Genomic DNA, 288,358 nt, shown 5'->3' on the forward strand with positions numbered 1-288,358 from the left:
TCTGGGAGATCATATGATAGTTGTCTTTCTCCGATTGACTTATTTCACTAAGCATAATACCCTCTAGTTCCATCCACATAGTCGCAAATGGCAAGATTTCATTTTTTTGATGGCTGCATAGTATTCCATTATATATATATCTCACATCTTCTTTATCCATTCATCTGTTGATGGGACATCTAGATTCTTTGCATAGTTTGGTTATTGTGGACATTACTGCTATAAACATTCGGGTCCATGTGCCCCTTCGGATCACTACATTTGTATCTTTAGGGTAAATACCCAGTAGTGCAATTGCTGGGTCGTCAGGTAGCTCTATTTTCAACTTTTTGAGGAACTTCCATGCTGTTTTCCAGAGCGGTTGCACCAATGTGCATTCCAACCAACAGTGTAGAAGTGTTCCCCTTTCTCCTGCATCCTCACCAACATCTGTCATTTTCTGACTTGTTAATTTTAGCCATTCTGACTGGTGTGAGGTGGTATCTCATTGTGGTTTGGATTTGTATTTCCCTGATGCCACTGGCATATTTTTAATTAATATCTAAAAGAGTAAACATAAGTCTAAATAGTATATTTCTTTTTATATAGACAATAGACAAAATATAGATATAGACATAGATATAGAAGTTTATATAGATAAAGACAATAGAAACTATTAAACATTGAGATGATGATGATTTAGATTTAGATGATGAAACAGGTTCAACTAAGCTGGAATAGGAACAAATATGCCATGAGCTACCTTATGGAATGAAGTACATTAAATCTGAAAAAAGTAACATTTTAACACATGCATTTTATCCAAAGTGTCTAGAAAAACTGCAACAGTGCATCAAAAATTTCATTTACATTTAAGTAAATAACTGGCATGCCTGGGTGGCTCAGTTGGTTAAGAATCAGACTCTTGATTTCAACTTTTTGAGGAACTTCCATGCTGTTTTCCAGAGCAGTTGCACCAATGTGCATTCCAACCAACAGTGTAGAAGTGTTCCCCTTTCTCCGCATCCTCACCAATCTGTCATGATTTCAGGGTCATGAAATTGAGCCCTATGTCAGGCTCTAAGCTCAGTGTGGAGTCTGCTTGAGTTCCCCTCTCCCTTTCCCTCTGCCCTTCCCTCCTGCTCTCTCTCTCTCTCTCTCTCTAAAGTAAATTTAAAAAAAATAAAAAGAAATGAAAACATAAGTCCCCATATTGCTTCTGACACCTGGCACTCAGACTATTCCAAAACAGATCCAAATTGGCTATCGGTCAGAGAACCTCAACATAAGCTGAAATGCAAGTATTTTGGTAAGCTTCACATTTCTAAAAATATATCTAAAATTCAGGCAAAGACTAGAGAAGCTTTGAGTGTTTAAAGCACCTGCAACTATTTTTACCCAGGCTCATTCTCTGAGGAATCAAATTTAGAAAAGGGCACATGACAATGAGGGAAGTCCACCAGACTCAGGAAACTGACCTCCTTAAAAGTGTATATGCTGTCCAAGAGCTAGAAATGAGGACAAGCTTTTGAAATCACCCCACTTCTAAGCATTCTTAACTCTAACACGGGGATAGTAAATGAGATAAAGCTGACCTTTAATGCACACCTCACAGGAAATAGTGGTGATTCAGCTTGTACATACATCAGCTTTCAACATAGTTAAACCTACCATCAGGAGTTTGACGCTGTGAGGAATCAAGCAGCTGAGAGGAATCAAGATACCATCTTCTGGATGAGTCATAAGACTTATGATATTTATTTCTCTTCAAAGAGTCTATATATCTCTTTATGAATAATGGGGTTATTAATTCAGTGGTTGAGAAAATTAACAAAATGACACTTCATTTATCTGGCAAAATTGAGTTCTTCCAGGTAAGACAACCCTCAAGATAATTAAAATACAACTTCAAGGCCATGAAATTCAAAAAATAAGTTCAATATTTTTGATAAAAAACTTACTGAAATGAATAACATTTTCTGTTACCTTCTTAAATAAAGACTGCAAAACTAAAATTGCACTTTTTATAATTCCTCAGTCGTGAGTGTTGAAAAGCAGGGCAGGCTCAGACACTGAGTTGGACGCCATCAGTGAAGCAAAGTGGGCATGGTATAGTACACACTCACTGAAGGATGACGGGGCAGGAGAGGCAGTTGAAAGAGGGATGCTGACAGGATAAAATCACCTTCAGAGGCACAAGTGTGATCAAACTGGAGGGAACACACAAGAAACTGAGCCCGAGTCCTTGATCCAGGTCAGTTTTATCCTATAGGAGTTGGCATTCAGGCCTGAGGCTTGCAAAAGTGTGGACCTGAGGCTGTTGTACATTCCTTTCTGTTCCCTTAACTGTTTTCCTATCTTCCCATTTAGCATTTTATTCCTTTGCACTTTAATTTTTTAAATACAATCTCCTTTCCCACTGAAGGATCCTTAAAAGTCATTAACATCCTCTCTGTAGTCATAGCCCCACATACAGCACATGGCTGGTGCAAGAAAGGCCCTAAAAAATACTCAGCTCTTTCACTGGGCCTATAACAGCATAAAAGCAGGATGTCACAATAAATTAGCGAAAGAAGTCTTCACTTCAATTACACATATAGTCTACAGTATATTGGAGAGCACAGAAGAGTCCTTTAACCTGGGATTAAGTCCCTTAATGCACTATGTACAGGTCTTACCCAGGTTATGACATGTGACTCACTGGCTCAGTCACAGTGGGCTTTTCTGCTTTTATCCTTACTCTCTGGAGACCCACCCCTGCAGATGCAGTCACACTTAACCCATTATAGTACCATACGCCCTCTTAAACAGGGACATCTATTTTCCACCCAGGTATAGAGACAGACCAGGCTGTACCCTGCACCCTACCTACCAATATGCAGATATGTATAAAGCATCTTCCCTGAGCATACCCATGTATCAGGGGACTTCCTCTGGCCCTTATGGGTAGCTACTGCTATCTTCTCTGCTTCAAAAACCGATTCATCCAACCACCTATCAGTTTCTCCCACCCTTCAGTGATACTGATTTTTTTATTTTTATTTTTTTAAGAAAACATTGCATTTATTTATTTGACAGAGAGAGATAGCAAGAGAAAATACAAGCAGGGGGAATGGGAGATGCAGAAGCAGGCTTCCCACTGAGCAGGGAGCCTGATGCGGGGTCAATCTCAGAACTCTGGGATCATGACCTGAGCCAAAAGTAGACACTTAACCGGCTGAGACATCCAGGCGTCCTGATTTCTTTATTTCATACAGAATTGCTAGATCACTCTACAAAATCTTAAGCCTCCTAAATCAAGTCTACCTAATGGGACTTGCCAATTTAGTGGTACCTCCCATGGAGTGTTTGAGCTTTACACATGATAATATTCAGTCACTCACCTTTGCTAAAGCTACCACAAAGAAAGGCAGCAATCTAAGTAAAAATGGTGTACCCTCTATAGGAACTCAGGACTAGTTTCCTACTCCCCTTCTCTAACCAGATTATTTAATAGCCCTAAACCAGGCCTATTAAAACCACGAGGGCTGCTGTATCACTTCCCCATACAGAAGTGGTAGGTTTTCCATCTCTCTTCAGAGTCAAGTCTCTAGGTTCCCTTTTCAGGGGTCAACAGTTCACTCCCTGGTCTGCTCATTCTCATCAACATTTGGCATCAGTGTTCCGAGGCAAGGAAGAGCCCTCTAGGCCTGCTCCCTAGTGGGTAGACCAGTGTTGCTAGGCAACCATTTTAACATTACAGGTCTTGGGGGGCACCTGGATGGCTCAGTGGGTTAAGCCTCTACCTTCAGCTCAGGTCATGATCTCAGAGTTGTGGGATCAAGTCCCACATCGGGCTCTCTACTAGGCAGGGAGTCTGCTTCATCCTCTCTCTGTCTCTGCCTACTTGTGATCTCTCTCTCTGTCAAATAAATAAATAAAATCTTTAAAAAAACAAAAAAACAAAAAACATTACAGGTCTTGGTCCAGCTATACTTCTTAAACTGGGAAATCCTAACTAATCTACTTCAAGGAGTTCCTTCTAGTAGCCAGTTAGTTTATGACAATGTTTGTTGTTTCTGGATAGGGAAACTGGAGATATTTTCAATCCACAATAGTAAGGTCAATTTATAGAAAAGCACGATTACATAAGTACATAAGTACTACAGTTCTAGCTGTTTTCTTCTATTCTAGCCTTAAGTGCCCTAAAGAGGATTTTTTAAAATTTGGGGGAAAATCTGAAATGCTCCATTATGATATATTTGCCTTGATGATGAGCTAACTCAAAATATGCTTACTAATTTAATATGGTGTTTTCTGGATCATGCATTTTATACTAAATCATCATTTTCATTCCCCTCAGCCGACAACTATTCCAAACTTTTACCAAATACCAGAGAAAACTTGAAATAGTATGACTTTTCGGAAACTTTTAAGCCTTTAAAAGAGTGGCAATATATCTCCTACACTAGAAAAAAAATTAAAAAAAATTTTTTAAAGATTTCATTTATTTGACAGAGAGAGACACAGAGAGAGAGGGAGCACAAACAGGGAGAGTGAGGGAGGGAGAAGCAGGCTTCCTGCTGAGTAGGAAGGGGCTTGATCCCAGTACTCTGGGATCAGGACCTGAGCCTAAGGCAGACACTTAATGACTGAGCCAACCAGGCGCCACAACATTAGAAAAGTTTTGAACATAAAATGGAGTGCTTTTTGTAATTACCCTGGGACATGTTTAAATTAGACTGTCCTGGTACACCCAGATGGTAACCTTGTCTATGGAGAAAAAGCCAAGACAGTGGGTCTTCATGCTTTCTGATTAGCAAATGAAGTCAAACCACTTACATATGAGATTTGATATAGTTGATCCTCATCATTCCCAGATTCCAAATTTGTGAATTCTTTAACCAGCTAAAATTTAGTTGTAACCCCCAAATCAATACTTGCGGCATTTGTCTGTAATTTTGAAGACATGTGCAGAGTAGTGAAAATTTTGAGTCACGCAATGTGCAAGTTCCCAGCTAAAAAAACTTGTTTCAGCTCTTGGACTATAAACAAATGTCCTTTGGGAGGTCTTGTTAGTACCACATTTCCCCCATTTTATACTTTTGTTTGGTGATTTCACTAAAACAGCCCCCAAGCATAGTCCTGAAGTACTGGCTAGTGTTCGTAAATACAAGAAAGCAGCAATGTACTTTACAAAGAAACTCCATGTGTTAGATGAGCTTTGTTCAGGCATAAATTATAATGTTGGCCCTGAGTTCAATGTTAATCAACAATATAGATTAATTAAGGTGTCTTTAAACAGAAACACACATAAAACAAGATTATGAATTAATCCGTTGATGAGAATGCAAGCAGCACAAAACAAATGAAACAATAAAGTAATTAATGAATTAAACTTGATCAAAATTAAAAATTTCTGATCTCAAAAAGCATGGGTAAAAAAATGAAAAAACAAGCCACACACTAGGACAAAATATTTGTAAAATATATATGATAAAGAACTGGTTTCCAAAACCATGTAAAGAACTCTCAAAACTCAACAATAAGAAAAACAACCAACCAATGAAATGGATAGCAGATGTGAACAGACTGCTCACCAAAGAAGAGAAACGACAAGTGACCCCCACTAAAAAAATAAATCCTCATTCGCACTGAGCTCTCCATCAGTCTCATCTTCACTCTCCAAATTCCTGAAAGGTTAGCCAATGTCCTCTTTGGTTTTTATTCTAACTCACTTCAATCCCCTTTCTACCTCCATTTCTTTTCTGAAACTGTTCTAAGGGAAGACTACTGTCAAATCCAAAACTTTCTTTTAGTTCTAATCATATTTAATTTCTGACCATTTGATGAGGGCCACAAACTCCTTGTATCTCTTCTTGTCCTTTGGTAAGATTTTCTGTGTTTGGCCCCCTACTTCCTTCCCTTATCATTCTGGATGTGCTCTGTTTTCTTATTCTTATTTTAGTTTTAATACTACTGACATGCTGAAACCTTCCAAATTTAGATCTCCAGCTCAAACTAGATACAGTTTACCTGTATCTATAATGTCCCACCAGACAGTTCTGTCTGGCTCCTCCAAATGAACATGACCAGAACCAAACTCATCACTTCCCCACGTCTCTTCCTGTTGTGTGCTTGGCTAATGTTGTCTACTAGGTCAGTAAAAATCACCACCAGAGTCACTCTTCATGCTCCTGAATTCTTACCCTGCCACACACATGTGTTGTTCACTGCGTAACTCCAGGGGTTTCTGTTCCCTTACTGGTCACCCTGGACTGTCCAGTCGTCCTCCACATAGCTCTCAGTTCCATATTTCCCTCTTAGTTCTGGCTACCTCTGCTTTGCTTTGGACCCTCATTAAGCTTTTGCTTTTCAATAGCCTCCTAACTGGGCTCTTCAATCTTCATTCAATTCTCCACACAATAATTAGAATTATCTTTTAAAAATCGAATCTAATTATGTTATTTCTCTGCTTACCAACCTTGGCTATCTCTGACTGACTTAAAGACAAAGATTAAACCATTTAGCTGGCATACAAGGCTCTTATTAATTACATTCTGCCACTGACCTTAGTTTTCCAGCTCATATCCTATTCCCTTCAACCTGAAGAAACAATTAGTCAGTCCCAAAACATCTCTATTACATGCACATTCTGTTCTTATATGTGAAATATTTCCCATACCCTCTCTTTCACAGCTTGGAAAATTGTCACTAATCATTAAAACCCAGGCGACAGTCCATTCCTCTGTGTGGTCTTCAAAGACACTCTTATTCTTAAATTCAGGTAGTTCTCAACTCTGACTCTTTATTGAAATCACTTGGAATTAAAAGAATCAATGCCCAGCCTTCACCCACACAATTTCTAATTTTCGTTGTTTAGAATAAATCTGAGTATAGAAATGTTTCAAATGTTTCCTCAGAGTATTCTAATGTGCTGGATACCAAAGATAAAAACATTTAAAAGGCAGGATGGAGTTTCTGGCTTTAAGAATTTCACTGATGGAACTGGAGGGGATTATGCTAAGTGAAATAAGTCAAGCAGAGAAAAACAATTATCATATGATTTCACTCATATGTGGAACATAAGGAATAGCACAGAGTACATTAGGGGAAGGAAGGGAAAACTGAAGGGAGTGAAATCAGAGGGGGAGATGAACCATGAGAGACTATGGACTCCAGGAAATAATCTGAGAATTACAGAAGGGAAGAGGGTGGGGTTCCTTAGTGACAGGTATTAATACAGGAGGGCACATGTTGTGATGAGCACTGGGTGTTATATGCAAATAATGAATCATGGAACACTACATCAAAAACTAATGATGTACTATATGGTGACTAACATAACAATTTAAAAATGTTATAAAAAAGAATTTCATTGAAACAAGTGACTTAACTCTCATTTACAATAAAAAGAAATACATGAAGTGGAAAGATATTCATGTTGAAGTAATAAAGGATGTGAGAGGAAAGATTATGCTGGGAAAAGCCCCTGGTGATACCGACTACAAATGCACCAAATATCTGGTAATTGTTTATTTGCTTATAGAATCCTGCTAAAGCATGGGTGATAGTTCAACTGATTTGTTATTAAATCACTTTAAACATACAACAAAAGAGCTGTCTGGTAATTAATCAACATTATATCTTTAATGCCCAGAACAATACCTGACACATATTAGACACTCAAAAATGCTCAGTAAATAAATAAATGGTCAACAGTAGCATTTAAACTGTCTTAAGAAACTGGTTCATAATAAATATCAACACTAATTGCAAATTAAAACTAAGCATTATATTTTTGTATATTTTGGTGTTATATTTTGATAGATAGACTCTACATATGTGTTCTACTTCTTGGATGAGACAGATCTTTTTAAATTAAACTGAGAAAAAAAGTACTAACAAAGCAGTTCACGTTCAGTAATCTGGGTTTTCCCAAATAGTGACATGTGAGCCAGTCATTTCGAACTGGACAGTTTTTGAGTTCCTTTTCAAGAATCTGAAATGTAGGTCAGGGCTTTGCTGACATTTCCATTTGCCTCATTGCTGAAAATCTGAAGTGATTATTGACAAGCAGGCAGTGGAGACGGAGGACATGACGCAGGCTACAAGATAGCAACCTGGCCCTGAAGTGGAATTACGTGCTTCCAGCAAGTTAAAAGGTAAAGAGACAATGATCACCCAAATACCTAAAAACAGCTACATTTTTGTTTGGAAATACATGGGCCAGGTTGTTTTTTTCTTATAAGTTCTTATGATATTTCATATGGTGGTTACTGATGAAAGGTGAATCTAAAATACTGTCTGACATCACATCATTTAAAAAAAATAATTACTGCAAATATTCTATCGGGTGAGTAGTTAACTTCGAACGAGGAACATATTAGGCCTTGCTTTGCCTATTATTTATAAAGAGAAGACCTAACATTGCTAACAAATTATGAAAGAGATTCTTATATTCATGGGGGTCATGGGTACCCCAGTTTGTAAAAATGTTATCAGATATGGATGGGGTACCTGATAGCTTAGTTGGTTGAACATCTGACTCTTGATTTTGGCTCAGTTCGTGATCTCAGGGTCCTAGGATCGAGCCCCATGTCAGGCTCCATGCTCTGCATAGAGTCTGCTTCTCCCTCTCCCTTTGTTCCTGCCCCCGCTCATGCTCTCTTTCTCAAATAAATAAAATCTTTAAGAAAAAAAATGTTATCAGATATTTAAGCTATATGACAAGTCATGATTTTGTTTTGCTGTTTTATATGAATGGCTCAGGTTTTATTAAACAGGTAAAAATAATTAAATAATGTTGGTTATTGAGTAAGTGAATTATTCAATAATGTAGGTAACCGACTAAATAATGTAACTCTAATTGTGAACTGATGGCAATATTGTTTGGAATTTATATAATGCGTTTCTTTTCAACTACCTACAGATGAAAAGGCTTTTTTAAATAAATGTAACTGGTGAGAGCACCTATGCCTTTGTCTTACTTAATCTTCTGTAATCAAAATTGTGCTTTCTTTCTGGAAGTTCTTTTTTCTTTTTCTTTTTCTTAAAGATTTTATTTATTTAATCGACACAGAGAGAGAGACTGTGAAAGAGGGAACACAAACCAGGGGAGTGGGAGATGGAGAAACAGGCTTCCCGTTGAGCAGAGAGCCCAAAGCAGGGCTCCATCCCAGGACCCTGAGATCATGACCTGAGCCCGAAGGTAGACGCTTAATGACTGAGGCACACACCCAGGCACACTTTTTCTTGCAGTTCTGCAAATTTTGTCTTTTCCCAAGTTTAACTCATCAAAGACTGCTACTTCTGGAGCTTCTTAGGCACAGAAATCTGGTCAGGAGAATTTATCATCTGGAGTTAGAGCAGAGGTTTCTGAGGAGAGAGATAAGATTAGATAAAACTGTATTTTATCAAGGGTCAAAAATCTACTAAGGTAATTCGCAGTGACTTTTGAAGGATAAAAGCCATCCTTTTGCTTTATTCTTCCATCTGTATTGTATCTCCTCACATACCAGTGACTTTTCTTTGCCTTGTTTCCTCCTCCCTTCCGTTCTCACCTTCCTCTTTTCTTCCTTTCCTCCTTTCTTCTTTTCTTCCTATTGAAATGGTCTCATCAAAGGCAATACGAACTGTCGGGAGGGGGAAAAACGTAATGCCTTTTATTATTGTTATTTTATTAAAATATTATAATTTAAACATTTTTCATATTTTTTCTTTCCTAGAGGGGAACAAAGAGCTTTTTCCTGCTTTTAGGAATGAATCAGGTCACAATTCAATGGGATGTGGTAATAACTCTTTACATATTCTTCAACTGGTGTCACGGAGGTATAGTATTTTTAGTACTTATTGTTATCTTTTATTAAAAAAATGTTGAGTGTTTATTATTTTCAAAGCATTATGTTAAGATCTCTGAAGAATCAGAAATTGTAAGATTGGAAAAACTATATGCACATAAAAATTTTATGCATAAATGAAATAAAACAGTCCAACCTCCCTCCTAATGTCAGGATTCCTTTCTCAAACATCCCTAAGGATCAAATCTCTAACTCATATATGAATATTTCCATGAAAAACCTAAATATTCTGAGCTGCCGTGTTCTATCTTTGAACTCTTATAACTGTCACATGATAATCCATCAAACATTTGAATTTAATTCAACTCCACAAACCACTATTGACAGTTACTATGTAACGAGCACTGTGCTGAGCCTTTTAGTCCTCACAACTTTGTGCAATACTATTGTGCTATTATCATTTACATTTTATAACCCACACAAACATGTAGCACTATTATAGATACAGGCATAAGCAGCTTTGAGGAATCCAGGAGGGGGATCATCAGAAATTTAGGCAGGATAACTCTTGGCATTTGAGAGTTTCTACTGAAGGCTTTGTGTCCTGGGCAGGTTTCTAGACCTTGAAGAAAGTTTTGCAAATTGTGAAGTTACTCAGAATAACAACAAAAGGAAACTCTCTTCTGTAAATTGGAACATGATTATATTGGAGATGTAGAGGTAGCCCTATCATCAGAATTAGTATTCCTCCAGCAGGTATCACACACTCCCAGAGTCAGACCACAGGTATCTAAGAACATTTAGAAGAAATAAGTCCCCAGCTAGCTTCTTCCAGCTTTTTGAAATATGCAAACCATAAGTAGGACTTGTGTTCATACATTCAAGTAATTAATATAGAGTGTAGAAAAATGAGTCAATCCCCTCTGATATGGCGTTAGAGACCCTCAGGCTGTCCCTTAGAAATTATTTTATAGGGATGCCTGGGTGGCTCAGCTGGTAAAGCATCCTCCTTCAACTCAGGTCATGATCCAGGAGTCCTGGGAACACTGAGCTCCCCGCTCAGCAGGAAGTCGGGTTCTCCCTCTGCCCTTCATGTTGCTCGTGCTCTCTCTCTCTCTCAAATAAATAAAATCTTTAAAAAAGATTAAAGAAATTATTCTATATATTATTGTTCAACCTATGAATAGTTTTAAAATCATCCAGACTACATTTTTTCCAAGTTCCCCCTTTTCAATAAATAGCTCTGCCAAAATTAAACAAAAATTTAAGAGAAGTTTAACATTCCTCGATCAATTGACTAACCCTATTAAAAGAAGAAATTAACATATTTGTATAACTTATTCTTACACGATCTGTATTGATTCCCACTGGCTACTGATTTTTTTTAAGTACTGAGAAATCATTGGCTTACTAATTTATTCCTGAATATACTAAAGCTCTGTGGTCCAAAGTTTCTGGGGTTCTTCTTTATTCTATTTTTGAAAACCAGGACATTTGTCCAAATCTGAAGTCTTCTGACATTTTTTATATTTTCTATTTTTTTCAAACACTACTCATAATAATTCTTTTTGGTATTGATATATTTTTTTTAAAGTCCTGGGGATTCAGTTTGTCTAAACTTGAATTGCTGACCTTATTTAAAGCAGTTGGATGCTTTCTTAAAACTTCCTTTTCATGTCTTTGGTTTCAGTGTCCTCTTAATAATGATGGAATTATTTTTATCAGTATTTCAACATTTAAATATTTATAGTTTATACATAAATGTTCATTATGTAAATGGAAATATTGAATTACATTTGTATTATACAAGTTAATTCTTTAGGCATTGAAATCTAAAGATAAGGACCTTTTAAAATCAACTATTTACCTTTATCATTATTTTAAGATATTTTAATGCAAGTATTTCCAGAAGACAAAAATATTTTTTCCTTTTGTGAACTTTATTTAACTGATACTGCATTGCACTGTCATTTGAGCTTATGAAAATGACTTTAAATTATTATTTTGGGCTATAAAAATAATACATTCACTATGTAATTTTTAAAACACAGAAAAAATGAAATTAAAAATGAAAAATTAGTCTAACACACAGATCATCATTGTTAATATCTTAGTGTATTTCTCTTCACTCATTTGTTTCTGATATTGAGCCTATATTAAATACGTTGTTCTGCAATTTGCTTTTTAACAAAATATATTCTGAATATTTTCCCATATTTTTAAATTAATGATGAATTTTAAGTGGTTATCAAACAATAGATTTTTTCATTAGTAAGAGTATAATTTTATTCATTAAACTCATAATCTTCTTTTTTTAAGATTTTATTTATTTGAGAGAGGGAGAGAGCACTAGCAGGGCAGGCAGCAGAGGGAGAGGGAGAAGCAGGCTCCCACTGAGCAGGGAACCCAATGGGGGATTCAATCCCAGGACGCTGAGATCACGACCTGAGCTAAAGGCAGACGTTTAACCAACTGACCCACCCAGGCACCTCTAAACTCATAATTTTCTGATAAAAGTAGCCATTATCTACAGAGCAATGAACAACTGATTGAGTAGATAAAGAATGGGGTTTGGGTTCTGCAGTGCCAAGTATTATTTCTAATCTTACCTTTGAAAATGGCCTAGCTTCATAATGCCCCACTCTACTTTAAAATAGAAGAGCCAATTATATTTGTTCTTGAGACAGAGTAGCTTAAAGGCTGACCCTTAAAGATTTGTATCATGTTGCTGAGCATCAACACAGTAAAGCACAGTAAAAACACATTATAATAAACTAACCAGGGATGCCTGTATGGCTTAGCGGGTTAAGACTCTGCTTTTGGCTCAGGTCATGATCACAGGGTCCTGGGATCAAGCACCACATCAGGCTCTCTGCTCGGCAGAGAGTCTGTTTCTTCCTTTGCCTGCTGCTCTGCCTGTTTGTGATCTCTCTCTCTCTGTGTCAAATAAATAAATAAAATCTTTTAAAAAAAATAATCAATTAAAAGATACAGTTAGTCCTAAAATTTTTTCCAATGAAGATCATTTAGTTAATAGAAAAGAATAAAATTTAAATGCAATGGCATATTCTTTTGAATCTCTTGTTCTAATGTTTTACATGGAATTTAAAAAATTTTATCCATTTGTTTCCAGGAATTACAAATATAAACTGCTCTGGCCACATCTGGGTAGAACCAGCCACAGTTTTTAAGATGGGTATGAATATCTCTATATACTGTCAAGCAGCAATTAAGAACTGCCAACCAAGGAAATTTTATTTTTATAAAAATGGCATCAAAGAAAGATTTCAGATCACAAGAATTAATAAAACGACAGCTCAGCTTTGGTATAACAACTTTTTGGAGCCACACGCCTCTATGTACTGCACTGCTAAATGTCCTGGATATTTTCAAGAGACACTGATATGTGGAAAAGACATTTTTTCTGGATGTAAGTGTTGGGGCGCACTCAAAATTCAAATGAAAGCTCATCTAGCAAACTAGTCTAAAATCTTGTTAGGGCGCCTGGATGGCTCAGTGGGTTGGATGGGTGTCTTCCTTTGGCTCAGGTCATGATCCCAGAGTACTGGGAATGAGCCCCTTGTCAAGGTCCCTGCTCAGCAGGGGGGCCTGCTTCTCCCTCTTCCTCTGCCTGTCAGTCTCCCTGCTTGTGCACTGTCTCTCTCTATCAAGTAAATAAATAAATAAAACCTTAAAAAATAATTAAAAAATAAAATCTTGTCTGACAATAAAGACAAAAGATAGAATTTACTTCTTATATTAGTCTAATATAGGAATTGCAAGCCCAGATGCTTCCAGGGGCCAGTTTGGTAAAATTTGAGTCAAGGAGGCTGGTGGGATCTGTGCAGAGAGGAAAGCACATAGATAGTCTACTGGGGACAGCCACCGCCCAGCTCCATCATTTATGATGACTCCATATTCCTAATTCTTTTGACTCTTTAAAAGAAGACAGACATATAAACTTTCAGTATCAACTTTACAATTTTTTAAATGCTTCTGATGCATTCAATTAAAGTTGACACTAGCCTGTCCAAATGGCATACATGAGGGGCAGTGTCCTCAGATTTTAAATGTTGTTCTTTTCATCTCTTCTACAGTTATTTTTTTTATTTGTTTTCCAAACTACTATCATCTGCCTTGAAGCAGATCCCGTCAAGAAATTTTGAAGCTAAAATTCAGGGTGAAAAAACAGTTGCAAACTAGCTTTGTGTTCCTGCTATACTTCTTACCAGCTGCACGACCTTGGGCCAGTTAATCTGTCTGAGCCTTGATTCTATGTCTGTAAAATAAGGCCAGTTACTCCAGCTGTAGTAAGCATCAAATTTTAATAAACTATTTGAAAATATATTATACACTTTAAAGTACAGGACCAGTGTGTTAAATGCACTTAAAATTGCATGCTCTTGATAAAACATGAGGAGATTCTGATTTAATTTCCGGCTCCTAGTCCCACTGCCACAAATGTGAATCATTTTTTGTTACTATAACTATTAAGAAAAAGATTAGGGGTGCCTGGATAGCTCAATGGTTTAAGCAGCTGCCTTCGGCTCAGGTCACGATCTCAGGGTTCTGGAATCCAGCGCCTTTGTCAGACTCCCTGCTCAGCTGGGAGCTTGCTTCTCCCTCTCCTTCTGCCCTCCCCCTGCTCTAGTGTGCACATGCATGCAGGCTTTTTCTTTCTCAAATAAAAAAATAAAATATTTTTTTAAAAAAAGAAAAAATCACATTCATCTTAAAAATATTTGTTAAATTCAATTTGTATTTATAGTATCTTGAAGATGTGTAAGTTATCATAGTAATATGAGCTCACTTGTATAATTACATACTTAATTCTTGGTTATTGTATTATGAGAAATAGATCAATAAATTCAGCACTGTTTTAACCCAGAGATTCATTCCCTAGAGCATCTGGACTCAACTCCAGTGAAGAAAGAGAGACGGCTTTGGTGTCTTTGTCATGCTCCATATTTTTGACAATCAAATATGAGTTCTTATTCTTCCGCATCTCCAGATCTTAACTAGCAAGAACAAGACCACCTGCTGGTCACCACTTGCCCCTAGAGTGGACACAAGAGAAGGAAGAGGCTTCCTTGTTCTAAATAAGGCCACTGTTGTCCTTAATTCTGGGACCCTGATCTTGCATGATTTTCAAAATAAAAAAGAGCTATGGGAGGTGGTAGAAGTGAACTGAGGAAGGACCACAGTGGGTTTTGGGGTCAAAGAATAAAGTTGGCCAACTCATGCCTTAAACTGATAATAGCATACTAAACTTGCCCTAAATTATGGGAACTGAAGGCATAGGAAGACTTCTTATCTGATGTATGAGGACTCCTTAGCTTGTCCACATCCTCAGGACACATAAACATCACTTAATGCTTAAATATTTTACTATTTATCCTTTTTGGGTGGAGGTAGGGTGTTAGAGAAGATGCAATTTCTTTGGAGGGCAAATAAGAAAATATGAGGATTTCCTCCAAATATGAGGAAAGGTTAGCTTTTAGTTTAAAAAGAGGAAGAAAGGAGTCAAAAGAAGTATGGCCTCCTTCCTTGGGTTGCAATTTGAGTGACGAAATTTGAGTAACGAATTACCCCCAGCAGGTCTTCTAGTTTTGCCCCCAAATGTAACCACCAAGCCATGTTCAGAATCAGGCAACGGCCTTTGCTCCCCTCTGGGACAATATCACATAAAAATTTCAATTCACTGGGGCTAGCTGCTTAGAAAGAACATCACTCTTTCCATTTATGTACTTTGTGACTTCTTACATAGGGTTTTGGTTATGAGTGTTCAATTGTTAACTGCCAGGTAAGAATTTACTCTAACTCTTGGATCCAAGAACCCCTATGTTCTTGGACTCTGCATTCTTAGCAAATAAAACTTCCTAGTTAAATAGGTCAAAAAAGTTTTTTGAAGGTTTTTGTGGTACTCTAGAAATCACATTGCTTTCACTGAGTTACTTTGATCACAGGATATTTGTCCTGTGAGCTTTGCTATGTTAACTTATCATCACTGTTTTGAATAAAATGATTATGTGTATTTTTTAGACTGGAAACAGATCATAAAAGAGAAAGAAAATAAATGAGTCAGTGTTTTCCTTGAAAAGAAATCCAAATATATTTAGAAGTTTCTGTACTTTAAAATGTAATTTGTGAAATATAAAGTATTATATCACAGTCTCCATTTTTAGTCATCATTTTAAACAGTTCCTAGAATCTCATCTATGATTAAATGCACACATATTATGGGAAGTTTGTTTTATTAGTTTCACGCCAATCATGGGATAAAATATTATAATATGTCTTTATTCATTCACAAATACCAAATTAGAAGTAAACCATACATGGAATGGTCTGTTTCTATTTAATCATTTATTTAAAATTTTAAATATCTTTGACTTAAATTTTGACCATCTTTGATCTCTACTTATTGTGGGAAAAACAGCCTTTTAATCCAAAAAGTTCCCTTAATATTTGTCCTTAACACTGCTACCTCGTATCACTCCTGGCACAATTAAGCCAGCCTGTGCTCTCCTTGAGAAAGGAATTGCAGTGATCTTTGCCAGAAACATTGGGCCTCTGTTCATTTTAAATTCTCCTCATTATCACTTTATTAATAAAGCTAATCATATTATGAGATAATCTTTACTGAGTGGTTGCCATGCACCAAAAATGTTTTAAATTATAGAAATTAAAAGAAGAAGGATTCTACCTTCAAGAAACTCTCAGTAGAAAATGATCCTTGGCTAGACTCTGAATTAACAAATCTGGCCTGTGATTACTAAGTGCTCCAATAATAGGGGAGGGATGGGACTGGTAGGATAAAGCGAACACATGAGCCTCATCCTTGTGTATTTTAGAGTATTCCCTGATATCTGACCATAGAGCAGGTTTTTCCTCCTTGATGTTGGGTAAACTGACAATGAGATTAACAACAATAAGGTCTTACTCTCATAATTGTAATCATACTCCCATCTTTATATACTTCACATTAACAAATATTGCACTTATCTGCATGTGTGTATATACTCTATTTGATCTTTTATAAAGTTAATTAACCATGAGGCATTTATAACCCTGAGCATTCATTTTATATAGAATACTGTGGAATAACATAGCCCAAAAGATTGACCATTATCTTTTATGATGGCCAAATCAATGATACTCTGTCTAAAACTAGAGGGGGAAAAATAACTTTAGCACAAATCACTGTAATCAGTGAGGGACCACAACTCAATCAATATTCAAAATGACTTTAATTTATGTTTCCAGACCTACCTCCTTTAAGACCCAAATAAAACTTAAATATTTCTTTTCACTAATTTGGAGTCCAGTTTCTCTCCATTGAAACTCAATGCTACAACTCACCAGAATGTTTTAAAGTAGTTTAGTATGTTCTTACTGCTTGAAATTGTTTTTTAATTGTAAAATCAAATTGCATACAATATAGAAAGCTTTTAAAAATTTAGGCCAACAGAAAGGAAACACCCATTGTCTCTATATTCCCATAATCTCACTACTAACAATCCCTCTTTGATCATTTGAAATATGTCTTTTAAGTTTTAGTTTCTCTCTCTCCCTTCCCCTTTCTCCCTCTCTCCTCCTTCCCAATCTCTTCTCTTTCTGTCTGTCTCTCTCTCCAATGAGATCACTATATTATTTTGAAACCTGCATTTTTCACTTTATCATATGGCCAGAATCTCTTTCATTAAATGTATTTCTAGTGCTTTCCAGAGGCTAGATACTTAAATTATTGTCTATAACTTTGTTTTGAAATGCATTTTAGGAGTGTGTTTACTTATAGACATATAAAGAGCAAATGGGAGATGAAGTAAATGGCCAGTATAATATAGTCTAGATACTAAGAATAGGAGATACAGGGGCATCTGGGTGGCTCAGTGGGTTAAGCCTCTGCCTTCAGGTCAGGTCATTGATCTCAGGGTCCTGGGATCAAGCCCTGCGTCTGGCTCTCGGCTCGGCAGGGAGCCTGCTTCCACCCCTTCTCTCTCTGCCTGCCTCTCTGGCTACTATGATCTCTTTCTCTGTCAAAGAAATAAACAAAATCTTAAAAAAAAAAAAAAGAGTAGGAGATACTGTAGTAGATGAGGAGAGAGGATTTAAGGAGTGATTTTTTTTTTTATGAGAGAAACTTAATCATATTAGTACCCCCAGAGGAGTAGAGAATATAGTAAAATATTACAAAGAATAGCAATGCTTGATGGCAAAGTAGATTGTTAGGTGAGATGGTAGGGATGGAATGAGGGAGGTACTGAGTGCTGATTAGGCTGGTTTCCTAAATAAAATGGGAAGTTTATCAACTAACAACTTGATAAAGAACTTTCATGTTTCTTGGGTGGCTTCTAAGTGATATATTTTGTTGCAGATCCACCAGATGTTCCTGACAAGGTAACCTGTGTCATTTATGAATATTCAGGCAACATGACTTGTACCTGGAATTCTGGGAAGCCCACCTACATAGATACAAAGTATGTGGTGTATGTGAAGAGGTAGGTTCCTGTAATAGTTTAACACGAGCAATTCCACTCCAGTCCAGCCAGTGTTCTGCCTCCAGCAGGGATTCAAAAAAATGAGCCTTTAACAGTAAATGTACACTGATAACCCCCAATTCCCTAATTATCATCAGTGAAGCTACCCACACCCTTTTTGGGCCATTCATATTTTCACTCTCTGGGACAATGTGTTCTATAAAATTTCTATCCTTTAATTCAATGGTATGTAAATTGGGGGCAGGGACTTAATGGCAATATAGCACAGAATAGTTTTAAAAGGATCTTTTCTTTCATCTCAGCTCTATCCTCTTTCTAGGGTTTAGGCAAATTGGTCAGCCTCTCCAAACTGTCTTTCTTTTACCTTCAAAATGGGCATAACAATAGAACCTAATGCACAGGGTTTTTTCTAATAATTTCAGTGGAATTTAGCTTTTAAAGCATGTAGCATGGGGCCAGGTCCACCGTTAGCATTATTTCATGGAAGCCATTAGTTATTAATAATGATCTCCAAATCTTTCTTTTAACTTTTTTTAAAAAGATTATTATTTATTTATTTGACAGAGAGAGAGAGATCACAAGTAGGTAGAGAGGCAGGCAGAGAGCGGAAAGCAGGGTCCCTGCTGAGCAGAGAGGTGTCTCTATAGTTGACCATCTTTTCTGGTTTTTCTGAGACTAAGGAAGTTCCCAGGACACAAGACTTTCAGTTTTAAAACTGAAAGTAATAACTGAGTAAAAGTGATCATTTTCTACTTGGAGTCCAGAGGGCTTTGAGGAAATACTCTTTTGTTACATTTTTAGAATAACCAGACCTCAAGAGCTAAAATGACCAAGCAGCCAAAATCTCTTAAGTTTTATGCTTAAACAAATAGTTGACCATAAAAGTTGTACTACTATGTACTAAATGAAATTGGGAAACATGTATGCTCGTTCAGAAATGGCAAAATAGGAAAAGGTTGATAAGAAAAAATCCCGTTCCCTCCAATGTACATAGCTGAATTCTTTCTTTGTTACATTTAAACTATATTCACGTATATTAGTCTGTTTTGGAATCCTCTGTTAGTGTTAAAGTTGGAAATGAAACCATTAATTGAAAAAAAAAAAAAAGATTAAGTTGGTCACCCATCCATGTTTCTCATTTTGTTTAGTTTGTTGTTGTTGTTGTTGTTTTTTTAAAGAATGCTTTCAATGGTGTATTTGAGATATACTTTTTTTCCGTTTGTTTAACTCTCAAAAAATTTCCCAAACTACTTATTTTTTAAAAAGCATTTATGGAACCTTACTATTTACAAGCATTCAGCCACAAGCTTTATATGTGCTACTTCATTTAATCCCTTACACAACCTTGTGAGGTACATATGATTATTTTTCTGATTTTTTTTTAAGATTTTATTTATTTATTTGACAGAGAGAGATCACAAGTAGGCAGAGAGGCAGGCAGAGAGAGAGAGAAGAGGAAGCAGGCTCCCTGCTGAGCAGAGAGCCCGATGCGGGACTCCATCCCAGGACCCTGAGATCATGACCCGAGCCGAAGGCAGCGGCTTAACCCACTGAGGCACCCAGGCGCCCCTATTTTTCTGATTTTTGAAGACAAAGTGACTGAGTCTCCGTGGGGTTAGACAATACATCCAGGGCCACACAGCTAGAGAGGGAGAGGCGGGATTTGAACTTGGGCAGGCTTGACTGCCTTCTTCCCAATTCAGTTATTTTCTGCTGATATGGTGTGGGAACCAGACCACAGGGCATGTTTGAAAGATGATAACCAGGTCTCATCACAGTAGAAGAGAAAAATCTTCCAATATTGCTCTCTTTCTCTCCACCTGTGACATACTCAGAGTAATTTTAATTAAGTGAAACAAAAAAGGTAAAACCTTTTTGTTCAAGAAATTCTGTGTAAAAACTAGGCAAAGTCTGCAGTCATCAGCTACATGCCACAGGCAAGATGCTAAAACCTTTCATTCTAAGAAGGGATTACACAGAGGCAAGCCTGGGTATCAAAGAAATGACGGAAACATGGATATTAGGCATAGGTTGTGTTGTCAGGTGCACTACATCTTCAATCCTCAACTCCACCTTGTAAAGTAACTATTATTACTGTCCCCACTTTACAGTGCTCATATAACCACTCCAAAGTCACTTGGCCAAGATGGCAAGAGAGCTGGGTTCTAACACACATCTGAGACTTAACCACTACCCTTTGCCTCTAGGGTAAAGTAGTCCTTTTGACATGCAAAGAGGACACAAGGACAAGAAAACTCAAGAGTCTCTTTATAAAGTCAACTTTAGAAATCTGAAAATGAAGGCAGTATGGAAGCACCCCCTGCAATGGAAGCTCACAAAAAAACTAGATAGTGCCTGATTTAGAGAGAAAGCATGGCACCTTGAGGATTTTTGCTATCTCCTGGAACTTTTACTACCTCATGGGTCCGCTGATCTTCATTGATTAGTTTCTTTCTTTCTTTTTTAATATAACAGCTTCATAGAGTATAATTCACATACCATATGATTCACCTTATTTTAAGTATAGCATTCAATGATTAGTCACAGAGTTATGCCACCATCACCACAATTTTAGAACATTTTCTTATGCCAAAAGTAAACACTATCCATAGTAATCACTCAATTTCCCTCAACTTTCCCATCCTGAGGCATCTACTGGGTATTTGCCTACTCTGGACACTTCATACAATGTGTGGTCTTTTTTGAGTGGGTCTTTCATTCAGCACAAGGATTTCAAGGTTCATCCGTGGTCTAGCAGGTATAAGTACCTCATGCCTTTCTATGGTCAAATAATGTATGAATATACCACATTTACTTTATCCATTCATTAGCTGATGGACATCTGGGTTGTTTCCACTTTTTGGCTATTATAAGTAATGCTTCTGAGATATTCATGTACAAGATTTTTGGTAGACATAGGTTTTCACTTCTCTTGGGCATGTGCTTAGGAATAGAATTGCTGGGTCATGTGTTAATTCTGTTTAATGTTTTGAGGAACTGCCATACTGTCTTATAAAACAGCTACATTCCCATCAGAAGTATATGAAGATTCCAACTTCTCCACATTCTTGCCAACTCTTATTTTTATCTTATTGGTTATTGCCAACCTAGTGGATATGAGTTAATTCTTTCAGGTCCCACTTACTTGCCAACTCAGGTTCCAGACAATGAAATTGCATTATAAATTTGGAACTGGCATACCACAATTTGAGAAGATATATTTGTTGAACAAAAATTTGCCAACCACCACCTAATTCCCTATTTTGTATCATTAAAAAAATTCTCCAAATATTTTGACTGTTTATTATAGTTTCTCTTAAAATCCATTAATTGCATTCAGTTTCATATGTTTAAGTTATTTACACATGGGTTTTTTGAGAAATACATCTAGCTTATAAAGTGAGAAATACCTGTAGCAGTTATGAGTATTGAGATTGTTCTCGGTACTCAAAAGGTCACCTTTAAAGTGGTAAGAATACATTTATTAAAAGAGCATGCTTTCAGAACTATCCATTGGAAAGAACAGAGAGTTTCAAGTTTTACTTTGGATTTCCAGTTCTGAGATTTATCAGTTCGTTGTCTTTTCTGATGCAAATAGCAGAAAACCCAAATGCAATGACTTAAACAGACCAGGTTTTACTTATATCAAGCCATAGTGGCAGGAATTACAAAGCTGGCATGATATTCCAAAGGCTTTTTCCACCTTTCTCCTCTACAAGTTTTACTGTGTTGACCTAAATCCTTAGAAGCTGCACCTCTGGGCAGTTCCAAGCAGGAAAAGTGGTGAAGGAAAAATAACATCCCCCCCACCCACAGACTTCCATGGCATCCCATTGGGTTACATGTCTACTCTATCTGGATGGGTACTTAGGAGAAGAGTATGGTTGCTAGAATCTAGTACTATCATCTAACAGTATCTGACATAATTTCTATCTGTGTGATCTTGGAAAAGTTATTTAGCTTTGCTGAGCCATAGCTTCCTATGAAATGAGGATAATACCATACTGGGTTCCAAAGTTTATAAGAACACAAACTATAAAAAGTGTATTGCAAATAGTAAATGCTTAAAAACAACAACAAAAAGGCAGAGTATTTTGGCAACACTCAAGGCTGACATCCTAGGCTTGTTTGATTTGTTCTTACATCAAAACTGACTGATCTGGGTGAGGAGATTAACATAAGGCCATTAAAAATGATCATTTATAAGATTTTATAAACAATAATTTTATTTACATTATTTCCAAGTAATAGTTATTGTAAGTAGATGAATATCTAGAAAGAGATGTTTAATGTACTCTAAAAGCAAGACTTTCCTGGAAAAAATAATAAAAATTACAAGTAAGACTAATTTTTTAGCTGTTGTGCCTATGTCAAAGGAAAACTCCACATATTCATTCAGACTAGAAATGTAAACTCAATATGGGCAAGAATTTTTGTTCACTTCTGTTATCACTTGAGCCTCAACTAGGGCCTGCTGCATTGTAACTGCTCAATTAATATTTATTGAGTGATTATTCCAATAAGTAGGAATAGACATTTCCCACATTCTCCCTTCACAGTCTAGTTAAATAATAATAATACAAAGTCTTACATATTAGAAAAACTTTTTAACAGTATTTCTGAAATATAACAGTAAATTATAGTCAAACTCAGACAAACTTAACCCAAATTCCGAATTAAATCCAGATTAATGTAATTTTATCATATTTTAAAAAGGACGTAAAAGATGTGAAGGGTTAGCATAAAAACGAACATTCTCCTGTAGCAAATTCAAAGAAAGAGCTCCTCTAAGACAAATTGGAAAAGGGAATAAATATCTGTTCATCTTATAGTTAATTAAAAACACACCAAGGAGTTGAAAAAAATTAGAGAAAATAAAGTTAATTTTTATAACCATCAAAAAGATCTTTCCCCCCAGAAAAAATCTGTGGTTGAAATAGTTTAAAAAGGTTATTCTAGATCCTTGGTTCTCAGGGTGTTTTCCACTTTGGCAGATAGGTATAGAGATCAGCATTTGCAAGGTTTCACTTCCAACCCATGTGGTTCTGTTTTCCAGTAAAATCACATATACAGAAGAGGTATTTTACCTCAGTCCACCCACCGTGTTCCACTAGTGGCAGAAAGGTGGTATTCCCTCCACTGCAGCCTATGGGTCCATCAGGGCTTCTCTACTGGTGTTGGGTTAAGTTGTGAAAGAAAGGAATTATATCTGTGTTGCTACAAAAGCTTTCTTTCTCCCTAGTATCTTTTTGGTAATCCCACCAGCAGAATTGCACAGCAATTCACACACCCTCCTCTACCCCTCTGTATTTTGCTATATATCAATAAGTGGTGATAGGAGAAACCAAAGAAGAAACTCTGCTAATAAACATCTACCTACTATTGTCTCTTAGCCTCAACAGCTTCATGTAAATATGTTCTTTATCTTGGAAATTCTTGCAATGTCTATTGCAGTGTCTTCTACTCAATAAATACTTGTTGAATAAAAATGAATGCACGATGGCCCTTCATTCCATTCCATTCAAGCTAATTTAGCAAATATTTATTTAGCATTTTGTGACTTCTCATTACCATGTTAAATTCTAGAGATTTTTTTTGTAGATAGGCACCATCTCTTTGCATGACAAGGTCATAAACTTATTAGAATAACACCAACGATGGAATTTTCAGGCACTGTGAGAGATCAGTAAGGCAATTATTTTTAGATGAAATATCATTTTAGACCCTCTAGGTCAATTGCCTATTCTGTCAGTTCATAAGTTCTGCTTGTTTGGGCCATTTCTACTTCTCCTCCATATGCATATTCCTAATAAGCAGAAAGAGTTCCTAGGCATGATTCTAAATATTCTGAAGACTGTGATCTTATATTTCAGTAATTCTTTTAGGACCTAATAAGCAGTTCATGTTTTTAGGAAAAGCTAATTCTGACTGGGGACAAACATTGGGGACAAACACAAACTTACTGACTGATGGGACTTTGTACTAATGACCATTAATCTCAATGGGCCCAGATAGCCATCCACAATCCTGCCACCTATCACTGGCCAAGTCATTCACCCACTAAGTCAATAATTATTTCATTACTTTTTCCTCTCATTTCTGGTCTTCGGTGTCTTTTCTCCCTCCTCATTCTTTATTAATGACCTGCTTTCTAATTTCACTGAGAAAATGGGAGCAATGAGAAATACCATAAATCTCCTCCATCTACTGATGCATTAACATCTGACCCAAATACTTGGTCTTCCTTTCTACTACTGTGGATGAACTGCAGTTGCCCTGAGGCCAACTCTCCACCTCATGTGCTAGATCTTACCCCTCCTGTCTCTTGGAGGACACTGCTCCAACAATTTTCCTCTCTTTTTTTCTGCATGGTCACCTTTTCTATCTTTACTGGATCATTCCCACCAGCTTTCAAACAAGCTTCAGCATCTGCCCTCTTGAAAAATGCAAAATTTCTTGGTCCTTCCTCTCTCCACTACCTTATCTCTCTGTTCCTCTTTGTGGCAAAACTCAAGGAGTTGTCTGTATTTTCTGTCTCTACTTCCTCTCTCATCTTTAACCTAGTTTAGTCAAATTTTTGCGGTAGACTGAGACAGGTCTTATCAGTGTCACTGGCAACTTCCCCATTAGCAAATCCAATGATTTCTCTCAGTCCTTATCTTTCTTATCAGGAGCATTTAATTAAGATTTTCACTTCCTTCTTTTGGCGTGGAGGACACTGCTGCCTTTTGATTCTCCTCCAAACTTCCTGAACACTTTTTCTTAGACTCTTTGGCTGTTGCCTCTTCATTTCTAGTAAAGTAATAGGTCCCCATAGCTTTATTCCCAGGATCTTCTTTTATTTCTATCTATACTCATTACCTAAAAGACATAACGCAAATTCAAAGTGTAAAACTTCGCAATTTACCTCGTTTCGACATCTCCTCTGTCCACAGCTACCATATATCTAACATCTTATTCAACACTCTCTCTTAGACATCCAAAAGCCATCTCTAAGCCAACCTGTTCAGTACCAAATACCCTGTTTCCTTTACTCACACTGCATTCCCCTTCTCAGTAAATGGCAACTCCATCTTCATATTATTTAGGTCAAAATCACTGGAGTCCTCCTAGATTCCTCTCCACCATGCCCTTAACAAAATTAATCAGCAAAACCTATCATATTTGACCTCTTCTTACTACCTACTTTGCAACCCTGGGCCAAACAATATCATCTCTTATGCTGAGTTTGTAGAAGAACTTCCTAAATGTGCCCTAGCCTCCACTTTTGCGGTTATTTTCCTACAGTTATTATTATACAAGTAGCTGCAGTAATTCTTTTCACATGCACCTCAGATCATGTCACTCCTCTGCTCAAAACTTCCCATTTCACTCACAGATCAAAGCCAGAATCCTTCAATGGCTCTGTGTGACCTTATAATAACTTTGAAATTCCCCTCCTCCAGACTCTCTGATCTCATGTTTAATCCCTTTCTATCAGTCTTGCCTAAACCAAACATCACTGATGTCATTGCTGTTCCTTGAACAGGACAAGCAAGATTCTGAGTCATTGAGTATCTCTAGAATGCTCTTTCTCCAGAAAGGAGGAAAGTCACCTTCCTAGACATGCCTTCCTCATCTTCACCTTCCAAAAAAAAAAAAGAAAGAAAAAAAGAAAGAAAAAGAAAAAAATCCCCACTCCTGCTTCAAGCACTTCCTACTCCCTTTTTGCTTTATTTTTTTTCTAAACATTATCACCACGTGGCATATCGTTTCCACCAGAATGCGTGCTCCATGAAGGCTGGGACTTTACCTGTTGTATTTTGTTTGTTTTCAAGCACAAACTGCCCCACAAGAGGAATTTCACTGCTGGCACTAGTTTATTTTCCTCTTAAAAGACAAACTGCAAACAAATGAAGTAAATATAACCTCAAGATTTTATTGTCTTCATGATAAAACAAAATACGAAGTTTAGAACTATATCACTTGACCCTTTCTCTTATCTCCTGTCAATACAAAATGCTTGCATCTCTTAACAACCAGCATTCTCTTAGATCTGCAGTTGGGCTCAACACATGCAAGTCTCAGCATAATCCTCTTTGTAGTTTTAGCCTTTTTCCGGAAAATCAGCCTAGTCGGCCCACCATAACCACTCTGCTTCCTTTCATAAGGCTGCTTTCCCAGGCCTAAAGAGAATCTTTGCCTTTCTTGTACTGTGTCACTTTTGTGGGGTTGGTGCTTGCCATACTTCTTGCAGAAAGTCCGATGGGTTTTAGAAACGTTCTCCATGTTTGTGAAAGTGCTATAGGCTCAGAAAGAAAGAATGAGAGGGACATTTATCTGTTTTGTCCATTGTTGTACTCCCAGTGTCTTAAGTAGTGCTCAGACCATAGTGAAAGTTAAATAAATATTTGCTGAATGAGTGGCTAAATAAATAGAAAATACCATTCACCATTATTACCATAGATTGGCGGTGTTTACTGAAAATCTATTAAAAACAGCTAGGGCGAGGAAACTTCGGAGACATATAAATCATGCTGATTTCCTTCAACAAATAATCCGTTATGTGTTAATAAGCACACAGAAACCAGAAATAGAAATAAGAAATTTGAAAACTTTGCAATATACAGTTTCATGTAAAAATTGCCCCAAAGTTATAGTCATTCATTCATTATTACTAGTTCTTCATCTAAAACAGTGTTTGTGATCTAGGTGCTAATAAGAAGTTAGACTTTAAAAGCAGAATTAAATTACCTAATAACTATGGTTAATGTCGGTTTAAGAATATATTTCCATTTTGACTGTGGTCTCAATATAAAAGATAAAAGAATTAGCCACAAACCAAGGACATACATGTGGTTTTCTGTAACTGGAAAATACTCAGAGATGCCCTACTTGCTACTTACTATATTTGCCATCTTCTTATTTTCACATTTGAAATTTTATTGAGCATGAGTTTAGCATACCTCGAAACAAACTCTCTGTAATTTATTTACATTCCATCTTATTTCAAAAGAAATATAAGGGAACTATGCAAACATCTGAATTTAATGGAAGGATTTGATTTCATATACAAGTAATACAAAAGAAATTTTGCTTGTTGAAATATAACAGCTTTAAAGGTTTCATTTGTATTCTTTAGAATGTGTAAATCTTATCATAAATAACTTTTAATTCAAAATAATTATTGTGTGTTCAATAAGCTCTTTATTGCATGTGAAACCACCTGCTCCATGCTTCCTTCTCTCACTCACTTATTATTCATGATCACAATGATGTTATTCTGTTGTCAGATGAGTAAACCGAAGTACACTGAGGTTAGGTAACAGGCTCCAAGTCCCACATTTTATCAAGGGGCAGAGCTGGGATTTGAACCTAGGTTGTTGTTTTTTTCTAAAACCCATGCCCTGAGGTTTTCATCATTATGACATGTCCTTGTCCTAGCCTGGTGCTCATAGTGATCTCCCTGCTGCTAAAAGGAAAGAGGTAGCATTGGAAACTATACACTGAGGGTTAAAAACCTGAGCTGAACTAGAGTAGTTACTGCCACCTCCATGCCATGTAGACTCCTCACCCTTATCCACATTATTCCTGTCAGCCTTAAAGAGATTCCTTGGTTGCCTGCTGAGCTTCTCCTGCTCTGGTGGTGGCTTTAAGTTTAAAAATACAGATATATAAACTCTATAGTATTTTGATTCATAAATGCATTTATCGCATGGTAGAGTGAGGCTGGTCTCTCTTTTCCTCCCTTGAGTTCTGTGTCTCAGCAAACATGCCACTCTAGAGTCTAACAGATCATAGTGGCTGGCAAGTTATAATCCTGGCTGGGATACTGTGGGGCTGGAGAAATTGGGGGAGTTGCTGAATAGATGCATAGATTAATAGGACCTAAAGCGTGCACCCGTAAAGGTGAAATGATTGTGATTTTTAAACTCTTCCTTCCACATAAATCCTATCAAGTCAGTCCCCCAGGACAGAAAAAAGTTGATGGTATTAGATAAAGAAACCCAGCTGTGCTTGCCTAAGCAGCACAAATACTATAATTGGAACAGTGCAGAGAAAGCGAACATGACCCTTAATCGAAGATGACATACAAATTTGTGAAGCCTTTCTATTTGTCAAATATAAGAATTTAGGGTACTTGTCTTTTCACCTTTGTTCAAATTCCAAGGTTGTTTCCCTCCAAGTTAATAGATCTATATTGTTAGGTTTCACAATGTAATAAAATTAACATAGGAATCTACAAGTAATATACCAAACAGATAATATAGAGCTAAGGCTTAGACCCTGGCCATAGCTATCAAAACAGGAACAAAAGATAAGAAAATAATAGTTAAAGAAATACTTCACCTTCTATGGTTGGCTCTTAAGTGATGGAGGAAAAGTTGTTAAAATGACAAACCAAGGACATCAGAAAGGCAGCATACTGTTGACAATAATGGAGAAATGGGCAAGAAGAATATATGATTCAGTTATAAATATGCTATAGTTCTGTTCTCAGGCAGATATACAAATGCAGCTGCTCCCAGTGAGAGTACAGATATTCAGTATTTTATGTGTGGAATGTTTGTCCATTGTTGTCACTGGACCAGGAAGTTGAGTGAGCTGAAAGAACAGTAAGCACCAACAGACTGACCCTCACTGTGGTGGGGTTAGAGGAGTAGAGAGGGCAACCCAAGTGGAGGGCTAAAGAAGGAAAGATGTCACTAAGCATGTGTGAGAAAAAGATGTAGGCTCTTTCACTCAGAAGGCAGGATCTGGGTACCCAAAGGAAGCTAAGACTTGTAAGTTTTCAAGAGGGATGACTGCTACAAAGAGGATTCGGAGGATTTCACCTTGGAAAGGACACCGTTTTAGAAGAGTATTTTCATGGGAAAAGTGAAGACAGAAGTCACAACAAAAAGCTTAAAGAACAAGTGGAAATTGTAACTTAGATGTAGTTACCAGGATATTGAAAATCTGACTGAGACACTTAAGAAAAGGAAATCAGAAGAGTTCATAGTTCAAAGGGTTCAAGAAATTCAAACTTAGTGAAGTCTAGTGAAAACCACTTTCGTGTTATGAATGGATCTGAGTACAGATAATGGTGTTTAAGAGTCTGAGGTGGCTCAATATTTATCTCTGCAAATTTTCCTCATGAATTCTAAACCAACTGAGAGAAATAAAAAAGCCAATAGGTGAAAACAGAAATATAAAAATAGTTATGTCTAAATATTTTAAAATATATATTTAAATAATGAAGCATTTAAAATACTTTATAATATTTATTACTGAAGAAGCTTGTTAATGGAGAACATGGCTTTGGTATGTGGCAAAAGTAAACCTTCTAAACTGATCTTCCCAGAATAAACAGAGTTACTTCCGTTGCCCTCAATCACAGCCAGTATTAAACAGCTGCACAACCCCACTTGGGGACCAACTCCTCTAAATCTTATAGTTTATTAGAGAAGACCAGAAAAGATAATTCCTGTGGTCTCCTGACTCCCAAGGGAAAATGGGAGAGAGGAAGGGACTGTGAGGTGTACAATCCAGTTCTTCATTAGTAGAATCAGGTCTATCTTCAAGAAGGATGAGGGAAGGAGGGACAGAGGAGAACAGAGGAGTTTTGAGAACAGTTTCTCCTCACAGAAACCAGAAGAAAAGGGAAGAAACATTTCCCAATACTCCCCTCACCACTACCTCCAGTCTCTACCCCTTAAAAATATTGTGGAGTAGAAATTTTTAAGACTGATTGATTAAGTAATCTCTCCACCCAATATGGGGCTCCAACTCAGGACCCCCAGATCAAAAGACACATGTTCTACTGACTGAGCCAGGCAGGTGTCCCAGAAATTTTTTAACAGATACAACAGAAAGGCTCAAACTTGCTAACAAAAGCCAATGAAACTAATAAAATTTAAAATTTTAGCCTTAACAAATAACATTTGAAAATTCACTAAGTTAAACTGGCTGATTAGAGATTCTCACTCATTCCATTATAAAAGCTTAGATAAATATAATTTGAAGTGATGATTTAGTAGCTCTATTTCTCACTCCAAACTGTGCTTCTCCCCTCTATCTTCATCTTCTTTGGCAGCAAATGACTTCCTTTTTGCCTTACCTAATCAGCCACCAGATCCAGCCAGTGCTCATTTCAAAGTCCACAGGAAGTCTTTCTGATCTTGTCTACTTCAAGTTATTTCTTGCACATTCATGCTCCAGAGAATTAACATGCTGAACTTTCTTGAAAATGGCATGCCACTTCAGTTATTTGTTTTACAACATGCCGGGGGTGGGGGTTGTTATTGTTTATTTGTTTTTGTTTTTTTCCCCTGAAGGTTGGTCTTTCTCTACCCCATCCAGATCTCTCACCCTATCCTGATCCTTCAAGCCATTCTTACCCCTCACTCTATACCTGGTAGAAATGTCAACTCAAAGCCCATGTACTGAGCTCCTATGCAATGCTCCTTCCCAGAGGGTACTCATTTATTTCAAGCTCAGTCTAGAGTCAACTTATCCTGTAGGCATAATGCCCAGGACCAATGATATCTTTAGGAGTCCATGAAAATGCTTAATTTCATTTAAAATCAGAAGAAAAGGGGTATCTAGGTGGCTCAGTGCGCTTAGCGGCTGCCTTCAGGTCGGGTCATGATCCCAGGATTCTGGGATAGAGTCCTACATTGGGCTCCTTGCTCAGTGGAAACCTCCTTCTCCCTCTGCTTGTGCTTGCTCTCACTCCCTCCCCTCCCCATGTCAAATAAATAAATAAAATCTTCAAAAAATATATAAATGAAATAAAATCAGAAGAAAAAAACCATTAGGTCAAAGAAAATGTTTTAAGATGTAATATTGATATATTTGCTTTTATATCAACAGTCATAGAACATAACCTATATGAACATATATATGTATCTATATAAGTATACACATACCCACACACATATGTTCTATTTTTTTTCTGGGTAGAAGAATCAATCCATAAAGGCAAAAGGACGTAAGACTCATGAAAGTCATAGTCTGGCCCTGAAGAGTCTTGAATTTATTTTTTAAAATTTTCAAAATTAAATAAATTTTGTATTCTGAAAGCAGGCTAAAAAAGTAGTATGAAAAAATTGAGGAATGGGGCACCCAAGTGGCTCAGTTGGTTAAGCGGCTGCTTTCGGCTCGGGTCATGATTCCAGGGTCCTGGGATCAAGCCCCACATCGGGCTCGCTGCTCATCAGAGAGCCTGCTTCTCTCTCTCCCCCCTCCCTGCTGCTCTGCTTACTTGTGCTCTCTCTCTAGCTCTCTGTCAAATAAATAAATAAAATATTTTTAAAAATTGAGGAATAGCTCATTCAAACCAAACATAACTGTCATCACAACTTTTTTTTTTTTAAGTTTAGAGACAGAAGAAGAGCAACAATATCTTTCTTCAAGTTGTATTAACATCTCTACTGATTCATTGCAAGGTGGCAAGAAATATTTGGTTTGGGTCCAAGCTGCAAATGCATTGGGCATGGAGAAGTCAAAACAACTGCAAATTAATCTGGATGATATAGGTAAGAATGAGAAATTAATATGTTTTTACAACTAAACAACTCATTTGTACTGACCTAGTCAACGAAGTCTAGCTCTGAAAGGAGTTCCCCCAAAGGTCCTGCAGGTCATGATACAGAAAACAAGAACTACCCAGCCTGAGACAATTCAAAGATAAGTACGGCTACCATTTTGTTGCATATCTTTCCAGTCTTATTTCTACATGGATGCATGTGGTTTTACACATATTTATTGAGAACTTCTTATGTTCAAGCATTGTTCTACGGGCTAGGGATAATAAGATAAGCAAGATATCTACTGTCCTAAATATCTTGCAATCTACCAGGGAAGATGGAAAGAAACAAGGATTATAATAAACTATGATAAGTCTTACACTGTGAGAAGTATAGCATACTAAAGAATTCTATTGTATATACTATTTTGGAAGTTGTGGGGTTTTTTTTTAAGTTTTACAAAAAACATAAAAAATGGTGAATTATGTGGACGTCTCTGTTTTTACCAGCCAGGTTTTGCTTCAGATACTTTAGAACTTCCCTTCTAAAACTTATAAATACTTCTATTTTTTTAATCTACAATATTATTATTATTTTTTTAAAGATTTTATTTATTTATTTGACAGAGAGATCACAAGTAGGCAGAGAGAGAGAGAGGGGCAAGCAGACTCCCCACTGAGCAGAGAGCCCGATACGGGGCTCGATCCCAGGACCCTGAGATCATGACCTGAGCCGAAGGCAGAGGCTTAACCCACTGAGCCACCCAGGCGCCCCTACAATATTATTTTTAATGAATGTCTTTAATCACTCTTTTATTGTTGGAAATGTAGGCTGTTTTCAAATTTTCACCATTATAAACTATAGTACCATGAATAACCTTTTGGATAAATTTTTTTTTTCTTTTTTAAGATTTTATTTATTTATTTTTAAGAGAGTCAGAGATAAAGTGTGTGCAAGCATGGGTGGGAAGGGGAGAAAGAGGGGGAGAAACAGACTCCCCACTAAGCAGGGAGCCCAACTCAGTTCCATGCCAGGATGCCGAAATCATGAGCTTAGCCAAAGGCAAGTGCTCAACCAACTGAGCCACCTAGGCATCACTGGTATTTTTTTTTCCCTTAAGATAAATTCCAAAAGGTAATTGCCCCTGAGTTCTTTAGAGCTACATCCCAGTCCTAAAGCCAAAGTTCAGCCAAAGAGCACCAAGTGAATCACCCTCTATTTGTACATCCTAGTACCAATTATTTCTGTTTTTATCGTTAAGGATGATTTCAGTTAAGCTCATATTTATGGAGCGCTTTCTTTTTTTTTTTTTTTAAAGATTTTATTTATTTATTTGACAGAGAGAGATTACAAGTAGGCAGAGAGGCAGGCAGAGATAGAGAGGAGGAAGCAGGCTCCCTGCTGAGCAGAGAGCCCGATGCTGGACTCGATCCCAGGACCCTGAGATCATGACCTGAGCCGAAGGCAGCGGCTTAACCCACTGAGCCACCCAGGCGCCCTATGGAGCGCTTTCTTAAGTGTTAACTGCTTTTACAAAAATTACCTCATTTAATCCCCCAAACAACCCTATTTTATAGAAGAGACTGTAATTTCTACTTAAGGGAATCAAGGCTTGGTGGCATTATAAATTTTGAGACTGTGGAGCTAGGAAGCTCCAATTCCAATATCCTCATCTTCTATCCTCAGTCTTTATTTAAAAGCATGGTATGTGTCTGACAACTTCCCTGCTGATTAGTGATTTAGGGGATGTGACACCTTTTGCGGTACAACATGGGTATCCTTTGGGGACCACTGGGGTCTTCCACTGGAACTAATATCTCAACTTCTGCTTCAACTAAACTCAACTATTCCAGCTAACAGGTTTGGTTGAAAAGTCTGTCCCTATGCTCTGAATATTGGATTTGAAAACAAACACTGCTGACTATGATGATGTAGTCCACAATGTATAGTTCTCTTGACCATGGTGCACCTGTTTTTGTAAATTTACAGTTTGAGGTAGGATGCCATAAAATTCCCTTTTCTTAAAACAAGGTCCCCTCAATGGATTAAGGGTGTTTAGAGGCTACCATGTCCTGTATCACTTTGGCAATATCATCTTTTAGAACTAAATTATTTATTACTAGTATCACTGCTATTAATATCATTGTGATCTTACTATCATCACATCCATTTATTAAACGCCTACAGTGTTCCAGACAATTAACATGTAAATCACACTTAATTCTGGAAACAATCATACATGGTACTACTGTACCTGTTTTACAGATAAAGAAAGAGATAAATAATTTGCTCAAAATCCCACAGCTAGTAAGAAGGAGAGCCAGATTTTATTGCAGACTTGCTGTCTTGTGAAGAAGGTTAATCACCACCCTTTCTCCCACAAAGGGAAAATCTCATCTGGCTACCACTTTCAAATCTGACTTCTCACACTGTGGACCAGAAAGCCTCTTGTTTGGAGTTGTTATTCCACCTCTTTTTTGTTTTGTTTTGTTTTTTCTCTAAATCTCAAAACAAACTCTTAGAAACTCAGGTAGAAAAACATAGGTTGACTGTGTAGGACACTCCACCCAACAAAGCTACCAGATAATTAATGGATGAGCTATATTCATTTGTCACACTTTTAAGAATAAGACATTGCAAGTTAGATAAATGAACTGTTCTATGAAACTGGGGGCAGAGGATTCCCCTGAGAACAATTTCCACAAAACAGCTACAGGGCTGGGCTTTAATTAAGTTAGATGGCTGGGTTGAAAGGCAGGCCTGAGCTACTAGTGCAGTAACACTGTGCCAAAGGGACTGTGAGAGGTGTGCCTCAGCTTCTGTGGAGAAATAAATGCCAGTGCAGAAAGTGCAGTGTCTTCTAGCTGCCACTTTGAAAGTTAATTCTCACATAGGTAAATATATGTGGACATTTGGACATCTATTTGGACATCCCAGTACCAATTATTTCTGTTTTTATCATTAGGGATGATTTCGGGTAAGCTCATATTTATGGAGCAGAAGATACCAAAAGACTATAAATCCAGTACTTCATTTCAATACAAGTGAAGACTAAACACATGATATCTATGATGAATTTGACAGTTTTTTAAAAACCTAACATACGATGGGAATGTTTGAAACCTAAGCAATGGGAGCAAACGTTCAACATTTGAGTCATTTAACATAGTCAAGTATTTATTACATAGCATGTTTATTTGAAAACATATAAGGTCATGCAAACCTAAAAGCTTAGGTCTCTGTTGCATCGACCTGCCCTGTGCTGACTCTATTTTAAACCTGACTTACTGTTCCATCTGCATTTCTCATAGGACTAAACAGACTTTGCTTCCTCCCTGAAGTATTTCTTTCTGCAGAAGGGTCTCAGGAATGCTTGTGCTACTCTACCAATAAGGCCAGACTCAGAAAAGAGAGGGAAGAGTGGGTGGGTAATTTAGCCTGAGGGTGCTTAAATGGTCCCAATTGGTCTCAGAACCCTGGGAAACAACTTCTCGGACTACAGAAATCTGCAAATACTGATCCTCATTACAAGAAGCCTACACTAGTAAAAGGAAATCAACAGTGGCATTCGGATGATAAAAGTTCAGTGCAGTAATCTCTTTAATTAGACTGATTTTTGTCATTACTTCCTTCCTACGTTAGCTTTAGCTCAAGGATTTTATTATAGTATTATAGGACGGTGCTACTAAACAGCAACTCTTTAATTTTTGTATTTCTCTATAAATCATATACCTGGGCAAATAGTTTTAGATACTAAATCATTAATAATAAAACAATCATATTCCCAAAGAATCCTTTATACCCCTAGAATAAATGAAAAGGAAACTAATCCATAGAGAATATTAAGCTATAATAATGGTCCTTAAAAACACACATATAGGCTCTTCAGTTCTTTGTTAAATAATAAGTCTAACAAAGTCATGGGTTTTCATTGTTCTGTGGTACACATAGGAGAAATGGGACGTGCCAATGATTTAATTCTGTTCAGACAGAACAAATGTACAAGAATTAATACAATTTAGAAATACAGAAATTCGGGACGCCTGGGTGGCTCAGTTGGTTAAGCAGCTGCCTTCGGCTCAGGTCATGATCCCAGCGTCCTGGGATCGAGTCCCACATCGGGCTCCTTGCTTGGCAGGGAGCCCGCTTCTCCCTCTGCCTCTGCCTGCCTCTCTGTCTGCCTGTGCTTGCTCGCTCTCTCTCCATCACTGACAAATAAATAAATAAATAATCTTAAAAAAAAAAAAAAAAAATTTAAAAAAAAAAAAAAAAAAAAAAAAAAGAAATACAGAAATTCCAGTTACATCTTTACTCCTATAGGGTACAACAAAACTATAGTAACATAACCCAACAGAATTTCACTTTCTTTTTGAAAATTATTATCACAGAGCATGGCAATAATTTATAAAGCCTTAGAGTCTTATGAGACTTGCTTTGTTCAAATCATACTTTCAAGTAGAGATTTATTTTAATAGATAACAAAATAAGTTACCAATAGATTTAATTATTCATATGTTTCCATATGTTTCCCTAAGACACAAGAGAATAAAAATATTATTGTAAAAGGTCTCAATTTAATATCTTATCAAATCAGATTCTCTGAACTAAGTTTAGAATGCAAAACATCATTTTTCCCCTAAATGGATGCAGGAAGAAATAGATATCTCCTTTATCTATTTTTCACTCTCTTTTGTTAATAAGGCCAGACTTTGGAATTTCATCATTTAGGATTATAAGGGAATAGGAGGTGGAGGAAAGGTGGACTATAAGAGTCCCACTTAAAAGAAATAGAAAATAGGTTGAACAGAATTTTACTTAACAGCAGCAGGTTTTGCCTACACAATAGCTTAGAAAACAAGTGAATATTGTTAATCAGATCATGAAATTGTTTTTTAGTATTTTGAGTTTTAAAACGTCTATTTATTAATGAAAAGATATTGATTTCTCCCAAGGCAAGTTTTAAACTGCTAAGTATTTATTTATTCATTTAATTTTCTAGTGATACCTTCTGCATCCATCATTTCCAGGGTTGAGGATATAAATACTGCAGTGCCCAAGACCGTAATTCACTGGAATAGTCAAACAAAATTTGAAAAGGTTTTCTGTGAAATGAGATACAGGACTACAACAAACCAAACTTGGAAGGTAAGCTAATTTTCACTGTTCTTTAGCACATAAGTGAATGAAAGAAAAGTCAACCTGCAATGGACTTATGATGTTCTATTTCACATGTTTCATCTGTTTGTCTGATACTCAGACCACTCTAGCTTGTTGGGTTTTTTATGTAATCTCTATGTCCAACACGGGGCTGGAACCATGGCCCCAAGATCAAGAGTTGCATGCTCTGGGGCACCTGGGTGGCTCAGTGGGTTGGGCCACTGCCTTTGGCTCAGGTCATGACTCAGGGTCCGGGGATCGAGCCCCACCTCGGGTTCGGTTCTCTGCTCAGCAGGGAGCCTGCTTCCCCCTCTCTCTCTCTGCCTGCCTGCTCTGCCTACTTGTGATCTCTCTCTGTCAAATAAATAAATAAAATCTTTAAAAAAAAAAAAAGAGTTGCATGCTCTACCAACAGCCAGCCAGGTGCTCCTTAAACCACTCTAGTTTTACCTAGAACCACTCCTTAAAGCACTTTAGTTTTGTTTGTTTAAAACAATTTATTTATTTATTATTTTATTTATTTTAATAAATATTATTTTTAATAAAAAATAGATTTTATTTATTTATTAGAGAGAGAGAGAGAAAGGTGGAAGGGGCAAAGGGAGAGAGAATCTCAAGCCGATTCTGCACTGAGTGTGAGCCTGACTCAGGGCTAGATCCCACGACTCTGAAATCATGACCAGAGCAAAAATCAAGAGCCAAGGCTCAATTGATTGAATCATCCAGGGGCCCTAAAACCACTTTTATTTTAATAATCATTACCATATGTTTCCAAATGGATACATGTTTCCTGAAAATGTCCTCTTAACCTTTTTTAAGTTGTTAAATGGACAAGTACCAACTAAGAGAGATCTATTTGGCTCCTTTTAATTCCGTGCCTCCTACAGTGAAATTTACATCAGTGATGATATATAAGATGTAAGCATTCTATGCTGAAATTTAAAGGCATCTCTGGTAATAACTTCAAAAAAAGGACTTCCGATTTATGAGAGTCTCTTTTTAAATTAAAAATGCAAGTCAAAATGTAAGATTTCTTACTAATATAGGCCTCAGGGGCACCTGGGTGGCTCAGCCATTAAACATCTCCCTTCGGCTCAGGTCATGATCTCAGGGTCCTGGGATGAGCCCCGCCTTGGGCTCCCTACTCAGCAGGAAGCCTGCTTCTCCCTCTCCCACTCCCCCTGCTTGTGTTCCCTTTCTTGCTGTCTCTCTCTCTGTCAAATAAATAAGTTATATCTCTAAATAAATTTTAAAAAACTAATATAGGCCTCAGTCTTATATGAAGTTAAAGTAAAAAGTGAATGTCTAGACAAATTATGCTTTAATGTCAATGGTAAGTTACCAACTAACTTAGAAGAGTCATAGGTACATTAATGAAGTCATGTCACATAACAGCACTTGTGAACATTATAATAAAAACTAATTTGAACCATGGAAGAACACTAGTCTGACTAAGGAAAATGTTCCAATTTTGGTGTATTTTAAAAGAAATGCTATTTTATTATTTTTAAGTAAAATGAACTACCATTTAGTCAAACTAATTAAGGACTGGAATTTCTGGCTCTGTTTAATTAAGAGTTATGTACTATATTTGACTTTATCTGTTTTCAGGGAGTTAAATAAAATGGTATGTATTTAACACTAATCTTTGGAATCATGCTAACCATCAGCTTTGCTGCAGAGCAGTGTGTTTCAAGAGTGTTGAGAAGGTGAGGGTAAAACTATACTGATTGCATGACATGCTTTAAGGATTGTTCTCTAAAAATAAATCCCTAATATCAACCTTATTTACCCCTGTTCACTTACATCAGAAATGTGATATGAACTTTACAGTTTAGATTACATTTAGAAGTGATCCCACATTGTGCATCATTTGGTCAATTATCAAGTGAAGATCCTGCCGGACTCATTGACTAAATAGTTACGGCGTATGTGTGCCCAGCAAGTTTGCGCTTAAAGCCTGGGACAAGCAGGATAAAAACAAAACACAACTCCACAGTCAGTCCTCTTGCAAATGTGTAATTTAGGTAAATTTGAGAACAACTCAAATGAAATCCTCTGAGTCTTAGATATTGAGTCAATAGGATTTAATTCTAATAGGACACCTGGGGCCTTTTGTTTAGTGTCATGATCATAGGATAATATTATTGATAATACAGAAATCCCTTATTTGGCATAATTAGGAGGAGATTATAGGCTATGAAAATGTTTAGAAAATAGAAAGTAATTACACTTTCAGTATCACTGAACAGTTTTCAGAAACCGTTTTCTGGTTGAAACTCTTGTTCTTTGCTCCCCCTGCTGGTGCTACTATGCCATTTTGAGATTTGGTAACCCAGAAGCAGGCAAATGAAGGAGCTTGAGAGCATTTGTTATCTCATCTACTCTTGATGCTGATCCTTTGGGACAGGTAAGTATCAGCTCCGCTACAGAAATGAGGATGCAGAGCTGGAAAGACCTCAAGCCAGTTTTTTTTCAAACTTACACTTTTAGTAACTAAATGCCTCTCACAGACCTTATGTTACTTTGGGCACCCAAAATACTTGGGAAATGAAAGAACAGGCTTCAATCCCAAACCTATATCCTATCTCTTCTACCATGCTTCCTCTAAATATAACCATTCACCCAGAGAAATGTGAATTACCATTTCTATCCAGATGACCCGTCTACTCAGTAAGAGCCAGAATGAAAGTTTAATTTTTAACATTTGCTACTTTATCAATTTCATCTGGGTCATATAAAAAGTGTTGTCTTTATCCCCTTGTCAGGAGACAGGAAATCAGAGGCAAGAAGAGGAGGAGATATAAAGGACTACATATTTGATCTTCAACTTCATCTGTGCCTCTGTCATATTACTTGAGGGAGATTCTTTACTTAAAAGAGACAGGCAGCCAGCCATGCAAGAAAACCATGTGGCTTAGAGCACAGTACTAGAATTTAAAGCCTGGTTCTGCCATTTTCTAGTTATGCAACCTTGGGCAAGTTCCTATCTTCTTTGTGCCTCATTATCCCAATACCTAATGTAGGAATAAGATAGTCACCTACCTCATATGGTTGTGGGGACGATCAAATAATATAGTTAGCCCCGAGTCTGGAATAGAGTTCAAGTTCAGTAAATACTGGCTGTTGTTACTCTTCGCTTTAACCTATGAGGAGAGCCATGCAACAAGTTCGGTGGAGCAAAGGAAGCCCTCCTGAAAAATCAAGATTACTGAATTGAGGTTGGTTTTCATCTGCCTTTAACTAACCTATACAGACTTTGAAGTATTGAAGGGAACCAGCCAGTTCTTCAGGTGATCCTGCAGGGCTGACACCATGGGGAAAATATTTATCTACGTGTTGCTTATCCTCATGGATTATCTCCCTGGCACCTCAAACTTGTGTTAAAAATTAAGCTCACAGTCTTCACCAGCAATCCTTGCTCACTTCTGTATATCCCATCTCAAGAGCATTACCATGCTGTATATTTACCTGCTTATACTTCTCTTTCCCCATCCTTTAACTATAATCCCCTGGAAGGCAGGCTGTTCCATAATCGTATTTTGTATCTTCAATGATTTTTATAACGTGTAGTTCATGCAGATGACACGTGAAACATTAGTTATAAATATTATTGTTTGCCTTTAATAAGAGCCCACCAGTAGTGATAGTAAGGCAGAGAAGTCTTTGCTGCACATTCCAGTAAGTGGATTAAGGATGACTCCTTTCTCTAACTAAACTCGATTAGGGTATTGGTAACCTTTTTTTTTTTTTTAATATAACTTCAAGATTTTATTGTCTTCATAACAAAACAAAATGTGAAACTTAGAACTGGAACTTGGCCCTTCCTCCCAGTTCAAAATGCTTGCATTTCTTGACAACCAACATTCTCTTAGATCTGCAGTTGTGCTCAACACATTCAAGTCTCAGCACAATCTTCTTTGTACTTTTTAGACTTTTCCCAAAAGATCAGCTTTATCTGCCCACCATAGCCACTCTATTTCCTGTCATAATGCCACTTTCCCTGCACCTAGAGAGAATCCTTGCCCTTCTTGTACTGTATCACTTTGTGGGGTAGTTTGCTATACTTCTTACAGAAAATGCAGTGGGTTTTATAAACATTCACCATGTTTGCAAGAGCAGTATCAGCACGGAAAGTGAAAAAACTTCTTATTCAAGGACCAGAGAGTAAACATTTTAGAATTTGCAGGGCTTAAGTTCTCTGATCTAACGACTTGACTTTGCATTTGTTGTATGAAAGCAGCCACAGGCAATATACAAATGAATAGGCATGGTAAAATTTCAAGTTTGGAAATGGAAATTTGAATTCCATATGATTTCCATTCATCACAAAATGTTCTTTTATTTTCATACAACCATTTAAAAATGTAAAAACATTTCTCAGTTCTTGGAGTGCATAAAACCAAGCATTCTTTCTTTTCCAGGAAAGGCTAATAGAACAGTGTACAGATAGCAAAGGATCAAACATTTGACCTTTGCATTTCAAAAGTGTAAATACTGGTATAATCACAAAGAAGGGAGATTAGTCAGGACAAGTTTTCTCAATCAACATCCCACTCCCTCCTCCACCAAACACTATGTAAAGATTAACTGGGCAGGCAGAGGGGAAAGTTAGAAGGGTGGAGGGAGTTAGGAAGAGCAACCAAAAGAGTTTAGACAGTGGTAGGTCCCTGAGAAGGGCTCCTTCACCCTGGGCTTGCCCCAGCTAGAGGGCTGGAGGAAGTGGACATTAGAGACCTGTCTGACTAGGCTGGAGATTCTCCTTCCCTCCACCCAGTGATGCTCCCGGAAACTTAATGTACCCCTAAGAGAAGAGGGTACCTCAGACTGATGGAGAATCAGTTTCTATGCCTCACCTCCATTCAGAATTAAGATTTTAAATAGAAATAAACTGCCAAAAAATAGTCATATTTCTTGCACTTGAGATCATAATCTCTACATAGGCACTCAATTACATCTCTCAATGTTTGTTTTAGCCTCTGAAAATAACTTGAGGTAACAATTTGTGCTTACAAGACCCTGAGCAGTCACCTGGGTTGCCTCATGGTGGAAAAAAGTCTGTTTACAGTTCTGTAAAATTCTTGCATTTTAGAATTCTGGCTGTGCTTCAGTGTATTTCTCTTCTTCAAGGGGACTTATCTATAAATGTAATGGCAAGAGACATACTAGAGAATATCTCCCTTCCAAGAGAAGCAAATAGAAGCAGAGTACATTTGAAAGTCAAACTTCCAACTACAAGTAAAATCTTCCCTGGATCCCAGGAGACCCTAGATGCCTGCCTGTCATACTTACATGGCACAAAATTCCAAGGGCCAAGGGTGGAGACATAGCTTATGGAAACTCAGAATGGTACTTTAAATGGATGACATTCCCAAAACAGATAGTTTCATGAATTTTACATTTTCACTACATTGCAGGTTTTAAAGATTTATGTTAAGATTGTGTTTCCACAGAAGAATCCCTCAGTAGGATTGATAGTTTGCTCTTTTTAAAAAAAATCTTTACAGTTTCAACTTTCTTTTTCATGAGTATTTGTAACTGTTTCTTCCTGGTTATTGTATAAGTGCATTTTTAGACATGTTTTATGGTTACTTGCAATCGTGCTTCACTTTTTTTCAGTCAATCCACTTCTCACAACATACGGAAGGTATGTAAATGCCTTGGTTTCTCTCTCCTATTTGAACCAGCTTGTCAGGGGGTCATCTTTCATTATGGTTTATAGCAGGTCATAGTGTTCCAGAAAATGATTTGTAAGTTTAGACCTCAGCTATGTGCATGCTTATCTTCCATTGGGTTTTCATAGCTCAGCCTTCTTAAGTGTTTTATTTTCTCTCTCTCTCTCTCTCCCTCTCTCTCTCTCTCTCACACACACATATAGGCTTTATAGAATCAGCAAAAGTCTACAATAAGGACCAGTTTAGCAGCTTAGTTTGTGAGTAATTTTCTCAAAAAGTCATCACTAGCAAGTGAAATTATTTCAATATTCATGAAGAATTATTGATGTAAATATCCAACTGCAGAGAGAGTGAGAGAGAAAGATTGAAGGAGAAGGGGGAGGGGGAGCCTGAATTCAAACAACTGCGTTGAGGTTCCCCACTTCCTCCATCCCATCAAAATCAGCTACTCCAAAATTAAGAATATATTACATTTTGGACTTAAATTGAGATTTAAAAGCTTGAATGCACTGTCAAATACAAAGCAATGTGTATTTCACTTTTAATGTTAAATAAGACGTATTTGGTTATTTATGGTCATGCTTTATATAAAGGGCCCTATTCTTTGTTTTCCCAGGGTCTATAGGAGTGCCTAGAACATCATCATCATCGTCGTCATCATCATAATAATTATAGGTGCTCCATACATTTCTGCCTAAATACAAGAACTGTTTGTTTTCGAAGAACACTGTATTGTTTCACATTGTTATTCATTCATTTTAGGTTAAAGAATTTGATGCCAATTTTACAGATGAGCAACAGTCAGAATTCTACTTGGAGTCAGACACTAATTATATATTTCAAGTGAGATGTCAAGAAACAGGTAAAAAGTACTGGCAGCCCTGGAGTTCCCCCTTTTCTCACAAAACACCTGAAACAGGTGAGTGTATTTATATATTTAATCTCTTAGGCTTTTCCTTTGACATCTGTCTTTCCTAAATACACACACACACACACACACATATATATAATATATATTTTTATATATTTATATAATTTATTATTTATATATATACATATATATATATATATACATATATATGTTCTCTCTTCTTTACTTGTATCAATATTGACAAAACTATTGTAGGGCAGGTAGTTACATTTAAATTGCCATTTTGCTTTGATTTTGTTAAGGCTGGCTATAATTTGTGTAATGGTTCTCAAACATTCTTGGGAATAAAAACCAATTAAAAACCAGCTGGTATACATGTTCATCGTCCCTGCTCCCCGAGGGTCTGTGTCCATGGGTTTAAGGGAGTGGGTGTGCAGGTTGCTCAAGAGTAAGCATTTCTTACAGGCATCCAGACTGACCATGAGGCATATAATGATCTAAGACTTTATTTTGAAACACATTATTAAGAGTTACGTTAAACTCTTTAGGCCACTCTGACACAATATATTCTCCTGAGAGACACAAATCAAATCATATCAATAAATACTGATTACCTACCATATGCAAAGTAATCAGAAAGTTAAGACAATCATGGGATTACTTAATTCTCTTCTCAGCAAAATTTAGCTGACCTATTGTTTATCTTTAGATATTTCCCTGCTCTTAATATTATTAGTTTAATTTTCTATCCATTTACACATCATTCAGTAAAATCTTGGCTAAATAAACTTCAATAGTAGCAAGGAGAATCTATTGCAAATGTTATAATACTCTACAATGTCTTTCATTAACCTCATGATGTCTGCCTATCGTAGGTAGCTTATATACTAGATTGAAATTTTCTTTTCAGAACTGAAGCACTTAATTGTAATCACATGGATTGCTAATACCATCTTTATTATAATATTATAATATAGCATCTTAGAATTGAGGTTTTTTTTTTTTAAACAAACACTTTAGCATACATTATAAACATTGATGACTGCTACATAAGCAGAGGGAGTGAAATGGCAGACAAACTAAACAGTTCATTTGGCGCCCCCTAATGCCTAAATCTTAGAAATGAATTATCAAGGGAATAATTTGCAATGCTAGCAATTCTTTTTTATTTTTATTTTTTAAGATTTTATTTATTTATTTGAGAGAGAGAGCACACAAGTAGGGGGAGTGGCAGAAGGAGAGAGAGAAGCAGGCTCCTTGCTGACAGGGAGCCTGATGTGGGACTTGATTCCAGGACCCAGGGATCATGACCTGAGCTGAGGCAGAGTCTTATCCAACTGAGGGACTTTAAGACAGAGGCTTAACCGACTGAGCAACACAGGCATCCCATCAGTTCCTTTTTAAAAGTTAGTTTTTAAATTACAATATTCTTTCTTAAGTTTATATTGCTAAAAGTTCTTCAGACTTTATATGCCATTTTATAACAGTGAGAATTTAGTTGATAACTCAGTTATTTTTAAATGAAATTTAGAATTGTCTAGCAAGATGATTCAAAATGATGACTAATATTTACTTACCATCTGCAAAGTACTACTATGTATAAGCTTGTCTGATCTTTACACCAGCCATATTTGGTAGTCTACTTGGCACCATTTTACAAATGAGAAAACTGAGGCATGACTTGCTAAATAGCACATTGCTAGTGACTAAAAGCACCTAAACAAGAACATAAGTTTTCTTAGTCATCACCAGCTTTCAGCAACTTCATCAAGTTCTTTCTTTAACCAATTACATCAAAGTGAAGGAGCAATTTACTGAAGTTTTCTACAAGTTTAATATAGGACCACAAATGTTCTCCTTTAAAGGCAAAGGTCCTGAACCTCAGGTAGAAGAAAACAGAATCCATAGCCACCCTACAATGAGTCTAAATGTAAAGTCTTTGTTTCCTAAGGGGGAGAAGAAATCACTTGAGGCAAAAATGCTACTTAAAATTAGATATTCCTGAAAACCTGCATCTATCCAATTCAACACGTAGCTAAGAGGAACCATACAAATTTCTTCCAAGACACATTAAATGAAAAATGGTGATTATGTGTAGGGAAAGTATTAATATTAAATCTTTTCAAAACAATTTTTTGTTTGTAAAAGCAATGCAAATTTATTATAATATGCAACCTAGAAATAACTGCTGTTTACATCTTAATGAATTTAACACTAGTTTTTCATGCACCTTTTTATTATTGAATACAACTAACATACAATGATATATTAATTTCAGGTTATGGCATTGATTCAACAATTCTATACATGAATCAGTGCTCACCAAGATAAATGTAGTGACCATCTGTCATACAACATCCTTACAATATTATTTACTATATTCCCTATGGTATAATTTTCATCTCCATGTCTTAACTATCTTATAACTAGAAGTTTGTACCTCTTAATTCCTTTGTCTATTTCACCCATCCCCCAATCCCCTCTCCCCTCTGGCAACCACCAATTCTTTGCATTTAAGAGAGAGGTTGTTTGTTCATTTGATTTGTTTTTTTATATTCCACATATAAGTAAAATCATAGGTATGTGTCTTTCTCTGTCATTTTTTTAATGATTGGTGTTGTGGTGTATGTATTGTTTTATATTCTTAATTCATCTCTCTTGTTGAGTTAAAAAATCTATTTTATGGTCACACAGTGTATGGTGTACTCTAATACACTGAATCATTTCCCCATTTCGGCAATACTAGGTCATGCCATTTTTTCCATTATCAATAAACTTCTTGGAATAGCCCTTTAGGTAAACTCTCCTTATGTGTTTAGACCTTATTGAATCAAGACTTAAGCACATTTTAAGATGCTTGATGCAATTTGCCAAATTGCTTTTTAATAAATCTTTAATATTAATTGCTTTTTAAAAAGATATCTAGGAAAAGACTGTCACTTATTTAGCCATTCATGAAATATTCAAGCAGCCTCTACCATGCTCCAGCCATTGCTGTGTACTTGCAGAATCTCTGTGAACAAGGGAGACAAAGATCTCTGAGTTTTAGAGAAGACAGTCAATAAAAGCAATCATAAAAAAATAAATTACATAGCACTATAAATATAAACAAAAGCAGTAAGAATCAAACCTCACAACTGAAATTTGAATTCCTTCACAATCAAAAAAGTTAAAAAATACAATTTCTATAATACTTTAATTAACCAACTTGTTTGAAAATGGGGCTTTTTGACCAGCCAATTTTCCCACTAATTAAAGGCTGATTTATTTATGAAGAAAGATAGCTCAGGCAATAAATATCCCCCATGCAGGAATTTGCTATTTTCCTCTAAAATCCTTATGTATGTACCACTGAAGAGATTTATCTCCAAGCAATGTATTTTCAAAATTACGCCAAAAATGGTATTGCAGAGTAAATCATCCAGTAGATGTGGCTTATCCTGCAAACCCCTAGCTTTCTTCTGTATCACTTCCCTTGGTTTTTAAAAACCTAGTTTCCAAAAAAACCCCAAGCAAACTCATTTATAGTAAGAATTAAATGATTTATTACACTTATTCTCTTTTCCTTCCTTGGAGCATTTGGACTTTATTATTTTTTTAAGATTTTATTTATTTGACAAAGAGAGAGAGCACAAGCAGGGTGAGAAGCAGGCAGAGGGAGAGGGAAAGGCAGGCTCCCCACTGAGCAAGGAGCCAGATATACGGGCTCAATGTGGGGCTCACTGTGGGGCTCCATCCCAGGACACTGGGACCATGACCTAAGCTAAAGGCAGACACTTAATCGACTGAGCCACCCAGGCATCCTGAGTATTTGGACTTTAATGAAAAACAAAGTGTTACACTAAAAAAGAAAACAAAACAAAACAAAACCTCAGAATATAATAGCAGACCTTAGCAAACACACAGGAGAAGTTTCTCTAGATTGGAGATGCATATTTTTTTATCCTGGTAATGAAGAGTGTATGCAAATAATAGAAAATAAAATAGTTTAATATAACTTATATGTTGTATATAATTTATATATAGTATATGTGAATTATAGTATATAAATATAAATTATAATATATAAATTATATATAACACGTAAGTTGTATTATATTATCTGTAAAATATATAAATAATATAATGTAGATAATAATTAACATTTATTGGATGCTTACTATGTGTTTGGTACCATGATAAGCATTTTACATACAAATTGTCCTTTATCCATCACTAAAGCCCTATGAAAGTTTTATTCCAGTTGTACAGTTGAAGAAGATGAGGCCCAGAGAGATTAATCAGTTTTTCCAAATGTTCTAAAGCTGGTAACAGTTAAGCCAGGACATCAGCCATCCGGTGGGATTCCAGCACCTGCACTATGGCTTTGCTGGTCTTCCTAAGAGACCTAAGAGGGTCCTTTATCAACCTCCCCTCAACCACCCCACCAAATCCTCCTCTGTACATTAGCTAAAAATAAAACAATGTCAGAAGAAGTTCACTTTTAATGTAATGTTTGTTATGAAAATGCAAATAAATGAAAAAAAAGGAAACCACAGGATGCTATCAACTAATCCTATATTGACCTGAATACAAGATGAGGAATCACGTTTGGGTTATGGCAATGAAAATGAAACCACAGGACCCCAGGAACCTGGAGAACAGGGAATAGGATGGGGCAGTCTGAGATGAAGACAAAGTAAAGGTGGAAAAGTGGTTCTCTTAAAGATAGGACCTCCACTTGGAACACTGATAAAATAAAATAAAAAGATAGGACCTCCACAGGGGCACTCATAATGTGTTTTTCTAGCTGGTCTTGGTCCAATAAAGTATCTAGAAAGCAGTGCTTCTCAGAGTGGAGTCTGTGGATCATCTGCACTAGAAATGCTTGGGTAGGAGTTTAAAATGCAGATTGCTGAGCCATTAGCCAAGTGATACTTCTACAGTAAAGTGTAAAAAACACTGCTCTAGGGATTAGACACCCTTTAAGAGAAAGAGGTGTCATGAAAAATGACGTAGGGTGTGGGCAGGAAATGTGGACAGAAATGGGGAGACTTGATTGCTCAAGCTATTGCCTTAGTAATAGTGATTTTGGGGGTCAGAACAGGGTGGGTACATGAGAATTTCAGGCCATTCTCTCTAGTATTATCTGGTCACCTCTCTCTCTCTTCTCTTTCTCCTGCCCGCCACTCCTGAGTTACTGAGCACCCCAGCCCACCTTGGCAGCTCAGGGTTCCTAGAAGCACAGGATGCAGTCCCGTTGTGCCAGTGAACCATCATACTCCCATATTACCCCCTCTGCCCCGACCCTGCCCCACCTCTCTATGTGAAGTTTCAGCTGAGGTTCTGAGAACCAATGAGGACTGCTGAAGTTGGAGCTACAACACCACCACCCTGGAAAGTCACTGTAAAAAATTCCTGGGGTCTTTAAGCAGTACAGAAAGAACCCCAAAGGGGAAAAGATAATTTCTGAGTGTAGAAAACCAACACTGTAAATGTGAAAGTCAGTTCCCTAAATTAAATACTACTGAAATATATATATTGAACAGATGACTTTTGAGCAGGAGTGTTGTTCAACTCTGCTGTATACAAGTCTCTTTGCAATGAAGGAAAGGCATAGGCTCCAAAATCCCTTTAACAACAAGTCAGAGGCCTGAGGGAAGGGCAGTCATATTTCATAATGATTAGTTAACTTGCTTGAATTGCTACTTGAAGTAGGAAAGTTTCCCAGAGAAATCGTATTATTCTTTTTTTTTTTTTTTTGACAATTCTCCAGAGGAAGGCAAGTATGAGCAAGGTATTAAACCACATTATGTTTTGTTCTTACAAAACACCATTGGTTATTGCATTACTGATGACTGAAGATTCTCATTAGTTTTTCAGAACTTATAAAGACTATAAGAGAAAAAAACAAATGTTATGTCAATGGAACTAAATATAAATGATATTAAATCGAACACAGATTAGAGGCTGGCACACAGAATTGTACTTTTCAAAAATTCTGTTATTTGTATTTAGGGGTTTCTGATTCATTCACATTTGAGATGTAAATGTAAATAAATAAATGTAAATAAATGCATAGATTCATGGTTACTAAACCAGGTTAAACTGACACACAGTTTAATAACCTCAATTTATTTAATCTTCTTCATGTCCTATTCCTAAAAAGGAATCAGAGTTCTATAGAATAAAAAAATAATGCATAAGAGTTACAATCTCTCTGAGGTTCACAATATCCACTAAGAATAAAGATTATGATTTTCCATGAGGAAGTAATATCTTCTGTTTCCTATTGCTGCTTTAACAAGTTATTAAAGCTTAAGTCACATGCTACATGGCTTAAAACAATACAAATTTATTATTTTATAATTCTGGAGGTGGGAAATCCAAAATTGATATCACTGGGCCAAAGTCAAGATATCAGCAAAGCTATGTTCTTTCTGGAGGCTCTAGGAGAGAATCAATTTCATTGCCTTTTCCAGATTCTAGAATGCCTTCATTCCTTGGCTTGTGGTCCTGTCTTCCATCTTCAAAGTCAGAACCATAGTATCTTCCATTCTCTTTTTCTCTGACCCTCCTGCCTTGTGCCTTGACCCTCCCACCGAATGTGATTTCATTCAGACCCACCCCTATAATCTAAGATAATTTCCCCATCTCAAGTCCCTTTTGCTATTATAAATTATAGAAATATAAATATAAATATATATTTATTACATAAATTACATAATTTATATGTAAACATTTATTTGTAAATAAATTTTAAAATATTAAATATTTATGTTATTTGTTTATATAAATATACTTATATGAATATTATATTATATATCTATAAATAAATATTTATAACTACAGCAAATAATTATATATAAAATATAGTTAAATATAAATATAGCAAATAAATATTTGCTATATCAATTATATAAATATATATATATATATATATATATATATATATATATATATAAACTCAAAGGCTCCAAGGATTGGGACAGGGATATTTTGAGGGGGTAGGGATATCACTATTTATCCTACCACATCTCACCTATCTACCTCACCACCTATTATTGCAATTTTTACAATTATTGTGATTTGATGCCAGCAAAAAAACCAAATCGGTTCTTTTTAAGCAGAAAAGGAACTATTGGAAAGATAGCTAGAAATCAATATGAAGGCTGGCAAAATGATCATAAGTAGGATACAAGGGACAGCAAGAGCCAGAACTGCAGTCAAAAATTGCAGCCTAGGAAGAATCAGGTGAGGACCCTGCAGCTGGCACTGTGGTCATTGCCACTACCTGCCCTGCGCCCTGTCTGGACTGCCCATGATGCTACGGTTACCAGACCCTTGGTATAGCTGCTGCTATAAGAAATTTCCTGGAGCTGAATGTTCTGTACCTGTGGGAGCATCTGAATGGGTAGGTTTAGGTCATCTGCTTGTAGCTACTTGTTGGCAATGGGGAGAGGGAAGCTTTGTTCCATCAAGGCTTCCACAGTGGGAAGCCTTACCTGTTTTTTACCTATTTTAGGATGCCCACAAAGAATTACGTCCTGGGGCTGGGCAACTAAAAAATGACAAATGTCCACCAGTCTATTCAGACTCAGGAATTGGCACATGCTATATGCTTGAGAGCAAGGTCGCACTTTTGAAGAATCTAAAACTACTGAGTAAGACTTGGAAGCTGCCCATTCCTGCACGTAGAGTTTTGTCACACAATGACATCAGCCCCATGCCTCTGTGTGTTCCATGTCACTTAGGAAAATTTCCTGGGTTTACTGCTGCTTTTTACTTTTTTCTCTTCTTAATCTTTTTCTTTAAACATGTGATCACATTATATATATTTCTCTTTCTTACCTTCTTCTCCCTATACATGGGAAGTACTTAGAGCCTAGGAACATAAGCATGAAGATAATACTTGAATAGGTCTAGGCATACCCTCCTAGATATCTGTAATACACAAGGACAACACTGTAACTCATGAAATGATTCATCGTTTGACTTGTTTTTCTAGGTGTGGTAATAAGTTTGTCCTGACATATCATTTTCCCTGGCCTGGGCTTCTGGTGCCTATTTGATAGGTCTGCCCATTGTCTTCTGCTTTGCCAACTGACTCAGACTAGTGTCAAATCCTTACTATTACTCTTAACCCAAAAAGGCTGAATTCCAACCCTAGAACTAAACGGGCCTAGTTAAATAGCACATAAACACTGTGAAATAGCTGAGATTATTAGGAGATAAGAAAGAGAGAACCCAAAAGGAGATGTTTCTGTTTTAAGAAAAATAATTTGAAAAACACCCTTTGTGCCTCTGTGTCTTTTAATATGACACCTCTTTTATCTAGAAGCTACTAAAAGGAGGGTCTAGAAAAGTTATTGTGTCAGCTGTGGTCAAAGCCTTTAAGATACAGGCCTCAGGTAGCATGGCTTTGACACCAAGATTGGCAAAAGCAAAAGTAAATAAAGATTTATAAATGTCCATACCCTTTGGGCCAGCAATTTCACTAAAGAAATCCAGCCTTAGGAAATAAAAAGAGAGACGTCTGGGTGGCTCAGTTGGTGAAGCATCTGCCTTCCACTCAGGTCTTGATGCCAGGGTCCTGGGACTGAGTCCTGCATTGTCCTCCTTGTTTCTCAGGGAATCTGCTTCTCCTTCTGCCTGCTGCTCCCCTGCTTGTGCTCACTCTCTATATCGCCCTCTCTGATAAACAAATAAAATATATTTTTTTAAGGAAATAAGGAGTACCTGGGTGACTCAGTGGATTAAAGCCTCTGCCTTCAGTTCAGGTCATGATCCCAGGGTCCTGGGATTGAGCCCTGCATCGGCCTCTCTGCTCAGCAGGGAGCCTGCTTCCCCACCCCCCCACCTGCCACTCTGCCTACTTGTTATCTCGGTCAAATAAATAAATAAAATCTTTTTTAAAAAGGAAATGAGAGATATAGAAAAAATATTTATGTACAATGATATTTACCCCAAAACTAATTATAATAGTAAGAATTTGGAAACAACCTGAAAGTCCAATAATAGCAATAGCTAATGCTTATTAAGCTTTTAATTTGCATAAGGCACAGTACTAACTGCTTGATATGAACTATTCCACTAGATCTCAGGGGTGAAGTGCTGTTATTATCTCATTTTGTAAATGAAGACACAGAAGGGTTAAGCAGCTTATCCAGAGCCATGCAACTCCAGGTGGTGGAACCAGGATTTGAAGTGAATTTTGTCTGAATCCAAAGATTTATTTGAAACCACCAAACTAGACAGTTTCTCAACAGGGTGATGACTGAATAAATACACAAACACAATATTAAATTGTTATTAGTATGACAGTTTTGAACACCTTTTAATAAAATGAGGAAATGTTCATGATATAATATTGAAAGAAAGGAAAAAACAAGACACAACATTTAGCAAGAATGTGATCTACCCTGTGGTACAGAGATACACAAAAGATTATTCACAAATTTTTTTTTAAATGATTGCTTCTAGTCTGTGAACAAATATAAAGTTGTACTTTCTTCTCTATACTCTTCCATACGTTTTAAGCATCCTACAATTAGTGTGCCTTATATGTATAATCAAAGAAAATAGTTGGCTTCCAGGAGGAAAGAACTGTAGGCTGGAAGATTCTAGGAATCAGTACTACATGGGTGAGCCCAACCATAGCCCGCTGTGGTGGGGGCTGGAGTCCTACAAGGCCAAGCAGCTCTAACAAACCGTGGCCAGCCCCCAGAGGCGCAATGGCTAAGTCTCAGCTTGCGGGCCCCTGCTGCAGGGCTGACTGAGCTGCCCCACCCACAGCCATCCTGCTGTGGAAGTGAGGTTATTAATTAATGGAGCCAGTGACCAGCAAAACTACGCATCAGGACTGAATGGGAATTTTCACTCTTTGACCTCTACCTAGGTGACTTCGGTTAAGTCATCTATCTTTTGTACACCTTTGTTTCTTCATCCATGAAATGAGGACAATAATATTTTCTGCCTGATTGGGTTGTTATAAGAGTTAAATGAGAGAAAGCATGTAATGTCTAGAACATTACCTGGAACATATTCAGTACTCAATTAATGGTCACCTAAAAAGAATAATAAAACACACTTGGCCCCATGGTATGGCCAGAGAGTGAAAGGCTCAAGAGAAGATTTGGTATCATCCCTCAGAAACAGATGAAATACATCATGACTAAAACCAAGCACTGCTGAGCATATTTGATTAAAATAGGCTGGCATTTGATATGGTACAGACTGTAGTTATGCTATATGTTTCTAGTCTTATTCAAGAACAAGAGACTACATTTTTTGTTTAAAAAACCACTCTAACTCCCCTCTAAATTTCGTTTAAATGCACTGTCTTTGACTAGACTAATTCTAAAGTCAGATACCAGTTTGCATAAGATTTATAAAAATTCTTACCAACTTAGAGATAATTTGAGTTTCTGAGTATAGGTATGAGCTGGGAGGGAAACAAGCAGGGACAGAATTGTCTCATTATGGATATAGCACCATAGATATTAAATTAACAATGAAAATATCATGGTATTTTTCTGGCACATTAGGCAACACACTGATGATTAGAGCTGATAGACACAAATGTTTTTTTTAGTTCTAAGGTTTCTCTGTGTGTGTGTACATCATTCTGCGTTTTTGAATGCTTTTCTGTGTCAAAATACTTGGATATACTATAAAATGCTAACAGCAAATGGATTAAGGGGATAGGATTAGGGATGGTTCTTTTCCTCTCCCTTTTATTTTTCCTCTTACAGTTCTCTCCATAAGGTTACTGCTTTTATAATGATAAATATTAGGTATGATTTAAAAGAAATGACCTAGCCACATGGTGGCAGTATACCATGAAATTACACTATATATAGTTTAATTTCAGTCCTATGCTTAAAAATTTTGTCATTGGCTTGATTTCCTCTCTGACAATCTTGTTTATAAATTGTCTTACTTCAGATATCTGATTCTTTGTGAAATTACGCTCTGATAATTAATCATGTCTTAAAAGAATTTTAAAATGACTAATCTAATTTAAATTAATGCACCTGGTTGATTTGAAACTATGATAACAAAAAGACCCTAAAGGATAATTGTGTTTATTTTCTCTATTAGGGCTAATAAAGCCCTAGTTAGATATGTACATTACTTTTATGTAAAACGAAATTAATAACCAAAATTTCATTGCTAAATAATCACCTGTACTTTATACAACAGAATTAAGTTAACCTGCATTAAAAGCCACAGCACCACGTATTACTTTTAAATAAAAATGCTAATTTTAAAATAATGAAAGTGAAAACAAAAGTAATCTAGCAATATATGCTATAAACCCATGATCTTGCCAAGTTGAAAATTGCATTACATTTTAATGTAATATATCTAGTCTTAAAATTTCAAAATCATGTAGATGCAGACTCCTGCTTGGGCTTCCCAAGCCTGAACATCAGTCTACAAAATACTAATTTAGATGAATAAACCTGGCTGGTGACCACTGGGGCATAACCTTGCTCCCAGAGTTTGATGAAACCACATACTCGGGAACAAAAGAGACTTAGTGAAGCATTGAGAAGCCAAAAAGAATTCCTGATTTGTCACAATTCACAGTGCAACATTTTCCTCTCAATGTAGAAAAGACAGAATAAAAACATAGAAAAGAACTTTTGGTTCTTCTGATGTTTTCACCTTCTAAAATTCCCTACCCATTGTTCTTAGAAAACCACTGAGCTTTTGCCTGCACCCAGGTCAACCTTTTTCAAAAATTTCCAAAGACCATAAGAACCTTTTTATTGAAACTCCATGATGGTTTTCTCAAAGAGAGCTGTCTGGGCCATACAGCTTGTTATACAAGCCTGTGATATCATGGCGGCAGTTAAAGCTGCCTCAAATCATGATTCCTCCCTGGTCCTGCAAGTAATTCTTCAAAAAGAAAAATCTGAACACTGAAATCAGAATAACTGAATAAATAGGGCTTGAGGCACACTTGGGAATGCAGAGCTTAGAACCATTTTCAGGAATGTCTTCTGTCAGCTGGAAGAATAGTGTCCTTGAAGTCACCTCTGGGAGCTTTTAAATATCAGGAGGGAGATGAGTAAGAAAGCACCAGGACTCTTTTGGGTTCAGACTGAAAGCGAGTTAGCTGCCAAGGCTGCTCACCACACCCCGGTCAGAAGCTTTCATTAACTGTGTCCTGACAGTCATTATGACTAAACAGGGCTGGTCAGGATCTTTGCCAGTGGGAAAGCAGCAGAGGGAAGTCATTAATAGAATTCCACACCTGTGTTATAACCTCAAAGTGTCTGCTAATCAAAATTGGACTGCTTCTTTGGAGCCAAGATACTCTTCCCCAACAGTATCTCAAAGATTGTGCAAAGGCAGAAGTGACACATCCTGGAGGCTCTTCAGGAAACCTAAACTTTATTGCATCATCTATTGGAAGGAATCAAGTAGAGACCAGTTACTGTGCATTTTTTCGGTCAGTGAATTAAGTAAAGCTCCTTGGTATTTGTTGCCTAGAAGCCTCATGAAATTAGAGGACACACCTTGAAGTTTTACAAACCCTAGGTAGTTTTTATTGTCTTTTCAGTGTTTCCTTCCTTAGGATTTGCCCAATTAAACAAAAGGGAGAAGAAAATACACACATATTTGGAGGCCTTTGCTTTTATTCCACATTCAAGCCTATTAAAGTGTACTTTAATCATTTCCAAACAAGTGAAGAACCCTTTTAGGAAACTGGGTAACACCTAAATGCAAAATGTAAGAAGCTCACCCTATTTCATTTTGTTGAAGTTCCCCAGGTCACGCAGAAATCATCCCAACATGATACTCAGAATTCTGAGCATCTAACTGCTTCCATCTTTAAAGGACGTCTTACTTCTGGTAAGAAAATACTACTTGGGTTTTTTACGTAGTCTTTACTTATCAGCCATTTGAATCTTCCAACTGAAAAATCATGTTTCAGGCATAAATTTCTTGATAATAAGATATGCTACATGTTTTTTATAGGAAAATAATCAATAAGGATCACTTAAAACTGAATTTAAAGAATGATTCAGGGACGCCTGGGTGGCTCAGTTGGTTAAGCAGCTGCCTTCGGCTCAGGTCATGATCCCATCGTCCTGGGATCGAGTCCCACATCGGGCTCCTTGCTCCGCAGGGAGCCTGCTTCTCCCTCTGACTCTGCCTTCCACTCTGTCTGCCTATGCTCACTCTCGCTCGCTGTCTCTCTGACAAATAAATAAATAAAATCTTTAAAAAAAAATAAAATAAAGAATGATTCAGGTGGACTTAGCCAGCCTTTGCTATCGGTTGGATACATTTTCATTTCAATGGGTGTGGGGCTCACAACCCCAAAACTCCTTCTTAAAAAACATTATTTGAGTGTCTACCATGTACTAGGAGGTTGTACACACCATTTATTCAATATTCAAAACAACCAGGTGAGAAAAGTATTATGTATCTATTTTATATGTGAGAAAACTGGAGTTCAGAGAAACTGAGGAACTTGTCCAAAGTCATACTAAGTGACAGACTAAAATTCAAATCCTGTTTTTCAAATCCTGAGTCTGTGTTTTTTTTCTTATAGATACCAGCTCCTATTTCATTAGGATGACCCAGTATTTTCCTTTCATGAGCTTACCTAAATGTTTTAGGCATAAAAAAATTATGAGGTCAGGTTGTGCAATGGACCAATATACCCTAAATAGAAATTGCAAATTGAAAAACGTTAGGCATAACTATTTCACCTCTGACCACTGATACACCATTTATCTCCCTGCATAGAAATCTGGCAGGAATAGTATCAGAATTTTTGCAGGTTACATTGACATTCTTGAGACTTTCATTCATTTATTCATTTATTCATTTATTCATTAAGCAACTCCTATGTGCCAGTCACTGTTCTGGGTAGGGGGGAATCAGCAGTGAAAAAAAAAAAAAATGACCAAAGGTCCTGTCTTCATGGCTTCCATTTTGGACAGATGGGGAGAAAAACAATAAACAGAACAACAACAAGAAAAGAGTCAGGTGGCAGTTAAGTATCATAAAGAAACATGAAACAAGGTAAGGCCACTTAATGTGTGTACACGTAAATCAAGTGCTTAGACCCAGTAGAGATACCTAATTACAGATAACTACCCAGGTCTGCACCTTGATAGTTCTGTGAGAACTGGGGAGGCCAGGAGCTCCCTGCCGCCCTATTAGATAGGTGTTATAATCTCTGTTTTACAGAAGAGGAATCTTGAGTTTCAGTGAGCTTATAATTTTGCCTTGAGGTTACTGGGCTGGTAAGGGGCAGAGCCCAGTGTGAATCCATGTATTTTCAGTTGCCTCTTAATCACTCTGCTGTATCCTTAGAACCCTATGCCTGGCTGCCCGGCCCCATGTTATTGTGGGAATTCTCTATTCTCTCCCAGGCACTAATGCTTAAAGATATGTGGCAACATTAGTTGCATGAAATCTTCAGCAATAGAGTTTTAGTCCTAGAAAAACACTCATTCCATATCTCCCTTGGATCTCTGGAGGGTAGAGGTGGTTGTTGTTTTTTTTAAAGACTTATTTATTTGTAAAAGAGAAAGAGCAGGCACACATGTGAGCTGGGGGAAGGGCAGAGGAAGAGAGAAAGAATCCTCAAACTGACTCCTCACTAAGCAGGGAGCCCACTGCACAGGGCCCAACATGGATTGGTCCCAGGGCTCAATCCTGAGACCCAGAGATCATAACCTGAGCCAAAGTCAGATGCTTAACTGACTGAGCCACCCAGAGCCCCCCCAACCCAACCCTAGGACTTTGGAGTGAACTAGCTACACTGGCCTGGCCCCTGCCCACCAGCTGGCTTTGAGAGAGGGACCAGGCAGCCTGGAGAACCCCAGGTGCATGTCAGGTGCATTTGAGAAATACCGAGGGCAGGGCCAGTGAAGTGTCTGCCACATTGTAAGTATCTGGTAGATATTTGCTGAAGGGAATGAGGAAGGAAGGAATGAGGATGGGAAGGCAGCCAGTATCTATCATCACTCAGAACAAACTTCAGTCTGATAGTCATGTCTCAGTGATAGTCTATATTTGAAAATAGAAAATAAGATTTTTTTCATGTACTAAGGAGAAAATGTGATGAGCCTAGTAGGTAACATGTGTTGAATATATCATATTAATTATCTAAAGATTTGGGGGTGATTAATTGATGCTTCAAAATGCAAGAAAAGCATTGCTTTTAAGATAAATTTTGAGTGCAAAATATAAAGCAACTTGAAAATCTTTCTTATATATTGTTTCAAGTAGAGCAAAAGTCCTTTCTCAGCAGAAAAAAATTCATGAACAATAGATTTTGAAGAATGGTGACAACTTCTACATAACTTTTATCTTGCTCTAAAGATTAAAAAGAAAACCCAATAAACCTCAATTGTGATTGTGGCCAGCTTTAGACTCTGTTACCAGCAATTGGGAATTCTCACTTGTGTCAGACAAACCAAATGAGGTTCATCACTAAACCTTTTTATATAAAATATGCATGCACAGGCTCAGAAAAAAAAAGTCTAATGCTGACCACATTTGCCAGAGATGCACTTCTAGAAACCCACTGATATCAGATACATGTTGCCTAATTTTCTCGGAAAAAAAAGGTATTGTCGTGCAGTTTGGAAGGACAGTCACTGTACACACAGATCAGTTAATTTCAAGTTAATTTTGTTCTCCCCTTCCCTTTTTCCTTTGGGATCAATGACTTTTGCTTTGCACAGAGTAGAGAGGACAATGATTCTGACATCACACAGACACTAATGCTTAGCTAAAGTTATTTTTCTTTCTTTCAGACAACTGGAAACAAGACACTGGACTTTTATCAGGAATGGTTTTCTTTGCTGTTATGTTGTCAATTCTTTCTTTGATTGGGATATTTAACAGATCACTCCGAACTGGGTAGGTCTCTGTAGAACTTCTACTTTCTGATTTAGACCACATATAGCAATTTGTCATTTCAGCTATTTACTAGGAAAACCCATCAAAGTTTTTAATCAGAGAAAGAAAAATATAAAAGGAGCAGTGTTTAATGATTACCAAGCCATGCCAAACTCTTGACACATGTCATTCGTTTAATCCTTGTGATGACCCTGCCAGGAAAACCCGAAGACTTACTTTAAAGATTACTTACTTTAGGCTTCAGGAGGTTAAGTGGTCAGCCCAAGGTCATTAAGCATTAAGCCAAGAAGAGCCCAGACCCAGCTGACATCACAACCCACGTTCTCTCCTTTGCTACATAGCCTGCTCACTGTGCCTGGACTCTTTAAAGTGGTTAGGTGATAATCTGCCTCAAATCCTACCCAAACAAATCCTCTGAATCAGTGTGAGCAGCAGTGTGGCAACATTTGAATTCATCACTCTGATACCAGTTGTGCCTGTGTGCTAGTATCCAGCTCCCATGCCCATTCTTGACCTCCTTCAATCACTGTTTTCCAGAATGGAATTAGTAAAGATCTATGCCTAGTTCTGGATAAATGAAAGTTTGAGGAATGCAAAGCCTTCAATTTTCTAAATTTTACTAGATGCATTAAGTATTTCTAATCTGTGAATAGACTAGAGCTGTTTGATGTGGCAGTCTCCCTGTATAGCTAATGATGCACAAATTTTAACCATAGGAATGTTCTTTGCCTAACTGGCACTTGGTTTCTCTTTCTTGCCATCACTTGCTTCATGATATAATCTTTCTTTCTTTTAAATCAATAATCAAAAGGCAGTAAGAAAATTCATAATGAGCTATTCTAAGTGAGGTAAACTTCTGATTTTTTTTTTAATTTACGTAGGCTTTTCCTCAGAGGTTAGTAATATTTCAAATTTTCAATTACCCACTAATAAATATATCCTTGATATCATTACAAGGTGTGTAAACTAATAGAAAAGCTTATTTTAGGTTGTTTTAAAAACATACTTGATTATAAAGCCCCCAGAAACATCTTAAAGTTTGAACTTGTATAACATAAAAATATTAATATTTGTTATTGTCCAAAGATACTGTGAAAATTTAAATAACCTTAAGTTTGTTATTAATAACATAAAAATTAATTTCCAGTTGACAAATAAGAAAATAGAATAATTCTTTGCTCATTTAATTATTTAATTAAATATTCCTTTTAAAAAGATAAATGAAATGAGATCATTTCAATACAACTCTTTAATATATAAGCAGACACTCTTATTTACTCTAACTACACATAACTTATAGAAGCCTTACTTTGAAACAAAACTGGAAAACATTTTAAATTGAAACCAAAAATGAGTGTGTGTATATATATATATATATATATATATATACATACATATACATATATATGTGTGAGAGATATATAGATGTATATGTATAGATTTGTGATATCTATGTAGATATATAGATCTAAATGTTCTCACTGTATTGGCATGCTGTATAAAAATTTTCTGTAATAGCATGAACTTATTAATTTGGCCTCATTTTAAGTATAGAAAGAGAGGGTGAATTAGTAAAAAAAAAAATTGAGTCATAAAACATTGTCTCAATATGTGTAAAGAAATTATTTTTACCCTACAGTTCAAGGTGAAATTGAATGAGCAAAGTTCATTCAGCATTTTGGTTGTTACTCAGTAAAAGTCCTTAGAAAACTTGCTTAAACAGATAAACAAGTCTTATCTGTTGCTAACAGGTACTTTGTTTACAGGTAAAAATGCACCAGAGATAAGTTTAGTCTAAGTTCCTATTGCAGCCTCTGCTCAAATGGATTTGTACTATAAAATGCAGAAAGTGTTTCTTTCTGCTGTGCCCAGCGTAGCTTGGGGAAGAAGTGAGGTGTTCACAACTTCTCCCTTTCCTTTCCATCACCCCACCCCAGTGGTCCTTAATAAACACACAACCTAAGTAAAAATCAATATTCTCACTGTGCCATACAACTGCAAGACAGCTTCTTCAGCCTCCTACTCTATCCACATAAACAACATTTGGAGACAGCACTATCACCTCAACCCTCTATGGAAACAGGACAAATTCAGAATTAAAGGAGCTAGAACTATACCATTTTATTATACAGCATTCTCTTTTTCAATATTTTTCTGTGGCTGTAGTCAGCTTGGAACGCTCTACAAAATATCCCTACTATTTTCCAATTCTTTCTACACTGATATCTGCTTATAATGGTTAGCCTTATTGCACATGCATATAGTTTTACTTCCAGGGTGGTTCTCCCACTCAACTTGAATCTAGTGTGAGGGTTTTGAAATGTTCTGGCTCATTAGGAAAAAAAGCAGAAAAATAGAGAGAGGAGGAAATCTGAAAAGATATTAAATCAACTTCCCACTTAACTTACTCAAGTTAGAGGTGGAAATCTGCATCAGGAAGTTTAACCTTTATTACGCATTCCATTCCAGGTGATTTCCTGGTTTCCTATGTGATTGCCTGCACCAATCTTTAAGTAAAATGCTTCTAATGTGTCGTTTTTATTTCCTAGGATTAAAAGAAGAATCTTATTGCTAATACCAAAGTGGCTTCATGAAGATATTCCCAATATGGAAAACAGTAATGTTGTAAAAATGCTACAGGTAACCAAACACCATCAAATAAAAATTAAGTGGCGGCTAAGACTAAGAGTGCAATCCAATAACTAAAATAGAACTTCTGTTCAAATAAATGAATGTGTGTACATTTTAGCATAATTGTATAAACATAAACAGAATTATACATATTTCAAGTTATACTTAAGGGAGATGAGGGGTTTAAGTTAGGGGAAGGAAAGAGAGAAGGAAGAAAGAAACAATGCTATTCAAAAGAGAAAAGGGAAGAGGAAGCTTGTGGGTCAGGTGTCGTCACCTTGTGGCCAATAGTTGATAGATGACTTCAGGGATGGAAGGAGAAAGGCAGAAAAGCTCAGTAAAATGAGGCTCAAAGACAAAAAAGAGTCTTCTGTTTCACATGAGATTGGAGAAGCAGGTGAGATCAGCTTCATTCCTGATGTCCAATGGATTTGAGAAAATAAATGTGAGAGGAGTGTGGAAGATAATGTCACTAGGCCTGGGCCAGGTTTCCACTTCAAAAAGAACAGGAAAGTGTGCGGGGAAGACCCAAGACTATAGGGGCTTTGCCAGTTAAGGAGGAAATGCTGCTGATTATGGAGGAGGGAAAAGATTCTGCTATGTGTGCTCCTTCTACGTTTTGGCAGACTGGTTTCACCATTAAGGGTCTCAAAACCTAGCCAATGGGACAGACATATCATCCAAGCATTACAGTGCTCTAAGTGCAGTGACAGAAATGAGACCAAACATGATGGGGGTATTCAAGAAGCATATGGAAAGATGAGAAGGAGTTGCTTAGGAGAAACAGAAAACATTCAAAATACAGAGGACAGCATGAGAAAAAGCACAGAATGAGAAAAGCTTGTTAGGTGTTGCTTTATTGAAAAGCTTGATAGGCATGGTTGGTATATTGCTGGAATGGTGACTAGGATAAGATCATAGAAGGTCGTTACAGAACTCATATCCGCATGCAGTCAATGAACAACAGTAGCTTCAGAGGGACATGAGTCAGAAGCATATTTATATTAAATTGGTCAGGCTTAAGAGGAACTACCACAGAGAAAGAGGGAATATCGGTCAAATAAGACCATGAAGAAGAGAGGAGGGGATGGTCTAAAGGGATGAGGTGAAAAGGTTCACCTTAGGCAGAAGGGAGGATTCCTATCTCTGGATACTTGAAGGTGAGAAAGTGTGTACACACAGCTGATTTTGAAGGAGATAATATTGCCTACTAATAGTGCAGGGGTGATCTAGAACAACTGAACTCACATATGTTATGAAGTACATCATTAACAAATAACTGAAGGACAAGCATATATTCATCAAACTATAGATAATAAATACTGTAATCCTGTTTTTCCTTCCACTAGGTAGTTCTTATTTCTCTACTAATTATTATCCAATGGAACTGAGGATTTTCTGTGGCTCAGAGAACTGTCCCTGACCTTGTTGTGGTCAGATCCTCTTCTTCCATTATTATCTTCACTCTGGAATGGTCCCTTTTGTTCTTCCATGTCCTTCATTACAGTTTGACTCCCACCCACATCACTCAGTTGCCAGCCGGAAGAAAAAACCTCCTTCTACAGAACATAGCCACCTTGTATTCTTTGTTTCTTATAACATGTCTAGTTTCTTTGCTTTTCATCTGACCTTCAAAAACATGTCTGCCCTTCCCAACCCAAAGCTGGCATGCTCCCTAGGAGGCTGAATCTGAAGAAAATCTGAATGACACTTCATGTTGCTTTATTCAAAGTTTGTTTGTTTGTTTGTTTGTTTATTTGCCAAACTTCCTTCCCATTCTGGACTACTGGAATTAGAAACAAATCTTCAGATGAAGTTTTGTTTTCTGCCCAAAGACTAAGGGGTAGTGTTCTAGTGGACCACTATAACAGAACACCATAGACTGGATGGCTTAAACAACAAACATTATTTCTCACAGTCTAGATTAAGGCACTGGCAGGCTGAGTTCCTGGTGAGAGCTCTCCTGAAGAGGGCCACCATCTTGCGGTCTCCTCACAGGGCAGAAGGAGAGATAACAATTCCATGTCTTCTTATAAAGGCACTAATTCTATTCATGAGAATTCCACACTCATGACCTAATTACCCAACAAAGGCCCCATCACTTAATATCATCACACTAGGGATTAGAACTTCAACATATAAATTCTGGAGGAACACAAACATTTAGTCCTTAGCAAGTGGCTATAATTTTATCACAGCAGAATTATTTGCCTTAGGAAGCCAGCCATCAGCTCTGAGGCCTCAAGTCATTTTCTTACCCAGAAAAATCATCAGGCTTTTATACAAATAAAACCCCTCTTCACTGACCCTCCTGTTCATGTCTGAGTTATGAATAGCTGCATACATTTAGAACTTCAGCACAAAGCATTTATTATTACATTATTTGAAAATAGAAGCAAAACAGGATTCTCCCACTTTCCTTTCTTTTATTTAAGTAGTAATGCTCCATGATATTCAGAAATATTCCAATATATTAAACTTCCAAATATTAAAAGGTACTGAAATAATATGCAAGTTAATATGCAAGATACATTTTTCTTTTAAAAAATTTTTAAACCAAGACATGTGCTTTAAACAGGGATTATTGGCGCACCTGGGTGGCTCAGTGGTTAAGCCTCTGCCTTTGGCTCAGGTCATGATCTCAGGGTCCTGGGATCGAGCCCCACCTCGGGTTCGGTTCTCTGCTCAGCAGGAAGCCTGCTTCCCCCTCTCTCTCTCTGCCTGCCTCTCTGACTACTTGTGATCTCTGTAAAATAAATAAATAAAAATTTTAAAAATAAATAAACAGGGATTATTTTTATTATTCCTTTCTTTAGTCTCCTTGTGGGAGAATTTAATAAAGACTTGGAATTGAGGAGGGTAACAAAAGGAGGAAACTGTATGGGAAGAGAAACAATGTCAAAAGAGGGAGGGGAAAGGAAAGCTGAGGGAAAGCAGAATTCCAGTTCTTACTTAATTATCCAGTTAGCTCCTTTAAATGTCTTTTGTAAAATAAAAATAAAATCTTTCTTTCTAGGAAAAAAGTGAATTTATGAATAATAATTCCAGCGAGCAGGTCCTATATGTTGATCCAGTGATTACAGAGATAGAAATCTTTCTCCCAGAAGAAAACAAGCCCATGGACTACAAGACAGAAAAGAAAACAGAATCCCTGGAGGCCAGAGACTGCCTGCAGAAGTCACTACTCACCAGCACTACAGCTGTGTATATTCCTGGTCTCAGCACTGGGTATAAACCCCAGATTTCAAATTTTCTCACTGGGGAAAACCATCTCAGCAAAAATGATGACGCATCTTCATCAACTCTCAAACCAATGGCTGATTCCTTAGACCTGGGGGAAAATGCCAGATTTAAAAAATACCCTAATTTTGCTTTTTCTGTCTCAAGTATGAATTCGCTAAGCAACACACTATTTTTTGAAGAATTAAGCCTCATTTTAAATCAAGGAGAATGCAGCCCTCTGGACATGCAAAACTCAGTTGAGGGAGAAACTACCATGCTTTTGGAAAATGCTTCACCCAGTGAAACTATTCCAGAACAGACCCTGTTGCCCGATGAATTTGTTTCCTGTTTGGGGGTTATGAATGAGGAGTTGCCATCTATTAATTCTTATTTTCCACAAAATATTTTGGAAAACCACTTCAACACAATTTCACTCTTGGAAAAGTAGAGCTGCGTAGTCAAAGTGATTATGGGAAAGCTGCCTTGCAATCTGAAGTTGGATCATCTCCTCTTCAACCTAAGTTTAACCCCCTGAGCCACCCAGGCGCCCCCTTCAACCTAAGTTTAATTCCGACCTATTTTTTTTTTTAAGTTAGAGAGTTAAGTTCCAAAGATAGAACATACTGCATAGTCACAAAGGAAGCACCAATATTAGGTACACCTTCTGTATTTTTTTAGAAGTATCAACAATTATATTCTTTTTATTTCCCTTCATTGCAAGGCATAGAACAGATCTCTCTGTTGTACAAAGGATAAATACTACAAGATATGTGGTGGTGAAATAAATGTTGTAAATAGTTCTTAAAAATTGAGACATTAGTGTTTGTTTGCAAGGGGAGAAGCAAGTTTAATTTTCTTTTTATGGCTTAAAATTCCCTTGAGTGATAAAAATATAGTTCCAACTACAAAATAAGAATAGAATCAGAGGAGCATTAATTAGCATGTCTGTTGTATTATTTTTTTTCTACTACTTTCTATGCAGGTATTAGGGATTTGATGTTTCTTTATTTTGATTTTGGACTAAGAGAGTGATAAAACAATGATGTGAGGACATCATGAAACTGCTGTCTTCATTCAGGTTAACTGTGATGGCATTGTTGTCTTGTGGTGTAGCTGGTGAATTAATTACACTATGGCAGAACTGAAATAGCAGATGCATTATCAGCAAGGTGTAATTATTCCTTTTGTAATCAACTGTGTATTAGATATATGTCAGGCAATTATTGTTAAAACCCATATTTGTCCAAATATGGGATGGCAATACTTGCCATGCCTACCATTGCCCCATATCCCATGTCTCCTGCAGACATCACTAACTGATCACCACACACCCTTCTGCTAAGCCTTAAGGTGCCCTCAGAATCCTCTCAACATGGTGCTCCTGATAGCTATACTCAATATGGTCAAGGACTGGAGGTGAACTTTATCACCCACCCAGGTCAATATTGAGAGATAGGTCATCTTAAAATATGAAATGTCTATTTTTCAGCTGAAAACTGAGCAAACTTCTCTACTTTTTAAAAATTTTTTTAGAGTGTGAGCAGAGTGTGGAGGGACAGAACGAGAGAGACAATCCCAAGCAGACTTCACAGTCAACAGAGCCCAGTATGGGGCTCAATCTCATGACCCTGAGATCATAACCTGTACCAACACCAAAGTGAAGAGTTGGTCACTTAACAAATTGAGCCACCCTGGCATCCTGCAGACTTCTCTATTCTGATTAATTTTTATGGTCCAGGGAAAAATTTTTCTAATGATCAGAACAGAAAACAGAGTAGGTTATCCACTGAATTTCTCTTTTTCTTTTGAGCAGTTATCAACAATAATAATTTATATTCAGACTAATTAGTTTGATTTTATTATAATAAATTGAGCAGTTAATTTAAAAAAGACCAGTTGCCTACTGTGTATTAAGCACATGAACAAGCTATTTTGTTTTGTTTTGGCTTTTTTTTTCAAAATTAAAAAAAAAAGGGGGGGACGCCTGAGTGGCTCAGTGGGTTAAAGCCTCTGCCTTCGGCTCAGGTCATGATCCCAGGGTCCTGGGATAGAGCCCTGCATCGGGCTCTCTGCTCAGCAGGGAGTCTGCTTCCTCCTCTCTGCCTACTTGTGATCTCTGTCAAAAAAAAAAACAAAAAACAAAAAACCTTTAAATTTAAAAAAATTTTTTTAAAACCCAAATGCCGTTTTATTGTCATTAAGTGTCCCCATGAGGAAGATGACCATACACCCTGGTTTATGCTGGTTTGTGGTCTTTTGCCCCAGTGCTATTTATGACCGGTGTACCCTTTCACTCTTAGAAGCATCCCATTTGGATGATAAATCATATGGTTGTTCTATCTATGAAGATTTTAATGCCCAGCATATAAGCAATTTGTTATAATTCACTTTTTTTTGCATTGACAATCTTTATTTTACTTTATATCATGTACTAAAGCCATTTGCTCCAAAATGGAACATTACTATTCATAGTGTAAAAAACGTATCCCTTACTATGAATTTCTATTCTGTTTGTCCTAAAATCTGTGTATATTTGTTGTACTTTACATATTCTAAAAGGAGTATATTTTATTTCACTAATGAAATGCTAATATTAAGGATGACCTATAAATGATCATATGCCTTTCCTTTATTCTTCTTTGAAGGGAGAATATAATGAAACAAAAAGGCAGGAAGTACATGGGATACAAATAGCTAAAGACTGAGATAAATCTTTGATGTCTACCAACCTGATGAAGACATCTGTTTACATATGAAGAATATTTTCATAGTGTATTTCAGTATAAATTAATCCGCCACACATAAAAAAAGCTATTGTCAAGCTTATGAGACTGCGGCATTATTTGATCTACATAAACTTCCATTGCAGAGAATGCCTCCTTTAGAACTTCTTCTGTCCTCTGGAGTGAGAAGGAGGCTCCTTTCTCTTCCTATGGTGTCTTTTCTATAACAACATCACTGCTCAGCACAGAGAAGATACTCCTAGTTCCATCTTTGCCATTAGTCCTTGCAGGTCCAATGGACTAAAAACTGAAGCTGTACCTATAATAGAGGCAATGTGCCTGCCATTGCTCCAACTAAGGGAAAGTTTCAACTGTTTCACCACAATGCAACCTTGTCAGTAAGAAAGGGTTTTCTTTCCATGATTCTTTTATTCAACTATCCACTGAAGTATTGCATGTGCAAAGCACTTTGAGCAATACAGATGTGAACAAAACCAGCCAAGTCCTTGCAGCCTTGGGGCTTATATTCTAGGGCCAAGAAACAGACAATATATGCCCTTCAAGGAGCTTACATTTTTGTGGGAAAGGACTAAAGCTAGGGCTGGGGAGAGGCAGAAAAAAAATAAAGAAGAAACATTCCATATAATAAGTGTAGAGAGGTAAAATGAGGTAATATAGTGGAGAGTGATTTGGTGGCCACTTTTTGCTGGACAGTCAGGGAAGCTCTCTTCCAGGAAGGGACACTGATGTTGCCATCTGAATCACAGGTAGGAGCCAGTGGGTGAGAATCAGTTTGCCACATCAAATTCCTTTTATAGAAAAGTTATCCAGTGACTAATATCTCTATTTCTTTGTGTCCTGTACAAGTTGGCCCTAATCCCAACCCCTTGCCACCTACCCATTCTCAGTCAGCATCTTCTGTAGACTGGGGGACAAGTATGTATATCTATTTATCTTTTCATCTGGCTTATTATTAACTTTCTCTCTCTGAGTCTCATAGTGTTTGTAAGGAGCAGGAGGAAGAAAGAAAGAGGCAGAAAAAGTCCCTCAAGATACCATTGAAAGGGAAGAAGGAGAGAGAAATACAAAGAAAGAAAAGCAGATTAATCCTCAGTAATGCTGAAGCAAAATGGAATCCCAATTCCAGACAATACTAAAACTGATTAAGGGACATCCAATTTCCTCCTGTTCTAGTATCTCCTTCACACTCTTCCGCTCTTTTCTTATATAGAAGCAATAGGGGAAGGCACAAGTGAAGTATGGTTTAGGGTTGTTTTCTTGGTTTATGTGTGTGTTTTATTATTTTTTAAATTAGGAATGTGTTTTTGACCAGAGTTAGATATACAACTGATAATATAAAAAGGCTTATGAGTGTTAGCATGAGGTTCTCGTCTAATATTTGCCCTCCTGGTTCAATCACAAGGTTTTCCCACCTTTTTTTCTTTTCTTATATATTTTCAGTCATTCTCTCTTTGACATAGAGGCAGCGCATGACCATGGCATAGAGAGAGGTTTTCAACAATAAATTTTCGCAACTGATACCCTTTCTCCAAATGAAATTTGTTGCAGAAGCCCAAAATGTAAAATAGGTGAAAGCAAATCTGCTGAAACAGATGTTGAATGTCATGCCTGTCCCCAGCAACCCTCTTCTGCATCAGCCTGTGCATACAGGATGAAAATCCCAGGCTGGGGATTCTCTCTTCCAAATATGTGACCTGGGTCCTGGTCCTCCTTGAAAACCCTCTATCTTGGGATTGTACCAAATTTTCCATCTCCAGCTAGAAGACCACCAGCCCAGGTGAAGGGCACCCAGAATGCCCTCAAACCTCCTTACTTCTTGAACAGCTGCATAAAAAGGAGCTCTCTCTCAGAGACTGCTCAAAGAGGCAGTTCTATATGCAATAATTAACTTGTTTCTTTCTAATTACTTAATCATAAATGTTTGGGTTTTGTTCAAGATTATGCTCTTTTTGTGATCCCTGAGAATAAAATATTATGTATTGAACATAATTAGATATTATAAACCCAAAGATTGTCAAATTGTGTTGTGGTTTATCTCTTTACTAAGTAATTATACCAATTATAGGAGGTGATGTTTTAATGGGAAATGCTATCCACTTGGCAGACACTACTGATTTAAAATAAAAGAAGTAATTAAAAACAATTTATGAATTTCTCTTGGGTAAAAGCATGAAACCAATATAAAATAATTGGATTCTGATTCATAGAGTGGATTGTGTAACACGTTCTTAGATGCTACAGTTAAGGCAATATTACAAGGAACTCCAACAAAAGATTGATAGAATGTTATTATGTCTCTTTCCCACTGCTAAAATTACACCATTAAATTCCAATTAATGTTTCATGTTAAAACTCCTTTAGCCATCTTGCTAATTTCACTTTTCAACTTAATTTAGGATAAACACTATGCATCTTTTATATCTAGTATTTCCATCAGTTTTCTGAAGATGCATTTTCTTTATGCTTATATTCAGGAAAACAACTTATTCTCTAATTCTCATAATTAGCATTTAGCAACAAATTAGGAACTTATTCTAAAATGGTTTATTTTTGTTTGGGGTGGTAAGAGGATTCTGGCCTAACTTTATGAAAAGAAAAAAACACTATACCAGTATTACAGAAACATAGTTCTTTCCTGAGATTATTGGTTCAAAAATTCAAGCAAAGCAAAATGCTGTTTCTAACCATAAAGGCATACCTAAAATTAGTGACTCTGTCAGAGCACAGGAAGGAAATCATAGTCAAACACTGGAGCGTGAGTGAGATACGGAAGTCAATAAACCTGACTGTTTTCTTTCTGTTCATATCCTGCTTGAGAATATTATTAGAAGTGAGAAAGAATACAGCAGTGACATTTTTAAAGTTAATTTTTAAGCTACACAGTAATTCATAAAAAGACACTTTAAAAAATCCAAGTAATACCAGTGTAAATGGAGTGAAATGGGACAGTTCCTCTTCACACCTCTGCTTCCTGTGCTCCACCCCCATCATCTAGTGACTCTCAACACGTTAATGTTTTTCTTTCCCATTTTTTTTTAACCCAAATGGTTAACATATGGTACTGCTCTGTGACTTGCTATTTCCACCTAGCAATATATGTTGGAAATCTTCACATGTTGTTATATATAGCTTTATCTTATTCTTTTCAGCAGTTGAATCGTATTCCACAGAATAAACATGTTTTAATATATTTTCCTATTCTGTTTACGGACATTTAGACTGTTTACAATTTTTCACTATTAAACCCATTCCTGTAATAATTCCTTTGGTGTATAGATCCTTTCACACACATGAGAATTGCCTATATGGATGCAGCAAGAATGGGAATATGAGGGCGCCTGGGTGGCTCAGTGGGTTAGGCCACTGCCTTTGGCTCAGGTCATGATCTCAGGGTCCTGGGGTCAAGTCCCACATCAGGCTCTCTGCTCAGCAGAGAGCCTGCTTCCTCCTCTCTCTCTCTGCCTGCCTCTCTGACTACTTGTGATCTTTCTCTGTCAAATAAATAAATTCTTAAAATATATATATATTTAAAAAAAAAAAGAATGAGAATATGAGGTATGTGAGAGGAGAGTGAGGCAGGGAATGTCCTTGGGCAGCAGACGTGTGGAATAAAGAGGAGGAGAGGAAAGAGCACTGGAGAACCTGCAAAGCATGTACTCTTAGGTACTGCAGGACCAGACTTGTCTACCTAGTGAGCAACACTGACCCTCAATTCCCACCCTACTCTTGTTTTTGTTTTAGTCTTCAGGACTTCCTAGTAAACAAGCAAAGTCTGATATTGATAGATGATGTGATACTTATTCCAAACCTCTTCTTGTCCTGATTTAAATGAAGTTCGGCCCTCATTTTACTTTGGTATTCAATGTAGAAGATTTATTTTGTCTTGTTTGCTGAAATTGAAAATCACTTGTATTTCATTAAATGAAGAGATTAGGATTTTAAGAAGCTGCCAGCTGTGATGTATTTGAAGGTCCATTCTTCCTTTTTTAGTATTCATTGCACATTCCCTCAATGTGCTACTTTGGAGATTGCATTTGATTGAAGAGAGGCAGCCTATGCAAAGCCCTGTGAGGGAAGGATGGGAGGGAGCTGGTGAAATCCCAGAGCAATGCAGAAAAGCAATTGTAATGCAAAATAAATAAATAAATAAATAAATAAATAAAGACCAACCCAGACATGCTTTGGAAACACAATACATGATAGATCCAACCTATCTTCATCGCTTCAATGAAATGTTCATTTTTAAAAGCCCTCTTTAAAATTCTTGTGTTTTTAATTTCCATTTTGTTTCTTTTGTTTTACTAAGCAATGGAAATCCTCACTTAAGCAAAAAATTTGCAGAAAAGCATGTAGAACTACAAATATACCCGCTGTTGCAAATATGTGAACTAAATTTTCTTCCTTCATTTTCCCTTCAAGAACTTGGATTAAGGTCAAAAAATTAGGGTTTTTTATTTTCAGATCTACCCCATGTGACCTTGTGCAATCACTAGAGTTTCAGGTGTTCACTCCTTGTCCTATTTTCTGAGACAGACATACAGACCTTTGTATACCTTGCCAAAAAAAAAAAAAAAGCAGAGAGCTGACCCTCTCTGCTTCCTGCAGTACTTTCTTCACTTCACTGCAAGAACATCACAAGCCCATTACCTCTTTCTCTGACCACCCATTCTCAGTCTCCTTTCCTGCTTTCCCCTAATATCTCTGTCATATAAACACTGGAGACCCCACAGCACAGGGCTTACTTTCTTCTTTGGTGATCTCAACAATTCCTGTGGCATTAAGCACTATCTATCTACAAATCATGAAAACAGATCAGTCCATGGGCAGCTGAGTGTCTCAGTGGGTTAAGCCTCTGCCTTTAGCTCAGGTCATGATCCCAGAGTCCTGGGATCAAGCCCCACATCAGGCTCTCTGCTCAGCAGGGAGCCTGCTTCCCCCCTCTCTCTGCCTGCCTCTCTGTCTACTTGTGATCTCTCTCTCTGTCAAATAATGAGTAAAATCTTTAAAAAAAAAAACAAAAACAAAAAAACAGATCAGTCCAGCCTCTATTCTGAACTCCAGACTCATTCAACTGTCTGTCTGACATATCCATTTTCACATCCTCATGGCCTGTAATACCCATATGAGATGACCTCCCAAGCCTTGTGTTCTCACAGACATCCCCATCCTCATAAAGAGTATTGCCATTTTTCCAATGCTCACAAATCTAGTTATTACCCTTGGCTTTTTTTTTTTTTTAAACTGCTGTTGTTCTCACTCTTCATGTCTACTCTATCAGGAAATCCTACCCACTCTACCTTCAAAACATATCCAGAAATTAAATCACTTCTTCTTACTACCTCAACTTGATCACCCTAGTTTAATCACTACTATCCCTTGTCTGGGTTATTATAAAAATCTCCTAAGGTCCATCTTCACTAACACAACTGTATGTACCTAGATGATCCTGCTGAAACAACACTTCTCTGTTTAAAATCTGCCAACAGCTTCCTATCCCACAAACAACAGCAGTCTAAGTCATAGTGGTGACCTATGAAGTCCTACATAGTTTACCTCTATCTGTCCCCCTGGCCACCTAGTAAGTACCTCAGAGTCTTAGCTCTTGCTATTCCTTCTTCCTGGAATGCTCCTCCTCAAGACCATTGCATTGCTCATGGACACACTGCCTTTAGCCCTTCCCTGGTCACTTTATAACTGCAACCCCCCAGCCCCAGCCTATATTTCCTACTCTCCTTTGCTTTTCCTTCATCAAAGCACTCACTACCACCTAAAATCAAGTGCACTGCACTTTTTAGACAATGTGTTCATTGTCACCTACTCTAATATAAGATCCAGGACAGCAGGAATTTTGGCTTTTTCTCCCCATAAATCTTTAATGCTTAGAACGGTGCCTGCCACATAATGGGGTGCTCAACAAATGTTTGTTTAAAAAATGAATAAATAAACAATGGTCTGATCTATTAATTCCATCTGCTTCACATGAGAAGGAAATCAATACACGAAGGTGTCCGAGAACTTCCAGACCTCAGTGTATTTTCTGAGGCTCTTCCATAACTCTATTAGTTTATCACCATCATTGTTGCTTCTCTCTAAACTGACACTGTGTTAACTGATGAGAAAGTGGTAATACGATGTAAACATAAACATTTTTCTTTTTGACTGTACAGTTTTCTTTTATTCCTTAGATCATTTCAACACGACAGCTTTTTAAACCACTTTTTACTTTTGACCAAAACTGTTATTTCAAAGAGTTGCATATGGCAGAGATAACAACACCTCAGTGTGCAAACAATGTCTTTCATTTCTTCAGGAAGAAAGGTTTCTGGCCACCCCACTAATTAGACAGCTCTCTGGCTGATAATAAGGGCCAGATGAATTGCATGATATATTAAAGAAAACCAGCAAACAGGGGTTTCCCCTTATAGAAGATGTGCTAAATAGCTTACTCATAAAAAACAACAGCTGAATTCTAAAAGACCAGGCAATCACATAGTGGATAGGAACTTTGGCTTAATGTCAGAAATGTCAGTAAATTCTACCTAAAATAGCCAAGTAGAGATAATGCATAAAATATACTTATTCATTTACTTGTTGTTTCAAATGCCATCGAATTGTGTTTCAATCTAGAAAATCTTCATTTTCTAAATGAAGCTGGGCTTGTCTTGGTCATCTGTGGAGGAGGCAATTCCTCCTCCTGACTCCTAGTCCAGATCTCTTTTACAACCTACAGCAAATCAGCTGTTTTGAAATGGACCAGTGGTTCTCATTTACCTAAACATTAGAATCACCTAAGAACTTAAACAACAACAACAACCAAGCCTGCTCACCATGCCAGCCTCATTGATACTTTTTCATCAGGGGTATTTTATGCACTACCAGGGTTGAGAACCATCCACTTAATTGTTCCTCTTTGTGAAAAGAAACTTTTTGCCTTTGTTCATCATTATTTGGCAGCAATTCTTCCGTCACCTCTTCTCAGAGACAACAGATGTAGATCAATGGAAGCCCCTCCACCTCATTATATCCCATCTACAAACTTGCATTCACCCATCTTCTCTCCTTAGCTCCGTAAAACAAAAGAGATACACGTTTTCCCTGCTGGGCTAATGACTCCATCTAGCACTGCACTCTTTCCCTCACCTTGTGCCTTCTTAGAGACTGGCTATCAGTATCAACTTACATATCATATTCATCTTTTTCCCATTTACCAGTATCCGTCTCATAGTAAATGTGGTAGAGACTTCAAATTGTCTACTCAACATCCATTCTTACTTTCTTAATTACTAACAGAACTCCTCCAGTAATGAAGCAACAATGCCCCCCCCCCCCGACCCAAAGACACATTTTCCAGCCTCCTTTGCCACTAGGTGTGGCCATGTGACTGAGCTCCAGTCAATGAAAGATATACAGAAGCTGTTAGAGGGATTTTTGGAAGTTTTTTTTTTTTTGAAAGAGGGTGGCAGAAAAGTGGATAAATATTTTCCCCTCCATGTCCTCCCTTCCTCTTTCCTGACTGGAAATTGGGCTTAGTAGCTAGAATTCCAGCAGCCATCTGGGACCATGACTTCTATCCCTGGAGATAGAAGTTATGCACTGGGGATAGTGGAGCAGAAAGACGGAAACAGGCCATGTCCCAGATGATTTTGAGGAGCTGTCCTGGATCACTTATCTCTTACTTTCATATGACAGTAATATTTTTATTTGTTTGTTAGTTTGTTGAAAGATTTATTAAGTATCTCTACACTGAACATGGGGCTCAAACTCATGACCCCGAGGTCAAAAATTACATGGTCCTCCAACTGAGGCAGCCAGGCTCCCCGAGAATAATGCTTTGAAATAACCATTATTGTTGGTCTTGCTGTCCATATCTAAATTAATAATAACGGATGCAATAAGCTATCAGAAACTATTTTTTCACAAAACGGCTGGAGCACACCCTTATGGTGGTTCTATATTGTCTCCCCAGGTCCCCTTTCTGGAAACTACCCTTTTCTTTCTCCACTGTTCCTTTGGTGTCACCCTGGTCAGCTGGCAGCAATTGACTGATGTGAAGTGTCCTCACCCAATGAGGATGAGTTCTGCCCCAGGACTTGCCTCTAATCATAACAGTTGGGCTGGAGGTGCGCACCCGACCTAAGCTGGACTATGCAAAGGCTCTCCCCAGCAATTTTGGAAAAAACAGGGACTCTCCAGTGACAAAGTTTTAGATGCAAAGTTTAGAAGCTATTGTCAGTCATGCTCTTCTCTGTATGGCCAGAATAAAAGGAGGATGGTCTGTAGACTTAAAACAAAAACAACAAACTGATGAATAGAAAAGGGCAAAGAGGAAGGATAGAATGGGAATCCTAAATGCACCTGAATCCCTTGTTATAATTGTTAATAAGGTTCAATCACCTTTGTGACTTATAGCATATGAGAAACTTTTATCATACATTCTTTCTGCTTAAGCTTCTTAGAGTAGTATTTCTGTCATTTATGATTGAGAGTCATATTACAATCCCCTAGAATTAAGAAAAAAAATTTTGTATTTTGCTCCTAGAATCTATATCACTTTCTTTTAATTATGATTAACAATGATGGCATTTGTTTTCTCTTGTACACTAATTTACTGATATTGAATAGGGACTATTGCGCAAAGATGTATTTGATGTTGCTTTCAGTAAATGTTACTGGTTTAAATCTCAAGCCAACCTGACAACTTCTCCCTACATCAGTTTCTTTGCAATTACAGACAGAGGAATTGGCAGTAAATGCAATTCAGGTGAAAGAAAACACCATAAATTTTAAAAGCCTGTGAAGGACCACTGGATTGCATTATCAACTCATTATGCATCCTATCTGGAAGACTAAAATAGAAACCAAGTTCTAATGTTCTTGTTTTTGTAAACGTATATAATTGTTATCTTTCCATCTCAATAATTATGTCTTGATAAAGATATTGCACGTTATCTGAGAAGAGGAAAATCTCTTTAAATTACATGACTGAGTTTCAGAATGTAAGTAAAGCATGGCTAACCAAAATGTTTAAGTGAAGTGATGTAAATTTCCTTTTCTATGCCTACATAAACAAAAATCTTTTGCACGGAACCAAGTTTTATGTGGTATAACATGTAAAGAGAAAGCACTTTTTCTGTTTTTGCACAGGAACCAGGTAACTTTGTCATAAACTGGGGAAGAAATGACCTAAGTGTCACCTCCCACATCTCCTGGTGTGAATAGACTTAAGAGCTACTAGTTGCCATAAAATTAAATCTCAGTGCACAAATTGAAAAAAAAAATTGCCATAAATGAGTTCTACATATTCATACTGGGAGCTTCCCATGCCTGACTTATCTTCCCAACAACTTGTGAGGCATTACCATCACCATTTTATAGCTGAGGAGACTGGGTCAGGAGATCCTGCATCGCTTACCTAGCTTTTGAACATAGGTCACCTCATTTGCACCATGTCCCTCATTTAGCACTGTATCCTAGTGTGAATTCCTCAAGGTATGGGAGGCGCTGTTTAAATAGTGTCTATAACATTTGTCATACAAGGCTAGAATCTTCTTGGTAATAATAATGTGTACAGCACCAAGAATATAACAGTTACACCAAGAATATATTAAAGTCTGCAGGTATGTGTAATAGAGGAATTACAAAAGGCACACCTGTGAAATATTTTCAGATTCAGCAATAATAATCATTTAAAATCTAAGCTTGACCACCAAATACACCACAAGATCCTAAATTTAAACCTATGCCAAAAGCAAGTAAGAGGGGAGATTTGCTGTCAAGATTATTATGAGACCATTTGACAAAATCTTAATATAAACTGTAGATTATTCTTAAAATGCTGTATCAAAGTTAAATTTCCTGCATTTGATACCTGTAATGTGAATACTTAAAAATGTATCTTTATCTATATGAAAACACACTAGAATATAACTAAAGAGACATAATATATGCAAACAACCTCTCTTAGATGGCTTAGTAAATTAATTATAACAAACAGGCTTCCAGTTATGGAATGAATAAACCATGGGAATAAAAGGCACAGCACAGGGAACATAGTCAGTGATGTTGTAATAGCATTGTATGGTAACAGTGGTAGCTACACTTGTGGTGAGCATAATATAATGTATAGGGAATGGAAATTTCTATACTGTATAACTGAAACTAATGTAACATTCTGTGTCAACTATATAACACATTTAAAAAAAAGAGAACTTGCTTCAAGAGAAAGTGGAGGGGAGTGACAAAACGTAAAAAATAATCCAGAAAAAGGTATATAGAAATTATTTGTATATATTGTTTCCACAATTTTTCTCTAAGTTTGAAGTTATTTCAAAATATAATGTTAATTAAGTAAAAAGGAGCACTAAGTTTCTACCTAGAGTCTTGGGTACGGGCTCAGGTTTCCTGTTATCTGCCCGAATGGCATGTCTCATTTCACATAACCTCTCTAGACCATGTAAAACACAGAAGTTCTGTTTTAAATGTAGATTGCCATTCTATTATAAGAAATGGCTCATCCATTCCCCTACATTGAGTAGTTTTGACTTTTTCACTATTACTAACAACGCTGCAGTGAGCAGCTATATACATGGTTCCTTATGTTCATATACAAACTTGTTCTAGAATTAATCCAGATGTATCAGGAGGGATAAACTCAAGAATATAAGAATGAATGAAAAAAAAAACACACTGCAAAATAATACATCAAAATGATTCCATTTATAAAAATGTTCAGACATTAAAATACATCAGAGAAGTATAAAAACATACACTAGGTTAATAGACACCAACTTCACCATATAGCTTACCTAGAGGGGAGGGCAGAGAGAGGGAATGATAGGGTTGGCTTTAAATGTATCTATAATGTTTTATTTCTCAGAGACAGACAGACAGAAGGAGGGAGGGAGAGAAGGAGGGAGAGAGGAAAAGAGAGGGAGAAGGAAGGAAGAAGAATGAAAAAAGGAAGAGCCAGAAGGAGACGGAAGGAGAGAGAGTGTAAAAAAGGGTTCAGCTAAAGAATCTCTCAGTCCCTTCCAGCTCTAATGACCTATATTCAAATTAGATTTGTTACCTTAACAAACCTTATAAACTTTATCTTGCTGATGAGTCTGTGTAGACTTAATTTAACAGAATTCAAAAGGCCCATGTTGAGAAAATGTGCAAGACACTGAGCTACCTACCAGGTAGTCAGAGATAAATAAAATTTAGTTTGGAATGGTTTGAAGGAAAAAAAAACTCTAATATTACTTTGAAGAAAAAGTGTGGGTCAATCATTTCCTTGAGATAACATAACTTAAGCTACAATTAAAGGAGAAAAAGAATAGGGGTTGGGGGAAGGGCAAGCGTTGGAGAAATGCTTTTAGCCATTTATTCCTGACATAAAAACAGGAGTTTTTAATTCTTAGCATTGTTGGCTCAGTCAACTGCCCAAGGAAGTTACAGCCCAAAAGAAAACATGTTATTACACATTGAAATTGGTCATTTATTAATAGCTACAATTGAAAGGCATGTTTTGAAATAGCAGAAAAACACAAGCAAAGAAAAATATTTTTGATCCAGGACTGGTATTATTTAAAGTAAGATGAAGAGGAAATTTAGTAATTATCCACTGAATTTCTGCAGCTTGATAACCAAACTGGATAGTTCAAGCAAAAAAGGCACATATTGGTTTACACACATGATTATAGCAAAACATTCTTCTTGGGGTACCTAGGTGGCTCAGTGGATTAAAGCCTCTGCCTTCGGGTCAGGTCATAATCCTGGGGTCCTGGGATCGAGCCCCATATCGGGCTCTCTGCTCAGTGGGGAGCCTGCTTCCCCCTCTCTCTCTTTGCCTGCCTCTCTGCCCACTTGTGATCTCTGTCATATAAATAAATAAAATCTAAGGAAAAAAAAAAAACCATACTTCCATACCTCTAAGAGTCCCCTTATGTAGAAATGAATAAGAGTTTATCCATCCAGTCTCTTTTGGTACTCAAGAGGAGAAAACCTGACTCAACTAAACTTAAAAGAAAATGAAAATTTATTGGATAAAGTAATTCAAAAGTTCAGGGTAGATTTAGCTTCAAGTACACTTTGACCCAGGTGCGCAGGCAACAGCATTAAGACTCAGTTTCTCCTCATCTCTTAGCTTGTCTTTCTGCAATGTTGGTTTTATTTTCAGGCTTCGTGTGGTGTCCCAACAACTCCACCCCCTGTCACTTTAACTGTTAGCAGTCCCAGGGAAAAAGAGACAGTCTCAGTTGAGTAGTTCCTACATAAATTCCAACAGTGTGTTTGGCATAACATGCATCACTTAAGTATTTCTAAACAAATCAATCACTGTTGCCCAGGAATGCACTGCTCTTGCTGGCCAGGCCAAGTCACATGCCCACCAGAGGAGATTAGAGGTTAGCTACACTCTCAGCACTTATGGTAATGAGGTGTTCTTAATGAACACTTCTCATACTTTTAATGTGCATTAAATTGCCAGGGGAACTTTTAAAATACAGATTCTAATTCAGCAGGTCTGTAGTAGGCCCCCAGAGTCTATATCTACAACAGTCTTGGCCATATGAAACTCCCACTCAGTGTGCTAAATGGCTGTTTAAGGATTGTTAAGTGTAGTTAGTTGCAGCCTAGACCAGCTACATAAACTAATGGGCCTATGCAAAATGAAAAGTGGGGCTCCTTTTTTTTTTTTTAAGATTTTATTTACTTATTTGACAGAGATCACAAGTAGGCAAAGCAGCAGGCAGAGAAAGGGGGAAGCAGGCTCCCTGCTGAGCAGAGCGTGGGGCTCCTTATTAAAAAATAATTAAGAATTTTGAGAAGACAAAAGCAGAGAATTAAACTAAGCACAACTTTTCTCAGTGTATGGCCTGTGCAACTGCTGGCTACACACCCATGAAGCCAGCCTCATTTGCAGACTTCTATTTTGATGAGTCTGAGGCTAGAGTGAGATTGCTGTGAATAGGGGAGGGTTGAGGCAGAACTTGTGATCCTCTCTGCTCTTCTCAGATGTAGCCTCATCTCTGCACAAATGCTGAGCAGTTATTTGAAAACCATCTCCCTAAAGGAACACCAGTTGTTTGCCTGGTTGTGGAACCTACATATCTCAGTCCATCTCTCATTAGAAGAGCACTGAAATGCTTACCCATGTCCTTAATTGCCTTTGAGTTTACTCCCATATTCAGCTAGGTATTCTTACTGTATGTCCCTAAAGCAAATTACACCTTCAGGATCACAGCACTTAGTACATATTATCTCTGTTAATAGTTTAGTTATCTATCTTCCCTCTTGGACTCTAAGTTCAAGGAAGGTGAGGACAGTATTTATCTTGTTTATCTTTGTGGCTCCTTTCTCTAACATAGTACCTGAGATAATGTTTTATAAATATCTATGAAGTGGGTCAGTAATTGTTGTACTGGTTAACACCTGGCACTGTTAGACATTTAAAGTTTTAGCGATTCTAATGGATAAGTGGTCATATCCCACCGTGGTTTTAATTTGCTTTTCCCTGATGACTAATGAGGTAGAACACATATTTGTGTATTTCTTGGCCTTATGAATACCTTCTATATTCATTGGCTGGGACTGTTATAACAGAGTACTACAGACTGGGTGGCTTAAACAACAGAAACTTATTTTCTCACAATTCTAAAGGCTAGAAGTTCAAAATCAAGGTGTCAATACGGCTGGTTTCTTCTGAGGTCTCTCTATGATTTGTAGATGTCTGGTTCTCCCTGTTTTTACATGGTCTTCCCTCTGTGTGTGTCTGTGTTCCAATCTCCTCCTCTTATAGGGACACCAGTCATAATGGATCAGGGCCCATCGTAATGACCTCATTTGAACTTAAATACTTCTTTAAAGATTCTGTCTCCAAATACAGTCATATTCTGTGATAACAGAGATTGAGAATTCAACATATCAGTGGGAGGGCACAATTTGGCCCATTACACCCTTTTGTAGAAGTGTCTTTCAAGTCTCTTGCCCATTTTTCTTTTGAGGTGTTTGCTGCTAGGAGCTCTTGATATATCCTGGGTTCTGTCCTATTGGCCCTCTATTCTCTAGACTCTAGCTGGATGTATGTTAGACCTCATCATTGTTTCTCATATGTCCTTTACATTTTTTTTCTCTCCCTGCTTCAATCTGGATATTGTATTCTGACCTACATTCCAATTTGCTTATTTTCTCTTTAGCTGCATCTAATCTACTATTAAATCAACTCATTTAGTTCTTACTTTGTATTTTTCAGTTGTAGAACTTCCATTTGATTTTTACCATTTTTAGCTCTCAGCCAAAATTCCCCATCTTATCATTTAATTTCTTAAACATATTCTCCTATGTTATTTTAGGATCATATCTAAAAACTCCAATATTTAAAAAATAAAATAAAAATTTAAACTCTAATATTTATATCTCCTATGGCACTGTTTCTATTTTCTCTCTGGTTTGGGTCAGTTATTATTTCCATAGGCTTCATTATTCTTTATTGAGTTCTAGACATGGTACACGAAAAATTACAAAGGCAATTTGAAGCTCTGGTTGACCTTTACTTCTGGCAGGAAGTTTGGCCAGAGGAGACTTAATGTAATCTGGGATTAAAATAATGCAAAGCTGGGGCACCTGGGTGGCTCAGTGGGTTAAGGCCTCTGGCTTCGGCTTGAGTCATGATCTCAGGGTCCTGGGATCGAGTCCCGCATCAGGCTCTCTGCTCAGCGGGGAGCCTGCTTCCTCCTCTCTCTCTCTCTGCCTGCCTCTCTGCCTACTTGTGATCTATCTCTGTCAAATAAATAAATAAAATCTTTAAAAAAAAATGCAAAGCTAAACTGCAGTTCTTGTGAAGCCCATCTCCCATTTACATTTGCTTCAAGGATGAGGTCCTTCAGAAGCTCAACTGAATGAATGTCTGGCATGTTTGCCAGGTAAATTTTTCTGAGCTCCATTTTTTGTCCCTCCATTCTTTGTCCACTTTTCATGGAGCTTCTCTGTCACCATTTTTGTCCCAAGTCTCTAAAAGGAAAGAGAGTCAAAATGCTGAACTCACATATCTAGGCTTTCTTTTTCTTCTTAGTCTTGGTCCAGCAAGTTCTCATTGTCTTCCTTGGCCTCCTGCCAGGTAGTTCTGGATGGGAAAAGAAGTAACCAGAATCAGCTTTTGGGAAGCTTTCTCAAAGGGTTCCACTGTCAGGACACATTGGTCTCTTGGCTGAGCTATACTTGGATGTCTCATGGAACCACTACTATTGCCTAAAGAACAAGAAGCCCCATCACCAATTCTGGCTTTCTCTAACAGAATGGAGTACACACAGCTGGGATCAAGTAAACCTTACAAATATTTTGGGGGCACCTGGGTGGCTCAGTTGGTAAAGCATCTGACTTTAGGTCATGATCTCAAGGTCCTGGAATAGGCTGGCTTTGGATGGGCTCCCTGCTCATTGGGAAGCCTGCTTCTCCCCCTCCCTTTGCCCATACCCCACTCATGCTGGCACTCTCTCTCAAATAAATAAATAAATAAAATCTTTAAAACAAAAAATACTTTCTCTAGAGAATTACTATTTTAAAGACATTCATTTTCCATAACACATCAGCCAAATCTGTATATACTTTAAACCAAATGATAAACCTCATCTTGAAGTTGGGCTTTGCATCATGAGCACTCTTTGGGAGCAGCCTGATGTGACAACTCTGCCAAACAGAAGAATGACTGTACTGTGTTGAATAGTGTCCTCCAAATATTCATGTTTCCCTAGAACCTTAGAATATGACCTTATTGAGGAAAAGGGTCCTTACAGATATAATTCGTTAAGATAGAGTCATACTGAATTAGAATAGGCCCTAAATCTAACAACTGGTGTCCTCATAAGAAAGTCATGTGAAGACACAGGCAGAGATTGGATGCTGCCATAGCTGAGGACTGCTTGGAGCCATCAAAAGCTAGGAAGGGGCAAAGAAGGCAAAGAAGAATTCTTCCTAACAGGCTTCAGCCTTCAGAGACCCATCTTGATTTTAGACTGCTAGCCTCCAGAAGTAGAAGGATAAATTTTGATAGTTTAAATCACTGAGTTTGTGGCAATTTGTTACAGCACCCTGAGAAACTAACACAGTGAATAAGAAAATTAATCATAACTTCTCTCATTAGTATTGAGTCTGCAACATCATTTTGATTGCTCAGGATTTCATTTACAGAAGCAACAGAGTGATGACATGGAAAGGTTAATGCCATTGAAAAAAAGCTTTATTACTCATAGATGCCAAGAGAAAGGGGCATATCACACTGGGCACACCACATAGAGAAGTTTCAGAATTGGTCAAGAAGCAGAAGGAACAAGGGGATTGCATGATCTAGAGACTGTTTGGTAGGGGTGTGTGTGTGTGTGTGTGTGTGTGTGTGTGTGTGAAGAAATGGACAAGGCAGCAGGTTTAAGCAAGTTTAGAATCAGTATAGTTAGAATAATTTCAGTAGGCTCTGGGCAATAGGGGTAGTCTTTAGTTGTCTGGTATTAGGACATGGAATGGTTTAAGGCAGGGGAAACACAGACTTAATGTGTGGGAATTAGATAAAATTTTTATGTTTGGAGATATGGGCTTTGGATTAATTGGTGTTATGGACTGAATTTTTTTTCCTCCCTCACTCCAAAACAGTATGTTAAAGCCCTAATCCTGGAAGTATAGGTTTTGGGAAGTAATTAGATTAAGTCAGAAAGGTGGGACCTTCACGATGGAATGAGTGCCCTTGTAAGAAAAGGGAGAGAGAGAGAGAGAGATTTCTACACACACACACACACACACACACACGCACATGCACATGCACACACTGAGTAAAGGCCATGTGAGCACACAGTAAAAACATAGCCATAAACAAGCCAGAAAGAAAGTTCCTATCTAGGACCAGAATCTATTGACACTTTGATCTTAAACTTCCAATCCTCCAGAACTCTGAGAAATAGATGTCTGTTTTTTTAAGCCCTGCGGCCTGTAGCACTTTTTTATAGCAGCCTGAGCTGACAAAGACAGTGGCTTGTACATGAAAGAAATGTTTTTAGTCAAGCTGTTTATTATCTCAGGAATCAGTTAGTTCTGGGAGGGTCAGTCTCTCTTTGAATCCTCAGGACCCCAAATGTCAAAGCATAAAAAAATACAGAAAATGAAAAACATGATTAACACATATAGACAGAAATTCCCAGAAGCTGAAGCAATAGAGAGAAGTTGGGAGAGAAGGAGACAGAATCTGAAATTTCTTCTTTCTTTTCAGGACCAAATTTATTGAGAGAATTACTTACATTTCTTGATTACTTGTCATTTACTCCTCAACAACTACAATTTGACTTTTTCCCTTAACTAAAATCTAAAATACTCCTCTTATGCAGATAACTGACTTCCTTGATGCCAAATACAATTGAAACTTTCATTTATGTCACCTCCTGGGTGAATCTTTCCTTTCTCCCTGCCTTCCACAGGTATAATTGGTTTTGCTTACACGGGTGCTTTAAATCTTACGGAAATTCTGATCAAGCACCTTAAATATTTCACTACACATATTTGCTTATGTATATACTCTCTCTATTAGAATATAAGCTGCCCAATTTTGAGTTGCTATCCTTAATATTTAGAACCTAACACAGACTAAGTTCCCAATTAATCTTTTACAAATGAATTTAATGACTAAAGGTATTCCTTTGAAACAGAACTTAGAATTTTGGACTATTCCTTCCCTTCTTACACTTGTTCCTCCCTCAGTTTCCATGGCCTCATTCTCTACCCCTACCTCTCAATGCTTCTTGTCTATCTCATATTCTCACATCTTTTACTTAAAAAAAATATATATTTATTTATTTATTTTAGAGAGAGAGAGCAGGGGGCAGAGGAGAGGGAAAGACTCCTCAAGCAGACTCCCCACTGAGCACAAGATTCCAATGCTGGCCTCAATCACAGAACCCCAGGATCATGATCTGAGCTGAAATCGAGAGTCAGACAATTAACTGACCCAGCAACCCAGGCATCCCACATTTCCACATTTTTTAAGGGCTGGTGTTCTTAAGGGTCCCAAGAACTTTATAAAATCTCCCTGTATGATCTCATATACTTTCATGTTTTCAATTACTACCTTCATGATGATGACTTTAATATCATAAATCTTAGCTAGATCTCTCTTTAAAGTTTCAGGCTTATATAGCCAGCTGTCTACTAGACATCCCCCAAACTGTCTCAAACTGAATGTCCAAAAGCTGAAGTCATGTCCAAAGCTGAAGTCATTATTCTCTTAGCCATACCTGATGCTCCTCAGGTTTCTTAATCTCCCAAGCCATCTTTGACTCATTTTTTCCTGAGACATGCCATGATCTCCTGATCAAACCTTAGAGTTTCTTAATTCCAACCTCACCTCTGCAACTCTCTGCCCCAGTGGCAGAGTACTCAGAGTTCTCTCCTTCCTCCAAGTCATTCTTCTATTTATCTTAAAATGTGACTTAAAATATTTTCAGTCCCTCAGTAGCTGTCTATATACTTCAGGATAATTATCCTTCCACATGACATACCCTTCCTTCAGTCTCTCCCTGAAAGACCCTTCCCATTTATCAACCTGCCAGTCTCTTGTCCATGTAATCATTCAATTATCTTTGATGAGTGCTTTTCATGTACAAAACACTAGGATCTGTCTCCCCATTTCATAAGATGGCCACTTTCATAGAATTTATCAGATGGGACTATGATTACTTATTTATAGGTCCTTTTCTTCCTCAGCTTTACTAAGGTATAATTGAGAAATAAAATTATAAGATATTTAAAGTATACAACAAGAAAATTTGATATAAATATGCATTGTGAAAGGATTCCCCCCACCATCAAGTTAATTAATACATATATCATCTTACATATTTATCTTTATGTGTGTGTGACAGAGAACACTTAAGAGTACTCTCCAAGCAAATTTCAGTATGTGTCTCTTATCTCTTTCCTGTGGGTTTATCATAATCTTCAACCTATTTCAGGCATTTAGCAAATTGTTACTAATGGAATGGATGGATGCATCTTTCATGGGTCCTCACAAAGGACAAGTGAGTATCTTCCCAATCTGACTCACCTTTTATTTCAGCTCATTTCCCAGCACCCTACTTTGTGAATCTTATCTCACAGAAATTACTCAAACCTTTCCAAGCTCAACCTGCACTTTAACTCCTTATACTAACCATACTATTCCATCTCCTTGGATGGTCTCTCCACACTCCTTGGGGTTGCAAAGTTCCTGTTCATCCTTCCAGACCCACTTCAAGTATTATATCCTGTATAACTCTATTTTTGATCCCTTCAGAATGAGTTAGATACTCTTCTGATTATTCCCATAGCAATGCATACAGTCTAAAACTTACTCTTGCACATATGTTGTGGGGTCTTTTTAAAATATATCTTTATATTCTGTTTTCTTCACCAAAATGGGAAATGAAATGTCTACATATCATGGTGTTCCCAGCCATTGGCACTCCAAACCAAATGAATGGTTGCATGGTTAAACAAATGTTCAAATATAGGCTTCAGGAAGACTAACTTGGCAAAAGACATAATTAGGAGTAAGATACAAAGACAATGGGGCCATTTGGGTGGCACAGCCAGTTAAGCAACAGACTCCTGATTTCAGCTCATGTCATGATCTCAGGGTCATGAGACTGAGCATCGTGTCAGGCTCTGCGCTGAGCTCAAAGCCTTCTTAAGATTCTCTCTCCTCCCTCTACCCCTCCCTCCCATTCTCTCTCTCTTTTTCTCTCTCTCAAGTAAATAAATAAATCTTTTAAAAAAATACAAAGACAATGAAGACCCGAATTAGGATGCTGCTAGTATTGATAGAAATACAAGGAAAATCAAGGTGGCAAGGTTAAAAGGTTGATTTGACAATCAAGCAAAAGTTAAGAAAGAGAAAGAATAAGCAAAATTAATTGTAGGTCAGTTTTATTCAGTTATCCACCTCTGAAAATCTGAGGAAAGCTAAGGGCATTTATTCCTTTAAAAAATGCACATATGCTCATTCACAAACCTTTTTGCACGTTAAATCAGGAAATTCCCTTTGTAAACATCCCCCACTTCAGTTCACACAGCACTGCTTTAAAGTTGTAAGATTAGATGGTTTGGAGGATGGTGACAAAATTAACCAACCTATAAAACAAATAGCTGGTTTAGAGGAGTGGAATGAAGTTGGGTTTTGAGAAAACAGAAGACCTTAGAGTATACATTGTTTTGACACCCTTGGGGAGACCCTTGGGGAACATGTGTAATTTCTAAGAATGCTGAAGCATATTTGAATCCTGAGGCACTGCTATATAACAGCAAGACACTTAGAAATTAGCCCAACTGAACACATAGCTTATACAACTTAACTGCCTTATACAACCTCCCTAATGAAGTAAAAAAAATAGCTTATGGAATGGGTATATGCAAAAGAAAATCATTAATTTAAAGGATAATTTAAATTGTGAATCTAAACAAACATTTCTTTATGAGAGAATTAGCAGATACATTCCTTTATCTTGAATATCAAGGTTTACATATTGAGTTTGAAATGCTAATGGGCTGCAGAGGCAGGGATGCTCATTAGATTGTAGAAATAATTATTAGAAAAGAAACTGAAATTGAGCTATGGATTCGAGAGTCATTCCTGCTGAGGAAGGAATTTCACATACCTAAGTATGAGATTAGTATGTGATAGGTGTGTGATAGGCAGAATTCTACAATGGCCTCATCCTTCTAGCTCCTTGTACTCACACTTCTGTGTAATCCTCTATTCTTGGGTGGAGCCTGTGACCTATTTCTAACCAATAAAACATGATAGAGGTGATAGGTTATCATTCCTATAATTATGTTACCTTATATGGCAAATGTGAAAGTATTTTGCAGATGTAACTAAGGTCCAAAATCAGTTAACTTTGAGTTAATCAGAAGGAAGATTATCTTGGATAGAATTAACCTAATTAGGTAAGCCTTTCCCTCCTAAGTTCAAAGAAATTCTCTCCTTGAAGAAGCAAGCCATCATGAGTTCTACAGTGGCATGGAAATGAATTCTACCAATAACTCTGTAAACCTGGAAAGAGACCCCAAGACTCAGATTGCATCACATCCTGGTAAACCCTTTGGCCACAGCCTGTGAACCCTTGAGCAGAGAACCCAGCTGAGCTCTATCTAGACTATTCACCTACCCCAACTGTAAGGCAATACATATCTGTTGTTTTAAACTGCTACATCAGTGGCAATTTGTGATACAACAGTAGAATACCAACACACTAAATGAAGAAGAATATGGAGAAAACCAAAGAGTGTATAAAAAAATTCTGTTGAAGAATGGGAGAAGATATTTGCAAACAAAATATCAGATAAAGGGCTAGTATCCAAAATCTACAAAGAACTTACCAAACTCACATCCAAAGAACAAATAATCCAATCAAGAAATGGGCAGAAGACAAAGACAGACATTTCTGCAAAGGAGACATCCAGATCGCCAACAGACACATGAAAAAGTGCTCAACATCACTCAGCATCAGGGAAATACAAATCAAAACCACAATGAGATACCACCTCACACCAGTCAGAATGGCTAAAATTAACAAGTCAGGAAGTGACAGATGTTGGTGAGGATGCAGAGAAAGGGGAACCCTCCTATACTGTTGGTCGGAATACACGTTGGTGCAACTGCTCTGGAGAACAGCATGGAGGTTCCTCAAAAAGTTGAAAATAGAGCTACCCTATGACCCAACAACTGCACTACTGGGTATTTACCCTAAAGATACAAATGTAGTGATCCAAAGGGGCACGTGCACCCGAATGTTTATAGCAGCAATGTCCATGATAGCCAAACTATGGAAAGAACCTAGATGTCCATCAACAGATGAATGGATAAAGATGTGGTATATATATACAATGGAATACTATGCAGCCATCAAAAGAAATGAAATCTTACCATTTGTGATGACGTGGATGGAACTAGAGGGTATTAGGCTGAGCAAAATAAATCAATCAGATAAAGGCAATTATCACATGATCTCCCTGATAATGAGGAAGTTGAGAGGCAATGTGGGGGGTTTGAGGAGTAGGTAAGGAAAAATGAAACACGATGGGATTGGGAGGGAGACAAGCCATAAGAGACTCTTAATCTCACAAAACAAACTGAGGGTTGCCAGGGGGAGGGGGCTAGGGAGACGGTGGCTGGGTTATGGACATTGGGGAAGGCATGTGCTATGGTGAGTTCTGTGAAGTGTGTAAACCTGGTGATTCACAGATCTGTACCCCTGGGGCAAATAAAACAGTATATGTTAATAAAAAATTAAAAATTTAAAAATCTGTCAAATATACCACATTTGCATGACTGGGGGGAAAAACAGGGAAAGCAATGGCTATTAAATGGGGGTGGCTGTCTTAATTTGGGTTGCTATAAGAAGTATATAGAAGACTGGGAGGCTTAAACAACATTTATTTCTCACAATTTTGGAGACTAGAAGTTTGATATCAGGGCACTAGTAGAGTCGGATGCTAGCTAGAATCTTTCTTGGTTTCATCACAGTGTGAGAGAGCTTGGTCTCTTCAACCCTTTATAAGTACCAATCCCATTCTGGAGTCTGCAGCCAAACCTAATTCCTTCTCAAAGGCCCCACCTCCAAATATGATCACATTGGGGATTAAAGCTTGAACATATGAATCTCAGATGGGGAAACACAAACTTTCCATCCACAGCAGGTGGAGGCTTCCAGATAATAATACTGACACAAGAAGGTGTCTCTAACTTCAAACACACAAATTCTAAACAAGCTTTTTAATTGTTTTTAAAATACGGAGCCAAGGGGCACTGGGGTGGCTCAGCTGGTTAACCATCCAACTCTTGATTTCAGATCAGGTCATGATCTCAGGGTTGTGGGATTGAGCCCAACAACAAGCTACATGCTGAGTATGGAGCCTGCTTGGGATCCTCTCTCTCCCTCTTCTGTGCCACTCCCCTTCCTGTCTCAACACCCCAACTCACCTACAAATGCCCCCTCTCTTTCTCTCTGAAGGAAAATAAAATAAAATTAAATTAAATTAAAAAGAGCCAAGCCAAAAGCAGGAAAACACAGCCCCACTGGCAAGAAATGAAGTGAGGCCAAAAATAAAATCATCATGTAAGAGCTAAAACTGAACAGCTCACAGGGTAAAGGAGATACTTATAAAACCTTTGGGACTAGAGTTTTACTATCTCTGAAGAGAATAAGCAGACAGCCTTAGACCCATGCTTGATGAGAAGCTTGAATAATCCTATAAAAGACAGGCTATCCTGTTGGTGAAAATGGGACAAGGAAAACTCTCCCAAAGCAACAAATTAAGACAATGAAAACAAACAAGTAGAAGAATTAGAAGTTAAGAAACAAAAGGTTTCATTATTTTTAGGTGATAAACTATAAAAAAGAAAAGATAAACTATGATAAAATATTATTACAATACTTTATCAAAACAAGATCAGTACAAAGACATCATTAGTGTCCCCTGTCCCAGCAATATCCAATTAGAAAACACAGCCAAAAGATTTCAATTATAATAGCAAGAGGCAATAAAGTAAGTTGGAATCTTTATAATAAGTAGCACCAGGACTTTATGTAGAAAATTTTAAGTAAAAATTATCTATAGGGGCACCTGGGAGTCTCAGTCATTAAGCGTCTGCCTTCAGCTCAGATCATGATCCCAAGGTCTTGGGACTGAGCCCCACATCAGGTTCCCTGCTCAGCGGGAGCCCTGCTCAGCGGGAGCATGCTACTCCCTCTCCCACTCCCCCTGCTTGTGTTCTCTCTCTTACTGTGTCTCTGTCAGATAAATAAATAAAATTTTTAAAATTATCTATAAAATAACTTGTAGTATACATATAGTTTGAAATTTTAAAATACAGAAAGAGTATTTTTTAAAGATTGCACTTATTTATTTATCAGAGAGAGAGAGAGCACAAGCAGGCAGAGTGGCAGGCAGAGGCAGAGAGAGAAGCAAGCTCCCCGCTGAGCAGGGAGCCCAATGTAGGACTCAATCCCAAGATCCTGGGATCATGACCTGAGCTGAAGGCAGCAGCTTAACCAACTGAGCCACCCAGGCATCCCCAGAAAGAATTAAATATTTAAAAATTCCCTCCCACCCTTCCCTAGCCACTCAATTCCCTTCTCCAAGGGCAACCACTCTTAGTTTCTTATGCATTCTTTCAGAGATATTCTAGGCATACACAGGCAAATACATATTTTCCTATTTTTCTTTTTGCAAAATGACAGCATAGAAGAATTCTTGGCATCCCACTTTTCTTCACTTATCAATATATCTGGGGATAATTCCATATCCAGACATATAAAATTGCCTCATTCTTTTGAATGTACCATTGTATTTCATTTACACAATCCATTCCATACAAATGGAAATTGGAGGACAAACAATGCTGTTGTGAAATCTCTGTACCTAGATTGTTTTCCACAATTTCGTGTGTAAGAATATCTCAAGTTCAAATTGCTAGAGGAGGAATTGTTAAGTTGAAGGGTATGTGCAATTCAAATTTTGATAAATAAGCCAAATCAACCTCCACAGAAGTGGCACTAAATCACATTCCCACCAGCAAAGTATGCCAGTACTTGTTTTCTCCCAATATATCCTCTACCTTAGTGTTTTTAAAAAAATTTCATTTTTGTCAGTGTGAAAGGTGAAAACAGTCTCATGCAAATGGCAACCACAAAGAGATACCACTTCACATACTCTAGATTCTAGGCTATAATCAAATAGACAGATAGTAAGTTTTGGCAAAGAACCCTCATACACTGCTGATGGTAGAAATTTTAAATGATGCAGCCACCTTGGAAAACACTTTGGCAGTTTCTCAAAAATTTAAATATAGAGTTACTATGTGATCCAGCAATTTTATCTCTAGGAATACACCCAAGAAAAATGAAAACATACATCCACACAAAAATTTGTATAAGAATGCTCATCGCAGCATCATTCCACTAAAAGACATAAACAACCAGAATATCCATTAGCTGATAAATGGATAAACAAAATATAGTATAGCAATATAAGAGAATAATATTATTCAATTATAAAAGGGGGAATACAGGGGCGCCTGGGTGGCTCAGTGGGTTAAAGCCTCTGCCTTCGGCTCAGGTCATGATCCCAGAGTCCTGGGATCGAGCCCTGCTTGGGGATCTCTACTGCTCAGAGTGCCTGCTTCCCCCTCTCTCTCTGCCTGCTTCTCTGCCTACTTGCAATTTCTGTCTGTCAAATAAATAAAGAAAATATTTTTTAAAAAGGGGGAGTACAGAAATACTAAATGCTACAACATAGATAAACTTTAAAAACATTATGCTAAGTAAAAGAGCCAACCATAAAAGACCACATTTGACTCCAGTTACATTAAATGTCCAAAATAGGCAAATCCAGAGATACAGAATGGTTGCTCAGGGTCAGGAGAGATTGGGGGAGGGGGCAGTTGGAGGGCATAGCTAAAGGTTACAGTGTTTCTTTTGGGGGTAAAAGAAAACAATTAAAGTTGATTGTGGTGATGGTTGCACAACTCTGTAAATATACTAAAACCACTGAATTATACACTTTAAATGACTAACTTATACGGTACATGAACTGTATCTGAATGTATCTCAAATTTTTAGAAAAAATGTCTCAGCATAGTTTTAATTTGCATTGCTATTATTAAGTGTGAAGTTGGGCATCTCTGCTCTGAAGGAAACAAAGACACTAACTCAAAAAGATATCTGCATCCTCATGTTCACTGCAGTATTATTTATAATAGCCAAGATATAGAATAGCCAAGATACAGAAACAACCTTAATGTCTACTGATGGATAAATGGATAAAGAAGTTGTGGTGCACACACATATCTCAGAATATTATTAAACCACTTGAGGACATTATGCTAAGTGAAATAAGTCAGACAGAAAGATAAATATTATATGATCTCACTTACATGTGAAACCTAAAAAACAAACAAATACTGAACTCACAGCTACAGAGAACAGATTGGTAGTTGCCAGAGACAGGGTGTGTGTGGCATGTGAAATGGGTGAGGGGAATAAGAGGTACAAACTTCCAGTTATAAAATAAATATGTCCTAGTGATATAATATACAACAAAGTGACTATAGTTAATAATACTGTATTGTATATATGAAGGTTGCTAAGATAGTAAATCTTAAAAGTTCTCATCACAAGAAAAACAAATTTCTAACTATATATGGTGATGGTTATTAACTAGACTTACTGTGGTAATCATTTTGCAATATATACATATATTTAAGCATTATCTTATACATCTAAAATGAATATGTTATATGTCGATTATAGCTGAAAAAATTATAAACATGCACTTTCCTTGATACTGAAATTGTATTTCCCAAATCCTATGAAATAGCCACACATGTTCATAAACATATATGTAAGCTATATAAAGAGTATTTCTTACAATATTATGTGCAATAATAGAAAACTACAAACAAAATGTCCATTAGAATGGAAATAGTTCATGAACTGTGACTTATTTCTAGTATAGATGCAATGAAGTTGTTTAAGAAAAATATAAGGTGGACTTATATATCTTGACATGGAAAGAATTCCAACATGAATAATCCTAATAAAGGAATAACACATAGTCTATGGTCCCAAATACACTCACACAAATAAAGGTATATCTTTGATAACACAGTGAATAGAAGGTGGTGTAGAGATTAGAAATTTTTAACAGTAGACAGTTAACAGTTAAATTTTTAACAGGTCAAAGTTGTGTTTGCATAAATTGGAAAAAACAGGAAGCATTGCTCTCAGAGTGTAGTGTAGAAGGACTGATAGAAATGATGAGAGAACTCAAATCTCCCTAAACAAAATGTTGACAACTGTTGAGTTTGTGATGGGGGTGGGGAATAATGGGATTGTTCATATTGTTTTTCACTCTTCTGTATTGAATCTCTACCAAAAAAGGGAAGATGATGTATTAATTGTAATAAAAGGGGGGAGTAGGACTTTAAAAGAAAATTGCATGCTGTGCACTTCATATACTAACAATTATACTCAATACAATTCTATACATCTACAGCAAGTTTACCAAATGCTTTCTATAAAGGGCCAGATAGCAAATATTTTAGCCTTTGTAGATCGTATAACTTTAACAATCTCTAGGGCTCAATAAACTAAAGTATTAAATGGACAAAGAAGCACAATTAATGTGACTCGTAAGTAGGAGAAAAATCAGACAATAGAAATAAACCTAGCAATAGCAGAAATTATAGAAATAGAAGATGAGAACTTTACACAACTATAATAAATGTAATCAAGGATTTAAATAAGAGACTTGGAAGCTATAAAAAAGAAATCAAATAGAACTTGTAGAGCTGATAAATATTTTAATATCTTATAGAAAACTAATTAGATGCATTTAACAGCTTTGACACTGAAGATAAAAGAGTAATAAAGTTGAAGACACAGCAATAGAAACTATCCAAACTAAAGAAAAGAGAGGGGAAAAAGCTGGGAAGAAAAAAACAACAAAGCCTAAGGAAACAAAATAAGGCATTCTAAAATTATGTCATTGGAACTAGGAGCAGGGACAGAAGACATATTTGAAGAAATAATGTCTGGAGGGTAGGAGCAAGATGGTGAAGGAGTAGGAGATCTAAAAATCATTAGGTCCCAGGTGTTCACCTAGATAGTTATCAAACCATTCTAAACACCTACAAAGTCAACAGGAGATTGAAAAGACGAAGAGCAGCAAGCTAGGAACAGAAAAGCAACCACTTTCTGGAAGGTAGGACGTGCAGAGAACTGAACCTGAGGCGATATACAGGAAGATAGACCACTGGGAGAGGGGCAGGAACCCAGGAAGCAGTAGAGCAGCAGAGCACAAAATTGGAAATTTTAGAAGTCTACCCCACTGAGGGAGGTCACTTCACAGGCTAAGTGGAGGGTGGAGCCCTCACAGGGACAGTGTGGTCTCAGGACCCACAGAGTCACAAAAAGACCAGGGTGTCTGAGTGTGGTAGAGGTCCCAAGTATCAGAGCAGGGAAGCCAGCTACAGAGATGAAGCCAAGGAGGGGGCTCTCAGCTCGGGGTTACCTTAAACTGTGATCTGAGGCACAGATGGGCCACTGCTCTTCAAACAGGAACCCAAAAGTGGCAGATCCAGGGAGATTCCCTCCTTCCACCTCTGGGAGGAAAAGCACAGGAGCACACTGCAGGAAACTGCTGGGTTTGGAGACTCCAAATGGGGCTGTGCACCAGAGATAGAAACGCTCAGTCACAGGCTGGGTGAGCACAGAGTGCAGCCGGAGACCAGGGAGATGGGAGTGATTGACTGTTCTTCTGTGAGGGTGCACTGAGGAGTGGAGCCCTGAGCTCTCAGTTCCTACAGGGACTAGAGACTGGGAAGCTGCCATTTTCATTTTCGTCCTCCAAAGCTGTAAAGAAAGTGTTCAGGAAACAAACCTATGAGAGCAAAACTGAGCAGATTACTTAGCCTGGTTCCTGCCAAGGGTGGTGCAATTCTGCCTTGGGCAAAGACATTTGAAAATCACTGCAAGAGGTCCCATCCCCAGAAGATTAGCAAGAACATCCAGCCAAGACCAAGTTCACCAATCAATGAGAACTGCAGAACTCCACAGCTAGGGCAATGTATCACATAGAATTCATGGCTTTTTCCCCATGATTCTTTAGTCTTTCAAAGTTAAAATTTTAAGTGTTATTTTTTCCTTATTCTATTTTTTAATTTTTCCTCTTTCCTATTTCAACATTGTTATTTTATCTTATCAATAACTTTTTTTTTAATTTCTTTAAAAATTTCTTTAAAATTTCAGGATACAGTTCCTTCTAACAGATCAAAATATGCCCTAAATCTAGTGCATGGCTTTGTTCTAGTCTCCAGCCTGATCACATTCTTTCCTCTTTTTTTTTCTTTCTTTGATTTTTCAACCAACTTCTTATCTTACCAGTTCCTTTTTTAGAATCTGTCTTAATTTTCATCTTTATGGTCATATTCCATCCTTTCATTGTGTGTGATAAATATATATATATGTATATAATATATATATATTATATATAATATATATTTTTAATATATTATATATATATGTTTTTCTTTTTTTTAAATTTTGGAAGGCAGTCTCTTCTAACAGACAAAAAAACACCCAAAATCAGGTGTGGCTCTTTTCTATTCACCAGTCTAATACACACACACACGTGCGCACCCACTCACACCAATATTTTTAACCTCCTTTCTTCTCCTCCTGGTTTTGGGTCTCCTCTGATTTGGTTAGTGTATATTTTTCTAGAGTCGTTGCTACCCTTTTAGTATTTTGTTCTCTCATTCATCTATTCTTATCTGAATAAAATGGCAAGGCAGAAAAACTCAACTCAAAAAAAAAAAAAAGAACAAGAGGCAATATTAATGGCTAGGGACCTAGTCAATACAGACATTAGTAAGATGTCAGAACTAGAGTCCAGAATGATGACTATCAGCGTACTAGCTGGGCTCGAAAAAACCATGGAAGAAACTACAGAATCCCTTTCTGGAACAATAAAATCCCTTTCTGGAGAAATAAAATAACTAAAATCTAAAAGCTGAAATCACAAAAGCTATTAATGAGGTGCAATAAAAAATGGAGGCTCTTACTGCTAAAATAAATGAGGCAGAAGAGAGAATTAGTGATATAGAAGACCAAATGACAAAATAAAGAAGCTCAGCAAAAGAGAGACAAACAACTACTGCACCACAAGGGGAAAATTCAAGAGATAGGTGACACCATAAGACAAAACAATACTAGAATAATTGGGATCCCAGAAGAAGAAGAAAGAGAGAGAGGGGCAGAAGGTATATTGAAGCAAATTATAAAAGAGAATTTCCTTAATTTGACAAAGGAAACAAGCATCAAAATGCAGAAGGCACAGAGAATCCCCCTCAAAATCAATAAAAATAGGTCCACACCCCATCATCTAAGTAAAACCTACAACTCTCAGTGACAAAGAGAAAATCCTGCAAGCAGCTTGGGACAAGAGGTCTGTAACCTAAAATGGTAAAATATAGGTTGGCAACCGACCTATCCACAGAGACCTGGCAGGCCAGAAAGAATTGGCATGATATATTCAGAGCACTAAATGAGAAAAATATGCAGCCAAGAATACTATATCCAGCTAGGCTGTTCATTGAAAACAGGAGAGGTAAAAAGCTTTCAGGACAAACAAAAACTAAAAAAAATTGCGAACACCAAACCAGCCCTACAGAAAATTTGAAAGGGGTCCTCTAAGCAAAGAGAGAGCCTAAAACTAACGGACCAGAAAGGAACAGAGATAATATACAGTAACAGTCACCTTACAGGCAATACAATGACACTAAATTCATATCTCTCAATAGTTAGCCTGAATGCAAATGGGCTAAATGCCCAAATCAAAAGACACAGAGTATCATAATGGATAAAAAAAAAAAAAAACAAGACCCATCGATACGCTGTCTGCAAGAAACACCTTTTAGACCCAAAGAGACCTCCATATTTAAAGTGAGGGGGAGGAAAACAATTTACCATGCTAATGGACATCAAAAGAAAGCTTGGGTGGCAATCCTTATATCAGATAAATTAGATTTTAAGCCAAAGACTATAACAAGAGATGAGGAAGGATACTATATCAAACATAAAGGGTCTGTCCAACAAGAAGATCTAACAATTTTAAGTATCTATACTCCTAATATGGGAGCAGCCAATTATACAAACCAATTAATAACAAAATCAAAGAAACACATTGAGAATAACATTAGGGAACTTTAACATCCATCCCCTACTGAAATGGACAGATCATCTAAGCAAAAGATCAACAAGGAAATAAAGGCCTTAAATGAAATAAAGGCCTTAAATGACACACTGGACCAGATGGACATCACAGATATATTCAGAACATTCCATCCCAAAGCAAATTAAAGAAGAATTGAAAAAATTCATGGAAACAAATGAAAATGAAAGCACAACTATTCAAAATCTATGGGACACAGCAAAGGCAGTCCTGAGGGAAACATACATAGCAATACCAGCCCTTCTTAAGAAACAAGAAAGGTCTCAAGTACACAACCTAACCTTACACCTAAAGGAGCTGGAGAAAGAACAGCAAAAAGAAAGTCTAAACCCAGCAGGAGAAGAGAAATCTAAAGATCAGAGCAGAAATCAATGAAGTAGAAACCAAAAGAAAAGTAGAACAAATCAATGAAACTAGAAGCTGGTTCTTTGAAAGAATTAATAAGATTGATAAGCCCCTGGCCAGACTTATCAAAAAGAAAGGTGAAAGGATCCAAATAAATAAAATCATGAATGAAAGAGGAGACATCACAACCAGCCCCAAAGAAATACAAACAATTATAAGAACATATTATGAGCAACTATACACCATCAAATTTGACACTCTGGAAGAAATGGATGCATTCCTAGAGACATATAAACTACCAAAACAGAACCAGGAAGAAATAGAAAACCTGAGCACACCCATAACCAGTAAGGAGATTGAAGCAGTCATGAAAAATCTCCCAAAAATAAGAGCCCAGGGCCAGATGGCTTCCCAGGGAATTCTACCAACATTTAAAGAAAAATTAATACCTATTCTCCTGAAACTGTTCCAGAAAACAGAAATGGAAGGAAAATTTCCAAACTCATTTCATGAGGCCAGCATTACCATGATCCCAAAACCAGAAAAAAACAACATCAAAAAGGAGAATTACAGACCAATATACTTGATGAACATGAATGCAAAAATTCTCACCAAAATACTAGCCAATAGGATCCAACAGTACATTGAAAGGATTATTCACCAAAACCAAGTGGGATTTGTTCCTGGGCTGCAGGGTTGGTTTAACATCTGCAAATCAATCAATGTGATACAATATATTAATAAATGAAAGAACAAGAACCATATGATACTCTCAATATGCTAAAATAGCATTTGACAAAGTACAGCATCCTTTCCTGATCAAAACTCTTTACAGTGTAGGCATAGAGGGTACATACCTCAATATCATCAAAGCCATCTATGAAAAACCTACAGCAAAACCATTCTCAATGGGGAAAAACTGAGACCTTTCCCCCTAAGGTCAGGAACACAGTAGGGCTGTCACTATCTCCACTGCTATTCAACATAGTACTAGAAGTTCTAGCCTCAGCAATCAGACAAAAAAAAAAAAAAAAGAAAGAAAGAAAGAAAGAAAAAAAGAAAGAAAGAAATTGCATCTGAATTGGCAAAGAAGAAGTCAAACGCTCACTCATTGCAGATGATATGATACTTTATATGGAAAACCCAAAGGACTCCACTCTAAAACTTCCAGAACTCATATAGGAATTCAGGAAAGTGTCAGGATATAAAATCAATGCACAGAAATCAGTTGCATCTCTATACACCAACAGCAAGACAGAAGAAAGAGAAATTAAGGAGTTGATCCCATTTACAATTGCACCCAAATCCATAAGATACCTAAGAATAAACCTAACCAAAGAGGCAAAGAATCTGTACTCAGAAAACTATAAAGTACTCATAAAAGAAATTGAGGAAGACACAAAGAAATGGAAAAATGTTCCATGCTCATGGATTGGAAGAACAAATATTGTGAAAATGTCTATGCTCCCTAAAGCAATCTACACATTTAATGCAATCTTATCAAAATACCATCCATTTTCTTCAAATAAATAGAAGAAATAATCCTAAAATTTTTTTGGAACCAGAAAAGACCCAAAATAGCCAGAGAAATGTTGAAAAAGAAAGTCAAAGTTGGTGGCATCACAATTCCAGACTTCAAGCTCTATTACAAAGCTGTCATCATCAAGACAGCATGGTACTGGCACAAAAACAGACACATAGATCAATGGAACAGAATAGAAAGCCCAGAAATAGATTCTCAGCTCTATGGTCAACTGATCTTTAACAAAGCAGGAAAGAATGTCCAATGGAAAAATGACAGTCTCTTCAACAAATGGTGTTGAGAAAATTGGACAGTACCATGCAGAAGAATGAAACTGGACCATTTCCTTATACCACACACAAAAACAGATTCCAAATGGATGAAAGTCCTCAATGTGAGACAGGAGTCCACCAAAATCCTTGAAAGAACACAGACAGTAACCTCTTCGACCTCAGCCTGCAGCAACTTCTTCCTAAAAACATCACTAAAGGCAAGAGAAGCAAGGGCAAAAATGAACAATTGGGATATCATCAAGATCAAAAGCTTTTGTACAGCATAGGAAACAGTCAACAAAACCAAAAGACAACCAACAGAATGGGAGAAGATATTAGCAAACAACATATCAGATAAAGGGCTTGTATCCAAAATCTATAAAGAACTTATCAAATTTAACACCCAAAGAACAAACAATCCAATCAAGAAGTGGGCAGAAGACATGAACAGGCATTTCTGCAAAGAAGACCTCCAAATGGTTCACAGACACATGAAAAAGTGTTCAACATCACTTGGCACCAGGAAAATACTAATCAAAACCTCAGTCAGATACCACCTCACACCAGTCAGAATGGCTAAAATTAACAAGTCAGGAAACAACAGATGTTGGTGAGGATGTGGAGAAAGGGGAACCCTCCTGTGCTGTTGGTGGGAATGCAAGCTGGTGCAGCCACTCTGGGAAACTGCACGAAGGTTCCTCAAAAAGTTGAAAATAGAGCTACCCTATGACCCAGCTATTGCATGCACTACTAGGCATTTATTCCAAAGATATAAATGTAGTGCTCCAAAGAGGCACATGTACCTAAATGTTTATAGCAGCAATGTCCACAATAGCCAGACTATGGAAAAAGCCTAGATGTCTATCAACAGATAATTGGATAAAGAAAATGATGTGTATACATACAATGGAATATGATGCAGCCATCAAACCCCCACACCAAAACCTTGCCATTTGCAGCAACATGGATGGAACTAGAGTGTATTATACTAAGCAAAATAAGTCAATCAGAGAAAGACAACCACCATACAATCTCACTGATATGAGGACTTTAAGAGGCAGAGTAGGGGGTCGTGGGGGCGGTGGGAGGGAACAAATGAAATGAGATGGGACCAGGAAGGGGGACAAACCATAAAAGACTCTTCATCTCAGGAAATTGAGGGTTGCTGGAAAGGAGGGAGGTGGGAAGAATGGGGTGGCTGGGTTATAGACATTGGGGAGGGTATGTGCTACAGTGAGTGCTATAAGAATGATGATTCACAGACCTGTACCCCCGAAGCAAATAATATATTATATGGTAATAAAATTTAAAAAAAGAAAGAATGTCTGAAAATTTTTCCAAAGTCAGGAAAAACTGAAAATACTAACCAACCAAGCAAACAAACAAGAAAACCCATAGATCTAACAAGCTCAACAAACACTAAGCAGAATAAACCCCAAGGAGACCACACAGGAACACATCAAAATATAATACTGAAAATCAGTGAAAGAAGATATCGAAGGGGTTGAGAAAAAGAAAGATATTACATACAACAAAACAAGATGAGTATTCCACAGACTTCTCATCAGAAACAATGCAAGCCAGAAGACTGTGGAATATCTTCAATGTGCTGAGAAAAAGAAACCTGTCATTTTACATACACTAAAAAATTTCTTCAGAAATGAAGGTGGAAGAAAAACATTTTTAGACAAAAACTGAGAAAATTTGTCACTAATATATCTGCACTATAGGAAATGCTGAAGGAATTTCTTTAGAAGTGAAATGATAACTCATGGAAACTTTGATTTATACAAAAAAAAAAAAAGAATGGTGCTGGTAATCATAGTTATGTGGGAAAAAAAACTTTTGTTTTCTATTTTTAAATTTCTTTTTAAAAGATAAATAGTTAAAACAAAAGTAGTAACAATGTATTGTGGGTTTTGTTTGTATTATTTATGAAAGTAAAACGTACAATGAAATATTTGGGAGGTATGAAGATAGAAGTATATTATGACGTTCTTAAATTATATGCTATTTGAAGATACACTGAGATTAATTGATAATACTTATTTGTAAAAACTACAGACATATAAAAAGATGTTGGTAGTGAGGGATATAGAGTTTAAAATAATGAGATACCATTTCTCATCGGTTAGAGTAATAAAAATTACAGAAGATAGATAACATTCACTGTTAGTGATAATGTTATATGCTAGTAGGAGTGTGAATTACTACAACTGGGATAAAAATCTGGCATAATCCATTAAAGTGAAAAAGCTCATATTCTTTGATTCAACAAAACATATGTGAGATTCTATTACAAACAAAATTCTATTACAAACAGAATCTATTCTATTATAAACACATAAAATGTCCATATATCTGTATATACATAAAATATTTTTATTTTGGTGAATATATTAAACTTTTGTTTGTGGGGAAAAGTAAAAAACAAACAAACCCTGAAGACTTATAGATAAGAGAATAGTTAACTAAATTTTAGTACATACACAGTATGGAAATTGTAGTTCTTGAAAACAGAATTAGATCAATTGTATATGTTATGGAATGAGGTTTATGCTATGTGGTAAAGAAAAACAAAACAAAGATAGATGGACAGATAGGTGAATAATAGCACGGCTCAATTTTTGTTTCAATGTGGGAGGAAGCCTATCATGCTTTTATACACCTATAAAGGCATGAAGAAAAATGTGGAAAGAGTCTCACAAAACTATTACTTTTGGAGAAGAGATTGGAGGAGAGATGACAAATTATTAAAATTTGCTATTACTTTATTGTGTTTGTCTTAATTGAGATTCCTCCTGTTCAGTTTTAGCATAGATCCTATAGGTCAAAATCAAAAACCCTAACACATCGCCCAGCAGATCAGACCAGTGGTATCCAGCATCTCACATGTTTCTTCATTCCAAAGGGGAGCATTCTCTGTTTCTGTTTCACTGCTTTACATTGTGGAAGGGGTGTAGGGTGTAGGTAACATGTGTTTTGGGATTACAAGCAAAGGAGTCCAATCCCACTAGGCAGCCACCGCTGCTCACTAAGTATGGAGCAAAGGCCTATTTGGAGCCTCAAGTAATGAAATACAGAATAGAATGTTAATGTACACCAAGCATCCATGTTTCAGAGTGTTCTTTGTTAGGCTTTCATTGAGAAGCTCTATAACTAACTAACTAACTAACTAACTAACTAAAGGAAACGTGTGGTTTTGTATAGGAATATTTGTAAGAAATTTGTCCTTTATGTGAAACACTCTCATCTTCATAAGAATCTAGAAAACACTTTCTCTTGGGCCACCAAAGTTCTGCCTCTGATGACAGGGATATAAGCCATTATATAATGAAATCCATGGATCCTATAACTCCTGTGTCTCTTAGATTTAGCTGTTGAGAATAGCAGAGTCAGACTGTGAATCAAGTTTATATTGGGTGGGACCCTGTGGTTGTCAGGGTTTTAAATTTGCCTCATGTCTTACTTTACTCCTTAACCTTATTTTCATTTACTAAAGCCTATGGCAATCTTGAAATCTCTTGAATACACTTCACTTTTTTCCAAGAGATGGCATTTTCCATGTAGTTTGTTCATCTGTAAACATCTGTGCTTCCTAAAACTCTGCATTTTAAGAATCTTTGGGGATTACTAATAATCTAAGAATCTTGAACTACAGTATTTTATTTAAGCCTTTCAACATATGATACTACAAATATGTTTAGGAGCTATATTGGTATCCCTCTAAGTGTAACATTTTGGATAGATGAATAATTAAGTGAAAACTTTCAGAAATGAAATTTTGCAAAGTGAAGCAGCAAGGGTGAATAATTAACCTTAGATTCTTATCTCCTTATTAAAGTAAAAGGTTAAGATATATGTCAAACTTTCTTACCAAGTTTAACAGGTGCCAGCATTTGTCTGATGCCCTAAATCACTGTTGGCAACCATCTCTTAGTATTTATTCTGACAAATGACACACAATTGTCATAGCACTGTGTGAGTTAGTATTTTTAGAAATTTTGGTATCAACAATGAAACAAAATAGACGTAAAGGAATGGAAAAGTAGCAGAAATAGAAACTGAACTAGTATTTCCTAGAAAAGTCTTTGTCATTGTCACTGTGGTTATTCACTTAATTGAGCTTTTGATTTGCAAAACATCTAGCTACAGCTTTACAGAAGGTCATTTCACACCTGTAGACTTAATAATCATACTAGGTTGATATTTTGGCTTGTATGTTAGGCTCTTGCCTCATTAGGTTTTCTCCACTATTTAGGGCTTATTCTCAGAATCTCAAAAGCAAGATTTTTTTTTCTAACTACACAGTTAGCCCCTGATACTAGACATGCATTTATGCATTTATGAGGAAAACTCCCTGATAGTTAAAAAAAAAAAAAAAAAGAAGAAGAAGAAGAAGAAGGAGAGAAAGGAAGGAAGAAAATATAAAGGCCTTTACAGTCTATCAAATAAAGAACAGTTAAAAAAAAAAAAAAAAGATGGCTAGATTCCATATGGAAGGTCACTGGATTCTAAGAAAAGCTACATATAATTTTCCAACTACTTTTCTTTTAACTTGAAAGTTTTGAAGATTCAATACCACCTATAGATTTGGTTGACCAAAGAGAATGAGATCTCTCTAGAACAAGTAAATTCAGCTCAATAAACATTTGTTGAACACCCAGTCATGTGCCACTCATTGTGCCAGGTGCTGGACATAAAAGACTAAGCAAGACAGATGTGGTCCTTGTGCTCATGGAGCTTACAACACAGGGAAAGAACATGAAGGAGGATAGAACTACTGTTACCAGAAACTAATAACACAAGTCTTCTCTCAATATTTAACACTAATTGAATGATATACTGATGGACTTAGATGATAACTTCTCTAATAATATTTATGTAAGATTGGTCATCTTGTTTATTTGCATCTAGGGAAAAGAAGAAAATAATGAAGGCCATCATTGTTGCCTGCATCTTATTGTATTTTTATAATGTATTTTGTTTGCTTAACCATCAGATTCAAGTCCTTTCTCCAACATGTTCATTTATTCTCTTAAAGAAAATGGCTCAGGTGCATTTGGGACACCATCCTGTATCTGACTTAGCAATTTTATAATATGCTGCAATTAGAATGTTTTAGATTGTGCATTTCTTTTCTTTTTTTAAGATTTTATTTATTTGACAGAGAGAGAGGGGGAGGGAGAGAAGACAAGCAGAGGGAGAGAGAGAGAAGCAGGCTTCCCACTGAGCAAGGAGCCCAACATGAGACACAGTCCTAGGACCGAGGAATCATGACCTGAGCCAAAGGCAGACGCTTAACTGACTGAGTCACCCAGATGCCCCTAGATTGTGCACTCCTAAAGGAAAAAAGGAATTGAGAATACATTGCAATATACGTTTAGCTGTTTTTTTGCTTCCTTATAAGTTTTATATATACATTAATAAATATGTGTTACAAATATATACTTAATATATGTAGTAAAATGTACACAAAATATAAATTAAACTTTAATATGAGATAAGGAGTAAAATACATTTTGGAATAATTTATTAACCAAATAAAAGCCTTTCTTTTTACTAAAAAAATTGAAAAAATAACGCTATTCTTGAATTATACAAGCTTATTATTAACGTTTTGTTATCATAATTTTGTCTGTTACTGATTAGTTGTTTTCCAGAAACTGCTGCATTTTTGTATTTTTTTAAACAAATGGGTTTAAAATTTGCTGAGCTACTTAACTGAAAAATTGAAAAACGACAGCAAATTGTTTCCAAGGTTTTTTAAGTGTTCTTTTTTGTAGGTGACAAACAATTTTACCAGCCCTCTACCCCACACACCCTATAATGATAACATTTTGAGATATTTGTTTTCGAATGTTCTCTTCATAGCACCTTCTCACTCAGTGTTAAAATATTATTTTTACCCTGAAGGGATAGTGATTATTTTTCTCCAGAAAAATCTATTCGGTAACATACTACTGAGAGATGCATAACATTACAGAAAAGTTCAGCAAATTTAGAATATTTGCCTTTTTTGTATATGTGCTGCCAAAGCGAGCACAATATTTGTTTGGGGTTTTTTTGGTGCAAAAGATAAATAGCATAAAAAATAACTCAGTTTTAACAAGATAACTCTTTGACTTTCTTGTAAATGATTTTCACAATCATTCACCAGTAATGTTAAGCTTCTACAACTTAAAGTTTTAATTTTTATCAAATTATTTATGGAGTCAAACTGCCAAAGTGTGTAAACTACAATACGTCACCATCTCCTAAAAGTAATCTAGTGTACATTGTTGATTCTAAAAAGCACATTTTTTGGTATTTAACTTATCCCAAAATTGGGAGTCTTTTGCCTTCTGCCCAAACAGTACAGAGATGTGGTTGGCTCTGCAGATGCTCAGCAAACTTGGGTTGGTTTTAGTGGACTGGAAGAATCCCCCAGACTCAACAGTGGGATGCTGCCTTATTTAAAAACAAAAACAAAACAAAACAAAAAAAACTTATGTCACTGAGGATGATGCTGGGTGAAATAAAAAAATAATCAGCGGTGTTGGACTCAATGTGAATTTATCTGAAGAATATTTTAATCAATTTATTCTGCTATTTCCTTTTATGAATGAACAGGAGTGTTGGATAATAAACATATATTTCTAAATAAGTCTAAAAGGGACATTTCAATAACATTTTAATCAAAAGTCTATTAAGTGATAAGAACCGGTGTGTCGTAGTCTATGTGACAGTTCTTATTTCTTACCGCTACATAAAAAAAAAAAAAAATTATATGTCGTATAGTTGAATTCCTGGATTCAGTAAATACTGTCATAAGTGAAGGGCACTGCCCTTCTGCATTTTGGTCATCCCCTCTGCATTTTGTGCAGCTTTCCCTCTTCCCTAAGAACCCTGAAACAACACCTCGAAGGTGGGACCCTTAAGGGTCGGTGTCATGCCAGCTATCGAATGTTCATTTCTTCGTTTTTTAGATAGCTGACCCCAAATAAAAGCGCTAGTATTTTCGCCGGGCCCACGGGGGAGAGTCTGACACCTGCGTGTGGAGAGAGCGGGCAGCCCGGAGCGCGCAGAGGAAGAACCTCTCTGAGGAAAGTTTTCACTCTAATAAGCGTCAGCAAAGTGGCTCCTCCGTGGCTGTGCAAGCCGAGAACATGGTTTTGTCGTGCTTGTCATACCCTGCACAGAATTGCCCGCACTAATTCAGTCAGTTCTCGCTCAATCGTACGCGAAGACTTGACTGCCCGCATTTTGTGTAAGGGGGAAGGCAGGTGCGGAGCGATAATTACCTTGCTCAAGGCGGCGCTGGGAGCCCACCGGTGGCAGGACCGGGCCGCGGCCCCGGCCCGCTGGGAGGGCGGCGTGGAAACCGCAGGCGCCGGCGGGGCCCAGCGTCCGGCCGCTGAAGCTTGCGACCGCTTTCCTCGCTCGCCACCACATCCGCGAGCCCTGGCGCCGCCGCGCCCACCCTCGGGGTCTACCCAGCCGCGCGCCGCGGACTCGGCGGCCCGAGGGCGCGCGCTGGCGGCGGGAAGCTCGCAGCGCCGGGGGCTAGCGCGACACGTGCGCGGGGAGCGCCGGGAGCGCGCCGGCCTGAGCCGCCGCCCGCACACCCGCGACGCGCGGTGAGTGACCAGTGGCTCGAGTGGGGTGGGGGCACCGGAGACCTCCGGATCCGGATCTAGCGGGGTGTCGAAATGCCTGGGGCATCTGTGCCTCAGTCCTCCCGGGAGGCTAGGCCGGGGCTCTCTCCTCATGGAGGTGCTCACTCCCTGAGTGTTGATGTGCCCATGAAGGTCAAGGTTGGAGTTCGGCCGATTGGAGGGGAGGAGGCGCTCAGACTGAGCCTCCCGGGCTCTCCCTGGGGCAGGACACAGATGGTGGGTGCGTCGGACAGGGAGGGCTGGCGTCTGGGAGAGGGCTGAGGGCACCACTCCGGTCCGGTATTGGTCCACGCCCGCAGGCGTGACTTGGCCTTGAAAATAAACCTTCTCTGACTAGGATATTGAGGAGTGTTAGTCTTGCAGGAGGAGTGTAAAGCCCCATTATGGGCAGCACTTTCCTGTGGCCTCTGTAGACAGACCCAGAGTCCCTACCTGGCCAGTTAGTTACTAGTGGATGTTCTGGGACAAGCCGCCTGGCTAGCCCCTGGCCGGACTCCATTTTTTCATCTGTAAAATGCCTTTAAGAAGGCCCTTCTCACTTGGTTTAGGGGCACTAAATATAAACTTTGTAAGAAATTAAGTGCGTGGTTAGATGGACATCTTCAATATAGCAACGCAGAAGCATACAAAAAGGCTGTTCCCAGGTATATCTAGAGAACAGGACAAAATCAGTCTTTATCCCTTAACTCTGAATAATTGTTATAATCCCTTATCTGTATATCCTATGTGGATAAAAGTCTTTGTTGAACCACTACTATGTACCTGGCCTTTGGGTATATATTGTTAACGTGTATAATCCTTTAAAAAACTGGGAAGTTGTTATTAATATTCTCATTTTACAGATGTGGGAACTTTCACAGAGATGGTAAGTTACAGGTTTCTGGCTCCAGACTCTCTGCTTCTTGCCTTTGCTCCTCTGGCTGATAACATTATATCCACTTCCACTTGGACAAACATTATATTCTCATTTCTCATTGACTAGAAATGGTACAGTGCCCTATTTCTCTGTCCAATGTATAATCAAAAGGACTTTAGTGACTAAGAGTTATGGTAATGTAAAAATCCTCAATTATTACCAGCATTTTGTTAGGCATGAAAAGCTCTGTAAGAGTCTGCAACATGCCTTTTTGATGTGTCTTGTTTCTTGAAATACCATGATGATTACATAGGATGGTCAGTTTCCAAATTTTGGCAAGCTCTGAATCCTGTGTTAGAATGAGTTCTAGGGTGAAAAAAATTCTAATACATATGAAAGATTTTTTTTATGGGAGAAGAATCTTCTCTATAAGATGTTGCATGTCATTTCTCAAGCATGAACTTATGTTTTTATTACTATACCTGCTTTATTTTCTGGTTATATGTAAACTTTGCAATAACATTCAACACTGTTCTCAACTTCTACACCTAAATTTGTGCAGACCAACATAAAAATGTAAGCCAAATCCCAAAGAAGGCTTGTCCAGTCCTTTTTGCTCTTGGAATCGTGGTGATCTTTGCTAATGGTAACAATAATATTTTTTTTTAAATACAAACGTATTGAATAGCTATTATGTTCAAGACATTGTGCTGGTCACTGTAGTGAATATAAAGAAATGTAAGATGCAATCCTTGTCCTCAAGATGTTAAAAGTGTTTGGGAAGACAATAATTATGAGAACACTTAGTACGTCAAAGATGATAGGTGGCATAAATTCACCTATTATAAGGGAGTTATAGGACCTAGTTTTGATCAAATTAATCTTCAGGTAAAGAAGGTAAAGAAAAGTAGATAAAGAGAGGGGTCAAAAAACAAGCCTGTGCTTGAAAAATAAGTGAAAAGTAAGTGATAACACCCTTTTTCGTACCATAAGAATAGCAGATAATAATATTTACTGAGCTCTTATTATATACCAGGCACTATAATAAGAGCTTCTTATTTAACCCTCACAATAATTCGGTGAGGAAGGTGTTATTTTTATTCTCATTTTACAGATAAGGAAACTCAAGTATGGTAGGTGATTCTAATTTACCTAATTCTGAATTTGCTTCTGGTTTCTTTGTATTGTCTCCAACTTGTAGAGTTCCCCATCTATAGAATTGAGATACCAATATTTACTTTGTGTGGCCAGATGATCAAATATTAACAACTCAATTATATGCTCTGCATTGTGTTAAATGGCTAAGTAAATGCCTATAAAAGATGATTAAGAATAGAATCTTAATTTACATCTCTTTTATATGGTATGCAGAGGAAGAGGTAAACATTGAGTAAAACATCAGGCAGAGATGTTGAACCATGGGGTTATTGGTATTGAGACTTCAGCTGAATTCATTTATATAAGAAATCTTGAGGACAATTGTGGTATGATGATCACTAGTCTTAGCTCACCACACCTCCTGTCGGTATGCCTCCAATTATCGTCAGTTGTGAAATTCCTAGAAAATTTCCAAAACAAAGTAATTGTAATGTGCTTTAATATTTTTGACGTCTTCTAGCACTTTATAAAGACTAGGTGATTGATGCTACAAGGTAATGCAAAACTTGCCAGGATTTCATAATACCCAAGATGCAAGATAAACCTCCTACCTCATGCCCTTGTCCACAAATAGAGACTTCACGATGGAAGGAGACCCTTCCAATAAACCAAGGAAGAAAATTTTAGTGAAAGAGATTTATTTTTCTTGATAAAGGTTAATTGCCATTTTTCAAACAAGGAAAAGAGGCTTTGAAGTGTGAAGTTAACTGTGATGGTAACACAGAAAAAAGTGGAGGAACCAGGATGGCATCTATTTCCTCAGACCCTAAGATACTGTGCTCTTTTCAGTATATCATCCTTCCCAAAAGTAAATGGCTTATTTTATTTCTAGCTCTAGAAGAATGCAGAGAGTGAAAATAGAGAAGGTTGGATTGTTAAAACTTAATTGAACAAGTGCTGTGAAAATTGTCAGCTTTTGGAGCTAATCCAAGAAAGAAAAAAAGAAACATAACAACAAATAACACAAGTTGATTTGAAAGTTCCTTGTTTCTTCAAGACTCCATCCATGTCTTGTTTCTCCTTTCTTTGTTTCTTTTTTGTAGTTCTCTTGTGGGAATGCTTGTTTAGTTTATAAGATAATTCACACTACAAATGATTTGAGGGTGGGGATGGGATAAAATTCTTTAATGCATTTTCAAGGTAGTTTGTTTACATACAATGTTTCAAGAGCCTATCTTTTATGTCCAGTGTGGTATATCTGAAATGTAAATAAAGGCAAATAAAATTGACAGAAGAACATTTCAGAAAAATATAAAAGAAGGGGTAAAAGTATAAGGGAACTTTTGTTATGACAAATGATGAAGTAGGGCCCCTGGGTGGCTCAGTTGGTTGAGTGTCTGGCTTTTAATCTTGGTTCTCCGGGTTTGATCTCAGGATCTAGAGTTCAAGCCCCACTTTGGGCTCCACACTGGGCATGGAGCCTATTTAAAAAAAAAAAAAAAAAAAAAAGGTAAGTAAGTAAAAGAAACATGATAAAGAGGTCATAAAGAAGGAAAGGAGAGAACCCTCCCACAGAAATTTAAAAAAAAAAAGTAGCAAAACTTCAGAAGTCTCGTGATTTCAAGCAAGAAAAGAATGTTCTTATGTATAGGTAAACTTAAACTACAAATACCAGTGAAATGAAAGAAAATTCAAAAGTGTGTAAGAAAGGAAAACAGATGTCTGTCCTATCCAGTTCTGCTCATGTAAAGAGTTTTGGGACTATTGGGTAGAAAGAAGAAAAAGCAGAAAGGGTTGAGGTGATGTTACTTTCTTTGCCTGTCACACTACCTAACATGATATCATGAAGAGGCTGATTTGATGATCAGGGCCTGATAGGCCAGCATTTATCCATGTTATGGCTTGTGAGATTTTTCACTATATGGCAGACTTCGGAGGAAAAAAGAAATAATGCTTCAGTCAGAAGACCATTCTTTTTCATGACTTAGCTCATGAGAAGTCATGGAAAAGAAGGCTCACTCCAATGGTCAAGTTGCAAGTTATCTACTTGGTCGATGTGATTATCCTTTTCCATCTTCATGGTGGAGTAGATCCTTAGAGGTGGTTACATACTGCATATATGCAGTTTTTGTGTTGGTTTCATCCTCTTTTGAGAGAGCGAGGAGAGTATCAGAAATAATGATTCACACTGAACTCTACCTTTACAACTAATAATACACTATGTTAATTAATTGAATTTAAATTTTAAAAAAAAGAATGAGTAGTTAAACTGATTTTGAGTGGTATTTGTTGACTAATGGCTTCATTTTAGGGTAAGCATATAAGAAGCACAACACAGGTTTTGGCATTAGATTTTTTTGGCAGAATAAGTTTTGAACAATTGATCAGGTTGCACTTATATCAGGTTGCACTTAATCATCAATATGCCACTTGTTGGTAGAAATGTTCCCTTGCATAACCATATTCTGTTATATATCCATGAAGCAAAGCTACTGTATATTCAGTAAACATACAGTCTTTGACTCCAGTTTGATATTTTGTAAGCCTCTTGTCTTATTTGAGGCATAATAAATCATACAAGTCATATAATCTCAGCAAAAAGAAAAGAAATAGTGATTCAAGCTTCTGAAGATGAAAGCATCAGGCATCATAATTGCTTTACTAGTGCATATCATAAAGATTGTATGTAATGTGCATTTTGCCTGGAATATAGTAAGAGATCAACAAACTATAGCATTAGTATTAATGGTAGAGTGAGCATTAACACTTTTTATTTTTTATATATTTTTTTAAAGATTTTATTTATTTCTTTGACAGAGATCACAAGTAGGCAGAGAGGCAGGCAGAGAAAGAGGAAGGGAAGCAGGCTCCCTGCTGAGCATTGAGCCCCATGCAGGGCTCGATCTTAGGACTCTGGGATCATGACCTGAGCCGAAGGCAGAGGCTTAACCCACTGAGCCACCCAGGTGCCCCAACACTATTTTTAATAATATGCTGCTACCATCGCTACTGATCAGGAGCAGTTTCACATGCTAGAGGTAATACTGGATTAGAAATCAGGGTACCTGTGTTCTGATCTGGATTCTTCTATTAATGACCTTTGGCAAGTCTTCTCTTTATCTAAGCCTCAGTTTATCTATCTATAAAATGGGGAAGGTGGAAGAGATGACCTCCAAAGTGTTGTCTTTATATTGAGCTGCTACCGGAAAGACATGTCTGTAAATAGCTTTGCCAGCAAAAGGGAAGAATTTTGTACTCCGCCTCATTGAGTCAACTGGGTAATTAAGGGCATTCATTTGTAAGATAACCAGCCTTGATGTACATCACCTGATTGTTCTGCAGTTGCCCAGATTCAAATGCCAGCTGTTCGGAGGGGAAGAAAGCAGCAGGACCATGGCAATTAATAGCAAACCTTTGAGGCTCCTTCCTCCTCTGACTTACTAAATTATTTGATATCTAGGTTTAAGAATAAAGAGAGCTTAACATATGATTTTTTTAACCTAGTTTAACAAAACATATAATTCCAGTACAGTGAAAGTCATAAGTGATTTAAAAAAGAAATGCAAGGGGTGCCTGGGTGGCTCAGTGGGTTAAAGCCTCTGCCTTCAGCTCATGAGATCAGGTCATGATCTCAGGGTCCTGGGATTGAGCCCCATGTTGGGCTCTCTGCTCAGCAGGGGAGCCTTCTTCCCTTCCTCTCTCTCTGCCTGCCTCTGTGCCTGCTTGTGACCTGTCAAATGAATAAATAAAATCTTAAAAAAAAAAAAAAAAGAAGAAGAAGAAGAAAGAAATGGAAAAGCAGGACCCAGAAGGGAAAATAGGAGCTAGCCTCAGTGGAGCGCCTACTTGATTCTAGGTATTCTCATGGGTCCATGCCACTATCATATTAATCTTCCCAGTAACTTTGTCTAGGTCCATATTACTATACCTACTGTAAGAAATGGCACTCTTAAGTTAATAGCAAAAAGTGGGACTGAGATTCACTAGCCTTTTTCTTTTCCACACTGTCCCTTGAACTTAATGTGGTGCTACAGAAGAAAGTGCTCCTGCCTACATGAAATGATCACCTGTGATAAGGGTTTTTCCTAGCCTAGTAAAATATGATTTTGCAGTAGTACATATTTTGTGCTTCTTCCTGGAGCAGTGGAGAAAGACTCACTGAGGGGTAATTGTTGTCTCTGTTCTCTGCCAGTTACTATATTTCTGGCTGGTCCTTGTCCCCCTCACTGAGGCACTGTTTTTACTATCTGGAAACTGTCACGATCTGAGTGATGAGTCAATGACATAGCATACTCTTTGATTTTCTGATTCAAGATAAAGTTGTAGTTTTAATATCAACCCTCCAAGCAGGTTGTCTGAAAGTTGTTTACAGTTGATAGGAGGTTTCATTTTATTGGAAGATACCTCATTTACTTGAAGGTCTTTGAGGTTCTGAGTTTCTTATAAAAGGAGAAAGTATTTTACTGGGTATTCAAAGAGAATGAACAAGTCTGTGTGTAGATAAATGTATAATATAAACTGAACCTTAAACTTGACTTTGGTTATTTCATATATATATGTATGTATTTCATACATATGTATATTTCATATATATTTCTTATATATGTATTTCATATGTATTTTTTGTATGTTTTCATATTTATGCTTTAAAATTTATACATTAAAAAATTCTTATAGTAGCTAATAAAATATTTTGATATTAAATATTTTACTTATTTGGAGAATATCATAGCTCCAGTGCATATTGAAAGATACCCTGTAGATACCCCATGTAGTCAGGAAGCAGAAACTTATTTAATCTTCATGTAACTGTTCCTTCATAATTCAGTTACCTTCTAGCTCAATTCATAATTTCTTTTATGCCAGAATATTCAAGCATGGTAACAAAGCAACCAAGGTAGAGGTAATAAAAAAAAAACTTATTATTAATGGTGTCAACCATAATGTAGCAGAATCAGATTTAATAAGGTTGTAATGTCATTATATTAAACTAGAAACAAAATGGATGAGCACAGAAAAGCCATATAAGTTGTTCAGTTCAGCCATATAAGTTGTTCAGTTCAGCACATGCCCACTATGTGCCATAAATTGTGGCCTCTGCTCATGAGGAGTTTGTAAGCAAATGGAAGAGACAGACAGATACATAAATAAATTAGTTCTACGTAATATGGCAGGTGCTAAGATATGAGGATGCCAGGATGCTATGCAGGAGGCTTCAGTCTGACCTAAAGACATAGGTAAGGCTTCCTAAGATTTGACGACTTCTTTCCTTCTCTGCTACTATAACTGTGGTCCACATCATCATTTCTTAATCGGTACCTGTGATCACTTCCTAACTGGTATGCTTGCTTCCACTCTGGCCCCCATACATGAAACCAAGACTAACTTTTCTTGTTTGTTTTTTGCCTTTGTATGTATATATTTAATATAATTCATATCTTGTAGTACTCCCCATTAAAACTCAAATAAATAAAACCTTGAATTAAACATCAGTGATTTCCTATAGACTTGAGAGTAAAATCCAAGCTCCTTTCCATGGCAAACAATGGTAGATCTGGCTTCTGGATTCTTCTCCATTTCATGTCCTACCATTCTCCAGTTGCAGTCACTTGCCCTGCCACCCTGACCTTTTTTTATGTGCCTTATCCATAGCCCTAGCCAATTTATTCTTCTGCCTCTAGGCTTCATCCTTAGTCTTCATTTGGCCTCTGCCATTCTCAGCTCAAGCTTCACTTCCTAAAAATGTCTTCACTGACCAGCCTCTCTCCTCCCCAGGTTTCTCTCCTCTTAGCTTCTCTTATGTTTTTCTATTATCATCGTCTGAATTTATTTGTTATTTATTTCTTTGTTTTCTGTCTCCCTATTCTAGAATGTTGATTCCATGAGACTGAAATCCTACCTTCTCTACCCCTAGCCCCTGGCACATAGCAACTGCTTAATATATATTTGTTGAATGAATGGCTGAATCTTGAAAGATACCCTGAGCTGAGTTGGGAAAAATGAATAAGAGTTAGCAATTTCAAGAAAAGTGTAAAAGTAATAGAATCAGCAAAGATACAGAAGCATATATTGGCATGAGATGTGCAGGGAAACTAAGCAGCTCAGTGTTAATAGACAGTAGAGTGCCAGCAGAGACTAGTGGTAGATGTGGTTGGTAATAAAGGCAGGAATTAGCTCACAGAGGCCATGTATGCCATGATCTTGGACTGTATGGTTTAGAGAAAAGGAAATTGTCAGATTTCAATTTAGATCAGTATTTCTCAAACATTTTTACTTAAGACCCACAAGAAATACATTTTAGAGGTGCATGGGTGGTTCAGTTCATTAAGTGCCTGCCTTCATCTCAGGTCATAATCCCAGGGTCCTGAAATTGAGCCCCATGTCTGTTGGGATCCCTGCTCAGTGGGGAGCCTGCTTCTCCCTCAGCCTGCCACCCCCCCTACTTGTGCTCTCTCTCTATATCAAATAAATAAATAAAATCTTTTAAAAAAGGACATACATTTTATATTTTCTGTAACTGGAGAACCACACTGAGATTTTAGAGGACACAGCATTCTTTGGCTCATGACCCCCTTCCTTCATCTTCAAAGACAGCAGTGGCAGATCCAGGCCTTCTCATATAACAGCTCTCTGACAGAACTTTTTGCCTCCTTCACCCACTTTTGAGGACTTGCTTGATTAGATTGGGCCCAATCTATTTAGGATAACTTAGGATAACCTCGCCATTTCAGATCCTTAGCTGTAATTGCATCTCCAAAGTCCCTTTGTCATGTAATACAATGTATTCACAGTTCTTAGGGATTAAGGCCTGTTCATCTTTGGTGAGCCATTACTCTGGCCACCACAGGGATGTTTATAGGGAGTTTTTTTTTTATAGCTCATCTTCCTTCTCCCTTCCTCCCTTTTTTCTTTCTTTAATAAACATTTATTAAGTACTCTTTCCTACGGCTGACATACAGCAGTGAGCAAGACAGCCAGTGTTCCCACTCTCATGGTGGCTTAAATTCTAGCACAAAGATAGATGACAGACAGGTAGTCAAGTAAATAAACACAGTAGTTACAGACTGTACCAGGAAGGCAATAAATAAGACGATGAGTAGAAGGTAGCTGGGCAAGACCACTTTGGCTAAGTCGTCAGGGAGGGGCTTTCTGAGGAAGTGACACATGATCTGTGATCTGAAGTATGTAAGTCAGCCAGCCACTAAGAAACAGAGGAAGAGGATTCTAGCAGAGGAAATGGAAAGTGCAGTCTCTGGGCAGCAAAAGACATGTCTTATTCAAGGAACAGTCTGAAAGCCAGTGCAAATGGAACAGAGTGAGCAAGGCAGAAAAAGTTGACCAAATGATGGTAGCAAGACAGGAGAAGTGAGGCCATGCAGTGCCTGAAAGATCTTGTGTGGTAAGGATTTTTTATTTTATTCTAAAGCAAAGGACATTTGAAGGGTTTTAAATAGTGGTGGTATGAAACAAGTAATGTAATGTGAAAGGTAGTCGCTATGTGAAAATGACTTAGAAAGGGATAAGGATGGATTGGAGAGAAACGCTGAAGGGCTACTGTAACTATCTTGGAGGGAGATGACGGTCTTTTGGACTAGAGTGAGGACTGGAGAGAAGCAGATCTGTGATATATTTTGGAGGTAAAATTGATGGGGCTTAGTGGTGGTTTGGTTGTAGGGGACGGGAAAGAGGGTGGAATCAAGGATGACTTCCAGGTTTTTGAGCAGCTTCAGTTATTTACTGGAATGAAAAAGGCCAGAGAAAGAACCAGTTTGGGGTTGGAGACCAAGAATTCCAACTGATCATGTTAATATTGAGCACTCTATTAGAGGTCCAAGAGGGATGCAAGGAGACAGATTGGAACACAAGAGATGTCTGAGTTGAAGCTATGCATCTGAGAGTCATTAGCATATAAAAAATTTCTAGAGCTAGGTGACCAGATGAGATTGCCTGGGGAGGGAGTAGAAATAGAGAAAAAATGTCTTGAGTGAGCTGAGGTCCTCTCAGAGTTGAAATTCAGGAGGAGGTGAAAGATCAGCCATCAAAGACTATTGAAAAGGTGCTAAAGTTTTTGGATCTTTCCTGACTGATGGCTAGGCTAGAGGTAGGAAAGTCAAAGGAACAAGTGGAGACATTTCTGTATATCCACTAGAGCAGTACTGTTGTATTGCTAGCACTTAACAATATGCCTGGCACATGAAATGTGGCCTTTTGAATAAATAAGTGAATTTTTTTGAAAATGGCCAATATGTTCTGGCATATTTCTAAGTATGGGTGTAAGAAGTGAACCTTTACAATGGCTGGTTTCCAGTGGCCTAGCACCACAGAACTTCCCAGCCTACTTTATGGATTTTTGGCCCACCTTTAACAGAATTTAGAAAATTCCGTAGGTATAGATTCGGAAACAATCAGAAATCACTAGTTTGCATTTTCTGACACATTCAAGATAAAAATGCATAGTAAAATAAGCAAGTAATGAATAAACAAGCAAACAAGTGAAATAAACTTCTGTAGAAGACTCCAACAACTCCCTTTCTTCTGACCAAAGAGATCAGTCTTTTACTAAGTTCTAGGAAAGGGTTATGAGCCACTTTTTAATTTTCTGTTACTTCTAGAAGCACATGAATAGCTCAGAAATTCTCATTAGTCTTGGGATTTAACATTGACTAACACTAAGCTTGACTATGATGGTACAGCCCTGTTTGGAAGAAAAAAATTTTGTGTGTGTGACTGAGGCTTCGAAGGTTAAGAAACTTGCCCACATTCTCAAAGTTCTTTTTTATTATTATTATTTTTTATTATTTTTTTTTTTTAGGGGAGTGGGCCGAGGCAGAGGAAGAGAGAGAATCTTAAGCAGGCTTCACACCCAGCATGGAGCCCAACATGGGACTCAGTTTCACAACCCTAAGATCATAACCTGAGCCAAAATCCAGAGTCAGATGCTTAACCTTAACTGACTGAGCCACCCAGGGACCCCACAGTCTCCCCACAGTCTCAAAGTTCTTAAGCCCAGTTCTAAAGGTTTCCAATGTCTCTTCTCCCACCCTTTGCCAACGCCAATAAGCTTAAGTGAATGGGGGTTAGAGATGGCTAATATTATTTTAATTTTTTTTAATATTTTTAATTTACTAGTTTTAAAAGTATACTTCTTAAAAAAAACTTAACAATATAGAGAAATTAAAGGGCCATTTTAAGACCTTCTGAATGTTGTTGGTTCTGGTATTTTCTGAATGTATTTAACATGAATGAATTTGTCTTCTTTTACAAGGAAAATTACAGAGGTGTATTCCAGAGTTGACTGTTCATGGCACATACAGTTGGAGGTTGCTCACTGGCACTTATTTTTATCATTGTGTTGTTGTTGGTTAAAGCAAATATAGGTAAGATATTTCTGTAATTGAATCTGTAGAAGGATTTGTGGCTTAAACTCTCAGTTATAGATGAAATATGTATTTGTGGGGATTGTTCTGGTAGTTGGTCTTTTGTAGTCAGTCTTCTCTCATTTTAAATGGATAGGTCTGTTCCATATCTATAACTAATATGCATTTTATTTAATTTATGCTGATTAATGTACAGATCCAATCATATAATTTTCTATTTAAAAAGTGACTAGGTGCAGAGCCTGGGTGGCTCAGTGGGTTAAAGCCTCTGCCTTCGCTCAGGTCATGATCCCAGGGTCCTGGGATTGAGCCCCGCCATCAGGCTCTCTGCTCAGCAGGGAGCCTGCTTCCCCTCTCTCTCTGCCTACCTCTCTGCCTACTTGTGATCTCTGTCTGTCAAATAAACAAATAAAAATCTTTTTAAAAATAAATGAATAAAAAAAATTTTTAAAAACTGGCTACGTAACCACAAAACTGGCATTGCAAATTTTACTAAAATGAAAAATGATAGTGTATTTTAACAGAAATTAATATGGCATCTGGCATGGGTGAATTCAACTGTGCTAAAAAAATAATGGCTGACATTTTCCTTGCCTTTTCTTTATTGGGAGCTTACATTTTTACTTTCTATCTCATTACAATCAATAAAAGTCAGGCAGAGAACAGACATATAAGTAGGATGGGAGCGGAGAAAAAGAGACTTTGTTTTAGTTCTGAAAATAAAGAATTTTTTTATTTGAAATTAATGTTTAGCATTTCTTTTATTTGATTTAATTTTTTTTTAACCAAATCCTGTTTAAGGTAGTTGATCAAAGCAGTCCTAAAATTTAAAAAAAAAAAAAAAAAGACTTTCCATGGAGGTTTTCCCATCACATCTGAAAATTCAAGGCCAATCTATAATTCTGAGGTTCTTTCATTGGTAGGACCACCAAAAGCTCTTCATTTCTGGCTAGTTCTCGTATTTATTAACATAAAAACTTCTAGAGAGTAAGAATGACCTCTCTTTTAATGAGTTTACTATGGTATCTGGCAATAAATAAATAAGTAAATAAACACTTGTAAAGGAAGAATACATTCACATAATGTCTTATTAGCTGCATTGGGTTATGATTCATCTGGCCCAGGGTCTTGCATCTTGAAGGAATACCAAAGTGTGGCATGCAGTACCTAGTTTTCATCCTTGATGCCAACCACAAACATACCAGAGCCACCGAATATTTTCTTTTGTTATAAAATAATGTTATAGATTATACATTCTTTATACCACTATAGCAAGAGAAAGTATTATTCCTAAATCTACCCGTTAGAGTTTGCAATAACCTTTTAAATAAATGGCTGTTCATTTTTACTGGGGGTTTTTTCCCCCTTTTTGGTCTAAGTATTGAAGTAAGCCTTATAAATCAGAAATGGGGATAGAAGCAAATGTGATTTATAGTGAGAAATAATTCTCGGTAGCCTGGTGAATAATTTGCGTATAAGAGAGCTTGGTTTTTCCTGGCCCTCTGTTCCTGAATGTTCTTCCAACCCTATTTTCTCAGTACTTTTAGTCTTGCTATTTTGAGAACAATACATCTTTTAATTAAGGTACAGTTAAGCTTTAATGTGGTTGCCTTCTGTTCTCATGGTGCATTACCAATACAGCCAGAACAATGTGGATTATTTATATTTCCATGGTTTGATGGGATTAATTTTACCCTGATATTGAGAATCATACAAACCCACCATGTTGAAATGGATTTCTTATGTGCTGACTTGTATCTTCTGGCAGATGCATGCAAGAGAGGAGATGTGACTGTGGAGCCTTCCCGTGTAATTTCACTTGGATCAGCTGTCAATATTTCATGCTCTTTGAAGCCCGAACAAGGCTGCTCACAATATCCCAGTTTTAACGAGTTAATCCTCTACAGGTTCAAAAGAAGAATCAATTTTCTGCATGGTCACTTCCTCAGTTCTCAAGTCACAGATCTTCCTCTGGGTACAACAGTGTTTTTCTGCAAACTGGCCTGTAGCAAAAACAAGGAGTTACAAATATGTGGGGCAGAGATCTTGGTTGGTGGTGAGCATTCCATTCTGAATTCTTAAAAATTAGTCATCTTTTGATATTTGTTATGTGTTAGGCAGAAATCTGAATATGGGGCAGTGTTCTTTCTTCTCCGGCCACATGAATGTATTTTATCTTGATAGCAATATGAGCACCTCAATGTGAGAAATCCAGAAAGCAATAGAATTGGGATCTCATTTAGTAATATTTTCTCTCTCTCCCCCGCTTCCCTCCCCGTTAGTTTTTTGGCCATTAATTGTCCTTGGACTCCAGTGGCATGAAAGAGAATCTGTGCAGCTGAATTTTCATGCCTTCTTGATTTATGAGAATTTTTTCAAAGCTACAGCCACCTAAGAAGAAGAAAGAGATCCTTTTTTGACTTATGAAGCCCAGGTTGACTACCCAAGACTGAGCAATTCACCTTTCCCTAATTTAATAGTCCTTACATCCACATTAACTCCTGAGCACTGGCCATCATACTTAGCAGAAGTTAAAGGAGAACTGTTCTCACACTTTTTTCCTAGGTTTTCTAGAAAGCTCCATGAATAGAACTAATATGCTCATGCTTTGTCAGGAAAATTGAGCTATATAGTCTCAAGGAACAAGAGCAAGGGAATGAACAAGGAAAGGACCAAAGCAAACACGAGGTCAAGTTACTGAGCTGGCCACAGCACCAACAGAAAACACAGCTGGTTGCTTAGTCACTGGGGACAGTCCCAGAAAAAAACATATGGGAATACAATGACAGGGAAAGAGAACTTAACTGTCATTGGTTAATTACCCATAGGGTATCTGCCCCCCTACTTGCTGGCTTGCACAGCTGGCCCTGGGAAGCTGCTGGGAGTAAGAACTAAGACATCAGAGTTGGCTTCTATAGCATGAGCCACAGTGTCCTGGGTGAGCCAGCAATATACCTGCCTAAAACTTGTAGACTGCAGTCCACACCCTTAGCCTTGAAGGCCCAGCAAGGCAAACCAGTGACCATGCATGAGCTCTGAGTTATCCCAGGACACTCTGCCTCCATGGTTCCAGAGAAGCTCTGGAATTGCCAGTAAGAGGCATGGGAAGAGTAGGAGAACTGCAGACTGACTGACCAAGATGCAAGGACAGAGCCCCTGACATGAAGACAGTGATACAGAGCTCAGTGAGACTCTTTTCAGGAAAGATGGAAATCACTTTTCTGTAACCTCTAAGAATATGGTTGGTGCCAAGCAATCTTGCTGGAGAGCCACTGGAAGCACTGAGCAGAACACCAAGCAAACAGTCAAATGAATCACTGGAGGCTGTGGAGACATAAACCAGGTCCAGACCTCCTCTTCCAGTTCGCGGTCTTCTATTCAGACCGCTCATGGGTCATGTACTCTCAACTCTGACTGCCTGTGGTATCTTAAAAGGAGCATGGGCTTTGAAGCCTAACCCTGTCACCAACAGTGTACCGATAGGCAGTTTTAATTTTCTGAGCCCCAGTTTTTCTTTCTTCATTTCTTCATAAGATGGTTGTAGTGATTAGATGACACCAGGTATGCAAAGTGCTTAATATAGTACCAGACACGTAGAAGGCACTGAGGTGATAAGCCCTAGGGTAGTGGTTTCAGCTGGCTTGACTCTTCTTCCTGTGTGCAGCATGTTGGATATGCGTCCATTTCCCTTAAAAAAAAAAGTACAAGAAAGTGATAGACAAATGAAAATTTCTTTGAAAAGTACCATCGGTCCTCATCTCTTTTGTCCTCAAAACACCTGAATATTTCACTCCATAACTCATTATCTTAGCAGACCAATATCATGTATTTGTATTAGATGTTCCCAAGCCTGTGATGTCAGTTGCTGCTGCTGTTTTTCTTCATATTTATAGGCTAACAATAGCCTTGGAGGTCAATAATTTTGTACATGTCCTTAGCCATCCTGTTGTATTTCCCACCTTTTCTCAGGTGTGTTAGAGTGTTTTGACATCTTTCTATTTTTAAAGTTTAAAGTTTTCCATCTAGTGGATTACCTAGGTGGCTCATTCGGTTAAGAATTGACTCTTGATATCGGCTCAGGTCTTGATCTCAGCAGCAGGACTTTTCCATCCAGAGATGGATTTGTAAAGGCTTGCAGCCTCAGAAGACCTAAGGAAATGGTTAAGAGAATCTGTCATAGTGCAGCTAAGTTAGGTGGTACTGCTGGAATGTTGCTTGTCCAGTGTGCTCTCGTGGTAAACAGACCATCAGTGACTGCTCTTTGAGCAAGTTTAGCACCTTTGAGGTAAAGGACTGACTGGAAGCAATAGCTTATTCTGAGTACGGCTAGTCATTCCAAGAAAAGACGTAATGAATTTTGGTTTCACCTAGTGTAGTGAGCTTAATCTTATCTAGTGAGGGAGTAAACAGCTCATTTTCTTTTTTGTGACAAGTGGCATTCTTTTTTGTAGTGCCATTGTATATCCTGAGAATGCTGTCATAAAGTTGGCTGGTTTTTCAGAACCAGGAATAGGTAATTTAGCCTTTTCTTCCTAGCCTTTCCCTGGGCTTGGGTGGCTTTGCTCCCAAGAGCTTATTCAAGTTGTGTAGTAACTAAGCCATCAGTGCTCTAACTTAACCTCGCAGGGTTGATCCACAAACTACTTAGAAATTCAAAGTAATAAATGAAAGACAATGGATCCTTGCTTGGTTGTTCTCAATATATGCTTGACTATTGATATTTCTGAAAGCTATTTTTTTTCTTTTTTTTTTAAGTATTTTTTTTAATTTTTTATTTTTTATAAACATATATTTTTATCCCCAGGGGTACAGCTCTGTGAATCACCAGGTTTACACACTTCACAGCACTCACCAAAGCACATACCCTCCCCAATGTCCATAACCCCACCCCCCTTCTCCCAACTCCCCTCCCCCCAGCAACCCTCAGTTTGTTTTGTGAGATTAAGAGTCACTTATGGTTTGTCTCCCTCCCAATCCCATCTTGTTTCATTGATTCTTCTCCTACCCACTTAAGCCCCCATGTTGCATCACCACTTCCTCATATCAGGGAGATCATATGATAGTTGTCTTTCTCTGCTTGACTTATTTCGCTAAGCATGATACGCTCTAGTTCCATCCATGTTGTCGCAAATGGCAAGATTTCATTTCTTTTGATGGCTGCATAGTATTCCATTGTGTATATATACCACATCTTCTTGATCCATTCATCTGTTGATGGACATCTAGGTTCTTTCCATAGTTTGGCTATTGTGGACATTGCTGCTATAAACATTCGGGAGCACGTGCCCCTTCGGATCACTACGTTTGTATCTTTAGTGTAAATACCCAGTAGTCAATTGCTGGGTCATTGGGCAGTTCTATTTTCAACATTTTGAGGAACATTTTTTTTTTCTCATTAAACTTTTGTTTTAATGGGTCTCAAAATTCTGTGACAGATTTTTGGTCAAGTTGTTTCCATTAAAAAGTACTGATTTTAAAAAATAATAACTTAAAACTGCCACACACACACAAAAAAACAAATGGTCCACAAAACATTCTCCTTTCCTTCTGAAGGTTTTACGATGCATTGTTATCATTAACCAGTCTTTTACTATTAAACTTAAATGGCCAATTGATACAAACAGTTCTGAGACCGTTCTTCCACCACTGATTAAGACTGGGGTAGCAGGTATTGGGAATAATATTCATTTAGCCTTCTGAGCATCCAGAGTGGTTGCACCAGCTTGCATTCCCACCAACAGTGTAGGAGGGTTCCCCTTTCTCCACATCCTCGCCAGCATCTGTCATTTCCTGACTTGTTGATTTTAGCCATTCTGACTGGTGTGAGGTGATATCTCATTGTGGTTTTGATTTGTATTTCCCTGATGCCGAGTGATATGGAGCACTTTTTCATGTGTCTGTTGGCCATCTGGATGTCTTCTTTGCAGAAATGTCTGTTCATGTCCTCTGCCCATTTCTTGATTGGATTATTTGTTCTTTGGGTGTTGAGTTTGCTAAGTTCTTTATAGATTCTGGACACTAGTCCTTTATCTGATATGTCGTTTGCAAATATCTTCTCCCATTCTGTCAGTTGTCTTTTGATTTTGTTAACTGTTTCCTTTGCTGTGCAAAAGCTTTTGATCTTGATGAAATCCCAATAGTTCATTTTTGCCCTTGCTTCCCTTGCCTTTGGCGATGTTCCTAGGGGAGATGTTGCTGTGGCTGAGGTCGAAGAGGTTGCTGCCTGTGTTCTCCTCAAGGATTTTGATGGATTCCTTTTGCACATTGAGGTCCTTCATCCATTTTGAGTCCTGTTTTCGTGTGTGGTGTAAGGAAATGGTCCAATTTCATTTTTCTGCATGTGGCTGTCCAATTTTCCCAACACCATTTATTGAAGAGGCTGTCTTTTTTCCATTGGACATTCTTTCCTGCTTTGTCAAAGATTAGTTGACCATAGAGTTGAGGGTCTATTTCTGGGCTCTCTATTCTGTTCCACTGATCTATGTGTCTGTTTTTGTGCCAGTACCATGCTGTCTTGATGATGACAGCTTTCTAATAGAGCTTGAAGTCCGGAATTGTGATGCCACCAACTTTGGCTTTCTTTTTCAATATTCCTTTGGCTATTCAAGGTCTTTTCTGGTTCCATATAAATTTTAGAATTATTTGTTCCATTTCTTTGAAAAAGATGGATGGTACTTTGATAAGAATTGCATTAAATGTGTAGATTGCTTTAGGTAGCATAGACATTTTCACAATATTTATTCTTCCAATCCAGGAGCATGGAACATTTTTCCATTTCTTTGTGTCTTCCTCAATTTCTTTCATGAGTACTTTATAGTTTTCTGAGTATAGATTCTGTGCCTCTTTGGTTAGGTTTATTCCTAGGTATCTTATGGTTTTGGGTGCAATTGCAAATGGGATGGACTCCTTAATTTCTCTTTCATCTGTCTTGTTGGTGGTGTAGAGAAATGCAACTGATTTCTGTGCATTGATTTTATATCCTGACACTTTACTGAATTCCTGTACAAGTTCTAGCAGTTTTGGAGTGGAATCTTTTGGGTTTTCCACATATAGTATCATATCATCTGCGAAGAGTGATAATTTGACTTCTTCTTTGCCGATTTGGATGCCTTTAATTTCCTTTTGTTGTCTGATTGCTGAGGCTAGGACTTCTAGTACTGTGTTGACTAGCAGTGGCAATAATGGACATCCCTGCCGTGTTCCTGACCTTAGCGGAAAAGCTTTTAGTTTTTCTCCATTGAGAATGATATTCGCGGTGGGTTTTTCATAGATGGCTTTGATGATATTGAGGTATGTGCCCTCTATCCCTACACTTTGAAGAGTTTTGATCAGGAAGGGATGCTGTACTTTGTCAAATGCTTTTTCAGCATCTATTGAGAGTATCATATGGTTCTTGTTCTTTCTTCTATGATGTGTTGTATCACATTGACTGATTTGCGGATGTTGAACCAACCTTGCAGCCCTGGAATAAATCCCACTTCATCATGGTGAATAATCCTTTTAATGTACTGTTGAATCCTATTGGCTAGTATTTTGGTGAGAATTTTTGCATCTGTGTTCATCAAGGATATTGGTCTATAGCTCTCTTTTTTGATGGGATCCTTGTCTGGTTTTGGGATCAAGGTGATGCTGGCCTCATAAAATGAGTTTGGAAGTTTTCCTTCCATTTCTATTTTTTGGAACAGTTTCAGGAGAATAGGAATTAGTTCTTCTTTAAATGTTTGGTAGAATTCCCCCGGGAAGCCGTCTGGCCCTGGGCTTTTGTTTGTTTGGAGATTTGTTTTTTTTTTAAAGATTTTATTTATTTATTTGACAGAAGAGATCACAAGTAGACAGAGAGGTAGGCAGAGAGAGAGAGGAGGAAGCAGGCTCCCTGCTGAGCAGAGAGCCCGATGCGGGACTCGATCCCAGGACCCTGAGATCATGACCTGAGCCGAAGGCAGAGGCTTAACTCACTGAGCCACCCAGGCGCCCCTGTTTGGAGATTTTTAATGACTGTTTTAATCTCCTTACTGGTTATGGGTCTGTTCAGGCTTTCTATTTCTTCCTGGTTCAGTTGTGGTAGTTTATATGTTTCTAGGAATGCATCCATTTCTTCCAGATTGTCAAATTTGTTGGCGTAGAGTTGCTCATAGTATGTTCTTATAATTGTTTGTATTTCTTTGGTGTTAGTTGTGATCTTTCCTCTTTCATTCATGATTTTATTTATTTGGGTCCTTTCTCTTTTCTTTTTGATAAGTCTGGCCAGGGGTTTATCAATTTTATTAATTCTTTCAAAGAACCAGCTCCTAGTTTCATTGATTTGCTCTATTTTTTTTTTTGTTTCTATTTCATTGATTTCTGCTCTGATCTTAATGATTTCTCTTCTCCTGCTGGGCTTAGGGTTTCTTTCTTGTTCTTTCTCCAGCTCCTTTAGGTGTAGGGTTAGGTTGTGTATCTGAGACCTTTCTTATTTCTTGAGAAAGGCTTGTGCTGCTATATATTTTCCTCTCAGGACTGCCTTTGTTGTGTCCCACAGATTTTGAACCATTGTATTTTCATTATCATTTGTTTCCATGAATTTTTTCAATTCTTCTTTAATTTCCCGGTTGACCCATTCATTCTTTAGAAGGATGCTGTTTAGTCTCCATGTATTTGGGTTCTTTCCAAACTTCCTCTTGTGGTTGAGTTCTAGCTTCAGAGCATTGTGGTCTGAAAATATGCAGGGAATGATTCCAATCTTTTGATACCAGTTGAGTCCTGATTTAGGACCGAGGATGTGATCTATTCTGGAGAATGTTCCATGTGCACTAGAGAAGAATGTGTATTCTGTTGCTTTGGGATGAAATGTTCTGAATATATCTGTGATGTCCATCTGGTCCAGTGTGTCGTTTAGGCCTTTATTTCCTTGCTAATCTTTTGTTTGGATGATCTGTCCATTTCAGTGAGGGGAGTGTTAAAGTCCCCTACTATTATCCCCTACTATTATTGTATTATTGTTGATGTGTTTCTTTGATTTTGTTATTAATTGGTTTATATAGCTGGCTGCTCCCACGTTGGGGGCATAGATATTTAAAATTGTTAGATCTTCTTGTTGGACAGACCCTTTGAGTATGATATAGTGTCCTTCCTCATCTCTTATTATAGTCTTTGGCTTAAAATCTAATTGATCTGATATAAGGATTGCCACTCCTGCTTTCTTCTGATGTCCATTAGCATGGTAAATTCTTTTCCACCCCCTCACTTTAAATCTGGAGGTGTCTTCGGGCTTAAAATGTGTTTCTTGGAGGCAACATATAGATGGGTTTTGTTTTTTTATCCATTCTGATACCCTGTGTCTTTTGATTGGGGCATTTAGCTCATTAACATTCAGAGTAACTATTGAGAGATATGAATTTAGTGCCATTGTATTGCCTGTAAGGTGACTATTACTGTATATTGTCTCTGTTCCTTACTGATCTACCACTTGTAGGCTCTCTTTGCTTAGAGGACCCCTTTCAATATTTCCTGTAGAGCTGGTTTGGTGTTTGCAAATTCTTTCAGTTTTTGTTTGTCCTGGTAGCTTTTAATCTTTCCTTCTATTTTCAATGATAGCCTAGCTGGATATAGTATTCTTGGCTGCATGTTTTTCTCGTTTAGTGCTCTGAAAATATCATGCCAGCTCTTTCTGGCCTGCAAGGTCTCTGTGGATAAGTCAGCTGCCAATCTAATATTTTTACCATTGTATGTTACAGACTTCTTTTCCCAGGCTGCTTTCAGGATTTTCTCTTTGTCACTGAGACTTGTAAATTTTACTCTTAGGTGACGGGGTGTGGGCCTATTCTTATTGATTTTGAGGGGCGTTCTCTGAACCTCCTGAATTTTGATGCTGGTTCCCTTTGCCATATTGGGAAAATTCTCCCCAAATAATTCTCTCCAGTGTACCTTCTGCTCCCCTCTCTCTTTCTTCTTCTTCTGGAATCCCAATTATTCTAATGTTGTTTCGTCTTATGGTGTCACTTATCTCTCAAATTCTCCCCTCATGGTCCAGTAGCTGTTTGTCCCTCTTTTGCTCAGCTTCTTTATTCTCTGTTATTTGGTCTTCTATATTACTAATTCTTTCTTCTGCCTCATTTACCCTAGCAGTGAGAGCCTCCATTTTTGATTGCACCTCATTAATAGCTTTTTTTATTTCAACTTGGTTAGATTTAGTTCTTTTATTTCTCCAGAAAAGGCTTTTAAATCTCCCGAGAGGGTTTCTCTAATATCTTCCATGCCTTTTTCGAGCCCGGCTAGAACCTTGAGAATTGTCATTCTGAACTCTAGATCTGACATATTACCAATGTCTGTATTGATTAGGTCCCTAGTCTTCGGTACTGCCTCTTGTTCTTTTTTTTTGTGGTGAATTTTTCCGCCTTGTCATTTCATCCAGATAAGAGTATATGAAGGAGCAAGTAAAATACTAAAAGGGTGGCAATAACCCCAGGAAAATATGCTTTAACCAAATTAGAAGAGATTCCAAATCGTGAGGGGGGAGAAAGGGGATAAAAAGAGGTTCACAAAGAAAGAAAAGAAAAGAATTTAAAAAAAGAAAATGGATAAAGAAAAATATAAAAAAGAAAAAATATATATATTAGATAAACTAGTTAAAAAACGTTAAAAAAGAAAAGGGTAAAAGTAAAAAAAAATTTTAGCAGAAGAAGAGAAAAAAAATGAAAAAGAAAAAAATTAAATTAACTGCAAGACTAAAAAAAATCACAGGGAGAAAGCCATGAGTTCGGTGCTTTGCTTTCTCCTCTTCTGGAATTCTGCTGCTCTCCTTGGTATTGAAACTGCACTCCTTGGTAGGTGAACTTGGTCTTGGCTGGATTTCCTGTTGATCTTCTGGGGGAGGGGCCTGGTGTAGTGATTCTCAAGTGTCATTGCCCCAGGCGGAATTGCACCACCCTTACCAGGGGTTGGGCTGAGTAATCCACTCGGATTTGCTTTCAGGAGCTTTTGTTCCCTGAGCGCTTTCCATAGAGTTCCAGAGGACGGGAATACAAATGGCGGCCTCCTGATCTCCGGCCCAGAAGAGCCGAGAGCCCGGGGCCCTACTCCTCAGTGTGTAATTTCAGAAAGTGGTTGTTTTTCTGTTTCCAGAATTGCTGTTCTTCTTCTCTTTGATCTGCTGTTGGATTTGCAGGTGTTTGCAATATTTAGATAAGCTATCTAGCTGATCTCCTGCTAGCTGAAGTAGTCTCAGCCTGCTACTTTTCCGCCATCTTGACTCCTCCCTGAAAGCTATTTTTCTAAGACATTTAATTTCCCATAGTAAGTAGGGCTTTTACATACAAAAACAACCATGAGGTACCTGAGTGGCTCAGTCAGTTGGGCTCTGAATCTTGATTTCAGCTTGAGTCATGATCTTGGTGTTGTGGGATTAAGCCTTATGTCAGTCTCCATATGGAGCCTGCTTGGGAGTCTCTCTCCCTCTCCTTCTGCCCCTCCCCCTGTTGCACTCTCTCTCTAAAAAAAACCAAAAACAATAACAACTATAATGCTCATAACTATTATATTGCAAACTATTTTAATTTTCAGAGGCTTTGATTTCTGTTCTTTTTTTTTTTTTTTTTTTTTTGGTGTCAGTTATTATGCACTTGTATTGGAGAGAATGAAATCTGTTTTCCCCTGGGACAGATAGTCTCTGCCAAAACCAAGTCCTGGGCTCAAGTAGATACCTTGATTTCATGGTGTAGAGGCCTCATGTTCAGAAAGTTGACTTGTTTTTTCAGTAAAAGTTTTGCTCTTTAGGGACACCTGGGTAATTCAGTGGGTTAAAGCCTCTGCCTTCGGCTCAGGTCATGATCCCCATATCAGGCTCTCTGCTTTGCAGGGAGCCTGCTTCCTCCTCTTTCTCTCTCTCTGCCTCCCTCTCTGCCTACTTGTGATCTCTGTCTGTCAAATAAATAAAATCTTTAAGAACAAAACAAACAAACAAAAAGTTTTGCTCTTTAAAATGAGAGTCTCTGCGAACTTTTAGGAATAAAGGTACAAGTGAGAACTGTTTCATTACTTAAAGGGGCCACATGCTTTATATCTCATTTGGTCATCATTACCTTAACCCTATGGAGGTAATGATGGTGGTTTGAACACATGTGTTTACATTGATCCCCCTGAAATTAATCCCGGATGCAGTAGAGAAAGTTTTCTAGAGGCACAAATCCTAAAGGACAAAAAAAAAAAAGGGAGGGGAGACATATCAACAAACTTTTGGAAGCTGGAAAGCAGGTAGACCAGTGATAATTGGCTTAGCCAGCAGCTGGCAGTAAAAAATGTCATGATTCAACATGACTGAATGCAGAAGCTCCCACCCACACTAAGAAAGTGGTGATACCGTGTCCTTCTGGGAGTGAGTAAGAATGGAACTAAAAATAGGAGATTTTATTGAAAAATCTCAGATTCTCAGATCTCTTTCCCAATTCCATGTAGCTGGACATTCACTGCCCTACTATTCTGGCTTAAGATTGGAGGCTTGGCATTAAAGGATCACTAAACTAGTTCCAGCCAGTTCAGCTGAGATGGTAGTTCCATGCTGGAAAACAGAGGGGATTTACATACAGCTCCTTTCAGCCCTGTACCCTCCTCCACTCAAGTTAGAATATCTTTCGCAGGGGAATCTATTAAGTCCAAGAGGAAATATCTAAAATTACTTAAAACGTAGATTCCCAAGAAAACCTGTCAGATCACCTTGGAGTGAAACCCAGAGTCAGCAGACACCCCTCAGCTGACACACATGCAGAGCTCCAATTGGTAATTTAGTGTCCCTCACTCCTACGCATGAGGAAAAATATAACAATCTGGGGTCTACTACAAAAGATAGAAACCAGAATAAACATATGGAACAAAGTATATAAACAAAGTGGAAGAAATATGTATTCAAGGAGAAGAAATGTTAAAAAAAAAAAAAACTATCCTTGATACCTTCAAAGAATTATAAGAAACTATTGCATCTAGAATGAAAATGGGGTGCCTGGGTGGCTCAGTGGGTTAAAGCCTCTGCCTTCGGCTCAGGTCATGATCCCAGGGTCCTGGGATCAAGCCCCGCATCGGGCTATCTGCTCCGCGGAGAGCCTGCTTCCTCCTCTCTCTCTCTCTCTCTCTGCCTGCCTCTCTGCCTACTTGTGATCTCTGTCTGTCAAATAAATAAAAATAAAATCTTTAAAAAAAAAAGAATGAAAATAGGATGCTGTGTGGAAAGGAAATACTCAGAGAATAGAAAACATTCCTCCCAAAGATAAATAAATTAAAAATTTAATAGGAGGGTGGATCTATATACTGAGGAGATTTTCCCCTGATAGATGAGCAGAAAGACCAAGAACTTAAAAATATAGAAGATAAGATATAAAATTAGAGGAAGATCCAACCTATAAAAACTAGGGATTTTTAGAAAGGAAAAAAATAGGAGAGAATCAACAGAGAAATAATTCAAGACTTTTTCCCAAACTGAAGGATAAAACTTCCCAGAATGTATGAACTCTGAGAATCCAGAGGAGAATAGACCCTCATTAAGCATATTTTTGTGAAAATTCAGAAAAGTGGGGACAAAGAAAAGATTCTGCAGTCTACTGAAAATTAAAAACAGTGGTTCAAGAATCAAAATTGCTTCAGGCTTCTTTTTTTTTTTTTTAAGATTGTATTTATTTGTCAGAGAGAGCATAAGCAGGGAGAGCAGCCAGCAGAGCAGACAAAGCAGATAGAGGGAGAAGGAGCCCTTTCCCATGTGGAACTCAATCCCAGGACCCAGGATCATGACCTGAGCCAATGACAGACACTCAGCCAACTGAGCCACCCAGGTGTCCCTGGCTTCAGACCTGAATTTAGAAGAATGTAGAAGACAACAGAGCATCATCTCCAAAATCCTGGATGAAAATTCTTTTCAACTCAGAATTCAATACATAGCCAAGGTATCAGTCAAGTGTGAAGGTAGAATGAAAACATTTTTAATCATGCTCAAAATATTTCCTCCCTGAACCCTTTTCCAAGGAATTACTGGAGGATGTATCTCACCAACACAAATAATTGAATCAGGGAAGAAGAAAGAATTGGATTTAAGAAACAGGAGATCAAACACTGAAAAAATAAAGGAACTTCCATTATACTAAGGATGGGCAATATCAGAATAACAGCTATGTTCCAGGCTCAGAGGCAAACCTGTATTGTTGGATAGTTCCTAAGGCCCCAAGAAAGAGGTCTTCAGGCAAATGAAATAGCATTTGAATATGTGGAATAGTGGTTCAGATAATCGGCTTGAGAGTTTGGAATTATATTAATAATAAGAAAATTAATGGAAGAACAAGACAATTTTTATTGGTTCCAAGATAAACAAAAAGTTCTACAGAAAATGAGAAGTTAAGGTAGTAGTCTAAGTGCATCAGTCATAAATAGTTATGTATACAAACATATACAGTGTATATATACATTTAACCATGCTCAAAATATTTCCTTCCCTGCACCCTTTCCCAGGGAACTGTATACAGTATGTGTGTGTGTGTGTGTGTGTTTGTATGTGTATAGTTCATATATATTCAATATAAGATATACATATTTCATATATATATATAGAGAGAGAGAGAGGGTCTTCTTTCAGGAAAACAAAGTCTATTATTCCATTAAATAAAACTATATGAGCTACATATTGTATACCCATTTTATAGATGAAGAAACTGAACTTGTGAGAAGTTAATCTGTCTACTATCACATAGGGGGCAGTTATCGTGCCCAGGTCTGTGATCTTTGCTAAAGACACATACACCAAAAAAGCCATTTATCTCATCCATTATAGTTTTGTTTTGTTTTGGTACAGACAATATCTAGGGCTTTTTTTTTTTTTTTAAGATTTTATTTATTTATTTACTTAACAGAGAGAGATCCCAAGTAGGCAGAGAGGCAGGCAGAGAGAGAAGAGGAAGCAGGCCCCCTGCTGAGCAGAGCGCCAGATGCAGGGCTCGATGCAGGGTTTGATACAGGACTGGATCCCAGGACCCTGAGACCATGACCTGAGCCAAAGGCAGTGGCTTAATCCACTGAGCCACCCTGGTGCCCCAGTGGTATAATTGTTTTATCTCACCCAAATGAAACATCTCTTACATGTGGGTAGCAGTATTAGAGTAGAATGAGATGAATGAGTAACAGTATTTTCTCTTACCTCCACTAAATCTGAGAAGCTCCTAGCTTTGGGTTTACCTTTGACTAGAAAATGGCTTAATTTACAAATACACACCCTTAATAGAAGGGACCTTGCCTGCCTTGTACATATTTGTATGTCCATAGCTAGTAATGCCCAGCCCATGGAAGGTACTCAGTGTCCATGTAAATAAGAATCAGTTTATAAACATTTATAAAGTGTTCCAGGTGATGCTATACCTGGATTTAGCTGGTACAGCCCAAAAAGACATGTCTAGGGCCAGTGGCTGGAAATGTCTTGGCAGCGAATATCCAGTCCATGGATCTAATCTTTAGAGGTTTCTAATATTTGAATTACTTCACTCTAGGTAAGTAAACTCAACCTCACCAGTAGTAATAGAGCTAGTCCTGGATGCTCACCTGTCAGGGAGAATGGGGGAATGTGGTGGTAAAATGCTCTGACTCAAGTTAGCTACTCCTGGACTGGAGCCCTGACTCTGCCACTTCACAGTTTTATAATTTGGGACAAGATAGTTTGCCTCTAAGTCTTAGTTTCCTCTTGGATAAATTGAGGATAGTAACAATAAATACTTGATGGTGCTACTGTGAGGTCTAATTGAAAAAAAACCTAAAAATGTATAGGACTTGGCAGGTTTGATCCATATTCACTATTGTTTCTTAGAAGATATTCATGCCTTGGAAACAAATTTAAACTTGATGGAATCTAAACATAGGGGAAATATTGTTATCTTATTGCCAAATATTAACAATATAATTGAGATATTGACTGTGTGCTGCTTAAAATATGAGGCTTTGCACTTTGTCTTTAAAGTTGTTCCAGAACAGCCTCAAAACTTATCTTGTATACAGAAGGGTGAACGTGGGACTGTGACATGCACCTGGGACAGAGGACAAGACACCCATCTATATACTGCGTATACTTTACAGTGAGTGAAAGACTGTATTTTTGCAGCTATTTTGTAGGTGTTATCTTAGACTACCTTAGAAATATCTAACAGCTTTATTTTTACCAGAGAGAAGCATTAGACACCTCTAGGTAATTAGGTACTTAAGAAAAAAGTCTAGGGTTCATCAATTAAAACTGGTTAATTTCATCTGCAGTGTGGGAACTAAGGTCTTGGATCTGAGCTCTAACTCGGAAATTTCTTCAGGGCATTCAAGGTCCATGTTATGGATGTTCCTCCCTGCCGTAATAGGGTTAAACTGGCTGTATTATATCACTTCCCTGTTTTACAGCTGCAAACTCTTGGGGGTCATAATACATAAATAGACTCAACCTTGTGGTAGCTTTCCATTAGCTTTGGAAGAGTTTCCTATTAAAGCACCTTCGCCTGACCTGAAAGTCCTCACAAAGGAGAGTCTGGGAGTCTGTTCCCTGGAGTTGATCCCATAATCCCATCCAAAGACCCACCTGGTTTGCTCTATGCCAAAGTGAGCAGGAAATGGGGGAAAGGAAGTGGAGCCCAGGGTTCCAGTGTGTACTAAAAACTGGCACTTTTGTGCATAAAATGCCTAGGTGGCCTTGGGTGCTTTGTATAAAAATTAGATCTGCCCTGAGGAGCCAGAATGTCAGCCAGGGTTTGGGAATTTAGGCAGTGTAGCTATGGTTACTTATCTATATGAACATCAAAAAGTCTCAGTCCTACTGAGAAAGGGGAGAGGGGAGAAAATATGCTCCTATTTATGAGCATAGAATATAAATACCCCCATAATGTATCTCCTAGTAATAAGACTGACCTTAACAAAATGTCTAGAATTTTAAATATTTTAATATTTTATTCCTTTGTACTAGAAGGAGCAAGTAACTCATAAAGTATCTTGCTAAACACAATTGTCTTTTATTTATAGGTTAAGTGGACCAAAAAATTTAACTTGGCAGAAGCAATGTAATGGTCATTATTGTGACCATTTGGACCTTGGAGTCAGTCTAACCCCTGAAATGCCTGAATCCAGCTACACAGCCAAGGTTACTGCTAATAATAGCCTTGGAAGTGCTTCATCATTTCCATCCACATTTACATTCCTGGACATAGGTACAATTTATTTTACTTTTTACAGGTATCATTCACTGGTATATGAACATTATTTTAAACATCACTTGAATGTTCTGTATGTTTTTTCAAAAGGGACAGTGTCACAAAGAATAGATATTTGATGCAAGTAAAGGGGTGTATGATGCTAGAACTTTATAGAGATGATCATATGAAATTAAATATTCAATATTATTCTTTCTGTTGGAGAAAAAAGAGCCCAGTCCTATGGAGGCATTAGCTACCAGTGATACCATTCGACTGAGGAGAGGGTCCTGCAAGGTTATTCATGAAGCTCAGTATAGGCACATCTTGGCAGAGGTGTCTTTTTAACCCCATGGTTACTCCACTGTTCTGAGATAGGCTACCTGTGGGCCTGCTGGGCCCCAGCATAGGTGACAACTCTGATAAAGTGTATCAAGGTACAAACACATCTTTCTCTGAGAATACCTACTTCCATTCCTCTCATCACCTTGGGAGCCAGACAAAGCCAATCCCAGCGCATTTCTGAGCAAATATAATTAGCAATTGAATCAGAGGCCAATCTCAAGCATGTCCAAGTTCTGACTATCCGAAGTAGGCCTGGGCTTCTGGCCTGCCTTAAGTTCTGGCCTCCACTGTGTGTGTCTCCTCTCTTCCCACAGCACCTCTTTGCTCACATAATGCTATGAGTCTTGACATAGGCATTTACTATATATTTTCCTATCATTCTTCTCCCCATCTTACCTTCCATTTCTTCACATTGACTATTCCTCTGTATAGTCCCTTATTTCCTTCTTCCTCTTTTCCTGTGTTCTCTGTTCCTCTGCCCCTTCCACATGACCTTCTCCTACTAGCGTTTCTTCCCTTTCTGAGAGGTGATCACCACTAGCCATCTCTGTCTTCTCAGCCATTGAGACTCTCAGGTTTGGCACACTGGTTTTCTTGATATATTGGATTAAATGCAGTTGACACTATCACTAATGTTGGAGGTAGTTTATTTGGTAAAAATAAGGATAGATAAGAATTATTTTAATTATTTCATAGTGAATCAACCTGTTTCTTCTCTGAAAGCCAGGGGTTTCTGTCTTCTATATTTCACCAACTTTGGTGTTCATGTATCTTAGAAATGAGTTTTGTTCAAGTCTTTTTATCTCACATCAAAACAAAGTTTATTTCTGATTGTGGAGCCTGAATCACACTCTTTTGTTTGTCCTGATTACCAGTGAGACCTCTTCCCCCGTGGGACATCAGAATCAAATGTGTGAATGCTTCTGTGAGCAGATGTATCCTTCGGTGGAGCGATGAGGGGCTGGTGCTGCTTAACCGACTCAGATATCGGCCCAACAGCAGTGGGCCCTGGGAAATGGTAATGCTTTTTAGAGTAAATGGGAAAATCAGGGAGGGGCTCTTAATATCACTGCACAGGTCTCTGTATTTTCTTGCCGGCGAAATACGGAGTTTAAGAATGTGTAGCCTGAAGTACACACTTGGGACATATCAGATAGTCACATATACCTCTACTTGTTAAGAACCATCTTTAGTTCTGATCACTGATTCTGAAATGTTTTTTAAAGATTTTATTTCTTGGGGCTCCTGGGTGGCTCAGTGGGTTAAGCCGCTGCCTTCAGCTCGGGTCGTGATCTCAGGGTCCTGGGATCGAGTCCCACATCGGGCTCTCTGCTCAGCAGGGAGCCTGCTTCCTCCTCTCTCTCTGCTTGCCTCTCTGCCTACTTGTGATCTCTCTCTGTCAAATAAAAAAAAAAAAGATTTTATTTCTTTAATTGAGAGAGAGAGAGAGAACAAGCAGGGAAGGGTGGGGAAAGGCAGAGGCAGAGGAAGAAGCAGGCTCCCTATGGAGTTAGGAGCCCTATGTGGGACTCACTCCCAGAACCCTGGGATTAAACCTGAACCACCCAGGTGTCCCTGATTGTGAAATTTTTTTAGCCACTTCATGGCTAAGAAGCCATTGGCTTCTGTAAACCAATATTAATTTTCTGTGGTTTATTTCTAGTAAAGGACTCATTTCACCTTTTTCTGTTACCCTTCCCTCTGTATTACTTTTTAGTAATTTTTTTAACATATTAGAAGGAGGAGTATTAGGAATTGTCCATAGAAACTCATATGGAATTGAATATTCCAAAAATAAAGACCCACAATTTGATCTAATATTAGACATTAATGTTTTTACAATTAAATTTAAGATTATAATTCCTCCTAGTATTTTTGTAAAATATAATGACTCATAATAATAACAAAAGGTAAGTTCCACATATAGCTGAAACTCAGGAGAAATATAGTAATTAATTTTTTAACATACAGTTTTCTTTTTGAAGTCAATTCTATGTCTGTGTTAGAATCTAGATGCTTCAGTCAGTTAAGCATCTGCCTTCAGTTCAGGTCATGATCTCAGGGTCCTGGGATTGAGCCCTGATCTCTGTTCAGCAGAGAGTCTGCTTGTCCCTCTCTCTCTGCTCCTACCCCTGCTCATGCTTGCTCTTGTTCTCTCTCTCTCTCAAATAAATAAAATATTTATCTTATTTTTAAAAAGATTTTATTTATTTATTTGACAGAGAGAGATGCAGCAAGAAAAAGAACACAAGCGGGGGGAGTGAGGGAGGGAGAAGCAGGCTCCCTGCAGAGCAAGGAGCCCTAGGGAGGGCTCCATCCCAGGACCCTGGGATCATGACCTGAGCCAAAGGCAGATGCCTAATGAGTAAGCCTCCCAGGCACCCCCAAAAGAATTATTTTAAAAGAAACAGTTATCGCATTGTAATTATGACCAAATAAATAATAATCTCTAGAAAATTCTCCAAGGCTCTTTTGAAAATTGGTATTTTTCAGTTTGTTTCAGGATCCCCCTTGGGCCTTTATAGATGGGTTCTTAGACCCCAGAGTTTGTTTTTATTGAGAAGTTAATTCATATTAACGTCCTTTGTATTCAATAACCCTGTCATTGTCTTCTCAATGAATGACAGATCTAAAATAAAACAGAAGGAGTTATTAACTCAAGTTTCTTACCTATGTATGTCAGAATTCTTTAATTTAAATAGACCCCTTTAAAAAAATCTTGTCTGATTCAAGGTCAGTACTACAAATGCCAAAGGAAGACATGATTTGCTGGATCTGAAGCCATTTACAGAGTATGAATTTCAGATTTCCTCTAAGCTACATCTATATAAAGGGAGTTGGAGTGATTGGAGTGAATCGTTGAGAACACAAACACCGGAAGAAGGTATGTGTTTTTAAAGAGGCGAGTGGGAAGAGAGGGAGGAGAGAGACGAGAGGGAGAGGAAGATATAAGGATTTCCTTGGACTAGGATCTCTAAGTACTGGTACTAAACCAACAAGTTAATTTAATGCATTAATGAACAAGTAAATGAGTATATTAATTAACAAGTTAACTTTGACATTAGCTTAAACACTGTAATTGTCCAGGGCGATATGTTTATATTGCTAGGAAATTTTAACATTCAGTTAGTCCCACCCTTGCTTGCCACATGTTGTCCTGTGGTTACCAGATGATGCTTTAGTGATGTTTGGTTATAACTCTTATTTCTATTTCACTTCTTATCTCAGGAACTCTCTCATTCCACAAAACCATAACCAGTAATTTCATTCCTTTATAGAAGTTAAAACCTGATACATTTTACTTTCTGTATTCTATGAAAATTAAAAGCTTGAAAGAAGATAGACTCAGGAGACATAACATTTTAAATAAAGTTTAACATCCAGCAATCCTCTCTCCTCTAAATATTATGGCACTGCCTTCATCATGCCTTTGATACTCACTGCTCAAGTGAGGGCCACCAGACTGCCCATAGCTACGGAAAGGATATCAAATATAATTCTCAGTCTGATAGAATTTTCTTTTTGGCAATTATAGGAAAGACAGCTTATGAAGGTGTAATTTTATTGGAGCAAAATTACCTGTCTGAGCTTTATGTCAATATTAGCAAATCTTTGGATACACAAGAAGTAGCCATCTGAATATTAGTTTTTAAAAGCACTCATTTAGTGACATACTACACAGCTTCTCTTAATCTGTATATTTGGCTCAGAAGAAAAATTATTGTCATATAATCCATTATTTTATTACGTGGAGATTTTGAAATATTCAAGTAAGAAACTCTTAAGTGCTTATTTGTAAAATTTATGGATATGTGTGCCTGTAAGTTAGTCTCATGATACAAATTACATTCATTTTCTGTTAATGACCTTTGAGAGTTGATGGCACTTACCAGTTATACCCCAGTGACTTTCAAGGACCCAAAGGGTCTACCTGATAAGATAAAATACCTAATATATAAATTGTAGGATAATTGTGTATTCTTCCTTTATTCTTATATTAATTGCATTCCGTATTTTTAAAAAAATTTTAAATAAATCCACCCAACAAATTCTAATTTATTCCCTCTCATTTTATGATATAAATCTACTTTTTTTAAGATTTTATTTATTTATTTGACAGACAGAGATCACAAGTAGGCAGAGAGGCAGGCAGAGAGAGGAGGAAGCAGGCTCCCTGTGAGCAGAGAGCCCGATGCGGAGCTCTGTTCCAGGACCCTGAGATCATGACCTGAGCTGGAAGGCAGAGGCTTAACCCACTGAGCCACCCAGGCGCCCCTTATGATATAAATCTCTTAATGTTGAGCCACTTGTTCTCCGTTTAAATGTTTGTCCTTTTTCTAATCCAGAGCTTACTCTTTTTATTCTTTTATTACACATAGTCAAAGTAATGTATATTTTAAATACCTCGTGGATTATACTTTGTTTATGTGTCCTACAGATAAAATTTTTGAAAATGGGCCATATTTTATGTCCAAGGCCAAGGTAGTAAGTAGGCTGAGAAGATTTTAAGTTCTATCACATTAGGCTTAACTATAAACCAGGGAAACTCTGGGCTTGTGAATTCTTGTCATTCTTACTGACATTTAATAATGACCTGTTTGGAGATGCGTGAAAAGGATTTTTTTTTTTAAGTGTCTACGTGTTGAATTAAAAACACTTCAAGGTAGAACAGTAACTTTCTCATAGCCCCTAAAATAAACCACTATCATAACAATGAGTGCAGCTGCTTGTTATGGTTGTGAACTCGTGGACAGTTATGAATTAAACCAAGGAACTGGCTTGTTCAGAGTAATCGCAGACATTTGTGAAGAAACCCATCCTCTGAGATACCACGTTTACCAAGCTCTGCTGGCTTCCTTTCAATGTCTGCATTTCCTTTGACTGTGTTTGATCCTTCTGTGGGTTGATGCAAGACCTCTTCCCTCTTACTCAGAGCGGTATGGTTTTCACCCCTTACCACTGCTTCTGTCATCAGTTTCTTTATGAAACACCAACTGATATCACCTAAAAGGTGTGAACTTTTTTTTTTTTTTTTTAAAGAACGTTTTCCTTTCAGCCTTTGGCTCTGTACTCATTTAAAAAATTACTGGTAAGCTTTCTCTCTCTCTCTTCTTTTTTTTTTTTTTTTTAGTTTTTAAAGCTGTGAATGACCTTATGATAGAGCCCTTTGCAGCCTTTGCTGCTCAAAACTGAGAGCAATGTTATCTCCTGGTGGATTGGGCAGTTACTTAGATCACGTCATCAGAGATGGAGGGTTTTATTTACTCCATATGGCTCTTTCCTATGTCATCAAATTCAACTTCTGTCATGGTCCTCCATGAAAAACACTTTTTAAATGGCCACTAAATAAGGAGTAGGAGAAAAGAACTTGCTTTCCTCTCTTAAGGAAGACAGTCCCTCAGCCCTTATCTGTCAAAAGCAGGCCTGATACTGGGAACTGAGCAACCATATTTAGACTGTAGTGGAAAACAGTTGAGTTTGGGCTGCATGGCCTCCAGACATGCCTGAGAATATGCCCAGGTGTTGGGGGGAGGTGATTTCCCTCAGCATTCAGAACACCCAGGAGGAGACTCCAAAATAAAGATGAACAAGCCATTCCTCAGAGCTGTAGTATCAATTAAGTGTTTTTGTCCGCTCATTCACCATTTTTTAAAGTACAGTTTACATGTTCTGTAATCTATACTATGGACAACGAATAAAGAAAATGCTACATGCTCAAACTCATGGCAGAGCAGTAAAAGGAATAACCCTTCCCCAGCATAGGTGATGGCATGGGTGATTGGTGAGAGACCCCCCCCAGAGGGGAGAAAATGTAGGGTTACCCATTGCAACCACCCCATCTCAAGTTTGTAATTTGTAATTACAAATTAGTAATTTGTAATTCTGAAATATTGCCAAGATGGGTAAATTTAAATGAAGACAAGAGTCCTGACCCATGGTAAGGATTCAATAAATTTAGCTATTGTTTTTTTCATTTGGGAAGGAGCTTGTTCAAGGTTCCAGAATAAGTAGAGAAGCCAGGTTTTGAACACTGGTATGTTCATTGCATAGCCTGAACTCTTTACTCTGCATCCCTCAGTTACCTTGGGCTGAAAAGGCCAATTAAATACTAGAGATTATTTTACCATTTTGGTTGTCAAGTACTTCATAACAGTCTAGCTTAGGGGTCAGCAAAATTTTCTGTAAAGGTCCAGACAGTAAATATTTGCTGCTTTGCAGACCATATCTCTGTCAAGTACTAAAATTTGTTATTACAGTGTACAAGCAGCCAATGACAGTGTATAAATATGTAGACAAAGCTATGTCTCAATAAAACCTTATTTATGGACACAAATTTGAATTTTATGTAATTTTCACATGTCACAAAAAACTAATCTTCTCTTTGTTTTCAGCCATTTAAAAATGCAAAAACAAAAATTAAAAAACCATTGTTAGTCCACAGGCTGTACCAAAACAGGGAGCAGATTTGGCCAAGAGGCCATCATTTGCTGACTCTTAAACTAGCTAAACTTGAATATATATTTGTGTCTTCTTCCATAAGACCTGAGAAGATGAGAATGAAAAGTTCTTAGCCTTTGAAAGAGGCTTACATGCTAACATTTTCATTAGAAGGAAAATGTTGCTTGAGATCTAATGACAGTCTCTGCCCTTTCTTTCTTTTTTTGGTCCCCTCTAAGCCCAGCACCTATCCTGGAAGAAATCAATGTCTGGGTTCAATTATTTGATAAGATGGTAATTATCCCAAAGGAAGAAATGCTTTCCCTGTAGCCTTCCAAACAGAAACCAATGAAAAATATATGCTTCTCTGGCTGATCTGTGAGGAAGGTGTTTGTGTATCAGGAACTATGCCAGGTGCTGGGATACAATGATAACAAGTCAGACCCTCAAACTCAAGGACTTATAGTCTATTTTGGAACATTAGGGAAAGATTCCTGGAGGATACAACACCAAGAAGAAATGCAAAATTCCAAGGGAATTTTGTGGCCTTCCCTCACCTAGAACATATGGCTTCCAAGGTCATTGCAGTAGGAGAAGGGAGTTAGTTTCTCCTTGAAGTACTAGATTCTTTTGAATTTTGTGAAATCTCATATTCCTGGATTTTATTTTGCTTTATTGGTCAGTTCTTCTTGGTCTCTTACTGGTCATTTTTCTCTTCTCAGTGTCAACCCTTATGGCTCTCTTGTTTTCCCAGGTGACTTTATCCAGTCCCATGGCTCTAAAACTAAACAGACAGATGATAGGTAGGTAGGTAGGTAGTTAGAGTATATAGTTTCAGTCTTGGACTCCCTCCAAAACTTCAGATTCGTGCTCTGGTAGCCTGTTCCATATCTTCACCTAGATATCAACAGACATTCTGAACCACACATAGCCTAGACAAAATCTCTAAAATACTTCAGTTTCAGTATTTTCTATTTCAGTAAACAATCCCACCATCTCCCTGGTTAGTGAAGTCAAAAACCAAGAAATTATCCTTAAATTCTCCTTTTAAAAAAAAATTCTCTTTTTCCCCTGTTCCCCTATATTAGCACTTGACTCTCCTAAACATATTCAGAACCTCTTCATTCCTTCTGTTGCCACTATGATTATCCTAGTTTAAGCTAGGATATTCTTACAAAGGATAACAACAGAATGAGCAGTTATGAACTCACCATTCAACTTAAATACTATAAAATTACCGATATATTCTTACCCCTCTCATTCCTCCCCAGAGGTAACTATTATCCTCTACATTTATCAGCACTTTTCTCATAGGTTTGAGAAATGTATGTATCTCTAAACAATAATTAGTTTTGCTTGCTTCTGAACTAATCATAATTTTATACTGTAATACAACTTGTTTTGTTTCCCATCAGCACTTTGGCACAACGCCTCCATTAATTTTAGTATGGGTGAAACCTCCCTTCTTCTATCAAGAAATGAGCTCTTCACTTGTGACCTGGATGTTAAAAATGTTAAAAACGCGGTGCTTGGGTGGCTCAGTTAGTTAAGCATCTGATGCTTGATTTCAGCTCAGGTCATGATCTTATGGTCATGGTCTTGGGGTCATGAGATTGAACCCCTCATCGGGCTCTGCACTCAACGGAGGGTCCACTTGGGACTCTCACCCTCTCTCATTCTGCCCCACTCCTAGCAGGCACTCTCTCCCTCTCTCTTCCCTTCTCTCACAAATAAATAAATAAATCTTTTAAAAAATGTTAAAAGATTATATTTCTAAAAAATACATATTTAAAAAAAAAAAAGGAGAGCTTCCCCAACTATGTCAAAGGCTGCTCAGTAGTCCAATGACATAAGAACAAAGAAATAACTCTTAGATTTGGCAACACAGATTCACTGCCAACCAGAGGCAGTGTCAGTAGAATGATGGGGAGACAATCTAAGGTGCTGTAGGTTGAGAGTGAGTGTGAGGTGAGGGACTAAAGACAGGACAATTCACAGCTCTCCAAGAAGTTCTATGAAGGAGAGCAGAGATGCAAGGGAGTAACTGGAGCAGGACAAGGTATCAGGAAATGCTTTGGCTAGTTTTGTTTTAGGATCAGAGAAAATGTAATGATTTTTCAAGGTAATGATAAGGTCCCAGCGGAGAGGGAGAAATTAATGATACATGAGAAGTGGAGGAAAGATCCTTGATAAAGCAAGAGAGGATAGGATCAAGCACTCAGGTTAAGGGGTTGAAATGTAATGGAAGTAGGAGTGCTATGTTTGGGAATTAATGGTGAATTTTGGAAGTTTCCATGGTGAAAAGATGAGGGAACCCCTGCCTGATTACTTCTTTTTGCTCAGGGAAATATGAAACAGAAACCTCTGTTGAGAGAAACATATCATTAGAAGTGGGCAGGCAGAGGGAATGACGATACCAGCTCCTGGGAAGAAATAACCTGGTGGCCCTTCATGACAGTAAAAGAGGTGACAGAAAGAGGTGAAAAGAAAGAATGAATCAAGTGTTAAACATCATTAATCAAGAAGGAAGAGGAATGGGGGAGTCTGTGCAGGGTGTCCTGTGCAGGCATAGCTGGTGATAACATCTGAAATTAAAACTTGTTTAATCAAGTAGATACTTACAAGATCTGTTTGAATCTAATTGTTTAAAACTAGATTTTAAATAAATGTGTCATCCCCAAAAAGTGGATATTGAGGAACCAGGGCAACAAATAACTTATCTCTGCCTTGTCTTGGTTGGAGCATGACTTGGACCAAAAAATCTCATGAGCTGCATTTAGTCCACTACCTGAAACCTCCCTAGGTAATGCCTTTTCCATATATTCTTTGTGTTAAATTCTCTCAAGATAATGTCTTTTCCATATTCTCTTTGTGGTAAATTCTCCATTTTCACTGTTCTTGGAAATCTTTATACTCCTCCTCACTGCCTGTGAAAACCTCTATCGAGAGATTGCTTTCCACCTGCAATTCAGTTGCCCTTGACCACATGCCTGCACTTGCCTGACTTGAGATATGGATGCTCATCTCAGAAGCACTTGGATTGACTCTGATTTGTTTGCCACACGTACTGTTTCACAGAAACCCAGAATCTTGGGATTTTAGAGTTGGAAGCACCCTCAAGGTCATTTAGACCCATCTCCTGCTTAATTTAGGATCTTTGCTGCTTTTCATGCGGTGACTATATTCAACCCTGTAGTTTTCCCATTTATTATATAAGAGGTAGTTTCATCTCAGGAGACCTGACTTCCATTTCTCAATATTTGTATTTTTAATCATTTGTGTCCATTTGTTTTGTAATCACTTGGACTTGGCATTTGACTTTCCTTTTCTGGCCTGCCTATAATAGTTTTATCTGCCTTTGTTAGATAACACTGAGGTTAGAACTTCAAGTGATTTTGTGTCAATTGAATGTCAGAGATTCTCTTTAATATCAGCTCTTCTGTTGCTTTAAGCAGCAGTGGTTTAACACCCCTGGTCATGAAATTTTGTACTTTGAAACTCACACAGATTCGACTAATGATTTCTCTCCAATAGAGGCTAACTCAGCAGGTGGGCACCATTAAAATTTCAGTTTCACTTGCAATTTTTCCTTTGAAGAGACTGTGATTCTAGAATTCAATTCTTAGCTCCACAGTAATCTGGTAGGTTATAGATCTTTAATAAGGCAATGAGTGTTCCTTCAAATTTCTTACCAATATGTAATTAACTAGAGACATTAGCACAAGTCAGCTGGCTTTGACATTGAGCACACCCAGGATTCCAAATCCTGATTATGTAGTCAATGTCTGGATTATCTAGTTTGTTCAGATTTTTGTTTATTGTAGTAAACTGTAATGGAAGATCAGGGTCTTTGGGAACAGTGGAACTTGGGCTCAACTCCTGGCTTTGCCATTCACCAGCCCCAAGTGTTGTGTAGATCATTTAACCTTTGTCAGCCTCCTAGTCCTCATTAAATGAGATAATGTACAGATTATTAAGTGTCCAGATGTTTCTGGAACATAGTAGGTGGTTGATAACTCTCAGGTCCCCTTTCCTTCTGTTGCTTGTGTTGTTCCCCCCCCCCCACCTTTTTGCATCTGGACTAGTAGGAAAAAAGTCCTAGGCTTGATTTCTGAGTTTCTGTTCATAATCCTGAAGGATGGAGAGCATTTTCAGAATGTCTTAAATAAACATTTCTTATCTTTAGGTCCTCACTGCAAAGGTATAAGTTACCACTAGTGGGAATAGAGGGGAAGAAAATAAATGAATAAAGTTTTGAAAAAAACAGATAGGAAAGAGGGTGAGAGAGGCAGGAAAAGGAAGTGTGACAAAGAAAGAGATTAGAATATGAAAGAGCACCTATTGGGGGTGGAAGTACTGTAGAGAAATTGTAAGCCTTCTCAGAGCCAGATAACTGCAGGGTACAGAGCAAAGAGCTCGGGCTATGGGATGAAACAGACCAGTGTTCAAAACCTGGCTTCACCACTTACTTCTGGGACCTTGAACAAGTTCCTTAGGCTCCCAGCATTTCATTTTCCAAAACAGCAACAGCTAAATTTATTGAATTCTTATCACAGGTCAGGATGCTTCTATTCATTTAATTCTCACAACAGCCCCATGTGACGTATAGAACTACGACACTCATTTTGCAGATGAGGAAACTGGCTTAAGGACGCGGTTAACATTTGCTCAAGATCACAGAGCTGGGATTTGCCCATAGATGGTCTAGCTCTGGAGCTCACACTTTAACCACTGCATTAGAACTGCGTACGCTGTGGGATAAGGATGACAGGGGAAATAACTGTGAGTGGGCCCCTGCAGGACCTGCCCATAGTGTGTGCAGGTCCATGTGCTCCCTACCTTTCCCACTTTCTCTTCTTCTCTCCCTGGCTGCTTGTCCTCTGTTTTCCTGCTGGGACGTAATGTTTTGGAGACTTCCATCTGGTTAAATGGAAATTGTCACTCGAAAAGGAACTCCTATGTAGCTTCATCTCAATACACTCTAAGTGTCAGTGATAAACAAGTTACATTGCTGTAGTAGAAGACTATTTTCAGGGACTCTTTCTGTGGAGTCCACCCCTGACTGTAAATCAAAACAAATCTGATAATGGAAGAAATACACTATTTCACCCACTCACGTGTGCACACAGTCTTTTTCTTACACACATAGGAGTTGATTGTCCAGTTCCTTTTCTAATCTCTTTGATTGACTTTTTTGAATTAAATTAGGTCATATTTGACCATTATGTTATGGATTAGTGGTCATTCCTTCTATCAGTTCGGCCTGTGTTTTAGCATGAAGTAGCTAATATTGCCTTAATTGTCCGTTTGCTCACTCATCACCTAAAAAAGAGTTTTTGGAAGCCTGTTACCTTCTAAGCACTACATAGGTGTGAGGGATATTAAGATGAATGAGATAGGCCTTCCTGTCAAGTAGATCATTGCCTAATGATCATAAAACCAAGTAATTATGCCACAACATGGTAAATTCAGGAATGGAAGTGAACACAGTTTATCATTTGTATTTTACATTTTTATAGGATTAGAAAATATTTTCCTTATGATTAATGGTTTTATTTTTCTGCTGAGAATTCTTTCTGCATTCCAACAAAAAAGAAGAAACCACACATACTTTCTCTGAGTTATTTTATCAATACCTATTTTAAGAGTATGTTAGGAGTCTAATTTCCTTACCATTTTTTAAAATTTATTTTTAAGGTAACCTCGTATTTTCTATGGCCAACAATATACATGTTCACTGTTTAACAAAAGGAAATCAATACTGGGGCACAAAGAAAATTGAAATTATTCTATAATCCTACTCTCCCAGAGTTATTTATTAAATAAGTAATTGCCTTTGAAAGGTTTTATATTGGGCATCTGTGGATGGGTGTGGGTGTGTGTGTGTGTGTGTCTGATACCAAAAAATATGTTTTTTCCCCTTCAAAACAGAGCCTACAGGGACGTTGGATGTCTGGTACATGAAACAGCACATTGACTACAGTAGACAACAGATTTCTCTTTTCTGGAAGGTAAGTTTTCAGTGTCAGTGTAAAATTCAAGAGAATTATATATTTAATTATTTTTTGTCTTATTTTGTTTTTACTGAGATATAATTGTTATATTAAAAGAATTATATGTTTGGACAATGTCTCAAGGACAATGTCTCAATGTCTCAATAAAAATATGTTTTATTTCCATAATGGCTTTATATGAGGCTTCAAAGATTTAGTTAGAACTCATTTTCTCAACAGTATCCTCATGACATTGACTCAATGTTATTTATTTTTGTCAGATAAGAGTGAGAGCTCTGTGTTCTCGCCTCCATACAACCACATCTTTTCCTCATCCACTTCCACGCCTTCCTCCCCAGACCTGCCCACCCTCTGACCCCATTGCAGCATTTCTTCTGACAGTTGCCCCTCCCCGTCACCCTATCCTCCCTACAGACCACATGTCCAGCCATGACTGTGCCACCTTCCTTATTCACTTTTTTTGGAAATTAAAGATGAGAAGTGTGTGGATATGGATTTTCAGGAATATATTTTCTGTAGATGCCAAAAAGGTAGAGGGTGGAAAGAAGGCTGCTCTACCTCAAGAACTCAAGTAATAGTAGAAAATAGTGTGAACAGGAACAGAAAGCAGCTCTTCATCAGTAATAGTGGTAAAACAGTAGTAACTGGAAGAACCTTCCAGAAAACAGTAAGACCTAATGTTTTTACAGGGTGTGAGAGTTTCACAAAGTGCTGAAATCTGGGGCAGTTGTTTCACGAAATCCCTTAAAAACCCTGTGAGGTAGGTACGAGGCATCCCCACTTAACAAATGGAAAAACTGAGAGAGAGGGGATGTTCTTCCTACACTTACCCAGCTACTAAGTTCAGAATTGAGATTGAAACCCCATCCGGACCTCTTTCTGCTACATCATGACTCACCTTTGTGAAACGAAAATACTATTTGAATCGAGCTCCTGCCTGGAATGCTCGTAAGAGGTTTCCAGGAGAGCTATGCTCCTTTTTCCTTCCCCAACCCTGCATCCCTCTCCCTACACATCTTCCACATAAGGGTAAGTCAACAGTTTTGGAATTAGGAAGCTGATGAGTGCAGAACCCAGACAGTCAGAGAAATGAGTATAAAGTCCTCTGATGGGGTTAGCATGATAGATTTTGATAATTGCAATCTTCTTCAGTTTTCAGAAATGAGCCAGGCAAGAAATGAGCTCTTTCTCCCTCTTTTCCTTTCTCTCTCACACGCACACAAAATGTCTGGTATGAGACCACTATAAATAGCTTGGTGAGTCATAATCAAGCTCTTCACTTTGAAACTAAAACTGCAACTTAAAATTTATTTTAAAATAAAGCCATGTTTAAGAGCAAGGCAATTCTCAAAGCAAGACATTTAGAGCAGCCATAATTGGTATTATAGAAGAACCCAGTCCAATTCTTGGCTGTTGGTTTTCATTTCACAAGTAAGCCATTGGTTAAAACCAAAATTCCTCCTTCCATAAAGATTCCTTCTCCCAAAATGTCCTCAGCAGTGATCTGAAAAGATATACTGTTTTAGTTCCAATAAACATTTGTTAGCCACAGGTAAGGCTCAGCCCACGTGCATATGCAAATTCTTCTCTGCTTCTCATTTTAATCTTGCCCCTAATCCTTGAAAATCCTAAATTCTGAAGTGAGGTCTTGGAATTCAAGAAGACTTCAGTTCTCTTCTAGTCCACCCTTCCTGTCATAAACATTGCTCCCACTCCACCCAAGACAGAGGGATGCCTCTGCTGGGACCATCTGGGAAAGGAAGAATTCCCCTCCGTAAGCAGTCCATGCTGTGGTGGGCATCTCTTATTGTTATAAAATTTTCCCTTTTGGGGCGCCTGGGTGGCTCAGCCTCTTAAGCAGTTGACTCTTGATTTCAACTCAGGTCATGATCCCAGGACCCTGGGATTGAGCCCTGCATTGGGCTCCATGCTCAAGGGGTTGTCTGCTTGAGGATTCACTGTTCTTGTCCCACTGCCCCTTCCCCATGTGCTCGCTCACTCACTCGCGTGCCCTCTCTTTCTCTCTCTAAAACAAATAAATAAATCTTTAAAAAATAATTTCCTCTTTTGTGGAGCCAGAATTGTGGGTGCTAGACTGGAACTGACTTGAATACAAAACCAAAAATGTAGATTCTAGAAACTTCTCCAACTTGGTGGCCAAGACAGGGCACCTTCAAAACCTTTGGTGACTATCCAGACTGAGGGGCTCCTTAAGGAGTGTTGGATCTAGTCCTCAGTTTTTCAGGATTAAGTCCTTGTCTGCAAAATCCTAGGCTTATTCAGGGGCCCTAAGTAGACCACTTATCTGGGAGTGGGAATAAAAGACTGACCATAGTTACTGAGATGAACAGACCAGCTTCAGACCACAGAACTATAGAGCCCAAGAGCCAGAGGAAATGAAAGCAGTGTGCAGTCCCATCACTCACATTATAAACACAGAAACAGTTCTAGGGAGATGAAGTGATTCCTAAGGAAGATTTCAGGTACTATGGTGCTTGCTGCTAGGAGCCTTTCCTGAGTAGAAATCATTGCCCCTTCTGTCTGGAGCCTCTCCTGCCCCATTCTTCCAGCTGGGGATTCCTTATGCTACTCTCAGGCAGGTTTGGGAATTTGATGGGATATTGCCATTACATGGGGACTTGTCTAAATGACAGACTAAAAAGAAACACTGCAACCAGATCAGGTGTTCTGTGGTGGGGCCCAAATCAGACCTCACTGGGAAAGGAAGCAAAGACGTATGTGTGTGTGGCTTTTTTTTTTTTTTTTTCACTTTGATTAGTACTGGGAAACCCAATGAGAGGAACACCCTGTCACTGCGGAGAGGGGGATTTCAGGTCTTGGCACCAAAGGAAGCCCCAGGTAAAACCCCATTAGTCTATGAACAAAGTGAGACCGTGTTTCTCTTACAACTGGGGAAATGTGAGATGACCTTTCATTTTTATAGGATGTTTACATCAGAAGCGAGCAACTTGGTGCTGAATGGGTATAGCCCTTGCGTGAAGTATGAATGTAGATGAGTGTGAGTATGTGTGGTGAGAGTGCATCTGTGTGAGTGATGTATATGCATGTGTGTTATATATGTGTGTGAGTGCAAAGGGTAAGTGTGAATGAGTGTGAGATTTTTATGTGTGGGGGGTGTGAGTGTGGATATGTATATATGAGTATATGTGTTAGTGCGGGTGCATATAGATGAGTGTCTTAGTCTTTGTGGGTGCTAGAACAAAATAGCATAGACCAGGTGGCTTATACACAACAGAAATCTATTCCTTGTGGTAATGGAGGCTGGAAGTCCAAGATCAGGTGTCATCATGGTCAGGTGAGGGGCCTCTTCAGAGTTGCAGACTTCTTGTTATATCCTCACATGGCAGAAGGGGCTAGTGAGGGGTGCCTGGTGGCTCAGTGGGTTAATAATCCTTTGCCTTTGTCTCAGGTCATGATCCCTGGGATTGACCGTCACATCAGCTCCCTACTTAGTGAACGGGGAATCCGTTTCTCCCTCTGCACCTCCTCTAGCTCATGTTTGTGCTGTCTTTCTCTCTGAAATAAATAAATAAAATCTTTAAAAAAAGAAGAAGAAGAAGGGGCTATTGAGCTCTGTGGGGTCTCTTTTACAAGGGCACTAATTCCATTTATGAAGCTTCCACCTTCATGACCTAATCACCTCGCAGAGGCCTTACCTCCTAATACCGTCACATTGGACATTAGGATTCCAACATATATGTGAATCTTGGGGAGAGACACACAAACATTCAGACTACAGCAGTGAGTGAGTATGAGTGTGTAAAGGGGTTTTGTGTGGGTACAAGTGTGGTTGTGTTTGAGAATATATGTGTATGTGAATGTGATTGTGTCAATGTGTTGAGGGTGAAGGAGACCTTTGCTTTGTTGTTCTGGTTCTTACTTATTTACTTCAGGTTTCTGCTCAAAGGTTTCTTCCGAAAGTTCTGTTTCTTCAAAAATATGTTGTACTTTTTTTTGCTGTAGCTATTTTTAAGACAAAAATTCATTCTGTACTGAAGCCAAAAAGTACAACTTAATCTATGAAATAAAACAAAAATACCAAGGTGTTGTTAAAACAATAAATGCAATGACAATTAGAAAGTGTTGCTCTGTCACAAAGAGCCCCAGATTCCCTGTCTCTTCCTTCTGTGCAAGTTTCTTATTATTTCCTATTCTTTGTTTAAGTGTTTCAATCCATGATTCCAATACACTTTTCTTCCAGTTAACACAACATGTATTCTTTAAGAGAAAATCACTGTGTAGATAGATAGAGAGATAGATAATATATAAAAAGATATGGCAATGGGTTTAAATCACATTAACTTTTCCAGTTTCTTCTGTTAATTTCTTAATCACAGCAGACCATAAATTTTCTTGAAATTGTGGTTGAGGCCTAGATCTGAAAGAGAAATATGTGTTTATAAAGGAAGCCAAGTTCACTTTATTTATCATCCATTCACTCCAACAAACATATTAAAGCCTCTCTTTAGTACTGGGCACTCTTCCATGCCAGGGATATGGAAGTAAGACAAGTGCTGTCCTCAGGTGCTTGAGCTCACAGACCAGGAGGACAGAAATGGGGGTGATGAGGACAGTTAGGTGTTAAGGAGCAGTTCAAGATTGAGCTAGGGGAATGATGATCAGGGTCAGCAAGGAGAGCAGGGGAATGGGTGAGGCGTCACAGGAGACCTCTTGCAAGGTAATGTTGGAACTGACTCCAGAAGAACATTTTAGCTGGGACAAGGGTGGGAGAACATTTGGTAGGATGTAAAGGATATAAAGGATCACTGCAGTGAAGCACCATCCCATAAAAATATAAAGCAAGCCACAAATGAGAGCCACATGTATCATTTCAAATTTTCTTGTGGCCACATTTATAAAATAAAAAGGGGACACCTGGATGGCTCAGTTGGTTGGGCAGCTGACTTCGGCTCAGGTCATGATCCCAGCATGCTCGGACCAAGTCCCACATCAGGCTCTTGCTCGGCGAGGAGCCTGCTTCTCCCTCTGCCTCTGCCTGCCACTCTGCCTGTGATCGCTCTCTCTCTCTCTGACAAATAAATAAAATCTTTAAAAAATAAATAAAATAAAATAAAAATTAAAAGGTACAATTAATTTTAATAATGTATTTTATTTAACCTACATATGTATGTATTATTATCACTTCAAGATGTAGTCATATTTTAAAATTATTGATTAGCTATTTTACATTATCCTTATCCTACCAAGTCTTTGAAAACTGGCATATCTACTAAGTGCTCATGGGTACAGTGGCTAAGAGCTCCCCCCGACCAGAGAGCAGCACATCTCAGTCACACTTCAAGAGCTCCGTGGCTGTGTGAGGCTGGCAGCTCCCTCCTGGAATGATCAGGGCTCTTCACAAGCAGTAGAAAAAAGAGTTAAAAGAGAGTTAAGCAAACTCAGTTCTAAAAACGGGGAGAAGATTTGGTGGGTTTTACTCATTTGCTAAATGAAGTAACTCATTTGGATAAACAGCTACCCTCAAACCACAGAAGGTGAGAAGAAAGAGAAAGTAACAAGCCTCTTACAGCAGCTCACAGCAGAACCTCAGAATGGCTGCTGTGGCCAGAGGCAGCCTTGTTGGCACATTCCCCTTGTCTCTTTCTCCCTGTATTTCTCTGTGTTGTATGAAGACTATTCCCATCCATATCACATTGCACAAAGGGGATGTGTCCTTTGGCCTCCTCATATGAAAGAAATCCAGTAAATGTAGGAAACATTATTGTAATCTGATTTATATTGATGTAGAATGAAGGTCTATCATAAATCCACAGGGAAGATTGGCTGTCGGGACCCTGAGGCCTTTATATAATTAAAGGAGGCATCCAATTTCAGAATTGGTATTTAAATACAAAATATTTAAATACAAAAGCAGCATCCAATTTCAGAGGCATCCAATTTCAGAATTGGTATTTAAATACAAAAGCAGCAAATGAGAAGATTTTGATAGTTTTGTTGTAATATTCAACTCTGTCTCCTTCCCTTTCCCAGCAGGCTGGCACAGCATTTCTGAAGGTATTTTTGGAAAGAACAGGTTGTTTGCCTTGCTTACTAGTCATACATATTATACTAGCTGTTATGTAGGGAATTTCAGTTGGATGACAGAATGTGGTCAATGACGAAGATAAGAAAGTGGCTAGCAGAGAAGAATTAACAAGATAGAAAACAGATGGAAGGGAAGTTCAAGTTTTGCTCTGACAAAGTCTTGCTCCGACAAAGTTTATTTTGCTGTTCTTCTGCTGCAAAATAAGGTAGAAATCATTGTGTCAGGGTGACTAGCAGGAGGGATTACTATCAGTTAAATAGGTTCAGGGTAGCAAAGGCACCTGGGGCTATCTACTGAGTGCTAACAGGACAACAGTTAAGAGTTCATCCTCTAGGTAGAGCTGTGCTAACTGGGTTCAAGTAGTAGCTTCACCGCTTACTGGCTGTGTGTTCTTCTACAAGATGCTTATCCTCTCTGTGCCTTCCTTTGCTTACAAGTAAAATGCAGACAGTAATAGAATTTACCACATGAGGTGGCTGCAAAGATTAATGAGAGAATCATGAAAAGTGTTTGCTAAGTCACTAGAAGACAAACATGGTGCAGGATGCCAAAGAGGCAAAGATGGGCTGACAGGCTAGTGGGAGGACAGATCCACAGATGGATCATTTCAATACAGTGATTTCTTCAGTTTGGACTGGGGTTGCTGAAAACAGTCATGAGTTCTGAAATCAAGGTACCCAGGCTTAAACCCCCATACTGTATGTACTTGGTAATCAACACTATGACATTGGTGAGACTTCCATACAGAGCTGTGGTGGGAACTGAGTCAAGATGGCTGGGCTTTCATAGATTGGTAGAAGAGTCATATGAATACAATGGGAAAAAGTGCCAATTATCATGATTTATATATAGAATAACTGAGAGCAGGGAACTCACCAAGTGGCAGAAATCTACCATGCGCCAAGCACTCTTTGAAACCATTTGCCTCCCTCAACCCATTGCATCCTCCAGTAAGACTAATCTGTACATAGAATTATCCTCATTTTACAGATAAGTAAATTGAACGTCAGAGAGGTAAAATAATTTGCTCAAGGTCACATAGCTGCTGTGTGGTAGAGCAGGAAAGTGAATGATCTGCCCTAATAAGAAAAACTGACCTCGCTCTGCCCAAAGTCTTCATGAAAAAACTGTGACATATTCGAATTCCCCAGCTTTCTAAGAGGTTTTGATTACAGACTCTCTTCTTTGATGGAGGCTTAGTTCTGAGATATTGTGTGTGTGTGTGTCTGTGTGTGTGCACGCGCATGTATGTGTGTGTGTTTGCATCAGGGGAATTTCAGAATAAAATATCATTTTATGATAAGTACAGTAGTTTTTTCTTCAAGTCCTAAGAAGAAACGATTTATCAACTCACAGAAACACCTTTCCTCTCATATACTTAAAAACAAAACAGGGGCACCAGACTGGTTCAGTCAGTGGAGCATGTGACTCTTGATCTTAGGGATGTGAGTTTGAGCCCCATGTTGGGTGTAGAGATTACTTTAAAAAAAGATAATTTTAAAAACAATACACAGAGGACTTGCATTCTGACATGGGCCAGATTTTGTCCTATCATGTCTTATATTCACCACGTTATTTTTGATGCTGAAAGACTTTTCAGCCAACAGAACTCTCACAATAGTTTTATAAGGGAGCTGCTCACTCTTTGCTTCTTAGACAAACCTAAATCAGAAAAGTCACGTTTACTAAGTTAAAATCATTTCTCACACACAGAGCAAAAAAAAAAAAAAAAAAAATACTGAAGGATACAATAAGACAGATTTTCCTGTATAGCATACCTTTACCAGTAGGAGAGGGTGACAATGCAGGAACCCTGGCTTGACACCCCTTTCAGCACTGCTCATAAATGTACAAGAAGTACCAGGGACACTGCACACATTCAGGACAACGCCTTCCTCTCTCATGCCCACCAGGGGGCGCACTAAAATCTCCCCCTACTTTGTGAAGCCTAGTGGATTTCTTAACCTCAGGATGGGAAGATATGAGGACTAAATGGGAGAGTAGATATAAAGCTTCTGACTCGTGGTATGCCCCAAAAAAGATAGTTTCTCCTTACCGCACACCCAAATATATAAACATTAGAGTAAAATAAGTTCATCTGGAAAGACCTAGCTGGCTCCTCACATAGTAGTTCTTCTGGGTTCACAGTTAGTCTCCTCGTGACCTAAGGCCTGTTGACTCTGGAAAAGAAGAATTCTGGACCTCCACTTTCCCAAAATTTCTGATTTGATGTCTGCTGTTGATGCTTCACCTCAGAATGTCCTACACCCTCACAATGAGACAAGCCGCTTTCCAATGTCTGGCCAGAAGCTTGATTGGGATTCCAACTATGAAACACAGCACCCTATAGTGACCTGTTCATTGTCTCGGGCTTGCCAACGTAAGGAGCACAGCATCAGAGTAGAGGGATCTCTAGTCTCAAAGTCAAGAGCCCTGGGTTCCACTCTCAGCTCCTCCATCTGTTCCTTGAGTGGCCTTAAGCAAGTCATTTCTAGTCCTGGACTTATTTCCCTATTGATAAAATGAAATGTTGCATTAATTGTTAAACTATAGAATCCTTTCTGGTTCTGTGTTTCTGTGATGATATCCCATTACATCAGGACCAATATAATCCAGAGGTGATGGATTAACGTGCATTATTTGCAAACTTTATGTTGCTATTTTTTAAAAACCAAATTAAACTCTTTTCAGTTGCTTCAGGACATTATGCCCAGCTGGATAAATACCTGATTTCCTATTGACTAAATTGGTTTTTTGTTCCATGGACCATATTGGACAAGTTAAGCCCATTTTCAAATTGGCGAAGGAGGCCAACTCCCTGAGAGATGTTAACTTTTATCCCAAAATTTGAGCTTGACATTTTATATAAGCATAATTCATGGGATACTGTATTTATTTCTCTAACTACCTTAAATCTACCTTTACCTTCTCAATATTTTCAAGTCTAAAATGGGAGATGTGGAGGAGAAAATGCAAGGGTTTGGGTCTAGGCCCTTCACTACTCTCTAGGAACCTTTACTCATCTTTCAGACCCACATCTCTTACTAGATCACTGTAGTGTGTGGAAATCAGCTAGATTTCTATGGCAGTAGATCCGAGGCATCTTGGATCCGAGGCAAGTTCATCAGATCCAAGATGACCTGACATTTCCCCTTCTTCCAGTGCTCTACCATAGTATTGATTGGGATTGCTGAGGTGTCTATGAAGGAGAATGAGGGGAAGGTAATAAGGGCTGATTTGCAAAGTGTTTTTCTTTATTTCTTTTTTTTTCAATTAGGGCTCTGGTTCCTCGGTTGTCAGAGTAAGCCTAAAGCCCCTTGGGTTCCTGCCAAGAATGGGGAGCTTTGTGAGCTTAGTTAACTCTTGAGGAGTGCCTTGAAGGAGAAGGTGCATGGTGCGGGAGTGAAATAATAGCCCTATCTCTAGACCTACAGAGGAGTCAGGGAAGGATGGATTGAGAAAAGACCTGAGGGGATGTTCTTCCCTAGCCAGCTTTTGCTTTAATTTATCTTGTTTTTCTCCTGTGACAAAGGGCATATTTATTAATAACAGTTCAGAACACCACAATTTCAAAAGCAGACACTTAACTTTAATCCACACCACAGACCTTTAAAATTGATTGTGATGGACAATTAAAATGTTAACTTCCTTGGTTCCTGCCAGAACACAAAGATGTCTTCTAGGGAAAGGCTGAATGTGCACCCGGAAGAGTCCTCAGCAATATGGCATTCCCCTGGTGCATTGACCATGAGATCCAGTCCTGGACTTTGTGGATCCAGAAGGGCACCTGGGATAGGACCTGCATTAATCAAGTTCCCAGAGACTGAAATATAAAAAGCTAGATGTTCATGGATTAATTTACAGTGAGGAATGCAGCTGTTGGGCTACCCAGAAGACTTGAGTCAGCAGATAGGAACATTCTCTCTCAGCATGCTAATTATTTCAGAAGCCAAATTATCATCAGAAGGCCAATTTATTCACTTAAAGGGAAAAGTACAAATTTTAAGTGAACCAGATGTTCATGTTACTCCAGCCTTTCCTGAGAGATTATTAGAAGATGGCTTAAGAGGTAGAAAATCAGAGAAAGGGGCATTTGCCAGTCCTAATGTGTGTCTTTTCAGCACCTGAACCCATAGAAGGACTAGCCTTCCAAAAAAACCATCATGCTTATGTCTGGCAAGCTAAACCTTCCTTTCCCTGCACAAGGCAAGGATGGGCACTGCCAGGACTGCCCTTGGCCACTCTCCATTTTCATTGCTTCTGTTTCCCATGGTCCTTATCCAAACAGGGTTAAAATACAGATAATTAGTTTTCTGCTTACTTTCTGGGATTGCTCCCAAATGATCTCAATTGGAATTTTTGCAATTCCAAAACTCATTAGTCACACATTTATAAACAGTGTCTTACTTTGCTAGCACAGATGGCTAATCCAGCTCACTAAGTGTGGATTTTATGAGTTTAGCTCTTGAAAATCTCATTTTTTATTTAATGGGCAGCATTATACTTTCTATATGAAAAGGGGTATGTGTGGAGGGGGTTGTATTTCACAGATTGAGAAGTGGAGATTCAGAGGAGCTGACTGCCTTGCTCTGTGTCACACAGCTAGTGGTGGTTGGTAGAGATAGAACGGAAACCCACATCATCTGAGTTCAGATTCCGCACTTGTTCCATTAGATGTAATTGAGCTTTCTACTATTAGGAAGTTTTATTTTTAAGCAAGGAAGGAAAATCAATGTGTTTTTATGAACTAGCTTTTAAAAGTGTTAACTGAGGGGATGCCTAGGTAGTTCAGTAGGTTAAGCCTCTGCCTTCGGCTCAGGTCATGGACCCAGGGTCCTGGAATCGAGCCCTGCATCGGGCTCTCTACTTGGCAGGGAGCCTCCTTCCCCCTCTCTCTCTCTGCCTGCCTCTCTGCCTACTTGAGATCTCTGTCTGTCAAATAAATAAACAAAATCTTTTAAAAAATGTTAACTGATTTTTTTTCCTAAATGGTGGGCCTGCGTGGGCTTGGGTGCATATAAAAATATGCAGTGGAGGAGATGAGATGTAAATAAAAAGGTCACTCATATGTTACCTACTGCTGCAGGGGCCATCAGGTCCAGCCACAAAGCATCCAGCAACCTTGTCTGGGAGTACACAAGTAAGTGAATATGTTTTGTTGCAGAATATGACTGTATCTGAGGCACGAGGAAAAATCCTCCACTATCGTGTGACCTTGCAGGAGGTGGCAGGAGGGAAAGTCACACTACAGAACATCACAGAACACACCTCCTGGACGTGGGTCATTCCCAGAACTGGAAATTGGGTTGTGACTGTGTCTGCAGCTAACTCAAAAGGCAGTTCCTTGCCCACTCATATTAACATAACGGACCTGTGTGGGACAGGTGAGTACCAACTTTGATTTAATATCGCCTATGGTAAACTGTGTCTTACTTACCTCTTACCTCCCACAGGCTCAGCCCAGGACCTGGCATGAGTAACACAGGAGTTTAGACTTTGGAGCCAACAGCCTTCAGAGGCTCTTTTGCACTTAGTCTGTGAGTGGCTTTGGACAAGTGAATTAACACCTCTGAGTTTCAATTTCCCCCTCTCTAAAATAGGGTTATATTATCTGTCTTGTAGGCCATTGTGAGATTAAATACAGAGACTAATACATAGCAGGTGCTTAACAAATGTTAGTTGCATTAAATTGAACACTAATATCTGGCTAATTTTTCTAGTATAAGAATAGTATGTGTTGTCAAGTTCTAGGAAAAAACATTCTACACTTACAGTCAAAACATGTTTTTAAAGCCAATAGTATTAAAATGAAATTCTGGCTGTAATGAAACTGTAGCAAAATTTTTCTATACTACAGCTCTTTATTATGCAAATTTAGATATTTATCTAATTATCTACATTGAAATCTCCCAACTAGCTATACCCATTTTATAGTTGCTTGTTCTGAAAATTGATTTCTCAAGATAAAAGCCTATGATTAGTCAACAAAGTGGCTATAAGTGCTATTTCTCAATGTCAAGATCATTAGCCTAACTTTTCCAAAAATGCCTAATAAAACTATAATTAAATCCTTTCTTAAAATTCAGTGGGACAATTTTATCTACATATGAGTATAGCAACCATCATTTGAAAGAAGCTTCTACCCAAACATGATTATTGTATATACACTGTTAAATCTTAGTTATATATCCTTTCAGTCATGTATCCATAAACATAGAGATGATAGAGTAGTTAAAAATAACTAGAAGAAAATACGAGTAAATATTGATGTACCGAGGTTGGTATATAAATTAGGAATTGCTTTTAGGAGTAACGGTTGCTCTTACCAGAGGCCTGACTACAGTGGCTTATCAGTTCTCTCACATAAAAGAAGTCCAGAGGTAGACAGTTCAGGGCTGGTGTGATAGCTTGGGGACATCGTTAGGATTCTAGGCTCCTTCTTTCTATTTCCTCTGCCAAGTTGGTTTCCATCCTCAAGATGGAAATGATCCAAGATGACTGCCAGAGCTCTATCTCCTTTCTTCTAGAAAAAGAAGGAAGAAAGGAGGACCCACCCCTCACACTTGAGGAACTTTGTTCCAGGTCACGCAATACACTTGTAGTCATTGACTCTTAACTGGTCACCTGGTCACACCCAGCTGCAAAGGAGGCTTAGAAGTGTATTTCAGGCAGCAGTATTCCCTTGCTAAAAAGGAGAGAATATTTGGTAGGCAACTGGCAATCTGTGACTAATGTGGGTATGTACCTAAAGTACAAACCTGAGAAGATGAATTAACTGTGGGGGAGGAAAGCTCAAATGCTATGCATAGTAAAATAAAAATTTTAAAACACCACAAAGCCTTAAAAATGTAAATATCAGTTTAAGAGAAGCATATATCACATTTTTTGGCAAAAGAAGTTTGATTATCTACCTGTCTGTCTATCTACTTTTTCAAATAAATAAGAGACTGGGGATATGAACAAGCAACTCAAAAATTAAATAGAAAAGTAGCAATAAAGATATGAAAATATGTTCAGCCTAACTAGCAATCAATGAGATGCAAATTTTGAGAAGCCTGAGAAACTGAATCAGACCAAGAAAAAATAAGTAGAATTAGTGTACCCCATGTGGGTAGTGTGTGAGGAAAAGATATGCTGTACCCTGTTGATGGGTATGTAAATTGGTACAACCTTCTGAAGACAATTTGGCCCTATGTAACTTTAAATACTAATGTATTTTTCACCAAAAAACTTTACCATTAGAAATGTATCTTCAGAAATGATAAGTGCTTTAAAGTAAAACACAAAGATGTTTATTGAAAATTTTTTGAAATACTGAAAGAGCATGAACAACCTAAATGTAAAATAATAGAGAAGGGACTGGTTTAGTAATATATCATGAATCTTACTTGCCTTAACCCACACCAGGGTTAAAGTGGTGTTGTAGCTATGCTTTTATTGGCAAGGAAAGATGCATATAATAAGTTAAAAGGTAGACTATCAATAGTGTATATGGGATGATGCCATTTAAAATATGTATTTACATGAATACACATTTTTTGCATGGTAAAAAATCTAGTAGTGTATGTGGAAATGTTAATAGAGGTCACAACTGCATCATGGAACTATTATAGGTGATTTTCCTTCCCTTTTGCTTTATCTATTTAAAAATTTTTCTTCTCTGGGTAGGTACTACATATATAGTTTTTAAGGTGAATTCTGTTGGGGAGATTGAACTCATACCACTATATAGTATCCTGCTGTTGTTAATATGTAGTATGTAGGAATACCTTACTTCTTCAGGTGTCACTGCATATGGGTCTTGAGGCTATAAACTTCATGAATTTTCTGGGTCTGTTCCAGATGCTTTCTTTAGATTTGGTAGCAACATCTCAAAATGACACATTCATTATGTTAGAGCTGGCCTCTACTTTATTCATTAAACAGTTATTTACTGAGCATATACTACATAAGGGAGCTAGAATCCAGCAGTAGGTAAAAAATACTGTTGAGGTCCTCCAGTTATATTCAGTCACATGGGAGGGACAGACATAAACAAGGAAACTGTGGTGCAGTATAAGTGTGAGATTAGATGGATGCCATGGTAACTCTAGGAAGAAAGGAAAGATGAAACATGGGCTTGGAGAAGATGGCCAGGGAAGCAGGAACATGTGACTGGAGTATGGAGAGACAAGTTCGTGGGAGACAGGTGAGGGAGAGGTATGTCGTCATGAGGGTTTGCTTTAAATTGAGAGCTGAGCAAATGTGCAAGTTGAGGAAAAGAATTGGGTAGGGAAGAGTTTGGAGATTAAGGGGAGAGAGGAGCTAATTAATGGAATGAAGTCCATACGGAGTGGGAAGACAATGGAAACCAATGACAAAGGGAGAGGTAAAAGGAACACCTGTTTCTCCCAGATTGGGCAGGTGTTGCGTAAGGATGAGGCTCAATAAGGATGAACATCTTGGGGAGGTAAGATAGGCGAGTACTTGAACTGAGCTGTAACTAAGAGCGTCCTGGTCCTAGAAATCTTGGAATCTTGAGGGTCTATTTTCTCTCCTAAGACCACTTCTGAACCACCCAATACTCTGGGTATCCCAGAGTGACATGGAGGGCATACTGGCAAATTACACGGTCCCATCCTTGAGTGCTCTTACACAAATTCTGAAAGATCTATAGGAATAGCATACCATGATTTTGTCTCCCTCTCTTTCAGGATATGTTCACAGTACTCACATATATAGTTTTCCTTTTAGGAAAGGAAAAACAATGTGCCCCCCACCGCCACCCAGGCAGAAAGTAGGGACAACTTTGTTGTGAAAAGCACCTGCCACAGCATTACCTATAAAAAACCATGAGAGTGATTTTGTTGGTCTACAATGAAAACTGAATGTGTGCTAAAACTTGCAGTCAACAAGTAAAAACATATTTAATATTTCAGACTAGTCCCTGTGTTCAAGAATTCTTGAAACTACAGAGAGTCAGAAGCCAGTACAGTCATAAACAGAGACCCACACAGATGTCAGAGACTGAGTCCCCAGGAGCTGAAGGAACCTAGCCAAAACCATACATCCAATTAGTGGCAGAGCTGGACTGAAAAACCAGACCACCTGTCTCTTAGGTGGGGACGTGTTCCAAATACCATATGAATTGTATAACTCTGTTCAGAAGCTCTCAGGGGGAAAGGAGATGGGAAGTTGAATGATTGAAGCTAAGAAATAATTTTGAAAAGTGATAGAAAGAAGGTGAGTTGTTAGCAGAGTTCTGAAAGAGAGAATGTGCCCTGGCAAACATCGTGGGAAGGAAATTCAGGCTGGTTCCTGGTAAATATGGTGATTCAGACAGGGTAGTGCCAAGTTGATTTGCTTAACTCATTCCAAAGAAAGTAGTGCTCAGAAGGGCTCTTTGGCTATTTTAGCCCATCACCTGCCAAACGGTACTAGAAGATATAGGTGCTCAATAAATACTAAATGAATGCATTCCATTCTCAAAAGAAAAAGAAAAAAAATCTTTGGGCATAGCCAGGACATCTAATACCAAGGCAAATGAATATAAGGGAGCTCCTACTGGGGAATTCAATTCCTTGCAAAACAGCCAGTGCACGGGTTATAGGTTCTCACCACCAAGCACATTTCTGAGGAGGTGAGAAGGACAGGAGGGACAGGATAGATGGCTGAGTGCAGTGGGGAATAGTGATAAGGGGGAGCAGTGAGGTAGCACTTTCTGGTTTTCCTCCTCCTTCTAGCTCACATTGCCCTGATATGATCATTGCTTGGACATCTCTACTATGGAGCAGGGAAGTCTAGAGAGCAAAACAAAGAAACTTCAAGGAAGCCCCAACACCTAACTGTGGAAGACGACTGAAAGCAGAGTACCTGTGAACTGGCTGGCTCTTGAGATTTCTCCTGCCATCCACCCCCATGTGCCTGGCAATTACAAGATAGTAACAGCCTTGAATCCCCGTGAAGAGCAGCTACAGCCATGGCAGCTTGGGTAGGTTCTGGACGTACCAGGTAGACCTTGGGGGAACCTGGATACAGGTAGAGCTTAGGCTGCATCACTGTAGGCTTTCTGGCCTGGAGTTTTTCAACCTCAACAGCTCCTGCTACCCACCTAAACTTGCCTGGAGAAGCACAAACTAAGGGAAATCTTTCACTTTCCCCCTGCAGAAAGATAAAGGCCAAGGCTGCTGAGCAATCCAAGAAAATAACACAAGATCCCAAAGTAGAAAATTAGGAGAAATCTGAGAGACCCACATTCTGGGAAGGGCAACCTGTGCCATAGGAAATCTCACTAATGCAACAGAAGGAATGAGGGTTTGAATAAGTATAACAAGTATCCTTAGATTAGAGAGGATGCTAGAAGCATGGCTCTGTCAGAAATAAGTGGTTATGAAGAAGCCCCAAATAAAGAGATTCAATATGGAAAGTTAGTTTTGAAATCAAGAACACAGCCAATAGGTTGGATAGCAGAAAGGACTCATCTGAAGACTGAATGAATGAGCAGAAGATTGGGTGAGAGAATCTTCCAGTGGCCATCCAAAGTGGGAAAGAAGTCAAAACATGGGAAAAGTGAAAACATGGAAAGAATAGAAGTTACAACAACTACTTAAAAAGAGTCCCAGTAACAGAAAAACTAAATGAAGGGGAAAAGTACTTGAAAATATTTATAAAAAAAATCTTTTGGTGGCAAATGCCACACTGGGGTGCCATGCTGGTATGGGACATTGGCAGCGGGACAGGTTGTCCCCATGTGGGGTTAGGGAGTATGTGGAAAACGCTGCTGCGAACTTATCACTTCTCTAAAACATAAAATCTGCTTTTGAAAAGTCTCTGCCCAAAAAAAAAAAAAAAAAGCAGGGGGAAGGGAGGGTGGAGAGAGGGAAACTAGTGCAGAATGATCAAGAGGTTTGACCCCAAGAATACAAAAATGGATCAACATCAGAAAAAGGTATTAGTGTAACTCATCACAATAATAAAAAAAAAGAGAAAAGGGATATGTTTTTAACAGATGTGAAAAGTATTTGGTGAAAAAAATTTTTAGTAAATAAGAAGTATTTTATAAAAATAAACCTATTTGAAAACTATGAAGAAAAAGAAATTTTTTTAGTTTTTAAAGACTTTCTACCAAAAATCTACAGCAAGTATCACCTTATGAAGGTAGGTAGGCACATTCTCTTTAAAATTTTTAACAAGATAAAAACAAAATAGTAAAAGAGATTTAATTTGAAGATTGGAAGGAGAAGATATTTCACATGTGGAGCTAATAAGATTACTATGTGGAAAATTCAACAAGGGCAGTGGACAAATTACTAAAACTAATTAGAAATTTTAGCAGGCTTGCCAGAAATAAGAATAATACACACAAATTAATGGTAGAATAAATGGTAGAAGATATGATGCCATTTTAAAGAGCAAAGTCAGAGTATAAAGTGTCTAGGAATTAGCCTGTAACAAAGAATGCATAAAAGCCTTACTCCATTAAGGAGGAACTGGGGCTTATGAAGAGGAGCTGAATAATTTCAATGAAGCAGCATATTTACAAATGGAACAATTTAACTTAATTCCAATAAAAAGTACAAGCTGAAATTTCTGAGGACTCTGATACACTAATTCTAAAGGCTAAAAGGAAGAAGAAAGTGTCATAAATATCCAGGACCACTTTGAAAAATGAAGGGCAAAATGAGGGAAGGACTTTATCAACAAGATAATCAGACATCACAATGCCTAGTAATGTGAACAGTGTGTTCTGGGAAAGAAGTTGACTGCAGACACAAACCTATGAATGTATGGAACTTGGTATATATTAGGGATGGCATCACATTTGGAAATATTGACTCACAGTATGGAAAAATATAATAAAATCTATTCCCTTTTTTAAAAAAAAAAAAAGCCTTTTAGCTAGATTTGGATTAAAAACTTAAATGGGGAAGGTAAAACCAAAAGCCAATAAGAGAAAATGTAGGTCAGTATCTTCATGATCCCAGGTTGGAAGAAATTTGTAAATAAGACTCAAAATGTACAAGCCAGATAAATTCACCTATATCAAAATAAATAAAGTAAATACTTATGTGCAACAAACATATCATAAAGTTATCAGAGAGTTGAAAGACTGGAGTATATTTCTAGTGTTGGAAACTAACAAATGATATCTAGAACATAAAACCTATTGCTGTAAATCAGAGAAAAGACAGGAAACTCAACAAAAAACACGAGTGAAGTATATAAGCAGGGGGTTTACAGAGGGGGAAGTCAGATCGCTAGTCATGCATAAAGAGAAGCTCAGCTTCATAAGAAATTGGAAAACATATTTATTATAAAAATTCAGAAAAACAAAATAAACCACAGTAAAATGCCCCCTTGCATGTACCAGATTGGTAGAAACTTGAAAGTCGGAGAATAACCACTGTTGGTGGGGAAATAAGAATCTTCATGCCTTTTTTATTGCAGTGTCAATTGACTGGCTATATTAAAGATCACTTGCTGTGTTTAATGAAATAATGTGTGGATTTACTCTATAATTGAGCAACTCTGTGCAGATATATCCAGAGACACTCTTGCATAGGCTCACATGAGGACATGCCAAAGAATGTTCATTGCATCCTTGTTTGTGTAAGCTGAGTGTTGGAAGGAACCTCCTGATCGTCACTTGGAGACTGGACAGAAAGAGGTTTGAAGTAGCAGTTGGAAGGAATGAGCTGTATTTACATATAGCAGCAGAATGGACATACTCCAGAAATATAATATTGAGTGGGAAGGAAAAAAGTAAGAAAAAGCATTAAATTTACTCCCAGCACGTTTCATGAAAATACAGAACACAAGCACAAAGTCACACTAACTTTCAAGGATACATAGATATCTAAATAAACATCTGGGAGGTAGCTTAGAAGTATGCATATATCACTACAGCAGTTACCTCTGGGGACACAGAAGTGGAAGATGAAGGGAAAATAATTCTACCAATAACCCTGCACAGGGTCCTTGCACTAATAAAAACAAATCTGAAGGTTTTGGGTTTTTTTTTAAGATTTTATCTATTTATTTGACAGAGATCACAAGTAGGCAGAGAGGCAGGCAGAGAGAGGGGTGGGGGGAAGCAGGCTCCCTGCTGAGTAGAGAGCTCGATGCAGGGCTTGATCCCAGGACCCTGAGATCAAGACCTGAGCCGGAGGCAGAGACTTAACCCACTGAGCCACCCAGGTGCCCCAAATATGAAGTTCTTAACAAGAAATTGGTTTTCCCTAACACTTTGCTGGATGAATTGTTTTTTATATCTTTATCCACCTGTGATTTTGGTTTTGTGCTTCCCCCTTTTTCCCCCAAAGGGTTGCTGGCTCCTCGCCAGGTCTCTGCAGATTCGAAAGGTGTGGACAACATTATGGTGACGTGGGAGCCTCCTGGGAAAGCTGCACCTGCTGTCCAAGAGTATGTGGTGGAATGGAGGGAGCCCCATCCCAGGTGGGGCACACAGCCCCCTCTAAACTGGCTGCGGTGTACCCCACTCAACGTGTCGGCTCTGATTTCAGGTATTTAGTTGTTCACCTCCTCTTCGAAAGCTATTAAGCACCCCCCCCCTTTTTTTTTTTTAAAGAAAGTGCAGATGGGAACCCAGAACCTTCCTCAATTACAGGCAGTTGCATGAGAGGAACAGTGATGACCTTGAGTCCTTTAGGACACTACCTTAAAACACAGCACTGCAGCCGTAGAAGACCAGCTGATTGACCAAAGCCTCTAGTATTTATGGATAGTTCATATGCCTGGCACAGAGCCATATAAGACAAATGCTTCATTGACGCACACAAGCATGGCTGAGAGCTAGGTAGTAACCCTTCAGTGTGACAGGCACCTTCCACGTGGGAGTTTACGTAATTCTCAGAACAATCATGCGCAGCAAGTGTTTAACTCTGCCCTTTGTACAGATGAGGAAACCAGGAGATCTTTCATTCCCAATTCTGTTGTATGTTATGTGTGTGATAATAAATCCAGATTTATCTATATAATAGTTAGCACCTCAGTCCTCAAATCCAAATCTGTCAGTGGTTTCTATCAAGTGGTAGAAAGCACCCAAAAAGATACTAAAATGATCAGACAGAACTTTGTCAATGTCACTTTTAGGAATAAACTCAGTGTATTAAAAAGTGCTGTTTCTGCAGCTAGACTATCTGGGTTTAAGCCCTGGCTCTGTCACTTACTAGGTTGTGTGACCTAGGGCAAATTACTTAATGTTTCTCTGGCTCAGTTTCCTTACTGTCAAATGAGGAAAATAATAATACCTACCTCATTGGGTTATTGTGAGGACTGATTGAATTAATGGAGAGAAAACATTGTGAACAATGCCTCACACATTTTAAGTACTCAATAATTTAGCTGTCACTGTTACTGTAATATGTGACAGGGCTAAGATTTTCATAGGTTTTCAAACTCTAAACTCTACAATATTTTTATTACACCATGGCCATCATTACATCTCCCCAAGGGGATACACACGCCCTACCTATGGAGACAAGACAAATGGAATAAACAGACCACACTACCAAACAATATGTGAGCTAGTCCTTAACCGTGAGCCTCTTGTACAGGTTAGCTGTTCAGACTTCTAGTGGGTTGTGTTCAGTTATAATCACTACACCTAAAGATGGTGTTGTCTAGATAACCCAAAGAATATCAGAAGAAGATGAACAAGTTATTGGGGGTCTGGAACTTTTAATATGGAAACCATTTGGGGCACCTAAGTGACTCAGTTGGTTAAGCATCTCTCATCTCAGCTCAGGTCTTGCCCTCAGGGTTATGAGTTCAAGCCCCGCACCGGGCTCCATGCTGGGTATACAGCCTACTTTATAGTAATAATACTAGTAATAGTAGTAGTAATAATGTGGGAACCATTCATCCCATAGAAAAGAATTCTAGATGTGGGTGGGCAGTTTGATGGCTATTGCTGGCTTTGATGTATATGTGGGAAAGACTATGTGTCCTTTGTTGCTCTGGAGAATGAAACTAAGTCCTCTACATAGACATTATAAACCAGATATCAGCTCAGTTTTGAGAAAGAAATTGCCTTACATGTGAGAGCCTCTAAGAGGACAATCAGTTGGCCCTCAGGGCGATGTGTTCCCTGTCCCTAGAACTGTTGCAGTAGAAGCAACTTCCCTTTAGCGCTGTTACGCCTATCAGATCAAATCAAACAGTGGATAGAAAAGGCATTTACTGAATTCCAAACTGCTACAAAATTGTAAACGCTTATTTTAAACTATATTAGGATTGACCTCTTTGGGGTAGTTTAGACCCTGTGGCCCCTATAGTTTCTTACTTTTAGAATTTCTGTGATAAGACTCAAATACCATTAAAAGAGATGATAAGAGAGAATGTTTTGTGTATTTAGGGAACTAAAAGATTTTTAAGCACTTTAGAAATACTCATTTGAATGAAATCGGTATAATACTGGGTAAAATAACTTTGTTAATTAAAGTTGTTCCCCTGCTTGAAAACACTTGCTTAGCTATTAGTGTTGATGTTACATTCTGGAAATAAACACTTAAAAAAGTTAAGCAATTCATACTTATGAATTCAGTATGGCACTCTCCAGTCAGTAAGGTGACTCCTTGCCATTAGGATCCTCACCAGCCTTTTCCCAGCTGCCAGGGCAGCACTGGTGTTTTGGAGTATATTCTGGAGGCCAGAACACAGTCCAGCTCTTGGGCTGTAGGTTGGTTGTAAGCTAGAGACCGTCAGTACTGTCTTTTGTGAGTAAAAATGATTCTAACCATACAGAGCTACTCCTTTTACAAATATGTCAGAATCCGTAGGTGTCTAGAAATGCCTTCCCTGATGCCTGGGCTTCTGCATGCTCCCACTCTATTTCCTCAGTGATGACTCCTCGTTATTGATCATTTAATGTTTGTCCTCTCCCATACTTAATAGATGAAAATAGCTTTTGACAAAAAAATCCACCAAAGAGGTAGTTTATAAATATGGAGTCAGAGCCTTTGCCCAAGGATGGGAGGTATATATGTAGGCACAGGAGTAGTGGGAAATGAGCCTGGAAGTTGGGGCCAGTGTATAGAAAGAAAGAAAAATCTCAGGAATGTGGATGTTGTACACTAGACAGCAAAGCTAAGGACTTTCTGAGGTGAACCTCTGAAGGCTAATGATTAGGGCATGTTTGTGTAAGAACTAGCCAATAAAACAGGAATCCCTAAAGTCCAAACCAGGGAACAAGCTTTTTAGGACTCTTTTCTTCATGCAAAGGGAAATATCAGCTAAGTTATAGAGCCACACTTTCTTCCCTCCTCCACTAAGTGTAGGCTGTTCACAAGAAACCCACAGCTTCTGGTGCAGCAGTCTCAAGGCCTCTGCCCTGAACTCACGTTTTGCATGGCAAAATGCAATGATACTAATTGCTTAATGAGCTCCTCTGGAATTCCCACACCTGCATATGACACGGTGGCTGGTCGGCTGGTTAGAGACAGCAGAGACAGCAGCCAGGCCCAACCCCTCTCCCAAATGAAATATGATTCCATGTTGCCCTTTTGGCTTCTGGGTCTGCCTGCCATGGCGCAGAATCTTTGGATGACTAAACTAAGCAGACTGTGTCCTTCTCTCCGTATCACTTGGTTCATGAATACAAATGGGAACTCACCATGGCATGAGTTTGGATCTCCTTGTGGTCTCTTCTGACAGTATTGTTGCCATCTGAGCTTTATGTGATACTTGCTGGGGTAGTTAAGGGACAATGGATTTTCATATAAAACACACATTATTTAGTAAATTATCTTGTGACATAAAATTCCTCTTCCTCAAAAATCAAATGTTACACCCTGATCAACTGTCAGTGGAGGGGACCAGATCTGTTCATGGCAGGACGTTAAACACTGTGGGAGAGAGTGATTACTCTGACCATGTGACCCTATTGTTGTCTAGTAAGGATTCTCTCTCATTTCCCATTAAATTTCCTTGGGAATTTAAAGCTATGTTACGCACAGTATCTGTGAAAAAGGCCTTTTCTTTTCCTTTTAAAGAATTTTATTTATTTATTTGACAGAGAGAGATACAGCAAAAGAGGGAACACAAGCAGGGGAAGCTGGAGAGGGAGAAGCAGGCTTCCGGCTGAGCAGGGAGCCAGGACCTTGGGATCAAGACCCAAGCCAAAGGCAGACACAGAACCGCATAAGGACTGAGCTACCCAGGTGCCCCAAAAAGAGCCTTTTCTTTACAAGAAGTAGAATCTGAAATTCATGGAAATAAGGAGTTTTGACAGGAAAGAGCAACTTGCCAGCCAACTTCATGACCGACAGAAAATTGCAAAGTTTGGCATTTTAAAAGCGAGGAATTAGCATTACCATTCCTAGGTATCCTGCTAATCTCCAGGCTGTGAAGCAAGTGAAATCTGACTGGAACTGAGGGGAGCTCAGGGGAAGAGGGCAGCAGGAGAGGCTGCATTGCCCTGAGCTGTCCCAGTGTGTCCCAGCCACATGGGGCAGATCTCCATAAGCATCCCTGGAGTGAGAAGGCCTGTCCAGGTTCTGTCCTGGAAAACACAAGCCGCACTTCTCTATAAATAGCAAACAATTGGTTTGTAGAAGTCCATGGTTCTTCTTTCTTTTTCTTTTTCTTGAAAGTGACTTCTAAGGTGCCTGGGTGGCTCAGTGGGTTAAAGCCTCTGCCTTCGGCTCGGGTCATGATGCCAGGGTCCTGGAATGAACCCCACATCAGGCTCTCTGCTCAGCAGGGATCCTGCTACCCCCTCCCTCTCTCTGCCTGCCTCTCTGCCTACTTCTGATCTCTGTCAAATAAATGAATAAAATCTTAAAAAAGAGAGAGAATGAGAAAGTGACTTCTGTTTCAAAAGCAGTCTGTGTGGTTATATTTAGATCTTTGTTGGAAGTGGAATAGCTTTTGTCTCCTTGATTGTGATGACCCTGAAAAGACACTTCAGGTTGGCCTGTCTGTTCACCATGAGGTGAACTTGGTCTTGGTGGTGGGAGCAGTGGCTTCCTGAAGCCATTGACATGGCAAACAGGGTGCTGAGATTTTGTGACTTAGGCCATCCCTTCACCCTCAGCCCAGACTGTCCTTGAACTATCTTCAAATGAAGGAGAGCAAAATGGATGCCTTGAATGCATCCATATCACATACTTAAATGTCTCCCTTCAGTGACTTACATATGATGCCAAACCTGTTATAAGAACTCCCTTTTCCCCACAGAGAACATAAAACCCTACAACTGTTATGAAATCAGCGTGTGTGCGATATCTGGGGACCAGAGAGGGTGCACCTCCATCCGGGGTAACTCGAAGCACAAACGTGAGTCTTGGGACCTTTTGCCAAATTTTGCTTTTGTTCAACAGTTTGGATTTGGAGGGTGACAAAAGCCGCCTGTGTTCTACTTTGCAGCACCACGGAGTGGCCCCCACATTAATGCCATCTCAGAGGAAAAGGGGAGTATGGTAATTTCGTGGAACGAAATTCCAGCCCAGGAGCAAATGGGCTGCCTCCTCCATTACAGGATATACTGGAAGGAACAGGACTCCAATTCCCAGCCTCAAGTATGCGGTATGTGGGAGAGACAAATGCAGTGTGTCTTTCCCATTTAGGTGTCAGGGACATGTAACATCACGCATATGCATTCTGACAGGTACTAGCGCTGTGAGTGGCACATAGTAGGTGCTTACTAAATATCCATGAAATTAATTGAATGAAGAAAAATAAAAGATATAAACACACACACACACACACAGAGTGACTGACTATGTTAGTGCCCAGCAAGTAGAAGTGAAAGGGATGGACTAGCCTCTTAGGAATGGCTCATATAGCGAGATGGCATTTCAGAAAGCAGTAACAGCACTTGAATACTATTATGCAGACCCTTGAGGTTTGCAAGGGATGAGTTGGGAGAAATTTTGAATCCTCACATTTGCAAATACTATCATAGCATATTATTTTCTCCTTAAAATAGGTAAAATACAATACAGGGTAAGTAACTTCTTTTGACCTGTAATTATTCTGTAACTCTAAAACGAAAGCAATTAAATTCTGGCTGGGACATTATCTCAGATGATTTCATCTCTCATTTATGTAGCAGTTCCAAGTTCCTTGCCAGATTTGATGTTCTAATCTTTGATTTATTCAGAGTCGTGGTTTTTTTTTTTTTTTTTTTTTCCTTCCTGGCTTGACCTTCTTTTTATTTCATAAGCAAGCTGGCTTTCTTTCAGGAGCATTTATCATAAAGAAGCAATATTTTTATTCCTTCGTGAGAACTGTTAGGTCCAGGAAGAATGCAGCAAATCCACTCTGAGATGTGGGCTCCAGAGAGCTGTCTGCAAGAGGGACTTTTACCTGGGAGATTGGACAGGATGGTCCTTTCTCTTGACCTTAGCAGATCATCAATATTGATTTTTCAATATTGATTTTCAATATTGATTTATATAATAAAAATAAACTAGAATTAAGAGTGCTAGTTAATGCTAGCACTTAATCCTAGTTTATTTTTATTATATAAATAACCCTTGCACATGGTAAAAGCATTCAAATAGTTGAGAAAGCTATACAATGGAAATTATCTCTTCTTCCACTCTTAGGCTATAGCAGTGTTTCACATGTTCTTCCAGAAAAAAAAACCTTAATGCACATTAAAGCATATATTTGGGATCATCATGTATATTCTGATCTATACCTTGCTTTTTACCTCTCAATAATATATCAGCCCACATCAGTATGTATGGATTTGCATCACTCTTTTTTAACAAAAGCTCTATATAATTCTATTTTAAGGCCTTGCAAGCGGTCACTTAACTAATCCACCATTGATAAATAGAACCTATCACTGAACAAAGCTGCTTCCTACTGGGCCTATATGGATAAGTCAGTCCAGAAATGCACCCCAGAACCTGGTGACTTCATTGACCTCTTTGTGGGCCATTTGGAATTCTCCACTTGAAATGTGGAGAATTCCTCCCACCCCCAACTGTCATTTTAGCAGAATTAAGACCACAATGCCTATTAACAATCAACACAGTCAATTGGTTCTTAAAGCTACTCTTAGACATGTTGAAGAAAATCTCTACCTTATTCTATCACAAATCTGATGAATCTAAAGTCTATGTGAGGGCATTTGAAGTTTTATTTATTTATTTATTTATTTATTTATTTAGTAATTTGAACACCCAACTCAAGACCCCAAGATCAAGCGTGGCACACTCTAGGGACTGAGCCAGTCAGCCACCCCCTATGTAAGGGCATTTTAAAATAAGTTGAAAGGAGGTAGAGATTCAAAATTCTACTTCACACCGGTTTAAAATAAGTTTTCCTTTTGCTCGGTAAGCACTTGGTGATGAATCAGACCTGTGCCCTGTCTTCCAAGAGCTCTGGGTCTACGGAGGGAGATGGAGAGGCCCACAAAAGTGATGTAACCGCTAGAATTAAGGACTGACAGCTCCCTACTCTATTTGGTAACCAGCAATCATTGGCAGACCCACAAGTACAGTTTCCGGATAGTGGTAGAGGGCAGCAAGTGAGGACATGGGAAAAAGACGTCCAAGAGACATCACAAACGGAAGAGGAAGATGGAGCACCAAGGAGGAAGGAGCCCTGTCCTCTGTCGTTGGGTGCTACCCGCCCCAGGCAGCAGCACAAAGGGAGCCTGGGGAGTGCAGTAGGAGTACATAGTCGGCTTGAGCAGAAAGGAGGGGTGCAGCTGCACAGTGTTAGTATCTCGCTCAGGGGATTCTGGCGCACAGCCGCTCCACTGGATACATGCCAACACTGCCGTGGGTTCCAAGAACGCATGTCTCTACCGGTGCACACATTGTGCATTGTTACTTCCTGGCTGTTTTTGTCAACAGTTTCAAAGCATCTTGAAGGAAGAAGCCCTGGCGGTTTGCTCATCATTGTCTCCCTGTACCTACCATACTGTCAGGCATACAGGAGGTGTACGTAAAAACAGTATTTGTTGACTGACACATGAGTGAATACTGCCCCACACTTGTTAAACCAGTGGAGACTGTCAGGTTAGAACTAGTTTCCAGTAACTGCAGCTAAGTTTTGTCTGATAGTACTTGACCTTCCTACCTGCAGCCTTTCAAAAGATTGGTAACTATCCCATCTTCCTAAACTGGTGCCTCCTCGTTTCACGACTAGAGCCTAAAATTTCAGACCCCTATGGATTGAATGCCCCTCTTTATCTCTGCCGGAGATCACAGTCTGGACCAGGCAGCAGAACCAGTATTTCTGGCATGACTTCTTTCTCCCATTACTCAACACAAATTCTTTTGCTAGCCAAACTGCTGGCTCCATCAACCACCTCACTGCTCCCTCCACAGAGTTACAATTTTAGTTCTTCAAATATATGTGGGCGTGCGCACGTGCGCGTGTGTCTGTGTGTGTGTGTGTGTTTGTATGTAAACTTCTTTGATCATTCTTTGACCAGCAAACCATTCAAATCCCTTCCCTTCCGTTCTGAGGTCTCATTTCACGCTCGGAGCTGGAGATGCTTTCACGCAGTTAGACAGCTGACTCTGAGGCTCCCTGATGCTTTGCTATGGCAAGATGAGCAGAAGGTCTCTCCAAAATTAATTTTTTAATCCCCTGCCTTAGGAATAAGGAAAGATTTTTTGAGTTCAATCAGACTGGTTAAGTCTGTGCAAACAATTTCATCAGGTTAGAGTTGGCTTGCAATTTTCCACATGGTACTTTTTTCTCAACAGGATGTTGAATATAGAGAGTGCTCTGATAGTCACAGCTGTTACGTGATCTGCTCAGGCCTCACCCCCTTTGGGTGAAGTGACCATGATATTATAGGACTCCTTCTTGCTGGTTACCCATAGTAAACACGGGTGTGGGAATACAAGAGGTCTGTTTTCCCCACTAGATGGTGAACACTTTGAGGAAGATTCTGTGCCTTTGTATACGTGGTGACTTGTCAAGAGCACAAGTTCAATAAATATTTGTGACTGTTGAAATAAATTTAGCAAACAGGAGTGTTGTCTGTCCTGCCCTGGGGTTTGTGAGCTGGTAACTGATGTTGAGGCTCAAAGTGCTGGGTTCTAGTTTCCACTTTGATCACCAGCACAGACACATCTGCTGAATGAGCCAGGAGGCTACCCCTGCCAAAGTTCTGCCCTTGATCTTTTAGTCACCCTGCTCCCGTATCCCCAGCTTTTGAGAAGCCACTCTAAAACTCACACCCGGCAGATCACTGGAGAAGATTGCCTGTGTACTACAGGAGGAGAAAAACAACATCCGTGCATTGCCCAAAAAACACAACATCTTCCTTGCTGAGACTCTGTAGGAGTGTTGAGATCAAAAGGGACCAATAATCTAGGCTTAAACCACCAAGTAAATCTAATTTAAGTACCATTGCTCCCACTTTTAGGTTTTATGTCAAATTAAAGCAGATCATTATATTAAACCCATTAAGACCAGTATCCAGGATCTACCAAAAAAAGCAGAAAACAAAAATTAATGTTACTTAACTGTCTATTAACTGCCAAACTTAGCTTGCTTAAAAATTCTATTGAAAACAATTTGTGTATTTAATTTCCTCCCCCCAAATTTTCAAAAATATCTAAAAACGTTGGAAACATTATAGTCATGGGAAATAAAAGGAGTTACTACAGCTAAATAATTTCAGAAGAAGAATGATAGGGGCGCCTGGATGGCTCAGTCAGTTAAGTGTCTGTTTTTGGCTCACGTCATGATCCTCGGGGACAGAATCCTGCCTGGGCCTCCGTGCTCAGAGAGGAGCGTGCTTCTCCCTCTCCCTCTGCCGCTTCCGGCTCTTGCTTTTGAGCATGCACAAGCTCAGTCTTTCAAATAAAATCTTTAAAAAAAAAAAAAAAAAAAGGCAGAGTGATAAAAGTTCTTTCAAAAGATTTTATCACAGAAAATATATTTAATTATTTTGGTATGCTGTGAAGTAGGACCGCCACAAATGACAGTGTCTAGGGCCTATCAAAGTATTAAGTACTAATGAATTAGTACTTGTAAAACAGCAATGTGCTTTTCTCTTTCAAATTAAATAAAGCATTAACAACAACAATAAAAATAAGTAAAAGCTCACATTCAAATATTTCCTTTAATACGTGTCTTTCTTCTTTTATCTTTATCCTTCTTTCAGAAATTCCCTACAGGGTACCCCCCAATTCACATTCAATAGACAACCTGCAGCCCAGAGTGACATATGTCCTGTGGATGACAGCTCTGACAGCTGCTGGGGAAAGCCCCCCAGGAAACGAGAGGGAGTTTTGTCTGCAAGGTAAGAAATAACTTCAAAGATGGTGTGTCCACCCTGGAACCCTACGTGGGCATACACTCCCACTATGTCTGGCATAGAAATGATCAGAGTTTCTCTCATTTATCAGTTACCTTCTTGCTGCTACACCTTTGCACTTGCTGTTTCCTTTAAATGGAGTACTTCATGGTTTGCTTGGAGATAGTACCTACTTACCTTTCAAAACTCAGTCTAAATGTTTCCTCCTCCAGGAAACCCTCCCAAATGCATCAACATAATCCTTCATAATGCACTACATTTGACCCCTATTCAAAACTCTGAATCCAATAGGCAGGAACTGGTATCTGTTTATCTTCAAGGTCTAGTATGGTACTTGTTCACTAAATAACTGTTCCAGTGCCCAATGAGAATAATCTCAATAATAGCAGCTACTTCATATCAGATAGTTACTATGCAGCAGTCATTGTGTTAAGTACTTTGCATACTGTAGTTATTTTGCTAGGGCTCTTGTAACAAAGGGCCACAAACTGAGTGGCTTAAACAATAGTAATTTATTTTCTCACACTTGTGGAAGTCTTGAGTTCAAGGTGTCGGCGGAGTTGTTTCTTCTGAGGGCTATGAGAGAATCAGCTCCCTGCTTCTCCCCTCCAAGTTGAGTGGCAGTCTTTGGTGTTCCTTGGCTTATAGACCGTTGTCTTCATCTTCACATGGAATTCTCCTTGTGTGTGTCTTTGTTCAAATTTCCTTTTTTAAAAGGACACTGATCATACTGGATTAGGGCCACCCTACTCCAGTCTGACCTTATCTTAACTAATTACATCTGCAGTGATCCCATTTCCAAATACGGTCACTTTCTGAGGTACTGGAGGTTAGAACTTCAACATAGGATTTTGGGGGTGGGAGGACACAATTCAGTCTGTGTAACACGTACTTTTACTCATTTAATCCTGACCACAGCCACATGAAGTGTCTGCTTTACATGATTGTACCTGGCTACATTACCAGGAGGCACTCTATTCAAAATGAATAAAGAAATACGGAATGAGGATGCCTTTTTATAACGCCAAGAAGGTACAGAAAATTACCCAAAGTCATAGAAGTGGCCATAGAAGTGGCAAATGGTAGAACTACAGTTCAAACTTAGATTTTAGTGACTTCAGTTAAATTGGAGTACATAAATAAGTGACCTAGCTAGCATGGGCTTCCCTCTGCGGGCTAAACTGTGCTGTTCTCTCTGGCAGCACCTGTCTGCATCTTCTCCAAGCATGAAACAAGCTGTTCTTGCTTTGCAACATGGGGTATTAGGTTGATCATTCGGGACTTTGTTGTTCTATGCCAGGTACTTCTCCACTGGGAAAGCTGACAAAGCCCATCTCCTAGTACTCCCATGGAAGCTAACTTGTGAGGGATTAATTGGATTAACGACTCAGCATCTTTCTACTTGTGGTACTCCAGACTTGTCCCATCTGCCCAGGAAGGACGGCAGATGCTAAGGAAATGTCAGATCGTGCTGATTGAGTGGTGGGAGTAGCAAAGCTGCCTGCGTCAACTTCCCCCCGCCCCCGTCAGCCCCCGTGACACACCTCTCATGGGGGCTGGCAGGGCTGTGGCTTCTCATCCCTCCTTGCTCACCCTCTCTCCCCCAGGTCCCCACATCTACATGCCCTGCTGTGGAACAGGAGAATCTTTCTGCAAGACACCCTGCTCCATGCTGACATTCCACTTCCTGTGGTTCCCCAAGGCCCTTTAAACCGGAATTCAAACTGCTCCCTCCCCAAGCCCAGCACGATCTGCTTCTGTTCACCTGTGTAGCTTCATCCTCTGCCATACGCTCATCACTTATACTTGAAAGCAAGACCAGACTACCTGTAGTTGCTGGAAAGTGCCACACTGTTTGCTCTTTCCATGCCTTTGCCTAATTGTGTCTAGTCTGCCTCCCTAACTTGTCTGCTTTGCTGGCTCCATCCTTCAGATCTGTCACTTTTCACATTGTGTCTTTGGGAGAACACCCTGGGCTCCCCTTGATGTCATTTCCCATGCTGAATCCTGCTACACTGCCTTGTACATGCCTTTATGTATACCCCATGGCATCATGGTTTATTTACATGTTTACACATGTCTCCTGGACTAGATTCATGACTTAAGACAGCAGAGCCAATGTCCTAGTGATCTGTGCATCCCAGCACCCAAGAGGGCTTAATGCATTAATACTCATTAACTGGATGAATTAATGAAGAATCCTAACACATTGCAAACTGCATAGTCATAGCAAGGAATCAGAACAATTTCAAAGACCCTACTAAAACAGAAGGCTTTCCCTTAGGGTGCCTAGGTGGCTCAGTGGGTTAAACCTCTGCCTTCGGCTCAGGTCATGGTCTCAGGGTTCTGGGATCAAGCCCTGCATAGGGCTCTCTGCTCAGCAGGGAGCCTGCCTCCCCCCCCCCCATCTCTCTGCCTGCCTCTCTGCCTACTTATGATCTCTCTCTTCAAATAAATAAATAAAATCTTAAAAAAAAAAAAAAACATTAAGCTTTTCCAATGGCTTGGTGAAATAGGTCATAACATTTCTCAAGGGCTGCTTATATTCAGATACATCGCCATGTGCTTCATATGCACCATCTCTAATCTTCACAGCAACCTGTAGACGTCATCATTCAACCTTTATAGATCAAGAATCTGAAGTCCACTGATCACATAGCTGTCAGTGGCAAAGCCAGGACTAGAATTCGGGCCTCCCTGTTCACAGCCAATGCTTTGTATACCACACCCCCTTCTCCTTCTGCCCCTGTTAGAGGAAGGAGCCCTTGTAGGGCTGGAGCCCCTTCCTTAGAACCTTAGGCCCCTTTTACCCAACTGAAGGGACAAAAACAAGTTGACCTTGTTCTTGAGCCTGGCTATCCAGTAGGTGGGTAGGTGGGTAGGTGCCAGAGGGCTCACGAAAATGTCTTTTTACATGTTCATTGCAGATAACTAAGTCACAGGGTTTGCTAACTTTTCAGGTAAAGCCAACTGGAGTGTGTTTGTGGCACCAAGCATTTGTGTTGCTGTCGTCATAGTGGGCATTTTCTCAATGCGTTACTTCCGACAAAAGTGAGTTGGTTACATTTTCAAATTTCAGTAAATTTATTTTTTTATTGACAATAGCTGTTGCCACTATGGGTCAGAGAAATGGGTTTTCTCAAACATTTCTGGTAGCAGATTAAATTTATTCTACTTTGTTGGACAACAGTGTATATTAACTTAAAAAAATTGAAAGATACTAGGGCACCTGGGTAGCTCAGTCAGTTAAGCATCTGCCTTCAGCTCAGGTCATGAACCCAGGGTCCTGGAATCGAGCCCCATATCATGCTCCCTGCTCAGTAGGAAGCCTGCTTCTCCCTCTGCTTGCCACTTCCCCTGCTTGGGCTGTCAATAAATAAAATCTTAAAAAAAAATTAAAACATACCTATGACCTAGCAATTTGTAAGAAGAAATGTATTACAAGTGTATCGTAAGTATATGCATATATTTAGTGGCAAATATGTTCACCGAATTATTTTTCATTAAGGGAGAACAATTTGAAACAACCTAAATGCCCAGTGATATGGGACTGGTTTCCTACATCAAATTGTATCTAATGCTGTATGGCATATTATATCCATTAAAGAGGTAGAAGAAAATTAAATGGTTAATATTTGCAATATTACATGTTAAAAAGGTTGTAAAGAATTACATACTTTCACTTTTTAAAAAGTACACACACACACACACACACACACACCCTATATGCAAGATATATCAGCTAGCATTAAATTTGGTTCTATGTAACATAAAAAGCCAATTATAGGACTTAAACTAGCTGAGTTTTTCACCCAAGTTAATGATGTAAACTTAGGTTGAGGACTGGTATAGTAGCAATTAGGGATCTAGGCTCTTTCTGTTATTCTGTGCCACTATCCTTTCTTGGCTTTCATCCCTTGGCTCACTTCATGGTCCAATGACTGCAGGAACTATAGTCGTCATGCCTGCATTCTACAACTACAGGCAGAAGGAGGGAAAGCGCCCACACATCCCCGTTCAGGAGCCTTTACATGAAAAAGTTAGGACACTTTTGGTTACACCACACTGGCCAGAATGTGGTAGGGTAAAGGAAACTTAAAACTGTCATCTTACATCTAGGCTCATTGTCATCCCAGTATATCAGGGTCCTCTACCTAAGGAAGAAGGTCGAGTATTGGGAAGTGATTAATACTCTCTATCTCAGAGATATGCACCAAAATGTTAATGGTGGTTCTAACAGAGGATAGAATAACAGGTGATTGTAGTCCTGTTTAACTATTTTCTACAATTTCTTTAAACAGGTATGATTTTGTAAAGAGAAATTTTTAATGAGTTATTCGATACAGAGTTTTTTCCAAATGTATAAAGTAAGAAGAGGTCAAAATAATACAAGCTCAAAGTCATTCTACTAGCCATTGAACTTGACTGAAAAGCTTTGCATTTATTGAAGCTCCCATGTGTGATAGATACTTCAAAGCAGAGTTCTCTTTAGGTAGACTTTGAAAAAGTTTAATTCGAATAGAGTCAAAGAGGATCACATTCATCTTCTTCAGGGAAATATCAGTTAGGGTGAAGGCTTTTTTGTTAAAAAAAAAAAAAAAAAATCCCCAGATCGGTGGCTTTAATAAAATAGTTTATTGCTCTCCCACAGAGTAGTCCTGACGTGAGTCATCCAGGTTGGTTGGCAGCTGTGCTCCACACAATCATTAGGGATCCTGTTTCCTTCCAGGTTTTTATTGACCCCCAATCCCTTGGGTACCGTCCTCATCTGCATGATCTGCTCACATTTGTTTGGAGAAAAACTGTCACAGGGGCACATACATCTCTTGCTTCAAAGGACTAAACATCCTGGAAGCTTTCTACTCTTATTAAACATCAAAGCTTATTAAAGCCAATTTTTCAAAAATGTTTCATATTAGTTTCAAATTTTAAAAAATAAAACATTTAAGTCACATGCATTTATAAGAAACAGTTTAAGGAATGTTTTCCTTCCATGTCACAAAAGTAATATGAACACATTTTAAAATATATTTAAAAATGGGGCACCTGGGTGGCTCAGTGGGTTAAGCCTGTCTTCGGCTGAGGTCATGATCATGATCTCAGGGTCCTGGGATCAAGCCCCACATCAGGCTCTCTGCTCAACAGGGAGTCTGCTTCCTCCTCTTTCTCTCTCTCTCTGCCTGCTTCTCTGCCTGCTTGTGATCTCTGTCTGTCAAATAAATAAATAAAATCTTAAAAAAAATTTTTTTTCAAAAACCCAGAAATGATCGAAAGAAAAAAAAAAAGACCCATATTTCTTCTAATTATCAAATACAACTACTGTTAACAGTTTGGATTATTTCTCTCTGGCTTTTTTTTCTGGGCATTTTTTTAAAAATTGGTTATGTTCAAACTACTTATGCCATTTGTATCCTGTTTTGTTCTTTAAGGGTTTGTTGTTGTTGTTGTTTACTTTTATCATAATAGTTTACCTGTTATCATGAACACTTTATAAACATTCTAACCTAAATAATAAGCTCCCCACGGATAGGAGCCATGTCTTCTTGCTTGCTATTCCATCTCCAGTATGTGGCATGCGCTCATCACACATTAGGGGTTTAACCACTGTGAAATGAATGCACGGCTGGAGAGTGACAGCTAAACATTACATTGAGTAAAAGTTTCATTGTTTATTTAGCAAACCCCAAATGGCTGCATCATGACTCTATCATCTACCCAGACCAGAGAAAACTAGTCTAGCCCTGAATGATGCATCATGTTTCTCCTTCAGGGCTTTATTGTATTCATTTGCATACCCCCATACTGAACTACCTCTACAATGAAATCAGTGCACCAGTGCTGTCACGCCACTGTGGGCACATTTAACCAGATGTCATTGTTTTATCTATAGGGTATCTGTTCTCCTTTTGGCCCTCAGACCTCAGTGGTGTAGTAAAGAAATTCCAGACCCAGCGAACAGCACCTGGGCCAAGAAATACCCCATTGTGGAGGTAAGGTTATAAAGGCTTACTGGTGAGTTGATGGGATTCCAGTGATGTAATCTTCCCACTCTTAGTTACCAAGTGCTTAGTTCCTATGGATAGGTGGACCCCCCTGTGCTAGGTTACTGAGTCACACTCCCATGCACAGGAATTTTCGAAGCTTATGACGAAAAGACTAAAAGACCTATAGCTTTTCATTCCTCTCTCTGCCTTATGTTCCCTTCCTCACCTCAACTACTTCAAAAAAAAATTAAAAAGCAAGTATTTTTGCCTTTTGCTGAGCACTAGCCTGACTCATCCAAATTCAAGAGAATTGGAGCTTTACCGTGACATTTCCTGTCCTGAGCATAGAACAGATAAATAGAGCTCAGACTATTTTGGTGTTGGCAGGAAGCCAGTAAGTCATTCCATTGTGTAAGGAAAAGGTTTTAAAGAAGGAGAGGTTGCTCGGCTGGTAGATAGGAGAGCAGAGACTAAAGGATGAGAAGGGCACTGCCGCACGGCCCAAGGAGGTAAGAATAGCTCACTGTGGGCAAGATGGCCATCTTGGGTGGGGGTTCTAGGAGTTGGAGGCATCTGAACATGGAGCAAGACTGTGCATTTCAGGGAAGCAAAGAGGAGGAAGGCGGTATGCCAGCATTCTTGCCCAGGACCCTGGCAGCCCACCCTCTTCCTTGCACCTCATAACCATTCTCCTCCAAGATTCTTCTCAGTTACACAGTGCATTCTCTCATCCACACCCTTCCTCAAGCCAGAAGCCAGTGGTACCAGCTGTTGCTCAGGGAGAGAGCAGGTTTCAGCCATGTCTGCCTCAATGAGAACTGAAGTCACTGCTGTTAGTGCCTTTGAAATAAAGTTTGGGTGCAAACCCCACCTTTGCCACTTATTATGGTGGATTGTGCTTGGGCAACTGTCCTGATGATCTTGAATCCTAGTTTCATCCTCTGTAAAACAGGAATTGACAGTATCTCCCATGTAAACTGTTATGAGGATGAAGATGTCACGTTAAGGCACATGGATCATGCAAGGCAAAGGTGGTTCTTCCCAGGAAGACTCACACCTGACATCTTTCACTATTGAGGAATTTTGTCCCTGTTAAGTTTCAATAGCAAGAACAATAATAACAACAGTAGCTTTTATATAGGTAGACATATATTTAATTATATATATATGTCATATACATACTGTATTATATATAATACAGTATATTATGTATTATTAAATAATATATTCATATGTTTACATATACATATATTCAGGCATACCTCTGATTTATTGCTTTGATTGTGAACCACTTCAATAAAGTGAATATTGCAATAAAGTCAAATGAATTTTTAGGTTTCTCATAAAAGTTATTATTTATCCTATACTGTAGCCTATTAAGTGTTCAGTGCATTGTCTAAAAACACAATATACATACCTTAATTTAAAAAATACTTTATTACTAAAAAACACTAATCCTCATTTGAGCTTTCTGCAAGTCATAATCACTGATCATAAATCGCCATAACAAATATAATAATGAGTTTGAAATGTTCCAAGAATTATAAAAACGTGATGCAGAGACACAAAGTGAACAAATGCTGTTAGAAACATGATGCCAGCAGACCTGTTTGAAGCAGGGTTACCACAAAACTTCATTTTGCAAAAAAACACAGTATCTGCAAAGTGCAATAAAGCCAAGCATGAAAAAATAAGGCATATATATATATAGCCATATAGCTTTTCTATGCCAGGTACTTTAAAAACCTCTTTCACGCATTAAAATCTAATCCATACAACAGCTTTATAGTTTGTTTTTTTTTTTAAGGTTGTATTATTTTTATCCTCACTTCTCAGATGAGAAAATTGAGGCACAGAAGACTAAGTAACTTGCCCAACACTAGTTGGCTAGTAAATGGTGGATCCTGGATTCATATACAAGTAGGATGTGCTACCTGCCATTATATTACATACTCTAAAAGATCTCCTTTAAGCATAGGGTGCATAGGGTTTCTAGGAGTCAATACTTCTGAGCTGAACAGACTAACTGAACAGGTGTTCACGTACTGGGCTCTCACTTGGTGGCAGTCTTGTGGTGACCTATGGGCATGCATTCAATAAGGATGCCATTGTCGGTGTCAGAGAGGATCCAAGTAGAAGCTCCATCAGCTGAGCTTTAAGATCTCTCTCTTCCATTGCTGAGATTCCACAGTCCTACATCCTAAGAGCCTGAAATAGCATGGTGGGAAGCATCTCTGGGTCAGTCCCGGACACCTGGCTCCCAAAATTACAGCTTTGGCGTCATGGTCTCTCTTTGCCTCTGTTTGGGCATGAGGAGAAACAGAGGTGTGTAGGGCCCATGAAGACTGTAAAAACCTAGAAGAAATGCTGGGAAAGACACACAAAGGGTTAGAGACAGTAGCACAGAGAAAAGCTCATAGAAATTGCCATCCATGTGTCCAAGGTTGTATAGTTTATATATTGTTCATTGTAGCACTGTAAACAGAAGCCAAAAAGTTGGGCATAATATAGCCTGCCACCAGGGGAGCAGATTAAATGTGGGTACATCCATACAAAAGTATTTAAGCAACTACTAAAAAAAAAGAGAGAGATCTACATGTCTAAAAATCCCTAAGATATTTGAAGGTGGAAAAAAAAGTTTGTAACAGTTGTCTAAAATGGGTTCTCATTTGTATAAAAAGGAGGGAGGTTTTATACACATACACAACTGCAGCATGTGTACAGGATATTTCTGGAAGCCTGCATCTGAAACTAGTATTGGTTGCCTTTGGGTAGCAGGTTGGAGGTAAGAGCGTCACTTAATTTTCATTATGAAGTCTCTTCAGACTTTAAAATCTTTAAATTTTTTTTTATAAAACTATGTGATATGTATCTTTTGAAAAAATAACTGGTAAATTAAAAAATAAGATTTTGCTTAAACATGGCATCTGTTATGATGGCCTTGAGGTAGTAGCCTCAGAACTCCATGTCACTTGACCTCTAAAGTAGGTGGACTGTTTTTAAAGACCTAAACTGTTCTCCTGGCAATAGGCTGAGGCAAACATTAGAAACACAGTATTATGTCTTTCACCTCTAACAAAATTCTCAGAACTCTTTGAGTTCCCAGGCCTTAGATTCCCCCTTACCACTTTTTAAGATGTGGCTAAAATGTAACATGTCTCCAAGCTCTAGAGAAAAAGCCAAACCATAAAGAGTATCGCAGGGATGTTCTCCATTTTGAACTTGTAGAAACTAAACAGTGTCCATAAGGTACCTGAGCTAATAGTGGTCCCAGAGGCCTCGCCCCAGGCCTGGTTAGCCGGAGGGCCTGCTTTGTACAAGCTCTGAGGAGCAAGCCCTATCAATATTGTCAAAGCTTTCAAGAAGGCATAGCAAATGCCTCACCTTACAAAAGAAACAAACCATTTCTGCATTCTGTATAGTCTCTCCCACATCTGGGTTACAGTGCTTTTTTTAGCTCTGCTTCCCAGAGCTGAAGGCCATCTACCAAGCCAGACCATTCTGCCACAGCCAATTTGGGTGATGATCAGAAAAAAGCACACTCCCAAGAAAGAAACACACACTTACCCTCTAGCTTGTCAGTGTCCTTTGTGGAAGTGTGTCCTGAGGCAGCACCATCATTCACTTGTTGGATGCTTGCCACGCTCAAGGAAAGAAGGGGACATCAGAGGCCAATCCAGACCTAAACACTCTTACACAACTTGGCATTTGACAGATAAGGGAACCAAAGGTCAGAGTTGAAGGAATTTGCCCATCCTGTAGAGTACCACTGTACCAAGGCTATTTTTTTGTCATTCTACTCCTCTTAAGGCATGAATGATCCTTGTTTATAGATGGTATATGGGCATGCAAAAAAAAAAAAAAAAAGAGCAATCGTATAAAATACCATGTGTCAAGAACCTGATGGTTTCCTTGCTGTTGTTGGGAGTCCAGTGGCAGAAACAATCAGGAGGGTCTTCATGAGAGAGTAAGGGCATCAAGCAAGAAATGGTGCAGCAAACTAAAGTAGGGTGGAGGCTAGCAGTGGAAGCACCAGTGTGGTAGTGGCACTGCAAAAAATGTGTTTAAAAAAAAAACAAACAGGATGGTGTGCCTTAGTTTCTGAATGTAGACATGGGGAGGGAGAGGAAAGTGCAGGCACCTGACAAACTAAAGGCTAAAAGCTTCACTGCAGATTAAGTCTGAGTTGATGAAGGCTTTGGAAGTCTGCTTTAGAAAGATCAAGCAGTCAGTGGGAAAGATAGTTTTGAGGGGCAGGTAGAGTCCACTAAAGCATGGAAAGAGAAATGTTAACAAAGTGCTTGCACTTGGACACTGGAATCTGCAGTAAATTGGGAAAGGAAAGAATTAGGATATTCAAGAGTCAGTAACTGATGTGATACTGACAAAGAGAAGGCAGAGAAGTAGCAAACAAAATCAGCCATAGGGGGAAATTTCCAAGGAAATCCAGATTCCAGTTTACCCTGAACCTTTCAGCAAAGCCTGAAGTCATTAGCATCCCTTAAAAAAAAAAAACAAAAACAAAAAACTCTTCATCATGTGACCTCAAATTTCCAAAGCCTGTTTGCCTGGCAAAAGAACTAGCAGATTCCAGAACAGACCAGTCCTCTTGGCCCATTACATCCCTACTTGAAAAGTTAACTTTCTCAAGATTCAGCTCCAGTGTGACTTTTTGAAAGTCTTCTGGCTCCTCCCCCAGACAGGAGCAAGCCCAGCCTTGGCTTTGCACCTACTATGCCCTCTATCCTAGAGAAACAGCTAGTACAGTTGGACTCATCAGAAAGAGTCTGGTTGAGGGTTGAGCTGCATAGTAAGTTACTCACTGGCTGGGGGGGTGTTAAAGAGCCATGGCTCTCATCTTGCTCCCTGACGATGTTAACTGCTTCACTCCTGTCACAAAGTCAAGGGTCCCACCTTGAGCCAACTAGGCAGTGCAGGCTGTGAGGCCTTTCATAACTTTGGAAAAGTCGGTTGCCAAGGGCTACTTACATAACATAGCTGTATCAGTCTCTCCCTCCCCTTTCTCAGGAGAAGCAGCAGCGGCCCTCGGGCAGACTCCTGACAGACCTGCCCAATCCTGAGGAACCTGAAACCCTGATCATCACTGAAGTCCTTCATCAAGTAACCCCACTCTTCAGACATCCCTATCACCCCAGCTGGCCAGACAAGGGGCAAGGAGTCCAAGGTCACTATACCTCTGAGGAAGACACACAGTACAGTGCTTCAAGCCTACCACCTTCAAAAGCTCTCATAGCAGAGACAGCACAACTCGTGGATCTGTACAAGATGCTGGGGAGCAGGGGCTCTGACTCAAAGCCAGGACACCTAGCGAGCCCCTTGACAGTTCTCCCAGTGGACTACCTTCCCACCCATGAGGGATACTTACCTTCCAATATAGAGTATCTCCCTTCATGTGAGGTTCCTATAACTGACCCTATGGAAGAACTAGAACCTCAACACATCTCTCTTTCCATTTTCCCTTCAAGTTCCCTTCACCCACTCACCTTCTCTTGTGACAAGAAGCTGACTCTGGATCGGTTAAAGATGGGATGCAACTCCCTCATGCTGTAAGTGGTGAAGTTTGGACAATGTGTCCCCAACCCTGAATGTGTCCCACCTCCCCAGACTTCTACTCCAGTGGCCAACACCTCTAAGGTGCTACCATCAGGTTTGCAACTAGAGGGCAGACAAGCAGCTCAGGATCAATCTTGGGAACTGAGAATGGGCCTTAACCCAGATACACATCTTGCCTTCTCTAGAGGGCCTTGGGATTATGGGTAATCCTTGAACAATGTGAGGGTTAAGGGCACAAGCTTAAACCAGCATATTTTTTTGACTCCCCAGAAAGATAACTGTTGGCCTGATGACCACTCTTATTGATAACCTATTTTGTGTATGTATTATATACTATATTCTACAATAAAGCTAGAGAAGATGTTACAAAAGTCATATGAAAAATATATTCATAGTACTATACTATATTCACTGAAGAAAATCCACCTAAATAGACCCGCACAATTCAAACCCATGTTGTCCAATGGTCACTTGTACACTGTGTGCACCTAGACTCCAATCTGGTTTCCTACAACTTCTTGGCTCTGTTTGTCGGGAAAGGGAAAGGGTAGAGTTCAAACCAAGCCTCTTACTAGCAATCACTAACAGTGCAGGGGACTGTTCACTCAACAGTTTATAAAGCAGCTACTCCATAGCAGGTCATACACCTAGGTCAGTAGTATCCAATAGGCCTAAGGTAGAAATGTTTATATATCTTCACTGTTCAACGCAGTAGATATGAACCACATTGGCTATTGGCCACTTTGGAATTTGTGTAGTAGAACTGAGGGAGTAAGCAGATTTTGACTGTTATTAGTTACACATGGCTAGTGGCTACTGTACTGGAGGGCACAGATCAAAATGACGGATACACCAGTAAGCATTATAGGGAGTTTTCAAAACAGATCAACCCTGTTTTACAGATAAGGACATAAAAGTCCCCCCAAGATGGTCGTGACTGTCCTTATGAAAGCCTACACAAATGTACCTTTTTCCTATTGTTTCATCATCACCCTCTTTCAGTGAATCAAGAGCAGCTTTATGGTGGAAAGTTACCATAAACCTTCCATGAAGACCCTGGGCTAACAGCTTTCCCTCTCTGAAATCCAGTGTCTTGGAAAGTAGTGGGCCAAAGGCTGACACCTTGTTTCCTCTTCCTTCTGCTGCAGCAGCTGTTGCCTTCAGGATCAGGGCTGTCTCAGGGTCTAAGACCCAAATCACTAAGGTTACACTTGTGTCATCCCTTTCGCCCCAAGTCATCCTATTTTTCCTTCCTCAGGAAGACGGAGCTGGACTTCAAGTTGAGCCTATAAGATACTTTTTTCTCAGCATGAACTTGGAACATATGTTTTACTCATTTAAAACTGTGGCCCTGATTTGTCCCCCTCCCTTATTCCATCATGCCTCTGTCCCTTCACTATAGGCCCCTCTGCAAAGCTGGTAGAGAAGTCTTTCAAAATGCTTAGTGCCCTTCCCAAATAGGAATAAAAGTCCAAGAACCTTTTTCTTAAATTCCTGCCAAGCCCTGGAGCCTACTCCTTACCCTGACACCACCCCAAACATGGGCACTGAGACAGTGTTGGTTTTACCAGATGTCCCTCAGAGCTTTAGAAATTGAAATCGTGAACATCTGCTATGCATTTTCATATTTAATTCTTTATCTATACTCCCGGACACTCCAAACATACTTAGTTTCCTCAGGCTTTCTTTGAAAAGCTTAAGTTCCTTCCTTACATCTCTATTCTCTATTTAAGTGCTAAGAAACGTGCTCGCTTCGGTAGCACATATACTAAAATAGGTGCTAAGAAACACCTTCACACATGGTTTCTTCCAGCTCAGCAGCTTCAGTGTTGGCTTGTCTATACCCAGGATTTAGTGCCCCATGTTTGACTGTTTAAACTGGGTTGTAACAGACAAGGCCACCTCCTTAGAAGCTGGATAACTTACCACCTCTTGACAATGGAGGCAAGCTTCTCTTCTTCTAATACCTGCTTTATTTATCTCTGATTTTGATTGCCTGATATCCATCTTAGACATTCATCCCCTCCCCCCTTGGACCCAACACCCAGCTCCAATCTTCTTATTTTCCCCTAGAGACTTTTTCCTGTCTTTGGGTGATAATGCATTTGTTTTCCTAAAAAAGTAAAAAAAGAAAGTTTTTTAAAAAGTCATTTAAAAAAAGACAGACCTCCTTGATTCCTAAAGGCTCCTTCTAAGACTGCAGAGGTCTCGCCCCCTCATTGCTTCCCTAAGCATGATGCCCACTTACTTCTTCTACTGGACTGTAAATAACATGAAGGCAGGGATGATGGTAATCTGCCTTCCCAGCACCATGCCTGTTTCAAAGTAGGCCATCAATAAAAAGAATCATCACCTGCCACTATCACTTGTTCCTTCTATTCCAGAAGCCAGTCTAGCTGTGCCTGCTTCCTCTTTATTGGGACAACCGAATTTGTATTTGTTCTTCACTCCCAACATTCTACCCTACTGTTCATTGACATTACTATATAATACATGTAGCAGTAGCTCTTAAAGATCTCTTTGAACTTTAGCTGCTCACTTTGCCAGATAAAATACCCTCTTCTCATGAACAGTAGAGGATGGGTAACCATTGTCCTGCCCTTGCCAAGTAGTTTTCACAATCCCCTCATCCTGCAGATGCAGTCAAAATACCAAGTCAGGTTGCCTCCTTTAACCAGGACTAGGTGAGGCTCATGAATACTCATATGCTCAGTTTTTATTACTCAGGAAAATTACCTTTGATTTCAATCCTCATTCCTTCTACACATCCCAAAGCCAACCCAGAAATCTCTGCTCCTTTGAAACACATCAAATTCCTTATTCTCTGAGACCTAAATACCACAAATCGAGTTCAAGTTCACTCTTAGTGGATACATGGGAGTCTCCACCACTAATTCTTGTACAGAGATCCTTATCTTAAATTGCCCCTCAAAGGGCCCTCTTTCCCAAAAGCCAGAGATCCTATTTCTTGGGCCTGTCTTCTTTTTTGGCAATAAAGTCTAACTAGTGTTATCTAGTTCTTTCCCTTTACTGACTTTTCCCTTCCATTCTGTCCTAATTTCTCAGCTTCCATTAATAGCCCACAGCTGTAACTCACCAATGCCCTGAGGCCAGTCAAAGACATGCCAAGCTAGGCACATTCTATTCTAGTCAATCCCTTATGTTTGATTCTTGGTTTTTCTCCATTAGCCTCTTTTTCCTTCATCTGGTACAGTTGTGATCTGTTCCAATATTGCAGCTCAAATATTCCAAAGGAATCCCATTTTTCTCTTCCTGATCTGAAGGACTCCTGGACATTCATATTATCTACCCTATGAAAGGCTGATAGGTGAACTCTAAAGTAAAATCACTTCTCTAGAATAATTAGAGAGCAGAAAGGTCTCTTTCCACTAATAAAAGGTAAGTAAGTCAATCAACTGGCTGTCAATAGAAAGGAGTCAGATCTTAACATCATAGCCTAAATAAGAATAAACTAATAATAAATAATTAAAACCTTGCAAACACTTACACCAAATAAGATAAAAATATTTGCAATATATGCCCAAAATAACTTAGGTGTTTTTAAGAAATCAATATAAAAGCCAACACTAAAGAAAAATAGACCGAGCCAACTCAAAATACATGTAACTGCCCAAGAAACATGAAACAATCACCTGTAATCAAAGAAATGAAAGTTAAATACCATTTTTCCACTTACCAAATTAGCAAAATCAAGAGGAAAATTAGCCAGTATTAACCAGAGACACTGGTATTCACAAATAGGAATGTTAGCTGGCTCCTTTTGGAAGGCAGTTGGGCAATAATATTCAGTAAAACTAGAATAAGTAACTCCACTCCTAGCAATATAGACTAAAGAACAGTATAAATTAAGTTGGATCAAGGACTGATTACAGCATAGATGAAAATGGAGAGGGGCCTAAATGCCCTTCAGTAGGAACCTGGTTATAGCATAATCCATATAATGAAACACTCAATTTCATGGAATCTGATTCTACGAGTTTTCAGATACACCATTACTTTACATTCTGAGTAGGAAAAACTGCTAATTAAACTGTAATATTTCATCAACTTCTATGATGGACGTTCCCCCTGCCCCATTTTAACATGCCTGAAATTTGAATGGATTATATAACTGCTGAAAAGCATACTATACAGTCTTTATAGAAGTATAATGATACTTGACATGGAAACGGTTAGTTACAAAAGGCTGAAGACAATCCTCTCACTTTTTATAAAAATCAATGCAAAAACAAAACACAACAAAAACTGGAAGAATATACACCAAAATGCTAGCGGTTATCTCCAGCCATAGGTTTTTAAATTACATTTCTGCATTCTTTTCACCAAATATTCATTACTTTTATAATTGGAAAAAGTCAGTAAAATATGAAGTATTACCAATTTCTTTCCGAAGACTTGAAACAGTGGATCTAGAGACAGACCCTACTGAGCACTTTAAGCCCATGTCGCTTTCATCCTCCACCGTGTCTGGCACTTTCACTGACCAATAGTACTCCTGTCAGAAGGCACAGCAGAAAAGGCAAAGTAGATGACACACTCAGTGAGGGTGGTTGTTGGAAATTTTAGGGTAATAACTTAACAATGGTTCTTGGAAATACAAAGTTTATACGACAAGCCAACGTTTCCCAAATCCCCCTTATAACAAAAGTAACAATCAATAACATCTAACACAGTCCTTACTACATGCAATTTTGAAGGGTGTAATGCAGCACTCAAACTATAGAAGTGGGGAAACAGAAACCACCTCCTAAGTCACAAAACTAGTACTTGATACTGAACAGTCTTGTTCCAGAGCATAAACTTTACTGTGTAATTACTTCCTATGTAAGATTGCTCTACAAATTTACATCAATTGATGTTTTGACTAAAATTGACTGTTAATGCCATAAAAATCTTTCCTATTTTTACTAGGTAACCAAAAAATGGCATTTCCATATTTCGTAAGTTCTAGATTACAGACTCTTAAGAAAGCTACCTAAAACCATGGTAAAGCTCAAATGATCAGAAAATATCTGGCACTCCTGAATTTGCAAATTTATCTACCCAGCTAATCTAAATCCTATAATAGAAGGCAGTTAGGCCACAGAAAGGAGGTAACACTCCCACTAAAGCCCATTATTTAAGGAATTGATAAACTGAGTTAAAGCTCTAAGTACATTATATTTTTAAATAGAAAAATAACCAGAGCAACGTGTTTTCTGTTTAATTAAAATAGCTATTACCCCACCCAACTTACCTATTAATTTTTTCCACAAAGGCTTTCTTGGGGCTGTGTATGTGAATTGTTTTTCCTCCACTTTGTGGTGATTGGTTCCACATTTTGCTAGTGGTCATTTATTTATGGCAGCAAACCCATTCCAGTTGGTTGGAAACCAACCAGTTGGTTCTGCTGAGATTTCCAATCACATCTCTAAGTGACATACAAACTTACTCATGTGCTGTCATGGGTTCCCTTTAAAAATAAATTCATGCCTCTTTTTAATTTCCACAAATTTAAGTATTTCTTCCATGAGACCCTGGCCTTACTCCTGGCAAAAAAATGTAAGGTGATGTTCAAAATACCCTTCCCTTGCCAATTTCAGACATTTGACTATCTGTAAGTTAATAACAGGACCCCAAAGAAATACTATAATAACTATCAGGGGTTTCTCAGAGAATAAAAAAAACTGTTCCCAAAAGCCCTGAATTGTCACTGCAAAGGCCTGAACGCCCCATAGCAGGATACTTTTACTAGTTCAAAAAGCTGCAGAAAAAAAAAAAAGAAAAACCTTTCAAAATAGGATGCAAACCAGTAACATAAGACACTTGTTCTTTGTGAAAGAAAATCTCAATTCACCTGCTAAAATGGCAATCATAGCAAATGTGGCCTGTTAGGCAGAGGGCGCATTTTTTGTGCCACCTAAACCAAGGAGCCTGAAGACAACCCATCCCTAGTCCTCCCCAAACAAAAACTCTCAAGATGAAAATAGGGGGTCATAAGGTATCATTTAGAAAGAGAAATCTTACTTTATGCCATCATGAATAAAAAAAATCACTTGCCACCTTTCCACGACACTGCATAAAATACTTTTCCTAAAGGTCCTCTCCTCATACTTGCACTACAACTTCATTATGACTAGATTCCTTTCCATTCCTATACACTCCCTTTAGTTTAGCCCTCCTGGTCTATGGCAGGGTAGATTTCAAAGCAGCTGCAGACAGTTTTTAGAAAACACCCACTTTGACCTGCTTGCAATTGACTAAAATAACTTGCAAGGATAATTAAGTCATAAGTCATTTCTCCAACTACAGATGCAATCTTCAAATCAATTCAGATTTCTTTCCTCTAAAAATCTGCAGTTATTTTTAAAATCTAATAACTCTTAAGTAGCAAGACTGATGATGATCCTGGAAAAAAGGGGAACATCAATGCCCTCCCTTAACTGGAGGTGCTTATTTCAGTTCTTCATCAACAATATATTGGCAATCTTCTAATAAATCTTGCCCATTTTCTCCTGAAAGGAAGGTCTTCTCAGATTCTTAGCATTACACAGCATCGAATGCCCTTCTCCACTTCAGTCAACATGACTTCCAGAGTTCCACCATGACCCAAGTGTGTGTGTTGGGGGGAAGGGGGGGGATCTAATTGTTTAAAAAAAAAAAAAAATTACTGGGTTTTGTTAATATAGTGACTAAATGCCCCTTATCCATTATGAATAAAATATACCTGCTAAATTATGCTGATCTCCTTCCTAGTGACCAGTAACAGGTTGCAAAAGTACCTTTATCCAATCCATTCTTCTCATGCACTCTTCACTCTTTAGCACTTAACACCTCGGTGACTATGTATATAAAATCATGCTGAAACAAAATCTGTAATTTCTGGAAAAGTTCTTCCTTTACTAGAAAAACAGTGTAGAAACTTCACTGGAAATTCAGTATTTCTAGATCAAAGACAAACCAACTCTCGCTCTAAACAGAAAAGTATCTGTTTAGTTCAATTCACCAATCATACTGGCAACAGCATTTTCAGCCAACAAATTGGAAGTTGGCAGGGTGGGTGGGTGGCAACAACTACCATCTTCTTTGATGTGTTTAGCCATCAATTTCTGTAACCACTTCTTGCAGTCTCAGCACTTTGAGTGAAGTTGTCAAACAAAGAAATATTTCACTATAGATTATTACACCCAAGGTGTAAAACAAAGAATTCAGCAAATTGACATTATTCATCACCTAATAAATTTTAGGTCCAAAGTAACAAAACTCTCTGCACTCAAATGTCAAGAACCACATTTAGGTGGACAACTTTATAAGGAATCTTCATGCTAGGCTGATGAAAACCAGTGCCATTTCTTCAAATTAAGACAGCTCTTTAAGTCCTAAAATTTTTAAATGATCAGCTACAAATGCAACTGAGGGTTATATAGTGTAAACAATACTGTCCATTTCTAGTACTCAGTTCACCAAATACCAAAATCCTGAATATTAATTAGCCCTTTGCTCTCCACCTTTCCGTACCATTAACACTTTATACAGCTATTTAAAAAATAAAACCGTTCTCAAGACCAGGTCAGAGCACCAGAGCACCTCTCTCAACACCTGGTATCAGTTATCCAATAGGTTTAAAAAATCCATAACTAATCACAATTATTAGTTATTATTAAGATGTTGTTATCACAATTATCTTTATATGTCTTCAAGCATGAAGCTCAGCATACACATAAGCATACTAGGAAATACTACACCCTGCCAAGTAGGCAGCAAAACGGACAATGTTAACAACTTAAAACACTTACGTACCTACATAATCAGTAACACCTCAAACAAAAACATAATTTGGTAATTTCCTAACTTCTATGGGTCATTTTTCATCTTTTCTTTCCTTCCATTTAGCAATACTGACTTCTAGCTATTTACAAGGTAATCAATGGCACAAAATCTAAATTCTGCCCAAATGAATATACTTCAAAAGCAGTTCTGAGAAACTCAGTCATCAAGAAGCAATTCAACCCCAACTCAACCTATGGAGTTCATGAAAAAAGACATTCGTTTTCACACCTATACAAAATGCTCACAAGTCTCACCTCACAGGAAAAACCCATTGGAACAGTTTAGCACTGACAAAACGAGTACTAAAAATAAAACATTAAACTGCAACCACGGCATTAAACATACTTGCAGCAAATTTATATTTTCCTAAAGTTTTCAGGACATATATTTAAAATTACAAGTTATATAATCTTTCTTAAAATAACAAGACCATCTTTATTAAATGTTACCAGGTATCGTGCCCTTATTCTGATTATAGAAGTTAAGAGGTAACTTGATTTAAGATACTTCTAACTTCACAACTTCCCATGGCGTAGGATGATTTAATTTGTACCTAGAACTAAACTTTCATTTGTTGACCTGGGAATGACAGCTTAGATCAGGTGTCAGGAAATATTTCCTATAAAGGGACAGATGTTTTAAGATTTGTGTTCCATCCATCTTTTGTATAGTAAGCTTTTAACCCTTTAAAAATGTAGAAGTATTCTTAGCTCATGAACTGTACAAAAACAGGCCAAAGGCTTTAGTCTGGGGACTCCTAACTTAGATGTACAACTTATTTAAACAGTACTCATTTCCAATGCCATCATTCTGAGGCCAAAATCTTAGTAGCTTCACTAATGTATTTTTATATCCTACTAATCATTTCCTGAAATTGAGCTTCTCATCCTTTAGTTACAATTTTTCTTTCCTTATATTCCTTGATTTAATGAATTCCTCCAAGCCTGAAACATGCTTACTTCAATCAGTCCTTGTACATCATCTCTATTTAACCTAAAATTCAAGTGGGATTTTTTTCAACGTGAGAGAACATGACCAAGGTAAACCTAAGCTGAACAAAAAAAAAAAGAGACCACCCAAATTTCTAAAAGCTGCCAGTCAATATAATCTTAATGCTAAAACTTTTGACAATTTTGCAAATCACATCAAAAAATTAGTTTAGTAATTACTAGGTCTGAAAATTTGGTTAAGAGATCATTTTACAACTTTGTCACTAAACATTCTGTAAAGTGTACTACTAATCACACTCTGCGCTTTTTCCAGCTGATTTGGAAATGTGGCTTATGTTTTTACTCACTCAACACAGGTTAATTTCAAAATTACAAATGTATGGGTTAAAATCTAAGTATTAACTTACTTTTCTTTAGAAAGTACAGTTTAAGTATACCTCAGAGCCCTAGAATTTGCATACCAGCTGCATCCAAGTTGGGACAGATGACCATTAATATACCTGATATAATCTTACCGTGTAGTTAGTATCATTCAGGTTCCAGTAGCTTCACACTTGCGGGTTTTTTTGTTTTTTTAAAACCTTTTAATACCTGTTGGCTCCTTCCACGTAATACTAGTGCTCTAAAGGCATACTTAAATATGCCATAGTTTAAATATCCAATACATAATATTTACACTTTGTATGCAACTCCCTAATGGCACAATAAAATTTTTCTATTTCAGTGCAAACACCTCTAGCAACTAGAAAAATAATAAAATCAGAATGAGTACTTAATATTCTCCCTCCAAACCCATGCCCTGAAATAAGCCCCAAATATATTTACAACCCTAGAGATTATGTGTCATGCTTACATGTTCAAAATAAAACTGAGTAAATAAACTAGATACAGAATGCCTATTGCACATTTTAAAATCTTTCCTCATTCCACACAGGTCTCCAAAAACTAAACTAAAAAAGTAACTAGATTCCAATTATTTCAATGCAAGCTGGAAATGTCTTAAGTACCAACTCTGGCATTACTCCCATGTAAAAGCATCAAGATAAATATTGACTAGAACATTAAATCAGCCACCACTATTATTTAAAGATACGTATTAAAGGATTTTTAGTATTTTATCATGTGTTTAAAAAAAGAGAGGCATTCAGTATGATTAACCTTCACACTCCATATGTGATCTGCTAAGAGAAATGCCAATTGCCTTGTCAGTCCTTGAAATTCTTTTTTTTTTTTTAAACTCATTTTACAAGTTAAAAATTCAACTTTCTAATTTTTGTAGGTTTCATCCCTTCCAAAAGTGATCCAATGTCCTGGTTTAACTAAAACCCCACAAAGGCAAAATGTAAATCTAAGGGGCGGGGGGGAATGAAACGTGATCATTATCTTGGGGGTACACACACAGGTCAGAAAACACGTGACGATAAATGGGCTCCTATTTGATTGTTTTCATGACTTTTAAGAAGTGAGCATGAAAATAAAATCTTTATTTTCAGTTATTACCCACCAATAAGAGAAAGTTAGGTTCACAGTTTTAGCTCTTGACACAAAGTGAACTAGGAGGCAAATTTACATCCATCAGATACAACTAATGGACCAACTTTTTAAAGTTCAGGCTATCTTGAAAGCTTGCAACATACCAGATATTGCTGTATTCTCTAGTGACAGAATGCCAGCAATGGCTGACACTAAGTAGAACTTGTGATGTGTTTTTAATAGGAGGTGTTTTCTATATGTTGCTAAAAATCAAGGTTTACATACATGTTACATGTCCAGAAACAAGGTAAGATACTCAAAAGTCTAACCACAATGATTTCAGAGCGTGTATGTTGCAATCTCAAGAGGGGTCAATAGTCCATATGGACTAAATTAATACTTGCCTCTGGGTAGCAGGTATGTTTGTAAATATAAAATTATATTAGACATTAGCACCAGTGCAGAACATGCTCAGCATCATAAGATCCAAACACCAGCACGAAAGTTTATCCATCATTAAAAACCAATTACCTCCTCCCTAAGATGTCAAACTAGCAGGTAACTAGATTAATAAATCTAATCCAAATGAATAACTCTTGTACTGTACAATTTCTCTTTTAGAAGTAAACGGGAGAATGAATCAGCTAAATAGGAGATATTTTATGATTTAAGATCTTCAATATTTCAAAACTGGACATTACCATACACAGGTAGAAAATACTGAGTTACAGAAGATCTTTGAAACTGTACATGAAAATTCCTTTCCTGTTTACTTATGAATGTGGCATAAGATTAAAATAAAAAAATCCCAGAAAATCTGTTTGTTGATAATTCTCCATGTTATGTTTTAGTAAGTGGTGATGCCCCTGTTCAAGGAACCCATTAACCTAATTTTCTAATGGAGGAAGAGGTAAAAGATACTTATCACTTTATGTGGAACAGTTATCTATCAACTCAAGACCCAACTTAACATTAATATAGGAAATTCAGAAACAGTAAGATTTTTGGTTTATATTTCATGGACGGTGCTGCTGTTCCAACCTTATAAAGTAAAGCTGTCTGCTTTCCAAATTCCAAAAATTAACATACTCCCCCATCTTACCATACAAACCAGTGCCCTTTGGTTTCTTTAGAAAAAGGAAGGGTTAAAGGGTTGTTGATTATGGAAGTACAATTTTGATTTGGGACCTTCCATACACACATATCATACTGAGTGGCTAGATGCTTATTTTACATAACAGTTTAAATATTATGCAGTAGCCAAATCAACTTGTTCCACCCACCCTTTGGAGGGGGGAAAAAACCCAACCCCCATGAAACTACTTTACTTGGTAGAATGTGTATCAACAATAAGTAGCTTAAACTTCCACCAATAAGGTGTCTTAGTCTGGTTTTTAAAATGGGAAAGCCACACATTGTAAAAGTAAATATACTTGAAATTGTGTCAATTATAAATTTGAACCTAATGAACCATGCAGGAGCAAGGGTTAATAAACCAATGTGCTTTGAATTTGTTCAAGTACTGATATTTCTGTATATAAAGATTTAGCATATATAACAGCTATCATGAGAAGTGAAAAAAGATTTTCCCCAGAAATGAAAATATTAAAACTAAGTTAAAATACATAAAGTAGTATTAGTATTCCACACAGCATAAAATTTGACAAATCAAAGTTTACATGACCCAGCTGACCATGTGTGAAAATGCAAAGCAGGTATTAAAACTGAGATTATGTCCAATATTTAAAACCAGTTTGTAATTGGGAGAACATCTAAATCCTTAATTAAAAAACACAAATGAAGTGAAAGCTTTAAACTGGTACACACTGTTCACACCTATATTTCAAGTTTGGAAATGCATATTTGCAAGCAGCAATACAAAAGTATTCATGAAGAATGCATAATCTCTGAAAATTATGAAAACATCCCTGCTACCAATACATTTCTAAATACAAAACTGACTACCATATTGTTACTTCTGTGTAGCGAGAGAAGTTCATTTTCAAAACAGATAAAATTCAGTCTTTAGGTGTGAATGGTATGAATGACAGTCTTTTTTTTTTTTTTTTTAAATTCTTAAGTCGTTTGGGATCCTTAAGCATGCAAAACCTCAGATGGGAGGGTCCACAAAGGAACCAGGGTTGTCTTATGGCATCCAGTTACGCCAGAGCTGGGAATGCCTCAGGGTCATCTACATCAGGAGCAGAAGCACTTGACTGAAAAAGAAAGAAATCAAAATTAACAATTTTCCAATCTTGGATTTCCATGTCTACATTTACACACATAACTCTAAAATACTAAGTAAAAATGTGTCAAAGCTTTACTGTTACAGATCAGAACAGGACTGTAATTATTTGCAACAAGCCTTGTCCTGAGTGTCTATCAAGACCTATTCCTTAATAACATGGGTTTAGTTTCCTAATAAATCACATAAAGAGATCCTCATGGGATATATATATATGATTCTTTGTTTACTATTTTATTCTCCTCAGTTGCTAAATAAGAATGGCCTCAGTTTGAAAGCAGGCTAAGAAACCTATTACATGATTCACTCATCAATACTAGAAAGGGACCCAACTCCTACTTACAAAGAGCAAAACAGCAAAAACATACTTAAAGATCTACATACACAAAGACCCTTTCAAAAACCTGATTTTCAGAGGAAGAAAAAGAAGTCGGCACCCCATTATTATTGGCAACCATAAAATTTGTATTAAGCTACCGCTATAATCAAACACTGACAGACTCAATCAAGCACGTAGGTTCCCAATTTGCCTCATCAGGTGTTGACAATTCAGGAGGACATCACTGTTTCCTAGCCAGACCACAAGAGATAATGAACTAACCTAACCCAGAAGTTACTGCTAATACTTTAATAGTATCTAGTCCTTAACAGTATGTACTTTGGTATCAGATCAGAATTCATATTTATCAATTACTAGGGCTTCTATAAAAATATTTAAGAACCTGTTTTGTGTCATACACATGGTACAAGGTATTAAATTATAAAAGTAGGACAAAAATGAACCAGCTCTCACACTGTAGTTAAAAAAATTTTTTTTTAAATCAAGAAAAAATACATGCCTAAAGTCATCCAATTAGTGTCACACAATTATGGACCCAAATGCTATCCTGAGACTAAAAGAGCAGGAGAGTCAAGGCAAAGAAAGTAGTTGGAATTTCAAGTAGACCTCAGCCAAAGCCAAAAAAGTTTATTTGGTTCCCTATAACTCAATTTCCTCTTCTATAAAATGGAGATGTCAATGTACTAACAACAATTAAATGTCACAATACATAAAATACCTAGCACAGCACCATGACCAGCACCTAGTAAGTACTCAATAAACACCTGGTAAATACTCTGTAAACAGTGCTAAGTGTAACTTTACTAGAGCACTGTTCAATTAAGTGCCTTAAGCAAAAATATAGCCTAAAATGTATTTTCTTCAAGGTATACCTATTTCCTTTCCCTTTTAATCCTATCCCCAAAAAGATCTAGGGCACTCATTTACCGAAAGAGGTCCTCGAATTACTTCAAAAAGTGAAAGAATTCTTAAAAATTACCTTGTCGGTTCTGCTGCCACGGTTTGGACGTCCACCACGCCCACGGCCACCTCGTCCTCCCCTGCCACCACGTCCTGGGCGGCCAAGGTCTCCAAAATTGATCTCCAGCTGAGACGTTATATCATTTGCTGGCTTCCGGAAATGATGGTCCATAACTGAATCTTCAGCATGAGCCTAAGAATTTAAGAGCAGGCCATGGGATGATTTATAGGAAAACAACACTGCAAATTTCTAAATAATGAACTTTCTCTTAAAAAGACTAAAAATCTAATCTGCACTTCATGTGAACAAATAAATCAGCAAATGATAATTTTAAAAAATGCCAATGCCACTACAGTTAATATGTAACGCTTAGGGATCAGCTATAGTCATCTTAGAGTAAGAACCCTTTGACTTTTAACTTTATAAACTACAGTTCATACTGGCAAGTCTTGAATAAAGGTATAAAATCAAACAACACAAGTGGCTGGGCCCCATCTGAAACCTACTGAATCATAATCTTTAGAAATGAGGTTTGGGGGCACCTGGGTGGCTCAGTGGGTTGGGCCTCTGCCTTCGGCTCAGGTCATGATCCCAGGGTCCTGAGATAGAGCCCACATCAGGCTCTCTGCTCAGCAGGGAGCCTGCTTCTTCCTCTCTCTCTGCCTGCCTCTCTGCCTACTTGTGATCTCTGCCTGTCAAATAAATAAATAAAATCTTAAAAAAAAAAAAAAAAAAAAAAAGAAGAAGAAGTGAGGTTTGGGAAAGTACATTTTAAATGTGTCCGTCAGGTAGATTCCAATATGAACCCTTGATGAAGACCTATGGATAGATGGAATGGGAGGTCTCTACTGATGATTAATACTGACTCACTTTTTTTTTCCTTTAAATACTGAATCACTTTTTAAGTTTTAAAGAAAACTCGCTCTGTACTCTTCCCAAGTATTACTTGGGAAAATTAGGTATAAACTTCTCAGGGTGCTTTTCTGTTCATGTACAACTACTCTGTGTTCTTTCCTATAAACTGGAAAATGACAGACTCAAGTGAAATGTAACTTTATATCAAGGAGCCTTGAAAAGCCAAGCACAAAAAATGCAAGTCTTAAATATAGACAGGTAACCTTAAAGTCAACATGTCTGTGAAATCCAAATCCTCCTTTGTATTTATATATAAGGTATACCACCCACTCTGTAAAAACCAAACCAAAACAAAACAAAGCCAGACAATTTTACACAGCTGAATTCTTTATTTCTTCCTGTATGTTTGGGATGAATAGGTTTTAAATTCTTCTAATTGATAACTTTTCTTACACTACTTTAAAGTATGTTTTAGTTTTTCTAAATACTGGTATAATCCTTTTCTGAAGGACAACAAACATTTTGTTCTTTCTAAATCTTGTAACACTACATCTGTTAATAACTATCCCTTAAAGTACCAATATAAATTTTGTATTTATATCTATGTTTTTACCCCTTTAATCATCTACTATCCAAACTAATTGTCATTCTTCAGTGCTAGGCAACTTAAAGGCAGTTAAAGATTCTTCTTAAGAGAACAATTTAAAATTAATGTTTAAATGTAAATTCACAAAACCACTAGCAAATTGAAATTATTATATATACTAATTAATTTTTAAACATTTGCTATTGCAAGGCAACAGTATCAATTCATTAATTAGAATCGTTTTATAAGTTTATAGAGCACAGAACCAAAAAAAACCTAGTTGATAAACTATACTGCTGAAACACCTCAAAGTTTTTACTACAGTAATACAGAGGACATTTGGATGTTCAGGGAACATCTCTTTAAGGCAGCAAATAAATGTGCATAGTTTTTGCTTTTTCTTCTAGAGCAGTGAAATGATATCAGGAAATAAGAGCTCTAGCTTCAGCCCTGTCAATTAACACCATAATTCAATTTTCCATTTCTAAAGTTTCTTATTTTCCCTAATTACTATTTATTGTTTTGAGGATTAGGATATGTAAAAGAAAAAGGGCCCTTAAATATACAACAAACTTGAAGATCTACACAAAGACCAGACCATATATGCCGGTAAGGTCAGATCCGAACAGGTAGCCACATCACAAAGGCTACATGAATCCACACAAAAGGTGGCTTGATAACAAATTATCCTAGTTTCAGTTATTCAACCACTTTCACATTTTAATTTCCAAAGATTCCTAATTCTATATATATCATCTTATATAATTATTATTTCTGAAAAGCTCAATGTAAAACTGACTATCTAACCTGATTTTTACAAACTGCATAAAGAGACTTCAGGGTAACTAATGAATTATGTAAAATATATCAGTATTTTGTGCAGCATCTTGTTCTGGAGACTGTTCTGTGAAGACCCAAAAAAGTTACAGATATTTCTATCAAAGGTACCTAAGTAAATCTTTCCCATATTAAGCAGTTTAATCATCAGTACAAATTAACAATCTCCCCAGATGAACTTGCACGGTTTCTTTAATCAGGAATACTCTAACCCAGATACACAACTTTATCTAAAAGAATTACAAAAAAAATAAGCAAAAACATCAAATAAAGCCAAATATCCCCCCCCCGCGCAGGACTTGGCCCTTAAGGCAATGTCCCCATTTATATTATTTTATGAGTCAAAGTTGTTTCAACCTTGATTTTATTTCAAAATGTTCCAAGTTTGTTTCACAAATATTTAAGAAAATTAAAATGCAATTATCTCACTGAATCTTATTACAGGTTGCCTTAATTTCAATTTAACTTTATGATTAAAAACTCATACTTGCACAAGCCCTAAATAATATAGCAGTGAGCCATTCCTCTACCTGCCCAAGGGACTGTTATCAAATCAGAAACCAGAAACATGTCTCTCAAATATTTCACTAGTAAATTAATCTGCTGGTTCTTATAAGACATCAGCCCTCAGAAAGAATAGCATCATTTACTGAAAAGTCTTGATCACTATAAATGACAAAGTTTGAAAACTTTGTTTTCATTGATGAAGCCATTCTTTTAGGTTTGGGTAAACCACATGAAAATGCTTACCTTTCAAATGATTCAAAGGCGGGACTTTAAAAAATATCATCATGAAAAGACCTACCTTATTTCAAAAACACTAGTAATTGTATGATATACAACAGACTGCTTTCTAGAAAAAACAAAACCACCACATTAAATATATTCTGGATTGAATGAAAGACTACCTTTCTTGAAATATATGGTAACACAGTTTATTTTCCCTTTTGAACAATTTATCTACCCCCAAGGATCTTATGTAAAGTTTTTATTTTTTATAAAGATTAACCATGTGATATTTTGAAACAAGTAGTATAAATACAATTCAATACACATCTGAGAATTTCCAAACACCACAAAATGTAATTTTACCTCTTCACTCTTTGACTTATGAAGAACAAATCCCTTCTTCCATTGTCCATCAGCACCTTCATTTGGTTTTCGGATATTAAATTCTACTTTTGCCCGGTCCTTATTTTGAATAGCTTTCCACTCATCCAAAGTCATTTCTTTTGGACCCTCTTCCTTTACTTCTTCAACTTCATTCTCCCTGTGAAAACATACTTGTTTTATAGTTGGTAAGGGGCTGGTAATATAGTAACACATGATTATAAGGAAGAAGAAAATTTTGGCTTGTTGGTAATCTTTAGAGCTTATCCAAGGACAAGAGGATACCAGTCTTCTGTCTTCCAACTGTTAACACATAATTTGGTGGAGGATAGAAATTCCGTGCTTCTTCAATTAGTGAAAGCATGGGTAACAGAAATATACAACTCAACTTCATAAACTATGAAATCAACTATCAGTAATAACAACCTTGAACTGTCTTGATCCAAAATACACATTTCTTAAAACTATACTGCTTTAAAACTGTATTCATGGGGCGCCTGGGTCACAATCCTAGAATCCTGGTATCAAGCCCCTTACAGGCTCCCTGCTCAGTGGGGAACCTGCTTCTCCTTTTCCAGCATGTGCTTGTGTTCCCTCTCCCACTCTCTCCATCAAATAAATAAATAAATAAATGCTGTACCCTTATGTGATTAAAATAGTTGACCTAGCTTCTCTTAAAACACTTTTAATTTCTATAATTTCCCACAATATAGAACTTATAACAAAAATAGAGGCAGTCATCTAGGATGCCCATGAGCAACTAAAATTCATACTCTAGAATATAAAAGAACTGTTCCTCTCTCCTTTATCAACTAACACTTAATGGCAAAACAATTTTAAAAGCAAAGTTCCCATAAATCCAAAATCCTGTATACTCCAAACTTTCAAACCAGCCTGCGTATGGGAAGGAGACTGGTGGTTTTCTAAGTACTGGAACCTTCCACAACAGTTTCAATACTTAATACTAAATTAGTTATTTCCAAATAAAATTCTCAGGATATAACTGTTATATACTATTCTTTTCCCTTTTTATAAAAACAAAGCATAGGCCTAGGAATCTATTATTTTAGTCTAATCTCAACATGCAATGGTCACCAAACAAGTTGTTTGCTATTTTGGGAGCCCTGCTTCCTTCCAAAGATAGCAGGTGATTCAGTTAGCCTTAGAGCTCAAATATCTCTCTTCCATGCTACTCCTGTTTGACAAATCTTATCTTAAAACTGCCTATACCATGTTTACATTTAATTAATGAGACCTTGGCTATCAATATCAAGTCCAACTCTGTCACTTTAAAAATGAGAAAACTAAGGATCAAGGAAAGGTCCTAGTTATTCCCAAGTCATGACAGAGCCAAGAATAGAACTTGGCATACTTTTACCATGTCATGAAACCACAATACCTATCTTCAAAGGTTGTAAGGATCAAATGAAGAAAATAGAAGTTCTGGGAACTACATATTAAGGGAATTAATCAAAGTTCAGCTTGTGTTTCTTAAATTTATACTTCCACATGCAAGATATAATGCTATATTCAGATTCTCTCTACTCTAGAATAAGACCAGAAACTGCTCTAATGTCATTATCTCAATCTTCTTTAGGCCAAATATCTGCAATTTCATTCCTGGGTCCTGTCAATACATCATTTCTTCTGATAAACTTATAATCTTTGCAAATCACTCTTAAGGTGATCTAAATATAGGCTCTTTATTAAAGGAACAGTTGTGTTGGATGTTGTCAAGTACTCCTGTTACATTAAGGTTCATTTTAGTCGCCCACCATAATTTCATTGTTTACCACTCAAAATTATAATTTCATATTACCCCAAGTTCAACATCACTTAATACCATGTGTTTTTATTTACTCTAACTATAAATCAATTATCATTCCTTCTTCCAACAAACCTATGGAATATGACAGAATTACCAACAGTGGTTCACTGTAGGATCAAGCCTTGGAGAAAAAGCAGAAAACCACCCGATTTAAATATGCTCTGATTAAGAATTATAAACCCTATATAATTCCTAGTTAAAAGTCTTTACATCACAATACTACATGACCAGCATGTAATTTCTGCTTGGGCTGACAGATACTAGAGGAAGGCATTAAAGTATTTCTATCTTAAAATTCTTTCATCCCTGAATGAAAAACTTCAAAATCAAATCTTATACCTAAAAATTCAGAAAATGAAAAAACTGTATTAAGAAAGCCAGTGAATTAGTAACATATTCTGGCCCTTGCTGTCCTCATACATTTTAAAACATGTCAATAATGCTATGTTCCAACTCTATGTTGATGGAAAAAGAAAAAAAACTTCAGATGGACAAACTATTTTAAAATGGTCACATCTTCTAGTTTTGGAATAAAATTTATATAGTTAAGAGTCCAAAGTACTTTGAACTATGTGTTCTAAATACTGCCTTTTATGTCAATCATTCGGTCTAATTTTTAGAAACCCCCAACTTTAGCTTCCAGTTCCCACCTATTCAATGCCTCTGGATAGCCATCATCACCAAGATTATTCATTATAATAATATTAAAAGCATTCACAACTTCTCTAACAAATAGCTAAATAAAATGCAGGACATCTTATTAATATTCTCCATTCTCAGGTTAAATAGTTAATTTTTGTTCTTAAAGTTAACAGATATTACTAAAATACGCGTTTTCCTTATCTTTTCAAAGACAACAATGACAATTTTAAATAGAAATAACCATTTCTATTTTTCAAGCCATTATAGCCCAATATAGGAATGTGTAGAGCACTCTTCTGAATAGATACTATTTGAAGAACTGTTGTACAAGTCTCCTGTTAAAAGCCATCAAATAACAGCATTAGTGCTCGCTTCGGCAGCACATATACAAATAACAGCATTATACATCTATGTTATTTCTCGGTAGAAACCCAAATTGCTTCCAATGCTTATGTACAGTGGCATCACCACTATACATAAACCACTTACTTATTTTCAGTGTCTGCAACTGGGTGCTCTTCACCTTCAGGTGTTTCCTCAGTCACATTAGATTGATCCAAGTCACTGCAATTATAAGATATTTGTTTCTGAATGTATTTTGGGGACTCTCTAAGGAAAAAAAGAAAAAGAAAAGCATCTAGGTCCATTTACATGTAGCTTAAGAATTTCTTATACAATTTAAAAAATCTTCACATTCTGAGTCTTTTCTTACTAAATTTACTTCCCAGTAGACCTCTACGAAAAAATAATTTAAAAATGTATACTGATCCAAGTTTATAGTTCAAGTACTTTACTCAAAACGTAGCAGGAAAGAGTAGCTTGCTTTAAGACAAACATCACCAGGCTGTCAAATTTTTAATGACCACAAGGGTCAATAGCTATAACAGGAACTATTAAAGACACACAGAAAATGAGTATACCCAAATAACTAAAATGTAAAGTTTCAGGAAAAGTTACATAGCTGTATGGAAAGAAAAACTAACATCACATTTATTTAAATATAGAAAAATCGGTCATGTGACATACTGTACTCAAACCTATCCAACACGCTATTTTAAGGAGTAGCTCTGAGAGCACCTGTTAATGTCCTACAGATAAGTTAAAATATAATAGTTACGGACAAAACTCTAATAAAGCATAAATATCAATCTTATTTAAATATTATTTATTTTAAAAAATCAGAATACCAACGTTAATTCATCTTTGACAGTTCCCCAGTTGTGAGATCCGCTACCTCCACGTTTATCCTCATGCTTCAGGCCACTGTAATGTGAAAAAGAACTAACAAAACTGAGTTAACATAATACTCTTTAATTCTAGAAATGCAAATTTTGTTATATTAAAGAAGTAGAATCACATGTAAAACTACAATAAAAACCAATATAAGACTTACGATCTATCACTTCCACTATGCCTATCAAATTCACGTTTGCCACGAGAATCAAATCCATCTCCTCGGCCCATTCCACGTCCACGGCCTCCTCGACCTCTTCCAAGACCACCACGGCCTCGGATGGGCCGATCAATAATCGGTCTGCAACAAATAAAAAAATATCGTATATTTCCAAGGTTTCCAGAAAAAACAAAGGGGGAATGGAATGCATCCAAAGGCTCAAATGTAGAAACATATTTATTGGCTAATAACCCAATGGTTCATTAAACACAGGTTTTAGAAAATTCAGAAACAGTCTACTTCGAACCAAGAATCAGAACTGGGAAGCTCCCCCCAAATAGGAAAATTATTTTTGCCTTCTCTAAAAGTTTACTACTAGTGCCTGTACTTTTTTCATGATTATTCATATTATAATCCAGTAAAACCATTACACCTCACCAACACACTTCGAAATTAAAATGAACACATCTAACATGCGTAACACATCTAACACAATAATATGAGTAATCTGTTTTGCTATAAACAATTACCCAACAGGACTTTTCTGCTAACATCTGGGAATACCAAGGAAAAGAAACTGTCCATCAATTCAACTGAAGTGTTCCATTACCAGAAATCCAAGACTGCACACTAAAAATTGTTACCAAAAAGTTCACAGCAGAACAATGAATACACTTAGGTATTTCTTGAAAAACTGATAAACGTACCAGCCACATTGCTACCTGGCAAATTACGCCCAATTTATAGATTTGTATTAAAATATGACTCTCTTAAACTGACAAAACATGAAGAGATTTTAAAAAATCTTGCCTATCAACTGAAAATTCTCCTCCTTCACCCTTTTCTTCAAGTGGCTTTTCAAATCGTCGTTCACGAGGTGGTCGCCTTTCTGGTCTCCTATCAATTATTTTCCCTTCACCTTGCAGCTGTTGATCAGGTCTTCTTCCAACACGTCTTATTCCTGAAATGATAAATAACCTGCATAAGCAAATTATTTTTGCAACACAAAAAAAATGGCAGACTATTGAAGACCAAAAAGAAAAAAAAAAGCCAGTTTTTTTCAATCCAGTAACTAGCACTTGCAGCTGAAAAAGGCCAAAACTATGCCATCTCTAAAAAGTATAACAAAGTACCTGAGAAATTCCCAAAGACCATAAACTTGTTTCAAACTTCTGTGTAGCTTGCATAATTATGCCTCCCCCACCAAGGAGTCTCTATAACCAAATTGAAAGTTATCTGAGTAACCATCATTTCTCTCCGGTTTCAAGATGCCAGTCTCTTAATTTAAAATTCTAACTTTTGAGAAATTTTAGTCATGATACATTCTGGCTTTAAAGATACCAAAAGAGATTAACACCAGTAGCCACTCATTAATAATACCCAAGCAAATCAACACACTCACCAAAGAAGGGCCCTCAGAAAAAAACAGTGAGAACCACTATTTTAAATGATCTGGAGAAAACAGAACTCCAGCAGAGTAAAAAGAGTGACAGTTCTATAAATTGAAAAACTGAAAGGAAAACAAACAGCATTGAGGATTACATCTCTACAGTTTCAAACAACTAATTAACCAGAAGAGTACTATTTTCTTGTATTAGTACATATTCACCTATGTATCCATCCATATCCATACACACAGATTAAAAAAAAAATACTGCTATGCAACCACTAGGAAATAATCCAGTTGTTTTATTATAAATGGAGAGCTTTTTTTTTTTTTGCCTTAACAAATATCTTTGTTTCCAAATCTTTAAATCCCCTCCCCACAAACACACATACCCCTTTAAAAACTATTTTTTTCTATTTCCTTAAATAGAAAAACTATTTTTTTTCTATTTAAGAAATAGAAACTTGTGGGGCGCCTGGGTGGCTCAGTGGGTTCCAGCTCATGATCCCAGGGTCCTGGGATCAAGCCCCACATCCCACTCTCTGCTCGGCAGGGAGGCTGCTTCCTCCTCTCTCTCTGCCTGCCTCTCTGTCTACTTATGATCTCTGTCTGTCAAATAAATAAATAATCTTTTAAAAATTTTTTTTAAAAAAGGAAATAGAAACTTGTTGCACTAAGTGATGGCTGAAGTATTTAGTGACTTCCCCCAGTATTACTTCTTTCCTGTTAGTGTCACAAAAGCAACCAGTATACATTACTGGCCTCAAGGATAAGTAGATAAATTCATGACTGGAAAATTTCAGGTATGCTCTAACTCCCAAACCATAATTTCTGACAAAGAAAAAAAAAGGCTGAGGAATTAGTTTTATAACAAGATCTTAAGCTGATCACTGGTTCTAAGAAAGTGACCACCATCAGGATGCTTATATAAAGTCAAATAATAAATATCAAACTCTTAAATGAAATTTTAAGGTCCACTCCACATAAACTCTCAGGACAGCCCATAAATGTAAGATCTTAAGGCATCTTAAACAAATGTTGTCACAGGTATAGTGTACTGGGGTGGAGCTATGGGACCAGTCCTTATAATCGTAATATCCAAGCCAAACACACCCGAATGAACAATGGCTTCCTTCCCCACCCAATATACATTATTATGCTTAGAAAACATAAAAAATTTACTAAATAAACTCACCCAATGGCTGACATTTAAAAATTCAAGTTTCTCTTCATCTATTTACCTGTACTTGCAAACTTCACTTGATTTTCAGTAGATTCCAGGCTTTGAATTAAAAAATTTAAAAACATCTCAGGCTACACTATTAGTGATGTTCTGCGGTGTCAGTTCTCAGATTCTTCAAATGGACAAAACACAAGACACAAAACTCCTATAATATTACCAAAAACATGTATCTAAGATATGCCTAGTATCTGCCAGCACCTATATCCAAAGGCATAAAACACATAATCAGGTAGCAATTCTTCCCACTACATGAAGGTAGGGAGACTTTTCATAGGTCTATCAGTCTCCAATGCCCAAAACATCAACTGACAGGTAGTAGAATATAAAAACAAAATCTTTTTCACTCAACTTTTTCCTGTATTTATAAGCTTATGTTTTATGCAATTTAAGGTTACGAGTACTATGAATTGGTGATCTAAGGAAGATGGTGATAGGTAATATGTAAGTTTACCCAAGGAAAGAGTACTGAATGGTAAACTCTGTCCTGGTTATAAATTTATGAAGTAATTCCCCACCACTGCAACTTAAAATACTAGGTTCCAGGTCAAAAGCTTACCTACTTAAAGCTGGGCTTTATGATCAAAACAACTGAGGGGTTTAAAACCAGGCTTCACAGTTTGAGCATTCAAAATGGGTGAACACATCTACCTGGTACACTTTAGATGTATACATTAGACTCAATTTTTTCATGCACTTTTTTTGGATTAGCGAGATCAAGAAGGTAAACCTGAGCAAAAACAGTAATACAGGCCTGTGTTCCTTAACGCAGAAATTAATTATTCAACTGTGCTACAGGCTGCTTTAAAACCTAGACGACTGAATTGATATTTGGTCTAAACGATGTATAAAAGGCTTTCCAGCACTCCCAAGTTGTGCTTCTCCCCAACCTGTAATTTTAACACAAGAATGCTTTTGTTTTATTTACCACATAGGTTCTTCATTCCAAGCATTACAGAAGCTCTGTATTTAAAAAAAAAAAAAAAAAATCCTAAGCCAAAACCGAACACAATTGCTGTGATTTTTATAATTAGTTGAATGCTGCGGGATTCAACTAAAACTAATGAGAAACAAGTTTCTTTCAGGAGCACGTGCCAGTAAAGGGTAATTCCAACTTTCAACATAAAAAGGCAACTTTAAAGATCCATAGCTTAAGTCCTACACCTACTTGCTACAGACCACATACACTTTTTATCCTCAACTGTTTTGCTTTTTCATCCACCACAAAAGATCAAACAGAAATAAGAAAATGCAAAAATCAACCTCCAGACAATCCTGTGAAGTTTACAGTGACCTCTGGTAGCAACTATTACCCGCCAATGAATCCTGACCATGCTTCACGCACATGTGGCGCAAAAGTTACAGACTCAAAAGAGGTCTGCTGTGGCTGAAGTTGTGACAGCCTCTGCACTCAATTCACCACGAGGCCCAAGCTGGGCCACCATAAGAAATACTGAGTGCAGGGGGAGGGAGCGGGGGAGATGTTGGGAGAGAGGACGGGCCTCAGGATTTCCTGCAATAACCAGTCTTCGTTCAGAATTCCCGCTTCTGCTTACTACAGTGTAACCAAATTTCTCTTTTCAAAAGGTTAATTCACTCGAGCAAGTTAGTAGTTTCTCATAGTTGAAGGGATGTGGGGCGGACAATAAGGCACATGTGGCATCTGAAACGGTAGCTCACTCCACAGAACCCAGAACTAGCTCAGGTGCAAACTCCGATCCCCAGCTTTTCACTTGGGTACTCCGCGCCATCGTGGGACAAGATGGCAGGGAAGAAGCCAACCGCACCTCAAAGCAGCACGCCAGGAGAGCTCTGAGCAGGAAGCAGCTCTGGACCCCACGCTTCCCCGTAGCTACAAACGCTTCACTAAGTAGCCAGCCTCCCCGAACCTCGGTCCATGCGCTTGCCCGCCACGGAATCCGGCGGGAAGACAACAATCTCCCAGGATCGCGAACACGCTCAAGGAGCAGCTTATCTCTGGAGCACGCTCCCCCCTCTCAGGAACTGAGGCGGGAAGGGGGTGGCTCCAGGATCCTTGCAGGTGGTTTCAACTTGGGGCTACCACGCTACCAGCACCTTCGCGGGACCTAGCTTTTGTGGTGTGGGGAAAAACCTGAGGAAATCGGCGGCAAAGTCTCCCGCGAACCCTCGGAACTCCAGAAGCAAGTGATAGCCTTAAGTCCCCTCGCTCTTTCCCTCCATCCCGGGTCTCCCCCACCTTCTACCACAGCTTTACCTTCTTTCTTAAGCGCCACGGGCGGCTGCGTCTCCTCTTTCTTGTCAACCACGCCAACGTTGGGGGGCAGCGGGTTCTTGCGGTCTTTCTGGGACTCTTTACGCAGCTGTTTGCCTGCCGCGTTGGAGTTGGTCTGGGCTGCGGCCTGAGCTGCGCTCTTGGCCCCAGGGCCCCCAACGCCGCCCCCGCCGGCTTCTTTTTTCTTGTTCTCTGCTGCCTTCAACACCTCAAAGGGGTCCGATTCGTCGTCAAATAACTGGTCGAATCGGTTGGTGACCACGCAGCCGAAGCCTTCCTGTAAGTGCCCAGGCATGATGGTGGCTCGGCGGCGCGTTCCTCCACGGATTGCAGCGGGCCGCGCCGAGCCAAGAGCGCCTGCTTCAGCTCTTCCCACAAGATGGCCGGGCCGAGAGAGGGGGGCCGTCTTCTCTTCCGGCGCCAGGCGCACATCCGGGAGCGGCCAGCGCCGCACGGCACTATGGGGTATGTAGGCCAGAGTCGCTTCTCTGGAGGCGGTTTCCGGCGCCAAGACTACAATTCCCAGAATACGTGGCGTGACAACTCTTCGCGCGCGCCTTAGAGGCGGGACCTCATAAGGGCGTGGAGTTTGCGAGCTGAGGGCGGGGAAGCGCGATGGTGGGCGGAGTTCTGCCACCTGCTCTGGCCACCCTTAAACTCTCTGGGTCTCACGCTACGCTGAAAACAGGAGAACGTGACCGCGTATTTCGCTCGCGAAAGTGTTCTGTCTTTAGTTTTATTCTCCCCGCCTCCATCCCTGGACTAACTTTCCCCATTTCCCCGGGAAGGTCAAGGTGACTCTAGATCTTACAAGAGGGGACTCGCAAACTTCCAGGGCTGGAGGGCCTCCCGAAGGCAGGTCCCGATCCGTTCCATGTCCCTAGCTGCCCAGGTGCTGGAGTAGCCCTCTTGCAACGCCAATAACGAATCGAGACTTTAGTGTTTAATGTGAGGAGGAATACGCTTTCTCTCGCGGTGACGCGAACTCGGTTAGGAGAATTAATCAAAAAGACAAGTTGAACTGTCGCCGGGGAGTACTGCGCGCCTTTCCTAAGTGTTGCGTTGGGTGCTTTAATTGCTGTTAACTCCTAACAGTGCAGCACTAGCTAGACACTGGGCAAGCCACGAAAGGCAGTGTTTGTGGGAACATTTTCTGAACGCAATCCAACCGTCCATTAGTGTCCGGCAAGCTGAGGATTGGGCGTTAGTAAAATGTGCTCAAGACACAACATTTTAAAGTATCCGACTGTGCACGGTGCTGAGAGATGCAGTGAGAGGAAGAAAATAGTCATCAAATTAATTGCCATTACTAAAAACACTGATATTAGTTGATAATATTAAAGTCCATTAAGGTAATAGATGTCAGTGCACATTCAAACGTATCTGGTAACACTCTTAAGTGTTTATATCACCGTAATTTTTCAACGTTTTTCTCACATTTACACTAAATAGGAAAATGCATCTCTATGTTCCACATGGCATGAATAACTTTAATCTCAACAACTTGTTAGATAGGTAGTTTCCTCTTTTTACAGCTGATGAAACCATTTCAGAGGTGAAATTAGTTACCAAGTTCATACCTCTTTAAGTCCTAATGCCAGGGGGTAACCCAGTCTTCTAACCCCACGGTGAGGCCATTGACATCAACTTTTAGATCCAAACTATACCTTCTGATAGAAGTTAGTCTATTATTAATTAATTTCCAATCTTTAATAAGATTTGAATATTGTTGCATGTCAGGCAGGGTATGTAAACATGGCTGAATATAATCTTACCAATTTCTGAGATTTTAAATCAATTCCTTAACAGGGAAAATAGTCATACTGCAGGCATGTGGCAGCAAGCCTGGTGGTATTCTAGTTTCTATCTGCAGCCTCACTCCTCAAAGTCAATTATTTCTCTGTTGCCTCAGTCCCTGCCACACACACTCCCATTTTACACACATACACATCCCACCCCATTCTGCAAGCTCTGACTCTTGTGGCTCCCACCAAGACTAAATACAAGGACTTTTTGACAGTACTCTTTACTGCTGTGCTATCTCCATGCTTTAAGAAACTCTTCTTCTTTACATGGGCTGTTAATATTTGCATCTTTGAGATATCTGCTACAATACCGCTTTACCTCTTTCTGGCCAATGCCACAACAACAATAATAAGAGCTAAAACTTGAGGGTGCCTGGGTGGCTCAGTGGGTTAAAGCCTCTGCCTTCGGCTCAGGTCATGATCCCAGGGTCCTGCTCTCTGCTCAGCAGAGAGCCTGCTTCCTCCCCTCTCTTTCTGCCTGCTTCTCTGCCTACTTGTGATTTCTGTCTGTCAAATAAATAAATAAAATCTTTTAAAAAAAAAAAAAGAGCTAAAACTTGACATTTTACGATGTGCTTGATGCACTTTACATTTATGATTTCATTTCATCCTTCTATCAACTTGATGAGAAAGCTCATGTATTTCCTTTTTAAGGTGAATAAAATGAATTATAAAGAGACTAACTGGGGTGTGGAAGTATAAAGAGGGATTAACCGGGGCATGAGATAAACCTATCCTCAGTAATTTTTATGTTATATACAGATCCCCAGTTTTCTCGTACAGATCTTTATGACCACCAAGTGTTATTACAACAAGAATATTTACTGATAAGCTACACAGAGGGGAATTGTGTAGCTATGAGTCTCTGAGGTTTACTTATGCTCCTCAGAGAATTTTACCTACCAATACAACATAAAAATAAGAATAAACATTTGGGGGAAAAGGGAAGAAATTTGTAAGTACTTTCAACTTCCTTTTCTCCCTTTCTTATCTCCTGGAATTTTGGTTGATCTGGGAAAGTTTTAAAGTCCACTTTTAAAGTATACAGTAAACCTCAAAACAGCAATTCTTTCACACCTCACAATCAGTTATTATTTTATAAGTAATTATTTCTACTAATGTTTCCTCTCTAAGAAGTTAAAGTCGTCTTTTTTTAAAAATAGAAGTTCCTGCTGCTCTCCATAGAAAAAATATTGACTGAATAAACCTTAAGGGAGGAGGAAAGGAGACTTCTTGACAGATTTGTTACTCAAAGGGTTGAGTTGTAAAGTGACAAGTGATAAGATACCACTGATTAGAAATGTAGACTAAAATATCAGGACTCTGTAGCAATGATTGAGTCACATACTGTTTTCTGAAAAATACTCATGCAACTTCAAAGCTTTATGTTTAGCAAGCTCTCTAAAGAGTTTTCTAGCAATAAATCCTGAAAACTACCATCTTGTTTAAATATGTTGTTTAAATGTTGAATACAGTTACCTAATGTTAATGAAATTGAGAATAAGAATATTGTATATCCTTCCAGTGCTCGCTGTTAGGATTTTAATACTCATTTCTTGGGCGCCTGGGTGGCTCAGTGGGTTAAACCGCTGCCTTTGGCTCGGGTCATGATCTCAGGGTCCTGGGATCGAGTCCCACACCGGGCTCTCTGCTCAGCAGGGGGCCTGCTTCCCTTCCTCTCTGCCTGCCTCTCTGTCTACTTGCGATCTCTGTCAAGTGAATAAATAAAATCTTAAAAAAATACTTCTCAACCACATTACAACTTGTTTCTTCCCATTTCTTAATAATCTCAATCACCTATCAGTTATTAAATTAAAATAATAATAGCTAGTAACTACTGTAATTTGAGCATTTACTATGCTCTTGACATCTTGTGCTAAGTTCCTCACTATTTTGTGCTAAGTTCCTCATTATTTCCTTTAATTCTCAGAACAACATTATGAAGGAAATAGTATCATGACCTCTACTGCCCTTTTACAGATAGAGATACTGAGGTTAAGTGTCTCTCCCAAGTTCACCTTGCCTGAAACGATTCAGGCAGTCTGATCTCACAGCCTGAGTACTCAACTATTATGCTTGTGAGGGACACGGCAGAGGGAACAAAATCTTTCATCTTTATATTGCTATTACCTTTTAGCAAAGTAAAACTGTTATCATAACACTTGGGGGCCACTAGACATAAGCAACACATAATGTAAATAAAAGACTCTAATTTTTAGTATACTCTAAATATATTAGGCATTTTTAAAACAAAAGCAATAAAGGTGGTACTTGTGAAGAAAAGGGCAAATCCTCTGGGTCTAAGGATGCAAAGCTAAGTATGAAATTGCAAGTCTATACTCTTGCTAAAGTTAGAATATCAAAGCTAAAAATAGAAATATTACACTCTACTTTGCCACCTCAAACTTACTTTGAAGTTTGATCCTCTTCATTTTAAACTTCCTTTCCTTTTATTCCCTTGCACTGTATTCTTAAAAAAAAAAAAAAGATTTACTCTCGAGATATGATTCATATGCCATATAAAATTCACCCATCTAAAGGGTACTATCCAAAGGCTTTTGGTATACTCACAGTTATGCAACTATCACGACTAGATGATTTTAGAACATTTTTATCACCCCAAAAAGAAACAATCACTCCCCATTCCCTCTACCCCCAGCTAGGCAACCATTAATCTATTTTCTGTCTCATAGATTTCCTATTCTGGACATCTTAAATAAATGGAATTACATAACATGTGGTCTTTTGTGACTGGTTTCTTTCACTTAACATGTTTTCTGGGTTCACTCATACTGTAGTATGTATCAGTACTTTATTTTGACTGAATAATATTCCATTTTACAGATAGACTACATTTTAATTATCCATTTTCCAGTTGCTGGACATTTAAGCTGTTTCTGCTTTTTGGCTATTATGAGTATTGCTGTTGTGAATATTTGTTTATAGGGCTTTTGTGGACATGGTTATATTTCTTTTGTGTATATATATCTAGGAATGGAATTTCTGGATTATATGGTAACTCTATGTTTAACATTTTGAAGAGCCAAACTGTTTTCCAAAGAGGTTGCATCGTGTTACAATCCCACCAACAATTATGAGGGTTCTAAAGTCACCACATCCTCATGAATGCTTGCTTGGTCTGTCTTCTTGACTATAGCCATCCTATGGAGTGTGAAAAGCTATTTCACTAGTGCTTTGATCTGTATTTCCCTAATGGCTAATGAGGCTGACCATCTCTTCACGTGTTTATTGGCCATTTTTGTATCTTCTCTGGAGAAAATCTATTTAGGTTCTAACTGGTATATTTACCTTTTCAGTATCAGGTTGTAAGAATTCTTCATATATTCTAAATTTCAAGTGCCTTATCAGTGATAGGATTTGTAAATGTTTTATCCCATTTTGTGGGCTGATTTTTCACTTTTTTGGCCATAACCTTTACAGCATAAAAGCTTTTAATTTGATGTGGTCTTTTGTGATGAAGTCCAATTTGTCCTTTTTTTTTTTTTGCCTCTTGAACTTCTGTTGTCATATCTAACACAACTTTGTCTAACCCAAGACCACAAAAATTTACATCTATGTCTTCTTTTATCTATCTATTATTTATTTTCATCTATGTCTTCTTCTAAAAACCTTTGGATATTTTAATAGTTTTAGTTTTACATTTAGGTCTATCATCCATTTAAAAATAATTTTTTATTTTATGTATTCCCCTTCCTTTTTTTATTTTTATTTTTTAATTTTTTTTAAGATTTTATTTATTTTATTTGACAGACAGAGATCACAAGTAGGCAGAGGCAGGCACAGAGAGAGGAAGGGAAGCAGGCTCCCTGCTGAGCAGAGAGCCTGATGCCAGATGCCAGATGCCGGCTTGATCCCAGGACTCTGGGATCATGATGTGAGCCAAAAGCAGAGGCTTTAACTCAGGCGCCCCTTATTTTTGTAATTTTTAAGTAGGTTCCTTACCCAGTGTGAAGCCCAATGTTAGGCTTGAACTCACCACCCTGAGATCAAGACCTGAGCCAAAATCAAGAGTTGGACTCTTAACTGAATGAGCCACACATGTGCCCACCCTCCTTCCTTTTAATTTAAATTAATTCTGAATATGTCAAAACAAAAAGAAGAACTTTAGAAGAAAAACAAGATACTGTTATTCATCTTATTTTTAAATTTTTTATTTTTGAAATTACAATAAATAGCAAGTTTTTAGGTTTAAATACATCCAGTGAAGTTCCAAATACATCTGTCTAAACCCATTTGAAAATAGAAAGTATGGTTCACACTTAATACTATCTATTCATTCTAAGAATAGACATTTAATTCAACAATTATTTATTAAATACCCACATAGGTGTTGAATACTATTCTGAGCCCTGAGGATTCGATGGTGAACAAAATAGGCAAGGCTTTCATTTTCATGGAGTTTACACACTGGTGGAAAGAAACAAAGAAAAACAAGTACATAGATGCATCATTAAGATTATTTTCAGAATGATAAGTACTGTGAGAGTATAATATGAGGGAGGGACAACTTTTTGGATTACAGGATCAGAAAGTCATTGAGCTGAGGTCTGAATCAATGGCCAATAACACCAGCTTTGCAACGATTTGAAAAAACAAACAAACAAAAACAGATGGAACAAGAGACCAAGAGGTAGGAAGAAAGTTGTAGGAGCCAAGATAAAAAACAAGAGGAAAACCAATTATCTCTGCATATCTATAGGCAAATGAGCGTAAGATTGAGATGGCAAACTGGAAGATCGTTTCTGAAGTGAATACAAAAGTAATTAAGACTGTATATGCCTCCAGTTTCCTATTTAAAGAAGAATTATCAACTAACATGGTAATAAGGTTTAAAATTTAAATGAGGAAAATATTCTGTAATCAAAATTAGTGTTTGTAATTCTAAGGAGGCCAGATCAGTACATTCTTGAATTTTAACCTACTACCTTAGGCATTGAGAGGGCAAAGGCATTCCCCACTTGATCCAACTTAAGGGGAACTTCAAGGCATTTCTTCTTGATCCAAAGGGAACTTAACCATTGTTTTTTTGTTTGGTTGGTTTTTGGTTTTTGTTTTTACTAAGAGAAAAGTCACCCCCTTTCCATACTCCAGCTGTTGATGGCTTCTGTAAAGTGAATTAGAGGCAACAACACCAAACAAAGATTGTTAGCAGAAGCCTTCTTCGTAGTGATATCATATTATTTATCAGGAGTTACCATAGAGCTGAGATAGAATATACCCAGGTGTTATCCCTAAAACTGAAAAATTAGGAGAGGTAATTAATTATAAAAACAATGCTCAACCATAATAAGCACTTAATAAATGTTAGCTGTTATCTCAATAGCTTTGGCTGATCTTCAGTGATACTACTCTTGATTGCTGGCTGGAATCTCTTAGGTTTCTGCTGCTCCTGAAGGAAACAAATGGTAAGGGTGAAAGAGATGAAGCCTCCATGGTTAATCTTCGCAGGAGGAAACTATATATAGAAACTTTGGAGCAAGTTTTGTGTATGCGGAAGTCTCAGGTTAGGCACAGGTTTGAGGGATGCAAGGGCTACCAGCTCTTGCTACTCACCATTACCACTGGGAGGTTCTTCCCTCCTCTAGTGCCAACTTTGTAGAAATTCTGTTTGCGTTTATTAAGGGTATTCCTTTTAAATTTTAATCTGGGGTCTCTGATTGTCAAGAAATTACACGCAAAATTTGGCATATTCCCAGGGTGGAAGTTACTTTCATCAGATCTTCTGAAGCATTTAAGAGCAAACCTAAAGAAATAGTAAGTAGATTAGTGGCTGCCTGGGTCTGTGAAAGAGTGGTAGGGAAGAATGGGCAGTGACTACACATGGGAATGGAGGTTCTTTTAGGGTTGATTAAAATGTTCTAAAATTAGATTGTGGTGATGGTTGTAGAAGTCTGTAAATAATATGGAAAAACATTGAATTGTAAACTCTAAATGGGTGACTTGAGGTATGTAAATTATATCTTTAAAAAAAATTTTTTTTTAAACAGTAAGTATCTAAGATATTCAAAAGACTAAGAACTGTCTGGCATACATTCCTGATCACATCTTATTTTCTAACCCCAAAAACTCACAACTGTCATGTTCTGAGTGCTTTCTATGTGCCAGCCACTCTACTAGGTACTTTGTGTATATTATATTATCATATAACAAACTTTGAGGGGGGATTCTTATCCACATTAAACATGAAACCAACACATGGTAAAACTGGATTTGAAGTCAATTCATCCAGCTCCAAAAACTCAATGTTCCTTCTGTTATGCCCCCAGTACTTCTCCATTTGTTTTCCAACTAAGTATTCGTAATAGCTAAGAGGGTACCATTGTTGAGGGCAATGTACAGTATTATTGCCTTCCATTCTGCTCGGATCAGTCATTACATTCTTTTCTGTTTTAATGTTATGTCAGTCATTACATTCTAACAGTTCTTCCCGTTATCTCCCAAACATCCCACTTCTCCCCCGCCATGACCAGCACTCCAATGCAGAGTATCTAGGAGTATCACTGTATCTGGTGGCCCTGACTTCAGATTTCATCTGGACTGGATTGCAGATCATACCATTCCTAGACTTGACAGCTCTTCCCTATTAGATACGGGATAAAGTCCTAAACCCACAGCAAAGCCTTGGAGGGCTTTGATAATCTGGTACTACCGTCTTTCCAGCTTCCCAGTCCATGCACTCTGACCCTGAAACCCTATGGGACTAACTCACTCTACTCCATGCACACTCACATGCTTCCTATCCTTTAAATACCTTACAATTTACATACATACTTTTCCAAGAATTCAGGTGGCAAATTCCTTCTCATCCACCAGGTCTCATCTTGAATTCACTTCCTGTAAGAAGCCTCCTTTGATCCTTAAACGTCATGTCTCCCTGCCCAATCTATCATGTGTTCTATTATTACCCCCTTTCTACCTCATTTGCACTACTTACCACACTGTAGCATCATTGTCTGTTTACCTGGTCCAGTAGTTTGTAAATCTTTGTATTGGGGGTGTTGTGCTTAGCAGTGATGTACCCAAGTGCTGGTGCTTAGCACATAAATCCCTCTATTGAAGAATGTGCCCCTTATCTCACACAGAATATAAACTCGTATATCTAGTGCCTAGCATACTTCTATATCCTAAATACTTCGTCAGTGATACTTTAGGCATTTTGAGCATTTATTGAATATCAGGCACAGTTCTAAATATTTAATATGGGTGGACTCGCTTAAAACTCCTAATTAGCTTTGTGAAGTCGGTGGTATCATTAACCCATTTTACATAAGGAAACTGAAGGACAGAGAGGTTCAATAACAAGTGGCGTGACCTTGAGCAAGGAAATGGCAAAACCACAATACAAACAAAGTATAGTTGACCCTTGAACTACACAGATTTGAACTGTGCAGGTTCCACTTACATGTGGATTTTTTTTCCCATTACTTACAGTATAGTAATTGTATTTTCTTTAGGATTTTCTCAGTAACATTTTCTTCAGCTTTATCGTAAGAATACAGTGTATAATACAGATACAAAATATGTGTTAATTGACATCAGTAAGGCCTCCTGTTAGCAGTAAGCTATTAGTAGTTAAGTTTTGGGGAAGTCAAGAAATAATATGCAGATTTTTTACTATGTGGGGGGTCGGTGCCTCTGACCCCTGAATTGTTCAAGGATCAACTATAGCCTGGTTCCAATGTTTGCACTCTGACACTATACCATGTGGCCTGTGTGTCTGTCCAGTGAGGGACTGAATAAATAGAATCCTTTCCAATTTCAACAGGATAAAAGCCCAAGAGTCCTGGGCCTATTTAAGGAAGGGTTAAGGAGCCTGTGGAAGGAGGCCTTTAATTTCTCATTGATTTCATTGGGAAGGATTGAAACACTGTGAGAACTTTGGGCACCTTCCAGGCAGTACACGCAACAGTGAGTTAGCAGAGCCTGGGCTTGATCCCCAGGGCTGTGTAAACTTGATTCTCACAATGGGCTGCTGTGGAATTAAAGGCTCTCCATCAAACCATCACCCCAGTTTCATAGCCTTGTGTGTGGAGCTTAGTTCTTAACCTCTTTAACATCAGTTTCTTATCTGTTAAATAGAGATAACTATTGTTAGGATCTCTGAGGATTGTGAGGACTCCGTGAGTTAAGACATGCAGAACACTTAGAGCCGAGTGTGCGATTAAGTGCTCCAGGAAAGAAAAAGGAGGAGGAAAAGTGTTTCTCCTTAAGGAGGGTCACTAACACCGAGTGGTCCGGTCAGTAGTTTGTAAATAGCTGCTGGCACCTTTTCTAAGTGAGTAGAAGAGGAAGAAAAAGGATCCACACTTAAGTTAATTCTTTGCCGCTTTCCATCAATTTGGGAATTTAAGGTTAGGAGGAGAAGGCCATTATAATTATAAACTTTTGCTAAAAGGAAATGTTCGGACAAAACACAAATAAATATTCACCTAAGGAGTCTCCATAGCTCACCAAGAAGTACCTGGCCATGTATTTATACTTAGAAAGTATCTCTCTTTTGAGGAATTTAAATGGCTTTTAAAATTAGAAACTTTCAAGCTCAAGGAGATTCTGAATTCTGTGAATCATTTAATGGCTATGTTTCCTCCTTTCCCTCCCTCACGTTTTTCTTCCTTTCCGCTCCAGCTACAAATTTCCCTCACAAACTGCTTTTTAAGATGCATTTCTAACCAGTAAAATCCCTTAATTCCTTTTTTTCCTTAATTTATTTTGAAAGGAAATGGTTAAGAATGAAAGTAAAAGAAAACAGAGAAATACTCAGTCCCCTTGGCTACCTGCCAAGAAAAATGCCAAATGTCAGAGGCCCTGCTGAAAGCTACCCAGCCACAAGCACGAGGGATTGGCCCACCACAAGATCGTCCTCCAGGGGACTTTTTACCAACAGTCTAAAAACTGGACTGCCTCAGAAACTTTTCCCCAGTAAGGTCCTACAACCGGACTTAATAGTAAAATATCAGGGTCTTAAGCTCTCAAAACCATCACTAAACAAGAGCCTGGGAACTCAGGTTACATGCAAAGGATTTAGCTATGTGAATACTTTCATCTGTCTGAGAGGCCATAGAGCACAGCGGTGAAACACAGGCCCAGGTGCCAAAGAGACTGGTTTGGATCCTGGCCCACCACTTAACACCATGGTGATTTTACTTATGCCTTCCTTTTTAATATTAGGAATAATACAAAATCCATCTGAGAAGGTTGTGGTGAAGCTTAAATTAAAGGTCCTAACACAGTGAAGTACCCTGTTCAGTAAATGTTAATTAACCACCACTACTAGTTCTGCCATCCCTCAACACTGACAAGTGGGCACTGACCCCTCCTACTACTACTTCTAGGACAGAGGCTGTGGGACCATACCACTCTCGGTTGTTTTCATTATGTCTACACCAGTTAGTAACCCCAGAGGATCTGAGTGATCCTCAGAACTCAATCATGAGTTTCCAGGGCAAAGAAAACCTAAAAGGGAATAACTTGATTCAAGATCAAGTGATAGATTTAGTAATAACAGTACCTATCTGAGCACATAACACATTTCTCTATCTGTTCATTGTAATAGCCCTGGTGGGGGAATTATTACTACTTCATAAATAAAGACACTGAAGCTCTCAGAAGTTTACCTACCTAGTAAGTGGTAGAATTGGAATTTATTTGAGAATTATCAAACACCAACCTTTTTTTTAAATTTAGACATTTTATTTATTTATTAGAGAGGTTTTATTTATTTATTAGACAGAGAGTGTGTGAGCACAAACAAGGGGAGCGGCAGGTAGAGGGAGAGGGAAAAGCAAGCTCCTCACTAAGCAGAGAGACAGACATGGGGCTCAATCCCAGGACCCTGGGATCATGCGCTGAGCCGAAGGCAGACACTTAACCAACTGAGCCATGCAGGTACCCCGCAAACCTCTTTTTCATATCTGCTATAAAGTCTTGATGCTGAAAGCTTCAAGATTTAGCAATGTAATCTAGAAATGCTCAGTATTTTTATTCAAATGAAGTGTGGCAAAAGCTCAAAAAGTAGTCTCTCTGCAGTCCCTTACCCACATCAAGATCAGAATCTCCCTTAATGGCACATTTCTTATAGGTACATGCTTAGGTAGAAGATTCTGAGCAAGATGCATTTTAATCATGTTAGACGCCAAACAGGGCCAATACCCTGAAGCTGTCTTGTCTATCTACACTTGGTAATGAAAGTCTATCAACAGGACAGAGCTTGCAGGGAAACCTGAGAGACAGAGCACCCAAGCAAAGAAATGGTGTGTGCCCTGTGCCCACCCCCCCACCCACTGTAGGAGAGCCCTGTGGCAGAATGTTGGTTTTTTTGTTTCTTTGTATTTTTTTTTTTTAATAGACTCCACACTGAGCTTGAACTCCCGACCTTGAGAGCAAGACCTGAGCTGAGATCAAGAGTCTGATGCCCAGCTGACCTAGCTCCCCAAGCTCCCCAACAGAATATATCTTTTAAAGATGAACAGAACAATGTCTCATCCCATGTGCTCTTCTGCAATGTGATCTTTCAACTCCCCAACAAGAGGCAGGGTTTAATGCGCTTACCCTGGGGTCTGGGCTGGTCTTAATGATTTGCTTGACCAATCACATGTGTTGCAAGTGAAAAGTCATACTGGGTCTTCCAAGGTTGTGTCATAAAAAACATTTCAACTTCAACTTGGGTCTCTCCCAAAGTATTGGGTCTCTTGAAATATTCTCTCTGACAAGCTCAGGCCACACAGATAAGTCACGCGTGGGTACTCCAGGTGACAGCCCCAGTGCAACTCCCAGTCAACAACCAGCATCAGCTGCCAGCCTTGTGAGTCAGTCAGCTTGAACATCCCGCCTACTCAGCTCTACAGATAACTGTAGCCTCGGTCAGGACCAGCTCCATAATTTGTAGGGCTCAGTGCAAAACGAAAATCTTGGGTTTCCTGTTCAAAAAATAAAGACAACAACAACAGAGCAATGAACCAAATGTGAGGCCCTCCTAAGTATGGAGCCCTCCATGGCTGCGTAGGTCACAGGCTATGAAGCCTGCCCTGGCGCCCTGGCCATCTACGAGACTTGGAAGGCGACCACTTGAGAGACCCCAAGTGACAACTTCTCAGCTGAACTTTGCCAACCCATATAACTATGAAACATAATGGGAAATTGTTATTTTAATTGGCTAAGTCTTGGGGTGGTTTGTTATGCAGCAAAGGAAAATTAGAACATTTGTACAAATCAGCTGCAGGACCTCTACCAAAGGACCCTCTGTTGGAATACATAGAGGAGGTTGATTTTACATGACAAAACACAAACAATCCCAGATCCAGAAATATGGCTTCCCTGGGGTCAGAGAGATTTTTCTTTATTTGGGCAGATCCTGGGAGAAGACAGGCAGTATACCTGTCTCAGAAATAGCTAAAAGAAAAGGCACTACCATTAAATATAAAAGTCAAATAAAATATGAATAAAGTTGTACTCTGCAATTAGATTTCTCGGAGCAATGGAAGGAAATTAAAAGTGAGGAAGCCAAACCACTATGGTTATCTCTTTAAGGTATCAAGGAGAATGAGAAGTTTTTCTGGGGATGCATAAATAGCTTTATTTTCTAAAAAAGTAAAAAAGCTGGATTCTGCAAACTACAGCGTGGTTCCCTCATCTCTGGAATAGCATGTTAAAGGAATACTTTGTGAATTACTAAAAGAGGAAGAATCAATCACTAAAATCCCACACCAATTCATTAGGGACAAATCAGGATAGGTACAGATCCTGACATACAGTAGGTAGCCAAGAAGAAATACTTGTCCCATGAACTAATTTTATTTCTTTTTTGATGAAGTTATCATACATTTTGTTCACGAATTCAAGACATTTAGCAACACATTTCATGAATTCGTGGAGGGAATTGTGGGCCACAGGATAGTGGAGCGAGTTGTTAACAGATTAAACAGCCAATTACAAGCTCTTTGAAAGTCAGAAGGAATAGACCACTTGGCCGATCTAGTGTAGGGGAATGAAGCATGAATTTTGATGTCATTGTTCTGTCATTTGCTTATAGTAAGATCTTGGGCAAATTACATAACCGCTCTCATTCTCTGTCACCTTGCCTGAATAGTAACCCATGTGGGATAGGCATGAAGCAGTTAAACAGAAAACCCGCATCAGTTGGCTACAATCTGTTCCCACAGAACCAGAGCAGGTGGTTCCTCTGCCAGGGAGACAATTACAGTGAGAGGTGGGAAATAACCAAAGAGGAAAAGATTTTTGAGTAAGAGGAAAGTCTTCTGGGCGGTACTTGGCTCAGAAGACTGCCCTTTTATTTCAACAGACTTTAGATACAGAGGTCCCTAACAGCCTCTCTCCTTCCACCATAGGTCTGAGAAGAGTCACTGAGAGTCTGGCGCCTTTGCAGGGCTGTTTGACTTAGGGCGGGAAGAGGGTGGGGGAGGGTCAAGGTTCCTGGTATTTGTGTCTGTTCTATAACTATTAGAGACAGAAACAAAAACATAAGAATAATCTAGATTTAGCAACACAAATACATAGTTGAGGGAAACACCACGCTTGAAAGACCCAACTTAGAGCAGCTTCAGGAACTCTGAGTTCCGTGCAGATCAGCATTTAAAGAGAAAAGCAAACAATTCAGGGATAGTCCAGGAGGCCCCCACAAGGCCTGGGCCTCACGTTCAAAGGTCTCCAGTGTAGATTTTTTTACGTTATTCCTAAATAAATTTATGTATTTGGTTGTCCTGCAGATATACTTACAGAATTGAGAGAAGGTCAAGTTCATTATGCAATTTTAAACTTGCATTTCATTTCTAGACCACACCACCTATAATGCGTTGTCAACTGATATTTTTAATAATATTAATAAATTTAGTAAGACAATCTCATAACCATGTTGTACATGGCAAAAATATATTGCTTTTATTATATGTTAACAAAACTGTTACTGAAAACCACATAAATAAAATATGATCATAATTTTTACCACCTCATTTTAGCATGTTTTTAGAAACATACCAAGATTCTCAAAAACCATACATGGCCTGTACTTGTCTCATTCTCTCCAAGAAGGTAGAGAAAGCTAGGTTCAGAATCATGACAGGATAATTCAGACAGGATAGCATGGGCACTGCTCCCTGGTTGAATTTCTACAGAATCAGAGAGACGTCTTGGGAATGCTGGCCCTAGCTTTCTGAGTTACCAATTGTGTGTTGGGAGATGATTTCTCTATGGATACTAGTTTTTACCCTTTAAAAGGAGGAAGATATTGAACTTCATGATCTCTGAGATGTTTTCCTTCTTTAACATTTTAATAGAGCTGTGAATACCTGAGTCAAGAAAGGGGATCCTCAATTCCTTATCTAAAACAGGTGGATCCAGTTTTCAAAATTCAAAATTTTTCAGATTTAAGAGAGATAACATGTGTATAGAAAGTATATTACATAATACTGTAATGGGTTACACAGCAGACCTGTAATCATAATCAAACATTAATTCTGCATCGAAATGTATGAATATTCATATAAGTGGGAAATAAAGACTATAAATAGCCATGTAACATGTGAGCTCAGTTCAGGTTTGCCACTAAATGAATTCAGATCAGGTTAGGTCTTGTCAGGAATGAGTTACAAAACAAAACAAAACACCAACCTTTAGCTTTTAGAACTTTTCAAAAACTTTCTGAGGTTTATAGTTTCAAAAGATTTCTGAGTTATGAAGTTAGCATCACCCTAAAGGTATGTCTGGATATCAAATGGAACTTATGCCTATCTTAATTTGTTTCAGTTATATTTACCAAACTGCAAATTGTTCATGTAGAACACGACTTGCCTTTTGTTTTTTCATCACTAATCTTTTTTTTTTTTTTTTTCTTATACAGTTTCAAGGTAGAAGAAGTCCTTCAAATACGGGAAAGGGAAGGTAGTTGGCAATTGCAAAACTAACTGGCAATTGGAAAACTAAATTTCCATTTACAAGGAAACCACGTGCTTTTAAATATCAAAACATCAGCGTATTTTTTGTTACATGTATATATATAACCTGAAATTGAAGCACTTGTTTTTGGGGATGTGTCTAAAGAATTATACAGTGCATTAAAATTTCAAGTGGAACAAAGGTGCATGTTTTAAAAAGTGTTCTGATGACATCCCTTCCTTGTTTAAAAACTCTTTCAAGGTCTGTTAGCTTCGTTTTAAATTTCCTTGTCTCAGGTTTCCAGAGAGGTTGGCAGCTTACGTTTGTTACTCGTTTGTATGCCCCACTGCCCCTCCCCAGCCTGTTTTTTTCTGAGGGTGTCCTTTTAGAATGCGGGGTGGTGACAGGGAGGGTGGGTGGTGGGTGGAGAGGGTTCTCCAGAAAGTATGTACCTTGGTGATGGGGACTAGAGGAAGCAGGGATTAGGTGATGTGATGGAGAAGAGAGTAGAAAGTGCAGGAAGGTGTCAGGTCAAATCGCCGTCCTTGCCTTGGAGCCTAACCACCTTCCATTCCCTAGTTCTGCCTTCCCTTAACATTCTTTCCCTTTTGTCTTCTAGAATCAGATCCATTTTCTCATAGCCTCACTCTACCACACTCCTAGGATAATTTATTTCAATTAGGATTTTTTCCCCCTAGGCATAAGCATGTTACATGGAGGTAGTAAAAGCTGATGGGTAGAGAATGCTTAGTCCTAGACGCTGGTCTTTCCCACAGAGAAGAGCATCTGGGGACCAAGTGTAGAAGGACAGTGAGGACATAGCTCAACCAAGTACAGAGGTATCAGTCATGTCATTTTATGCTGGTGTCATAATCCCTGCTATTTTGAATGTTCATCATAGTCAAGGAGTGGAACTCATCATCAATTTCCTAGTAGATCCGAGGAGATCCTACTAGGAAAATCGCTATGGGGTTACTCTAGTCTCTAACCATCTTCATTAGTCTACACAGATAGAGCATGAACTCTGGAGCCAGACTAAGACACCTTGGAGTAGATATTTAGCCTCCTTTATCCTCAGTATATTTCCTCTGTAAAATGTGAATTAAAAATTCCTACTGCCTGTAAATTGGCATGTAAAGATAAAGAATATAGTATGCCCAAAGCAGTGGCGATGTGTATTATTAAATGCTTAACAAATGCTATTTCCCTTTTTCTCCCTTATAGAAAATTGTGGCCCCAGCAAGCTGATGGAGAGGTTAGAGAAGATAGACAAAGAATGGGAGAGATGTGAGTCCCTATAATTTCAGATCTTCTTAGGTAGATCTGAAGAGAGAGTTGACTGATACATGTTTTTTAGATATGAACAATGTTGGAAGGGGAGAAAGGGAAAATTTATTAGCATCTAATTATTTCCCCCAGTTTATCTGATACTTTACAGGTATCCCTTGCCTCTGTGTCATTGCTATTTTTTTCACGACTCTTCTGAGAAAAACATACCACAGCAATAAAGTTCTATCTGTGCAAGCTTTCCAGAAAGCAGTGGGGCATGAGATCAATGGTTAGTGACCAGGTTAGAATTACATAGACTTCTTTCCAGTCTTAGCTATGCCATTTTTTTGTGTGTGGCCATGGGCAAATCTCAGTCTCCTTTTCATCATTCGTATAATGGTATGATCTTACCTAACTCTAGGGTCATTAATTTGCTCACAAATATTTTTTTTAAAGCCCCTATCATATGCTAGGTAAGGTATTACATATTGGGGATAGACAGTTTAAAAAACAAGATCCCATTCTTACAGACTTTGCATTCTAAGGGAAGACACAGGGACTATACTAAGAAATGTAATTATGACAAATGGTAACTAAGTCAGAAAGTGGCTACAAAGAAAAAGCCAGGTAGAAGGACATGGGGGATGAGGGTGCAGGTTGCCCTTTTATATGGAGTGGTTTGAAATGCCTCCATTAGAAGGTAATCCCCTGAGTAGAGTCTAAAGAAACTGAAGAAATGAAGTGTGTTCTAGGCCATTGCGAGATTTAAATAAGATAGTGCTGATAAATTTAGCACATTATCTGGAATATATTGGGCACTGTATCAAATTTAGCTGCTTGTGCTATTAAAGAAAGTATTTCATCACAGTGAAAGCTACAGGCAGGTGAAATCTTTCTAGCTCCACCTAACACGCTCCCAAGGGACCCTTAACCATTGTGAAAGAGAGGGGTGGTGGCTCAGGGGACTTCATACACATACATTTTATTGCTGGCAATAAAATTCCAGTTGTGCAAACAAAAGTATTTCTGTGGGAGTGGGATACTTTAAGCCAGCAAGAAAGAGAGTAGGGTAAGAGAAACTCTTTAGGGTATGTGAATCTTAAGATTCACATTCTCTGTAACAAATATTCCCAACTCTGAAGTTTGCATGTGTGTAGAAATAGTCCACCTCATCAACAATAATAATGGCAATGATGACATTAATTATGCTATTTATAGGTTTGTAAAAGCTATTCTTTCAAAGACCTCAAGTGTTTTATGTACATGACCTAATTCACCCTCACAGCTTCCCCAAAGACAGGTCTAGTCCCATTTAATGGAGGAGGTAACTCAACTATAAAGAAGTTAAGTCACTTCTTCAAGGTCAAGCAATTACCTAGGCAACTCTGATCTAGATCCCAGACTTAAATTTCAGGTTAGGTCCCTTCCTGCCTGACTCTTCATCTGTCTGGATGTCCGAGATGATAAGGACGTCAGAGATGATAAGTTGGGGGCAATGAAAGGAAGCCCTGATGTCAGATGTCAAAATGCTCACCCCTGGCTCATCCCATAGTCAGTAATCAGCAAATGCTGGCTTTTTAAAAAGCTCTTTAGGAAAGGGCTTCTTTAGTGCTACCAAAATATTAACTATCTCACACACCTCTCTCTGATGGTCACTCGTACTTACAGATCAAGATGGTATCAAAAATATAAACTTTGGGGCGCCTGGGTGGCTCAGTGGGTCAAAACCTCTGCCTTCAGCTCAGGTCATGATCTCAGGGTCCTGGGACTGAGCCCCACATCGCACATATCGGCTCTCTGCTCAGCAGGAAGTCTGCTTCCCACCCCCCTCTCTGAGTGCCTCTCTGCCTACTTGTGATCTGTCAAATAAATAAATAAAATCTTAAAAAATAAAATAAAATCTTAGGGCACCTAGGTGGCCTAGTCAGTTAAGTGTTTGCCTTTGGCTCAGGCCATGATCCCAGAGTCTCAGGATTGATTCCCACATCTGACTCTCTGCTCAGCAGGGAGCTTGCTTCCTCCTCTCTCTCTGCCTGCCTCTCTACCTACTTGTGATCTCTGTCTGTCAAATAAATAAATAAAATCTTAAAATATATATATATATATATACATATATATACATATATATGTATATATATATATATATACACACACAAACACACACACACATATATTTAAACTTTGGTTGATGAGATAGGCCTAGTTTAGAAATACCCATATACTTACATACAGATATTTGGCTTCTCTCTGTGAAGGTCAACATGAACTTAGCAAAGTAACTTGTTTTTGTTGATCACCTTCTCTGTGCTAGTCTTTCTACATATATTATTTAATCCTCATGGCAAAATTTGCAGGAAATATAATTGACCACACTTGATAAATTAGGAAACAAAGCATCCAAAAAGTCAAATAATTTATCGAGTGTCATACAGCTTATATATGGCAAAGCTGGGATTCAACCCCACATCTATCTGACATCTGAGTCTTGATACCTTCTGTAAGGCCAAACTTACCAATTCAAACTTCCAGTCCCTGCAGTCTGATGATCCAGTGTGAATCGTTTATGACCCATTTCTCCCTTTACATAAAATATTAGCAAAAGAGTAAAATCAGCAGGTAAAATTGAACAATTTTGCTCTCTTTAAACTTTCCTCTTTAAAGTTTAACAAGTTGGTATATGCAGCTAAAATTTGGAATTTTGTAAGTTCTATCTGGATTTTAATTATCTGGTCTATCCCTCTGCTCATTGGTATGAATGACTGGTAGCTTTCTAAACATTTCAGTGCACCGCTTTTTCCTATGCCAGAGATAGTCTGGATTTCACAGACAAGCATGTCTGGAGATACAAGGAAGGACTGAAATCTGGACTTCAGTGATATCAAGACCATTCACAGGTGCCAGAGATGATATTTTATGGTAAAATGCTATAGACTAAGAAAGGAATTTCACTTATAATTTAATCATCCAAATTATTCAAACTGGTATAGTGATGACACAGCAGATAAGTAATGTTTGGGGGTGCCTGGGTGACTCAGTGGGTTAAGCCTCTGCCTTTGGCTTGGGTCATGGTCTCAGGGTCCTGGGATAGAGCCCTGCATAGGGCTCTCTGCTCTGCAGGAAGCCTGCTTCTTCTCCCTCTTTCTCTGCCTGCCTCTCTGCCTACTTGTGATCTCTGTCTGTCAAATAAATAAAAAAAATCTTTTTAAAAAATTATGTTTCTACAAGATGGAATTGGGAGGGAGACAAACCATAAGTGACTCTTAATCTCACAAAACAAACTGAGGGTTGCTAGGGGGAGGGAGGTTGGGAGAAGGGGGTGGGATTATGGACATTGGGGAGGGTATGTGCTTTGGTGAGTGCTGTGAAGTGTGTAAACCTGGTGATTCACAGACCTGTACGCCTGGGAATAAAAATATATGTTTATAAAAAATAAAAAATTAAAAAAAAATTATGTTTCTACAATCTCTTAAGCAACTGTCAAAACAGATACACAAAAAAATTGCTCAAAAACACTACAGACAAATACAAACGGAATTCTCAAAAATAGGTAACTCAGGAAGGCATTAAAAAGAAAACAGATAAATGAGACAGAATAAAGAGGATATAAAAATAAGATGGCAAACTTTAACCTTCATATATCAATAATTAAATTAAATATAAATGGTCTAAATACATCAATTAAATGATAGAAATTGGCAGAGTGAATTAAAAGATATAATCCAAATATGTTGTCTGTAAGAAACTCACTTCAAATATAATGATATCGGCAGGCTAAAAGTAAAAGGATAGAAAAAGATACATATAAACATTAATCAAATAATATAAACATTAATCATATAAACATTAATCAAAAGAAAGCATGATTGGTCATATTAGAAAGAGTAGTCTCCAGTCTGAAGAAAATTAGCAAAGACAGAGAGGGACAATATATAATGATAAAAGGGACACTACACCAAGAGGAATGGGCAATTTTAAATATGTATGCACCAAATAACAGAGTTGCAAAATATGTGCAGCAAAAATGGGAAAAACTGAAAGGAGAAATGAATTCACAATTATAGTTGGAAAATTTAATATACTTCTCTCAATAATGGATAAAATACTTAGACAAAAAAAACTAGCAAGTTTACAGGAGAACTCGGTAACGCCACCAACCAATAGGAACTAATAATCTTGAACAGAATATTCCACACCATGACAATAGAATACACATGCTTCTTATGTACCCATGGATCACATACCAAGATAGACCATATCCTGTGATGTTTGCTATAAAACAAACCTCCACAAAATTAAAAGAATTGAAATCACACAGAGTGTGTTCTCCAACCACAACTAAGTCAACTCAGAATAACAGAAAGATCTCTAATGCAGAAAAATCTCCAAGCACTGGGAAACAAAACAAAACCCATCAAAATAATCTGTAGGTTAAAAAGAAGTCTCGTGAGACATGAAAAATTACACTGAAATGAGTGAAAATGCAACATATCAAAGTTCATGGGACACAACGGAAGCAGTTCTTGGAGGCATTCCTTCTGTCCTCTCAATCCCTTAGTACTCTGCATATTCTTTTAGCAAAACACATAATTCTGGTTTAAAACCATTCCTTCTGTATCTTTCTTCTTTCCTAGACTGTGAGACAATATCTTATATTTCTATGCCAACATCTGGCTTAGTGCTCAGTAAAAGTTCCCTGAGCTAATGAATGACTAGGCAGAATGAGCTCCTTAGCTGAATGGCATCAAGGCCAAACCAAATTCTGCATGAGATCTATCAGAAAGTGTGTAGATGGAATGCAGGTCCTTATGCAGTGGGGGCTGCTGCATAGACACTGTTCTGAGCAGCTACCTAGTTTGTCTACCAGGAAAGCCTCCTTGGATTTATAGTTGCCAAGAGTGACATCGGCCTATGAACAATGAAGGTGGAGAAAATTCAACATCCAAATTCCGTATCTCTGCCCTCAGTAAAAGTAACTTCTTTGGTTAATTTAGTCAGATTTGGCCCTCTCCTTATCCCTCTCCCCTAAACTACCCAACTTTTCTCACCTTTTCCTTTACTCCCCTGTGACTCGAAGGACCATAAAGGTCATCTAGTCCAGTTTCCCTTCCCATGACTGAATGCCCTGCAGTCAGTATAGGGGTTAGCTGCCAGTTTTTCTCACAATTGACTCAACTCAACTCTCTGAGAAGAGCTTCAGTGAAAATCAGTAAGTGAGGAAATGACCTAAGAGAGAGTCCGTGAACCCTCCCTTTTCAAAACAAGTGTTTCTACTAAACACATAAAGGCAGACTTATTCTACAAAACTAGTTAAAGTCAAAAGTTGGGAAAATGTTTCAAAAAGTTGAGTATGCTAAAATCACTCAATAGTTTTACATGCTATGAGCTGGTTCTCTTCCCAGAGAACTAAAAGTATGATAAATTCCCTCACTAGATACAGTCTTGATGATATATTTCCAGGATTCTGTAGATGTGTTTAAATCTTATTTTTTCCTGGGGACCTGGGTGGCTCAGTGGGTTAAGCCGCTGCCTTCGGCTCAGGTCATGATCTCGGGGTCCTGGGATCGAGTCCCGCATCAGGCTCTCTGCTCAGCGGGGAGCCTGCTTCCTTCTCTCTCTCTCTCTCTCTGCCTGCCTGTCTGCCTACTTGTGATCTCTCTCTGTCAAATAAATAAATAAAATCTTTTAAAATAAAAAAATAAATCTTATTTTTTCCCCCTCACAACTGATAATGCAGTCAATTAGTTGACATATCCTGTATGTTGTGTAGTTATACTTCTCAATGGGAGAGAGTAAAGAGCATTCTAAATTTTTATATATGTCTCTTGTGAGTTTGATAAGTTAGTCTCAGCGTTTGATCTAATCATGGTGAACTTGTAATTCAATTTATGAGCCTTTAAAGGGGAAAACCTTTCCTGGAAGTTTGGTGACTCTACCTAATTAATGCCACCATCTGGTAAACTCTCTAGATAGACAACTAGCTTGCTTGCTCAAGTCACGTCTTACTTTACCCCATACCTTTCCATGCAGATGACAAGGTCCTAACAAAGGAGACTTCTGCTAGAGAGGGGGCTCAGTATTTACGGGTTGCTTTTTTGACCTTTGCTTGGTGCCTTTATTTATTTTTTTAAAAGATTTTATTTTATTTACTTATTTGGCAGAGACAGCGAGAGAGGGAACAGAAGCAAGGGGAGTGGGAGATGGAGAAGCAGGCTTCCCCCTGAGTGGGAAGTCTCAGGACTCCGTAGGGCTTGATTCCAAAACCCTGGGATCCTGACCGGAGACAAAGGCAGTCCCTAAACAATTGAGTCACTCAGGTTCCCTGCTTGGTGCCTTTAGAAATGTTAAAACCTGCCTTCTTTCCCTTTTCTTCTCCTTGATCCTTGTTCTAGCCTTCTGGGCTATGATGAGAAAATTCAAGTTGGTTTAGTTAAGCCAATGTTAAAAACCCAAAACAACGAAGTAAAATTAAATAAAATAACCAGATGGCAGCAACAATATTACCTTATTTTTCTCTTGTGGTAATTAAAAATAAAGCAATCATCACCCTCATTGAAAACCTCTCCCGAGGGGCGATCCCAGGGAGTAGGAGCCTCTAAGGACATAAGGCTGCAAGTCAGCAGCAATTACCCTCCCACTCTGAAGTCAGCAGCTGACTGTGTCCTCATAGGTCTTACCCAGGGTGCCTAAGACTGGCATTAGCCCAGCCTACTTAATAGCGCGTGCTATCTGTCAGGATGCTGGATTAAGAAGGGTAAGACCAGTGGGACTTGTTTGTCAAGGTCCTAAAATGGGACTTTTCCTGGTCATACACAGTGAGTATGAGCAATATTAATAGTGGCAAGAGTGATGAAGTCAAAAGCTTGAGTCTTGGTCTATTGTAATTATTCGATGATGATCCCCCAAAGTCGGCTGGCAGAGCTCACATTTCAAATGTAAGAAAAGTCTACGTCTTTAAGATACATGTTTGACTCAAGTTACATTTTGATGAAGGTGACTTTGCATTAATTACAGAGTGTTTATGCCTTGAGAAGGCTATGGGTAAATTTACGGAAAAGGTGAATTCCAGAGCTAATAAATATGTTCCAAGCAGCTGCTTGGAGGTGATGACTGAAGACTTCAGATCCCTCAAATAGACGAGTGTTTTCTGCATTTGAATTTTCTCTCTCCCTCCCAGCCTTCAATTCTGCGGAGATGCTGAGATCCTCTGAGTTTGGAATAGTCAACAGCTCATCTGGGAGGCTAAGTGCAGGCCTTCGAGCAGTTGTTAACTTGGGCTCCCGAATAATAACTGACACATGATGACCACCAAGGCTTGGCAGACTAAGCATCTTCCCCAGCTCTGCCACCTACCCCCGCACCCCATTACTTTACGAGACATCATCTTTTTGTTCATCCCAGCTGAAAAACTGGGGCTAAATGTTTTCACCTTCCTCTTGTCCCACACTCCTAGGGATTTTGCTTTGGATGGGTTTTGTAATTGTCCCCTCCTCTCCAAACCTCCTCTTATCACCCTTTACCTTTCCCATGAATTATTGTTAAGAGCCTCCAAACTAAAGGAGACATTGACTGTTAACAGTTGTTGTCTCTGGGCTAGAGATCAAAAGGTGCTTTTACATTTTTAGCTATGCATTTATATAGTCTTTAACACTTTTGACTGGCACAAACTGCTTTTGTAATCAGAAAAAAAAATTTTTTTTTCATTAAGAAGAACACAGAGGAGGGAAATGGTACTCAGAGAGCCCTTTTCAATGTGATGGTACAGGAATGGAATAGGAATACTTAAGAACAAACACATTTCTGTGAGTTTTTTTCATGTAACATAACCTGGAACCAAATTCCAATTCTTGTAGTAGCTAAAGCAGCACAACTGTCTTCTATAAATAGTCAGAAACACTCAGTCTGGATTCTTATACAATATCATCTGACAGACAGGATGGTAAAGACACATTAGTCAAGAACTGAGGAAAATAAAGTCCTAAACAGCTTATAACACAGATGAGCTCTTAAAGGGACTCCTCTGTGTTAGACCTATGTAATAGGAGCTGTGTTTTTTCCAAGAGTCATTCCTTAGACTCACTGGGTTATGATTCCTGAGGAGAGCCAGCTTGCTTTCCTGACCCACCTCCCCTTTCACATAGCATAGGTGCTATTTATGGAGCTGCCTGTCCCAGGAGTGAGCCGTCTGCCCCAGGGGTCTAGCCCCACCGAGGCCCTGTGTACTTTGTGACACGTTCTCCTGAGGGTGGATAATTTTCAAGACTAGCCAACAACTGCTACTACTAATTTTTACTAAGAAAGGATACCACAGCAAGGGAGGGGACAACACTAATGACTCCTGGGGAAACAGGGTCTTCTGGCTTCCTCATTTCTGGTTGGACCAAAGCTGGACATGTAATGCATAGGTTTTCTCGTGAGCCCAGAGCCTAAAATCTGTGAGTATATGGGGGAGAGGGGGAGATAATACATCAGTCTCCTCTTGGAACATCTTCTCTGCAATTAATGCTTATGGAGATTCCGAAATTAGGCCATAAGCTTGTGTTTGTCAAGGTATGAAAAAAGTCGTAGAAGCCTTTACCATGCCTTCGCTAATGAGTACCTGCCTCAGCAAAAGCACATGAATTATATGTACAATGAGCAGGAAATTAGGAAAACAAGACATTGTCAACAAATGTCTTTTGAATGACTAGTAAAAGATGGTAGTCAAAAGCACCGGTTCTGGAGGTGGCCTCCCTGGGATTCAAGTTCCACTTACTTAGCTGTGTGACCGTTGCAAAGTTGAAGCTGTGTCGGTAAGAATGCCTGGTTTCTAGTCCAGACCTTGGTTTAATAACTGAATGTGCTGGGTCAAGTCTTTTCACTACTCCGAGCCTTAGTTCTGTCATCCATAAAGTGGGATAATTATAACTGCCTTGTCTACCTTGTGGGGTTGTCAGTGGGATCAAATGAGATAATGTCATAAAAGCCCTTTGTAAATTAGAATATACTATACAAATGCAAGCTATTATTACATTTAATTCTAGTGACTAGTGAATAATAAACTGGTGGAACCAACAATCCCATTGTCACCAACCTGAATCTTACAGAGCAATTTCCCAATTCCACCCACTCTACCTGCTAGGCACCTCCACCTACCTCCTTCCATGACTTTAGTCAAAGACAAGAGAAAGAGAGTACCATCATAATTTCCCTAATTAACTTTCTCAATCAGAGCCCTATAAAAACAGATCCAAAAGAAAAAGGGAATGCATAACAGAGTGTATACTGTTTCTTTTAGGTCAGCTCTTTATTCACCCGGGGTTTTTGGTTCTGTTGCTGTGTTTCAGCACTCTAAGGTTTCTTCCACACTGTTATTTGGGTATACATCAGCAGGCTAGGTAAGTTTCTGTTCTGCTTTTCACCACAGTTGGCGGGATGATCTTGTACAAGTTACTTTCCCCTCACTTTCTCCCATCTGTACACCTAGGGGTTAAAGTAGATGACCCATTGATCCCTTCCAGTCCTGAGAGTCTATAATTCCTCAGGTTCCCTGAATCCACCACCCGCTCCAGACAAATTTCTAACTTTTTAGTATGGGGCGTGTGCGATTTATGTTGGAATGAGATTAAGAGCAAAGCAAAAAGTCGCAAACACAGCTATCACAGGAGGAACCTGCCAAGCTTCTTTTCAAATCCTCTTCCCTATCCGTCTTGCAGCTCTTCTCTGGAGTGGGTTAAAAAAGAAAGGGCCCTTTTCAAAGAGCTGGAAGCCAGAATGGGAAGTCGGTGTGGATTTGGAGAGAGACATTGGATCTGCTCCTCAACCCCATTTATGTTTTCTGCAATGTGGGTAAGTGAATCTCAGTTTTTTCATCTTTAAAATGGGGCTAATACCTGCCTTATTTATTTGATAAGCCTGTTGTTAGGAATAAAAGACTCTGCTTAATATCAAAGTGCTTTGTTGTTCTGGTTTACAATACAACAGAGGTTGATTCTGGAAGCTGAGAGCATAGCAGGGCACTTAGATCCAGGCAGACTGAAAACCAAAAATAGAATCACAATTGCACAGAGCCTAGAATAAAAGCATTAGTAGCTGCCTACCCATCCTTCCCTTCTCCACAGCAAATTCTTCCTAGGACTTTTTTGTTGAGTTAGTTGTCGAATGTTCCAATTCTCAGATGATTCAGGCTGACTTTCTTTAAAATGTCTCTGATGTCTAACACATAACTACCACTGTATTTAGAAACCTCTCAGCAGAGCCATGGAATTTGGAACTGCTTCCCGCAGCTAAGCTCCATAGGTGCAAGACACAACTGCCAGCCACTTCTCATTGCAGACTGACTTGATCCAATTGTACTGACAGTGATGGGCCGAATATAGGCCAGCAGCAGGGACTCACATTGGCTAGGGTAAGCCTAGTCACACATGTGAGGAGAACTAGCTAGGGCAAGTCACGTCACCACTTAGCCTAATTACCTTTAATGGGTTTAGGGTTGTCTACCTGGAGGAAGGGAGCAACTTGCAAGGTTCTGTGGACATATTTTTCCCTTCCCAATCCACAGTCTCTCCCCTTGGTGGATCTCATCCATTCTCATCCTTTTCCGATGACTTTTAGACCTCTGTCTTCAACTGAGATATTTTACCTGAGGACTAAGAAAGCATCCTGCAGCTAGCCATTTCACTTGGATGTCCCACTTGCCCCTCAAACTCAACAGGCTGCGGGTTGATGTCCTTGCCCACGTGGACAAACCAGCTTCTTCTCCATTCCTGGTGCTTCCCCTCCAGTGAGCCCCGCCCTAGGGAATGACGCTCCACCCACTCAACTGTCTAATCAAAGGGATGGCCCTTGACTTCTCCCTCACATAGCCAATCTCTGATCAGCCTCAGCAATTCCACTTCCTAAATATCTTTGGAATTCATCTACTTCTTTCTATCCCTGCTGCCACTCACCTAATTCAGGCTGTGATTATCTTTTGCGTCACGTATTGCAAGAGCCTCCCGACTGGTTTTTCTTACTTCCATTCCTGTCCCCCCTCTCATCCATATTCTACAACAGGGATGTTCTGAAGTCTGCAAGTCTGATCATGCCCCTTCTTTCCTTGCTTAAATGTTTAATAGCTTCCCCATGCTCAGAGAATAAAACTCAAGCTCCTTGACACAGCCTTCCAGGCACTGCGTGATGTGGCCCACTTCACATCTCCAGCCTCACCTCTTACCACTCCCTCCCTTTTATCCCATGTTCGGGTCCAGTGGCTCTCAACCCAGGCTACACATTAAAGTCACCTGCTTTAAAACAGACTAGAGCTTGTAAAACATACCCAAGGCTGGGCTCTCTCCAAGATCAATTAAGTCGGAACCTCTGATGGTGGAGCCCTTCTGGGCTACTCCTCAGGCCTGCAGAGCATCATGCCCTCTCACATCTTTCACTTTGCACATGCTCTTAGCTTGGCCTGGAAACTTCCCTTTAACCTTGCTTCCCCTCCTGCCACCTGGCTGACTCATTTGTCCTTCAAGCCTCACCTGGGGTATCTTGCTGTCCTTCAAGAAGCCCTCTCCAAGCCTGGGGCTTTGAGTGAAGTGTCCCCTCCTGTGTGCTTTCAGATAGATCACCCAGTATGTTCCCTCTGGCAGTATCACCTGTCACCCTGTATCATTCTCACTCGTACACTCCAACTTTTAGCTCCATGAGAGCAGAGACTGGGCCTGCTTGGCTCACCCTGTATCTCTAGGGCCTGGCACAGGATCTGGCACATACTGCATGCCCAGGACATCTGTGGAAATAATTAGTTCATTTTATAAAGTCACCCTGTTTATTCCAGATTTGCCAATCCCTCGTAGTAGGAGGGTCAATAGTCATATCCATTTCTGAGTTCCTTTATTTAGTCACTTATAAATTCTTCTAGCAAATATTTGACAATCTGGTATGTGATTGGCATTAATCATCTTGAAATAAATTGGACTTCCTCAAATGAAAAATTCCCCACAACTGGGGCCTGAGACCTATCTATAGAGAATCTAGGAAAGGGTCTTACATTTTCAGATTGCCTGGGCCACAGAATCATAGCCAGGAGACCCAGGCAGCTTTCTTTGTTAGCGCTCACTCCATTGCTCTTCCATACAGGGAACTGGGCCAGGAATTACTCATGGTTGTTTCCAAGGATTGCCTCTCTGGATTCTTGAGAACTTGAACAAGAAAGGTAAAAAAAAATCGGAAGGATTATAGTAAATCTTGAACTGATGATCCCAAGGGATAGAAACTGGTTTCTTAAACACCTAACAAGTGAAAACACAGGTGAACATAGGTCCAAACTACCTTGGCCCTGGGTGCCTTGTCCCCTGCCTCTAAAGGCTTTAGAGATCCACCTGTGGACATCAGACAGCCAGAGCCTGAAACGCATGGGCTGCGGGTGTGCAAGGTTCCCACGGAGCCTGGAAAGCACCCAAGTCTTCTTCAACCTGCACTGGGCTGGTTCTATCCAGTCAGAACTCTATGTCACCACCAAGAACACCAGGCAAGGTCCTCCCTTTCCCTCATATAAATGAACCAAGGAGAGTAAAACTAGCCTAGTAGGACTGAAAGGGGAGGGAGAAAGGAAAAGGGCAGGAGGCAGAAGCTAGAAGCTTTCATCCTAATAGTGATAGAAATGAGACAGTCTGCTGTTGACTGAACAGTGTGAATCTGCCAGGCACTGTGTTCACCCCATCCTCAGCCAAACCCTCAAATTCTGGTCACTAGTCTGACCGCAACCTTATCCTCCCAGCCACCATGACAAAAATGTGCAGGGCGTCAAGTGGAGAGGAAGCTAATGGGGTTGGGGATTTGGGAAGAGTTGAGCAATTGGAATGCCTGCCTTAGGGGAGGGAGGTAAAGGAGGCTTGGAAGATGTGGAAGCTCTGAGGACAGCAGAGGGGTTCCAAGCAGGGAATGCTTGGGTAGGAACCCTAGAACATGATGATGAAGACCCAAATACGGCTCTGCTGGTTTCTGGGTGCTGCAGAAGGGTGATGAGAAGGAATCAGGTGTCATCCAGGTCAATGATAAGTCATCAAACATGGCAGCGGGGGAGAGAGTAGGGAAGTATGAACTGCATTCTTCCCATTTACGAATGGATATTGAGCTGAGCTCTGCGATGTGTCAGACAGACTCTTGATTCTGGGGATACAATGGTGACCAGGACAGCTAGGGCCTTGTGTCATGGAGCTCATGTCTCTGTAGGAGTGACAAAGAAAACAATCAAAGAACAGGTACACAAGGAAAATGCCAGGGAGTGATTAAGTGCTGGCAAGCCACCGTGTAGGTACAGATTGGGGTTGGGACTGGGGAGTTCGGGAAAGTCTTCTCAAGAAGATGACGTTTGAGAGGGAGTGAAGGCAAGAAGTCAGCCATGCAAAAACCAGGGGAAAAAGCATTTTAAACCTGGAGAACAGTTGGCACGATGGCCCTAAGTGGGACTAAGCCTGGAAGAAAAACAAGGTCAGGGTAGCTGGGACATAATGAAGAGCCAGAATGGCTGTTGGTGTGGAATGAGGTCCCAGAGGAGGGCAGGGGCCTAATCATGTGAGACCTCATTGTCCACAGTTTGCTGTATAGATTTTAATCGAAGGACAGTGGGAAGCTGTGAAGGGTTTTGATTAGAAGAGAGATGATCCGATATGTGTGTGGGTGTGTGTGTTTTAAAACTGTCTTAACTGTGGAGCAGCAACAGAGCAGAGAGGGGAAACAGGGTCCTGAGCAGAAATAAACCATCTTTCACAGGAGGTTGTTGGGTTGGGTTTGGTTTTGTTTTCTCAGATCTTGGAGTAGAACGCATTTCCAAGGGTCAACTCCCAAGGTCAAGAGTAATCTGAGAAGTCTGTCTGCTCCCTGTGGTTGTTTGTGAGGAAGTCAAAGAGAGGCACAGACCAAACCTCTCATTATGGAGGAGAGAGAGTGTGCATTTTTCCATTCCACTGAAAAGCAGACAATAGAAGAATAAATGTATCTGTCTCTCCTAGCAGAGGATGTCCCACCCACTGTCCCCTCTCCCAAAGTACCTGGAATCCCTTTCCCATATTTTTATCTGTCCATTGGTTTAACAAATTAAACCATGCCTAATTTCCAAACTGATTTCCCAAGGGCCCTGGCTTGGGGAATTCCCCTTCCTGCCATAGGAACCGGCTGACTGACTTGGTTTTCTTTTCCTGCCCCCGCCACTAAGGCAATGGAGCTGGGCGTCACCTCCCTGACTCCACAGTGCCCCTCCTCAGCCTTCAGACTGTCCTGCGGAGGCCTCCATTCCTCCTGCTGCTTTGGTGGTCCAAACTCCTCATTTTCACCAGGTTTCACTTGGACAGCTAGGCTGAAGGAGGGAGCCCCCAAATTATTTTATTATTTTATTATTTTTAAATTTTTATTTTTTTATTATTATTTGCACCCCCAGTTGCTGCCGCCTTGGCTTCGTAAGCCTAGAACTGTGGGGGGCTTATGCCTGCTCCCAGTTCAGATTCCATAGCTCTGGCAGAGCCCCTGTGAAACTCTGGATGACTTGGTGCAGGGAACTTGCCTTTTTGGACTCCTGCGTGAGTTCTGGTTGCCATGACACAGCACTGAAGGTCATACTACACCAGTGGTTCATGCTGAGCGAGGACACAGTACGGCCCTGGCTCTTCACCAAGATCTGTATAGGCCCATCTCATGAGGAACTCATAATCTTCCTACAGAGAAGAGATCTTTATCTCTATTTTTATGGAGGAGGCTCTGAAGAATTGAGAACCCAGCCTGCCAAAGTAGTAGAATGGGAGTCTAACCCAGGAGTCAAGATTCAAAGCCTCAAGGGGCTTAACCAGGATAGATCTTCCATAGCCTTGACCTTTGTTTCTCCCTCACCAAGATTTCAACCCGAGGGAACCCATCTGGCGCAATTTACTTCCAGGTTCTCATAACAAAATACCACCGTGGACTCCACTATCCACTCTGAGATTCTTTCTTTCTTATTATGGGCCCTGGGAAGATGTGAAAGAGGTTCCAATTACTGATGTCAAATCCGAGGCCCCTTTTCTCCCAAACAGCTTCATTTTCTTAATCAATGTACTTTTAAGTGCCGCACATGAAAGTATTACCAATGTTTGAAATTATAGATGTAATGTTGTCAGTACTTAAACGTTCTTCCCAGGTTTTTTTTGTTTTTGTTTTTGTTTTTTACATCAAACATGTATTTACTATCAGGAAGGATGAAAAGAAGGAATAGTGGGAAATAAAACAACAATCGAATAGGAAACAAAAAGAGGGAAAGAAATTGTTGCAACTTGTTTCTGACCATCCACGCTAGTAAGTTCCCTGGGCAGAGGATTTCACTGCAGGCACGTAGAGCATCCTGTGGGCACATGGCTAAAGACCACAACTTCCCATCTGTAGTCAGTACCCTTGAATAGAGTTGGGGCTCAACAAAGACTGGTGGGTTGAATCAGAGGTGACCCACAATGCACAGTGTAAGTATTCGGCTAGTTTGAGGTTAACAGTCCTATAGATTTATTCCCTATTGAGGTATGAGGTCACTTTTAGTTAGACTCAGATTTTAGAGACTTGGGAAAAAGACTGATGTTATGATTCAATGAGTTCCTGAGAAAACACATAGAATTTTTTGGCCACATATTCTCAGTTTTTTGGTTCATTTGACATATCGCTATGCTAAATTTGAAAGCAAATGTCAAGCATAATTACTATATATGTAGAAATTCACCTCCCAGGGATCTACATTCCTCATCTGGAAAACGAGGGGGTAAACCAGATGCTCCCTAAAGGGCTTTCCAGTACTTGTGCTCTCTGGTTTATGTATCTCAGACATTATATATCACTTTTTGTTTATTATAAACTTTTGAAAAGAGTGAAAAAGGGTAATATCCAGCCCCCAGATTCCCAACCATGTTATAGCTGTTCTACAAATTAGAGTCTAAAGGATTATGTCACTTTGGACTAAATAAAAAGAATAGGTTAGCACTCTGAGAAGGTGTTTGGATTGTGGCCTTTCAGATAAGTCCCATGCCTAGGTATTTGCAACAACTTCCCTGTGTCATAGACAAAAAGATTGTTCCTTGCCTTTTGAGTATATATATATGAGAGGGGATTAAAATAAGGTATTAAACCAAAACGTACTATAGTATTGAAGTACTTCTAACTTTGTGTTTCCACCCAGAATATTTGTGTCATTTTGTGGTTCTTTTTGCATTTTCTTTTTCCTTTTTATTTTTTTCCCCCACAAGTAGTCTATAAATAACAATGACTTGGGAGTCTTTTATTTTTAAAGTCATACAACATTGCAAATAAACCCTCTAATGCTCAAGTATGAGTGAAGTGATATTTAGGGACAGAACCATGTACAGGTGAAGAGCAGAAGTTTCCTATCTCTATTTTGCTACTTAATTAGCTGTGCAATCTTGAGTGGGTTACTTAACCTTTCTGATTCCTCATCTATGAAACTGGGTTATGAAGGATTCTTTCTTCCCTCCCTCCTTTTTTTTTTTTTCTCTCCTTCTTTCCCTTCTTCCCTACACACACAAATACTTTTTTGAGCACATGCAATATGTGATTCAAGGCTCTGGGAATAAATACAGCAGCGAACAGGGACAAATTTCCTTTTCTCATGTTATGTAGGAGTTTAGTTGGGTGAAACAGATAATAAATAAATATGGATGCCAAGTGGCAAGTGCAATGAGCAAAGCCGAAGTAAGGGATATCTGTGCAGGATGGAGGGAAGCTATTTAGAAGGGGTAATCAAGGAAGGCTCCCCTGAGAAGGTGACATTTGAGCTGAAGTATGAACTAAGTGGAGAGAAGAAGTTTCCAGGTGGGGGGAACAGCAGATGTGACAACCCTAAGGAGGGCATGCTTTCAGTGAATGTTTGAGGATGAGTAAAAAGATCAAGGTGACTGGAATGCGTAAAGCATTTAGATTTTACTCTAAATGCATTGGGAAGCCATGGGGGGTGGGTGGGTGTTGTATTGAGCAGAAAAGAAATAATACGATTTGGTCTCTGTGGAAACGGACCAACTTTCCAGATGTTTTAACATGTGGTTTGACTATGTGTCTGAAGATTGACTTCTCAAGCTTGTGTTAAGATTGACATGAGTTTATGAGGCAGTGTGTGTGAATGGCTTAGTATCTGGGAGTAGACTGCACTTAAGTAGTTCTTATTATTATGCTATTAGTCAAGTTGATAGACCATCACCAAGGTTCTGCATGGATGATGATAGAGCATCTGTCTGAAGGCCAAGGAAACAGGGAGGGAAAGCCATCATTTCTTGAGTACTTGCTCTATGCTAGGCCTGTACGTATTTAACTCAGATAAAGTATAGAGCAAAGCAGCGTGCTATGAGGAAGAGAAAAGAATGGCATCTGACCTTAAACTCCTCTACGTTGTATCGGTCTTGTCATGGTACCCAGAACTAGTCATAACTCTGGGCTGAGGTGACTTTTAAAGTGTACATGTTAGCCTGGAAAGGTAACATCCGGTCATATTCACCCCCTTTTAGCTTAATGTGATTTCATAGATCAGACGAACTAACTCACCACCCCAGTGGCTCTGGAGTCTGAATGCCTGGGATCAAAGTCCAGCTCAACCTCTTACAAGCTCTGCGCCTTTGGGCAAGGTGCTTAACCTAGTTGTGCCTCGAGTTTCCCATCTCAGGGATGATAGTGATAATTATCTCTCAGCCTTTACAGGAGCTAAAGAGGGGTACTCAATGCAAAAATGCTTTATACAATATAGTGTGTTATTTGCACACTTAATTTATGAGCCAATCAGAAGAGCTTTGAGGGGTGGAACACAGGACTGGTAAGTTTTCAGGAGAAAACAAAGGGCCAAAAAGGTTATGGTGCTGCCGTAAGAAGTTCTGCAAGATGAACATTTCCAGAAGTGGAAACAGCTGGTAAAAAGACGCTAAAATATTTTTTAAAATCTGACTTAAGTCTTTGCAAGTTCTCACTGTGGAGACAGAAGATTCAAGTGATCCAGCAAGAAGTTGTTGTTGTTTTTTTTTTTTTAAGATTTTATTTATTTATTTGACAGACCGAGATCACAAGTAGGAAGAGAGGCAGGTGGAGAGAGAGAGAGAGAGAGGAGGAAGCAGGCTCCCTGCAGAACAGAGAGCCTCGATGCGAGACTCGATCCCAGTACCCTGAGATCATGACCTGAGCCGAAGGCAGAGGCCACACTGAGCCATCCAGGCACCCCCAGCAAGAAGTTTTGACCAATAAGCTGCAGGGTGTTGGATAATAGGGAGCCAAACAGTGAGATAGGCCATAGAAGGAATTTAAACAAAACAGTAAGAAAATCAGGGAAATGTGGGAAAAGGATCAAAAAATTTAGAGTAAGAAATGTAACTAGAAAACAAATTAGTGGGGAAAATGTTTGCCCATCAAGTCAGCAAAGATTAAAAAAGTAATATGGGGGTGCCTGGGTGGCTCAGTGGGTTAAGCCTCTGTCTTCAGCTCAGGTCATGCCTCTCTGCCTACTTGTGATCTCTGTCTGTCAAATAAATAAATAAAATCTTAAAAAAAAAAAAAGTAATACGATTTCCCTTGCCGTTAAGGCAATAAAAAAGGGAGGAAATTTCTCATACACCGCTGAAAGGAATGTAAACCAATAAAACCATTTGAGAAATCAATGTGCTGACATAGACCAATTACCTCCAATATGGTTACACTCTTTGACTTGATAATTCTATTTCTAGATTGTTACATACCAATTTGTAGGGTTTTCTAGGTTTTATTGATTTATTTGGGAAAAAAAAAAGAAAAAGAAAATTCTGGGGATGCCTGGGTGGCAGTCATTTAAGCATCTGCCCTCCACTTGGGTCAGGAGCCCAGGGTCTCAGGATCGAGTCCCGCATTGGGCTCCCTGCTTGGTGGGGAGCCTGCTTCTCCCTCTGCCTGCTGCTCTTCCTGATTGCACTCCCTCGCTCTCTCCCTCTCTCTCTGACAAATAGATAAATGAAATCTTAAAAAAAAAAAGAAAGAATAATTTTAGATGTAGAGTCATCATAGAATTTATTACAGCAAACCCAAATTAGAAAGATTAAAATGTTTCAAATAAATGGCATATTTCATAACCGCTAAAAAGGACATTTATATGCACATGAAAAAGAATGAAGTTGGACTCTTTCTTCACACCATACACAAAAATTAACTCAAACTAGATCATAGGCTGAAATGTTTAAGAACTAAAACTATAAACATCTTTAGAAGCAAATATAGGAGTAACAGTGACCTTGGGTTAGTCAAAGCTTTCTTAGATCTGAAATCAAAAGCACAAACATCAAAAGAAAAATAGTCAAATTGGATTTTATCAAAATTAAAAACTTTTTTGCTTCAAAGAACACTGTCAAAACAGTGAAAAGATAATCAAAAATAATGGAAGAAAATACTTGCAAACCATTTATCCGATTAGGGACTTGTATCCTTCTAGAATATATATTTAAAAATTACAACTCCAAAATAAAAAAAAATCCAGATAAACTAAATTAAAATATGGGCAAAGGTTTTGAATGGACATTTCACAAAAGTACTTATAAGAATGGCCAATAAGCATATGAAACATGCTTAACATCCTTAGCCACTAGAGAAATGCAAATCAAAGACATGGATGAGGGACATCTGGGTGGCTCAGTCGGTTAAGCAGCTGCCTGTGGCTCAGGTCGTGATACCAGAGTCCTGGGATTGAGTCCCGCATTGGGGTCCCTGATCAGAGGGGTGTCTGCTTCTCCCTCTTCCTCTGCTGCTCCCTCTTCTTGTGCCCTTTCTCTCCCTCTGTCAAGTAAATAAATAAAATCTTTTGAAAAAAAAAATTTAAAAAGGACCATGATGAGCTACCATGTTACACCTGATAGAATGGTTATACTAAAAAAGACAGTTAATAACAAGTGCTGGCAAAAACATGGAGAAATTAAAACCCTCATAATGCTGCTGGTGGGATTGTGAAATGGAGTGGCCATTTTGGAAGACAGTGTGGCAGTTCCACAAAAAGGTTCCCATGTGACCCAGCAATTCCACATAGAATTCCACTCAGAAATAGAAACATACACTTTACACAAATTTTATTTTATTATTATGTTTTAAAGATTTTATTTATTTATTTGACAGAGAGAAATCACAAGTAGATGGAGAGGCAGGCAGAGAGAGAGAGAGGGAAGCAGGCTCTCCGCCGAGCAGAGAGCCCGATGCGGGACCCAATCCCAGGACCCTGAGATCATGATCTGAGCCGAAGGCAGTGGCTTAAACCACTGAGCCACCCAGGCGCCCCTACACAAATTTTAAAGCGTCATTATTTATCCTAGTTAAAAAGTAGGATCAACATAAATGTCGATCAACTGACAAACTGGTAAATAAAATGCAGTGTATCTGTATAATAGCATATTATTTGGTAATGAAGAAAAATGAAGTACTGATATAAGCTCTAACATGGATGAGCCTTGAAAAAATTATGCTAAATTAAATAAGTCAGGCACAAAGACATGTATAGTATATGAAATACATAACATTTATATGAAATGTCTGGAATTGGCAGATCTATAGGGACAAAAGAGTAAATTAGCAGTTGCCTTGGGGATGGGAATGGGGAGTGGCCGTTAATGGGCACAAGCTTTCTTTCTGCAGTAACAAAAATGTTCTCAGATTGATTATGGTGATGATTATACCACTCTGTGTACACCAAAACCCATTAAATTGTGTACTTCAAATGGGAAAATTACATGGCATATGAATTTTATCTTTATAAAACTATTAAAAATATATTTATGTAAAGTATACTCTAAGAGAAGGAATGTTCATGATATTTGTGAATGATTTGGAATAGTGCATTGTGGATTATGATTACAATCATTTGGAAAGATGATCAGAAGCTCTTACAAATTCTGGCAAAAGAGCCACTAAAGTGTTAATGAAGTCTACTTTGAAGATTTTATTTATTTATTTGAGAGCGAGAGAGAATGAGAGAGAGAGAGCATGAGAGGACAGAGGTCAGCAGGAGAAGCAGACTCCCTGCCAAGCAGGGAGCCCGATGTGGGGCTCAATCCCAGGACTCCAGGATCATGACCTGAGCTGAAGGCAGTCGCTTGACGAACTGAGCCACCTAGGCACCCAATGAAGGCTACTTCCATTGGTGAACTGTGGTTGATGGTTTTTTCCCTTTTGATGAGCAGACCTCTTATAATAGGGGAAACTTTTTAATAAAAGAAAGTAGGAGGCCTTATTTCCCAGACAGTGCTTGGGTGTAATTCTTCTTCATCTCTACCTCTGCTCAACAGAAAACAACTGAAGAAGAGTTTCAGCTGTCATTCTGTAGAAAACAAAGTCTGATCGAAACCAAAAGTGACGTTTTCCATGCTCCCTCCTACCTCTTGTTCTTCTACCCCACAGGCCCGTAAAAGAAAATGATTCAGAAAGTCCTGAGCGAGTGAAACCGGAAATGGGCTGTGCTTCTATCTGGCAACCTCATGCCCCGGAGGTGAGGAGCAGACAGCTGCTGTCCACAGCTTCTCACAGTGAAAGTGGAACGAGGGAGACATGTGTTCCAGTTGGGAGCATGAGTTAGGGCCCGTGCCAGGTACAAGGAGAAGTCTTATTTTTTCCTTGAGTGCGCACTCTATGCTTATCTCTACTGAGGAAACTAGCTTTTCCTTCTTACGTCCCAAGAGGAGGAGCAAGTGCTGGCTTACGTCCCTGGCCAGACTTACATTTCCCAGCTGGCCCTTCTCCAGAGCAGCCAGTTGTCCATCTCTATCTTGGAGGAACAGCTTTGACAAAGTCCTTGGCCCTGTTTGGAAATCCCTTCCCCCTTGCACTCCAAAACAAAATTAATTTGAAACGGTTGGGTTAATCTGACATTTTTCCTCTGAGGAACATGTGTTCATATGAAGGGGGGAGGGTCTCCTGGAGGCCCCAGGCACTCTACTTAGAGTCCATATACCTACCTCCTGAACGCTGGCAATCTGCAGTGCATTCAGGGGCATGCATCTGGGTTGGAGAGAGGTCTGGGGGCCAGTTCTCTGAGGAATGGTTGAGAAACCTGGGGTTGCTTCACTTGGAAAAGAGAAAAGTCAGGGAGATCCTGGGATGGTCTCAGTGAGCTGCTAGCATGAGACAAGCTTATTTTGGAATAATATCTCAGAGAAAAATTGGAACCCATGTGGAGAAGTTGCAAGGAGGCAAATTGCCTTAATATTAGAAAGAACTTTTAATAACAAGAATTTTCCAACATATGATAGGCTCCATAGCTGAGGAAGTACTTTTCATCAGAGGAAGTCTGTGCAGCAACTTTCTTTCAGGTATCAACTTGAGAGTGTAAAACTTTTCCAGCAATTATGTGGTGCTTATTATGTGCCAGGCACTATGCTAAGTACTTTACATATATATATATATATATATATATATATATTATACATATATAATTCCCAGAATACTTATAACATCCTTCTAAAATAAGTGTATTTTTATCTCCAATTTATAGATGAGGAAAAATAAGACTCAGAGAGAGATTCAGTAACTTGCTCAGGGCCCTACTGTGACTCAAACCTGGGTAGTCTGGGTCAAACATCCATGTTCTTAATTCCTATATTGAGGTTACATGTATATTAATACTCCCAAAACATGACTGTAGGCGCCTGTATGTCAAAATATAGGATTAGGCTCTCTCATCCAGCGGAGCCCAGATCATTTCCAGGAGTACCCAGAGAGTGTCTGTACCTACAACCTAGTGGATAAGGTTCCATGCCTGCATCATGCACCATGTCTTCTCTCTTGGTGACATCTCAGCTCTCAACACTATTCACACGGCCTCGCCAACTAGACTAATTGGGTGTGCTAGCTGGCCTCAAAATGGCCTCCAATAATCCTTGCCTCCTGGTGTTCATGTCTTGCATAATGTCTTTCTCTGCATTGAATCCATGTTTGTATAACCAATAAAATATTGCAAAAATGACAGTGTGTGACTTTCTATGCTAGGTCATGGATTCTACCTTGGTCTCTGGGATCATTCGCTCTGGGGGCAACCAGCCACCATGTTGTGAAGGACACTGAAGCAGACGTGAGTAGGAGCCTGTATGGGGAGGAATTGAGGCCTCCTGCCGAAGCCAACACCCACATGTCAGCCAAGTGAGTGAACCACCCTGAAAGAAGATTCTCTAGTCCCAGTAGAACCATCTGGTAACTGCAGCCCCAGCTGATATGTTGACTATAACCTCGTAAGAGATCCTGGGCCAGAACTGCCCACTCTCCTCCTTACCTATAAAAGCTGCGATAGATATGGATTTAAGCCACTCAGTTTTGAGCTAATTTATAACACAGCAATTGATAACCCATGCAAAGAACAAGTCTGATTATGGGCCCTCTAGCACCTTTATGCATCATGTCCTTGGGAGGCCAGAGGGTGGTTTTCTTGTTCTGTAGTAGGGGTTGGCAAACTAGGGCCCATGGGTCAAATCCAGCCCTCCACAGGACAAATCTGCCCACGTCACTTGTCCAACATATTGTCTATGGCTGGTTTCTTGCTACGATGACAGAGGTGAATAGTTATGATACATTGGAGGCTCACAAAGCTGAAAATGTTTATTAGTTAGCCCTTTTTTAAAGAAGATTTTAAAAATTTATTCATTTGAGAGAGAGTGCGAGCAAGAGTATGAACAGGGATTACAGTCAGAGGGAGAAGCAGACATCCTAATGGGTAGGGAGCCTGACCCAGGGCTTGATCTCAGGACCCCAATCCCAGGACCCCAGTATAGTAAACTGAGCCAAAGGCAGATACTTAACCAACTGAGCCACCCAGGTACCCCTACTATTTAGCCCTTTATAGAAAAACTTGCCGACTCTGGTCCTACAGGAACATTGTGGTGGCAAACTGTCTGTCTCACACACATACAGATACATAAGCCCTCTCCACACAGGAGCCTGACGTGTACATATGCTGTCTCACCTGGTGAGCCCACTCTGATTTCCTTCTCTGGCTAACTCCTACTTACCTTTCAAAACTCAGTTCAGATAGCTGCACCTCCCTGAATCCAAATCTTTTTTTTTTTTTTAAGATTTTATTTATTTATTCGACAGACAGAGGTCACAAGTAGGCAGAGAGGCAGGCAGAGAGAGAGGAGGAAGCAGGCTCCCCGCTGAGCAGAGAGCCCGATGCGGGACTTGATCCCAGGACCCTGAGATCATGACCTGAGCCAAAGGCAGCGGCTTAACCCACTGAGCCACCCAGGTGCCCCTGAATCCAAATCTTTACTTGTGAAATCCCTCTCCTTCTTTGAGGTTGGTTTATGTATCATCTCCTACCCTCAATTCCTCAAGCTGAACAAATTCTAACAGCAGTGTTTCCATATCTCTTCTAGAATTCTAATCAATCACATGATGGGGATTTGTTCAGTGTCTTTCTCTCTCACTGGGCTATATGTTCTTCAAGGCCAACGGCTGTGTATGACTCATTTTATAACCTCAGAGAAATATACCCTTACTTATATGTTCATCACAAATACTTACCAGATGCTTATTATTTGTCAGATAATTTGTTTAAACAGAGAAAAAGACCACATCCTTGCCCTCAGCTTGCTCTAGAATGGAAGCAGATAAGCAGACCAGCTTTAGGATACGGGGTGCTGGAGGTGTGTGCAAACTTCACTGTGAGCATAGCTGCCGTGGCCATGTAAACAGCTGCAGGATGATGTTGGCTTTCAACACTTCCATAGCACTGACCGTCTGTCAGACTCTGTACTAAGGACTTACACACATTACAATTCACTTAATCTTTACACGACGTGAAGCAAGAACTACAATTATTTCTATTCTACCAGATACAGAGACCAAGAGAGATCAAGTAACTTACCCAGGGTCACAGAGCTAAAAATGTCAAATGAATTTTGGAGCAATTATTTAGTTGAATAATCAATTCTAAGTCTCAGGAGCAACTCAAGTGTAAGAAATTAGGATAATGCTGTTCTTTTCTCTTTGAACATTAAGTGGATGGTTTCTGTCAAGCTGGAAATTCCAGCTCCAGAGGCTTTCTGATGACTTACACTATGCTTGGCATTTCATTTCTAGGAATTGCCTTCTGGGAGATTCTGCTGTTTTAATGATTGTGCACACTTGGTTCCCTCATTGAATTGCACCATTTGCCACTTTTAAGTCATGCCTAGTTATCAATTTTACTTTGCTAGGGCTCTGTGGGGGAAGAACACAGTCAACAACCCCCAGCGGTGTTCTTTCTTTGCTAAAGTCAATAGTCAATAGGACTATGGGGTGTCTACAGTTGGGATGTGAGATGGATCCCTGGTACCTTCTCTCTGCCATCACTCATCTCTAGCTGTGATCTAGTTGTGGATTAATTGGTTCAAACCTTGGGTATCAGTCAATGGATTGGTTTAAAGACATTTTTTTAAAAAAAGATTTTATCTATTTATTTGACAGAGAGAGAGAGAGATCACAAGTAGGCAGAGAGACAGCCGGGGGGGAGGGTATTGGGGGGGAAGTAGGCTACCTGCTGAGCAGAGAGCCCAATGTAGGACTCCATCCCAGGACCCTGGGATCATGACCTGAGCTGAAGGCAGAGGTTTAACCCACTGAGCCACCCAGGCACCCCTAAAGAGACTTTGTGTACAGTGGCTAATGGCACTGGTTCAGGCTTAAAGAAGACCTTTGCCCCTTGTAGGACGAATCACTTAATTCTATTTTCCTTTCTAGGAAAGAAGACTCAAAAGCTGTTCCGCTTTACAAATACAGAGTAGATATTCTGAGCCATGTGTCCACTCTGTTCTCGTCACTCATTTGTGCTTGGCTCATCCTTCCTGCACAAAGATGTGGACACTTTGTGGTAAAGACTGAAAGTGGGGGAGTGGGACAAATCCCACGGAGGATGGTGATAGGTGCTGAAAACATGTATGCCCCTTGCTCAAGAGCCTTTGCTCTCCAATTTCAAAGGAAAAGGTGAAGTGATGAAGTGTAGTGTCAAAGTAGGGGGGAGAGGGAAAGGCCACTATGTCCACTCACAGTTTTCAGCATATTCACCCTCATTCAACAAGTCCTGGTGGAATTAGTTATGTGCCAGACCTTGTTTACAGTTCGGTCCTGGAGTTTACAGAGGCAATTAAGACAGATATGTTTCTTGCCCTTCTGGAGCAGTAGGGAAGACCAGAAAGAAGTTAGCAATTAAATACAATAATTGAAAATTATGGTAAGGGATGGTAGGAACAAAGAGTGGGCTGTTGCAGAGAATAATCGAGAGTTGGGGGTGGGACAGGACTGTCTATTTTGAATGGAATAATCAGAGAAGGCCTCTCTGAGGATGTGAAGGATTGCACTTGAAGGACAAGGAACATGAAGGGTAGAGAGGCAAGGGGAGACTTCCAGGCAGAGGGAATGGGTTGTGCAAAGGCTCTAAAGCCAAGGTCAGCTCAGGCAAGCAGAAATGGCTAAGTTGTCTTGGTGGGGGACTTCAGTGCTTTCCTTCTTTCCAACCAAACGTGTTCCTGGTGATAGCTTGAGAACCTGCTTCGCAAGGATCTGTAAGAATCTGCAGGATCATCTGGAGTCTCAGCCTTCAGCTATGGCTCTGAGGGCAGAAGAGCATTTATCAAGAAAAGGAGAACATTTAGAGATGTGGGGTCCTTTCCCTTCCATTTTAGGACAAGCAGACCTTGGTAAAGCTTAGTGTTACAAATTACTTAGGTCCTCTGGGTTCAAATCTTGGTTCTGCTCCTTGGAAACTCAAAGTATAACATGCTACTTAACTGCTCTGTGCCCCAGTGTCCTTATCTGTAAACTAGGTCTGAAAAATGTATCCACCTTACAGGATTGTTATGAAGATTTAATTAGTTCATGTTAGCTAAGCACTTAGCTCAGTACTTGGCACATAAACATTCAACAATCATGTTGTTATTATTATCACACTGTTGTACCCTGCTGACAATTCAGATGGCAATGAAGGTGTGTTTTATAGTCCCCAGAGGCTGATCTCCCAAGAACCAAGCTATAGTCTTCCTATATAATTCAGTTCAGAAATCATTTTTGTACGAGATACTGTATTGCATACTTTGCTGCATCATTTCCTTTGATCCTTCCAACAATCTTAAGAAGCAGGTATTACTACCCCTATTTTATAGATGCAGGAGCTTTAAAGGAGATTTAAAGAGGTTACCTGACTTACCTAACACCACGTAAAGCTAGTATGGTTCCTAAGTCCACCACCGAGGTCTGACTCCGTAGGCCTGGGTAAGTCCTTGGAATCTGCATTACAAGTACCAACCCCAACCTTCCCAATTCAGATGAGGCTGACCTGTTTACCGTACTTTGGAAAACTCTGGCCTCAATGATCTCTAAGGCTCCCTCTGGCTGCAAGTCTGTGAAGGTAAGAAGTCCTCACATGCTGAGTACACAGAGGAAGGCAGTTTGCTGCTGTTGATGTTTATTATAACGGAACTAACTCAGTTCTTGGCGCTGGTTCCCTGCTATGGTTATTGTCCAACAGGCACACTGGGGCTGAAACATGTTCCCAGAGTGGTTTGCATTATGTAACCACAGTTCCCAATTTCTCATCTCCAGTTCCAAAACAAGATCAAATGAAAATGCTCTGAAAACCAAAAGTCTTAAACTTGGGGAAGCTCATTTTGCAGTCAAACATGACTGCAGGCATGTGTCCACTCTTGGACACATGTTGCTGTTGTTGTTTGCTGATGTTATTTAAACCACTTGCTGTAAATATTTAGACAGTACACTGCAAAAGTATCAGTATGCTTGATTATGGGGTTGTATTAGCGATCTATTGTTGCATAACAAATTGCCCCAAAACTTAATGGCTTAAAACAACAAACATTTATTTTCTCACAGTTTCTGTGGGTCAGGAATTTGGAAGAGGTTTAATGGGGTAGTTTTGACTCACAGTCTCTCCTGCAGTTGTGATCAAGATGTTCTGGGGCTGCGGTCATCTGAAATCTTGCTCAGGGCCGGGGTGTCCCTTGCAAGAGGGTCACTCATATGGCTGCTGGCAGGAGAAAGCACAATGCTTTTTATGACTAGGGTCTGAAATGTCCCACTGTCACTTTCGCTTTGCCCTGTTTCTTAAAAGAGAGTCACCAAGATTAGACCACAAACAGGAAAAGGAGATTTGGATGTCACTTTTTAAAGAAAGGAGTATCAAAAAATGTGTGGGCCTTATTTTAAAACCACCCCAGAAGTGTTACCCAGATCTTCCTGGAGGTATTCTGTTGTATGCAAGATACAGACCAATATTATCCTACAAAAGGATACAGTAAAGATTACTAAATAATTCTGAATTGCATCTGGCACCAAGAATTTTGGATAAAGGGTTATGTTTCTGTAGTCTCATGATAAGCTTGCACTATGGTTTTTACGCTTTATTTTTAAAAAATGTTTTATTTATTTATTCATGGAAGACAGAGAGAGAGAGAGGTCAAGTAGGAGGGAGAAGCAGACTCCCCACGAAGCAGGGTGCCCTATGTGGGACTCGATCCCAGGACTCTGAGACCATGACCTGAGCTAAAGACAGATGCTTAATAGACTGAGCACCTAGGTGTTCGGTTTTTACTGCTTTAAATAAACTAAAGAAACATAGAGTATTTTGGAATATCTTCTAGCCTCAAGGAACCTCATGGATCATCCAGGAACTGGAGTTTACCCTCAGTGCCTTCACTCTACAAGAGAATAACTTGAGATTCAGAAAGGAAAAAAAAAATTACTAAAAACATACATACTATGCTTCAGATACCGTTAAGCGCCTTACATATATTATTTTATTAAATTTTCCCAGCTTTACTGATGAGGAGACTAAGAATCTGAAAGGTGAGTAGAATGTTCTGGATCAGACAGCTAGTGTGTTCTGGAGATGGGGCTAAAAACCCATGTCTCCCAAGTGTCAGCCAGAGCCCTGCACATGTAATAGCCCCTCTTATGACCCTCCGGGATGCGAGAGCAGAACTGGCCAAACCTAAATATCATCTCCCTGGAGGATCAACTTGAAAGGTCTTCTGTCCACACACACAGTGTTCTTCCTAGTCTGAAGTTTCACCAGGCTGCTGCTTCCCTAGCTAGTGTCCAACCTGAGATTCTTCCCTGGGAGCCGGATAAGAAGCCCAGAAGTCGCAGAAGCCGTGACCTCACTGCCCGTTGCCTTATCCTCAAAGTGGGTTTCTGAACTTCAAGCTGGGTGGGAGCTGCTGAGGTGTGACCAGGCTCTGTTCCCACTTTGAAATGCCTACTCAGGGTACCTGAGATATACCTCATGTTCACACTCTCATCTAAGAGGTATTCCTGAGCAAAACCTCCTCCCCGAGGGGAGTATGGCTGGAGAAAGCCTTTCCAAGGGCTCTATAAAGGATATGCCATCATTAGAAATCTAAGTTTAAAAGTTACACAATATCTGTTGTAGTAATAAAATCAGTTAGAACTCTTTCAGTGACATGTGTCAGAGAATCCAATCCAAAATGACATAACCTAAACGGGAATTAATTGAAAAGTTGAGAGAGATATCGAGTTGATTTCAGGTGTGACATGATGCAAAAAATGAAATGCCCCAGAAGGACTTAGTCTCTCTTTCATCTCTCCACTATGCCTCTTGCATTGTTGACTCCAAATTCAGACTGTCTGATGGGTCCTTGAGCCAATTACTATCACAAGAGGACAACAATGTTCTCATTGACCAGACTTGGGTCACATGACACTCCTTGATGGGGGGGATTGTGTGGAGTACGGACCAGCAAGTAAAAAACTAGAGGCTCCACTGGAAGTAGAACAAAGGGATGTTGCTAATAAATTTGACAATTTTGAGCTCTTATTATACGCCAAACTCTACGCTAAACATTCCACATGCACAAATCTCATTTAATCTTTTTAAAAAATATTTTATTTATTTATTTGAGAAAGAGAGACAGCATGAGTGGTAGGGAGGGACAGAAGGAGAGGGACAAGCAGACTCTATGGGGCTCAATCCCAGGACCCTGGAATCACCACCTGAGCCAGAGGCAGACGTTTAACTGACTAATGTACCCAGGCATCCCTCATTGAATCTTTATAAATAATTCTGTAATATATACATTAATATTACTTCCATATAAGAGATGAGGAAACTGAGGCTCAGAGAGGGTAAGTAACATGCTCAAGGTCACATAACTAGTAAGTGATGGGGTTGAGTTTAAACTAGTTCTGATTCAAGAGCCATTCTTGTTCCATTTGTGTGAAGCTGCCTGTGGCATTGGCTTCCTCTAAGTCATTTAGGCTGGGAACAGCAGTGTCTTTTTCAATCTCCCCTTCATCATCTGCATCCAATAGTCACCAAATCTAGCTGATCCCACCTCCACCAGCTTTGAGCTGTCTGTTCCCCTCTCAATTCCTAGTGCCACTTCCCTAAGGACTTGATCACTTCTAGGGCTACCTGGGTGGCTCAGTCAGTTAAGCGTCTGCCTTCGGCTTAGGCCATGATCCCAGGGTCCTGGGATCGAGCTCTGCATTGGGCTCCCTGCTCAGTGGGGAGTCTGCCTCTCCCTCTCTATCTGCCTCTCCCCCAGCTCATGATCTCTCTTGCTCTTCTCCGTCTCTCTCTTCCTCTTGAAAAATAAATGAATAAAATCTTAAAACAACAACAACAACAACAACACAAGACTTGATCACTTCTCTCTGAATAATTAGAATAGTTTATCCTCTTCTCAGAGGACACACATGTGAGGTCTGAGGGCCATTTTAATCTACAAATTCATATTAAAAAGTTAGGATTAGGGGTATCTGGGTGGCTCAGTCTGTTAAGCATCTGCTTTTAGCTTCTTCATGGTGATCTTCATGGCAATAATGGCTGAAATTGAGCATCTATGGTTCAGCTGGCTAAATCCCTGTTGCTTTTTACCTCTAGACCTCCTCACTCAGATAAGTTCTTCACCTGCCCTCCGCAAACATCTGAGTTTACAAACCTAGTCCCTAGTCTCTCCTCATTTTTACCCATCTTCCTGTGTCCACTAGGTTTATCTTCTTAAACTATGATCTGATTATCTCACTTCCATATTTGAAGACATTTAAGAGTTCCACAGTGCCTGTAGACCCCAAGCTGGATCCCAATCTACTTTTTTAGGCCTATGCCCTATTGAACAACCCTCCACACACTCAACTTCTGCCATACCCCTCTGGCCCCACACTCTCTGTCCCATTTGTGTTTGCCCAGGTGTTATTCTCTGGATCCCTAATGTCCATTCTTAGTCCACTTTGTGTCTCTTCACATCTGCTGTCTTAGTGCTCACACAGCTTTTAATGACTGGGTCAATTCCCACCTTCTCTAAGAAGCTTCCATCAACATTAATAAGCTCCAACTCCATACACCAGTCTAATAATAGACCACCAGTCTATTATTATTATTATTACTGGAGCACCTATTGTGAATGACATTTATTTTGATAATAACAGTCTTTCTAATCAATCCATCAAGTTCATGTTTATGGAACACTACTATGTGCCAAGTATTTTTCTGAGTGTCTTACCCCCACAACAGCTTTCTGATGTACATGCTAATTTTATGACCATAGTGCCCAGTCCTTTGCCCAGTTTCATAGAGCTGGGAAGCCATGGAGTCCAGTAGTAGAGTTGGAATCCAGAGTCTGGGCACCTTATCACCATCTTGGATGTGTATTTAGCACATACTTTAAAGAAACTGCTGTGTGTCAGACACTGTAGGGATATTGCAAATGTAAAGATGAATAGCAGTGCGCTCTCTGCACTCCAAGAATTTCCGAGCTAATGGAAGGAAATGGATGTGGTCCAATAGAAGGAATGAGTATCACAGGTACCCTCACAGAAATGTAGAAGGAGAGCAAGGGCAACACGGAGGTATCCATGAGAATTTGGAACTCATGCACAAAGAGGGGGGTCACAGTGAGTTACACCAAAAGCCACATATTGTATTATTCCATTTATATGAAATATTTAGAATAGGCATATCCACAGAGACAGAGAAGATTTCCAGGGGCTGGGGGGAAGGGGAGACAGAGAGGTGGGACTACTTAATGGACACAGTATTTCTTATGGGGTTGATAAGAATATTCTGGAATTAGTGGTGATGGTTGCAGGAGATTGTAATGGGAGTGATTGAATTGTACAGTTTATTTTATTTTAAATATTATTTATTTACTTGAGAAAGAGAGCACGCATGTACGCATAGGCAGGAGGGAGAAGCAGACTTCCCGCTGAAGAGGGAGCCCTACGTAGGGCTCCATCCCAGGACCCCAATCTTAAGACCAGAACTGAAGGCAGATGTTTAACTGACTGAGCCACCCAGGCACCCTGAGTTGTACAGTTTAAAATGGTTAAAAACGCAAAATTTATGTTACGTTATTATATCTCAGAAAAAAAAAGATGAGTTGATATTTATCAGGTACGCTGAGCAGGGCATGGGGTGGGAATCATTGGAGGTGGGTTGATTTCAGGTAAAGAATGCAAGTTTGGGAAATAGCGAGCTGAGTCAGAAGAGGGAGACACCGAAATGGATGGGGCTAGTGTGGGCAGGGCCTAGATTTCACAGCAACAACTAAAACTCCCAAAGCAGCTGGGGCCATATAATGACCCTGTAGACAATTCCAAGGAGCTTGGACTCTATCCTGCAGGAACCAGGGTACCGGTGATGACTTTCAGCAGGACAATGATGTGCTCTGGTGTATGAGGATGATCAAGCCAGTCCCTATATGGAGGATGGGGATGTGTAAAAAATCTGGAGGCAGGGGCGCCTGGGTGGCTCAGTTGGTTAAGCCGCTGCCTTCAGCTCAGGTCATGATCTCAGAGTCCTGGGATCGAGTCCTGCTTCAGGCTCCTAGCTCTGTGGGAAGTCCGCTTCTCCCTCTGACCTTCTCAGCTCTCATGCTCTCTCTCACATGAATAAATAAAATCTTTAAAAAAAAGAAAGAAAAAAACCTGGAGGCAATAAGGGAATTATTGTAACAGTGCAGGTGAAAGTCAACAAGGAGCTGAGGATGAGGCCATCCCCACATGCTGGAGAACAGAATCTATGTCATTAGCATTTGTGAATTTCATTCATTCATTGACATATTCCCTCAGTGACCATAACTGGATTTTCATTATGGACCATTATGTGCTGGTGCTGAGGACACAGCAGTGAACACGCGCCAGGCCTAGCTTTCCTGGAGAATACTGTCCAGCCAGGGAAGCATATGATAAACCAGTAATGACACATGGATGATTGACAGTTGGGAGAGGTACTATTAAAAGACAAGGACAAGGTACTAGCTCTAGCCAGACAGCCTTAGTTTCAAAACCTGGTTCTTCACAGCTCAGGTGGGAGCAAGTTTCTCAGGCTCTTGAAGCCTTGGTTGCCTCATCTAAAAATGTGGGCAGCAGCAATACCCACCTGCAGGATGGTTAAGGAGATTAAAGTCAGTGCTGTAGACAGAGGTGCCTACCAGGGCCTAGCAGGCGGAAGCTCACAGGGATCATTTGATTCTTCCACATTAGGTAGGCACCGTGAATCCAAGTTGGGCAGAATTGTGTTATTGACCTTGGACCCGTCAGTCTCTGAGAACAGGATGGAAGACACTGGGAATGCTGATCTGCTCTGTATAGAGTGGCCAACTGATCTGTGAAGAAGCCCTCTAGGAAATGCCCGTTTTTGAGAACAGCAGGCCTGTCTTAACATTGTGGAAGGTGCTATCCTTCCGCCATCATCCCCCTACCTAGCCCACCCCCTCAGCTAGGCTTCTGCTGCGTGTTTAAGACACAGCCATGCATTTCAGTGTCTCCCTCTATAGTTTGTCCCTCAAGAGAATGACATTCCCTGGCCTGGTACGAAATATCCTCTTTCGCCCTTCAGACGCCAACGTGCCCATGCTCCTTGTAACTCCAATAGAATGATGCCCACCAGTGTCTTTCTCTTACGGGGTTCAGGCTTTGTCATAAACCCCCTTACACATGAGTACCCTTATCCAAAAGTTATGGATTGAGTGCCTATGTGTGGCAGTCACTGTGCTAGGTGTTAGGATTATAGTACTGAAAAGACTAAGACACACCCACTCTCTCAGAGGTATGCTAATTTCATGGAGAGTTAGAGAGGTAAATGAATCAGGGCCATCTGTGTTTAAGGGGCTAGAATCAAAGTAGCACAGGCCATAGGATGGGTGCTCAGAGGCAAACTGGGCGGCTTGTCTGGGAGTGCACACTGGGCTCTGTCAGATAAGGCTGGGCTTTGGTGTCCAGCCCCCGACACACCGCTTGGTGATAATAACTGTCCCTTAGTGAGTGTCACTGTGTCCGTGGTAGAAAGTGCCAGAGACTTATCAGCTATTTATGTTGCTTAATTTAATCCTCATGATGATACCATGAGGACAGTTTTAAATGAATCAGTACATTACAGCATTTTGAAGAGTGTCTGACTCATGGTAAATGTTCCCTAGATGATACTTTTGTTATTCTCTCTCTCTCTCTCTCTCTTTTTCTCTCTCTCTCTCCCTCTCCTCTTTCTCTCTGGATGAAACTGAAATTAGGTGAGAGGAGCTCAAAAGTTCACAGGATCCAAGCATAAGTCTTTGGCAAATTCCCAAGGAGGCCCAAAAGGCAGCTTGGGTTTCCATCACGGGCAGCAGAGAAGGCAAGGAGCGCTGGGTTCTCACAGTGGGACACCACGCGGCAGAGAGAAGCAGTACCAGCCACACACAGAGGGTTCATGCCAGTAGGAGTACTTGATCACTGGCTCCTGAAGAGGGCTTCTCAGCTCTGGCAGATGGCCGCCCAGTGGGAATAAAGCCTATGAACGACTCGCTCTGCATCTGTCCCTCCGTCCTCCTCGTGCCTTCCTGGATTGCAGAGGCTGGAGAAAAAACATCCACGGTTCTCAGCCTCCCTTCCAGGTTCTGGGTGTGATTGGAGTCTGCCATTTAGACGTGCTCATAGGAGGCTCAAACTGAGTGCTGTGGGGATGAAGGTGGGGTCACCTTGCTGCTACACTGCGTTGCTGGTGCAGGCGTGGCCAATGCACCAGCGTGGCCACTAGCAATGACAGCTGCCCCATCCAGAGTTGTGGCTAAGGGGATAGAAGGCTGGAGTGAGCAGCTGAGATCCTATCTGGGCGTTGTTCCAAGGGCTACTGCTGGGGGCCCAGACTGTTGCCCACTCCATCCATCTTGGTGGCACCCAATTCCTTGTAATGTCTTCCTGCTTCACATAGCTAGAACATTTTTTCTTATCTTATGTGTGTGTATATGTGTGTGCACGCTTCCAAATTTCAATGTGAAATCTCCTGATTTGCAAGTAAAGACTTGCACAGAGCTCCTAACCGTTTCTGACCCCAGCTTCCTGGTGTGTGACGTGGTTGTGTGAAACTGCTTCCCATCATGTAGTGGGGAAGATTCTGTGGAACATCATTTGCAAAGCGCCCATCATACACCACCTCCTCGGTAACAGACAATCTTCTGTAGCATAAAAAGCATGGGTTTTTAGAAACGGGGTTCAAATTGTGATAACACTGCTTACCAGCATGTGACCACATAAAACTTTCCGCAGCCCTGGGCAGCGTGGGTGGTAAATACCCACCATGGCATGGTCTTTTGGCTGGTGTGCTGGTTCCGGTGAATATTACAGAGCTAATGTGTACACGGACGCCCAGCACGGGGCTTGCCTGACACAGAGCCGACTCTTCTCCAACGTTCATTTCCTTCTTTATCGCCTATTTCTTTCAATTCATAGTAATATTTAATATGCTTGCGGAGAATGAGGATGGTTGGAAAGAGACGAATGAGGTGAACGGTTGTAAAGGATACAGTTACACCACCAACCATGTGCTCCCTCTTTGGAGACTAACAATTTTCCCCCCTCCATAATACAGGAAATAAAGTGGTATCTGTCATTTCAGCGGGTGTGTCTGGGCACTCTGGAGACTGTTCTGCTCACACTTCTTTCCTTCTACCAACCGTCCTTTCTCCGGCTACAGAGCCACGGCCGAGCTCTGCTTTGGGAGATAGGACCTGCGCTCTGGGCATCTGGGGACCTGCCAAGGGAGATAAGAGAGAGTGGGCTGGGGAAGGGTAGCCCTCTGAGATCCTTGGCAAAGTGCCAATAAATTAAGAGGAGGAATGGATGATGCTGGATACATAGTTGGTCTGTCGGTTTTGTCAAGAGTTGGAGGAGCCTCGTGGGACCTGTGGAAGAGTGTGGTCAGGCGCAAAGCAGGATATTGAGGAGGGTCAGAGCAAGAAGACTGCTGATAGAATGGGGAGCACGGTGGCTATTCTCAGGTTATCTGCTAGCCTTTCTTGCTGCGAGATATACCTCTTGGCCAGAAGTGTAACAAGTGGAATCCATTGACATGTATTTGTAGAAGCCATAGGTAGACATTTATGTTGGGTACCAGGAAGCATTGGAGGGAAGAACCGTGTTTTTCTTTTATTATTTTTTAATCCCTTCCAAAGCCTAGCAGTGGCGATTATAGCGCATAATCTGTAATTTACTGTTAATGTAGGCAGGACGTCTTGTGAAGAGACTTGGCCGCTCAACAAATAGCTATGGAATGCTCACTGCCCCGTATCTTCCCGCCAGGAGCCTTGCTGGAGCGGGAGGATACAAAGTCCCCGCACCCAAGAAGCGGACATTCTAGAGACGGAGGCAGATGCAGGCATTTGGCTAATGCTAATCGAGAGCCTACTAGGTTCACGCACCTACCAAGCTCTGGGGTATAACAGTAAGACCTGGTCTCTGCTATCGAGACCAGGGGCGATGGGAAGGGAATGTCATGGGGACAAGCAGTTGCAATCTGGTGGGCTTCAAACTGGTGTGGGTGAGTTATCCAGGTTTCAGCAGGAATTATCCAGGTGACAAGGAGGGGGGGCATGTGTGTTTTTGTTGCTGAGGGTGAAAAAAAGGCATTTCAGGCAAAGAAAGCTGCACTGAGTACAAGAAAGTACACAAGGCTCGGGAGGACAAGGTGAGCTCAGTATTGCTGTAGAGGAGGGGACAAGACTGGGAGGCATTGATAGGAAATGACATTTCAAGCAAGTTGAGACTGGATCTTGCTAAAACTTGTTTGTCGTGCTCAGAACCTGAACTCCATTCTGAAGTCAATGGGAAACCGGAGAGGTATTTTTTAAAAAATAGATTGAATCCATTAATCCTACTGAGTGTTAACTATGTATGTACTTGCTACTGGACTAGATTCTGGGAATTTGATGGTGTGTAAAATAGTTTTTATCCACGTGGGGTTTATGATCTAATATGAAAGACAAATTAAACGAACTAATTTTTTTTACAAGGATGAAGTATTAAGGTAGTTTACATAATTAAAACATAATTAAAATCATAAATACTCCATAGTCACCCAACATACATATAACGTTATTAAACATGACAAGTGCTGTGAAGGGGACTCCGAGTTGGCTGGGGGTAAAATGCCAAATAATAGTTATTAGTAATAGTCACAGACATTTGGCAAATGATCATTACATAGCTGTCATCATGCTTCTTGCAGATTATCTCATTTAATCTTCAAAGCAATCAGAGGAATGGGTTTTATTTCCATGGAGGGTCATATGTCTGACTCCAAGAATTGTACGACACATGGAGGTTGCGTTTTGATTTTATCTTTTGCTAATAGCAATTGTGATAGTAGACTGGATAGTGGTCACCCAAAAATGTCCACGCCCTGATCCTTGGAACCTGTGACTATTACTTCCCAAGGCAAAAGGGCCTTTGCAGATGAGATTGCCATGGGAAGAGTTTCCCAGATTATCCAGGTGAGTTCAACGTAATCATGAGGGCCCTCATAAGAGAGAGGCAAGAAAGCCAGAGAGAGGAGGAGTAGAAAAAGGAAGAAGGGTGTGCTTTGTAGATGGAAGAAGGGACTGCGGGCTAAGGAAGGCCTCTGGAAGCTGGAAAGGCAATGGATTCTCCCTCAGAGCTTCTAAAGGAAACAAAGCTCTGCTAACACATTGATTTTAGCCCCTAAGAGCCAGTTTCATCTTCTGACTTCCAGAACCATAAGATAAATTTGTGTCATTTTAAGCCAACAAGTTTGTGAAACCAATAAAGCAACTTTTTGAGGGTTTTGACTTCACAACAGCTGGATCAAAAGCCCTACGTCATAACATTCAGCTTTACCTAAACGAGGGCAAACGAAGTAAATGTTTTAGAAGCTTGTAGAAGATCTGCAGCTGGTGGGGGCGGGTGGGGGATGAGTCTGAAAGCCAAAGGAGGATGGGAAGAAGTGGGAGAGGGGTGTTTGAAGTGCAGGGATGAGCAGAAACAAACTCATAAGGACAAGGTGGGGCCCTGAAGGCACGTGTGGAGGGCTTTGCTAAAACCACCTGGCATAGCAGAGGGCCAGAGTGTGACCTAAGCCTGGAGTTATGGCTACAGTCAGACCATGGAGCCGGACCCCCATGGGAGCCGTGCATGACTAGGCAGTCGGAAGACACAGGAGTTCTTTGAGGAGTCCCATGACATAATCAGGTAGCGTTTTATGAAGAATTCCCTCTGTGGTTGGGAGTGGTGGGAGGAGAGGGGCCAGGAAACCAGTTCTGAGGATTTGTTGTCCCCTGCCCTTGTATGATGCTAGTGTGAACCAGGATGGTGGCTGTGAGAAGAGAAAGAGGAATCTTTCTGTCATAAAGTACGCAGAAACACACGGTCTTGTGTACCTGCCGTTCTCAAAGTACGGTCGCCGCACATTTGCGGCGGCCTGGGGACCCTTTCAGGGTGCTCTCAAGGTTAATTTTTTTTCATTTCAAGGTTAAAATTTTTTAAAAATTTCATTTCATTTTTCACACTCAGGCTCTCACAGTGCATTGTGGAGTTTTGCAGAGGTTACAGAAGTGAAATCACTGCAGACTCATTGCAAAAGGAGAATTCAGCTCTCTTTTTTTTTTTTTTTTTTAAAGATTTTATTTATTTATCAGAGAGAGAGAGGGAGCGCGAGCGAGCACAGGCAGACAGAGTGGCAGGCAGAGGCAGAGGGAGAAGCAGGCTCCCTGCCGAGCAAGGAGGCCGATGTGGGACTCGATCCCAGGACACTGGGATCATGACCTGAGCCAAAGACAGCTGTTCAACCAACTCAGCCACCCAGGCGTCCCTCAGCTCTCTTTTATTAAGCCAGACATTAAGAAGACTTGAAAAAAATGTAGTATTTGTTTTGGAAAATATTATTTCACAACAATCCTCTTTATGCTAACATATAATGACTTGTTATTTCTAAATGAATATATATTTAGACAACTTAGTGTTAATTTATCATATGGTAAATATTCATAGATATAAGCCATAGAAACAAGAGCTCCTTGGGGTCTTTAGTAATTTTTCAGAAGTATAAAAAGATCGTGAGACCAAAAAGTGTGAAATCTGCTATTGTACACAAATCTGTGGGCTTTCTGTTTCTGTTAATTTAGGATATATTTCTAGGCTTAGGCCTTTTAAATTCTGAAAGAGGCAAGGCAGATGTGGCTCTCCTCAAATGACAGAGGAAGCTCCGTGAGATTAAGGTATGGGCACAAACACACACAACTTGCATGAGTGGAATAAGGGCTGAAAGCCATGTGTTTATGCCCAGATCGTGGACTTTCCCTTTGCTCCACGTGCTGGAGAACGGCTTGGCCTGCTGGGAGGTGGCCTGGGGAGGGCTCCTCCTCACGCTGCGGCTGGAACCAAAGGGCCTGGGTGCGCGCCAGGCTGGTGCTTTCCAGCCGGGCCCAGAGCTCCCTCTAGAGGTTGAAAGTAGAATCTACACCATTTTTGCTTTCTCTTCCCTTTGTGGCCGCCAAATTTCAGTCCCAGGAGGAGTTTGAATTCCTAGTTCCCTGATGCCTTGAAGCAGGCGATGGACAGCAAGCAGAGCTCTGTTTTCACGTGAGGAGGCTGTGGAGTCTGCAAGCAGTGTGTTGCAGTGATGAAAGCCCTGGACTGACCTGAATTTTGGTTCAGACTCAGTTCACACTGGGGTCACTTGACCTCTTTGGGTTTCAATTAATCAGGAGAAAATAGTCTGCACGACCTGGCCACAAAGATCCTTCCAACTCTAGCAGCTAATTGATCCTAGGTGCTAATTGTCCCCATGGCCCATGCCATGAGAAGAGACATTACGGAGAAAGCTTGGGTTCCTGGGCTGTAGTCTCTCAGGGCTCTCTTTGCATTTATGGGTTTAGGTCAACCTGAATCTGATATTAGGATGAACCCTTGTAATTACAGAGCTCACAGATTCTGTCCTTTAGCAAGAACTTTTCTGCAATTGATCCATTTATTAAATGCACAAGAATAAGCTGGCATCGACTGAGATATGTGTCAAGCAGTGGGTCAAGGACTAGATGTGTATTTTGTCACTTGATCCATACCTCAACCCTATATACTAGGTTCTAGCATTATTGCCACTTCACAGAGGAGAAAACCAATGCCCAGGGAGCTTAAGGAACTTGCCAGGATCCGGATACAACTGTGTGGCAGAACCAGAATTCAAAACCAAGCTGTTGGGCACAGCCACAACACAATACGTAGCCCTGGTTATAAGAGTTCACATTTTTCCCCCAATTATTTTATTTATTTATTTGACAGACAGAGATCACAGGTAGGCAGAGAGTCAGGCAGAGAGAGAGAAAGGGAAGCAGGCTACCTGCTGAGCAGAGAGTGCTATGCGGGGCTCGATCCTAGGACCCTGGGACCATGACCCGAGCTGAAGGCACAGACTTTAACCCACTGGGCCACCCAGGTGCCCTGAGAGTTCACATTTTTTGGAGGGTTTGCTGTGTCCTTGGAGATTTATGCATGTTATCTCACTTAATACAGCAAATATGTAAAGTAGATGTTGTTATCTCAGTTTTATAAGGAGGACATTTATTTTCAGGTCACGCAGTGCCAGAGCTGAGATTTCATCTCTGGGATTTCAAAGCCTGAGCTCTTCATTGCTATTCAGAACCATCCATGTGCCAGAGAAAGATGAGGAAGACCAACTGAGTCTACAAGGAGCTTCTATTGTAGTCTCCTTGTGGGATAGTAATAGTTGCAGACATTTTCTGAGCACCATTCTAAGCCTTTACATGTATGAGCTCAATCCTCACAGCAATCCAATGAGATAGATCTGATTACCATCCCATTTTATAGATGAAGAAACAAAGGCATGGGGACCAAGGGGTTAAATAAATTACCTAAAGTGCCTCCCACATTTGGTAGTGGGAGATTTGGGATCCAAACCCAGGAGCCCTGGCTCTAGAACCAAAGTTTTGAGCCACTACATTACCCAAATCACAAAGAGTTCCCACAGAAATGTAGGGGTCACTGACCAGGGTTGGGGGCATCAAAGGGAATAAGCCCAGCCTACAGACATATCCCAGGGAGGGGAGGAAGCTGTCCTGGCCCGTTCCTCTGTGACCCTGGTTTTCCAGCTCTCAGACTGCTACGCTTATAAATTATGGTTTCTCCTCAAATGAGGGCTAAAAAAGCAGAATTCGACACATTTCCCCAAATATTTCTCAAAATGTCTCTTCCTTGTTAATGTCATCATTCCTTCACACCACCAGAACCAAACTCTGGTGGATAATTTGTTGGTGTTAGAGAACTGTATTAAAGATTCTAAGACGCTGCCTTGCCCAGCATGGGCAAGAAAGAGTGATATGAGCAATGAAAAGATTTCTGTGGTGGGAATAGTGGGAACTGAACACATGTGCCATGTATTTGTTATTTCTGAAGTGGTCTGATGCGGTTCTTTTATCTTTAAAAAATATTTTATTTGTTTGTTTGTTTATTTGAGAGAGACTGAGAAGGTACACAAGTGGGGTGGGGGGGCAGGGAGGAGCAGAGGAGGAGGGAAAGAACCTCAAGCAGACTCCCACACTGAGCCCAGCATGGGGCTCATCTCACAACCCTGAGATCAGGACCCAACCCCAATCAAAAGTCAGATGCTTAACTGACGGAGCCACCCAAGTATCTCAGTTTCACTCTTTTTCAAGACTACTTTATAAATTGTATTGGGTACTTCCATCACGGGGCACGCAATTTATTTTGTCTCTGTTCTTGTGATGTTCACAGCTATGATCATTGAATAGATCAATTAATTTATTAGGGCTGGAAAATGATGGTATTTTAGTTCCCTCATTCATCTTTCTTTGTCAGCTGAATTACTTCTGCATAGCTGTCTCCTCAGCCACTTGGTTGCCTGAAGTTTCTCCAGATTCTTCAGAAAAGACTCCCAGAGGTACTGCTTTCCCATTCTCACATGTTCATGACAGTGCTCTTGCTTTCTGTCCGTCTCTTCAAAGATTGATTGACTGATTGATTTTTTAAAAGATTTTTTATTATTTCTTTATTTGACAGAGAGAGAGAGAGATCGAGATCACAAGCAGGCAGAGAGGCAGGCAGAGAGAGAGGGGAAAGCAGGTTCCCTGCTGAGCAGAGGGCCTGATGCAAGGCTTGATCCCAGGACCCTGAGATCATGACCTGAGCCGAAGGCAGAGGCTCAGCCCACTGAGCCACCCAGGCGCCCCTCAAAGATCGATTTAAAATGAGATTAAAAATTCTTGGTTCACATTTTCTTTGAGTAGCTTAAATAAGTTACTCCATTGATTTCTGGAATGAAGCATTGATATTGAAAATCTAATGACAATCTGATTTTCTTCCTCTTATAAAATGCCTGTTTTTGTCTGGTTGCACAAAGGGTTTTTCTTTCTTTTTCTCTAATGTCTAGTAGTTTCAGAGTAGAGATGTTGAAGACCGATTTTTCCAATATATTTGGTATGTCTCTTCAATATATAGTTTTAAGGCTTTTTATTTTTATTTCAAGAAAGTTTTTTATTTTAGTTTTTAGTCATTTTAAAAATTTTGTTCTTTGGTTTTCTTCTCTGGGGACTCTTCACATATGTATTGGATATTCTTTACCTATTTTCTGTATTTATTATATTCCCCTCAAATTCTTTTTTATGTATTCTTTCCATTTTGGTTTTAAAAGCTTTTCCTATTTGGGGGGCACCTGGGGGGCTCAGTCAGTTAAGTGTCCAACTCTTGATTTTGGCTCCGGTCATGATCTCAGGGTTGTGAGGTCGAGCCCCCTGTCAGGTTCCACACCCCACGTGGAACCTGTTCAGAATTCTCTCTCTCTCCCCCTCCCCCTCTCTCCCTCCCCGGCCCAAACAAACAAACCTCCTATTTTCCATTTTCTGTTTCTCTCAGGGCATTTCTCATTTGTTTTGTTCTTCCTTGTATTTCTTCTAGTTTGGCCTTCATCCCTGAAGCATTTTTTCTTATTTCCAGCTCTGTTTTGAATTTTTCATTTCTCTTTTCAAATCTTCCTGTTCCTGAATCATTCCAACTTCGAATCTTTCTCATTCTGATTTATGTTGTCTTTTATAGTTTGTATTTTCTTTTTTGTAGTTGATTTTGAAATATTACATTTTCCATTTATTTGCCTTCCATTTATTATATTTCTGTTTTGTGGCATTTGGGGGGAATTCTTTCATTGTCTATAGTGATATTATTCTGCTTCTTACTCTTTCATATACTAGCATTGTTGGTATTTGACTACAGTCTTTTCCTAGGACTCCTTTTTCAATGAAATGAATTTTCCTTTACTTTCAGGAGAGAATGATGACAACAGAGAACTTTTCTAGTTCCACAGTCCTGAGCTTCCCTTCTGTTGATTTCATGAAGTAATTTTAAAAATATGATAGCGTAGGGGCGCCTGGGTGGCTCAGTGGGTTAAAGCCTCTGCCTTCAGCTCAGGTCCTGATCCCAGGGTCCTGGAATCGAGCCCCATGTCGGGCTCTCTGCTCACCAGAGAGCCTGCTTCCCTTCCTCTCTCTCTGTCTGCCTCTCTGCCTGCTTGTGATCTCTGTCTGCCAAATAAATAAATAAATAATAATAAAAAAATATGATAGCGTAAATTCTGAGCTCCTCTTCCCTGCTCCCCTCCCCACTTTTGATTTGACTTTGACCTTTTCTTTGCCCTTGTTGTTTCCACCTTGTTCAGTTTGGATTCTACTTCCAGGATTTCCTCCTCAGAATAGGGCTTTGTCTTGGAAGACTGCTTTGGTTTTGCAGGATTTTTTTTTTTTTTTGAAGATTTATTTATTTATTTTAGAGAGAGAGAGTGAGAGAACATATTTGGCAGCGTATGAAGGGGCAGAGGGAGAGGGAAAATCTTAGGGGGACTCACACTGAGCATGCAGCCTGACACAGGGCTCAATCCCACGACCCTGAGATGGCCACCTGAGTGGAAACCAAGACTTGGACACTTAACCTGCCTGAGCCACCCAGGTGCCCCTGGTTTTGCAGGTTTAAGAGTTCAAAGGGCCTGGACTCCCCTTAGGTAAGATCTCCCTTAGTCTCCTTGCACTCCCTTATGCATCAGAAACTTCTCTCTGCATCCCAGCTTTGACATTGTTCTCCAGATGAACCCATGGAATTTTCCAGTAACTTCCTTGGGTGGTTTGGGGATCCTTCAGTTCTCAGGAGTATCAGAAGTCCCTCTACCTTCCTTTGTCTTTCTTTTACATGGTTTCTGATGCCATGTGAGTCATGCAATTATTGGTAGCATGATCCTGCTCACTCAGACTTTGGAATTCAAGGCAACACTGGTTACCAGGTTTTGTTATAGGTGCTGTTTATGGGTTTTCAGTTTTGATAACCTAGTTGCTGTGAATGTGTTACTAGCAGGATTCAAGGAGATTAGGAATTCCTCCACCACCTAGTGGCCTGACTTAGTACATTTACTAAAGGTCTTTACATTGTACACCGAAAATGGGTGAACTTTATAATACAAAAATGATATATAAACCAATATATACATATATATTTATATATAAATTGATACGGTTAAAAAAAAAAACCCAAACCTTACAACTCTGCACCATTAGCATTGACATCTTGCCAGAATTCCTGGTGTCCCTAACCATGTGGACATGTAGGGATCACCAGACATGACAGACAAGCCTCCATGAAGGAGGTCACCAGGGGTCCCACACCCTGTTCTCCTCTCCTGCAGTGGCACAGGGAGAGATTACCTTCCCTGGCCCATGGGACTAGTTGTAGCCACTGGAACTTGATCAGAAGTGGTGTGCGCTGCTTTGGGGCTGAAACATTAAACAAACAAAAAAGATTTAATTTATTTGCTTTCAGAGAGAGAGTGAGAGAGCACACAAGCAAGGAGAGCTTCGGGCAGAGGGAGAAGCAAGCTCCCCACTGAGCAAAGAGTCTCATGTGGGACTCAATCCTGGAAGCCAGGGATCATGACCTGAGCCAAAAGCAGACACTGAACTGACTGAGCCATCCAGGCATCCTTGAGCTGGGGCATTTAAAGCTGGTGTGCTCTTCCAACGCTCTCTTCCCTATTATGGCAACCCTGTAAGTGCGAGCATGGCAGACTAGCTTTTCCTAGTCTGACCAGCTCAACGTCTGCCCTCTACCAGGAAAGACCATGATCCAGGCCAGCAAAACGGAAGGGCAGCTCGGAAGAAACAGAAGCGAGTCAGAGAGAAGAAAAACGGAACTGTCAAAATCTCTTCTACACATTCCCATCCTTTCCTATTTGTTTCACCTTGCGTGCAATTCAGGATACCCATATCTGACATGTAAACCCAAATAGATGACTCTTCCATTTTTAAGACCTTGACGCCCCTAGCTGGGTGTGCAACTGACCTGCGCAAACAGCTCCATCGAGTGGCCGTTTTCACAGCTCTCGGGACACTGGTCACCCCTAGTTACCCCAATGATTGATCACCGATCATCTCTAGGAGAGCAAGCAGACCTAGAGACACCGTTTCTGAGTTTCTTCATGACCAAGACTTTTCCTTTTTTTTTTTTTTAATTTTTTACTTTTTATAAACATATATTTTTATCCCCAGGGGTACAGGTCCGTGAATCGCCAGGTCCACACACCCCACAGCACTCACCAAAGCACACCCCCCCCAATGTCTATAATCCCACCCCCTTCTCCAATCCCCCTCCCCGCAGCAACCCTCAGTTTGTTTTGTGAGATTAAGAGTCACTTATGGTTTGTCTCCCTCCCAATCCCATCTTGTTTCATTTATTCTTCTGACTTTTCCTTTTCTAATACTGGGTGGATGGTAGGAAACCACACACACTCTTTTCCAGTAAAACAGAGCGCCAGGATGTGAAGAACAGCAAGTGGAAAATAGGGCAAAGTGAGCAAGAGGACCTGGAAATAAATGACAATGATGTTAACTGGGGTCAGATCAGCAGAGAGGTGACATCCTGGACAGACGGTGGAGGCACAGTGCAGCCTACTGGTTAAGCACTGGGAGCTGGGGTGAGACGGGCTTAATTGGAATCCTCCTCTCTCTACTTTTGATTAGCTGTGTGGCATTAGGCAAGTTCCTCACCGTCTCTGAACCTCATTTTCCTTGCCTTGTAATTCAGTTCTAAGGATGAAATGAAATAACACCTAGGAAGGATTTAGCATAGTATTAGGCACTAGCAAGCAATAACTCCGGGGCTGGGTCTCCAAGGTGGTGGGTTCACCTCTGAGAGCTTCCTGTGGAGACAGAAAACCAGCCATCCTTGCAATCTGACCTCTCTTGGTTGAGGTCTGGGACTTGGATAGGACACTTACTTTAGGCCCTTTTTAGCTTTACAAGACTTGGAGAAGCCCCCATGGAGTTGGTGCAAAATAGAATTTGTAGGGAAATGTCTGCGGAGAGCAGAACTGCCGTGGAGGACTAACTCTGTCGTTAGCTGCGTATTCCACATAATCATGTTAGCCGTTGTCGCTGGAACGACTTTTCAGTCAAAAGAAAACCTGCACACTGTGACCAAATGTTCCATAGAAACCACTGCTGACAGGGTGGATGTGGTCATTCTGGGGCGTGGATACGCACCTTTTGTCTCTCACCCAGGGAGCCTGGTGTGGGGGTGAGGCCGGGCTGAGCTGTGGGCTCGGAAAGCAAACCCGGAAGGGCAGGGAGAGCCGCCTGAGGGCTGGCAGAGGGCTGTGTGTGTGAAAGCTGCTGTCTTTGCGGGTTGTTTTGATCTTCCGGGCACAGAACATTCACGCGCTCTTTGCAAAACCCCTTTTCAGGACTCCTATCGATGATGAAACGCCATTCCACAGAGGCAGTGAACAAAAAGAACTTGGCCAGACATCTGGATGGGACATCCGCAGGGCCCTCTGGCCCCATGTGTTGTTAACTACACTCATGCCTGCCTCCCCAACCTGGCGCTCCTCCTCCATGCCCCACTGCCGTGAATATTAACTACTAGGTCACCGTGACTGAGTCACCATGCTGAACATCGGGGCGTCCTCCAGGCTCTTCCCCCACCCCTCCTACCTGTCTCCTCTCACTATGGGTTCATAAAATCTGGCTGACTCTGCCCCAGAAACACCCCTAGTGTTCCCCACTTCTCTCCACCACCAACAGAATGCTCAGTGTTTCTTTCATCATGACCTTGGCCATGGCCTCTCTCAGTGGACACCTGCCCCTTGCCATGTGCCCCTCACACTTCTCTACCAGTTCTCCAGAGCCTTCTTTCTAAAACCAGGCACACACCCCACTGAAACTTTGGTACCATTGTTACTAGGAAAGAAGGGAAGCGTAGACACTAGGAAACAGCAGTCTTTGTCATAGGCAATAAAAGCCAGGCATTGTGCTGAACAATTTATAGAAACCTCTCACTTATTCATTGCTCTTTCCTGAAACAGTACCCGCAGAGCCCAACTTCAATGCCATTCCCTTTCCTTCTCCCTCAGAAGCCTTTCTTCAAGTACAACTTCCTCTGGCAGCAGCCAGAGATCTTCGCTCAATGGCTGGTGAAGCTCCCTTAAGCAAAACATGATCATTGTTTCCTATTTAACAAATGAAAAAGAAGTTAGCTCAGAGAGGTTAAGTTACCTACCAATTGTCACACAGCATTGAAGCCTTAATGTAATCTCAGGAGATCAGACTCTCTAGGCCACATGTTTAGCCACTTATGCCACACCAAGAATGAATAACAAGGTCTTTGCCCCTAAGGAATACCTCGGCTGGTGGGAGAGCTAGATATAAACAAGTAACTCTGAGGAAACGTGACTCCTACACTAATTAAGTCTGACATTTTCTGGAGCCCTGAGGAAGTAATGAGCCGGTTGTTTCCCTTAGCTTCTCTCCCCATCCCACAGCTGGCTTGTGCATGGCATCAGCACAGCCTTCACAATCTTTAAGTCGAAATATTTCTTACAGATATTAGGAAATACCGTACAACTGGAGAATGGAGCCAGCAGAACTATGCTCCTATGTGCTCAAATCGCACTGCTGATCCGTGTAGGGCCTTTTAATCCTGCTGTTGGAATCATGAGCAGATGCTGATGGGATGTGTTCTTGGGCCATTGGTGAAGTTGCAAAGGGTTCTCTCTTGGTGGGGTTCCAGCTGACGGTCTGGCAGCTCACAGAAGCAAACCCCAGAGATAGGTCTATCCGCTCCTCTCTCTCAGAAATGCAACTGGTTACTCAGTGGGCCCTGGTCTTCATTTCCAAAGGGTATGTCTGTCCTCCCTCTCTCAGTTCTCTCTTCCTTCCTCCTCGAACATCTGTTAAGCATCTATTTCTGCCAACTACAGTGCTGGGAGCTCAGATGCAGGAATGAATAAGAAGACATAGACCTCATCCCTACAGACACATTTCCAGAGCAGCGGGAAAGAATATGCCACTTCAGAGCCCGAGGGTCACAACTATAATCCAAGCTATACTACTTCTTGGCTGTGTGACCTTGACAAGTTACTTAGCCTTTCTGGATTGTCATTTCCTCATTTGTAAAATGGCACAACATAGGTATCTGCCTTAGAGAGTTGTCGTGTGAGTTAGAATGAGAGGATTACCCATAATGCACTGAGAACAGTGCCTGGCACATGAAAATACTATGCAAGTATTTATTGTTGTGATCTGTATACAGTCTAGTGCCATTCTGAAAGCTGTAATTTGATCACTTATATTCCCCCAAGATAAATCACACAGCATGCAAGGGTTGCCTGGCACATAGTAACCTCTCAAAAAGTAATGCTAGCAATCATCATAATCGTCATTGGTGTGGTTTGAATGGAAAAATATGGATTATTTCAGGTAAATTGTCATTTTGTTCCTCATTGCTGAAGTGTGAGGAACATGAAACTGATTTGTTAAGGGAATTTCCTGAGCATGACATCTGTTGTGCCAAGAGACAAAACAATGGTGAAAACCTAGTTGTGAGGAGAAGGGGCAAGGCTTAACTGTAGAAGGAAAATTGACATCTTTGTTGGTCTGGAGTGAATTCTCTCCTCAGGGAGCCAGAAGGTGGTGCTAAGTCATGGAGTTAAACTGAAAAGCCTGAACTGTTGGCCTGCTGAGTGTAACCCGGGGCTGGCAGGCCGCAGTGGCGTTCAGCACCGCAACGCCTGGCAGAGACGAAAGGAAGAACAAATGTCGACCAAGGTCCACTTCCACAGGATGTACATTGTATGGTGTGTGTGTGTGTGTGTGTGTGTGTGTAGATGTGTGTGAGTGATGCATGTGTGGAGATGTGGGTGTGTGTGTGGTGTATGATGTGTGTGTATGTGATGTGTGTGTGTGTGTGTGTGTGTAGATGTGGATATGTGTGTGTGGCATGTGGGGGGTGTGTGTGTGCATGTGGTGGTATGTGGTACATGTATATATAGGATACAGGTGTTGTATGGGGAGTCTCTGGTATATATGTGCGTGTGGATGTGTGCTCTCTGGTGTGTATATGTGTGCATATATGTGTGATGCATGTGTGGTATATGTATGGTGTGTGGGGGGGGTATGTGGTGTGATATGTGTGATGCATGTGTGGTATGGGGAGGTGCGGTGTGTGGGTGTGTGAATGTGTGTGGTATGTGGGGCGTGTGTGTGGTATGAGGCGTGTGTGGTAGGTGTGGGGGGGTGTGATGTGCATGTGTATTGAGAGTGAGAGGGCAGGGAACCTGATCTTGCTTTATCAATGAAGGAGGCAAACATTTTAAATTGTTCTTATACTGGGTGTTTTCTGTCAGTCGGGCCATTTCTTTAAAGGTGCTGTTAGGAATAATTATTACTCTCTTGGGGACCTTATTTTATTCTTATAAAGTTAAGTAATCATATGTGTTTGAAGTAGGTCAACAAAAAAAGAGTTGTCTGGTTTTGCTGTCTAAGCAGCTGTGCCTGTATTGTCATCAGCATGACTTTTTAATTAAAGCCCCTTCCAAGTTCACAAGTTAGAACTTCACCCCCTGCCTGAAACCACAGAATTATTCACAATCCCAGATGTCTCAAGAATGGCATGGCATGTCACAAATATGGGTAGACGGAAAAATTATCCACGTTCATATGACTTAAAGCTTTGGTTCAAGGGTTTCTACAAAGATGAGTGGACTGAAGCCATTAATATTATTTTGGGAATCGTGGTATTTCTCAGGGCTTGGTAGGGCTCAGGTAGCTTCCTTGAAGCCAAAATTGAAATGGAATGTTACTAAGGGTGAGCCAGGCAAAAAGACAAATGTTTCAACTCTATCTACACCACATACTGACTGTGAGTCTTGGGCAAGTTTTCTGAGCCTCAATTTCCTTGTCTGCAAAGTGGATCAAATAATGTAGCTTCCCAGTGTCTTATTTATAATCCCCAAGACTAAGAGCAATAAAAACTGGCATCCTTTTCTTAACTCATTTGGCAGTGAAGTCTAATTGATCTAGATTAATTTGGTGGTAAAACCCTTCCCTAGACTCACATGAGCCTTTTTGTAATCTGTATTCATTTTATTTAACGTGACCATATATGTTTCACTACAGAATTGTGAACGTATTAGTTATGGGGTATAGCTTCAGACCACTGGGTACATAATATTAGGTGTTTGGTGCACTTGTGATGAGCCCTGGGTGTTGTACGGAATTGTTGAATCACTATATTGTATACCTGAAACTAATATTACACTGTATGTTAATCAACTGGAATTAAAATAAAAATTTAAACAGCCAAAAAAAGTTTAATACTTGATGCAGTCTATTTGATGATAAAAAAATATATACTAAATTTCAATAAATATCATTAGGGTAGAGCCCAATAAGTAATTTTCTAAGTTGATAAATAATATTATCAGTTGGCCTGAATAAATCTATTTTAACAAAAGAAATAATAAATAAACACGTGCAACATATTATGTCTCTGAAACCCAGAAGTCTCTGAATTCCAAAACACATTGGTCCCAAGGAGTTTTGACAATGGACCCTGGACCCGTACCTTCCTCATGGGATTGTGAGGACTGCCTGAAATAATGTATATAGAACATCTGGAGCACCCTATGTCATGCCATTTCCATTCCCCTCTCTCCCAGGAGTGCTTTTCTCAGGTGCAACTTCCTTCATTGGGCAGCAGGTCAGAGGTTTGTCCAGTGTATAGTCCATCCAGCACTTCTGGCTGTTAGCCCACTTGCTTGCTCTTCTGTAGACTCCTTGACGGTAGGGGTTCACAACACAAAGTCCATGTGCCACAAATATTTAAAAAATGAGTTCAGGAGCACCTGGGTGGATCAGTCATTAAGTGTCTGCCTTCAGCTCAGGTCATGATCCCAGGGTCCTGGGATGGAGCCCCGCATCAGGCTCCCCACTCAGCGGGAAGTCTGTTTCTCCTTCTCCCTCTGCCACTCCCTTGTGTTCTCTCTCTCTCTCAAATAAATAAATAAAATCTAAAAAAAAAAAAAAAAGAGAGAGAGAGAGAGAGAGGCACAGAGGAGAGATCCACAGGGAGAAGGAGGAGGAAGCCTTATGAAGTTGGAGGCAGAGACTAGAGGGATGTGGCCACAAACCCAGGATGCCTGGAGCCACCAGAAGCTGGAGGAGGCAGGGAAGAATTCTTCCCAATGGCTTTTGGAAGGAACATGGCCCAGTCAACACCTGGATTTTAGATTTGGGTCCTTCAGAACTGTGAGGGAATTCATTGCTATTGTTTGAAGCCCCCCAGTGGGTGATCATCTGCTACAGCGATCCTAGGGAACTAATACACATAAAGGGAGTTACCTAAACTCAGCTGCCTCATCTTAAAATGGGGATAAGACGTGGACATACTTTATAGGGTTGCTTGGAGGAGGAAAAGGAATTATTCATGTAAACTGCCTGGCCCTTGATGGAAACTGTTGGAATGGCTGAAGGCAGTGATGAAATGCTGCTTTCATCCAGCAGATGGCAGAAGATGGATTTGTAAATGAGAGGACTTGGCTCAAGTTTACTGCCCAGCCAAGCCGTCTTGTGCCTGATCTAAAGTGTCTTCTTAGCTCACAAACTGAAAGGGAATTCACCCTCCCTGCCTCAAAAGGGGCTTTCAGCCGTGTTGAAATTAAACTGATTGAGTTTGGGGGATACCTGGGTGGCTCAGTTGGTTAAGCAGCTGCCTTTGGCTCAGGTCATGATCCCAGCGTCCTGGGATCGAGTCCCACATCGGGCTCCTTGCTCAGCGGGGAGCCTGCTTCTCTCTCTGCCTCTGCCTGCCATTCTGTCTTCCTGTGCTCGCTCTTTCCCCTTCTCTCTCTCTGATAAATAAATAAAACCTTTGGAAAAAAAAACTGATTGAGTTTGCCTTTGACAAGGTACACAAACAAGACTGGCATTAGGGGCAACAAAAAATATTTGGATTATAGGCCCAGCTCCATGACCTCACCAGGACTCAGTTTCCCCATCTGTAAAATAATGATAAAATGAAATTCAAAGGGCAACATACGTTAGAGGGTGTTGTGGGAACAAAATGACCTAATGTGTGAAAGTGCTGGGAAAGCAACATGCCATCCAGCCCAGCAGGGGCCCAGCCAGGATTAATTCTGCAGGAGTTGCAGGGTCATGGTCAATGTGCTCATTTGGTTATTCACTTGGCAAACATTTATTTGTGCCAGGTATTGTGTTAGGGTCTGGGAACACTGCTTCGAGAAGCTCATATTCTAGTTTAGTAGCACAAATATGACAAAGGTGTACACAGGGCGTGATTTTCTCTCAGATGCTAAGAGGACGTTCTAACTCTGTGTTCTGGCTCAAAAAAAAAAAAAAATTGAATGAACAGAACCCTTGTAGAACATTTATATTTGATTCTTAACTTCTTTAAAAATTTCCACCCCTTAAAAAAATACCTGCCACTTAGCTTAAATGAAAACAAAAAATTGCAGGACAAGTCTGCACAGAAATCTCCATATGGCTGTATTAATAGTGGCTACCTCTGGGAAGGGGAGGAGGTGGTATTTGGGAAAATGGGATTTTTCCTTTTATTTTCTATACCTCCATACCGTTTACTTTTTTTTTTTTTTAAGATTTTATTTATTTGACAGACAGAGAGCACAAGCAGTCAGAGAGGCAGGCAAAGAGAGAGGGGAAAGCAGGCTCCCTCCTGAGCAGAGAGCCTGATTCAGGGCTTGATCCCGGGACCCTGGGATCATGACCTGAGCTGAAAGCAGAGGCTTAACCCACTGAGCCACCCAGGTGCCCCCCGTTTACATTTTTTAACAAGCGCACATTACTTTGCCCGTTTGAAAAAAAAACAAAAACGAGTAATAATGTTTTTACTAACCCTGCCCCAGAAAACTCCTCTGTGCTCACTTGCCTAATTCAAACATTGTGATGTCCACTAATGATGGAGTGAGTTGTCTCCCTTTTTAAAAGAAAATTAAAAGGAAGAGAAAAGTTCATATTTTCTCTTTGTAACCTTGTGGGTCATTTAACCGGAAGCCATCCAGCTCTTTCAGCCCTTCTCCTCTCCTAAGTGGTTTGCAAACATTAGCTCAGTGACCCACAGGGCCTCCTAGAGAGACAGGCTTCTAATAAGATGCCAGTGAGTCACTAGGAAGTTCCAGGCTGTGGATGCCTTGTGTCAGTCAGTCATAACACCCTTAACGTGAGTCTACAGTTTTATAGTGTTCAAAAGGCTTTCTCCTGCATTATCTAGTATGACCCTTTTATGACCCTTAGGAGGTCAGGTTGGCCCTGCTGTTCCTGTATTACAGATGGGGGATGAAAGTTTTGGAAAGTGAAATGACAAGTCCAAGGTGGGGAAGCTAGTCCACAGCTGACTTTAACCTCATTTCTATGTCACTTACTGCTCAGCACAGAAAAGATGATTGCTAACTTCAAGTTCTCAGATCAGGTACCTAGTGCACTGAGGTAGTAGGGGAGGGAGAAGAGGAAGAGAAGACAGTCTTCCTGTCTAATCTTACCCTCTCCTCCTTTCTCCCTCCCTCCTTCTACTCTACTAGGAAAGGAGAAGAGGTGAGGAAGAGGACCCTGAGAAGCAACCAGATCAGTACAGTTCAGAAGACAAGTTGTGTGCAGTTTTCCATTATTCCGTAGATTTGAAACAACATGGTAGAAACATAGGAATCAAGTCTGTCTTATGTGCAAATAGTGAGGAAGTGGGAAGCTTCTCAAATTATAAATTGGTCAAGTTGTTTAAGTTTAATGTAGACAAACCTGGTGATTTGCAGGTAATGTTCACACTTTTGCTACACGGGTCACCACCATTGCCGCTAGATGGACATATATGCCCTTCCTGTCAGGGTTGGTGATGAATTATGGGAGTTTTGCATTATACACGGTTTTCAAGGACTTCTTCTTCCTCCTCCCCCAGCCTACCAAATAAAACCACTCGATTCAGCATGATGAAGGCTAATGGAGGTAGACATAGCTCAGAGGAATTCACCTAGCTCAGCTCAGAAGGTAGAGAGAATGAAGTAGCTCTCAAAGGAACTGGTATATAAATTGAGTCTTGCATCTTACGGTGATGGGAATGCTGTCCATTCAGGCATGTCTTTCTCTACAAGGTCTGCTGTTTCTCACATGTATTTGTGAAGGGCTATTATGTGGTCTTGGAGGAGGGCAAAAGCTGTTGGGTCACCTGCCCTCTGCC

The 288,358-nt window shown here is 39.2% G+C and overlaps 4 protein-coding genes, 1 long non-coding RNA gene and 1 pseudogene across 11 annotated transcripts; 2 read left to right on the top strand and 4 right to left on the bottom strand.

Moving 5' to 3' along the window:
- Positions 1 to 7,994: 7,994 nt before the first annotated feature.
- On the top strand, positions 7,995 to 67,127 carry IL23R (interleukin 23 receptor). The gene is made up of 11 exons (XM_004762972.3): positions 7,995 to 8,123; positions 9,687 to 9,789; positions 12,892 to 13,188; positions 18,136 to 18,259; positions 31,598 to 31,758; positions 36,749 to 36,894; positions 43,344 to 43,500; positions 56,209 to 56,298; positions 59,226 to 59,331; positions 61,881 to 61,971; positions 64,979 to 67,127. Exons 2-11 carry the CDS (start codon positions 9,720 to 9,722, stop codon positions 65,630 to 65,632), a joined length of 1,896 nt encoding a protein of 631 aa, XP_004763029.1. The 5' UTR covers positions 7,995 to 8,123; positions 9,687 to 9,719; the 3' UTR covers positions 65,633 to 67,127.
- On the bottom strand, positions 23,769 to 27,334 carry LOC123387346 (annotated as a pseudogene).
- Positions 67,128 to 71,773: 4,646 nt separating the features above from the next.
- On the bottom strand, positions 71,774 to 112,548 carry LOC123387270 (voltage-dependent P/Q-type calcium channel subunit alpha-1A-like). Its single transcript, XM_045063433.1, has 4 exons — positions 112,516 to 112,548; positions 108,140 to 108,847; positions 82,954 to 83,031; positions 71,774 to 71,993 (listed from the first exon to the last, which is right to left on the bottom strand). The coding sequence occupies exons 1-3, from the start codon at positions 112,546 to 112,548 to the stop codon at positions 82,999 to 83,001; spliced, it is 774 nt and encodes a 257-aa protein (XP_044919368.1). The 3' UTR covers positions 71,774 to 71,993; positions 82,954 to 82,998.
- IL12RB2 (interleukin 12 receptor subunit beta 2) lies at positions 108,380 to 191,834 on the top strand. 4 transcript variants are annotated; one of them, XM_004762973.3, is made up of 16 exons: positions 108,380 to 108,475; positions 119,734 to 119,845; positions 121,614 to 121,901; positions 135,801 to 135,915; positions 136,838 to 137,022; positions 138,225 to 138,367; positions 140,083 to 140,233; positions 149,719 to 149,798; positions 161,033 to 161,252; positions 169,170 to 169,370; positions 174,046 to 174,144; positions 174,235 to 174,393; positions 178,955 to 179,092; positions 182,068 to 182,158; positions 184,998 to 185,097; positions 190,120 to 191,834. In XM_004762973.3, exons 2-16 carry the CDS (start codon positions 119,770 to 119,772, stop codon positions 190,660 to 190,662), a joined length of 2,589 nt encoding a protein of 862 aa, XP_004763030.1. In that variant the 5' UTR covers positions 108,380 to 108,475; positions 119,734 to 119,769; the 3' UTR covers positions 190,663 to 191,834. The 4 variants fall into 4 exon arrangements, with proteins under 4 accessions (XP_004763030.1, XP_044920642.1, XP_004763031.1 ...); XM_004762974.3 differs by lacking the exon at positions 108,380 to 108,475 and adding an exon at positions 116,980 to 117,867; XM_045064706.1 differs by lacking the exons at positions 108,380 to 108,475; positions 121,614 to 121,901 and adding an exon at positions 116,981 to 117,867.
- Positions 186,897 to 190,121, bottom strand: LOC123387347. The gene is made up of 2 exons (XR_006601783.1): positions 188,659 to 190,121; positions 186,897 to 187,458 (listed from the first exon to the last, which is right to left on the bottom strand). It is a non-coding gene; the product is annotated as an uncharacterized LOC123387347 (long non-coding RNA).
- A 9,074-nt stretch (positions 191,835 to 200,908) lies between the features above and the next one.
- SERBP1 (SERPINE1 mRNA binding protein 1) lies at positions 200,909 to 217,008 on the bottom strand. Of its 4 annotated transcripts, none has more exons than XM_004762980.2 (8): positions 216,579 to 217,008; positions 212,526 to 212,676; positions 211,716 to 211,856; positions 211,514 to 211,585; positions 210,812 to 210,886; positions 207,835 to 208,012; positions 204,483 to 204,656; positions 200,909 to 203,134 (listed from the first exon to the last, which is right to left on the bottom strand). In XM_004762980.2, the coding sequence occupies exons 1-8, from the start codon at positions 216,889 to 216,891 to the stop codon at positions 203,078 to 203,080; spliced, it is 1,161 nt and encodes a 386-aa protein (XP_004763037.1). In that variant the 5' UTR covers positions 216,892 to 217,008; the 3' UTR covers positions 200,909 to 203,077. The 4 variants fall into 4 exon arrangements, with proteins under 4 accessions (XP_004763037.1, XP_004763035.1, XP_004763036.1 ...); XM_004762978.2 differs by having other exon boundaries at positions 210,812 to 210,931; XM_004762979.2 differs by having other exon boundaries at positions 211,514 to 211,603.
- Between the last annotated feature and the right edge of the window lie 71,350 nt (positions 217,009 to 288,358).

This window comes from Mustela putorius, unplaced genomic scaffold (assembly GCF_011764305.1).
Source record: "Mustela putorius furo isolate JIRA1106 unplaced genomic scaffold, ASM1176430v1.1 tig00003853_pilon_pilon_pilon, whole genome shotgun sequence".
Taxonomy (NCBI): domain Eukaryota; kingdom Metazoa; phylum Chordata; class Mammalia; order Carnivora; family Mustelidae; genus Mustela; species Mustela putorius.

Excerpts from the sequence above, each read along its gene's own strand:
- IL23R (XM_004762972.3), top strand. The coding sequence starts at position 9,720 with ATGAATCAGGTCACAATTCAATGGGATGTGGTAATAACTCTTTACATA. Across the intron at positions 9,790-12,891 it reads CTTCAACTGGTGTCACGGAG|GAATTACAAATATAAACTGC; the intron begins GTATAGTATTTT and ends ATTTGTTTCCAG. Across the intron at positions 56,299-59,225 it reads TAAAGGACGTCTTACTTCTG|ACAACTGGAAACAAGACACT; the intron begins GTAAGAAAATAC and ends TCTTTCTTTCAG.
- IL12RB2 (XM_004762973.3), top strand. The coding sequence starts at position 119,770 with ATGGCACATACAGTTGGAGGTTGCTCACTGGCACTTATTTTTATCATT. Across the intron at positions 140,234-149,718 it reads AACACAAACACCGGAAGAAG|AGCCTACAGGGACGTTGGAT; the intron begins GTATGTGTTTTT and ends CCTTCAAAACAG. Across the intron at positions 185,098-190,119 it reads AGAAATACCCCATTGTGGAG|GAGAAGCAGCAGCGGCCCTC; the intron begins GTAAGGTTATAA and ends CCCCTTTCTCAG.
- LOC123387270 (XM_045063433.1), bottom strand. The coding sequence starts at position 112,548 with ATGAAGATGGAAAAGGATAATCACATCGACCAA. Across the intron at positions 108,848-112,515 it reads AGGATAATCACATCGACCAA|TCAGAGAAGGTTTATTTTCA; the intron begins GTAGATAACTTG and ends TCAATATCCTAG. Across the intron at positions 83,032-108,139 it reads CCAGCGCCGCCTTGAGCAAG|AACTACCTGGCAGGAGGCCA; the intron begins GTAATTATCGCT and ends TTTCCCATCCAG.
- SERBP1 (XM_004762977.2), bottom strand. The coding sequence starts at position 216,891 with ATGCCTGGGCACTTACAGGAAGGCTTCGGCTGCGTGGTCACCAACCGA. Across the intron at positions 211,857-212,525 it reads GGAGAATTTTCAGTTGATAG|ACCGATTATTGATCGGCCCA; the intron begins GCAAGATTTTTT and ends TATTTGTTGCAG. Across the intron at positions 203,135-204,482 it reads GTGGCAGCAGAACCGACAAG|TCAAGTGCTTCTGCTCCTGA; the intron begins GTAATTTTTAAG and ends TTTCTTTTTCAG.